At 41.7% G+C, this 288,358-nt stretch overlaps 2 protein-coding genes across 15 annotated transcripts; one reads left to right on the top strand and one right to left on the bottom strand.

The window, feature by feature from the left end:
- Nucleotides 1–5,932: 5,932 nt before the first annotated feature.
- On the top strand, nucleotides 5,933–97,544 carry Musk (muscle associated receptor tyrosine kinase). 7 transcript variants are annotated; one of them, XM_052716965.1, is made up of 18 exons: nucleotides 5,933–6,011; nucleotides 13,397–13,523; nucleotides 17,474–17,625; nucleotides 20,892–21,019; nucleotides 22,951–23,092; nucleotides 46,226–46,255; nucleotides 47,924–47,932; nucleotides 52,632–52,759; nucleotides 61,883–62,042; nucleotides 72,072–72,103; nucleotides 72,564–72,575; nucleotides 76,367–76,641; nucleotides 78,014–78,189; nucleotides 78,854–78,877; nucleotides 89,457–89,655; nucleotides 90,287–90,478; nucleotides 91,900–92,048; nucleotides 96,514–97,544. In XM_052716965.1, exons 1-18 carry the CDS (start codon nucleotides 5,933–5,935, stop codon nucleotides 97,194–97,196), a joined length of 2,697 nt encoding a protein of 898 aa, XP_052572925.1. In that variant the 3' UTR covers nucleotides 97,197–97,544. The 7 variants fall into 7 exon arrangements, with proteins under 7 accessions (XP_052572925.1, XP_052572926.1, XP_052572928.1 ...); XM_052716966.1 differs by lacking the exons at nucleotides 72,072–72,103; nucleotides 72,564–72,575 and adding an exon at nucleotides 70,258–70,264 and having other exon boundaries at nucleotides 76,378–76,641; XM_052716968.1 differs by lacking the exons at nucleotides 46,226–46,255; nucleotides 72,072–72,103; nucleotides 72,564–72,575 and adding an exon at nucleotides 70,258–70,264 and having other exon boundaries at nucleotides 76,378–76,641.
- Nucleotides 97,545–159,775: 62,231 nt separating this feature from the next.
- Lpar1 (lysophosphatidic acid receptor 1) lies at nucleotides 159,776–285,756 on the bottom strand. 8 transcript variants are annotated; one of them, XM_052717133.1, is made up of 5 exons: nucleotides 284,323–284,498; nucleotides 281,915–282,002; nucleotides 233,929–234,087; nucleotides 213,976–214,723; nucleotides 159,776–162,338 (listed from the first exon to the last, which is right to left on the bottom strand). In XM_052717133.1, the coding sequence occupies exons 3-5, from the start codon at nucleotides 233,971–233,973 to the stop codon at nucleotides 162,037–162,039; spliced, it is 1,095 nt and encodes a 364-aa protein (XP_052573093.1). In that variant the 5' UTR covers nucleotides 233,974–234,087; nucleotides 281,915–282,002; nucleotides 284,323–284,498; the 3' UTR covers nucleotides 159,776–162,036. The 8 variants fall into 8 exon arrangements, with proteins under 8 accessions (XP_052573093.1, XP_052573094.1, XP_052573095.1 ...); XM_052717134.1 differs by lacking the exon at nucleotides 281,915–282,002 and adding an exon at nucleotides 272,086–272,140; XM_052717135.1 differs by lacking the exon at nucleotides 281,915–282,002 and adding an exon at nucleotides 257,658–257,836.
- Between the last annotated feature and the right edge of the window lie 2,602 nt (nucleotides 285,757–288,358).

The following is a 288,358-nucleotide window of genomic DNA, read 5'->3' as shown; positions in this document are numbered from 1 at the left end:
AAAAAAAAAAAAAAAAAAAAAAAAAAAAAAAAAAAAAACACCCAGTATAATATGAAATGTATCTGCACAGACTATTTTGAACCAGGAAGAAGTTCTGGATTCAGGAATGTGACCCATGGTTCTCAGAGAATATTGTGCAAACAACCTTTCTAACACAATGGTTCTGAAGATGAAGAGGAAAGGGCTGGTGTCACAGGAGCAGTGTGGTCAGTCTCTGGGAGCAAGTCCTGAGGCTAGTGACTGAACAGTTAAAAATGTGACAGTGGCCAGGCGGTGGTGGCGCACGCCTTTAATCCCAGCACTCGGGAGGCAGAGGCAGGCGGATCTCTGTGAGTTCGAGGCCAGCCTGGGCTACAACGCGAGATCCAGGAAAGGTGCAAAGCTACACAGAGAAACCCTGTCTCGAAAAACCAAAAAAAAAAAAAAAAAATGTGACAGTGACAACCAATGAGAATTTGAGCCCATCCGCCTCTCCTACTTCCTATGTCATCCGTATAACAAGGGAGGCTAAAGCTTCCTAAGGAGTCCTACTGGAGGAACCAACTGCCACTTGCCTTCCGGAGCTGTCCATTCTTCAGCCATAGGCCCTTGCTCTGTGACCCAAGAAATTGACTTCCATGAACCCTGCCATTGGGTTTTCTTGGCCTCTGGTTTCCCACTGGGTTTAGACAATGGAAAGAAATTTCTAGAAATCAGAGCCATCCTTAGAACTGCATCTCTCAACCAAAGGTCATACCTCTCCTTGGGAAACTGTGTGCAGGTTGTGTAGCATGAATCTTAGAGGGTCTTATTAATAAAAACAAACCTGAGGCCAGTTATTGGGGTGAACGCTAGATGATCAGAGAAGCAGAACAAGCCACAGCCACCTCACCTCGCCACTTCCTCAGCTGATCCTGTTCCCTCAAACTGGAAGCTTCTGAGTCCTCATCCAGAATGGATCTCAGCTGAACTGCTGCTCCAAACCTTGAAAGCTTAACCAGCTAAAAAGCTTCTAGTTTCTGGTCTTCTCCCTTATATACATTTTTGCTATCTGCCATCACTTCTTGGGATTAAAGGCATGAGTCACCATGCCTGGCTGTTTCCAATGTGGCCTTGAACTCACAGAGATCTAGAGGGATTTCTGTCTCTGGAATGCTAGGATTAAAGGCGTGAGTGCCACTATTTTCTAGCCTCTGTACCTAGTGGCTATTCTGTTCTCTGACCCCAGATAAATTTATTAGGGTGCACGATATTTTGGGGAACACAATACCACCACAAGGTTGTGCTGTTTTTTTCTAGAGTTGGTTAATAGCAACTATTAGTGGCTTCCTGGTTCTCCACAAGGTTTTTGTACCTTCTTTATAATTTGTACTTCTGTGTATAGCCCTGTGTTCTACTTGAGTGGGCCATTTCTTTCCTTCCAGAACCCTCTATCAGTTACTTTTTTGTTGCTGTGATGAAATGCCATGACCAAAAGCACCTTATAGAAGAAAAGGGGTCATTTTGGCTTATGAATCAGAAGGAGAAACTCTATAATGGTAGGGAAGGCTTGGTGGCAGGCAGGAATGGCCGCAGGGGCAGAAAGCTGGCTGGCCACATTACCACTCAAACACCGGAAGCAGAGGGGTGGGGGAGAGTAGAGAGGAGGTGAAGAGAGAGAAGGAGGGAAAAGGAGAGAGAATGGGAGGGAGGGAAAGTGAGAAGGAAAGAGAGGGAGAAAGGGAGAGAGTGAGAGGAAGAGGAAGAGAGGGAGAAAAGGAGAAGGAGAGAACACAGGAAGTGGGGTGAGATCATCAATACTCAAAGCTGGCCCCCAGAGATGTACTTCCTCCTGCAAAGCTCCACTTATTGAAGGTTCCATCACCTCCCCAAGTAGTTCTACTGCCTCTCACAACTGGAGAGCAAGTGTTCAAATACATAGGTCTATAGGAGGCATTTCTCAGTCAAAACACAACAGATCCTGATAGCTACTTATGTATATAGGGTATAAATAAATCCATTTCAGTGGCTGCTTTTCCTCTTGGAAATTCTGGCTGACACAGTTAAATATTCTATGTTTTCCTTTAATTTGGAAAGCTGACATTCATCTTGGATTATTGTTAGCCAAACCTGCCTTCTTTTTCTCTCCCCATTTGTCCAAATCCATTCTACACACACTGCTACAACCTCATGGTCTCTCATGAATGCCAATGGCTTCAGAGCTGGTCTCTACTCTGAGAAACGAGTTTACCTCCATTTAAATACAATATCCCCAGTCCATGGGCTCCATTCCCCAGGGTAACACCGAAACCACTAACTTCACCCATGTCTCAGGGCCATGCCCTTTGCTGTCCTTGACCCCACTCTCCAGTGTCTTACTGCGTCCCAGTGATCTTAAGATGAGGACAAGTATTGGTCACTGTCCGTTTTCTGCCTGTGTCGTCGTCACCTGCTAATTGACTGTCCTAAATCCATTGCTGTGCTTCCTAGCATCTATCACTTTCCATTCTCTTTTCCAGAACGCTGCTTCCTTGGACTAATGTATCGCCAACGAGTACCTTTTCCTCCCTCAATTCCCCAAATAAACCTACCCAACCATTCAACGTGTGTCATTTAGGAAGATGACAAGCACTGGTGAAAAAACAAATGTATCATGCCAGAATAAATGAGTATCAGTCTAAATTTAAAGCCAACGACCTCAGCTGTGTGCTCCGCTAATCTGTGAGGCAAAAGCTTTAAACCCTCTCATACTGTGCGTTCTAATTTATAGAGGCGGCAGCAGCAGCTACCTGATGGGGACTCCTCAAACTCCTCACTCCCTTACCTATGTATTTTCCTATTCATCCCTTCCTCAGCACTTTTAAGACTATTTATTTATTTTGCACGTATGCATGCATGCCTGGGTGTGTGTATGTATGCCATGTATTTGCATCTTTGGATTCCCTAGAACTTGAGTTATGTGCAGTTGTGAGTTGCCTGATGTGAGTGCTGGGAACTGAACCGAGGTCCTCTGCAAAACTGCTCAGCCATCTCTCTAGCCTGCTTCTTTGGCAACTTTTGTGACAAGGTGTTGTGTTCAAAGGCCCAGCTCCTCCTGCCTTCTCTGAGGCATGGTACATCCTATCTTCTCTCTCCTGTGCCTTTGACTTCTTCATATTTACAGGATTCTGCATAATATATTCCTACAACAAATGTTTGAAAATTTATGTTTTCAACCAGCTTCTTTCCTCCAGCGCTGCCAACAGCCTCCACCCCTTCATACTCTCCTGGAGGTGCTTAGATTCATGCACTAGGTCATTTTCAATCCTCTCCCTCCTCTACTTATTTGTTCAGTTTACAATATGTTTCATGTATGTGTATGGGGAACAGTTTAACTTATGGACACATTGCAGAATGTGTCCAATCAAGCTAATCAACACATGTAACACTACACCAACACCCCAGTTTTGAGGCACCGGGCACATTAAAGATATATTGGCAATTTCAAAACCATGTACTACATTAAGCATGGTTACCACACAGAGTAATAGATCACAAAAACTCACCCTTCTAGACCGACAGAAAATGTGTACCTTTTTCAAAATCACCGTCTCCTCTCTCCCCATCTCTCCTCTTGTCTCTGATAAACCTTCTATTCTCTGTTTCTACAAGATTGACTTTTTATATTCCATATATACAGGAGGACACACGGTATTTATCTGTTTGTGCCAGGCTTATGTCCCTTATCCTCGTTTACCCATATTGTGACTGGCAGAAATTTCCTTCTTTCAAACCTGTGTAGCATTACCTGATGTGTATGTACAACATTTTCTTTCTCCATTCACACACTGATGGACACTTATCCTCAGGTCTGCTGGGAATGTCTTTTGTATGCTGTGAATGTGTTGCTCTGATTGATTGATAAATAAAATGCTGATTGGCCAATAGCCGGGCAGGAAGTATAGTATAGGTGGGATAAGGACAGAGGAGAATTCTGGGAAGTGGAAGGCTGAGTCAGGAGATGCCAGCCACCGCTGCCATGAGAAGTAATATATAAAGATACCAGTAAGCCACAAGCCATGTGGCAAGGTATAGAGTTATAGAAATGGGTTAATTTAAGATATAAGAACTAGATAGCAAGAAGCCTGCCACGGCCATACAGTTTATAAGTAATATAAGTCTCTATGTGTTTACTTGGGTCTGAGTGGCTGCAGGAGCCAGGTGGACACAGGAAAACTCCAGCTACACAGGTCACTTATTATTTTGACTATTGTGAATAATACTATAATGGACGTAGGCAAATATCTCTTGGACATGACAATTATTTCATTTTCTTTGGTTATATCTGAGAAGGCAGGTTGCTTGATCATATGCTAATTCTACTTTCAGGTTGTCAGGTAATTCCCATTGTATTTCCCAGTATGGCTCTGGTTTCTATTCCTACCAACAAGGTGTAAGGGTTCTTCGTTCTCCATATCCTTGCCAACACTCATTATAAGTATTAGCTATCATTTGGGATGGGAACAGAGTAGACGGGGCAAGTGTGAGGTTAATTTTTCACTGTGTGTCTGCCTATATCATTTAGTATGTTTTTCTTCACATAGGATGTGTATAAACCACATTTTAGATTGTTTTACAAAGTAGGAATCAGAGAATTGGAGCTTTGTCCTCGTTACCATGGTTTTGCAGGTGTGATAGTTCATTTTCTTTGTCATCTGGACCTGACTTGTAGTCACCTAGGAGATACACCTCTGGGTGTGTCTGCAAAGGTGTGTCCAGAAAGGGTAAGCAAGGAGAAAGAGCCACCCTGAACATGGGTGATATCATTCCATGGGCTGTGGCCCTGGACTACATTCAGAGGGAGAAAGAAGGAAGCAAGTTGAAAGGCAACCTGAGAATGGATGCCATGTGACCAGGTGCCTCAAGCTTGGGTGGGGTGGATTAGAATTCATCATCCTGCAGAAAAGGGGGAAGCCCAAAGAAGCCTTTTCTCCCTCGGGTTTCTGTTGTTATCGTCAGCTATTTGGTCATGACAAAGAGGAAAGTCACGAACACAGCCTGATTTCATGAAGTGTGTACCTCAGGACCATCTTAAGATTATGTCTTACCGGAAGAACATCTAGCCTTCGTACTTTTGGGGTAGGTAGTAGGCGTTCTTTCACGCAGTCTCCCACAGGTTTCAGAAGATGTCTGCCTTCTAGTCAGTTAAGGCTGCTTGGGAACAGGGCAATATCAGCAGGTCTTCAAATAGGATACAGAATAATAGGAAGCATGGATCATAAAAGATGAGAGTACAGAGACAATCAGAAGCTAACAAGTCCTTCTTCTTCGTCACAGCAAGAAGACTTGCAGGCATTTTGATGTGACAAGAAATCACTGCAGGCTTGGGGCAGGAGGGGCTATCTCATGATAAGATATCCAAGGGAGAAGGTACAAGGCTCTAAGGACTGTAAGAAGCAGGTTAGGGCCCCATCCTACTCCTACAAGGGACAAGAGGGGAAGAATTCAAGGAGTGGGGAGCAGGTGAAACCTGGAGCAGCTGGGCTGGGTTGGCTGTGGGCTGTGGGTCGGGCGAGAGATGGAGAGGAGTCAAAATTAGTTTGATCCGGATTCCTCATTTGAGTGCAGGAGAGGTGGTGGACCAAAATCACATTAGGAACACTATAGCTCAGGGAAAACTGTAGTGGCCACCAATGGCATCTGGTATTGTCCTTCTGCCACTGTCTTAAAAGGGATTCTGAAGGGATTTTCTTTCCCTTGTTCCTCCAGCCCTCCACTTGCGTTACCAGCCTAAGTGGATACTCCCCAGCTGGCCACGTCCATCATCACAGTCAGGTCTGAGGATTCCTGATTATACTCGGGGCCTGTGGCGCTGCAGACACAGACAGTCGTTAGCGGACAACCCTATTGTAACAATCCATGCTTGACAATGTAAACCCCGGTGAATTTTCCTCAATTGTCCAGAAGCAACCTTCGCTCTGAGCCTGGATTAACCATGAGAGAGCTCGTCAACATTCCACTGTTACAGATTCTCACCCTGGTTGCCTTCAGCAGGACTGAGAAACTTCCAAAAGGTTGGTCTGCACTATCTTGCCTTAAAATGCGTGTGAGCTTCCTGGTGGCTGATCATACAATGATGTGTTTGGGTGAGGCAGGGGCGGAATGTATGGAGGAAGAGACGCGTTCTCCGATGGTGGTTGTCTTCTAAGCTCTGCGATTAAAAACAACATGATGCGTGCGGAGTCCTCCCGTTTAGGGAGATGTTGCCAGGTAGACTGTGAGTTATGGAGGTCTGTTCTGTTTCTGTGTGTGTCAAATGTTGGGGTGGTCTACATGGGTGATAGAAACCATTTCATGCTGGTTTGCCAAGAGTATAATCCAGCCCACTTCCAGATATCCAGAGTGTTTTGCTCCGAAGTAAAAACCATTTTTATTTTCAAGTTTAGCTTTTTACCAAACTCTTAATGAACATTTTAGTAGCTAGAAATCAGACCTAGAGAAATATGCACAGAAGGTCCCTGTAGAATAATAGCCTGGAGACATCTCCGTAATTTTGTTACGGGCGTTGTGATTTGGGTTTGAGGAGAGATTGCACTGGTTTTTTTTTTTTTTTTCAGTGCTTTGGAATGTACCGGAAATAACACCACCTAAGGGGGAAAGCAACTTAAGAAAGTGACAAACACCTGTCACAGCAGCAAGAACATCCACAGTGCTATGGTTTCTGGCCAGAGTATTATGACAGTTAGAATCAGGAAGAGTGGAAAATACGTGATTCGCAAAGCTGCTGGGTCTTCACTGAAATCTTTTCAAAGCAAGACACGAAGAGGCAGACTGAATGTTATTAATAGTGTTGTTAAGTGAGGAGGGCTGGGTTTTAGTCAGATGAATTATTTCCCGTTTCAACAGAGGTGCCAAAGCACTGAGGAAGTTTACCTTGAAGAATCAGTGAAGGTGGTGTTTGTGGGTGCATGGGAAACACAGCTTTAGGTTTGTAGTTCCTACAGTTTGGGAGGCAAAAGGTCAAGGATCCCATGTAAGTAACGACAGTGTTCTTTCCAAACAATCTGATTGCATGAATTTATTTTTTTATTTATTTACTTCTTGCTTCTCTTTTTCCGTTTTACTCAGACGAAGTGATTGGTATCTTCTAATGTACTAAATCATTTACATCACAATGCTACTTTAAGGTACCTTTAGATAAAAAAAGAATCCAGACCTTTAAAAATAGCTAATAATAGCCAGAATGACTTACCATTGGCTTCGGGTCATTCTAATACTTCCTGATCAGACCACGGATGTCCGGAAGAGCAACACCTGGCTGTTTGGACCTATGGCTCCTAATAGGTCTTATTCATTTTAATCTGTACCAAACAGTTACCTACAAGCGAGGCGGATGCAGTTAAACCCCAGCTTGTGAAGAGGGCAGCTGTTTTGAAGTTCTGAATCAAACCTGGTTGCACAAAAAAATAACAACAAACCCTCACCAAACACCTCTCTATTTGTATGCTAACTTAGAATCTGGAGAGAATTGACCTCTTTGTAGTCCCTAGCCGTCCTAAGCCTTTACTCAAATGCATATTATCATCTCTGTTTTGTTAACTTCAGAATCATGGCACAGGGTAGCAATACCAAGTATCCCAGCTTTTAAAGAAAACCACCAGGATATCCATCCAATTTGGCTTTTTTACAATGTGTTTGCTGCAAATTTTAAAGTTAAAACAATAATTTTCTTAGCCTACTCTGTTTATTGTAAAAATTGAAATTAATATTGGTTTCACTCACGTTGGCCTTGTCCCCAAACACCACTTCTAGGTGATTAGACATCTGTTCAATGTACAAGATGATTTCTGAAAGCAAATAACATCAGGAAACATGAAATCATTAAGATTTTAATGTTGTAATATGTGGCGTATTTTGTTAGAAAAGAGCCATTTGAATGTATTGTTCTCTTAATTATCAGTGAAGATGATGAAGATGTCCTGGCTGAACTTGCTCACGGCGGTTCTCAGTAGCTGGTAGAGGATAGGAGGGCAGTCTGTTAGAGGGTGTACTTGTTTAGACTGAAATCAAGGGACCTGCACAGTGATGTATCACTTTGTACAGTCCTGTTCGGTAGAGAGGGTGGGTTCCGAACAGATGTACTTAAAACAGGCCTGTTGAAGGTTAGGGAGAATATCCAGAGGAATCGTGTCTCCCTCCATACACTGTTTTTGTCATAAGATTATCCGGCTTTGTAGATTAATGGGTTATTATTTTAGCTTTCAATTATTTGAAATGCCTAGCATTCTGACACCAAAAGAACATCTTTGTCTTTCTAGATCACTTCAACTAGTGAGATTTTTTTTTAACGAGTTTAATTTCCTCACCTCAAGCAGGAGCTTTTAGAAATCATCATGTGTGAAAGCAGCCAACGTTTTGTTGAATTTCCTCAGCCATAAGTTTTAAGAGCACTTGCTGATTTATCAGGGTATATTAAGCATATGGTGGGGCGTAAAAAATTCCATAGGAGCAGAAGATTCACGTTAGCAGAATTGGAGTTATTTAATATGCACAAGGATTTCCTCACAAAATCCCGCCTTCAAAATGACCCATTTACTACCAAACCTATGGTGTTTAATGTCTAATTTCTCTTTAGATAAAGTGAAGAAGCCCTGTCTTTTAAATCACATGTATGCAGGGATAGGATTCACAGATTCCACTTATGACTCAGTCAGAGCTGACACAGCTGTTGTGAACGCCATCCAGGACAGCAAGTCCTGGGTGAGTGTTTCATACTGACACTCATTGTATGTGTAGGAAAAACAGCTGCTTTATGTCATTGCTCGTACGGTGGGGAAGGAAAGAGTGGGAATTTCATAATGTCTCTGAAGGTGAAGTAGGACTCGAGGCCACTGAGGAGGAACGAAGGGGACATCCTCGGACTGGTTCATTCAGGAAGACAACAGAAGTACACAGGCCCAGCAGAGCATCAAGGAAGGGCTGCAGATAGCAGTTTAAGAGTGATTCCAACCTGGGAAATGTTTCCCTGTGTCCAGCAAGCGCCACATGAACACAGGAGTAGTGGGGACAGGTGTTCAGATGAATTCAGGATCAGTGTTTTTCAGGGGCCATGAAGCTGAAGAGCTTGAGGGTACAGAATCTGGGGTTATGTGAAAAATACCAGATGCTGGAGGTCAGACAACCAAGAACGGGAAGCAGGTATTACGATTAATTTCCCCCTTCTGGTCCCCAACATCTTTAAGGAAAGCATGTAGTCTCTGCCTCAGTTTCCTTGTGGATGAAACAATGCCATTATCCACTGTCACACTAAGGCTTCCCCATGGTTGCTGTGAGGGTAATAGGTAGCATACTTTACTTGGGTCCTTACAGGGTGGTGGCTTAACCCAAAGGAACACCTCCGAGGGATGCAAACTGTGCCATTCTCGAAGGCTACACAGAACTCCCGTGAAAGTCCATCCTGATGGAATAATCGAGAAGGCATTCAGTTTTGAGGAATTAACGACCCAGCTTTGAAAATGGCTGCGTGTCATTCTAGGTTAATTGTACAAGTTACAAAGACATCGTAACAAAAATTCTCATGTCACTGCAATTAAATGAGCCAGCTATTAGGACACGTCAGATAACAATCAATACCTATTATTCTCTCTGGGGGATCTGAAAAATTTCCAATACCAAAGTGTTTGCTTAGACTGAAAAAATAAAGAAACAATGTTATATTGATAATAATTAGAAAAAACATGAATTTTTTAAGGTGTCAGCACCAAGTTTTTTCTTTTCTTTTCCTTCTTTCTTTTGTTTTGTTTTGTTTGTTTGTTTTCTAGTCAGGGTTTCTCTGTGTAGCCCTGGCTGTACAGGAACTCACTTTGTAGACCAGACTGGTTCAGAGATCTGCCTGTCTCCTGGGTGCTGGGATTAAAGGTCTGACCTCGCAGCTACCAATTTTCTTAAAAAGAAAAAAAAATGCACCTGACCTCTTTGCATTTGGGCATGTTCATTAGTCATGGTTCAGCCAGAAGTCGGTGTGTCAGCACCATGTTCTAAGCCCACAAAAGACAAAGGAAGGTAGGGTAGTATCATGACCTCCTCATCAACAGCTAGAATTCAAGTTAAGTTTTCTGTGGATCCTGAAAGGGTTGCATTCATCCTCATGTGTTTGTTGTTCGTGTGGTTCTTGGATCAGGAGAAAAGACAGAGGTCTGGTTTACACAGGCTCTGGCTGGGATGAAAGCTGGGTGAGGGGGAGAGCAAACAGGAAGAGACCTGCTGAGCCGATCACACCCTTCAGTACAGCTACATGGTGGTGTCAGCGAACACTTCAAAGGGAATTCAAGGGGAATTTGGATAGCTTTGGAAGATGGGCAAAATGGATCTGGAAAACTTAGGTTCTGCTCCTAGAAATTAATACTGATTTAAACCTCCCATTTTCTGTGCATAACCATGACTATAACACACATCTGCTCTGGAGTTCAGAGATAAGTTCTCTCTCTCTCTCTCTCTCTCTCTCTCTCTCTCTCTCTCTCTCTCTCTCTCTCTCTCGTGTGTGTGTGTGTGTGTGTGTGTGTGTGTGTGTGTATGTGTGTGTGTGTGTGTGCATGCATACACACACATTTTTATGTGTAAGTGCAGATATGTGCAAACTGAGGCATGTATGTGGAGATCTCTTGTTTGCCACTCTGTAAGGCAGGTTAGCTGGCCGGCCAGCTTCCAGGGATTCCAGTCTCCCTCTCCCACCCTCCCATAAGAGCTCTGGGATTACAGACACGCCTGTTCCAATCTCAGCTGCATGTTTACTCTGGGAATCTGAACTCGGGTCCTCATGGTTCCACATCAAGGACTTGCCCCACAGAGTCTTCTCTCCAGCTCAGACACGGGGCCTTTAAGCCACCCTTAACCCTGAAATTCATCTCTACTACTTCCTACTTTGGGGATGGTTACAAAAAATGATTTAACTATCCTTAGTCCTTGTCTAGTTTACAAATGCTTAATTGTACTTAACTCTTATTTATTTTTTTATAAATAAGATAATAAAGATGACGTATGAGATAGAGCACATAGAAGGTTCTTGAACAATTTTAGGTATTGATATTACTGAAACCAGAGTCAGACCAAGACTGTCACATCACTGAATGTGGGAAGATGTTAACACGATACTGCTCTAAGTGACACCTCGTGTGTTTCTCTGTGTCTAAGATTTTCAAGATTTTGCTGATTGTATCTTGGTTCTTCTATCTTAACTGTTCTCAGCAGAGTGGGTATCACCACCACCTCCACATTTCTGCATCTGTGCACAGTGAGAAAAACTGATGGATCAAGTTTATTTTTAAAATAAAAAATGACACATGGTCGTTAAGATTTATTTTGAAATGACAAAGTAGACAAACAAAACAGAAAAGGCTACTTCTGCTTCCAAGACTGTTGACACGCCATGTTTTTTTTTTTTCTGTTTTGCTCCTCTGCCTGACATGTTTACCTTTCACGAAAGCCTGAGCATTTTTTATTATTGCTACCCTTCAAAGCACTATTTTGCAATGATCTCATCCTGTCTTGTTTATCAGACAGTGTTCTGAAATATATTTAAGGTCCAATTTTCTGGGAAAAAAAACAATTCTACTGATTTGTCCTGCTTCTTCAGTAAAAAGATTCTAAACCACATCCAATTTCAGACAACCAACAAATCCTGGAGACAGTCAAGAATCAGCATGCACAGTATCGTTGTAGGCCATTTTCTCCATCAAAGTAACCCCAGAGCGTGGAGATACTGTAGTTCAAAAGCAACTGATGGATGTGTATGGAGGGGGTGTCCAGGTGTCTTTCTCGGCTGCTCTTCACCTTAGTTTTGAGACATGTTAAATCTTCAGCTCACTAATTCAGCTGGACTGGCTGGCCAGTAAGCCTCCTGTCTCTGCCTCTCTAAGGCTGGGATTACAGACATGTGCACCTGTACCCAGCTGTTTCACATAGATCCTAGGGGACTAAACTCAAGCCATCTCTGCAGCTTAGACATAATAGATTTTTAAGCATTATTTGTATTAAGCATTAATATAACTTAACTATAAATATATGCACTTTAGTTTATCAATAATAGCTATTTAACAGTTACTAGCAAAATTCCTGGAAAAAATAAAAAAGAGCAATTCATTCTTGCCCGTGCAAACTAGCTCCAGCAGACCATAGCAAGAAGACAAAACCACCTGCTCCCTTAGCTCACTTTACTCCATTAGTGCAGCTGAGGGGAATTCATCTGTTTCATGGCCCGAGTCATCTAACATACCTTTCTATGTGTGTGATCGCTCATTTGTGATAGATTCTAGGATATCAATAATGACTCAGCTTTTTTTGTGGGGCTGGAGAGATGGCTCAGCAGTTAAAGAGCACTGCTGTTCTTCCAGAGGACCTGGGTTCCATCTCCAAGACCCACATTAGGAGGCTCCCAACCACCTGTAATCCAGCTACATAGGATATGACCCCTTCCTTCCCACCCATTCCTAGACAATAATTAATGCATTTTTTTGCTCTGTAGGCTTGTGAATTGCACATGCTTTATGAATAGTATCTTATAACATGATCTTCTGTGATTATTTTCATATGCTTTGTTTTTTGTTTCCATGTTTCCTCTGTGTCATAGAATATAACACTTCTCTTATTTTTATTGCCAAATAATATCTCATTGTGTGTGTGTGTGTGTGTGTGTGTGTGTGTGTGTGTGTGTGTGTGTGTGTGTATATATATATGTTAATTTTGTTTAGCCATCTGATGGTGGGCACTTAGGTTCCTCCCATCTTTGAGATATTATGAGTAGTAATGCTATGAAAAGAGATGTGAAAATATTTGAGTATCTAAGTCTTCACTTCCATTTCTCTTGAATATGTACCTGGAAGTGGAATTGTTGATCATAATTCTCTTGATTTCTTTCTGTGGAACCTCCATACTCTTTTCCTCAATGACCACCATTTTAATTCCTACCCACAGTGCACATGGTTCTAATCTATCATCATCCTCACCAATGTTTGTTATTTTTCTTTATCTTTATAGCCACCGCAGCGAGTATAACTTTAATTTACATTTTCATTTCGTTTAAAAATTCACTTGTGTTTTTTTGTGTAGCTTGGAGCACATTTTCACATCTGAACACACACACACACACACACACACACACACACACACACACACACACACACAAATATATATGTGTGTGGAGGTCAGAGGCTGATGTGAGATATCCCCCTTAGTTGCTCTCCATTATATTTACTGACAACAGAGTCTCTTGCTGACTCAGCTAGTCTAACCAGGTAGGAATCTCCTGTCTCCTCCAGAACACTGACTTGACAGACAGGTCATCCCATGCCTAGTGGACTTTTGAACAGTAATATTCATTCGGGTATGTCATAGCTTCTGGCTGCTAAAGGATGAGTAATAAATGACGTTCTGGAAAGTTCTCCCTTGTTTCTGCTCTGTTTAGCTCCCGTCATCACCACACCTCTTGAAACTGTAGATGCCTTGGTGGAAGAAGTAGCAACTTTCATGTGTGCCGTGGAATCCTACCCTCAGCCCGAGATTTCTTGGACCAGAAATAAAATCCTTATTAAGTAAGTACTCTGCCTCATCTTGTGAAGGATGCCTGCTCTGCTTTGGAGTTTCCCACCCACAGAAATACACCCATACTGTTGGTGGCACTAAAGGTCACCTTCTAGAATATGTACAGTGAAAATATATTCATTTTATAATCGGGAGATCTGAAGTTCAGGGCAGATCACTGATTTATCCGACATGGGGAATGTCAGATGAGAATCCTGAAGCTTCCCAGGAAGCACCATGGTATTCCAAGTCTGCGGGGCATGTGTCCCAGAACACAGAGGAGCTGAGGGGGCCGCTCTGTATCCCCAAACTATGAAATCTATTGTCTGAGAATCTGACTTATGTGTTTTTTTCTTTCAAAATGAGACAGATTCTCAGACGGATAAAAGTCTCATTTGGCAGATAAAGGGTCTGCTTTTCTCTCTCATCACAATAGCTAGCTCACCAAAAATACTCTAAAAAAAATCTAAAACAAAGTGGGCGCTTTAGTAGGCAGTGTCGCAGCTGAATGCTCTCAGTCCGCAGGAGCTACTGTGGTAGAACTGTTAAGATTGGTGGTTTACAAACAACAGAAAATTATTTTTCACAGCCTTGGGGCCCGAGGAGTTCCAAGTTCAAGGAGCCAGCAGATTCAGGGTATGGTCAGCGGATGAAGGCTTACTCTTCTGTTCACAGATGGCCACTTTTACCACTGTCTCTTCATATGAGGGAAAGACATGAAAGCTCTCTTGGTTCTCTTCTATAGAGATGCTAGTCCCACTCACAAGAGTTCCAGTCACATGAAACATAAACACCTTCCAAAGGCCACATCTCAAATACCACCACATCTGACACTAGGCTTCAACACATGAATTCTGGAGGAAATGCTCATTTATCCATCCACAGTGAGTCCTTAAACGGTTGTCCATAAGCGGGGATCTACGAACTCGATGGGGAGAAAGGACACGCATATTCTCATTGTCTCTGACTGAAATGTTGTGTTTCCTTCTGTTTCACACACTCTGAAGTGCTGTGAGGCATCACTGGGTGCTACAGCCTTCATGACCTCTGCCAGGCAAGCTCTCTCAGAAGCTCCAGGACAGGACAGCTCACAAACAATTCAAACACCGGAAAACAGCCTTCACATCATTTGCAATTTGGCGAGATTGAGATTTCCAACTCTTGAAGCCTAAATTTCTACTTTTACTTGGCAGTATTTTTTTTTCTTCTCTTTATGAACAGCCTTTGGAAGACTTATTTAGTTTTATTTTACTTGTATGAGTATTTTGTCTGAATGTATGTATGTACATTTCGTACGTGCCAGTGCCCAGAAGAGGGTGTTGAGTTCCCTAGAATTGGAGTTACAGAGGGTTGTGGATTCTGGGAACCAAACCCAAACCCAGGTCGTCTGTAAGAGCCAGGGCTCTTAACTGCTAACCAACTCTTCAGACCCAGCAGTACTTCTCTTAAATTTTACTACAAACTTCCAAAGACCACCAGGTTGTAGCTTTAACATTGTGTCTAGAAATTTCCCTGGCTAAATGTGAGTCCATTATCCATAAGATCTGAATTAGAAATAAGTGTGAGGCATCATTTGGCTGAACTCTCTGCCTCTTCATTGAGGTTGCCTTTTCTTCTTTTTTTGGGGGGGTGGGGTGGGGTCAGGTAACATCCCCTGTTCTGTCTCAGCCTCCACAAATAGAGGTCTTACCATTCCGATTTTTATCAATAGTCCCTTCAAGTCAACTGTCAGCTAGTGATAATTTAGGCTTTCTCTAAGATGATTTAGCATTTCCCTACTATGTCTCTTAGACTCCAGTAGCTATCATTAACATACATGTTTCAGCTGACAGTCTTCTCTTATCATGCTGCTCAAAACTCTGCCAGTTCAGCCCCAACTGCCCAATTGCAAAGCCACACCTCCGTTTTCCGGTATTGTCCCAGCAGCGCCATGATTCCAGGTACCAACACTTATGTTTATTTTCTACTGTGACTGTCACGAGTGGTTACAAATGTAGCGACTTCAAACAACATACCCGTATTGGTTTACAGTTCCAGAGTGTGAGGCAATCTCCCTGAGCTAAAGTCAAAGCTTCAGTTCTTCCCGGATGCTCCATGACACAATCCTGTCTCACTTTTAAGAGTCCAGAGGCCACCTGTGTCCTCTGCTCCCTTCCTCTGTTAGTAAAACTAGCAGTCACACCACTGATTTCTCATGTCACACACGCCTCTGGCTCTCCTGTCTCTCTTGTCCATCTTAAAAGGATCTTTTTTGTTACTGCACTTGACCCACACGGATAATCTAGAATGTTCCATTTTAAGATTTTTTAATATGCCCAAATACCTCTTGCGATGTATCACAGACTCTGACAATGAAGACATGGATGGGTCTTTGGAGACAGTCATTCAGTGAACTGTATACATTTGATATTGAGAGTCCCTACTATGAAACAAACAAACAAAAAATCCAACAACAAAAGCCACTTGGATTTAGGTGGATGATCCCCTCCAACTATTTTCTGTTGCCTGAGTCCCTTCTCACTGGACAATTGTGTGTAATTAAATAGACTATGTATGCACCTACACATAAGCACACACAATATGTTTTTATATAGCTTGGAGCTCTTCTATTTCCTTATGCATCTCAAGGCAGAGGCAGAGAAGTGCCTGTTCATTGTTAGACATCTGAAAGTTATCTGTTTATAAAAAGGGGAAGTACTAAGGTTTTGGAGAGGAAGCGGGGAGAGATAAAAAATAATAAGGGTAATCAAAGTTTACTATATACATGTGTAGAAATGTCATAATGTAACCTTTTTTTGTATGATTAACGTTTGTTTAAGCACAAAAAAATGACTACAACTCACAAACACGAAGGTAATCGGTATGGTTCTGTTTAAGGTATTTATTCAGTCATTAATGGCTTCAACAAAAGGAAAGTCAGATTCTGTTAAATTTTATTCAATCATGAGCTCATTGCTCATCTTCAATTTATTAAAACATGCTACAACATTCATGATTATTGTATTGCATTAGAATAAAAAGGGATAGATAGGGAGATGGCTCAGCGGTTAAGAGCACTGGCTGCTCTTCCAGAAGACCCAGGTTTGATTCCCAGCACCCATATGCATTTCCTCACAACTGTCTGTAATCTAGTCCCATGGGATCTGACACCCTCTTCTGACCTCCATAGGCACTAGGCGTGCATGTAGTACACAGAAATAATGCAGGCAAAACACTCATATACATGAAATATAACATATAATAAAAGTAAAAATTATAAAAAGAAAGAAAAGTAGTTATTAAATGAATAAATGGATATTCAATTAATTGCTATTGATGTCTATAAATATTTAGTTCTTTCTGTTCATTGCAATTACATGCATGCTCCCTTTCCAGTTTTTCCCTTGTGGGAAAAGACTCATGCATCTTAGGATGGGAGGACCTGAATTCAAGCCCCAGAATATACACACTCAAAAGGAAAGTTCAATGTGGTAGTGGGTGCTTGTAATCCCACCTCCGGGGTGGGGCAGAGACGGGCTGATCCTTGGGACTCTCTGGTCAGATAACCTTGCATACTTTGTAAGCTCAGAACAGCACGTAAGCACACGCAAGCACACGCAAGCACACACAAGCACATGCAAGCACACGCAAGCACACATAAGCACACGCTTTCCTGTGTAAATGTTATACTTGTTCTTAGCAACAACCACCACCTCACAGAATTGTTTTGTACAACTTAGTAGTGCTTTGATTATGGAGCCCAGAAAGATCAGATCATAAAGTAGCTTTATTTTACTCTACTAAGCAAGATTATACAGTTCTGCAAAACACACATTTCCTCTAACCCTTTTTCCACTTCCTCCCTGACTGGTCATCCATTTGATCCATTAGTCAAAGACAGTGTGTGTGTGTGTGTGTGTGTGTGTGTGTATAAAAATCACAGATGGTACACTGATCCTCCACTATGCTCTGTGACCTGCAGGCTGTTTGACACCCGCTATAGCATCCGGGAGAACGGTCAGCTCCTCACCATCCTGAGTGTGGAAGACAGTGATGATGGTATCTATTGCTGCATAGCCAACAATGGAGTGGGAGGAGCCGTGGAGAGTTGTGGAGCTCTACAAGTGAAGATGAGTGAGTAGGAAAGAGCATCATCTATAACCTTAAAGCTGTCTCCACACAACTTGTATCAGTCATTAAACAGAGCATGCTGTATACCTGAAGTTCAGCAGTGACACAGCGCTCAAGTTCAAGGCCAACCCTCATTCCTGCCCCAGCCACCACCTTCGGGCAATCCTTTCGCTCACTCTCCTCTCCCACTTTATTTTCGACCTTCACGCAGCTCTTGATTATATTTGGAAACTTCCTTCTGAAATCATTATGCATTTTTTTTAAAAATTCATTTTTAAAACACTTATTTATTTATGTGCATATGTGTGCTGTGTGTGTTCAGCTATCCACAGAGACCAAAAGAGAGTGTCAGATCCCTCAGAGCTGGAGTTACAGGTGGTTGTGCGCCACCCGATGTGGGTGCTGGGAACCCAACACTGGTCCTCTGGAAAGTGCTCTGAAGTGCCGCACCACCTGTCCAGCTCTTACTGTGATTTAAAGAGCATAGTCCCATTACAGCCAACACCCTTTTTAAATCTCTCAGCCTTTTGTAGGTGTTTTTGCTTCTTCACTTACTTATTTTCTTCTGAGTGACTTCCTACTTAAATGGAGGATGTTCCAGTTTCCCTACCTCGTTACGCAGGTTTAGCTGTAATTGGGAGCAAATCTCCCATTCCTTGTTGCTGGTTTTAAGCCGTTATTCTCATCCTCCTGGGCAAGCACTTTTCCCTCATGAAGTCTTATGAGGTTCTGATCATTCTCTCCTCTAATTCCATCAAGCACTCACTCCTAGACACTCCGTACTCATCAGACGCCCCGATTCTCTCCTCCCTGTTAAATTAATTAAAAATTAATTTGTCTCTAATGGTTCTTTTCATAGTAAACTCAATTTCTTGGATGACACAATGTTCCCATGTTTCTCTAAGGGAAGTGCCAATGAATTTTTTAAGAAGACATTTTCTTACTTTATTTTTGCTTCATCCGAGATAAATTGTGATCTCCTCTCGGTCCATTTCTTCTTTGTTTTTCCCTCAAATGTGTTTTAGTCTTGCACTACTTAAGTGTAAGTTGAATAGAGTCTCAGATCACTTCAGGTAGAAGCTGGTGGGGCAGTGTCATCATGGGGAGGACATGTTTCATGCTCACCATGAGGAAGTAGGTGGCATGTGTCCACAGAAGGCTGTATGATGTGTGCCTCAACAAAGGAATCAAGGAAAGAGGCCAGCGCTGCCTCAATGACTGAGCAATGAAGGCTGAGTTCTGAAGATGAACGTCCTTTTGGGGGGACTGGAGCCCATTTCAGTAGTTCACTCTATTACTTTTCTTTGAATGTTGTTGTTCTCCCTCAAACACATTTTTTTAGCTTGGTTCTACACCAAATCCTCCCATCTCTCTCTTCCTTTCCAGCCCCCATCCTCACCTTAGGAAGGTTTACCTGTTTGTGTGGCTATTCATTAGTGTGGCCATTCCAATTGTCAAGTTTTGGAAGATTCCTAACCTCCACAATGATTCCAGTCACGCCCTTACCCTAGGACATCACTCTTGAAACCTCCTCAGGTTCAGTCTCGGGCTCAGGCTGGCACAGCAGGGGACCACCAGTACTTTGCTTCAATAAGCAAAGTGTGATGCAATGTCACGATCCCTTGACAGGAGCCTCCATACCTCCATGTGACTACTCTGACCAACTCCAGGTTACTTTTCAGTCAATTTCCCAAAGATGCTCCTTACCTTCCACCTTACAGGCGACTGAGACAGCTGTTTCTTTAGAAGCCAGGAGTTAATTCCTCAATACAGCAGATAGTTCCTTAAATCTCCCACATAAAACATTATCTGTGACTCAGGTTCACTGTGGGGGATCTTATTCATGGAAGCCAATGAAAGGAATATTGGAATCTTCTCTTTTGTAGTAATAAGAATGTCAACTCTTAAGCCAGGGTTTTGCCGATGGGTGTATAACAATACAACCCACAGTTGAGATGTCCAGCAAATACCTAAAATTGAAGTGTTCCCTACCATTAAGTATAAAATATTATTATAAATTCTAGAATACAGCCAAATGGCCAAGATTCACATTTTCCTATATAGTATTTTAAGCCTGTCTTGTACTTTTGCTACAATGTAGAACCATATTAACTGTAAGAGGAAATAAATGCCTTGATTAAAAACCAACAGGCATTTAATCTTTGTATATATGACTGACAATGGACACAAAAGGCTCCACAGCCCTCCCATATACTCACATGTGAGGAAAAAGAGAAGTCTTTATCCCTTGCTTATCTCTATCAAGGTGGCCTAATGCTCGCGCAAACACACACACACACACACACACACACACACACACACACACACACACACACACACACCCTTCAGAAATCTGTTCCACAAAGGCACCTCTCTGTTCTGTATCTACAGTATGAGATCACTAGGGACACGAGGCAGCTTAATTACTTTATGAGTGCTCTGAGGCATTTGAACCTCTCAGTTCTACATGTTAGATTTAATAACTTCTTTTCAAAACTTCCTAGTGGAGAATAAAAATGAACCAATATCACCTGTTTCTTCAGACACATTGGCCTGAGTGCTGGCAGAAGGGTAAACTTCTCTTTGTAGAATTTTGATTCTCCAAACTGTGTCAGAAGCTTTTTCTAGCTACTAACATGCTTTCTAGAGAAAGCATCACATTTAGTAGTCAAAGTAAAGTGAGAACTAGACCTGGAAACAGACGCAGTCTCAGCACTTGGGAGCAGAGGCAGGAGGATGCCCTCAAATTTGAGGCCAGTCTCTTCAATACAGTGAGTTCAGGGTCATCCGAGCTATGTACCGAGACCTTCACTCAGAAAAGAAGTCAACGAAAAGATGGAAACTAAAGAGCAAGAAGGCCATAATTCAAAATGATATGATTAACTTAGGGTAATTTTCAAGTGTTTCACATCTATGGTATAAAGTATACAATGTTGAATTATTATGGAAACAGTTAGTGCTGATTGACTTTTTATTATGTGTCATTTAAAATAAGGAATACTAAGAAATTTCAGATATCAAGTACGCTTTATAAATATGAGTTTTGCAAAAGAAAATAGAGATTTTAACAAAATGGATCTAGCCATCCTTTAAGACGGATTTCCATTTGGTACCTCCTAATGAACCATGTTAGCCTTTGGCAAACTTCCTAATTCAAGATCCCAAAGATGATTCTTGGAATGAATAATAAGAATTAATTAGAAAGCTAGAACCCCTATTTCAATATAGATGCATTATCTTTTTATGTTCGACTTTCATTTTCCCCACAGAACCTAAAATAACTCGCCCTCCCATTAATGTAAAAATAATAGAGGGACTGAAAGCAGTTCTACCATGCACAACAATGGGCAACCCCAAGCCATCCGTCTCCTGGATCAAGGGGGACAGTGCTCTCAGGGTAAGTGATTAGTGTATTAAAATCTGTGTATAAGACAGCCTTTTTAAAGATAAATGTTTTACTTTTATTCCTGTGTGTGTGTGTGTGTGTGTGTGTGTGCATAAATGGATATGAGTACCCATGGAGGCCAGGAGAGAGTATCAGATCCTTTGGAACTAGAATTGAAGACAGTGTGAGCCACCCAATGTGGGTGCTGGGAACTCAATTCCAGTCCTCTGCAAGAACACCATGCACTCTTAATGGCTGAGCTCTCCTTCCAACCAGTATAAGTCATATTTTAAATATCTCTAAACATCTACTTGCATGCTAACAAACTTCTAGTATATGTTTTTCTCCATACGCATTAGCCAAACTTAAATTATTCGATTACTAATTATGCACCCTCGCTCTAGGGCATTCCAGTAGGAACTGTCTTGCAGACAGAAGAGATAGAAATCAGCAGCATTGGAGATAAAATGGGGCTGAGCCCAAGCAAAGCAAGGCTCGTTTTTCTTGCTCAGCTGAACAACTTATTACTATTATTTTTTAACATTGAATGCTTGAGACTTTAGGGATACCAAAGCTGAACCAACACCCAAGTTTTAGAACTGGCAGTTTCTGGGAGGAGAGAGATGAGGATTGGAAGGAAGAAAATGAGAAAACAAAGGTGAGAAATTAGAGCAAGGAGACTGGGAATGATAAGCAGAGGCAAACACATCTCAGCAATGAGGAGAAGTTAAATGAAAGCTATGTCATTTAGGCTGGAGAGATTGTTTCACGGGTCAGAGTGCTTGCTGTACATGAGTACCTGAGCTCATCTGCATCCACATAAGTGTGTACCTGTAAGCCCAGTGCTTGGAAGGAGGAGACAGGCAGATGGTGGGGCTTGCTGTCCGTCAGTCTAGCTCCAAACTCAGTTACGATCTTGGCTCAAAGGAATGAAGCAGAGAGCAATAGATCAGGACATCTGAAATCCACCTCTGGCCACATACATGCATATAGATGCACACATCTGCACAGGCATGTAGATATACCACATTCACACACACACACACACACACACACACACACACACACACACACACACACACACAAGATGTACTATTTATTGGCTTAGCTTGTAACACTTCTGTGTATTGTCTCCATGCTTACTAATAAATTATTATTCTGCATCATGATCATCTCCATGGCTTTGTCTCACCTGAAAATGAGATTACAGACTCTGTTCCCATCTTACCAGGCCGTGCACACTCCACGGGAAATATACATAGTTGTCAGCATATATCAAATAACTGAAACAAACTATAAATCTGATGAGCTTTGCCAACTCTAATGACAATATTTACACGCCATGGCTTTCCTTTTGTTATAAGTCTGGATGCATTTTCTACAATAAAAAGCAATATGACTGACTCTGTCCACCTTACTCAAGTTGCAGTGAATTCAAAAAGAGAAGATAAATCTCACATCTGAATTCCAAGGAGTAATTTTAAAATCCTCAAAGGATATGCATTCTCCTAAGGCTACCCTAAGGGTGTATGGTAAAGCGTGGTAACTGAAAGCAATGTTTTAAATTTTTGTCGTGCTTCGTGTTTTATTCTGGGGGTGAAATTATGGCTGTGTGTATACTAAGCACATTTTCCACCACTGAGCTACACCTCCAGTCCCAAAGCACAATGCTTTCAATCAAACAGACATAAACATGACTTTTGGAAGTCATGATTAGTGCTGTGTTTTAATGAGTTGAGGGGGGTAAAGGATAGATGCAGTCTCATGAGATCACTGAGATGGTGAATTGACATGATCTTGCATGGTCTCAGTAGTCTATGTTAACATGCATGGGTAGGATAGAGGCTGATATTTTGGGTATTAAGGACAGTGATAAATCAATGGAATAAGGCAAGTGTGTCTTTGACTGAGGCTGTTTTCAAACATGTCCCTGTCTTTGGCAGGAAAATTCCCGCATTGCAGTTCTGGAATCGGGGAGTTTAAGGATCCATAATGTGCAAAAGGAAGATGCAGGACAGTACCGATGTGTGGCAAAGAACAGCCTGGGCACAGCTTATTCCAAACTGGTGAAGTTGGAAGTTGAGGGTAAGAGGCAGCGTGCGTCCATCACCATCTGCTGGGAAGGCTGTGCTCTGGACTGAGAAAGATGTGACGTAGGAAGCTGTGGTTCATCAGCTCTGAGGGCAAGACTATGACAACAAAGAAGTCAGAAGACATATCCCTAGCATAAAAGATCAGGTTCTATCTATTACCCCAGATGCTGATAAGTTTGACCATTGCAGTAAACAAAATTCATGATAATGATAAAACAACATGGCACCATTTTAGTGTGACTTTTTGGCTTGGACAATTCCCTTATTTATAAATTTGGAGACAGTAATTTTATCTTTTAATACATTTGGATTGATTTCTAAACAATAGAAAAATGGAAAAATCTTTTTCAAATTAGGGCTTCACAAAAGATGAGAAAAATAAGATAATGAATCAAATATATAAAACATGGTCTTAATTCTGTGAACCATGTAGCAATTAATGCTTTCAACATAGTAATTGTTTGTAAAGTGTTTTTTTTATTAGTTAATTCAATAAATGGGTGGGAAAGATCCTTACTGAGAAACCAGAATCCAAACAAATTTTAGTGTTCTATTCCCTATTCATCTGGTTCTTTACCTAAAATTTTATCACATTTGGTTTAAAAATAGGAACTAGGATCCATATAGGAGGGGGGGTGGGGAGGAATGGGGAGGAGTAGAGGGAAGAAAAACTGTAATCAGGGTGTATTTTGTGAGGAAGCAAACCTATTATCCACAAATGGGGGCGGGGGCGGGGGGCGGAGGACGGGGACTGCCAGCAGACCTGTACTGTGTGAGCTCCTCAGGTGTGAAATCCTTTCTAACTTTTTCTGTTCTGAGCCATGGATTCAAGAGCTCTAACTTTTTTCTCCTCTGTAAAATCAAGTTTAAGGAATTAATAAGCTATTGATTATACCAGCAGTCTGGCCTTGAATGTACTTCACAGACAATGGCTACAGATTTTTCTGCCTTTATTTTTCTTTTCTGACTGATGAAATGTTGGATTAGATATACAAGCAGAAACAGTGATTAAATCAAGAAAGATTTTGATGGATCCCAGATTTTTGAGCCACCCCATTCTGCTTTGGCTAAAATCTATCCTTTGCTGCAATTTCTCTTCTGACTGAGACTTTTATTGAAGTTATTTTTATTTCCTGAGTAGCCCCATGTCCTTTCTCTCACAGTTTCAATTACCTCCTTTTCCATATCTCTCTCTAGTAGGGGCAACATTTTTATGGAGTCATTACACCAACTGCTCATAAAATTTCCATTAGGAAATGGCAAATAATACATATAATGTATAATATATCTTAGATAAGAACACATAATATAGATATATATCTTGACATAGTTCTCAATATTGTCGGTATAACTTAATACCTTCTAAGCTATCAATTTTATGTAAGGATTAGAACGCAATTGACATTTTTTCCAGTGAAATCTAAATAAACATACAACTGCATTCAGAAACCTACCTCAGATACCCTGAATTCCTGCCTAGGTCCAGGATTGCTTTGAATGCTCCATAGAATGGTGTAGAATGAATGTTGTCCATTCACATAAAATTCTACAAAAAGCATCCCTTATCAATCTATCAAATTCAAGCTTCCTGTCTTCCCAGCTATTAAAACAACTTGTTGCAAATTGACTTAGAGAAATTTATCACCAATACTAATTCGCTGGAGCCCATTTACACAGTCCGCTCTTTCCCTGCCACTTAATTTTGAAACAATAAGATGGGACACCACGTCCGTCTTCCTAACACCGAAATGATCACGCTTGTTGCTTTGACATATGCTGGAGGTTTTTTAAACCTTCATTATGGCTGAGAGCACGTGCTAACATTTGAAACTTCTCTAACAGTTGGTAAAACAATCATTTCAGCTCCTATGTCTATTCGACTTCCTCTACTTCTGATCAAAATGCTCCCAAAGTGTGGTATACTAGTACATCATAAGCATAGCATAAATGATATCTGTCATAATTTTTATTGCCATTAAGACATAAAAAGACCCCAGCAAATCTGTTTTGGCTCAGGAAGTTCCTAAAAGTTGAAGTTGATTTCCTTGTTCACAAAGAGCTGGGCATATGCACAAGTTACAGTTCAGACAGAACCTATTCAAGGAAGAGTTGGTTCAACCTACAACTCAAAATGCATGGAAAAGTGATAGCAAGATAGTTGGGAGATGCCTCAAAATGCCTGCAAATGCTTGCTGGTCCTGAAGAGGTGAGGGCCGAAGGTAAGACTGGGTCATGTTCAGTTGGAACTGATAAATGTATGTATCTATCCACTTAGTAGCTTCATGTTAGTTATGATCTTGCTCTTTTGAAGCAGAACTCCACTCTGCTGTTTGAGGCTGTTTTATGCTAGCTACAGATGGGCATACCACTAGTAACCTCTAGCCAAAAAAAAAAAATACACCAGGCATGTCAACACACTGTGTACAGTGCACTAAGCACATCTTAGCTGTCATAACAAATTATGAAAGAAATACCCTGTCACATGGGATGTACAACTCTTTTTAAATTACCATCTTCAGGCTTCCAGGTCTCTAAAGTGACAGACAATAGAGGTAGACAAATAACTACCTCTATTAGGTACTTTAATGTTGCTATGACAAAACACCATGACCAAAGCAACTCATAAAAGAAAGCATTTAATTTGGCTTACAGTTTCCGAGAGTTGGAGTCCACAATGATGAAGCAAAGGCATGGTAGTAGGAACAGCTGAGAGCTCACATCTTGATTCACAAGCAGAAGGCAGAGAAGGCACACTGGGATTGAAATCTCAAAACCTAACCCTCAGTAACATGCCTTCTCCAACAAGGCCATACCTCTGAATCCTTCCCAAACAGTTCTGTCCACTGGGAACCATATATTGAAACATATGAGCCTATGGGGGTCATTCTCACCCAAACCACCATATTACCCTTCTGTCTTATGTCAAAAGATACCACCTGTGACATGCAGAATTCCCAATGAAACTCAAGCTGGTCCAGTGAGTATGCCTTTCAGAAGGGATGGGATGCCTAGAATGTTAAAATGTCCTGTTGATCTAAATGCTTTACATTGAGGACCTCGTATACTTGTCACTCAGAGTACTTGTCAAAATAGGAAGGTCCTATGCTGTGCCATTTTAGGAAATCAAGGAACAATGAAGGTTAAGGCAAGACGGTTCTCCAAGATATTGTCTAGAGCAGCATCAGGACGGAATCGAGAGAAGAAGAATCCAGAATCCTGTAAATGCAGAGAGAAAAAGAGGAGCAGGGAACAAGTTTTTCAATGAGCTTGGCACAAAGAGGCAAAGAGTCAGACTAGGGAGTGGCTAGAAAGACGGAGCATGTTAAAATATCCTAAGAAGGGAAATTTGACCATACAGAGGAGGGGGACACGGTCCAAGGAGCGTGGTACTTTGGCACACACAGGGGTTACATCCAGGGTTCAGGTGGAACTACAAACTTTATATGACCACATGTCCTGTTTTCCCAGGACAGTTCTGCTTCACACCTGTTGTCCTGGAATAATTATTAATAGAATCCAGCTTTTGCTTTCTGAAGTGACTAGGCTTCCGTGATACATTATACAGCTGCTCTCCTTAGGGGCAAGAAAACTTTCTTCCTTGGAGTAAGAAGGGAAATGGAGACATTTTCCAATACGAGTCAGTTTATAAATCAGGCATTTTGGGTTTCAGAAGGCTGTTCTCATGGTCTCTGCTCCCTTTAGGGAGTAGATGGTAGGTTATCCTCTGGAAGGAGGGCATGGGGTGGGGGCAGGGGCAAGGAGAGTGGAAAGATTTTAAAATAGCTATGGGATGGGAAGGATGACTCAGAAGGAAACATGGGATTGTGGAACAACTTTAAGGTTTTAGCAGAGGACAGGCTCATGGATATGGAAGGAGGGGCCTCCTCCGCATGACTGAAGCATGGCCGAATCACGCTCCTCCCAGCGGCACCAATTTTGATCTGCTCTACAGATACATGTTGAGAAAAAGTGTGTTTACATTATGTTTAAAGGCAAGGCCTGAGTATTGGAATCTTGGCAGAAAGGAGAATAGGGCAAGAAAATACCCCCCCAAGAGAGTGAAGTTCTGAATCCAGAATCTTTATTCATGAAATTCATGTAGCTTAACATCCAAACACTGAATCCAGGTGGGTTGAGGCCTGGGCTTAAATCTTATAGCTCTAGCAGTAGGACAGATACGATGACGGGAAAGCCTTCCTGCTACAACGGTTCAGAAATTCAGAATTTTAGTGACACAGTTCACGGTGATAAATTGTCAATATTTGGACACCAGAGATCATTAGAAATTGAGCAACTTTGTTAGTAAGCTCCTAAGCAGGTTCCCCATTGCTCTGCGGCAGTGGGTGAGTTGCCCATCTCCGTCTCCCAGTCTTAAGATCCAGAGAGATGAGAAGACAAGGTTTTGGACCCCATAAGAGGTAGAAACAAACACTGAGACCCTTACTTAGGGCTGAGAAGATTAGTGATGGCAAGAGGAGCCAGGACAATTCATGGGTGTGCACAGACAGACACACACACACACAAACACACACACACACACACGTGCATTTGTATGTCTTTTTCTGAATTTTAATTATGAGAGAGTAAAAGAAAGTCTTCTTAGAAACAAATATTAAACACTCAGAACACAGAGGTATGATATTAAATCAATACAACAATGCAGTCTGGGGATCCTTGGAGCGAGAAATGAACATAAAGAGTAAGTTGTAAGTGGAAAGTTTAACAAGAAAAATGTTGAAAGTGGAAGTGCCTTCATCAGGGGACACAATAGTTTGATGGGTGAAAACACAGTAAGGATGAGCTTGCAGCATGAATTGTAGCTGTGTGGGAAGGGACTCAAGCAAGTGTGAGTCAGCACAATGAAAAGGAATGCAGTCAGCAGAATTACAGAGTATTGAACATAAATAAATATGCTCAAAGCAGTTAAAGACACAAAAGGAGGAATAGTAAAAGAAATGTATGTTTCCAGATTAAAATTCCAACCCGGAGGAGAGGGGCTTCTGAAGTCTCATCCCCACAGAGTAGCTATTGGCAGTCACAGTCCATGGCGTTGGGGAGGGAGGGACACTTTTCTTTTGGGGAGTGGTCATGCCTCAGTGGATGACCTCACACGCATTCGAATAAGGGCATCGTTGATTGGACCCATTGTGAGATGAGAAAATAAATTAAGAAGAAGAGGATGTGAAGTGAGGAGTGGGGATGGACATGAGCAAGTTGTATTGTATGCATGAGGGAAATTTTCAAAGAATAAATTAAACAGTAGTTTAGAAAGATGAAAAGCAATTTTGAGCTGGGCAGTGGTGGCACACCCAGCACTCATGGAGGCAGAGGCAGGTGAATCTCTGAGTTCAAGGCCAACCTGGTCTACTGAGTGAGTTCCAGGACAGTCAGGGCTACACAGAGAAACCCTGTCTTGAAAAACAACAACAGGAAGAAAGAAAGAAAGAAAGAAAGAAAGAAAGAAAGAAAGAAAGAAAGAAAGAAAGAAAGGAAGAAAGAAAGAAAGAAAGAAAGAAAGAGAAAGAAAGAAAAAGAAAGAAAGAAAAAGAAAGAAAGAAAGAAAGGAAGGAAGAAAAGGAGAAGAAAAAAGAAAAGAAAAAGAAAACAGAAAGGCAATTTTGAGAAACTACTTTTAATAATGAAAAATATAATGGATGAAATTGAAATCTGATGGAAGAGTAATGATAGAGACAAAGAGATCATTAACTCATTTAAGAAACCACTTTAGAATTTAGATACCAGTGCAACTAGATTTAAAAAGATGGAAAAGATGAAGTGAGTTTAGAAATAATGAAAAATATGATAGCATAAAATTTAAAAAAAAACCAAAAAACAGTCCTCAAGAACATGATTGAGAATGTACCAGATGTAATGAAAGACTTAAACCCTCAAGTAAGCCATGAACATCAAGTCCTGATCAGTCAACAGAGTCAGCTTTATCCAGATGTATCATAATAAAACAACTAGATGTTATTGAAATGTTGAAGAAAAAAACAATTGCATGCAAAGAATAACACACTGAGCAATCACTTTCAAATTAGCTGATAATTTAGGATAGTTTAGTGGTGGTCTTTTAGGAAAAAATATCAACCTTTAAGATTTACACAGATTTGTCATAATAATTTAAATTCTGACCTGTCTAAATAAAAATTTATATAAGTAGCCGGGCAGTGGTGGCGCACACCTTTAATCCCAGCACTCTGGAGACAGAGCCAGGTGGATCTCTGTGAGTTCAAGGCCAGCCTGGTCTACAGAGAGATCCAGGACAGGCACCAAAACTACACAGAGAAACCCTGTCTCAAAAAACCACACACATGAAAATTATATAAGTATATTTGAGATTAGTTGCTACAAAGTTACATATAATAGCAAAAACTAAAAAGAATTATAATGTATATCAATAAAAAAGGAGACTATGATGAAATTCTATCCAGCCATTAAAAAAGAATGAAATAGATTTTTATGTCTAAGAATATTCATCACACATATTCTGAGTCTCATTTTCCCCATCTTTAAAATACAAACAAAACCACCATCTATATCTTAAGTTGCCATGAGCATTGGTTAATACAGGCACATAATGAACAATACATAATTTTTTTAGGCTATGTTTTTTTCTTCTTTAATAAGTCCTTGCACTGGGATTACCACATACTTGAAAAATACCAATTAATTACCTATGTAACTGTTCATAAGTTAAAAAAAAAACAAGTTAAACACCATTGCATGTTATAAGATATGCTAGAGTAAATGTATATCAGAGCTAGTAGCCTACATCTTCCTGTATAGAATTATGTGAGCAGCTACTTGGATTACAGAATTCAAATAGCCCTATGCTTTTTGAACCTTTGTAAAGAGACTTTTATAGTTAGAAACAGTTAATACACATGTTTATGCTTTGAAAAAGTATACCTTCCAAATATTGCACTGCTCTGATAAGATATTGTGAGCCTTTCCATTCATCAGTGTGATGTGTTGTTTTTGCAGACTTGTTGTTCCATGCTGTTCTGGAACAAATTCAAGGATGGGAAAAGTTTAGTCAAAAGCCATCGATCTAGCCTAGAGGTTGACTAGCACTCGCTTTCAGTTGAAGAATATTGGGGTGAGGACCTGGGTGAGCAGAATACAAAGCATGCCCTTCCCTCAGGGAATGAAATCAATCCAAGAAGCCATCTGCCTGACATTTACAGAGGAAGTAGACACAACTTTCTAGATAGAGTAGGTGAAGGGGTCATAGAACAGGTACATGCCTAGATTCTCTGTGCACCTGGCTCCTTTTTGTACTGACAAGCAGAAACCTGAAATTTTTGTTCAGATTCTCTAGCAGTTTGGAGGCTTGAGCACGAACACTGAGTTTGGGCTCTGATCTTCATGAGTGCTTTCCAGCTTCATTGGCTACTGACTTACAGCAAAGAGGAAAATATAAAACAAATCTAAGTTCCCGTAGAAAAGGGCAGCACTCTTCGAGGTGAGACCTGAGGAGGTACACTGGTTAGACCTTGTTGGGGAGTTTCTGCTGTTTCCCGAATTCCATAGTCATCTGGACTGCAGAAAAGGGCTGTTAGTCTCATGACTGTGCCCATCCTCCTATGGAAGATTGACTTTGTCTCTGGGACCTCGGGAACAATGAATTTAGGATAAGTTTTATGGCAGGATACAACCAGGAAAATCTATTTGATCTCTTACATAAACCCCAAAATGCTCATTTTTAGTATTTGGCCATATATCTTGGTCACATTGTAGAATCATCAGTTTCTTACAATCAGGGATGGCTATCTTTATCCCTTTATTGTGCACGTCAATGCTTATTGGAATTGATCTTACAGAGGCTAAAGGAAGCTGTACTTAGACTGTGGTTTTCTGCCTTTAGCTATGGTCATTCCTTAACTATCTCCAAATATGAGAATTAATATCCAGCTATCAGAAATAAGCTAAGCATACTAGCTTATAAAGCTGCCTTCTATTAGACTAGAAATTATCTTCTCCTTGCCATCACTTATCTTAACCAAGTCCCATAGAAGCAAGAATGCCATTTTCCCCAGTGGAATGATGCCATACAAAGTTTTGCTCCTCAAAGAATTGTTACCCTTTGTTATTTTTGTTAGGTTGAAATCAGAGACAGTGACTTTCCAGTACTGTAGAGTAGGAATATTTTTCTCAAGGGCAAATCCTGCCTACCTAATAGGCTCTACATTTTACTTAGATATGGTTCACATCCAAAGAGTGAGTCAAGGTGTTTTCTTGTGTATCTGAATGTTTCCCCCTGAGCACCTCTAAAGCCAGGGGCAGATACTCGGTGGCCCAGGGAGATGACACTGGAAAGTGCTGATGTGAATGGGAAGGCTGGCTTTCAAAGTCAGATGGTCACTGGGAACAACTCTGCAGGGAAAGATTGAATTTCGTCTCCCATTCTCCCTTTAAACAGATTCATCTTCTTATTTTATGAGTATGTATATGTGGTGCCTGAGTATATGTGTGTACATCACATGCTTGCAGGTAACAACAGAGTTGAGAAGAGGGTGTCAGATCCCCCAGAGCTGGAGTTACAATCAATTGAGAGCTACCTGTCCTGGGTGCTGGGAACTGAACCCTGATCCTCTGCAAGAGCAGCAAGTGCTCTTCACCTGTAAGCCATCTCTCCAGCCCCTTTGCTCCTATTTTTAACCAGTGGCATGAACCTCTTTAAAATATATTTAATAAATAGTAATTAATTTATCTGGCACTGAATATAGATCTTACTGCATCATGTAGATATCATATCCACATGAGTCCTGTTAGATGAAGAAAAATGAAATGAATGGAGAGTTCTCAAGACCCAAATTAAAACAGATTGATGTTGGAATGTGCCAAGATCCCCGGTGACGGCATTATCTTTTACGAGTTGGCTTGCTTCTGGCATTTTAAGCTATGGAGAAATAAAGGTTGGACAGAAAGGAAGCTGGAGCTGCCTGAGACCTCCTGGAGCTTTCACTGTGTGATGTGGCTTGATCTCTATACAAAAGGGGCCCATGAGAGCCAGAGGGGGCTGGAAGCGGACAAGAGCGTGCACAGAGTCCTTCGATGTAGAGGGCTGCTATATGCTTCTCTAACATTTAGCTTCTTCTCTTTCCACGAGGCTTTGAAAAGCACATCTTATCTCCACATGAACAGGAATGTTGGCAGCAGGGAGGGAAAGCAAGCAGTGTGGAAATTTTAAGTGGCTCCGGGACATGAGTCTCTGTTCCTAGTCTGGGCATCCGAGGGCTATCAACAGTTTTCCTGCAGTCTGGAAGCTTTACTTGCATACCCATGCAGCTGGCCAAGTCTATTTAGAAACTTGTCTCCTCGAGATTTTTTTTTTAAACAACCAAGTAGATCCTCTTTAACTAAATAAACAATGATGTCTCTCTGTCTGCCTGTCTGTCTACCTATATGTCCATCTATCCACCCACCTATCCACCTATCTATCTATCTATCTATCTATCTATCTATCTATCTATCTATCTACCTATCTACAACTTATCCACCCACCTATCTATCCATCTATCCACCCACCTACCACCTACCTACCTATCTTTCTATCTACCTACCTATCTACCTATCTTCCACCCACTCATCCATCCATCCATCCAACTATCATCTATCTATGTCATTGATCTACTTAGCTACAAGCCCACCAATCTCTTGATCATCTATCATATTCCTGAAGTTTATATTAATAAACATACATATAATAGATAGCAGGGTTTTCACAATCTTAGACTTCTGCCTGCCTCCTCTGTTGGAGATCAGATTTTCCTGTTGCATTTACAAGAGTGGAAGCAATTGTGTAATGTTTATACCACATTTGACTTGCTTTTTCCTTTGTTTATGCTACAGCTCTTAATATGACAAATGCCACAGAGAGAGGTATTTAACCCCATGTGTGCTGTGTCTCAGTGATTGCAGTTTGAATGGATGTGCTGTGGTCCTGTTCTCGGCATCAGGTCTACTTGTTGGATGCCACTAACAGGTTTGCTTTGCTGTCATGAGTAGATCCTGCATTTAGAATCAAACAAAAGAAAAAGGACTAAGCCTCTGATAGCCCTAGCGGGGATCTTTGGCAAAACTAAATCTGCATGATTTGATGGGTGCATGCTCCAAGAAGAGTCTGACCTGCCGATTTGGATATTCTGTGTGGTTTCCTAGAGTTCTGTAAGACCTTAGGGGAAGAATGTGACAATGGTCCTGTCTTTGCAGACTTGTCACTAAAGACTCCGAGGAATAGAAGGTACATTAGTAATTATCGTACTGAATAAATAACCATGTAAGTCAGAGGGATATGGAGGTCTTTTTAATCTACTCCAAAGAAAATAGGCTTGAAAACAAGTAAATGGTTTGTTCAATGTTTATTTATTTGTTAATTATTTGAAATGAGAAGTAAATTTGAACAGAAATTGATGGTCTCTAGTTGGAGGAAGTTTTGATTTTCACTTTCTGTGTATTAAAACGACTGGTCTCATTTTAATACACAGAAATACACATATACAGAATAGGAAACTTTAATAAAATAATATACCCAACAAACATAACCGATCAATGTTCCAGGTGCTAAGTGATAGATAAAAGTTACTCGGTTGTTTGGGGGGCTTAAATTCAAACTGAAAATTCATGTATTTGGATGCAAAGAGACCATGAAAAGCTTTTTAAATTCTATGATGAGCAGGAGTTCAAGTAATTTTACCTTTAGTTATTTTCCTCAGATATCAAATGTATAGTTTTGAGATTTGAATTAGTATATCTGCCTCCATGAATGAGAGTCTATGTAATGTATGATTCTTGGAGGGAACATACTGTTCTGGCTAACAGCATATGCTCCAGATTGTCATGGAAACTGGATGGGCTCCAGAGCCTAGGATAAATTTCCTGAGTTCAAAACTTAGGTCCTCCACTTGCCACTTAAGTAGGGTTAATTAAATATTTTTTGCAATCCCAAACAATGATGTTAACATTCATGAAGATGGTAACAGTCCTTTATTTCATGTATCAACTTCATCTTTGAGGCAGAAACAATGCAATTCACCAATGGCAAAACAGAAATTTTTATTTAAAACAGAGATCATTTTTATTAAGTTTGAGACTATCAGAATTGTAATCATTACTTTACATCTGGAATGGGGGGGCATAAGAAATAAGTTAATTTGCAGATAATGAAATTTGACACCAAGGTTAGCAATAGAACGTGGTGGTCCTGGTTTCCTAGACCATCTTCCAACATCCATTTGTGACTCCTTCTTGTACACAGAAGTAGCATGGATCAGGCCTCTGGAGGGGTTGCATACTAATTGGCTGGACCTGGGTGTTAATCCTGGTTCTGCTTACTAGTTACAAAAGTTTGAATAACTTATTTGACCTTTGAAAGTCTATTTCTTCATGTGTAAAAAAAGAGAGGGAGGGACGGAGATACTGAGAACAGAGTTCTCCAGATGAGCAGAGCAGTGTCCACGGCAGCTTCTCATAAATACTAGCTGTGCTCAGAATTCTCATCTGCTAGAAGCATTGTTATAAAGCTCGATGACTTCTATCCAGAGCAAGCTTCTGGCTAGGTTTCTCATATTTCATAAACAGAATGTCAACATTCCCGACTGCTCATCTGGGTTCCAAAGAACATAAATCCACCTTCAATCAGCATTGCCTTGCACCTGCATGCCTGCTGCTTGTTAGAGATTATAGCTTTGCTTTGGCCCCACTGTGATGAGTGGTGTTGGAAAGCTTATGGAAGGAGGTGTATGAAAGAGGAACGTGTTTTTAGTAGCACACCGGAAAGAAGCTATGTGGGGACAACTTCTCTAGAAAAAGAAAAAAATATATAACACGAATACAAGAACAACTTGTGTTTCCCAAGCTTGCATCACTTTTCACTCTTTATAAAAACAGATATTTGCCCCCAAAGTCTTGTCAGGAATATTGGTTTTTCTATCACAGTGTTCCCAAGTAAATCTCAAGTAAAAACTGATTTAAAACCTTAGCAACTGAAGAAAATGGACAAAATAGCATGTCTAAGCTCCGTCCAGTAATGTCTCATATGCCTCATTATCTTGCACTGTTTCCAGCACCCCCACACCCTGTTCTGGGATGTATCTCAGAATAGGGTTTGCAACCTAGTTGTGTCTAGTAAACTGAATGGATCAGAAATACTTTTTTTTAATTTCATGGATGAATTGTACCCATCTCATTGTCTGTATGGAAGAGTTAGCTGTAAAGAGGATTCAGTGTCTGAAAGTACTCATTGCTGCTCTTGGAGAGTACTGGAGTCTGGTTCCAGCACCCACATGAGGTGGCTAATAACCACCTATAACTCCAGCTCCAGGAAAGCCAGCACACCTCTTCTGGCTTGCTTGGCCGTCTGAAGATGATTCATGAGCTACATTTTAAGAAACAGTGACTTGAGGATGTCTACTTAGAATGTCACTAATCCTTATGCATCTTAAAAGTCTAAACAGATAGCTTACCCACAAGTAATAAGACATAAATGTCATAATTTAAAATTATTATAGTTTAGTGCTTACTATGTTTAATGTAATAAGATAGCTTAGAAAGGTATGAAAAAATTAAGATGTCTATCAGTCAACTTTCTGTTACTGTGACAAAATGCCCAAGACAACCAACTTAAAAGGAGGAAAGGCTTGTTTTGACTAGCCATTCTGAAGATTTTTGTCAATGGCCACTTAGCCTTGTGGTGGCCTTGAGTCTAGGGCAGCACAATACATCATGTAGGGAGTGTGTAAGAAAGGAGACTTGTGTTCACTTAAGAGTGGCCTGGAAGCAAAGACTGGGTTCCATGTCTTCTTCAAGGGTGGTTCCAGTGACCTAAATTCTTCCCAACCAGTTCTACCTCCTAAAAGTTTCACCACTTCCTAATAGAGAACCTTATAGCACATAGGCCATTGGGAGATATTCAAGGTCCAACCTATAACAAATGGATTCATGTCTTGAATATTTCCAAAAGGAGTGAAAAGTCATGGGAACTTCAGAGCTTCAGAAAGGTGGGACCCAACAGAGCTTTGATGATGAAGAGCCATCTGTTGTGTGGCTCACACCTCAGTGAGAGAGGAAAAGAAGATGAACAGTGGTAGGGAATGTAGATCTATCATGCACACAGAGAGCCTGACCCTGACCCATACTCAGAGAGTAGTAAGAAGGGAGAGTTTGGGGGTAGCATCTATTAGTGGTACCACAAGGGCCACTAAGGCCTGTGACTTGAATCAGGCTCTCACTGAGGTTCTTTTTGATTCCATTACGTATCGAATGTATTTTTTAAATGATGGTGTGAGTGTGGGAATCTACAGTTTGGAGGCAGATGGCCCTATTAGACACTCAGAATCCCACCAAGAAAGTCACAGATATTACCAGCCCAAGCCATTTAGTAAACCAGAATACTGTGGTGCTATTTCAGACTAAGGTGGTTAAGGCTGGTAGGCTCCTATCTATTTTTCTAGCTAAAAGTTCTAGCTGAAAAATAAAAGAAAATAATTGATTTTCTGAGCTTCAATCAAGAAGAAAATTTGATAGATGACCTTAATTTTTATTTATACCTGCCATGGCTATATAAGATTAGGAGAAGTTAGGTGGATGACATGTGGAACTTTCTACATTTGCAAAGCTTTTGGGAGTGGAAAATTATTTCAGCTACAGAAGTTTTAGAAGGGTAGCCTTCGGAGGATTTCTCCTCCTGTGATTAACTAGTTCAGCATCTCTTCTCACCAAAGCTGAAGGTGGTTTTTCTTTGAAAAAGTACTTTGGAACTGAAGCCCAAGTCTTTATTAGCCGATGGCTAAAGTGAGGTATTTTCAGGACCAACTTAATAAAAGGAAAATTCCTTTTTATCATTGTACTACCTACAGATAAACCTAAGCATCCAACAAGTGAGTTCACTAGGCTCTGCTCTGATCAACTTGGTAAATATTTCTTTCTCATGCTTGTTAGTCACCAATCCTATTTATGAGCTAGAAAAATGCTGTGATCCTAAAGGCCACGGACTTGTCTTTGATGCCAGCAGAGTCTTGGTCTTATGAGGTGGTAGCTCTTCCGTTGAGGACTCAGTGCAGAGTCATGGTGAGGATGGGCTTTTCGGTCCACTTCCTCCAGGGATGGAGACACAGTGGCGACTGCCTCATGCCTGCTCTGCCCTGCTTCAAAAGAGACAGAGAGTAATACCGGGATCCTCTTTCTTTGCTTCCAAGGGTCAAAAAGAGAATCCAATCTTTTTTTTTAAAGAAGTTTATTATTATTTCCAGATTTTCTTTTAATAATTGAAAAACAAAAGTTCAATCTGTTGAGAAACAGAGTGCTGTGGAACCACAGCACAACTCCTCTTCAACCCTCTTTTGTTCAGTTAATGAAAAATAAATAAATGAAAACCATTAAAATGACCCCTTTGGGCTGTTGATAGCATTTGTCTACTAAGAGGCATCTCCTATTCAATGATTCTTAGAAAACACAATTCTAGAAGAGATTAAAATAAACTACAGAGATTCACATCCATGGTTTAGTATCAGTATCTAGAGGATGAATATGTCTTTCCACAGAGTAGTTCATCTCTTAGATAGTTTAGTTTAGGAATGAAGTTGAGAACATGCTTTTAGAAGCTACAAAAAAAAAAAGTCACACATAACATGATCAATATCCAAAAAGCAGGGAGCTAAGGCAGGCCAACATTAAACATAAAATAAAACCTCCTGTGAAGTATGCTGAAGGGACAGAACAGCCTTCATGTGTCAGAAGGGTATCCTAGAAAGAGATAGATAGATAGATAGATAGATAGATAGATAAATAGTCAGATAGATGATAGTAGACAGATAAACAGATAGATGATAGACTATTGATAGATGATAGATAGAAAGAAAGAAAGAAAGAAAGAAAGAAAGAAAGAAAGAAAGAAAGAAAGAAAAAGATAGGTAGATAGATGAATAGATAGATAGAAATCTCACTTCAAATTTTGCCTCTGGTGCTTTGTAGCTGTAACCTCAATCAATGGTTTATAATTATTATTATTATTGACTGGTTCATAAAATCCTGCCTTTTTAATTTTAAAAATTTAATATTTTATTAATAATTTATTATTAAATTAATAATTTATTCTTTTACAAATTTGTTGTGTTATAATATACTTTGGTTACCTCAGTCCAGTACTCTCTCATCCCCTCTCACCTCCACACAGCCCCCCTTCCTCCCATTAAGTTCCTATCTATAGCTTGTATCTTTGAAAATATTTTTGGAAAATTTATACATATGCTCAATGTTTCTTGATTATATGCATACCCCATTCCCTCCTTCAAGCTTCCCCCACTTGCCCCCAAGTATCTCCCATCTTTTCATGGTTTTTCAATCTCCACAATTCTTAGTTGGGAGTCAATCACTCCGTTTTTTTCTTCTGGATGAAAAAAACTGAAATTTGCAGAAGTCGAGCAAGAACCAGATTAAAAAAACCCAGCAAACCGTAAAATTCAAATTAAAATTTTCAGATCCAACATTGGGGTGGTTCCAGGGTATCATATATAAACACCAGGAGATTATTTTAGTCATGAGTACGATTTCCCAGTTTCTGAGATTGTCCTTAGCAAAATCCCCGGAATTAGGTAAAGCTGTGGTACCAGAGTCAGAATTCTCTGAGGCACTAACTGCAAGGAAAGCTACAAACATCTAAAGGAACAGTACAGAACAGACAGACGATCTTCAGAAGAGAGGATCTTTTTAAAAGGCAAATAAAATTCCAGTGTTTTATATGGGTAGGATAATTTTTATTTCTCCTTGACAAACACTTTAGGAATTTTCTTTAATCTTCGTCTTTAATACAATGACCACGTGAAGTCTCTGTGTAACAGAATGGTCAGGAGCTCTGTTTGGAAGGTGCATGTAGAAACCAGGGGAACTTGACTTATAGTCTGCTATTTTGAGAAGCTGCTTTGTAGCATTCATAATTGTTCTATTTTAGTTTTATGGTCCATAAATTTGTACCGTGGCACAAAAGTAAACTGCACTTGGACCAGAGTAGAAGACACAGTTTTCTTTTTCTCCTTCATTTACATGTTTAAAAAATTGTGACTTTCCCATTTAAAGGTTGGCCTTGTCATCTAAAATAGGTCCCTTAGCCTCACATTGAATGATCAACTCTCAACATGCTCCTGTTAACAGCTTCATTTGATAATGACCTCTCTTAAATTTACCAGTTTGCATTTTACATGTTTTGAAATTATTTTATTGAATGCATGTACATTATTGTTCTAAATCCCCTTTATAAGTTGTGGTTTTAACCTTTGGGCAATGTTGCTCTTTTTCTCTCTGATTTTTTAATCATAAATTCTGTTCTATTGGATATTAATTTTGTTGATACATTTTCACTTGAGGTTTTCTCATTGCTTTGTCATCTTTGATTGCTTCATTCCTAACCTTGTTATGATGTAAGCAGAAGACAGCTTGATTTGTAAAAATAATCCAGTCCAAGAGAATTGGTTGGTTTTAGTAGATAAGTTTAGTCATCTATACTTTATTTGAAAACTTATTTCTAATATTTGTTAGAGTTAAGTAATTAACCAATTAATTAATTTACAGGGCCTTTCTAGATAGCGCAGGCTAGCCTTGAACTTGCAATCCTTTTGCCTCAGCCTCAGGATTCTACTTATCTTTACCATGTGTTGATTTTGCTGTTTCTTTTATCTGCTTCCTTTTTATCCTAACCCTTCTCCCTGCTGAATGTATTGTCCCCTCTTTTTTCCCTTCCACACAGCTTGCTGATTCTGACATTAGAGTCACCCTTTCTGCTTTGATGGTGACTTTAACATTTTTTAACACAGAGATGGTGCTTTTGTTCTAACAGTTCAACGTCACAAGATACCACAGTTAATATTCCTGCTAAGACGAGACACCAGGTTCTATACCACTATTTCTTTCTCATGTTTCTTTTCTCTTTATATGTTCAATTTCTCATTTCTTAAATACAGTCTTCATTCGTTCCTTCCGTGGTAATCTATGGGTACTAGACTCTGTCTTCTTTTATTTCAGATTTTTAAAATGTATTTTATGTATATAGGTGTTTGGTCTGCATGTCTGTCTGTGTACCACATGCTTGCCTGGTACCTGAGGAGGCTAGAGAGGGCATCAGATCCCCTGGAAATGGAGTTACTGTTGTGAGCTTTCATGTGGGTGCTGGGAGTTGAACCCCTGTCCTCGCAAGGGTGGCTAGCACTCTTAACCTCTGAGCCATTTCTCCCTGTCTTCTTTTACATGGAATCGTTCTTGGTTTAGCCTCATGCTTTACATGAGCTTTGAAATACCAATTGGCAGATGTTTTCTCTCAGTGTTACCCCATGACTTCTCATAATAAATGATGGAAAATTCTTGGTCATTCTTGTTCTGTTGTTGGTAAGCCAGCTCCGGTTTCTGGTAGCGTTGGCATTTTTCTTTTGATCTTTGATAATCAATGCTTTTATCCTAGCTTGTCACAGGGCCTGTGCCAGTTATCTATTAATGTGTAATAATTCACCTGAAAACTCGATGGCTAGCCAGGCAGTGGTGGCGTACGCCTTTAATCCCAGCACTGGGGAGGCAGAGTCAGGCAGATCTCTGTGAGTTCAAGGCCAGCCTGGTCTACAGAGCAAGATCCAGGACAGGCACCAAAACTACACAGAGAAACTCGGTCTCAAAAAACCAAAAAGAAAAAACTCAATGACTAAAGACAACAGACAACATCGTTGCCATGTGTCAGGAATCATGGAGTGATTTTGCTGGGATACTCTGGGTCATATTTACAGTTCAAATGTTGACTACTTCACTGCTTTGAAAGCTTGATAAGTTGGAGGAGCCAGGTCCAACTTGGCATGCCCACAGGTTAGTTCTAGTTGATTCTGGCTGGTGACAATCCTCAGTTCCTTCTCTTGTGGGTCCATGTACAGGGCAGCTTGAGTGTCCTTACAACAAGTTACAGCTTTACTTAGTGTTTTCCTGAGATCCACTGGAGAACAGGATGGATTTTCTTTCTCTTTTTAGCAGTCCAGACTCAGAAGCCATGAAGTCACTTCTGCCACCTTCTATGTGTTAGAAATGAGTCATTAAATTCAGCGTGCTCTTGAAGGAGAGAAACCAGGCAGCTTTCTTTTCCTTAGGGAGGATACAGTTCAAAACACAAATGTCAGCTTATTTTTATTAATCTTCCTACACGCTCATTTCCTAAGTGACTAATGATTCTACTTCTGGTCGGAATGACGAAGACGTTTTCAAGTATTTTAGTAAAGAAAGAGCTCTGAGACCGAGGCAAAACCATTTGACTCCACCATACAGCTTGTGTTGCCTGTAGTGCTGCTCTAAAGGCCTCACAAGTGATGATGACTTTCTGATTTCAACGGCCACAACTTTAGTATTTCTAGCCATACAGATGCTTAGTGCTTCTAGAGATCCAGATGTTGCTATAAGTTGAGACAGTTACAACCTCATCTCTTCACTCATTGCCTCTCTGCCCTTCCCCCCTTCTAAGTCTTTCACGCTCTTGTGATGTCAGGAGAGCCTCGAATCTCTTCCACCATCTTCCCAGGTCTTCCATGGTTTCCCCTCCCTCTCCATACGCACTGAGGGCTTCACGATTTCTTAAGTGTCAACTTCTTTCTCAGTGATTCTTCAATCGGCTTGTCCAAGTCCAAATTTATTATATGTGTCATAGGTACATGAATTTTAGATGTTCTATTTTTCTTTTGAAAACTTTTATTCTGTTTTGATTTGTAGCATTTGTATTGCTTTCTTCAGTATTATGAATTTGTGCTTGAACCTGGCCTTTCCTCTCATCACTGCCCATTGTTTTTAATGCTATGGCTTATTCGTTGAGGTTTGTGTAGATGTAACAGTCTTATTAAATAAGAAACACAGAGCCAAATGCAAAAAGCCCAAGAGGTCAGAGCAGTAGCTGAGAGCTGATACTAAAAACCCTTTCTTACCCTTCACTGCTGCTGCTGTCCTTTCCCTCAGAAAGAGGCCTACTTCCTGTGTATCTGTCTTTTTATTGACTTTCTGTTCTGCCTTCTCATTGGTTGTAAACCCAACCACATGACCTCCTTGACACTGCCTGTCTATACAGACCTCCAGGTCTTCTATGGTTGGTATTGAGATTAAAGGTGTGTGTCTCCATGCTGGCTGTATCCTTGAACACACAGAGATCTGCCTGTCATGTGATCTGGATTAAAGGTGTGTGCCACCACTGCCCAGCTTCTGCTATGGCTTGCTATTAGCTCTGACCCCCCAGGCAACTTTATTTATTAACATACAAATAAAATCACATTTCAGTACAAAAAAATATCACCATAGGTTTGTACTATCTTTTCATAGTGCTTTATTTTCTTCCAGAGTCATTTATTGCCTAATTACTACTTGCATTGGATTTCTTAGAATTTTTATTCCCAATGTCCCATGAAATTATGGATCATCACTCCTAATTAGTCTTCCTTTAAGATTTTTTTTTCCAATAATTTTGAAGGTTGCCCTCAGAAAGTTTCCCAGTTACTTCTTCCTAATAAAGATGTTATGAGTAGAATTTAGGGCCCCAGTCTGTAATGTTCTGGAGTCCAACCCAGAAGTCCCATAGGCACCCGAATTCTACAATACTGTGGGTGTTCCCCCTTCCTTTCAAAAGGAGGGACATCTCATCCTTGCCTTTGTTTTCAAGCAATGAACTACTCATTCCCAACCTCAGGTGGACACTACTTACTATCTATCTATCTATCTATCTATCTATCTATCTATCTATCTTCTCCTTCAAGGGCTCTCTGCCTTCTTTTCATACATTTTTTTTGTGTGTGCGTGATAATTTCTTCCCAGAAATATGAGGTCTCAGTGCCATCCAACCAGGAAGAGAGAATGTGTGTGTTCAGCTCTCTGAGACCTCAACTTTACTGGTCAAATTTCTGTTATCTTCCTAGCTCCTCTCCCTCTTGTGGCCAGAAGACTTCAGGCTATCCGTCCACTTCAGTCTGCTTTCTTCTGGTTCTTCATTCTCTCCACAGGGTCCACATGGCCTTGTGTGATTTTACCATTCGTCTTTTCTCAGGGGATCTTTACTTTTCTTCTTCCTGCATAACGTTTGATAACCTTTCCAATTTTCTCCTCATTCCATGAAGTGATGAATAATCTTACAAATGCACATGCATAGATGAATTTGGGGAGATAGACCTTAGTAAGAAAAAGAATGAAATTGAGTGGAGGATATTTGCAGTCTTCAGTGGCATCGATTGACTGACCATATCCTACAACTACAAATGAAAGCATGCAGATTTATATCCACAGACATAAAGTGTGTAGAATGCTTCTTTTCCTTAGAGTTACTAGACTCATCATGTATATTAGTGAATTCCGAGTAACTAAAGATAAGAAGAACTAAAGAAGTTCAAAAAAATTAACAATCAGTTTGAGGAGTTGTGGCTATTACATCTGGAAACATGAAAAAATTCACTGGAAATTTTTTCAATTCTTGCCCAGTAGGTAGAAGTGGGAAATGGGTCTTATGGGTAGTGATTGTAAGGAGACTGATTTAGAGTATATTTCTCTCCTCTTTTTTTAAAAGAGTTGGTCAAAATAGGTTGCTGAAATGATCTTGAGTTCTCTACGAATGAACATACTGAAGAAAATAGTCGACTGATACTGAACTTAGTTGCTGAAGTAAAGTGAAAAGACCATGTCAGTCAAGGCAGGCGCTGGTTGTCCATCCTAACTGCCCTCCTGAACTAGTCTAAGGAAGCAGAAGGCAAGTCATCCCTTAAACAAATGATGAAAAGTTTTAAAAAAAAGGTAGTATTTTATTTATTTTAAACAGTTCTGAACTTCAAGGAAGAAAAAATAACAACAGAAGTTTGTTGTTTCCCTGGTTCTAACATTATGCCTTCCCCAGAAGATTAAAAATCTATTCGGAAGATAAAACAGAGCATAACATGTAAAGCACTTAGATGAGAATTTAACAGCTAAATCAGAATGAAGACCATGAGGTGGGATTTTCAAAATTGGCAGAAAACAAGTTCAGAAGTCACAAAGAAACACTACAGACATCTGGGTCATATAGAGAAATTAGGACTGCAATTTGGTCTTGTAGTGGCCACTAAGCTGACTCACAGAGTGCATACAAGCTTCAATAGGTTCCCATAGATTAGCCTTCCATAATCATCTCTGAGATAACCTCAGTTATGTATGCATGTATTTATATGTGTGTGTGTTAATGCCAAAGCATGTAAGCCATTTGTGGAGATTTGCATCTATGCATAGAAAGGAGTTTTCATAGTGGACATATGAAAGCAAAACTCCCAGGCTAACCCCTTAAGCTTGCTCTTTGGAAAACAGCAAGTCTCAGACAGTTACATCTCTTCAGCTGGTTTTGTTTAGCCGCAGTGTGTGTCTGGCAGGGGCATCCTTTCACAATTCGTCAGTCATAATGTGGCCCAAAGATGAACCTCTGTTTATCTCTTCTGGTAATGTCTGTGATTTACTCAGAGATTCTTCCTAGGTGTGGTGGGACATACCTAACGTGCTAGCATTCAGGATGGGAAGGCGGGGGTTCAGGAACAGCCTAGGATACACAGTGAGACTTTGTCTCAAAACAAAACAAACAATAAAAATGCAACAAAAACAAAACAGAGACTCTACAGTTTCCAAGTGTCCAGTACAGAAGAAACAAACGCTTCTTCTGTGCTTTACCTAGCACTATTAGGAATGCCGTAAAACCCCAATTCTCCATCTAGATTCAAGGTTCATGCTTTAATGTAATTAACATCAATTTATATATTGTAAGTAGCCTCTAGTCTGGATTCTTAAGGCAAGAAAATAAAACTAAATGCCACTGACTTCCTTGGTGAAGGCAGGAGAGTTCAGACAGAGTCAAATCTAATAGGAGATTTTACACACATTTCACTTTAAGGGGACTGGGTATGTAGTATGAAATGGAGATGCTTCTATGACACCAAGTTAAAGCAGAGGATGCCATGTCTGAACCTGAATACAGATGTTGCATTCCTGGTTCTGTCCTGGCAGTAAATCTCTGAGTCTTTTTGTCTTTTTTTTATATGTAAAATAGGCCCAGGCCCATCAATAATGTTCAGTCATAAGTTTGCTTGCAAAAATAAAAAATAGAGGTGAGAGCTCAGTGAATGGTGTATGACATGTATGGAAATATCCACCATCTGTGAAGAACCATGCTAGGCTATTCCTGTCAGAAACAGTGGTTCCCAACAGCATCACTATTTTTCCGTATACACACGTATTACAACTGGCTTTTCTTTAGTTAATTCTTAAAAAGATCTAAATAGATTTGAACAAATGAGCCTTTGGGAAGGGAAATTAGGGTTCTGTGTGGGTGTTTGCATGTGTTTTGGTCATAGTAAACATTTTAGAACAACTAATTTATTTTCTATTTACCCTTGGCTAGAGTTTCTAAACGTACACAAATTCTCAATTATTTCTAACCAATTCAGAGTTTGGGGTTTTTTTTTCTTCTTTTTTCTTATTCTTCTTCTTCTCCTTTTTAAAAATTTTATCCCAGAGCAATCTTGGCTAATCTGTTCCCAGAATGCTTTGTTCTTCTCTATTCTCTGAGCTGCCTCTGGGGGTTAAATGAGAGCTGCAGATCTTTGTTGGTGGTAGGCTTTGGTTCTACAGAAACCCCCTAATCCCCTGTTTACCACAACACGAGTCTATTGCCATAGAAATGATAGCTGAGATCCCACAGTCCACACCACTGACTTCACAGCAGGGCCTGGTAAGACGAGAAGCCAAGCTAGCAGAGGAACAGAATTCACTAGAATAGTAGGGACTCTGTTGACTTGAAAGAAAGGAGGAATTGTCCTTGTCCACATTAAAACAAAAATGCATGAGTGAGCTACGTCTTCGGGTATGCTGTAGTTTATTTTCTGTTTAATACTGCCTGACTACAAGTAGTAATTTGGAATCGTATGCCATGGGATAAGTTTGCTTGCAAAAAAAGGTCAGCACTTTCCCTTCATGGCATTTGTTTCTTATTGAAATAAGAAACAAATTGATTCTAATGAGTCGTGCACAGTTGACGTCTAAGATCTCCTTTCTCACGATGCATTGTTTTGTTTGTGTTGTTCTCTGTGTGTCCGTTTTGTCCCGGTCCTATTAACAGAAGACAGTGAACCTGAGCAGGACACTAAAGGTATTTCCCCCCTTATTTCTGCCTTGTCGCCTCTTTTTACATGCACAGTGTATTTCAGTTGCTTATTTTCCTGACCTAAAGTGCTATTATTTTGTCAAGAATTGACAACTGTCCTGTGGGAAGAAGAAGCCGTAGCCTTAAATAGTATACCCGAGGAAGGGCTGCTTCCCTATAGACTGGGGTTATGAACCAGTCACATCGCTTAGGAGAACATGACTCCAGAGAAGTATTGGAATCATGCAGTCCAAATTCTAAAATCGCAACATGAAATAAAATGAAAAGAATGGGCAAGAGAATGAACCCACACAGGTCAGAGCAGAAGTTTATTTGGGGGTGGGAGGTAGATGTGTTAAAATTTTGGAGAACTGTTAAAACCGACATAGGTGTTTGGTTACCAACCTTTCAATTCGATGAGGAGTTTAATGCATTCTCTAAGTCAATAAAAATAAAGTGGTTTTATTTTCATTGACATGGAAATGTACAGTTCATGAACTATATTCAGGAAGAAAAAGCAGCTGGAAATGAAATTTGTCTGGGAAACTGCTTGTATACAACAAGTCTCCCATCATGAGAAGTGCCTGTCTCCCAGTGAGGCTAGGCTTGGCGCTCTTCTCACCCAAACTCTGATCATCTCAGCATACAAACCACATGTCCTCAGGTCACACAGTTTGGTTCTGGGGATTTATCTTAGGCTGTTCTTGTTTAAAACAACGTCTCCTCATTTTACAGACACAAATATAATCGATTAAGTACCCTTTGCCTCAAATGCTTGGCATCAGAAGTGTTTCAGGTTTCAGAGTTTTTCAGACTCTGGACTGTTTGCTCAGACTTGAGCAGCTGGGCATTCTAAATCTGAAGATCTGAATTCGATCTAGCATGCTTCAAAATGGAAACTTGTTGAGAGTCGTTGGCACTCCAAAAGTTTTCGATTTTAAAATTTCAGATGAGGGACATTGTATTAGCTATTCATCTCACTGCCATGACAAGATAACTGACCGAAGCAGCCTTAAGTAGGAGAGGGTTCACTTGCCTAGAGATCCAGGGGATGCAAATCATCTCCGCAGGGAAGACATCAGGGCTGCTGTACTCCATCTGTAGCTGCAAAGGTGTGAGATGAGAGCCCCTCACTTCATGGTGGATCAGGAAGCAGAGAGCTTGAACGAGCACCACAAAATGCAGCCAGTCTTCAAGATCTGCCCCCAGTGACCTAGTTCTGTTAGCTAACCTGCATGTCCTTAAGAGTCCAGACCCTGGGCCCGAGAGATGGCTCAGTGGTTAAGAGCATGCTTGCTTTTACAGAGGACCCAACTTTCATTCGTATTGGGAGGTTCATGACTGCCTCTAGCTCCAGCACCAGGGGCTCTGACATCCTTTTCTGGACTCCTCAGGCACCTGCACTCATAGGAGCACATCCTATACACATACCCACACATGTACACATAACTAAAATAACAAAATACATCTTCAAAAGAAGAAGAATCCCAAAGCTCCCATAGCAGTATTAGCAGTTGCAGACAAAGGGTTCGATCATGTGAACACATGGAGGACATTTAGATTTCAACCATAAGAGGTGTTTAATCCGTATTTGAAATGTTTTCCTTTTTCTAGAAACTAGGTTGTTTACAACACACATCAAGTAAAAGCATCCCCCCTGGTACTCTGGGTCAGTTTTCAGTCGTCTCCCTCTTCCCTTTACTCCTGCTAGCCACGGGTTGTTTGAAATCTTAAAGCAAAACAAAACAAACAAACAAACAAACAAAAAGCATCTTCAAGGGAGGGTAGGAAATAATACAGAAGGGAAAGAGTAAGAGAAAATAAAATTCATGAGATCTCACAATATCCTTTGAAAGAACCCTCAGAAATAAAAACAGCCCAAACTTGAGAAATCCTCTTGAACTGCCCTCTACCCAAGAAGGGGGTTACACTCTAACCGCTAGAGCATCTGTTATTCCTGGACTTGGTCTAGGTCCCCTGTTCCCTGAGTTTTCCATGGCTTTACATGAACAATTTCAGACCGTACGATGACCTTATCTCCGGAATACATACCACCCTTTAAAAGGACAACCATAGGGCTGACTATGGATCTGAAGGTAGTTTGAAAAACGGAGGTGGCAGGTGCTCAGGGTGAGGCCAGAAGGACTATAGCTGTGTTTGTTATAAACAACGTGGAAATTGCTGGCCCCTTCAGCACAGTTTTGATGTCCGGTTTCCAACCTTCAGATAGGTCTGCAAATTTGCCCAAGAGATATAAAGCCCAAAGCATGTGACTAGTTCCCTAAGAGAAAACCAGGGGTTAAATATTGCCTATGCCTGTTTTTCATGGAGCTGGTGAATAATAACATACTTGCCCACAGGGACGTGAATAAGAAAGAGAGAATAGTGAGTTGGATGGTGATAAATAAGATTATCAGTAGCAAACGGAATGGTATAATGTCAGAATACTTACAAAGTTTCCCCAAAATTATTAAATAATTTCAAACTTCTGTTCAGCAGTTTATTTGTTTATATAACAAAACATATTTTCTGACATAAAAAAAACTACAAAATGAAGACATTTGACATGCATTTTATTGGCTAAGAAACAGACCACATTGTGCTTTGTACTGATGACCTAGAACGCATTTCAGCTTGTGGCTACCCACTAAGGCGATGGGATTTGCTATCGAACTATATCCAAGTTCATTATCGCAGGGGATGAAGTTAGTCTGACTTTTATTGTTGATTGCAGCTGCTAGGATTGTTGTCAATGGCTGTTAAGTGGTTGGAATTTCTCTCAGCCCATCTTCACCTTTCACATTTAGAACTGGAAAAAAATGGGTAAAAACATGGGAGCTTCACTGCTGATAAAGCTGAATTCAAAAACAAAGCTCTCTGGTCCAACTAACAAGGAGACTCACCTAACTTCTGGTTTTCATTCTTACCTTCCCAACCTTTCACATCTCACTTCTTAATGTTTGGGTAGAGAAGTCCTGATCTGGTAAGCTTTCAACCGCATAGCAAGCTCTTCTTTCCTTCGTTTAGGTACGGTACCCAAGAGAATGGTGGTCCAGCCGGGCTGAGATGCACATATTATAGAGAACTTCATTTGCCTGGTCTCACCAGAAAAGTCACTCACTCATTCACCTGCTCATTCACTCACTCATCTACTCACTCACTCATTTAATAAATATTAATTGATTGCGTACCCTGTCCCAGGGCACATCTGGAGATGGACAGAGACCAACATGTACATGAGTCAGCCTGCAGTAATGAACAAAACAGAGCCAGACATTGCTATGTTTCCATCTCACGGAGAGGGGCAATCAAAATACAAATAAAGGGACCCACAGGTGTCAGTGGTGCTAAGTATATGATGAAACATAAACAGAGTGAGGGGGCATGAAGGACAGTATGATAGCAGGACATCTCAGTGCAAACCAAAAGACATGAGAACGGCATTTAGAAGCTCCTTTGGGAGTAGAGGGAAAGGGAAGGGAAGAATTGAAGCTGTCTGTCAATACTGCAAAGGGAGAGAACCCAGGAGTGTGGGATGGACCCGCTTCACTGTAACCACCGGTCACTTTCTTCTCTCAGCACACTGCACTGAACGATGAAGCCCACTTTGGAGAAAGAAAATAACTTTATTAGCAGTTTTACATTCATGGAGCTACTACCTATGTGGCCAACAGTACCCATGACATGTACCCAAATGGAGCCATAGGAAGTTGGGGATGAGGCAGTATAGGGAATCAATTAAATTCAAAATCATGATGAACTGTCAAGAGTGGCTGGTCTAGTCACTCTCTCACTTTATGCCTAGCTGTGTTGTGCAATGTGGATCATCAAGGGTTTTGCAATGAGCCTAAATGACAATCCACATTATGCATTAGCAGCCAAAGAAAAAGAAAAGCTGTGAATCAGAACACAAATACACCCACCCTGGTTACTAAATTTCCAAGAAGAATTCCAAGTTCCCCAATTAAAAACATTTGCTTCTATAAATCAAAACAGTAGAAAGAATCTGGATTCCCTATTTCTCCATTTTTTTTTATTGTCCTAATCTCCATCCAAAAGGCCCTCATTTCAAATCCAAGGGCACGGTCAAGTCATTAGAGCACTTTTCTAGTATGAATTAGACCAAAATGATCCAACTCCAGGTCTCAAGCATCTCACTGTTTTCAGTGCTCAGAGGCCGTGGGCACCATGTGGTACTGATTACAGTGACTCAACTCAAAAACTGCAGTGCCAATCCCTGCATGCACTGTCCCAGCCACATGTGACAAACAGGATCAGATGTGTGGCCTGGCCTAGGTCTCAATTACTATCACCAGAGAACAAGAAGAGTATGTAGATGCCCCCTGCTAGGATGCCTCTCAGCCTAGAGCTGGCCATCAAAAGCACACGGCCTGTGAAGTAGGATTAAGTTCGGCAAACAAGAATCCAAAAAGAGCACTTGGGTGATATTGTCCTTAAACCTCCCTCAGCCTGTAACACATCACTTTCCTCCTGCTACTTATTGATCGAGGCAACTAAATAATCTACCATTTTAAATTTTCTGCATTTTGGATTTGACAGACATGAACTCCAGGGCATTGTTTACTCTGATTTTTGTTGTATATTTAATTAGACTCCAGGACTTTCTAAAGCCAGGATATTGTTGTTTTTGTTATTATTATTATTTTTAGACATCATCTCATGTGGTCCAGGATGGCCTCAAACTCCCCTGTAGCTGAGGATGACTTTGGACTCCAAATCCTCCTGCCTCCACCTCCCCACTGCCGGGATTACAGACATGTGCTATTACAGCATCTGGTTTTTATGGTGCTGAGGACTGAACCCAGGGCTTTGTATAGCCTAGGCAATCACTCTACCAATTGAACTACATCTCTAGCCCTCAATTTTGGTTTTAAGAGGCAGGTTCAACTGCATGCTAAACATTCAACACATTTTTTGAAACTTTTTTTTCTGAACCACTGTTGTTTTTGAAGATGACACTTTCCCATTCTCCTCCTGGCTTTTGCGTACAACATTTACATATTTAAAATAGGCCATCAGAGATTTTGCAATCAGCCCAAATGATGTTATAAATAATGCATGTCTTAGAGTCTTCAATATCAAAAGATAGGAAGCCAAGCTACTTCAATTTTGCACTGAAGACCCAGTTGTCAAGAAATATCACATTTTTATACCTTTGAATTATGTAACCTTATAAAGAGTGTATCGAAAGTCAGAAATACTCCTGCCGAGCTCTAGCCTTGCTATGATTGTTCTGTGTGTTTCCTGCCGTGTCCACGCAAACTCCATGGATTTTGGTGAACTAGAAGAATGAAGTTTCAAAGTGCTGTGCTAACTGGGGTTTAGAATCCCTGTCATGCTCTGGGCTCATGCCCTAGAAAACAGCAGAAGAGAGCATAAAATATGTTGACAATATAATAGGAAAACAAAAAGATTTCATAATAGTTTAAAAGAACATTGGATTTGACATCAGAAGACCTGAGACCAAGCTTATTACCATTCCTGTTCTTACTGAGGAAATAAATAAAATTAATGGGGATTCGGTTTATAAAGAAGAGCAGAAATCTCGTCAATCTTGTAAACTGTGCTCTTGAGTTCATTCTGAGTTTCCACCTCTTTCTTTAATTCAAGATAAAACAGCTAAATCTGAAGAACTGATTTTTTTTTTAAATCGGCAAAGATTGTAACCTTAAGGAATGCAAATGGCTAATTCTCCTCCTCACATTTATCTAAAATATCCCTTTTTTTTTTCTCCAGTATATCATCCAACTCTCTGAAATGTGTGATATATTTGGGTTTATTCTCCCTACTATGCTATGATAGAGTTGAGGGTAAAAAACATTAATCATTTCTTATAATCCACTAAAATCGTGTCCTGTGTTCATTTTCATTCCTGAATGCCCTCTGGGCACTTAATCCAGTAGTGAACAAAACAGGCTAAGACAATCTAATGTGGGAACTGAGGAATAGATAAGTAGGAACTGACTAAAGGAAATATCAGATAACAGTGAGTGTGTAAAGATCATACAATAGAATGACAAAGATGTGTTGGATGACTACGGTCTAAGAAAATGTCCTTTAAAATGAGACCCGAGTTATACATATAAGGAACCCGTCACATGAAGACATGAGCGTGAATGTTCTAAGCTGAGAAATAACAAATACAAACTTCTATGTTGTAAATAAGCTCAGTGTGGCCTGGGGTGGTGAGAAAAGCAAGATCATAGACCAAAGAGCCTGGAGGCCAAGCCCAGCAAGACTGAAGGGTTGATCACACTCAGGGGCATACCATGTGACTACAGTTTTGAAAGTCCTATCTTGCTTAGCCATTTCATAAGGAAAAATCTCTCATGCTCTTTGTCTTTCTAACAGTTTTTGCAAGAAATCCTGCGTGCTCCTGAGTCCCACAATGTCACCTTTGGTTCCTTTGTAACCCTACGCTGCACAGCAATAGGCATCCCTGTCCCCACCATCAGCTGGATTGAAAACGGAAATGCTGGTGAGTGCCTTGTGCTTGGGATTATTTGGGGAAGACCCACTGGTGATGAATTTCCAGACATAGCATGTACCTGTAGTGTGTGGTGATTTCAATGAGAACAGCTCCCATAGCCTCACATGGTTGACTACTTGATCCCTACTTGGAGGAACTGTTTGAGAAGAATTAGGAGGTATGGCTTTTTGAGAAAGTGTGTCACTGGGGGCAGGCTTTGGGGTTTCAAAAGGCTATTCCCTCTGTCACTCTCTCTCTCTCTCTCTGCTTCCAACTTGTGAATCAAGATGTAAGTTCAGCTATTCCTATCCATGCTTTTGCTCCACCATCATGGACTCTACCTCTCTGAAACTATAAGCCCCAAGTTAAATGTTATCTTTCATAAACTGCCTTTGTCATAGCATTTTTTATCACAGCAATAGAAAAGTAACTATAGCCGGGGCGGTGGTGGCGCACGCCTTTAATCCCAGCACTCGGGAGGCAGAGCCAGGCGGATCTCTGTGAGTTCGAGGCCAGCCTGGGCTACCAAGTGAGTCCCAGGAAAGGCGCAAAGCTACACAGAGAAACCCCTGTCTCGAAAAACCAAAAAAAAAAAAAAAAAAAAAGAAAAGTAACTATGACATAATGTTATTTCTATCTATGTCTATATACTTGTACCAGTATTTGAAGCTATTTTCTGTTCCAGAAACCACTGGTGTTAAACCCTGGGAGTTTGTGTTTTTCCCTGTATCGTGCAAAAAGCAGAATACTTCCTTTGTTTTTTTTTTTTTTTTTTTTTTGCATAAAAGAGAAATGCTTACAAGTCCTTCCCACAACTGAAATAATTTTCATAAAATGTACCAGGAAAAGACCAGTTTCACTGGTGGAGATTACTTTAATGGAAAGTAATCCAGAATTATAACCCATCTATACCAGTTCAATATATTTTTCTGCATTTTTTTTTTTTTTTTTTTTTGGTTTTTCGAGACAGGGTTTCTCTGTGTAGCTTTGCGCCTTTCCTGGAACTCACTTGGTAGTCCAGGCTGGCCTTGAACTCACAGAGATCCGCCTGCCTCTGCCTCCCGCGGAGGTGCTGGGATTAAAGGCGTGTGCCACCACCGCCCGGCGTTTTTCTGCATTTTTAATAGTTATAATAATAGCTAATGTGATTACATGATTAATTGAGCCAGGCCCTCTTCTAAGCACTTTATGTACACGAATTTACTCATTCATTTTACAAACCCATGTTGAGCATCTGAATATCAAGTACTAGTCTAGGCCCCGTGGAAACAGCAGCAAGCAAAATGGGAGACCTTCCCTGATGTCAAAGAGCTTCCATTCTGGTGAGAAAGGACAGAGAATAAAATCAGAGAAAGAATGTATACTGTGTGTGGACTTTGTCAACTATGACAAAAAGTAATAAACATAAAGCCGGGAATGAGACACAAAGTCGGTCCTTAGAAGAAAGATTCCAGTTTGAATAGAGTGGTTGAGTTTAACGGAGACAAAGACAACTGGGCAGAGGTCTGGGTATGATGACAGGGGAGGCTATGTGGATTCATGCTGGAACATTACTAGATGAAGTCTCTAAGATGAGGGTGTAGACATGGGTCTGTTGGAGGAGCATCAAGGAGGTTAGTGTGAGTACAGATGAGTGAATGTATAGATAAGGTGTGCAGTGGCCACCATGAGTCAGAAAGGCCCACAGAGGTCCCTGAAGCAACTTCCGCTTCCCTTTGTCTGACATGAGACTCAGTTGCAAGGCTGCTTCTATTGTCTATTGACCCGTGGGTTTGCTTCATTGTGCCTGGCTCTCTTGTGTGTCCAGTTATCTTTGAGCAACCACTATTCACTGTATTAGAAAGAAGATGTCGAATTTGAGGGCTGGAGGGTGGTACTTTCCTCTGGAAATAATTCTTGCTCCATTCTGTCAGGATCTAAGGACTACCTCTAATCTTGGACCACTTTAATTTTGAAGCTCCTTGGATACACTCAGTGATTATTGCATGGATGTAATACTTCACATGGACTATTTCACTTACAGCTCACACTAACATGATCCTGATAACTAGCACTTTGAAACATTTTCTTTGTTGTATCTAATTATTGTCTATATTTTATGATTGTTACATTTTAATTTCTCTTCTCACTCCTTAAAGACAACCAAAAGAAAATTTGTACTTTCTGAAGTTGGGAAGTGTCTCAGGGGAAGTATAATACTCTAAATTTTTTACCTGTTAAACTTTTTTCTAGAATTTAAATTTCTTTTGAGTATAAAGGTTCATATATAATACCTAGTTTATGGTATCTAGAAAGGGAAATTAATCAGGACTATTATTGTCATATATTTTAAACATTGCCTGTTGTCTATTTGTGTTTGGTGTAAATATACTTCTTGTTTTATCTTAGTTTGCTTTCTGTTGCTGTGATAAAAATGCTGTGACCAATAGCAACTTGAGAAAGAAAGGTTTTATTTAAGCTGACAGCTTGTAGTCCATCATGACAGGAAGGCAGGAACTCAAGCAGAAGTCATGAAGGAAATGCTGCTTACTTGCTTACTCTCCATGGCTTGCTCAGTCTGTTTTCTTATACACCCCTGGACTACCTGCCTAGGGATGGTAACACCCACAGTAGGCTGGTCCCTTCCATATCAACTATTAATCAAGAAAATGTCCCCACAGACTTGCCTGTAGGCCAATATGATAAAGGCAACTCTTCAGTTGAGGTTCACTCCTCCCAGATGCTTATGTCAATTTGACAAAACAAAAGACAAACCTAAGTAGCACAGTTTTGAGATTGTGATTATGAGGTAAAGAAACATATTTTAATTGCTTTGGTGTAGATGCAATTGAAGTCAATATAATTCCTCTTCATCAATTGTATCAATTACTAGAGAGCATAGCATTTCCATAGTGATGGTACCCTTTTGTGGGTACCATCCCTTCACTCCCTACAGCACCACTTTTTTGTTTCACTGTGCTGTTTCATCCTGCTCTATTTTCTGTTCTGGATTATTGTATCTATTTTCTAAACTGGGAGCAGCCTGTTCTTTCAGTGAGCTATCAAGATCATGTTCCAAGGTCAATGTTAAGCCAGCCTTATGGAATTGCCTGGCAAAAGCTTGCGTATTTTTCTTTGGTACAGGGCCTGAAGGGAAGAGGGTACAATGCAAATCTCTAAAACTGAAACACTTACCCTGCTTACCCTTTAAAGATAGCTTCTCTCTCCTCTACATTCTTTCTACTCAGACTCCCAGTCAACAGATTCCTCTCTGTGATGGATAATAGTCGGAGTCAACTCGACTAGATTTAGCATCCCTCAGGAGAGTAAAGAAACATCAGAATATTAGGATAACTAATGTTGAATAACTAAGGATGTTACGCAAAAGTGCTCATGTGACGCACGATGGCTAGTCACGTTAACCTCCCAACATGGTAATAAGCCTATAACTACAGAAGATGAGACTGTTCCCCATCTCCCATGCAAACTAAAACACTGGACAGCCCAGAGACACAAGAGTAGAAGAAAGTCAAGCAGTGTTCCTCAACTTGATGAAGATACATCTTCTTTCTTCCCATGGAAATGTTATTTTTTCATGGAAACTTGTTAGTCAGATAAACCTTGGGCATGACAGATTTGTTTATTTTCTTTTACTATATTGAATATAGTAATTTGATGGGGATAAAGAATAGTTTACTATTTTAAAAAATGATTGCTTTTTTCTTTTATTTTTTTTGAGATGGGCTTTCCTCTGTGTAGCCCTGGCTGTCCTGGAATTCACTATGTAGACCAGGCTGGCCTAGAGCTCACTGAGATCTGCCTGCTTTTGCTGCCCAAGTGCTAGGGTTAATGGCATGTGCCACCATGCCTGGGAGCTTACTGTTTTAAAAAAGAAAGTCTTTGTATGTTCTAGAACCATATTTATTGAAAGTTATTCTAATAAGAACTGTTATATAAACATTTAACTAAAAAATTAGATAAACTATCTTTCTTGCTTTGTCCAGTACACATGATTCCTAAAAATTTATAAAAGTTGACATAGTTTTGTTAAAAGAATTTTGTAAAAAAAAAGATAGAACATCTATTTTGAAGATTGTGTTTTTAAATATTCTTATAGATAACCATATTTCACCCAGATTTTTAAAGGCACATGATTTCGGTTTCGAGTATGTGAACTTTGGAGTGTTCAGGTGAAGTTATGATATTACCCAACTATCTATGGCTATAGGTAGATTATCTCAAGATGGCATTGTTAATGGATTAATGATGCATACAAATGCTGTACAGATATTCATTATCTCAGGTGTTATTATATGATAGAACTTCCTCTTTTAACTGCCTCTTTTAAAAGTGTTTCTCTTAAAAATGTTTATTTTAGTTTTCATTCCATGTACATGTATGTGTGTGTGCTGCTTGTGGGTTTGTGTATGTGTGAGTGCAGGTGCCCATGGAGTTCAGAAAAGAGCATCAGATTCTCTGGAGCTGGAGTTACAGGCAACTGTATACTGCCTATTGTGCTGTGGGTGCTGAGATCCAAACTTGGGTCTTCTGCAAGAACACTCCATGCTTCAATCACTGAGTCATCTCTGCAGTTCCCAAATATTTCTCTATTATATTTTTCTGTTATATGTTTAAGGTATAAAGAATGATATTTTTATGCAATATGCTTGATGAAATAATTGCCACAGTCAAGCAAATGAACAGATCCATCTACCTCCTTACAAAAGTCACCACTATCAGAAAGACAGAATGTTCTAGCCAGAGAAGAGAATTCACTCTGGCTTCTTTAGTTAAGTGAATCTGAGTGACTTGGCAAAAACATCCTCACTATAAATTCCAGATATAATCACCTGAGTTAAGTCCAGCCAGCCCCTGCTTAACGTGGGGATAATGGTTCTAGGCCCTCCATGGATAGCAAAAACCTTGGGTGCTCAAGTCCCTTATGTCCGACGGTGTACTATTTGTGCATATTCTTCCCTATACTTTAAATCGTCTCTTGGTACAAATGCTATGGAAATAACTATTACACAATTTTATTTAGGGAATAATGACAGGTTTAAAAAAATCTCATACATGTTCAATATAAACATACTTTTGAAATATTTTCAATACAAAGTTAGTCAGATCCATACAGGCTACAGATAAACTTGCAAGGCCACTGTACCAGTAGTCTTTGAGCATACCTTGGTAAAAGGTCATGACAATAATCTGAACTCATCCCTTTGATCTTTTAAAAACCCAGCAAGGGGGCAAAATGATCCAAATAGAGGGCAGAGGGTTGCTTTTATTTTTAGATCATCAAAAATACTAAACTGTTAGTCGGGGTGAGCGATGAAGAAAGAAAAACAGACTCAAACTATGACTAACAAGGCCTGCTGTGCGTGAGTCACTGAGGGAGTCAAGTGAGGCCTCTGGACACAGGAGGAAAAGCGCTTAGAAGCCACATCATCCTTGAGCTTTGGATGGTCTGCTCTCTCCACTGAACTATTTCAGCACTTGGAGGGAGCCCTCTGGAGAGGTCAGGCAGCTTGAAGAGCTCTTCTGCTTTCTGGGAGGCATGTTTTCACTGACCTCGTGACCTTGGGGAAGTGTTGAGGAATGACGTGCTTAGGTGTGAACAGGAAACACGTTGGCAGCCTAGGCAGCATTGGGGGCTGTTCGGTTCTCAGATGCTGCGTTGCCCTGCACAGCTTTTCTTCTCGAAGGAGGGAACCAGCTTGGCAAAGAAGGAAAGCAGCAGTTCCCCCTGCTTCACTTCTATAAACTGGAAAGGGATGATCCTCGTAAACAAGACAGAAAATGCAAAACACACCAAGCTCGCCAACTGACCGTAGAAGTTCAGACTTCAGCCTGTCTCGCATTGCTGTTTTGAAGTAAAATCAGGGAGAGTTTGTGTTTAAAGATATCCAGCTGCTTAGACCTAACACAGAAACTTATATCTACAAGATGTTGGTCTTCTGAGAAATATGATAACAAAGAATTCAGCAGAAATTCCTGAATGCATACTTCATGTGTGTGGAGAGGGGCAGGGAAGAGAGGCTCAGAGTGTCAATTGTCTAGGCTTCTCCAGTTCTGGAATTACAAGCACACATCAGCTCTTTGGGGTTTTTTAGTTGTTTTGTTTTGTTTTGTTTTTGTTGTTGTTGTTGTTGTTGTTGTTGTTGGTTGGTGGTGGTGGTGGTGGTGGTGGTGGTGTGTGTGTGTGTGTGTGTGTGTGTGTGTGAATTCTGGAGATCAAACTCAGGTTCTTATGCTACTAAGCCAAGCTCTTTGCTGGTTGAGCTCTTATGCTAGTATGGATGCATACCTCTTAAAGATATTTCTCTCTGCTTCTTCAATTTCTCTTAGAGACCAGGCTACTTACATGAGGTAATACCATAATGTTTGATCTGACCTGGAAAGTTTTCCCAGTGATTGAGACTAGTAATGAGGGTAGAGGATGGCAAGACAGAGGAGATACTTAGACAACATTTCATTACCTAATTGCTATGGACAATGTCCAGTGCTGGAGACAGTTAGCCATCAGGTAGTTAAGAAGAACACTCGTCATAGACTGAAGAAGAGTGTAGCTGAAAAACACATGGTGTGAGGACAGTTTGGATCCCCAGAACCCACATAAAAGTTGGAAGTGAAAGCTTGCATCCGTAATCCCAGAGCCACTACAGGGAGGTGGGAGGCAGAGATGGACAGTCTCCAAAGCTGCTGTATACAGTAGGCATGAGACACTGTTTCAAACAATGTAGAAAGCAAGGCTAGACATCCAAAGTTGTTCTCTGACCTCCACACATGCACTGTGGCACCCCATGTACACCCTTGCCCATGTACACATACACACATCACAGAGAGAGAGAGAGAGAGAGAGAGAGAGAGAGAGAGAGAGAGAGAGAGGAGGTGGGGAGAGAAGAAGAAGAAGAAGAAGAAGAAGAAGAAGAAGAAGAAGAAGAAGAAGAAGAAGAGAGAGGAGGAGGAGGAGGAGGAGGAGGAGGAGGAGGAGGAGGAGGAGGAGGAGGAGGGAGGAGGAGGGGGGGGGGGGGAGGGGGAGGGGGAGGGGGAGAGGGAAGGGGAGGTGGAGGAGGAAGAGAAGGAGATTTAAAAAGTAAAGAAAGCTGATCACATCTTAGACCTTCCCCGTGGGCCCGCCCCCCCCCCACCAGTCTGAGAGAGCCAGCATGTGAAATAGTAAGAGAACTCTTTTCAAATTTTCCATTCTTCATCATATTCACACTGAGGAACTTATTCCATGGAAGCCAAGCTCATGTCACCCTAGGCCCAACATCTAGTCCTCCAAAATAACATTGACTAATTCTTTAATTTTCCTCAATCATTTGAATTTCCTTCAAGCTGGTATTGTTTTCCCCTCACCTAAATAGTAGTGATGAATGAATAATTTATTGAAAATGTGTCACAGTGCTTAAGAAAACAGAAGAAAGTATTGCCATTTCAAAATAAGCCATGGTCTTTACAGTGGCATTTGTTGGTTGATTTGTTAAGGTTGTAGAGTTGGCTTTCTGTTGCTGTGACAAATGCCCAAGAAACACAACATAGCAAGGAAGACGGACTCATCTTGGCTCATGGTTTCAGAGGTCTGAGGTTATAGTCCTCTGGCCTCCTCTCTTGGATGTGATTCAACATATGGATGTCTGACTGTCAGAGTGTGTGGACGAGGCTGCTCTCCTCAGCTGTGAAGTAGAGAGGAAAGAGGGGGCAGGGGTCCAACATCCCCTTCAAGGCCACATGCTTGATGATGCAGCTTCTTCTAGGTTCTACCTCCTAACGCTCCTGTAGCTCCCTAACCTTACCAAGACTTCCAACTAGCCCTTTCATGCATGAGGCTTTGAAAACATTCAAGATTCAAGCTATTGTGCTTGCTTGATGACGACTCATCTGCTTTCTCTTCAAGGACTAGAGAACATAATGTTTACAAACCATGGGCTTTGGTGTCAGACCAACAAGGGTACAGTTCTAACTCTCAGCTGAATAGAACACGTGGACAGTCTTGGGTCAGTGGAATGACAGTTTAGTAGGTAAAGGTGCCTGCCAGTTCAGTCCTTGAGTTCAATGACCTGAGTTCAATCCTTGAGAGCAACACCATGGAAAGAGAGAGCCAACTCACCCTCTTACCCATGCCATGACATGAGTGTGCCCACATACTTACACAAAAATAAATAAATGAAATATAATTAAAAATTAAAAAAGAAAATGTAGGCAATCTTAACTCTATAGTTGGAATGATGACTAGTGAATAAGCATTTGTATAATTAATCTTGTCAATTACATGCTAATATATTGATAATCTGGCTCTTTAAGGACATTTGACTTCTGGTTTAAGGGTCCAGCATAGTTTGTATGAGTGTCTTGGACCCACAAACAACTTTTCTTACTACACATCTATCAATATGATGTCCATTTATAGAGAAGTGATCTAATATTATGAAGTCTAAACCTCTTAATCTTGTCCGCTCCTATCTGCAGAACAGGATAAATTCTGGAGCACCTACAAAGAGTATCATTGGAGCTTGGATTAGTTATCTGTCACTATCTCACAAACCAGCTCAAAGCTGAGTGAATTAAAACAATAACTGTTAGTGGTCATAATCTGTGGAGTTAACTGAATGGTTTCGCTGATTTGAGCCAGGACTGACAAACACTGGGCTAGTCTACTCTTATGACTGGCAGCTGGGGTGGGTCCTGGTTAGTCCAGAATAGCTTTCCTCATATGTTTGGTGGTTTGGGGCTTTTACTGGGAAAAAGATGGACCATGTTTCTTTCTTCCTCCAGTGTCCTAAGGTTTCTATTGCTGTGAAGAGACACCATGACTACAGCAACTCTTATAAAGGAAAATATTTAATTGGGGCTGGCTTACAGTTCAGAGGTTCAGTCCATTATCATCATGGTAGGGAGCACGGAGGAGTGCATGCAGACATGGTGCTGGAGAAGGAGCCAAGAGTTCTACATCTTGATTGGCAGGCAGCAGGAAGTGGAAGAGACACTGGGCTTGTCTTGAGTATCTGAAGCCTCAAAAAGTCTAGGGACAGGGAACTTGTGTCTATGTTTGCTAATGCCTGTTGATCATAACTGAAATGCTTTATCCTTCCAGACTACCAATGTGGTGTATGAGGAAAGGGTAATCTAGTTTTACCTTTTATTTCTCTCATACCCATCAGGTTTCCTCAGGGTCCATTCAAGAGAGTGTGAAAGACCGGGTGATTGACTCAAGACTCCAGCTCTTTATCACCAAGCCGGGACTCTACACGTGCATCGCCACCAATAAACATGGGGAGAAATTCAGTACGGCCAAGGCTGCAGCCACTGTCAGCATAGTAGGTAGGTGCTGCTTGTTTGCACTGCTCCAGGAAAGGGCCAGCTGGCACTCCACAACATCTGGACTAGAGATAGCCTCTTTTACTACCCCAGTCCCTTTGAGGCTAATTCCTTGTTCATTTTGACACTCTTGAGTGATGGAGACATAGATTGTAACTTTGTTGTATCAAAAATTAAATCTCAACATTCTCGTTCAAATGAGGGATATCAATTTATAGGACCTTATTTTTTCTCTCTTTCTTTCCTTTTTTTCTATTTTCCTTCCCTCTGCCCATCTCCTCCCTGTCCCTATCCACAAGTCCTCCCTCCCTCCCTCTGCTTCTGTCTCCCTCCTTTCCTCTGCCCCATCCCTCCCTTGCCCCCCTTCTCCCTTCTGAGTTCCTTCCTTCCTTTCCTCCCTTCTTCCTTTTCACACCTCCTCCCCCACCCTCATCTGGATTAAGCAAACTTCCCAAGGCTCTCAGAAAGGAGAGAGATATTTAACATGGCTGAACCAATTTCCACATGGCTGTGTGTGTGTGTGTGTATGTGTGTGTGTGTGTGTGTGTGTATGTGTGTGTGTGTGTGTGTGTGTGTTTCCACTTCCTGTGTTTATCTATGTGACAGCAGGGCTTGCAGGTATGTTCATGGGAAACAGCTGACACATGGGTTTCTAGGCTATCTACATTGTGTTATGAAGGGTTATTTTTAAAAGTTAAATATCCAAAAGGCTTCTAGGCACATTTGTGGAATTCCTAGAGGTGGAAATAATCCTTGTATCAGGAAATGCCAGGCGTGTTAGACCCATAGCAGTCCTACTGTTCAAGGACCAGTCGAGAGGTGGTTGGCCTGACTTGTGAGGCCGGCACTGGAGGACTCAGGACCAGCTCCTGGAGCCTGCTGTTTCTTATTACAGAGTATTCCTTTGATCTTCCCTGATGGAGAACTTCCCAATAGTGCCTACGATTTTTTAATCTAAAATGAGTAGAGGCCAAAGAGTGTAAGTAGAAGTAGACAAAGCCGGACCTTGGGGACATGTCCACAAAAGCAAGAAATAGACTGCCCCTACCATCTCCTTAGAGGATCTGTCTGTCTACAGGTCTTTGGTCACTGCATCAGTTCAAGGATACCATTTTATCCAGGCAATGACAAGATGCCAAAAAGCGAATTCAATTCAATATGCTAAAGAGAATAATAAAATGATTACCACTTACACTGCACTCTGCTGTTTATAACGGGCTTTATATGCATTGATTAAATATGATGGTTGTGGCCCATTCTGTGGAGCATAATAGAAACAAAAACTGATTAACAATGGATCTTGCTTTCCAAGGACCAGCATCGAGAAGGGAAGCTTGTCAGCCATGGGTATGCTGGCAAAGACTCTGTTCTGTCCCACAAATACTGACTGCACAACAGGAAAGCAAGAGAGCTCAAAAGGAGAGAGACCATTTGGATGGACATGGCTATGAGATGGAGAGGTTGAAGTGTGTTCAGAAGGCAACTAGTCATTGTGCTGGAGACCAGGAGGAGGTAGAAAGTAGCAAGACAGATTTGAAATGTTAAGTGCAGCCAGCTTATGAAGAGCCTGCATTGGGTTAATTCATTCCTCCATAAATGGGAAGTCATTTCTTCATTGTAGAGGAGGAAGCGAATGCTATGGCCAGGTACACCCTTCAGCAAATCAGCACGTAGGAAGTGACATGAGGCTGGCGAGCATGCCCAGCCGGAGACTCCTCTGTGAGCCTAGAATACAGTAGCAATGATAGGCACTGAGAAAAGAGGAGGGACTATCAGACTAAAATTGAGACTTGCAAGTGCTCGAATGTGCCACTGAAGTGGGAGGATTAGTTAATAAATGCTTGGGATTCCAGTATGTCACGTGGGAAGGAAGAGCACGTTTACACAGGGGTATTGCAGGCGTATAAGCTGACAGGATTCAGTTCAGCTTGTTCTTCCACTAGACAGAGATAAACACTAGTGTTGCCAGTCTTCAGAGAGTCTCATTTACACAAGATCTTGGTTTTGCAGTGATAATTCCTTGCTAGAGTTTCCTCTTCTTCCATCTCTCCCCTAGATGGCAAAGAAGAAAGGGATTCACACTTCAGGGGTGTCTTCCAATATCTTGGATCTAGACAAGTCCAAAGCTGGAGAACTTGTGATTTCCTCTCTTAGCTGCGTTAGAACCCAAACAACTTCCCTGGAATGACTTGCTGCCTTTGGGAACCTTCTAGAGAGTCCTAGCTCTTGGCAGCACAGCCATGTCCATCATCAAATCCCCATACAGACTCTGCTCTGTAGCATTAACAGTGAGGACACCTTGTGTATCTTCACTGAGACCTGAAGGCAGGCTTGATGACTCTACTCAGCTGCCTGTGTCCTCCATGGGCCTGAAACCACCTCTGCATCTCTTGCAAGGTGTGTAAAATCAAAGCGCAATTTAGACTTCTTCACTCAATCTGTTGCCCATGCACCCATGTCATGCTGTTCCGATGACAGGAGTGCTGTCACCCCATGGCAGGACTTTAGAATTTCAAATGCAAAGTTGAAAAAACCCTCTCTGTCTGTCTGTCTGTCTGTCTGTCTTTCTCTCTCAGCTTTTTTTCTTAATGACTATTTGGTATATAGAGATTAGGGTCCACCATCTACAAAAATGTATATTCAAATTCTTCACCTCTTTACCTTCCTCTTGTCCTCAGCAGACCAGCTGGGAGGACCTCCCCAACCCCAGTGTGGTAATCTTTAATCTATAGCCTCTTCATCATAGACACCAAGATGATTATAGAGACAGCACTATGAGGGACAAGGAAAGAACCTAGAAAAACAGTTATTGCTACCCCACCAAAAAAGCACATTCATCCCATGGCATGATCTTGCAGAAACTATGAAGGCTACTGAGCACAACTGGCACATGTATTACAGAGTAGAAGCATCTCTCTGTCCCTGTCCTAACCAGCAAGAACCAGATCCAATTCCACTAACAATGGAATGTACCAACAGAGAGATGCATAATCCTAACATGTAGTGATATCTTCTTTCAAAAAAGTAAACAATTATGATTATTTGTGTAGGGGTGGGGTGTGTGGGTGTGCACATGCCGTGGTATATGTAGAGGTCACAGGACAACTCTGTGGATCCAGTTCTATATTTCCATCTTCATGTGCATTCTGGAGCTGGAACTCAGATTGTCAGTGCAGCAAGCACTTTTACCCACTGAACCAACCACCTTGCCCTCTGAGTGGAATCTTCTTGTGGTACAGAACTCTGTAAGTTATGAGATAGTCAACAGAGAAGGCAATGTCCAGGGGTAAGGGATAGGGATAACCAGCAAGGAAAGACCAGAGAAAACCACAGCGGGACAGGGATGGGAGTGATGCCTAGCTTGGCAGGCAGCAGCAGAGAAGGGTTTTCAAACTGCTGTAGCAGCAGAGCTGAATGCAGATGACTGATGAACATCAGTCACCTCAGTAGGACCAATCAATGGCCAGCAAGACTGGTACCAGGGATGATGTCACTAGTCCACGGGTCTGACAATAAGGTTGTATGGAAGTCACTTTAGAGTTGGGAAGAACGGGTCCCTAGGAGTGAGACTTGAAACTATCCCGGAAAGTGTGCTCTGTAAGAGCTGGAAAAGGACCATCAAGGTGGAGCACACAGCAGCAGGAAGGGCTTCGTTTACAACCCCGTTAAGTCAAGCCCTTCCTGACTCCACACCTTCCTCTGAACTTCATGAGAAATGTCTGAATCTGTCTCTCTTCATGGCCATAATGTTGCCCAATGTTGGGGTTCAAGCAAAGAAATGTGAGTATAGAGAAAAAACAGAAAAGAAAAAAGAAAAAGACTTAGAAGGACTACAGTGGCCATGGCCAAAGAGAGCCATGCCCATCTGTTGGGGAAATCACTACATATCCTGTGCTGTCACCTGCCCTTGTTCCCAGCTCCTCATCTGCCCTCTGGTAGGTGTTACTGATTCTCTGACCTTCTCCCACTCTCCCTCAGGCAGTCCTAATGAGTATCCATAGTGTGGTTGACTAAGACCTCTCATTTACAGGGCTATATGGCATTTTCTCCTTAACTCTTCTTAACGGCTGGATGCCTCACAAAGACCTTTCTGGAATCCCAAAGAAACTACCTTCTAACTCTAGAGTTCTGCTTTGCTCAGTATTCCAGGGAGGGGAGGTCACTGTGATGAAAAAGAGATCTTTAGCACAACATTAATTCAGGGGATGGAGAGTGGATGTATTTCTAGCCAGGATGTCCATACTCTCCTCAGATGTCCAGGAGCTGAATGACACCTGCTCTCCAGATGGTCCTGACTCTGATGGCCTCTGGTGGCACTGCTAGAAGTGGGGCTTCAGTCAGACAGAGTGTCTCCTCTTGCTCTCCTGTCAGTGCCCCTCACCTCTGCTCCTGCCGCCTTCTATTTCAGCCTTGCCTTCCCCCATGCCCTGCATCGGTTCCCTGTCACAACTGTTGTTGCGCTTGGAAGCCTTGTCTCTGTTATTTACTCAGCAGCAGGAAAACGGGATGTGGAAAGACTGGTAACCCATTGTGTTTAGGGTTTTATCTCATGATATTTCTAGGGTTTGAAGGACAATGAAAAGAAAGATCAGCCTTCGCTTTCCGAGCAACCATCCATGTGTTGCCTAGACCCTCACCCGTTGTCTGAGAAATATGTTTATTTCTGGGACATTTAGGCCTGATAGTAGTCATTAAAAGGAGCCATAAAAGTTCCTGAGCCTCTCCCCATGAGCCAGGAAACTTAGCTCCCCTTCATCACAACCCCCAAAGGCTCAAGTTATGATTTAAACTCACAGGATGGCATGTATTTAGCAAGATGTCTTCTCTTTGTCACTAGAACCCTTGGCCCTGGGGTAGAGAACAAGACAGCCATGATCCTTGGAATGAGCACGGTCTTGATCAGCCAGAGACGATCAGAATAATCACAGAGATACACACAGCTGCATTTCCCATTTTCAGTGGCATTAGTAAGTCCTTGTTCTAGCTTCATTTCTGGTCATGTGACAAATAGCCTGGCCAAAACAATTTAGGAGAGAAAAGGAAGTTGTTCCCTCTGTTACTGAGGGAAGTCAAGGCAGGAGCTTGCAGACAGGCCTGCTTGTCTCTGCACTGGCTCTGACCAGGAACTTACTTCTCAGCCAGGAAGGACAGTAGGAACCATGAAGGATAATGCTTGCTAGCTGGGTCTCCAGCCAGCTTATACTCAATTGGCTTTCTTATACAGCCCAGAAACATCTGCCTAGGGATGGTCTGTCCACAGTGGGCTGGTCCCTCCTATAAATTATCAAGATAATCTCCCACTGACCAATCTGCTCTAGGCAATTCCACTATTAGAGATCTCTTCTCAGATGACTCTAGGCCTGTCAAGTTGGCAGTTAGACCTAACCAGGACCGTCTTTTATATCAGTGAGTTCCAGGGCTCTGAGTCGCTTATTTAGTCTCAGAACACTGGGATGAACCTGTGGTTACTTCTTCCTCCTTCTACCATTCCATGCTTCATACAAAACAAGTAGAGAGTATCTTTCTCTACAAAGTGCTCTGGCATTTCACTGTAACGTTATCTGGTTTTTAGAGTGACGGAAAGTGCTTTGTGTTTGCCCTTATCAAACAGGGAAAGAATAAATGAGCACCAGCCCGTAGCCACACTCAACTGTTAGCAGATGTTCTGCGGTGCACAACCAGGAAGCTTTCTGGCATTACAAATGATGTGTGTTTCAGAAGAGGACCATTATTTTACTGATTTTTCCAGATAATTTAAAAAATACTGCAACTATGTTGGAAATTTCAGAAATTGAAAAAACATCTAGTTTGGGAAATAGAATAATTTATTATAAAGTACAAGTTTCATGGACTCCATCGCTGGTTCCTTAATCATCCAGATCAGGAAAAAAAAAGAGAGGAGAGTGAGAGAGGAGGGAGGAGAAAGAGGAAGGAGAAGAGGAGAGGAAAGAAGAGGGGGGTGTGGAGAGGCACTTCTGTACCTTTGCTACAGAAACACAGAGGCACTCAGTGAGTGAGGGCACCCCCAATTTTCTTAGGGTCACCCTTGAATTGTCGTCGCTTCTCTGTGCACACTTGTCCTCGACCCGGAAGTGTATCTCAGCGGCTTCTCCTCTCAGGTGCTGTGCCTGGGTCCTCTTTGGCATTTGCTCATGCTGATAAGGACCCCATAGTAATTTAGAGTGGGGGCATCATTACACACGTGACCTCAGATTCCTCATGGGTCAGTGTCTACCTGCTCAGCTGCTCATAGAATCTGCCTCTGTTCTTCCTCCTCACAGAAATTCCCGGTTGCCCCCTTCCACATGCTTCTGCCTGAATAGTGAAGAATTGTCAAGAGAGCCTTTGGGAGTTTTCATTCATTAAGGAGTCCCTGCTTGCTTCTCTACAGTTCAGAAAAATCTAAATCCTAATTCTTAAGTCAAAGTTTGTGGAAAGGATTAGCAACCCCCACCTCTCTCTTTATTACTTTTTCCGTGTTCCATGTATTTTTTCCTACATGTGTGTAGGTGAACGTGTGTGGATGCACAAATGGTGACTTGAAGTTGATAATAGGAACTAATCTCATCACACCTCCTCTGTACACACTGGAGCAGGGTCTCAAACCCCTAGTGCACTAATTTAGCTAGTCTTGCTAGCCAGCTTGCTTTGGGGATCCCCTGCCTCTGCCTTCTGAGGCTGGGGTTACAGGCAGCCACCATACCCTCTGGGCATTTATGTCGATGTCTAGGGCTCCAAACCTCCTCCACTCTCGTTTGGCAAGTGTTTTAACTGCTGAGCCATCTCCTCATCACCAGCAACATCTCTTAAATAAAAATGAGAATCCATCAGCCTAACCTGCCTAACTCAGCAAAAGACCTAGTAGATTTTATTTTTCAGAATGGAAATGAAGTCTGAGGTATTTCTGAAATGACTGACCAGTGCCTCCCCTGGTGGAATGGATCTCACAGACTTTACATGGCTCTTGACACTTCTCTTATGGTCTCTCGGGAGCCTGCCAGTTCCCGTTACTGGATGTAGTTGGGGATGTGTCCTAAAGGGATACAACTCTCTTTAGCACTAGAAGGATGCGGGCTTCTGTCTCTCAGATTGGCAATTCATTAGGAAGAGACAGGAGTTTGGAGGTCTTTGTTGGCTAGCATCATGATCTGTATTAAAAGTGTGTGTGTGTGTGTGTGTGTGTGTGTGTGTGTGTGTGTGTGTGTGTGTGTGTGTGTTTATTGTGAATCTCAGAACAAGCTTGAATGGCTCATAGGTTCAAGAGGAAACAGCGAGATGACAAAGTCTCAAGACGACATGTGCAACCAGTGTATTGAAATCTAGACTTGACATGCACTTGGTCCCCAGTGACCAAAGAAATGACGCTTTCTAAAATCTTCTTTTCCTTTGGGGAACCAAATCCATTCCAAGCTTTTAGGCAGATTCTACAACTCTTAGGTGATGTTTAAGAATGAACTACAGCAATCTACTCTAGTTTGAACTCCAGTCTTATCATCCACTTTGACATTCCTCTGCTTCGTTCCACCCACTGATAAGCAACCATTCTTTCAGGACCTTGGGGGAACAGATGAAATGTGGCCTGCTGCTGTTGTACAACTAGTTCCCCTTCTTCCTCTGTTCTAGCTCCCTTAAGTCAAAAGAGAAGAGGACTTCTAGAGGGAAGAGCAAATGGCTTTCCTGAATAGACACTCAGTCCTCTGTGCTGCCGCTGCAGCTTCTCTGACTAATAATAATACAGCTAGTGATTAGAAACCACATCCCAGTGCCAGTAACACCTATTAATATCTGCCATCTGTCTGTTCATATCTATCTATCGTCTATTATTTATCTATCATCTATCTAATCTACTATCATCTATCTATCTATCTACCATCTATTTATCTAATCTACTATCTATCATCTCTTCTATTTTCCTATCTGCCTGTCTATCTTATTTATTAAATTAATTGCAAGATTTCATGAAATGGGTATTTTCTTTCATGTGTGACTGGTGGTGCCCATGGCAACCAACATCTGAAAAGATTACAACTCTGGGGAACAGCACTGCCTTAGTCTCCCCCAATTCCACCTGTAGTCTCCCGCCTCCCAGTAGAAGCAGGGAACTCAGAACCTTTGGTTTTAGTGGTTAAACTGTCAGATGAGTGTGTGCTAACTTTCCTCTGTTCTTTTTCTTTGTCTGTGGTTTCCTATGGGCACACACTTCCTTTCCTGTTACCAGAGTGGAGGTAAGAATCCATTATTATTCCACTGTTTCATGTCACTTGGGGTTTTTATGCGATGCACCAATGATTTTTCTACTGAGCACTATAAACTTTTTGAACATTTTTAATGTCAAAAGTCATTTACTATTTTATAAGATGATGAAAAAATAGAGATAAAGGTAACTAATGTCAAATGAATATTTACTGTGTGTCAGATGCTCTACACAAGTTATTTACATCCTCAAGATATCCCTGTCACATAGGGACCATGATTGTCTCCATTTTCAGAAAAGAAACCAAGAAACTCTTTGCACTGGAAACCCACTCAGGTAGAAATGATGCAAGTTTGAAATGCAACTCAAGACCCACTCCAAAACTCTCCTTCTTGTCTTTTTCCAAAAGATTAAAAAATATCAACTTATAAAAGTTTTTATCTATACTGTTTTATATTAAATTGACTTTCATAAAAACTCTATGTGGTAACCTGGCATAGAAGTTCATGCCTCTAATCCCAGAACCCCAAAGGCTGAGTCAGGAGGACCAGAAGTTTAAGACCAGACTGGGCTGCATAGTGTGTTTGAGGACAGCCTGGGCTACATAATGAATATGAGGTCAAACTGTACTACATGACACTTTGTCTCAAGACAAGCAAATGAAAGAAAAAAAATACTAATCAAACAATTCGCCAGATATGGTGTTGTCTACTTGTCAGACATAGAACACAAAACCAGAAGGATCAGAGTTCAAAACCAGCTTTGGCTTAATGAAACCCTGTCTTGGAAAACCAAAAAAAAAAAAAACAAGTGATTAAACAAACCTCAAAAGCTTTAAAAATTCTATGGTATAGCATAAGTACAAATAATTAATCCATAATATCAATAATGGCCATTACAGTTAGTGTTATGATACCTGTTCTCATTTTAACATTACAGGGATTTTAGGGAGAGGTATTATTATTATTCATACTTTCCACACAAGGTACCAGATGCAGCAAAGGTTGTTAGACACAGGTCACAAAGTGATAGGCCTCCATCAACATTTGGACAGACTCCAGAACTCAGACTCACAATCACTGCACAGCAGTGTCTTACCAAGGGGACTAGAAACTGAGAATATAAAATCTAGACACTGATTTGAATTCCATGGAGTAAAATAACTCGATGCACAATAACATGTGGTTCCTTCTAAATCTCATCTCTGATAGACAGCTGTACCGTTCTGCTGTGAGGCGACTTATTAGTTCTTAAGTGGTTCTCACAGTTCGTAGAGGCAATAGACTGACCTCTCTCAGCAGTGAAGAACTCAGTAGTAAAGCCCAGTGTCTACTTAAGGGCCATATGATGTGAGCACAGTATGAGTTGAAACACAAGCCATTTGACAATAAGACACACACGCCACCTTTTGTTCCCATGCCTGTTAACATGATAAATAAATGCTAATAATAACTGTTCTTCATGCCTTTGTTACAACCAAGTACTCTATTCCTGGAAATACATTAGAAATAGAGACACAAAACCAATTTTACTGTTCCATGCCCCTGGAGGATTTATATTTTCCTGCACATAAATATTAATTGTAAGATAGCATTAATACTGAAATAATAAATTCCAAGGGCTTCAAGAGTAGACATAGATCATCTTCATGCAAGTGAATTCAAATAAAGAAGTTTAAGCATGCTAGTAGATAAATAAATGCTAATCAAAGAATAACTTCTAACTGGATGTGGTAACAACACAGGTCATCCCAAGCCTCAGAAGGTTGAGACAGAAGGGTGTGAAGTTTTGAGGCTGGCTAGGCAACAAAGTGAGACCACATCTCAAAAAATAAAAAGAACCACCCCATCCACTTTTCTCTTGTGATAATGTAAACACTCTCAAACTCTGATGATAGTGAGAAAAATCACTGGTTTTATAATTTTCAACTTAGAAATTTTTATTAGTCTTAAAATGGTTGTATCTATAGACAAAAACATCCACTTTTAGAAATCTATTCTAATGAAATAATAAGATTTATGAACACTAGTCACAAGAGCTGACACTCATGGATATAAGATATAAACATTATATGTATCTACTAATAAAGGAAATTGATTAGAAGCTCTGTTTTTTTTTTCTTAAGGCACAGGCAAAGGTTTATAATATGCTTGAGGCAAAAATGCGGGATGCAAAAATATATTTACAGTTCAATTCTGATATTTCTGTATATGAAGAATATAACCTATTATACACAAATATATGATATATAAAATACCCGTCTAAAGGACTGGTATTATTCATTTTTAGTTTATAAATATATCTATATTTGTTTTTATTTGTTCTTTGAGAATTTCATGTGGTATATTTTTTTTTTATCACATTCTCTCCCTGTTTCCCAGCTCCTCTTAGCTCCTCCCCGACCTCCTTACCCACCCAACCTCATCATGTTCTTTCTCTCTCTCCGCTTCTGGGAGAGACAAAATCAATTTTCTCCATTTCTTTGGTTTTTAATAAAAAGCGTTTCTTCTGTATACTCTGGTGCATTTTGTATAGAAAACAGCTCTTAGCTTTTGCTCACAGGAAGCACGAGAGGTCATGTCCTCCTCACTGAGAACATTGTGCTTGGCAGTTCAGCAAAGTGACATTTGATCGGTATGCTGCAGCGGAGGTTGGCTAACATTTTCTGTAAAGGGTCAGATATTAATATGTTCGCCCAGGGAGCCACACAGACATCGCTAAGGCTGCTGGGCCTGTCGGTTTAGCACCAAACAGCCATGGGAAGTGTATCAACAAGGACAGTGGCTTCTTTTCAAATAAAACTTCATTTGTGGACAACACTTGACACGCATGTCATTTTCATGCGTCTAAATATTCTTCTTTCAAGTTTTTACAACCCCTTAAAATGTAGGTATCATTCTTAGCTCTCAGGGGAAAATAAAAAGTCTGTAAAACAAAAGTATAAACTTTAAAATATGAACAATATGAATGCAGCCATATATAGGAACAGGTTAAAGAGACTTTTCGTAGGACGCGTTGACTAGTGTTAATAACAACGTAGCATTCTTTAAAAAAAAATTCACTGAGTAGATTTTAAGTGTTCTTACCATAAATCGTAATACGTATCTGAGATAATACATGTTTATTAATTTAACTTAGCCATTCCATGGTACATGCAAATTTCAAAGTATCATGTCGTGCACACTATATAAATTTCTGTCAGTTAAGTGTTAGTTAAAAAGAAAATTTTGCTTAAACAAAAGACTGAAAAATGTCATTCATCTGCTACTTTATCATTCATCATGCCCCTCATGGTACACATATGTGAACATTTAAATTGGTTTTAAGTACATCTAATTATGAGTAGCTATAGTTGACCACATTCCAAGGTTGTAAAATATTATCAATTTTTGAATCTGGGTATTTCTTTAAGAATTGAATCTGACAGGTCTGGAGGTGTATTTGCTGGTCTCTGCCTTAGCAAATGAATCATGTACAGACAACAGGCAGCTGCTTTGAAGACGAAATGGTTCAGAACCTCGGCCGTCACCTTTGTAGGGGAAATGCGACAGTCGCTATGTAAGGGAAGATCCAAGGAGAGGGACAGCTATCAGGTGTACCTCCACTCCAGGAGGGCCATCATAAACCAAACAGGACATAGCTGGGCCTCTGTATACGCCTTTGGACAAAGTTCAAAGGGAAGAGATGGTGCCTCCTTTATAGAAACGGGAAGGTAGTATTTCAAAATGTGATTCAGACATGCTTTAGTGGAGAGAAAAGGGAGGAAGAATCGCATGAATATTCCATTCGACTTCAGGGCCGTCCTTCATAAGAGAAGGTGAAGGAGAGGTCTGGGACCAAATACCCATTCTTGTCACTACAGAAGATGCATGACCAGGTTTGGATGGTCGGGAGGTAAAAGAAGAATGGGTGCCATATGCAACATTAACTTGTAAGTTTAAGAGATTGTCTTTTATTTTGTTTTTATTTTATTTTTATTTATTTATCTATCTATCTATCTATCTATTTATTATTTATTTATTTATTTGGTTTTTTTCGAAACAGGGTTTCTCTGTGTAGCTTTGGTGCCTGTCCTGGATCTCTACCGGAACAGTCCAGAATAATCAGCATTCTGTATTCTGTAAAGGGAGCTCTGTGACCTCTGCCCCACTGTTCAAAAGAGCAGCAGAACCAGCTGCCCATAAGACTTCCCCGTCAGTGCAGAAACTGTGCTAGAGACACAGCTTCAGACAGGCAGTGCGAAAGTCCACAGAAAACACGGGGGGCGGGCTTTCTATTCACCTCAACTCCCAGTTTTTGCTAGGGGCACCATTCAGCATTTTTATTATTATTACTTAATGATAGATTTAGAAAATCTCTGAACTAAATAATTCACTTTGCATCCATTTCTGAGATCTAAAATCTGATAGCTGTGTAAAATTTGAGTTTTATAAATATCTTCCAAAAAAAGGGAAAAAAATTAAAATGCCAAAACTGTAACTGGGCAGTTCATAGGTAGGTAGATAGAGGAGTCATCTCTCTCTCTCTCTCTCTCTCTCTCTCTCTCTCTCTCTCTCTCTCTCTCTCTCTCTCTGTCTGTCTCTCTCTCCCTCTCTCTCTCTTTCTCTCTCTCTATGTATATGTATATATGTACATTAATAATGTATATATATATATACATAATGACTACTACTTTGCTTAGGCTGTAGATCTAATCAAAGCATATGTGTGCTATCTAAAGCTTTTACTCAAAACCTGTTCAACTCCCCTCTTTTGCTCTTTTATTCTTCGATGACTAATTCCTTAATTCTGAGATCATGTTTATTGGTTTTCTTTTTCTTTTCCAAAAAGATGTATTGTCTGTGCAGTCAAAGGAAAATCACCAATGTATGTTATATTTCAGTGTTCATAGAAAAACAAAATTTTGCTTCATTCAGTAGTTAACACTCAACCTTAGAACCTGGAAAAGTCATCCTGAGGTCAGAGACATTGTGAGAATTATTCATCTTTTACAGGGTTCAGGGTTTTGGTTTTTCTCCTCTTATTTACTCTCATTTTACCAAGATGTAACAATATGAGACCCATGGCAAACCAGGATGAGCTACTTCTGCTCATTAGTTATTAGTCTGTTCTTTTTGAGCTACAACAACCACGACTCTATTTTTTTGCTTTGTGCCACCACAGACTGCATTCACTAAGTGGGTTATTTTCTTATTCAAGGGTTTTTATTTTAAATATCTCCCATGAATTAAATGGTACATGAATGATTTTGCTGGCTAATTAGTAAATGACCAATCCAAACTGAAACTATCCTGTGAAACATGATTTTATTTGGATTCATTGTATCTTGTCTAATGGGTTTGTTTCAAAGACCTGACAGTGTTGATTTATAGAGTATCAATTTTTCAAGTTCCAATAGTGTTCCCTAACCATTTAAAAGTTCACAAATTTCAGTGTGTTGAATTTTCTTACTCGAAATCTTTTATTCAATGGTAATGAAAAGCTAAGTCTTAATAGTAAATATCTAAAATTAATAGTATACATTTAAATGAGAAATATGATTGAAGTTTTCCATCCTGTTAGCGATTGAGATCTTACGGAAACCACAAGAATATGGAAGACCATGATGGTGCCTACACATGATAAATATTCAATAATTGTCAGTCTATGAGTTATTATTGTCCCAGTAAACAAGTGACATAGCCAAGATGGGAATGTACTAACCATTTCGGGTACTTAGCTACGGTAACATACAGATTGTTCTTAAAGCCGCCGACTTTTCCCATGGGAACAATTGATATGTTCTCACATCTGTTAGCCATCACAATTAATGTCTTTCTTGGATTATATCAGTTTATGTGCAAGAAGTGTGTGAGCTGACGGTAGTGAGAACAATTATTCTGTGTACAACATAAACAAACAAACAAACAAAATGCCCAAATTCATTCAGCTCATGATCATTTCCAAAGCTTTCCACAGCCTGAGGTATCTAGAAATGACACTGTTGCTGCTGGAAACGGGGAGAATATTCAGATGCAATGTTTCAACACGTTTGCCAGGACAGTTTCTCCCTATTTCCGTGATGCCGATGTGAGGGGTGGTGGAGGCAGAAAGGATGCCAAGAAATTGCCTATGACTGGTTATGCGGTTCATCACTTCTTTCAGTAAATCCCAGAGAGACAGCAAAGGCTACTGCGCCCAGTACAGAGGAGAGGTGTGTGATACAGTTCTGGCCAAAGATGCGCTTGTCTTTTTCAACACCTCCTACTCGGACCCTGAGGAGGCCCAAGAGCTGCTGATCCACACTGCGTGGAGTGAACTGAAGGCTGTGAGCCCACTCTGCCGGCCAGCTGCCGAGGCTCTGCTGTGCCAGCACCTCTTCCAGGAGTGCGGCCCTGGAGCAGTACCTACTCCCATGCCCGTTTGCAGGTAAAACTTCGAGAATGAGGAAGAAATTCCATTCTTTGTCTGTATGCCAACAGTTTGCAAAAGAAGACACTGTTATATACAGGATGCCTAGCAAAATTTGCCATTCATCCAAAAGAAGTAATTAAAAGGACGAAATTTCTCCCATTTAAACCATTGATGGCAACCTATGATACAAGCACTCTGAACTTACAGACTATATTAGAGTCTGGCTCAGTCAAAAGGTGTCTTGCACACCACAAAAAAAAGCCCTGTGATAAATGTGTGCATATGCACACACACGAACAAAATTCCCTCCTTGATAGGGACATAGGATACCTGTTATACTCTGCGTGTGTATGTGTGTGTGTATGTGTGTGCGCGCGCACGTGTGCGCATTCATGTGCATGCTACATAAGCTTGGGCTGCACCCAAGCCCTTACGTCTTTTAACTATTTTCCCTCTTAAATTACTTTCTCCTCTTATTATCAACCCTAACAATCTTAATTTGGAATTACTCAGGTTTGTCTTGATGCAATTTGTCCTTGTAAGCCTAAACAAAAATGAACTTCCAAACTCCAATTAGTCCAGCCAGCCTTTCTTCAGCTCAACAACCTGTCCAAACTTAACCGTGTCCCACTGGGTCATTCCTCTGGCGTCTCAGGTGGAAGTGGAAGCGGGGATGCCCTACAGGGCAGAACTCTGCTTCTCAGGGAAGGGCTGCCAAGGAACCCAGAGTGCTCCTGTAAATGGTTGCTGGAGCTGCTGCTGGATTCCAGCGAACAGAGCAAGCAGAAGTTCAGAGTGTGGCCTTTCCCAAGCCCTGCCCGAGGCCTGAGGTGATGGCCCGTGCCCCTTAGTTTGTATGTCCTTTAAATGACCGACCTTGCTTCTGTATCTTTGTTTTTAATTTTTAAAGGTTTACTGATTTTATTTTATGTGTAGGAATGTTTTCCTGCACACATGTGTGTTCACCATGCCTATTGGCTCCCCTGAAACTACAGTTACAGATGACTGAGCCAGCATACGGCTGCTGGGAACTGAACCCGGGTCTTCTGCAATGGCACCAAGTGCTCTTAACCTCTGAGCTAACTCTCCAGCCTCTGCACCTTTATTTTTAATATGAACGTCAAGAGACGATATATCAGGGACTCTCATCTAATTCATTCCAAATTTTTAAAAAAACTAAAAAAGATAGTATTACCTCTCACAGTACAGTATACCATATACTATCATGTCTTGTATTATTTACATCAAAAAGAGTCATTTCAAAAATACTTTCATGAGCAATGACACTACGGTGTGATGATGCTTCAAGAATACAAAATTTAAGTCTCACTGCAAATTTGTCCTTAGTTATGATTCATCAAGTCTTGCTCACCTTTCAACATTTCAGAGAGTACTGCTTGGCAGTAAAGGAGCTTTTCTGTGCAAAAGAATGGCTGGCAATGGAAGGAAAGACCCACCGAGGACTCTACAGCTCAGGGATGCACCTCCTCCCGGTGCCAGACTGCAGCAAGCTTCCCAGCATGCACCGAGACCCCATGGCCTGCACAAGACTGCCATATTTAGGTAACAAAGAATTCCCTCCGGACTTTGGAAGTTAAGGAAAATTTATTGTTTTGAGTAAAGTAAGGTGTGTACTTAAAGCTCCTAACATTTTTAGGCTTTCTAGGCCGTTCTAATGTTTTTCGCTTTGCCGTCTCCACACGCCTAATAGCAGAATCCTAATGTTGCCCTGATTATAGAGGTTAGCATAAAGATGCATTTCATTTGTTTTCAAATAAATCAAAGGGCACTGTTAACTGCTGCTTGGATCTTGCTTTATTTCATAGGGGATTCTATGAGTGTAACATTTTCTGGAATGTATGGGAAAATGGCTAAGAAACATCTCATAGTTTGTCAGCAGAATGGCATAAACGAATAAATAATCCTCTTTCTTAGCCAGCGATGCACATTTTTTTAAGCATGCAGAAAATAAGCCACATGTTTGAAAACGCTGACCTCACAAAACAAAACCCCGAGCCACTGCATGGTGCTTTGTGAATTTCTTTTGTAAGGACGATGTTCCCCTAACAGCTAGTTTAATTTCAAAGATGCACTCTTCACATTCGAATGCTTTTCTGTCACTCATTTAAACGCTGGCAGGGAAAGTCGCATTTGTTAGCGGTAGCTCAAGGGTCTAGGAGATAACTTAACACTTACTTAAAATCAATTTTTATCCTTTCCCCCTCAGATTATAAAAAAGAAAACATAACAAGTAAGTAATTCCGTTTGTGCCTCTGCAATCTTCTGTGTCTGTAAGTGGATTCGTGCATGTATATTTACATTACACTTCCCCGTATCCAGAACAGAATGTACTGAGCAGCATCAGCACCCACGCACAGTGGCGGGGCTCATCCCCTCCCTCAGCTTATAGCCGAGGAGAATGTGACACTCAGTGAATGGAACAAATACTATCTCCTTCCTCAAGATGTTGGCCTGTTTTATGCGTCACATGTTTGCAAAATCAGCCAAGTTTAAACGAAGACTTTTAATTCTGCAGTAACAATTTTGTGTTATGTAATTAGTTTTGGATGGAAACAAATACTATTTTTTTTCTCTATTGAGCTGTTATTTCTCTATTGTGATCTTCATTTGTAATGAGTCTTTCTTTTATTGAGAATAGATGTGCTGGTTTTTTTTCTTAATCTTCTTTTAGTCCTTAAATTTTTATACACAAATTCTATATTGATTATAGAACCTCTTGTTATTTGGACCAAGGGGAAAAAATGAAAAGGAAATAAATCATCTATAATCCTACTTCTCAGAATATTTTATTTTAATTCTAAAATTAATTATTCTACTAGTAACAAAGAAAAAATTCTTAGTATGTCATTGGAATCTCATTTTCCTGTTGTGTTTATTTATTAGTAATTCTTTGAGACTTTTCTACAACATATTCTGATCATGTTCACCCCTCTACTCAACTCTTACCAGATCCACCTCCCTTCCCTACCCACCCAACTTTGTGTCCTTTAAAAATCAAATCTTCAAGACCAATTTGTGCCATTGTTTTTTCTGAAGAATTAGAAAAGTTCTATCCTTCTGAAAAGGCGCTCAAATATAGTGGGGACCAAATCCATGACCAACTCAATGCCAGACAAGCATTCTACATCTGAGCTGCAGCATCCTAACTACTGGATTTTTTTTTTTAAGACATGGTCTCTTTAAGTAGATCAGGCTGGCCTCAAGCTTTCTGGCTTTGATTCTTCTGGAATTGCAGAGGTTGGCTCAGAGTGACTCTTCATCCATTCTACACATTGAGATCAACTGGAAAACTTTAGAAAGTGTAGCTGCCTGGGTTCCCCCACGTATACATTCTGGCGTATTTGGTGTGGAGTGCAGTCTAGGATTTGAAATTCCTCTTAAAAATTTTTTTAACTTGACACATAAAATTGGACATATTTGGAGAGGATTGTGTGACGGTTTCATTTCCTGCCTTACGTTCAAATCCAGATAAGCCTGTCTCCTCATCTACCTATTTATCATTTCTTTGAGGTAAAAAAACCTCAAGATCCTTTCTCTTAACTTCTCTGTAATATAGAATACTGTCCTCTGACTGTGGACGAGAGCAAGGATTGGTTTTCATTTGGTTGGTTGGTTTTTACTGCTGCCATTGCTTTAGGAGAGCCCCTTTTCAGTACAGTGCTTGCAATGTCAAGTGAAATCATTTTAAGAGGGTCATCAGGAGGGCCAGCAAGACAGCTCAGAGGGTAAAGGCACTTGCTGCCAATCCTGACGGTCAATCCCGGTACCCACACGAAGGAGAAAGAAACTGCTACAAGTTGAGATACTGAGCAGCACAAACTAGCTACAGATACTAATTTCCTTGTCTTTAGAAAACAATTTTGTGAGATCTTGGATACACTGGAGAAAGTTAGCTCCAACTCTTGTAAAAAGATCATTTTCTCTGCACATAAGCAGCGTATGCCTGTGCTCTCTGAGTTAAAAGCAGGGAATCTTCTCTGCTGTCTTATGGAGGGTTAATTCTAGCAAGGAAAGTGTCCTGATTACACACACCAACTTGTGTTCTATGGAAATGTATTAAGCCCTCAAATGTTCCTCATTTTATGATTTCTTTGTTAAAAAGATCTTATTACATTTATTTACTTTGTGTGTGTGTGTGTGTGTGTGTGTGTGTGTGTGTGTGTGTGTGTGTGCGCATGCGCGCGGCATGCGCGCAGAGAGGACAATTTGTGAGAGTCAGTTTCTAACACTGGGTCCTGGGAATCAAGCTCAGTTCATCAGTCTCAGTGGTAAATGCCTTTACACACTGAGCCGTCTTGCTGGCCCTGCTTTATGGTTTCTTAGTAAATTCCAAATATCATTACTAGTTCACTTTGAGGGGCAACTGAAATTTTTCTAAAAACCCTTCTTTGTATTTGCATTGTTTTTTACTTGCTCAAACATGGGAACTAGAATTTCAGCAGTTTCTGGTGAAATTTTTTTTATTCATTTTATTTATTTTAGTATCATCTTTTGTTGAAGTGAAGTATCTCCTTGAACATGCCATGACTTTGCCATATTTACATTATTGTGTGCTAAGCATAGTGTTTGTCCCTTCTGTGGAATTTCACTTCCAGGCACACTCAGCAGTGAGCCTGCCTTCTGTTTCAAACTTCTGGAGAAAAGAAATGCATTCTGGCTTACTCTGGTAATGGAGAGCTACATCTCTTCCATCCTCTTGTCCCTCCAACTTCTCTCTCATCATCTATGCATCTGAAGAGTGAATGACTGTGCACTCCAATCCTGCTAAACTGATTAGTGTGGTGGTACACAGTCTCTTGTAAGTTCCCCAACAGCCCTATGAAAGTAGGTGCCATGAACACACTCCATTCTCCATACTAGTCAATGTGAGAAACAGGTCAACTGACTTGCACCACCCCCCACTGCCACCCTCCCGACCTATGTAGTGTAGTGTGGGGTTAAACCAGTATTCAAGCTCCATCCTGACCTATGTAGTGTAGTGTGCGGTTAAACCAGTACTCAAACTCCAATCTGTCTGACTCTGGCTTCATCATCAGAGTCTAATTTTTAAATTGTTACAGCTGATGGTTCTCTATTACCTTCTTTTTCAATTTCCAAGACCTCACATGAAAAGTTTGCCTGGTTGTTCTAAAGGAGACATTGACGACTTTTCATGTTCCGTTAAGAGTAACTGTTCTTGAGAAACTCCTCCCACTAACCAAAATATTCCTAATTCTAAATCATCCAGACAACTTGACAATCCTCTTATCAGCAGTTAGATAAATGTATTCTTTGCTTCTAAAATTCACTTTCCATAACAGTCAGCTACTATTTTGGCCACCAACAAAGTGAGAGAGAGAGAGAGAGAGAGAGAGAGAGGAGGGAGAGTTATGTAATGTACTAATATTTTAATCATTTAATCATTGAAATGCTGATTGGGCCTATCTTGTGAGGGATGAGAAAGCTAGAAATTCACAGAAACTGAATTGGAAGTGATTTTAACAGTTCTTTCACACAAATTCTCCCACAGAGGGAGAATGCCTTCGGCATTGTCTCTGCAGACATTCCCTTTCCTGACTCTAATTCACTCCATTAATTGGGAGAACATTTTGGCCACATTGAACTAAACTTGGTCCCCTGTAGCTTCTAATTGCTGGTGTTTTTTCCATCCCTCTGGCTCACCCTCTGTAGCACAGACTTTGAAAATACTTGGAGACACATGCCCTATTTCCCTGTAGCTTCTTCCTCTTCCCATTAAATATGCCTAGTTTCCAACTTCTCCTTTTGTGAGCTGAGTTCCAAAGTCCTCACCTTCATGTCTGCCCTACGCTGGCAGTGAGAGATGGAGGAACGTGCAGAACTGAATGCAGTAGACAGAACACGATCCGATGAGATTTAGAATGTGGCGATTTCCTGTGATTAGGTTTGTTCTTTCATTTGTGTTGAGTAAACCCATGCTAATGGCCTAGCCATCTCTCTCTTGGGCTTGCGGGGAGGTGGCTCAAACGCAGTGTGCTTATTGTGCAAGCACGATGATGTAAGTTCAGTGCCTGGCACCCATGTCAAAGAGAACCGGGATGGCATACCCTTGTAGTGCCAGAGCTGGAGAGGCGGAGGCAGGACAGACCCTAGGACTCAATTTTACTGACTTTTGGCTAGTTATGTCTCCACTGTTGCTAGAGTTTTCCTGCCTGGCCCACAGTCAGGACAAATCTCTCTCACCCGCCAGTCCCAAGCCGCTCAAACCCGATCAAGTAAACAGAGACATTTATATTGGTTTTAAACTGTATGGCCGTGGCAGGCTTCTTGTTAATTGTTCTTACAGCTTAAATTAATCCATTTCTATTAATCTATACCTTGCCACGTGGCTTGTGGCTTACCGGTACTTTACATCTTCCTTTTCCTGATGGCGGCTGGCAGTGTCTCCCTTTTTCAGCTTCCTGTTCTCTCTCTAGTCTCCTCTCTGTTAGTCCCGCCTATACTTCCTGCCTGGCCACTGCCAATCAGTGATTTATTCATTGACCAATCAGCAACACATTTGACATACAGACCATCCCACAGCACTTCCCGTTTTCTTTTCTTAAAAAGGAAGGTTTTAACCTTTACATATCTCCAAAGTCAGCTTGGTATATTTGGGAATTTGGGCGTAGCTTCTCTTACTACTTTTTGTTGGAGGGGGGCGCTGTATCTTTTGGGGAAACAAAGAAAATTTTAGGATCATGGAGTAGTCCGTGAGGCTGTATCATCTGAGCCAGTTGTCTTGAAACGGTTTTGGATGTTGGATCATCTGGGCCATGGTGTCATCGGAGACCTTTTAGGGGGTCTTGGCTGGTCAAACCTGATGTATCTTACTCTGGAACAAATCCATAGCCTCTTGCTTTTTGTGGAAACAAAAGAGACTCTTTTTCAAAGCAACATATCCTTACATCTAAATTTTGAAGTCAAAGTATCTTTAAAATATACGTACTGGTTTAACTCAGCTTCCTTTACAATCAAACATCTTTCTGTAGTTAAGAATCCCAAAGACAACACAATCTAGACTCTCTGTGTAATAGTCATCTCTATGTGGCTTATTTTTATATTAATTTTATTGTCTCTTTAAAGACTTTATTTTTTAAAACCATGTATTTGTTTTTATATTGTATATATCATCTTTTTTTGTCTCTTTCAAGCCTACGTATATTTTATACATATTTTAAACTATTACATCTGAATCTGTTTTATTGTGAATCTATTGCTTTAAGCTGCAGCAGCTGTGGCTGCTGGCTCCGCCCATCGCAGCTTCCCAACATGGCTACGTTTACCGCCAGCTCTGGGAGCCATCGTGGGTCTATGCTTTTATCCAAGCAGCATGTAGCCCAGAAACCTCTTTTTTTTTTTTTTTTGTTTTGTACTAACAAAGACTAAATCCATTAAGCAGCTTAATGTGTCACTTGTAGAGGCCTCATTCCTGCCATATCGCAGGTCGAGCGCACACGTTAGGAACCCGCCAGTAGCTCAAACCGGCAGCGGCCGCTCATTTGAGAGAAACAATTAGGAACTGTTTTTAGCTCCGTTTTAGAATCTTTTTTCTCAGGTTTTAGGTGGAAACTCTTGCCCCACGTTGGGCGCCATTTGTAGCTGGAGTTTTTTTGCCTGGCCCATAGTCAGGACAAATCTCTCTCACCCGCCAGTCCCAAGCCGTTTAAACCCGATTAAATAAACACAGAGACTTATATTGGTTTTAAATTGTATGGCCGTGGCAGGCTTTTTGTTAACTGTTCTTACAGCTTAAATTAATCCATTTTTATTAATCTATACCTTGTCATGTGGCTTGTGGCTTATTGGTACTTTACATCTTTCTTTTCCTGATGGCGGCTGGCAGTGTCTCCCTTTTTCAGCTTCCTGTTCTCTCTCTAGTCTCCTCTCTGTTAGTCCCGCCTATACTTCCTGCCTGGCCACTGCCAATCAGTGATTTATTCATTGACCAATCAGCAACACATTTGACATACAGACCATCCCACAGCACTCCACTTTTCTATGAAAGCCAGATCCTAGCTTTTCCTTCACATTCCTCCTTCTGCCCGCCACGGAACCGTTAGACTCTCTAGTGAGACCTCAGAATGCTTTTCTCTTGTTCTTTGCTTCCCTGGCATCAGGTGTTTCCTTGCAGAACGACTCTCTTGAGTCTTATTTAGAGAACTAGACAAAGTTCCCAGGCACGGCATCATTATCTATCTAGGTTAAAAACTATGTATTTTTTATTATTAGTCTTTATTCTTACCTTGAAGTCTCTTTCAGATTCAGTTGGTCTTTAGTGTGATGTTCTATATACTTCCTCAAAGGAGGTCTTGAGAGTGAATTCTTAAGGTGGTGAAAATCACCAATAGTCTTCTTTTACCACAATAACTGAGATGAAATAGCATGATAGGAAGATACTGAATGACATCACATTTCTCTAACCAGCCTGTAGATGAAATTGCATATTTTCTAGCTTCTAGCTTGGAAAGCACATGGTTTAATGTGCCTGGTTATTTTTCTTGTAATTTTTTTTTCCTGTCTGGGAAGAGGCTTTTAGATTTTCCTCTTTATTGGTGGTGTGTGTAGTAGAAATCCTGCCCAATGGTGTGCATCAGACATCTCTTTCTGGCTCCTTACTTAGGAGGTCCTGTTAGGAGCTTGAGATCAGCCCTGGTGGGGATGATGTCATAGAAGTCAGGGGTGCGGCTGAGACATCTTTCTGATGTACAGAGCTGACCAATTGCTGCACGTTTAAAGCCCTCCTGTGGCTTTTCTCCACTTGCTGCAGGGCAAAGGCCAAATAACTTCCCTTGGCACGCGAGACCTTCTTATGATCTCTGCACTAACTGTAGAAGTTCCCATCTGCAACAGCGAAACTGTCAGGTGCACTTGGGGAGAAGTACAACAGCTTGGCTCTGATCCGGCACATGTATTTCTTCTTTGTCAAACCTTGTTTCCTCCCCTCACTCCACTCAGCTCTCAGCAGGCCCCCCTGAGCAGGAGTATTGGTTTGGGCCTGTCAGGATGCAATAACAAAGCACACTAGAGGGAGCAGCTTGTAAGCCACAGAAGTCTGTTGTTCGGAGTTCTGGAAGTTGGCTGGCCAGGACTAAGGCACAGGTGTATTTGGTGTTACAGGAGGATCATACACATGGCTGCCGCAGACACAGCTTCAGACATCACTATCTTCTCACCGTAACTCCACAAGGCAGATGGGAAGGGCTCTCAGACCCCTCTTATAAAGGCCGAAGTCACATCTGGCTTTTCAAGAGGCAAATGCTCAGACTAGAGTAGCTTTCTACTGGTGTTGCCTCTTCATTATTTATATCTAATTTAACTTTACATTAGAAGACCCACCGAGACCTGAACTGGTACTGCCCCTAATTGTTCACAAGTACTTCTTACTGTTCCCACAACATCCTCTTGCATTTTGTTGCTAATAATCTTAGCAATTGGTTTGTGCCTCCTTGGCAAGTAAGGCTACAACACTCCTGTTTCCTAAGAATCATTAATAGTAATCAATGTATGGATGAGTGAATACTTGGTGATCATAGGGAAAGGATAAAGATACAAAGTTTGTTAAGGAAAAATTAAGCATAGAAAGGAAATATAATAGAAGTCTGATTGGGTCATTTGGTCACAGACAAGTGATTGACACAGCTCTGGAGAAAACCAGAGCAACTTGTTCTTCCAAGCAACAATCAAAGAATCATAATAGAACTATCCAGAAAGGAAGAAATGTTTAAAACCATACAGAAGTACTACTAGTCAAACTATGTAAATTCTTGCATTTAAAAAGTAAATCTTATAGAATGATCATGGATTTAAAAAAACACACACCATTAAAATCAGAGTGGATGGTGTATGTGTGTGTGTGTGTATGTGTGTGTGTGTGTGTGTGTGTGTACGCGTGCGCGCGCACACATGTGTTTGTGGGTAGATGCCCCTGTGTGCACATATGTGGAGACTAGACATTGGTTTCTTCATCACTATCCACCTTATTTTTTAAGGCAAAGACTCTCACTGAACCAGGTGCTCACTCATTGGCTAGATGGGCCCGTCAGTGAGCTCTGGGACGGAGCTGTCTGTGCCCCGCCCCCCCAGCACTGGGGTTACAAGTGCATGCCACCACAATTTCACTTGAGTTCTGGAGATCCAAACTCCCCTCCTCATTCTTGTGTAGCAAAGGCTTTATCCACTGAACTGATTTTCTGATATTTTTTGAGAAAATAATTACCCATATATTTCCTGATTATGTCATATCAACTTTACAAATTACATCATATTATCTTACATATTATATATAATATGAACAGCTCTGTAAAATCCACGCATAAATAGACATTAATCTGTATCTTTTAGTAATGATTCCTTACTATATTTAGGATGAGGAGTTTAGCTGACTCTTTTAAGGCTTCCTTTGGATTGAAAAAGCTAGGGGTGACTATGGACCAGTGTTAGAACTGGGAAATCTAAGCCCACTGCTGCTGTGCTTGATAAGGCACACTATCCAATCCCATGCAGTTACTGCTGTATTGAATGTTTTCCCATCCCATATGCCTTCCTGGGTCTCAGCAGTGACCAAGCTTGACCTCTACAATCCAAAACCACTTGCTTAGTCACCGGTAGGCAGGAGTCTTCACTATGCCCACTCCTAGACTAGAACTCATACATAAACACCCCTTATAACTTACACTTTCACAAATGCTATGTTTCAAATGGCCTCTTGTATTAAAGGTTTTCTTTTGTTCAGCTAGCAGTAGTGAGCTGTCCCCACTTCAAACTAAGAAGGCAGACACAGACACTTCTTATAACCATCACTTGAAAAACGCCCTTTTCCAGTTGTTGTTGGCTCCTGTTGAAATATAGTTTTCTTTTGTGTTTTTGACATTTTTATATTAATATCTTCCTGCTTGTGAAACCTGTATTCTCTTACTGTATTGGGATTAGTCAGTAATTGCTCACTTAGGCACTTCTAAATCTGTCAGATCATTGGCGTGGCTTTCTCTTTCATGCTGACGTTTCTGGGTTGCATCCTAGCTTCCGTAATGGGTTCAAAGTGTGTTCTCTAGATGGGACATATTGTGATAACTCGAATTTTACCTCTTCCAAGTCTCAAAGAGTATGTTTGACATTACACAATGTTTTTTTTTAAGGTAATTTCTTGGTTACTTATGGTTCTACTCCTGTATATTTTTTATTCATATTTGGTAACTACTGTATTCCTATAATTTTCTCTAAGATTTTGAAATGTGATTGCATAATCATGTACTATTTTGTTTTTATTGATCTTTGAGTCTGTCGAGATAACCCTTCTTAATTGCTACATCTGTGGCTTTCTTGTCTTTTTCCAATTAAAATTCCACTCGTCAAACCATGTTCTAAATATTTAAAACACTGGGAACTTTACTCATCTCTGTCGTTGTGGTATGTGTAGTCTCACTGAGTGGCTTCTGCTTGCATATGGGTATCGCTGTGTCCCATTTCCCTTTGTTCTCAAGAATTACTGTTGCTCCTCTAAAGTCTCACATTCCATTCACTCTCTTCCTCGTGTGTAACAGGAGAAGATAAAACCATGAGTTTATCAATGAATACAACTTTAGCCAAATTTCATACATGCCATTAAGACTTTAATTTTCTGACCTATAACTATGGCTACGTCTAACTTTTAAACCCAAAAAGTTACAGTTACAGATCTTTCTTTTTCTTAGTAGTCCTGCTGGATTTTATGTAATCTCTCACTGTATACATTTTGGGTGAGAGAACAGAGCTCTATAATTTATGCTTTTGAAATTTATTGAGGTTTGTCTTTGTGGCCTAACATCAGCCACGTCTGTTAGTCTTTCCCAGATATTTGTTTGTTTGTTTGATTTTTTTTTTAAGGATGTATTTATTTATTATGTATACAGTGTTCTGTCTGCATGTATGCCTGCCAGGAGAGGGCACCAGATCTCATTATGGATAGTTGGGAGCCACCATGTGGTTGCTGGGAATTGAACTCAGGACCTCTGCAAGAGCAGCCAGTGCTCTTAACCTCTGAGCCATCTCTCCAGCCCATTCCCCAGATATTTGAAGAATCAATCTTCTCTTTTTAGGCTACAAAGTTGATTCTTAGCTGTCAAGAGTGTTTTGGGTTATGTATAAAATATTCTGTTTCCACTTTTTTTGTTTCTGTTTTTGTCTTTACTCACTGTACGAAGAAGGTTTCAAGGTATTCATAATAAGGTTGTTTAATTATGTCCACCGTGGACTTGCAAGCTGCACGCAGAGCAACACAGGTGTAGCATCTGCTAGTTTCCAGCACAAATGCAGATTTGACTTTTTTTTTAATTCCATTGTCTTTTTTATGTGGGAGTTTGATGAGAGTTCAAGTTTTAGATGAATTGACTTCTGCTCCTTATGTTCCAGTGGTTTCATTTTACATCTTTTTCCATTACTTTTTATTATTTGTAAATCCACTACACACACACACACACAAAACACAAAGACACAAGCTCAGCTCAGATGTTCTCACCTTCGGTCTCATTATGTGAAGATATTTTTAGTGCATAATTTAGTGCATATTTTGAGTGCTGTCAATCACAAATAGGACATAAGGAACCTAAGCCTGGGATTTGTATTTCTTTCAGAAAAGCATATTTCTCCACTGAGTGTCCTCTTCCTTGCAAATGAACGTTATTGGATTCTTAATACTGGATTTTATAGACAGATAACCAAGGAGATCCTGATACACCATCATATTCTTAATGCTGTGGTAGTAAGTGCGTCAGCTCAAACATTGTTTCTTAAAGTTTCCAAAATAAGCAAAACAAACGATTGTTCCCTTGCAGCATTCCCACCAATAACGTCCTCCAAGCCAAGTGTGGACATTCCAAACCTGCCTTCCTCCACCTCGTCCTTCGCCGTCTCTCCTGCATACTCCATGACGGTCATCATCTCCATCATGTCCAGCTTTGCCCTGTTTGCTCTTCTTACCATCGCGACTCTTTACTGCTGCCGAAGAAGGAAAGAGTGGAAAAAGAAGAAAAGGTCAGATTCGGGTTGAAGCCCATCACGTGAAGTCATGCCGTGTAACCCACACACTCAATTCTGGAATTGGGGGTTAGAAGAGCAGTGTCTGTCACACCACCCTTGCCTTACTAACATCCATGCCTTGGCTTTAAAATTAGACAGCCCTGGCCGGGCGGTGGTGACGCACGCCTTTAATCCCAGCACTCGGGAGGCAGAGGCAGGCGGATCTCTGTGAGTTCGAGGCCAGCCTGGGCTACCAAGTGAGTCCCAGGAAAGGCGCAAAGCTACACAGAGAAACCCTGTCTCGAAAAACAAAAAACAAAAAAAACAAAACAAAAAAAAAAAAAAATTAGACAGCCCTACCTTGAGCTTTAAAAAGCTCCCGTGTACCAAAGTCAGTTTTTACCACAGGAAGAACTTAATCTTTCGGGTGGAAATGGCTGCTCCTGTATCCTGCCTTCTCCCACCTCTGCTGCTGATATGGATGGTGACAAAAGGTGCCTCTTGACTGGAGACCAAGCCACATACTTGGTTGTTCTCGGGCCTAAGAGTCCTCAGCTAACTCAGTATTACATACTCTATGTATTTCTAACTGTCTTGAAGGATCTAGGTCAAAGGCCATTGCTGATCTCGCCTCTCGCACCTGCAGAGAGTCAGCAGCGGTGACCCTCACCACACTGCCTTCCGAGCTCCTACTGGACAGACTCCATCCCAACCCCATGTACCAGAGGATGCCGCTCCTCCTGAATCCCAAGTTGCTCAGCCTGGAGTATCCCAGGAATAACATTGAGTATGTCAGAGACATCGGAGAGGGAGCGTTTGGAAGGGTCTTTCAAGCAAGGTAAAATTAACCATGAGGGGAAGGGAGGAATCTCTGTTGAAAAATTACAGGATCATTAGACTGATCTACTCTATCTAAAGTCGTTATCAAGTTATTTAATTCTTTATATCATTTGTTTGTATTGAATGCTATTTTTGAAGATTTTTAAATTTTTTAATTTACATGGGTTGGTGTTTTGCCTGCATGTATGTATGTGCACCATGTGGCCACAGTGCCCTCAGAGACCAAAGGAGGACATTGGATCCCCTGGAACTGGAGTTACAGATGGGTGTGAGCCCCTGTGTGGCTCCTCAAAGCAGTCAGTGTTCTGAGCCATCTCTCTACCCCCACATGCTTTATTATAAATCTTACTGTCCCTCCCATTCTTTACTAGGAAATAATATACCTAGAAAGAATGTAGTTTGCTGCATTTCAATTTGTAATTTATAGGAAATTTAATATATATATATTATATTTATATAAATTTAAAATCAATAAGCAGTTTACAAGAAGTTTCTAGTAATTCAACCATATTTCCTTTCTAGAAAATTATTTTCTATACATTTTAGCCATAATTTCTTACATTGCTTTGGTAATAATCCCTATTTACTTCCTTTTCTTCTTTCTGTTGTCATTCTCTGCTTCATTTAAAGTTCCCTTTGAATTAGTGTTTAAGAACTCAGAATATGACTTCTGTAGACATTAAATAGACATTCAGGGAGTAACAAAACAGAAAAGGAAAATGTAAATATTCAAAAATCAGTGAGTTCAGGAAAGGAGTATATATTACAGTCAATCATAGCTCATTTCTTGACTTGGTGTAAAATGGAATAAAATACCCACTCTGTGTGGATGCAGCTCCAGAGATACATAGCTGGGCAATAGGATGTGGAATTGGATTTAGTTAGTCTTCAGTCTTGTCCTTAAGCAGGCATAGACCTGCTTCCATTTAAAGTAGCTTTGATATTGAGGTTTCATTTAAAGTGAAAAGTCTTACAAACTTACTGTGAGATTGGCAAGAAGCAACTTTAGGCTGTATGGGGAACGTAAAAACAGTCAGCCGTGACTCCACCCTCAAGGAATTTAGATTCAGGCTGATCAGTAGGGGATCACAAAGGACATGTTAAGTCTTTCTCTTTCTCTCTCTCTTTCTCTGTGTGTGTGTGTGTGTGTGTGTGTGTGTGTGTCCCCTCTAGTTGTTAAATAATACATTTAACATGTATGTTCAATGTTATATATTAACATAATTTATTTAAATAACCTATGTTGAAAATAACTAGTGAATTTCCTAAGTGGCGTAACGAAGTTTAAGCCTGACTTATTTTCATCTTCCTTCGGTTTGTGGCTCCGGAAAAGGCTGCAGAAGCATGGTGGGGGGCTCTATAAATGTGAGTAAATATAATCATGGGGATAAACATCCCCGCCTTGGGTTTATCTCTCAGGGCTCCTGGCTTACTGCCTTATGAACCTTTCACTATGGTGGCCGTGAAGATGCTTAAGGAGGAGGCCTCGGCGGACATGCAAGCTGACTTTCAGAGGGAGGCAGCCCTCATGGCAGAGTTTGACAACCCCAACATCGTGAAGCTCTTAGGTATGAAAATATGACCGAAGGAAGACTGTTCCTCGGCAAGGAGGCTTTCTGAGCTTTCCCTCTTTGGTATTTCCCTTATTTAGTCTGCTGTCTTTCTTGCCGATCAGTGGGACATGTCTCTCTCCTCCTTCCCTAGTTCAGCCTCTTCCCCTCCTTCCTCACACTCCTTCTACCCCAGCTCTCAGGGCGCTGTGCCTCACAGATACCCTTTAACCCCATCACTTCCGACTGTCTCATCCCTGCTGCCTCTTCTCTGGTTAGAAAGTTTTCAAGTGTCTCCACATAGAATAAATTCCCTTGACACTAATTCACCATCACAGAATTTATTAAGGCCTAAAAGTATGTATAGCTCATTTGCCCATTTTATTTTTTCCCTAAACTAGAGCATCATGATTTAAATCACATTTTGTTCATTGTTGTGTCCCCATTTCATCACAGATTCATAAATTTAACAAGTATTCATGGAATAGTTCATATAGTTACTTAGAAATAAATAAACCTTTAACAATATCTGGCCTTGTGCAGCTTACATTCTTTTTGAGAGACAGCAGAAGTAAACATGGGTAAATGTGGCTTATATGCTTCTGATTTGTTTTAAAACTCCAAGTAAAGGGAGACTTTTTGGAACATGAGCTACTATCTTTGAAGACTTCAGTGTGCAGGTGACATTTGTGTACAGACTTGGCCGAGGTAAGAGAATGGCAGTGTGGATAGATTGGAGAATGAGCCGCTCCTGCACAGGCCCCATGGCAAGCTTGGCTAGTGCTTAAAGAACACCAGACAGGGCTGGGAAGAGGGTGGGCTGTACATAGTGTCCACTGCACCAACATGAGGGCCTGCGTTTGGACCCCCTTCACCCGCAGAAAGGCTGGGTATGGTGACACATGCCTGTGAATCCCAACACTGAGAAAGTAAAGAGAAGAGGACCCCTAGGACTTGAAGGCAGCCCACCTAGTGGGATTGGCAAGTGTAGTGATATATTGTATACCCTAATAAACTTGCCTGGGGATCAGAGGACAGAGCCAGCCACTAGATTAGACATAGAGGCCAGACAGTGGTGGCACACACCCTTAATCCTACCACTCGGGGAAACAGAGAGCCATCTGGACCTCTGTGAGTTCAAGGCCACACTGGAAACAGAGCCAGGCAGTGGTGGCACACACCTTTAATCCCAGTACTGGGAAGCACACATGCCTTTAATTCCAGAAAGTGACATGGCTGTGCAGGGAAAGGTATATAAGGTGTGAGGAAGCAGAAACTAAGGCAGTTCAACTGAGACCCTTTCAGATGAGGACTCAGAGACTTGCAGTCTGAGGAAACAGGATTGGCTGAGGAGTTGGCGAGGTGAGGTTGGTTGTGGCTTGTTCTGTTTCTCTGATCTTTAAGCTTTCACCCCAATATCTGGCTCTGGTTTTTTTATATTAAAAGACCACCTAAAATTCAAACAACAGGCGAGCTCCAGGATCAGTGAGAGACTCTGTCTCAGGAAAAAATAAGGTCGGGAGCCATTAAGGAAGACACTTGACATTGGTTATGCCATACACATCCATGTGCACACATCCTACACACATGTACCCTTACACACAAACATAAACATGTGTATATATACACACACACAGAATAGAGAATAAAAAGGTGATGGGGAGGGTTTGAGGGAGTTATGTAAGACTAGATCCCATAGTAAATGCAGTGGGGTGGTTGGAAGATACTGCAAGACCTTCACACAAAGAACCAAAGAATACTGAGACTGGGAGAAATAGTCTTCCTCAGAGAAGAGCTCACCAACTCTTATCTAATACCAGATGTTCAGCCCTGACAATATACATACAAGTAACATTATACAGACTGACCAGGTTGTATTTAGGAATATGTATGTGATATATATATATATATATATATATATATATATATATATATATATACACACACACACACACACACACACACACACACTCATATGCATGTAATAACAATTAATGAAAAGAGGCCATAAATTTGAAAGTAAGGAGAGGGAAATGATGTAATTACAGTATAATCTCAAAAATTAAAGAAAAAACCACTGACTTTTACTGTAACTAAAATGGAAGTCAAATGGAAAGTCTGAGCGGAAAAGTGCCAAGCCATGGTATGACGTGATTCACATTTTCCCCCAGAAGGCCTCTGTCTGGTTTGTTGAGCGGAGTTGCAGGGAAGGCAGTGAAAACATGGAGACAGTGAATGGGTTCTTTCAGTATGCAGAAAAGGAAGATGTGGCATAGGTCAGGGAGACGTGGTGGGGTAATGAGAAGGTGTAGTCGGAGGGTTTCTCTGGTCCCACAGTCCCATGGCCCACTTATAAAATAATCACTCAGAAGCTTATATTAATTATAACTACTCTGCCATTAGCTCAGACTTATTACTGATTAGCTCTTACACTTAAATTAACCCATAATTCTTATCTATGTTTAGCCATGTGACTTGGTTCCTTTTCTCAGTTCTGCCTTGTCATCTTGCTTCCTCTGTGTCTGGCTGGCGTCTCCTGACTCAGCTTGCCTCTTCCAAGAATTCTCCTTGTCTGCTTATCCCACCTATACTTCCTGCCTGGCTACTGGCCAATCAGTGTTTTGTTTATCAACCAATCAGAGCAACACATATTTATAACATACAGAACGACATTCCACAACAAGAAGGGATGGGGGTCTGTGTGCAGTTCAAAGGCAGAACCAAATAATTCCTAGATAGAGCAAATGTGAACTGTGCAACAAGGAAGGGAGCCGAGGAGAAGGCCACACACTTTGTTTAGGTTTTGATGAATTCTGGAGTGAGGACAGCAATGGGACATTCAAGTGCGGTGAGCTCGAACCATGCGGAAGAGCTGAGAATACACGTGGAAAGCCAGATCCCTCCTACTGCAGTGGTCTAAACTTCCTGCTCAACACCCATCAGGCTCAGAAAACATAGCAATAGAGCTAAAGTGAGGTACTCAGAGGAGAAAGATGGCATTTTCGCTTTTTAAATTTTGTATAACTTGAAAGCCTTTGACAATAATCGACAATGAGAACCAAACTGAGACACTTTTTTGTTGTTGCAAACTAATTTGAACTGTTCCTTAAAGTCTGACTATATTCATATATGTGTCTGCAATTTTACAGCATTCTCTGTTCCTGGGGTTGATTCTGACTCAAGCCAGGTACAACGCACTGACGCGTGGTTACTGGGAAGTGTGTTTTTTCATCACCAATAAGAGTTTCTTTCAAATTACCCAACAAGAACTAAGATTCATACTGCCTATAATAATTGGAGGTAGAAGAAGAATCAAGATTTCAAAGTCACAGTTGGCTCAAAGTGGATCTGAGGACAGCCATGAGACAATGTAACACACACACACACACACACACACACACACACACACACACACACACATTTTTTTCTTGAGAGGCATATGTTATCTTGAGCTTCCTAATGTAAGAATTCTTTCAAAACCAATTTAACTAGCATAACCACAGTAAAGCCGCCTGATGATACACGTAAATGATTGTTGACAAAGACCCAAAGAAGATCGTGTAAGAGGGACAGTGAAATGTGACCAACATGCGATTTCCTCTTTAATGTATACACTGTCAGCTAAAATCCTTTGAATTACAAAAATAACTAGAAAAGGCCCTAGTCCTTATTTCTCTTCTTTCTCTCAAACTCAAACTTCTACTCTTTCTCTGAAAAACATAACAAATCGGACAATCTGTTTTTGTTGTGATGTGAAATTATGCCCATCAGATTTAATGGTACAAGCTCATACATTTATTTCTCATGTATAGTAAGATGTCAAGGGTTTTCAAATGTCTTCCTGGCACTGTGTGTAAAACTCTGTGTGTATGAACATTGCTTTCTTTATAGAATGCACATCAAATGATAAAAATCTCAAACTCTTTTACTACAGCCACCTAAGGAGTTCCTCCTAGAATTTGGGATTATTTTTACTGTTCTTCCTAAATGTGGTAGATATTTCTTGTTCTCATTCTTCAGAGAACTAAACAGAATGATTACATCACACATTCCCAGCAAACACTCATTCCTGAATCCATTTACCGTATGTTACCTTGCACTGCTCCCCAGATACCTGGTCAGTCTGAGGGATTTAAAGAAACATGACATAGTCTCTCCATTCCAAGAGATGAAATGTTTGGGAAACATCTTTAAAACAATGAATGTGTATGAAGTAAAGTGGTAGGTACTATGTGGAAAGATAACGGAGGGAAAAATTTAAGAATCAAGGGGTCGGGAATTGAGACACCCTAGAAAGAGAAGAAATACATCAAAATTTACCAGGTAACAGGAGATGTTTAAGAAAAGAAGTGGGGGGTCACAGGATGACTCTTGCTGTCCTTAAAAAGTGGGACCCCATCTTTTCTGGTCTGGTCTTTTGATTTTGGAGTGCTCTTTCCTTGTGGAAAGACTCAGCCTAACAAAGATATTATTTTGATTGCAGGCGTATGTGCGGTAGGAAAGCCTATGTGTCTGCTCTTTGAGTACATGGCCTATGGTGACCTCAATGAGTTCCTCCGAAGCATGTCCCCTCACACCATGTGCAGCCTCAGCCACAGTGACCTGTCCACGAAGGCTCGGATGTCCAGCCCCGGTCCTCCACCCCTGTCCTGTGCGGAACAGCTCTGCATTGCCAGGCAAGTGGCAGCCGGCATGGCCTACCTGTCCGAGCGCAAGTTTGTCCACCGGGACTTAGCCACTAGGAACTGCCTGGTGGGGGAGAACATGGTGGTGAAAATTGCAGACTTTGGCCTCTCCAGGAACATCTACTCCGCAGATTACTACAAAGCTAATGAAAACGATGCCATCCCTATCCGTTGGATGCCACCCGAGTCCATCTTCTACAACCGCTACACCACGGAGTCGGACGTGTGGGCCTATGGTGTGGTCCTCTGGGAGATCTTCTCCTATGGCCTGCAGCCCTACTATGGCATGGCCCATGAAGAGGTCATTTACTATGTGAGAGATGGCAACATCCTCTCCTGCCCTGAGAACTGCCCCTTGGAACTGTACAACCTCATGCGCCTGTGTTGGAGCAAGCTGCCGTCGGACAGACCCAGCTTCTGCAGTATCCACCGGATCCTGCAGCGCATGTGCGAGAGAGCAGAGGGAACGGTGGGGGTCTAGAGCTGACTGTGCTCAAACAACACCCAGTAGGCTCTTTTCAGACTGTGAGCTGAAGGATTTCAGACTGTGAGCTGGAGGAATCCTACGGCAGAGGTCGGACAGGACCGGATAGGAAAGAGTTTAATGTAGACATCACGAACCAGTTTGCCACAAGAAACAGATCGTGAAAAACCCGCAGGGTAGAAGAGTCTCGTTGAAATAGGAAATTGGAGACACAAGCTAGGAAAAGTAAGAAGATTGCAGGTCGCTCTTCTCTCTTGCAGGGCAGGTCCTAATACATACTGTATAATGAGATTACCTCTGGTTCCGTTGCTCCATCACCCCTCAGAGTGAGACTGCTGTGCTCGGTCGGTTGAAGGTTGAATCCAAAGCCGGATGTGCAGCTTCGTTTTTATGCTTTTTTTTATTTATTTTTTTTTTTAGCTTCGTTTTTGATGGAAGACAACCTGTCCATTGAAAAAGCAGCGTGTCTCTGTGTACATGTAGGTAAGGACAGAAATCTAAAGACAAGAACCATTCTTTCCTCACTCAAGACACACGATAGGTCCTTTCTGTGGCTTACTTCTTTCTTGCCTTGAGGGTGCAGTCACGTATTTGCGTTCTAGAGTTGCGCATCTATTTTACTGATGGGTGGACAACCCGCAAGCTCTTTGCTGGCCGCACTTCCCGGCGCCTTTTCTGTCTGATCTCCACCAGAAGCCCTTCCTTGGTGTTCACTCATCACAGAGGTGATTCGCCTCATTCCTCTGGTTTTCTAGAAAAAAAATTCATAACTTACCAGTCTATCCTTTTTTGAGAACTATATTGGCACACTTTCCTTAAAATAACATAGATAACGTTTTTCATCTCTGTCAAGTATGATCCCCTTCTTTTCTATGTGCTCTTGAATTTGCCATACAGTAATTATGTTGCCACCAGCCACTAAATATTGTAAAGCATGAGGCATAATATCAGATACCGCGAGATGCTTTGTGGTTCCAAGCTATTTCACAGGCACTGTTTTTTGTGCATTCTGATGTATTATCTTTTAGAAGGCGTTTTGATTGATTGGTCCTATGATTAGCAGAGCTTTGCTTCATAACTTCTGCACAGTGGATCAAGCCATTTTGTTACTTACTATGATTTTTTTTTTTTTAACTTCCTGGACTCGGGTCCTCCAGTGCCTAAGGTCTCTCAGTAGAAACTTACACACATACATAAGGACATGTGGAGGTGATTTGTCATCTGTGTGTGGTTTCAAAGCCTACACAACATGCCTTGCTATTGTTTTCCTAAGTGTTTTCAATGACTAGAAAGAAAGCCTATTTTAGTATTATCAATTTAAACCAATCTAAACATCCAATAGGATGGCATGTTTGTCTCAGCATGAGTTTTAATTGCACTTTTGAGTTAAAACCACTAAGTTATTTCACTGGTAGCTGGTTAGAATGTGGTGTTGTGTAGGAACAGGGGTCCAGTACAGCAATAAAAAAAGGGAGACATGCTACCAGCTGCAGGATGATATCAGCAAGTCTATGTAAGTGTCCAGGCACCAAACACAGCAAAAGTACCAGGTCATTTTGCACATGGTGCCAAAACATGTTCTCTGGAATTAGGATAGAGCAGAAAAAGAAAATTTTCCATCACTTCATAGTTTACTATGAATCTATTACATGTCATTATTATTCTAAAAACTAATGTAATTTTTGAGTATTATCAATTTTATGGGTATCTCATAATTTAATCAATCTTAGATTTTTGCACATGTAACATTCTCCTAATTTTCATCATCACAAACAGTATTCTGATCACCTCCATTTTTACACATCGCTAAATATCTCTTTATGGAAAACACATGGCATGCACTGTACTATAACTTTTGCTATGGGGCCTGAAGAGATGGCTCAGCAGTTAAGAGTGCATACTGCTCTTGCAAGGACTGGAGTTCAGTTCTCAGCACCCACCTTGCAACCACCTGTAATTCCAGGTCCCAGGGGTTCCGATGCCTCTGGCCTCTGAGGGCACCTGAACTCACGTGCACATACGTACACACAGATACCCACAAAACACATAATAAAAATAAAACTTTTATTGTGCATTGTTATGGTCTCTAGAAATGTTATCATAGCTGCATTGTACAAGATAACTCATAACACTAAGCACTTGCTATGATAGAAAATGAATACTCTTTTATCAATTTTGTGGGGGGGGTACGTGAGCATGTACACACGTGTGGGGGAAGCACAATGTCATGGTGCACATGGAGAAATCAGAGGACATCCTCTAGTACTGGTTGTCTTCTACCTTGTTTGAGATAAGTTCTCTTGCTGTTTGCCACTGGCCTGAGAGCTCCCAGGGATTCTCCTGTCTCCACCTCCATCTTGCTGTAGAGGCTTAGAGGTTACAGCAGAGGCTCCTGCATATGGATTGATGTGGGTTCTGGGGACCTGAACTCCGGTCCATCCTTGTGTGGCAAGGAGTTTACCCAATTGATGCTCTCTTTTTTAAATAAAAAAGAGAATGACATTTGAATGTTAAACTCTGGGGAAATTGAGCTGGTCACAGCAGCACAGCATCAATCCTAGCACTTGGGAGCCTGAGTCATAAAGGTCACAAATTCCAGGCCAGCTTTGACTACACAGTAGCAAAACTCAGTCTCAAAAAGCAAAAGTAAGAGTTGAAATTTTCTTTTTTCTAATTACCTGCAGTCTAATTTTCTATTGTGTCCATTTTAGAATTGATATGTAAGGTTTATTTTATAAAAAGCATATTATGCTTCTGTTATACTTTATATGAAGAGAAAATCGAAGTATATTTTCCCTTAAAGTAAATGTTCCTTTCTTCCTACCTTAAAGTAAATGTTTTTTTCTTCCTTGTAAAAGTGTTCATTTCTTATGAAAAGGAGAAAATGATAAGCAACATACATTAATAATATATACTTTACAATAATAATAAACAATTGTAATAATGAAGAAACAACAACTGTTGCTTATTAATTTTAATATCACAAGAATATTCTTTCACCATTTATCAATAAGTAGGTAGGGAGGTAGATGGCAGATAGAAGATAGATAGATAAATAAGTGATAGATAGATAGGTAGGTATGTAGGTAGATAGATAGATAGATAGATAGATAGATAGGAGATAATTTAAAGTAAAACAGACAGACTGATTCTGCTATACAGATAAGGCTCTGTTCTTATCATCTAATATATTCTAACATATTCTGTATCAAAAAGTATTCATGTACAGCATCACTTGTAATGATTGCACATATGAATTTATTATAGTTTTTATAATGTAGTAGTTCATTGCTGGAATTAGGCTTATATCTATTTTTCATAATAAAATATAATCTTTCATAATCTTTGTTGCTGATATTATGAACATTTTTCGTAAGTAATTTCTTTAGATACCACTCTTAGAAGTGGAATTTATAGATTAAAGGGCACTTGTACTTTTAGTGATTTTGAACATATTGACAATTACATTTCTTTATTAATCTGTCAATGCATATATCTTTCAGAAAAATGACAGAGAGCATTTCTACATTTCTTTCAGCCTCACCAATTCTAAGTACATTATCACTGTGATCATGGTCAATATAGTAACTTAGAATGTTTCATTTTGCAGCTTTCACTTACAGTTACTTAAATACTGATTATTTTAAATATTTCTCAATGTTTTGAGGACAGTTGACTTAGGATTTGTGTGATGCTAATATTTTCTGTTGAGTGCACCTCTTTCTCATTGCTTCATAAAAGCATTTTATACATTAAAGCATTAAATTTTGTCATACACATTTGAACCACTGCTATCACATTGAAATATATACAGTAGATTTTCTTGTGTCTTTGTTATAAGTTTTTATTCATTGAAAAATGATGCTGAATTTCAACATATTCGAATGACTATTTTCTCTAGTTGATATGTTAATAATGTACAATCATGTAAAATTACTTCCTAATATTGAAACAACCTTGTATTCTGAGAATAAACTCTTTTCAGATGTCAATCTTATATTTAACTTCTGATCTATTAAGATTTTGCACCAACATTTCTAAGTTGAAGATTCATCATTTTCCTCCCTGTTACAGTTTTATCTGCAGAGTGATAGTTTCATAAACTTAAGAGATTTTTTTTCTGTATGATATTGGCTAATACTATGGTTTGGCTATGGTTTGGATGTATCCCAGGATGACATTGTTGAGAAGTACCGGAGCTGTTATAAGCCCGGAGGCAGGGTGGTCTGGTCCCATGTGACTAAGGCAATGCAGGCATCACCCTCAGAGGAGATTAGTGCTGGTGTCTTAGAGTGACATGGTCCTCATTAGAGTGGGTTGTTATAAAGTGGGGTGGGGTCACTTCTTCTGCATGTGCCCTCCTGTGTGTTCCAGCTTCCTCTGTATTTCCTGGACATGTTGTAATCGTCAGCAACCCAGCACCCTCCAGCCACCAGAATTGTAAGCCAAATAAAAGATTCAGCCTCAGGCACTTGGTTATAGCAAAAGGAAATAGAGTAACATATAAGTGCAAAAGGCCCTCAGACCTTACTAGGCCCCTAGACCTTACTTAGCACAACTGATACCATCCATGATGGAAGTAGCATTCAGGCTGTATAACTCAGCACAAAGACAGCACCACCTGCCCAAACTAAAACAAAGACCCGATCCATCAAAGTGCATAGTTCTGGGAAAGTTTCTAAACATAATAAACTTCCTTTTTAGCTTCTGGCTAACTGTTCTTATTAACTGAAGTATGTCAACCTAGAATTATTATTATTATTATTATTATTATTATTATTATTATTATTAGGTTAAAAGCTCGCCCTGAGAAAAGCTCAGGGTTACACTAGGATCCTGAATACCCAGTGTGGTTACTGGCTTCTAAAAATTTTCTATTGTTTTAAACCCATGTCTTAGTAGTATTCTCTGGTGGATATCCCACAACAATAAGTATATTTTAAACTATTCGTTTACAGAGGTAACAAATCTAAGGGAAAACAACAACCACCACCACAACAAAAACCCCTCTCTTCAATGGGGACAGATGAAGAAAACCCAAATCCCTTCTTGCTCTTTACCTCTAGTCCAAGCTGCTATACTGAAAACTTTCCTCTTGTTAGTGTTAGCTTTTGTGGTGCTGGGCACTGCAATTCTAACAAACATGCTCATTTATCTCTTCTAAATTGATCAATTTAAGAAGGTATACAGTATTTCCTTATGATGGCTATTCATGTGGAATTAACTAAAATCCCCAAATGAGGCACACCTTTGAAGGATTTTTGCTAATTTGAAGAAGGAAAATCCACTTCTAATCTGGATCTTTGAGGTGTGAAGACAGAACTTTAATCCATATCTTTTGAGTTGGAAAGACCAGCCTCTAAACTGGGCCACATCTTATGCTGGAAGTCTCTATAAGGGCATGAAAGGAAGAAGTTTTTGTTCTTTGCCTGCCTGTTCTCATCTTGGTAGCAAGTCCATTTCTTCTATAGCATTAGAGCTGACTTCTTCAGGATTTGGGTATATACTGAAGACCAACTGAGACATCCAGCCTTGTAGACTGAACAACTACTGGTTTATTGGACCTTTCATTCATAAGCAGTCATTGTTGGATTAGCTGGCCCACAGCCTGTAAATCACTCCCATAAATCCCCTTTATATATATGAATATATATATATATATATATATATATATATATATATATATATATATATATATTTCATAAGTTTTGTTACCCTAGAGAACCCTGACTAATACACCATTTATTAAAAACAGGCAGTTTAGAGAACTTTTACTCAAGTCTCTCCTCATCCTGAGACATGATAGCTAGTTTCTTAGTCATGTTCATTGTAACTTTCACAAATATAAAGGAAGGTTACCCACTGTTTCCCAATTAAATACAATAAAATTAGAGTTTCACATTTTTCTCCATCACTTCCCCCTCTGCAGGCAACATCGGTCTTTGTTTTTATATGCTGTCAGGATCTGTATCATTTGCATTTTGTTATTTAGCTCATTTAGATGTGAGTACTTTGATTATAGATTGTTCATAAACATGATAAAAATGAAAACTAGCTAATCATAATTATGTGATCATGTAAATATTTATGCATCAGCAAACATACAATGGTGCTTCATCATTTTAGGTTGAAAATTCATTTTAATTCTTGTTGTTGTCTATGGATAAAGTAGCACTTAGAACATCATAGAATCATCAGATTCTCTTCTCTTCCTCACTTCAGTTTTCTCTCCCTTTCTTCAGCCTTCTTTCTTTCTTGCTTTTGTTTTTCACAAACATCTAGTGATTTTTTTTAAAATTTACTATCTATAATTACATAAATACTGGTATAAAAGATGCAGCCCACCATCTTGGTAAAGAAAGCTCTGTGGGGCAGTTGAAACAGCTCAGGGATTACCTCTTCACATTTCTTTAGGACTTTTTCTTCTTCCTCTTGGCAGCTTAATGTTGACACATCTGTTAGCCCATGCCTCAGGCAACATCTCTCTTTAATCTATACCTCATCTGACGCTGAACTTCAATAATCCAAACATCTCTCCCAGGTCAGTGCTTATTTCTCTGTCTATGTGGATAAGGACCTCAGATCTCCTCCTCAAGGCTTCGCTCTTCTCTTTCTGCTCATTCGACCTGAGAGTCAAGATGCAGCTCGTTTCTCAGCTTGGTAGCGCCTTTCACGCTAGGTGGGAGCCCGAGGGACTGTCTAATGAGGACACATCACAGTCTTCTGGCACTACTGAGGTTTGTGCTTGTTCTCAAAAAGCAAGACCATGTCTGTTTTAACCGTTCCCAGTGTCTTCATGTGTTCCCATTGCAGATGGCAGAACCTCCCCAGCTACCTACAGTCTGTCTCTGGGCGTTGTTCCATGAGAATTGAAGAAAAAAGAACTTGACAATGTGGTCACTGTACCATTTTAAGCTGAGTCTTCCATACACCAGGAAAGATGATGTTGGCTTCACAGCTGGAGTATTTCAGACTGCTTGCTTTTTGACTTGCTTCATATACACAGTCACCAGAATATGGGTACTTATAAAGTTTCACTTTGACCTAGATCACCATACAAACCATGTACTACTCATATGGCTTCTGTTACTGAGTCATTTCACATTGGGACAGCCAAAATCTATGTTGATACGGAAAAAATTTACAGGTGTGAGAGTCTGATTAAAAAAAAAAAAAGACCAAAATTCCCCAGCTGGAACATTTATAAAAGCACTCTGAAGCTCATGGAACATCCTGGAAGAGGGCCTGGGAAGAATGTAAGAGCCAGAGGAAGGAGAGGAGAGTTGTGGAACACTCTCTTCCAGGCATGATCCAGCCATTGTACTCTGGATCTCTTAGCAACTGTTACAAGTGGTACAGCTTGGAAGGGAAATGTATCCTGACTGTAGGGAGCCAGGCTATACCTATAGCTGTGTTCTGGTGGGGGATGGTTTTTCCACAGGAATGTAGTAATTCTGCTCCTCTCTGAGAGAGCCCTTTACAGTTCAGCTCTGCTCCACTCTGCTAAGAGAGTTTCCTAGAAGAGATTTCCACTGCGTCTCTGCAAGTTGTTACCTCTCTGCTTCACTCTGCTAAGGGAGAAACCTCTGCAGACATGTAGCAGCTTGCTCCTGCTCTGACGAAATTGTTATTTCTCTGCTATGTTCCAGTAAGGGAGTTTCCCAGCAAAGATGTCTGTTGCTTCTCTGCTCCACTTCACTCCATCAAAAGAAGGTCTTCACCCAAAACATTCAAAAGATTTATTGGAAGGGAGAAATCCAGGAGAGTGCCTCCCTCTGCCTCTGTCAGGGTGGAAAAAAGGCAGCTCTCAACTAAACAGGCACCCGACTTATATAGGGCTTCTTAGGGGTGGAGTTTTTCCAGAGTGAAGATTTTCAGGGTGGGAATTGGTCAGATTTCAATCCCTGAGCTTTGATAAGCTCAGAGATTGACTGCATTTCATGCTCAGGGATTGGTTGGTTTTCCAGCTCAGGGATTGGCTGTTTTTTTGTGCTGAGTTAGTCAGGGACAGAGTGTGTTTCTTTCACTGGCTCTGGTTTCAGGACCAAAGTGTGTTTCTTTGGCTCTGGTTTCAGGGTCACAGTATGTTTCTTTGGCTCTGGTTTCAGGGTCACAGTATGTTTCTTTGGCTCTGGTTTCAAGATCACAGTGTGTTTCCTTGGCTCTGGTTTCAGGGTCACAGTGTGTTTCCTTGGCTCTGGTTTCAGGATCACAGTGTGTTTCCTTGGCTCTGGTTTCAGGGTCACAGTGCGTTTCCTTGGCTCTGGTTTCAGGGTCACAGTGTGTTTCCTTGGCTCTGGTTTCAGGATCAGAGTGTGTTTCTTTGGCTCTGGTTTCGGGGTCACAGTGTGTTTCCTTGGCTCTGGTTTCAGGATCAGAGTGTGTTTCTTTGGCTCTGGTTTCAGGGTCACAGTGTGTTTCCTTGGCTCTGGTTTCAGGGTCAGAGTGTATTTCCTTGGCTCTGGTTTCAGGATCACAGTGTGTTTCTTTGGCTCTGGTTTCAGGGTCAGAGTGTGTTTCCTTGGCTCTGGTTTCAGGGTCACAATGTGTTTCCTTGACTGTTTCCATAGGCCCTTTTACCCTATAGCTGTCATTCTTTGCATAACACCTGCCCAGAGTTTGGACCAATCTACAGCCCATCATGGATGGAAGAAGAGATCATGAGTCTCTGCCCATCTCTGAGGACCTACAGGCAGATAACAGTTGCTGGTAGAAAGACATTTTTCTTGGTGATGTGCTACTGGTGAGTTGTCCATACTCTTACAGATAACCTCTTATAAATAACCAGGCTTCTTCAAGGAACTACAATGAAATTCATTGATGTACACACACACACACACACACACACACACACACACACACACACACACACACATACACACATGCATACACACATACACATACAAAACACAGGAAAGCAGAATGGGGATCAGTAAGATGAAGGGTATCATGGGAAATGAGAAGGGACAAGAAAGGGTATATGGGAATCAACATGATCAAACTTTATGAGAAGACTAGTGTCCATTATACCACTGTTAAAATAAAAAGATGTATGTGTGTCCAGATGTTCTCCTGGCCTTCTAAAGAAAGATGTATCATATAAAAGATTATGCCATCTGAATATGATGCACAATAAAGGAATTGTCCAATCACTTCTAAACCTTTGCATGCTTTCCTTATTGGGTCCCTCTTAATTAAAAAACATCTTTAAACAAAGGTAGTTTTTCTATCAATGGCATCAGCACATCTGTCATTAGCAACTGCTCATTGTTACCCTTCTTCAAAGCACAGCCTCCTGGGAAGTGCACACTCCATTTAGAATTTTGCTCCTGAAAAGAGGAACCCATCTTTAGTATCTAAAGTTAAGTTAGACAGATGTCACTCACAGAAAATGCCATGCTTTGATATCCACTGTCACTTTCTGGGTGTTCTCGTTAGTCTTTAGAGCAGTGACTAAAATGAGAAATGTTGTCATGATGCTGCTTCCTGTGTTTTTGTGTTTTGCGATGTTGGCAATATGGCAGTTATCACAAAGCTCTTTCTTACCTCACCTGATGCCTTATCCACGTACGTTGAAGTTAACACTACTTTTCCTATAGTTGTTTGTTTGTTTGTTTGTTGTAATGATTGGAATGGATTGTGTTGAAGAATCTTAGGAAAACAGGTTGAGTGCCTTGTGCTTGTTTTGTCTTCGCTGGCTACACTCACCTGCCTCAGAGACTACCTTCTCAGAGGACTCCAGCTCCTTCTGTCTGTCCAGGTGGCTCTGTTAAGTTGCTTTGGAAGAGGAACTACCTTGACTACAGTCCATTCCCTGGAACTGTTCTCAGAAGCGGCAGTCAGTGAAGAATGAAGGAACTAGAGATGAGAGATGTATTGTGTTCCCCAAAATATCGTGTACCCTAATAAACGTATCTGGGGTCAGAGAACAGAAAAGCCACTAGATACTTAGGATAGGCAGTGGTAGCACATGCCTTTAATCCTAGCATTCCAGAGGCAGAAATCCATCTGTTCAAGGATACAGCCAAGCATGGTGACTCACACCTTTAATCCCAGAAAGTGAGCCTTTAATCCCAGGGAGTGATGGTAGAAAACAGAAAGGTATATAAGGCGTAAGGACCAGAAACTAGAAGCATTTGGCTGGTTAAGCTTTTGGCTGGTTAAGCATTCAGGCTTTTGAGCAGCACAGGTCAGCTGAGAGTCATTCGGATATGAGGACACAGAGACTTCCAGTCTGAGGAAACAAGATCAGCTGAGAAGTTGGCCAGGTGAAGTTAGCTGTGGCTTGTTCTGTCTCTCTGATCTTCCAGTGTTCACCCCAATAATTGGCCCCCGGGTTTGATTTTATTTAATAAGACGGTTACATCCACAGAGAGAGACTTGCCTGGCAGTGATGCCCAGAGAGGGGAAAACCAACAAGTCCTGTTTTCAACAGAAAGGCTAACACCAGGAAATGAATATATACATTTGTAAACAATCAACCTCTAACAGGCAAGAGAAAACAGCTTCTTCTTGGTTTCAAGAGCTGATAGACACCATATACAACCACAGGGTCAGCCTTGTAGAACAATGTGAAAAGATTTGAATTGTATATGCTTAATATAATTTTGGAAAAAGGAGACATTTTTTTACAGAAGTCTGGGGAAATTTGGAGAAAAGTTGACATCTCTTATTAAAAACCTCATCTTATCACAGCAAATATAAATTTATCTGGCACTTGAAAAAAACTAATATTTTGAGCACAACTGAAAAGATGACTCTAGAACAGTGATTCTCAGCCTGAGTTGTGACCCTTTTTGGGGGTCAAATGACCCCTTTACAAGGGTTTCATATCAGATAAGCTTTGTATCAGATATTTGCATTATGATTCATAACAATAACAAAATTACAGTTATGAAGTAGTATTGAAGATAGTTTCACGGCTGGGGGTCAGCACAACAACTTTATTGAAGGGTCGCGGCGTCAGGAAGGTTGAGAGCCACCGCTCCAGAGTAACGCAGCTCTGAAGGGACCACTGCTAGTATGATGTGAGTCTTTCACATTTAGAGTCTGTAGTTTTGAAACCTGCCCTTGGGTCTCTTTTTCCAAGATGGTCTTGACTATATACTAACCAGAGTTTTCTACTAACCATAAACTTAGAATATGAAAACTGGTAACCATTTACAACATGATTTTAGTGACTTTGAAATAAATCCCTCTATTAACATAGCATGTTTGATCAAAACTGACAGTAGACCGTGATGAGATAAATATCAGGACTCAGGAGCTGATTCAAATCCCAATTGATGCAATCTCTCTCTGTTTTACTTTTCATTATTGATAAAGATTCACAAGGTATTCTAAGTTAATTGTTTCTTGAGTCAAAAGTGCATAGGAAAGTAGCCGAAACAGTCAAAACCACGGCAATTTTGTTAATATGAATTTGTCTACTTTCTTCTATTGCAAAGTAAGCTTCAATAAAATGTACTATAGTTCCATTATTATCCTGCCCTCTTCTTATTCCTTGAGTACTTTAAAGTGAGGGGAACAATTAATCAGATTCAAGACACATGAGTAGAAATCCTAACACACACGGCAGAATCTTACAGAAATCTCTAGAAAATCTTACAACAGTTTTCAAAACCACCATTGACCTGTACCACTTCTTATACTCCGGCTAACTTAGAATATCATCAGATTTAATTTACAGTCAGTTTGATACTTGAGAAATCATGTCTTTCTGGCATTCATTTCAGGGATTTGGAATAATGTTTTGTTTTGTTTTGTTAAAAACTTTTCAAAATCGTTTAGGGGTTTGACTTTGTATGAAGTATCAATTTGCATTTTTCTTCTGACTGTTCATCATCTCTAGCCTCATTTTTTTTTAAATTCCAGAACAATGTACATTCTAGCTCTGTTCTTTGCAGCCGTCGGTCATTATTTTTCTTCTCAGTGCTTTAATCTCATGTTATTTTTTCTGAGATAAGGCTAATTTCCTGATCTAATATTTCATCTCTTTCCCATCCCCTATCTACTTTTTGCGGTTTCTACTGCAACATCCTGATTTTTATTTATTTTAGTGGGTCATGTATTCACTGGGTCAACATTCGAGTATTACACAAATCCTCTCAACAGACTTCTCCCAGGAAGATGAAGTAGACGTGTTTCCCCCTTCCTGCCACTAAATACAACAAAACCCCTGGATGTTACAGACAAGAAGCCACAAAAAGGTGTCGAAGGGGCGGAGAATGAAGCTTTCACCAAGGGGGTGCGGGAGATGAACCCATGGACAACATGCTGGTGGGCTCTCTAGGTTTCCTTTGTGCCATAAGTAACACAGACTTGAACTTAGAGAAATTGGAAACAATGAAAGGCCAACGGGCAAGTACCAAAAAAAGCCTGAAGAAAGCCCGCTATTTTTAGCAGAACTGTGGAAAGGGCAAGCTAGCAGGATAGAAAACTTTCGGACAAAAATGGCTCTTCTCAAGACAAACACACCACAGGAAAAGGTCTTCCCTCCACCCACGCCCGGAAGCCCAACTGGGAAGCCCACACATCTCCCTCACCAGGATGTAATGAGGGGCTCAGACGCTCCACAGGGCAGGAGGTTGGTCTTCAGAGGCACCGACTTCCCTGCCTCACGCCAGGGCTAGAAATGTGTGGAGAAGAAATAATTTAGGCAACAGTATTATAATCAGAGAAGGCTAAAGGAACTACAAAATGTCATTTCTACACACACACACACACACACACACACACACACACACACACACACACGAACACACGCACACAAGCACACATGCATGCACGTCACCATTAACAAAGCAATTCATAGAGACAAACCTATATGCACTACCTATAAATCAAAACAGAATTCTAAACGGGGTTCAGGTAACCCACAGGGAGTCAGAAAAAAGGAGAAAACGAGGATAAACAGTAACCAACAAACACAGGGGCAGGTTTTGAGTCCCGACCCAGCAATACTTACATTAAATACAGTTATTCAGAATTTCACGTGCTTGAAAGGGTGTCCATTCATGATAGGGAGAGAGCCCTGTACCTGCTTCAGCAGCTGGGGTCTCATTGACTGATCATCTGAATACATTTCTGTGAGATGGGAAAGGGATGGACTCCTGCTAACAAGCAGCAGAGAACCAAAACAAACAAACAAACAAAGAAGTGGAGAGCACTCTGTTGGGCCCTATCTCTCAGAGGCTAGAGACTGCTTCTGCATATCTAATAGGCAGGGTGCTGTTTCACTGGCAGGAAGGACTGCCGGTGTTACAGAGGGTGAGTGTTCTGTTGTTGGTGTCTGGGACGTGGAAGTGTGTGTCTTAACTGCCATTTACCAGAACCAACCTTTGCTTCATTTCTTCTTTCCTTGAAACCACACAGTAACTTTTGTTGCTTTATGTTTTGAGATAGGATGTCACTCTGTGACCCAGGATGGCCTAGGGTTTGTGTACAGACGAGGCTGTCCTAGAACTTGCAATGCCTCTCCTGTCTCCTCTCCCAAGTGCTGGGGTTATAGGTATGCACCAACAGCCTTGGTTAGCCATTAGCTCTCTCTTTTTCCTGTTCCTTCTTCCTCTCTCTCTCTTCTCCTCTCATGTGTTTGTGAGAGTACATGTTCATCTGCGTGCATGTGTAGGCCAGAGGTTGGCATAGGACATCTCCCTCAATCATTCTCTTCCTTATTTTTGAGATAGCATCTCTCATTGAACCTGGAGCTCACTGACTAAGGTAGTCTGACTGGCCAGCCGACTCCGGGAATCCTCCTGCCTTCACATACCATAGGCATGCACTTTAATGGCTATCTTTTTTACCTGGGTTCTATGGATCCAGATTCTGGTTCTTCTGCTTATGGAGCAAGTACTTTTCCACCTAAACCGTCACCTGCAGCCCTCATCTGTTAACTTTGATTCATCCTTTGGGCCAGTAGCACTGATGAGTTACTAAGTGCTAGAAACTGTCATGGATCCTGGGAAAGCTTTAGTGCAATGATAGATACATAAGTTGGTAGTGTTTCAAGGCCAAAGGGGAAAAAATACATATCCAGAAATATCAAGAACCATTACAAACAGTACTTTAAAAGCAAACACATCATACAAGCTAGTGCACATTTCTGTCTGCTTACATAAATTTATCGATCACACTACTGCAGCACACCATGGGCTGTCAATATTCCACCTACTCCTAGAGATGATCTGACATCGGAATCCCATCCTTAGAGGATGCTTTCCAGGACCGCTCTGGGGGCACTGTAGACACCAAAGCCAAGTTGATTCACACTTCCTGTGAAAGTAATGGAGGCTGTGCTGTGGGGATGTTCATGAGAGGGAGAAAGAAGCCTGAATGGAGTAAAAAGAAGCTAAGCAGGACAGGCTGTCAGCTGTCCCTTCCAGGAGATCTAGAGTGTGAGTTGCATCCTGGAGAATAACCTTCTCCAGACGATGGAGACTGAACAGTTACAATTCTGTTCAGGCCTTGGGGGAGCCACCCTAGGTGGTTTGGGAGAGACTGTGGAGGAAGCTCATGTATCAGGCACCACATAAGGCTGCTCCTACTACTCCAGAGCAGTTTGCTTGACTGGGGTGTTGCTGTGAAGTGTTAGTAGTAAAACCTGAAGTAGCTGAAGATGGGCTTCTAGGCCTGGGAAGACTGGAGTGGCACTCCCCTCTTCAGCCCTGACATTCTGAGTTAAAGGAATCCACAGAATTCTGCCATGTCGTTATTTTTCGTCTGCTCTCCAGACAGCTCTCTCTTACGTGTCCAAATCCAGATTCACCTATTATCCTGCTGAAAGATCCTCAGATCTTCTGACATCTTCACGACACCCTCGCCTAGTTTCCACTGCTGAGACAAGTTCTCTCTTAGCAGGTGTCTTGATATATGCCCTTGGAATTTGGAACAGGTGTACGCAGGCTGAAATCACCATCTTGGATTCAAAATCTTGAGTTTCTTGACTTCCAAACTTTTGATTCATCAAGATTTCCTTCTGTCTGTCTTATTTTGATAGGCAAAGCCATTTTATTAAAGAATAGTGACACAGTGGCCAGGTGTGGTGACACATGCCTATACTTGTAACATTTGAGTGGCTGTGGCAAGAGTAATATGAGTTTGAGGCCAGCCTGGAGAAGGAGGGGGTAGGGATTGTACATTGAAGACCCCCCTTAACATGACACATATGCAAGAGTAATAAAGTTAAGTCTTTTGGGGTGCTTCAGGACCCAACCTTCCTTTCTTATTAAAGAAGCAACTGAACATCAAAAGAAATGTGTTTGGGTGGGAAATGTCCCCCAGAGGCTCATGTGTTTGAACACTTGGTCCCAGCTGGTGGCGTTGCTTAGAAGTGAAGCTCTGGCTCTCCAGGAAGCAGCTAGGAAAGGCTTGAGATTTTATGACCTGGCCCTATTCGCCATCTGTCTCTGCTTTCTGACTACTGACCCAATGGGATTAGGCAGCACAGGCTCCGGCCATGTCTTCCCCACCAGGATGGATTTTATCTACTTCAAGTGTAAACCAAGATAAACCCTTGGTCCCTTAAGTTGCCTCTCGTCGGATATTTGTTCACAGTCACTAATCAGGAAGAAGCATAATTTGTAAGTTTTGGCTACAAAATGAATGAGAAAGAAATTTCCCATTGTACCTTTCTTCCTACACAACAGTAACACTACACAGTTAACCCCCTAAGTCATCACTACGAGAAGGCTGCTGCAGGGCATGAGTGGTAGGATGTGTGTATGTCTCCTTGGAGTTCTGAAAGTGTTACAGATGCTCAGAGCAGATGAAGAAAGAAAATGGAGGAGGAGGAGGAAGAGGACAAGGGGGTGATGATTCCAACGATCTATCCCCTCCCATATTTACATAATCTAGGCCAGCCCTAAGTTCTCTCGATTGCGCAGTCTGGGTTCTCAGAATTTCAGAAGAAACTGATGTTTTTCACCAACTCTGATGGAGAACATTCCTGGAGGGTTATGTCTCTGTGTGCTGGAAATGACAAAGGGGAAGTATCCCAGCTACGGTTTGGTGAACCATAATTCTTTCTGATGACAAGCACAGAACATGTTCACTCACACTTGGAAAAGTTCTCCAAGCAGATCTGACAATACTTCACAAAGACCACAAAAGGAATTGTTCAGCGAAGAAAATGCCAAGCTTGGCACTAAAAATGCAATCTAGCAACTGCTGCCAGTGAGTCTCACTTGGTATAAAGAATCCACAGCAGCGACCAGCACCAAGTTCAGGACCTGAACAAGAGGGGCCCTAACATGGGCCCTTGGATAAAGCAAACTTTACCAGGTTCTTCTCTGGCCTGGATTGTCCTCAGGAAGTGAGAGACCCAAGGGGACAAGCAGACAGGCCTTTCCAGAGCCTGTCTCTTTCCTTATGAACCACATCACAGTTATCAAGAATCCCAGAATCTCAGCTCCAGAAAATGCCTTTCTTGCAGCTTTGGGTACCCTGGAGTAGACTATGCCCTGGTGTACATGCGTAGACCAGGGCTTGGCTAAAAGGCAACTGTAATGAAAAGAAGATTAAACATCTGTGTCCTTCATGTGCTGGGCAGACCTAAGGATGGAAAAGGAATGAGAAGGGTCCGAGTCCCACAGCTCAGCTCTTCCACATCGTATTCCAGCAAAGCACACTAAAGATTGCAGATGTCACTCCTTGCTATGACTGAAGAGCTGACGAGAAGCGACTCAGGCGAAGAAAGATTTATCTTAAGCAAGAATTTCCCAGGGGTAGCAGACCTGGGGGCTGGTGGGTGAGGCTCCGCCTGTGGTAACAGGAGCTGGCAGTATAGCTTGTTACAGTTCTGTAGATCAGGAAGCGAAGAGGGGACAGTAAGCAAATCCAGCCTCAAGGCCTGTCCCTAGCAACCCAGCCTCCAGCTCATCTCACCTACTAAACTTTCCACGGTCTTCCAAACCAGCTCTACCAGCTGGGGACCAAGTGTTGAGGCGTATGAGCCTGGAGGGAACGTTTTATATCAGGTTCTCTCGTATGCACACATGTATGCTCTCTCACTCTCGTGTGTGTGTGTGTGTGTGTGTGTGTGTGTGTGTGTGTGTGTGTATTCAATTTTACCTTAACCTTATAGGATATATACTCCCAGGGAGTTAGGTAACCTACAGCAGGTCATACAGTAAACAGTGGGTCCATGATGTTCCCATGCAATAAGGTTTCAAAGCCCACACCATTTTACCATCCCAATATGAATCTGGAATGCACCGGAATCTTCTGTGGAATCAGTATTTTAAGAATCAATATTTGATTGAAGAAAAATAAGCTTACTTAATTATAACAGGAGAATGGGCGAGGTGCTAAGTGAACAGTTTGCTTGCTGTAAGAACATGCAGGGAAGGAAAGTCAACAATAAGTCATGGGGTTGGGGAGGGCTTTGTGAGGTGAATGAGGCTTCATTTAAATCTTAAAGGATAGATCCTAAATAGGCCAGTGAGAGAAGAAGGGACATCTACCCCAGCTTCCCACAGCAGAATAGACAAAGCCAGAATAAGGCAGGCCCTTCCTGGTGAGCATCTCTCCGCAGACACAGGGAAGACGCAAAGCTGAAGGGCCTGTTATGTCTCTAAGCATGTGGAGTTTACACTAAAAAAACCTCCCCTGAAAATGTATCTGAAGGTAAAGAAGGACCTATACCAGTCCTCTGCAGGGTTAGATATTTTTGAATATGCCAAGACAGGCTTGTAGGAATGCATAATCTTACTTTATGAGCAAGAAAACTGGCTATAAAAGTGAAAGGATCAGTAGTTGGCAAATCGATGATCTCTTGACTCAAAGCAGAAATGCATTTCTGTTCTTGGTCATTTTCAGGCCTTTAGGGAAAGACTCCAAGAGCTTATGCAGGACACAGTGTTTAGGGAGGATGGCCTAGGATTTGACTTACACTGGCCACCACTGGCATACCCATTACTCCAATCCATGGAATCACTTAAATTTGAGAGCACAGCCCCTTTCCTGTGACACACATGAGTTTTTAAATAATTATAAACCTAGTCTAGGAACTCGGGTATCTAAAGCCTGTCTCTTTAAGTGCTTTGAGCACCCAGCATCCCAGGGAGTCTTTCCATTTTAATAGGCTATCCAGAGAGTAAATGCCTCTTACCACTCAACCCCAAAGATCTCTGTTCTCTTGTCACCCAGGAGAATCTTCTTCAATTTCCAATGCTTTATCAATACACATCTCCACAGGAGGTACTGGCCTTACCCTCCCCTCTGCTCTGAGTGTTCAATATAATCTCTCCAACTGGTTTTCTAGATATTTCCAATTGGATCAATGAATCCATCCTCTGTCCTTCAGAATGGGATCTAGACAAGTGGCAAAAGGATCTTGTGACCTTGCAACAGCAGGGAAATGTCATCTGGGCATCCACAATGATGTGCAATGCCACTGGATCCCAAAGCTTTTCTGTATATGTCCTGGGTTGTGACCACTGAGGCAGAACTGCTCACATCATAGTTTATTCAGCTTTAGACCACAACATTTCTACATCTGTTGTAATAAGATAGCTCAATTGAAATGAAGTAGCTTAGCTGGAGATAACCCAAATGTTGAGAAACACTTAGGACATTAGAGCAGCCACTATAGGATTTCACTTGTAATGTGAGTGTGAACATCTAATGGATTTAACTCAGGCTTTTTACTTTTAAAAGGAACTGGTTAATCAAAGTCAAGACATTCCAAAATAATGCCAATTTTTTTTAAGTTCTAGGAGTTACATGCCTTTCATAATTCAAAGATCAAATGAAATCCCAGCCAATAAGTTTTCCATTACCCTGAATGGGCTGAGAACCTCAACAATGATACTATGTGCAGGGTCTAGAATTGCTTTTCAAAGCCCCAAGCCAGGACAAAGGGAGAAGCCTCCCACCAAGCCTTGAAGACAAAGGGATAAAACAGTCATTCAACTGCCCTAAATCTTAAGCTCAGAGATGCTAAAGAAGAGCTTTGGGCTCTAGGCCTTGGACAATTGGTGGCTGTGGACCAGCAGTACTGGGTGGGCATTTGCCTGAAATAGTTGTGAGGTCTTTAAGGCTGGATCATCCCTTTGAGAACAGTTTATCTCCAGGACATTTCTTCTCTGAGAACAGGTGGGCAGGGAAGTGTGAGAACAGGGGGCTACTGTCTGGAGATGATTTACGTTGAGAACTTCCCTTTATATCTAAATATGTCTTTCCCAAAGTGATTGTAGAAGTGCTTAGAGGGCTAGAACAAGCTTAAAGGCAAGACTATCCATTTAATGTTGTCTGTCGATGCTGTGAGTAATTTGCTTCTAGACTTGGTAACACCGACAGCTGCCCCTAATGGATTTGATGGGTGTGCACCTTTTGAAGGGAGACATTTTAAACTGACGCTCTTTTTTGGTTGTTGTCATTATGCTACAAAGGAAAAAGTGAATAAGAGGTCATAAGTGTAGTGGGATTGACAATATTAAATATAAATGAAGTTACTTTTATTCCTGAACAGGAGGATTTCATGTTTGGTAGTTTTCTTTGCTGATGCTGTGGGGGCGGGGGTGGTAGTGGTGGGGTTCCTGTCTAAGTTTTAAATCACTTCCAGTTCAAGACAGAAGAGGAAAAAATGTATGTGTTTATCTCCTCATGAGAGCTTCAGTTGGCCATTGATTCAGAAATGGCAAGTGGGATGGGCCCACTGGTAGATAAAGTGATCACAAATAAACGTGGGAAGGAGGTAATGTAAGTGGGAACTGTCCTTCCTGGCGGAACCTTGGTTGGGTTCTGCCCAGAAAGTAGCAGATGGCCAGTGGAAGGCAAAGGTGAACCAGGGATCTCCTGCACCGACGACTTCCTCTAGCCATTCTCTCCGTTCCCTGGGCCTGACCTGATCACTGGCTCTAACCACAAATCAGATGTATCGTCTATTGTCTGAAATACCACATGATTTATCTGGACTGCTCAGAATTGCGCTAGTGCATCCTGGTACCTGCAGGTGAAACAATCATCATTTTGGTATTTGTCTATATAGTCATTGCTTCTACCATCTAAATTAGCCACTGCCAAGGAAGTCAAGGCTGCCGTCATTAGCAAACCTATTCAAGTGAGGCCCGTTGGAGGAAAGAACTCACAGCAACACTTGATATTGGCCAGCCCAGACCTTCACAAATGGAAGAGACCTCAAAACAGAAGACATCTGAAATAAGCCACAGCACCAAGAGAGGGCCCAAATGAACAGACAACAGCAGCAGCAGTAAGAAGGCACCCGAGGGAAAAGCACTTTCTGCAGATGTGAGGTCTACAAGGCTCTAACCCTTATTCTCAGAGAAGCTTGAGAAGATGTTAGGCTGTTGTATCCAAAGCCAAGAATGGCCTCCTGTAGAAAAGGAAGGAAAATGAGCCTTAAATCACTTTTATTATTTTAGTAGAAAGCAAAAATAAAAATCAGTTCAAGTATATGGTTGGTTGACTGTGCTGATGATATCATTCCTCCATCTCTCACTTCCTCCAGGTGAGGCACCTCTTTTCTCTGCCCCAGGTCTGTCCACATGATTTGTTTTAGTCAATCATGGCAGAACCTGGGAAGGTGTGCTCCTTCTTCTTTACTCTGGTAGTCACCATAGAGATCTCCTGAGTCAGGCTTCTAGACAGGGATGTAGAGAGCCAGGGGCAGCCTGATGATTCGTGGATACAGTATCAGACCTAAGGAACAATAGATTATTATTCAAGTCTCTGGGAAATGTTCTTTTTTGGGGGACATGTCCTATTACAATGGCCTTATTACCATTATACTACCACATAACACCTCTCTCTTATCTATCTATCTATCTATCTATCTATCTATCTATCTATCTATCTATCTACCTACCTACCTACCTACCTACATTATCTTATATAGTGACAAGGTCTTTCTATAGTTGGAAGTTTCCCTATGTCCCACCCAGCCCTCGGTCGGGACAAATCTCTCTCACCCAAAGTACTGAAGCTGCTTATAAAATAATCACTCAGAAGCTCATATTAATTGTAATTGCTTGGCCATTAGCTCAGGCTTATTACTGAATTATTTAACCCATAATTCTTATTTATGTTTAGCCATGTGACTTGGTACCTTTTCTCAGTTCTGCCTTGTCATCTTGCTCCTTCTGTGTCTGGCTGGTGACTTCCCTGTCTCAGCCTTCCTGTTCCTAGAGTTCTCCTCATCTGCTTGCCCTGACTTTACTTCCTGCCTGGCTACTAGCCAATCAGCGTTTTATTAAACCAGTGTACAAAAGCATTATCCCACAGCAGTCTTGCTATATAGTTCACCTTAAAATGGTGATCCACCTGCCTCAGCTTCCTGAACAGTAGTGTCATGGGAATGTTCCATCATGCCTAACTCATAGCAACCCATGACTAAAGAAAATCATCTTGTTTATATTTGTCCACAAACACCGTTAGTTCTCTCTACTAGAAGGAAATGGACCTTGACTGTTTTATTAATGAATGTGCTTCTGGCATCTGCAACAATGCCTTTTATTATGCAGTATTTGCTGAATAAATAAATTTAAAAAGAGTGGATTCTTTGGTTTGGGAAAGATTGGTAGTATGATTGATGACCAAAATATGTGCTAAATAGTTAACAATGATGAAATATCAGTAAACTCTGAAAAATGTTTAAGATGTCCCACCCACATCCTGCACTATCAGCTGTTCATCCGTCATTCAACCATTTATTTAAAAATAAACTAGCCTACCCGACTCATTGCTATGAACATTGCTTTCCTCTTTAATAAGTGGTAAAATTAGATGTATACCAAAGAATTGCTTTAAAGTAAATGTATCAGGAAATCTTTGATGTACGTACCTATTTCATATACCAACACGCCCAAGTTGCATAAAATTCTTCTGGCTGGGGTGGCAAGATGGCTCAGAGAGTAAAGGTGCTGGCCACCGAGCCTTGTGACCCGGAACAGACAAGACAGAAAGAGACAACTCCTGAAGGTTGTCATCTTACTTCTACATGTGTGCCATGGTACACACACACACACACACACACACACACACACACACACACACACACACGTTAAAGAGTAATCACATGGTGAAAAGTAAAGGAAGCCTGCTCTATAACACCCTTCAGTGCTCCTAGTTGCAATTTTTGGATCTCAGGGCGTTCTCAAGGCTATGTCATAAGAGGACTGATCAGCTTGAGTATCAGGCTCTCAGACATCATTCTTTGCCTTACGGGGCTGAAGTCAACTAAGGAAAGGCGTGAGATCACTTCTATGGCTCCAAAACAGAGGCTATCCAAGCTCCACACTGCTCCCACCCACATTTCTCTGAAGTCAGCGAGGTACCACTTCTGCTTGGCAGCAGAGAAGCCGCCTCTCTGATTTCCCAATGGCCCCCTTCTTTGCCAAGATAATCTTTCCCAGACAGGGATATTCAGGAGGAATAGAAATCTCCAGAAATGGGGAGGTGTGGGGTGGGGGGGATTCACATAGAAAAGGACCTGGCAGCACTCAGTTGGATGATTCAACGTTTGGCTAGAGACCAGCAGCTGAAAAGCACATGAGAGGAGCAGCAGCTTGCGAGTTGAGTAGTTGCCCACAACAGAACAAAAGTGGACACTTTCAGGCTTTGGGGGGAGAATGCCCCTTGAAAGAATAAAGCAATTAATTTTCCACGCAAGTATCTGTTAACCACAATCAGCAAGTTCTCTGTCCAAAGTTACCAGGGCTACAAAACTTCCCTCACTTGGTGAAAAGATGGGGAGACTACTGGTCAGAGCTCAGTTTTGAAAGGGGAGGGTGGTTTGTGCCTGTAAAGGCTGTTTAAGTGAAAAAGCTCTACTAACTGTTAACAGTCTCCAGAAAACTTCAGGATGAATGAGAAATCTCTCCCCCCCCCCCCCCCGCTGTGTGTGTGTGTGTGTGTGTGTGTGTGTGTAGTGTGGAGGGGTACATATGAATGTGTATATGTGCAGGTGGAGCCTAGACACAGACTCGGGTGTTGTTCTCCAGACTCCACCCATCTTTTCTTCTTGAAATCTCACACTGGCCTGAAATCTCTAGTCCTAAGCTGGTTGGCTAGCAAGCTTCAGGGATCCACTTGTCTTTGCCTGCCAAGTACTAGGATTAAAAAATGTTTAAACACACCCAACTTTTTAAACACAGGTTCTGAGTATTGAACCCGTGTCTTTATATTTGTAAGGCAAGCACCTAGCTGACTAAGCCATCTCCCAAACCTGGAGATACTTTCTGAATGACACCAGACTACTACCTTCAGTGACTTCAGGCATGCTGACAAGTGGGTGGTCATCACTGTATTATCTTTAAACAGGAATTGACCACTGGGTACGGGCAGCAGATCTTTCAGGAAACATCCACCTCACCAAATACCCCTTTCCCTGCCTGAAGCCCAAGAAGTTTCTAAACTCTCTTCTAGCACACCTCCCCACATACTCCCTCCCCTAACCATTAAAATGCCATCACAGACCAAAAAACAGCCTTTCTACATTTCATAGAGAGCAAAAAAAAACTCCCCGTAAAGCCAGGAAAATGGAATGATGTGATGCTACCATAAGGTGAAAACAAATATATCTTGATTCAACCTGACCTCTTCCAAACTGGTGCAGAGTTAACCAATGGCCTCATAATAACAACAGACAATGAACAATAGAGCTGTGTAGTGGATGTGCATAGACAGGGTGGGAGGTGCCCAGGATGACTAAGCTTATTAAATGTAAGTACTATGCTTCATTCCATAGTTTGGGTTGACTCACTGCTTTATAAACCCTCAAGCTGAGTCACTGTAGTTGGAAGCCAAGAGAGCTGAAGTGGGAGCACCAGCTAGACTACATCTTCACAGTCCTGACCAAGGACCACACCCCCAAATTTGAATGAACAAGCCCTCCTCCTCTTCCAAGCAGATGCCATACCAAAAACCAGTTTGCACTTTCCACTGTCACACCTACCCTAAATACAGAGGGAGTCCATAAACTATGCTGAGAACTGATTCATATTATAAAAAACAACTTGGAAAAGCCTTCCTATCGAAGCAGTTTCAGACACCTCATTTTGTGATAAAAATGTGGCCCATTTGCAAAGAAGAAACAAAGCACCAAAGACGATCAGATAGCTGGAAGAAGAACAAGAAGAGGGGGAGACAGACAGACAGACTGTAAATGCTGAGTGAAAACTGAGGACACGCCAAAGCAAAAACTCTGGAGTACAGAACAGCACACAGCCATCGAAAGTGTCTGCACAAAAGGGTCCATGAGAAACTCAGGAGGACAAAGCAATAGAATTTGGGAGAAAAAAAATGCTACATACTGGAAGCCACACATCATTCTACCTTAAAGAACCAAGTTCGCCGGGCAGTGGTGGCACACGCCTTTAATCCCAGCACTCAGGAGGCAGAGGCACGCAGATCTCTATGAGTTCGAGGCCTGGTCTAGAGAGTGAGTTCCAGGAAAGGCGCAAAAGCTACACAAAGAAACCCTGTCTCGAAAAACCAAAAAAAAAAAAAAAAAAAAAAAAAAAAAAAGAAGAAGAAGAAGAACCAAGCTCCACAGCAACAGAAAACAAGAACCGTAGGCAAAGTACAGATAAAAGAAAGTAGAACAGATACACAGAGGAGACAAGAACTCAAGAACTGGGCTTTTCACGCCTTTTACCCTGTTCTGACACCCTTTAAGGCCCAGCAGATACGCTGCCCTCAGGCTGCCTCAAGTATCTCCCTTACCATCATAGTAAAAATCTCAACCAGTTTTCCTCATGTTGCTTCCTGTTACTTACACCACAAAACGTGTATTAGCATATCATACATATGCATACTATATAGATGCTGAAGCATGTTGCCAACTTATTCTTCAGAAGGAGCATAGCTTCATTTAGCCAAAATTAGAGACTTTTTTCTCTACTCAGAATATCGACTCTAGATATTTCCATTCCTTTGAATCATTACGAATTCTCAGGTATGTCCCAGTGGCTGGTAGTACTGAAATGTAACATTCATACACTATGGGTTCACACACACACACACACACACACACACACACACACACACACACACACACCAAACAAACAACAGAAGGAATAAATACTAGGAAGAGATTTTGATACAGAGAACAGAGGCTCCTATTGATAAATTTTGTTCACTTCCATTGGGGAAATGATGAGATCATTTGTAACTAAACATGGAATAAAAGATCACAGCAAGCCATTGAAGCTTTGAAGGAATGAACAGAGGATGGGTGGGTGGGTGTTGTGTCTCAGTCAAAGAGGAACAGAACATGGTGGACACACCTGGGTTTCCTTGAGACTGCTAGGTATATAAGGATTTCCTCTTCTTAAGATCCTGCTAATGAACACTGTTGATGCATCAGAAGGATGCCTGGTCAACTGTACTAGAGTAATTATCGCTTCACTCAATGAGATGGGTGTAACTACAATGGAGGAAGTGCTCATTTAAAATGTTTAATTATTAATGTTTATTTTATGTGTATAGTGTTTCCCTGAATGTATGTCTAGGTACCACATGAGTACCTGGTACCCTAGGAGGCCAGAAGAGGGCATCAGACCCCCTGGAACTAGATGTACAGATGGTTGTGAGCCACCATGTGAGTGCAGAGAATCAAATATAAATCCTCTGGAAAAGCATCCAGTGCTCTTAACCACTGAACCCCAGAAGTGATCAGTTTATAGATAAAACTTACCCCTTTGATAGCCCAGGAGAACCTAAAAGTATAGCTCTTGAAAGCATTGTGATGTTTTACAAATAAACATGATAAGTCCTCAATGACACTCATTGAAAGGTATCACTTGAAAAGTGTAAGTCTCAGAAATAGCTTGCAAATCCTGTGTAAAGTATGTATAAAGTGCAACAAGAACAAAACCATGAATCATAACTATGGAACGTTTGCTTAAATGAAGAGGTATGTTTGGAGATGAGCCAATACACATGTTATTTACTGAATTCAATTTAAACCCAACCAAGACATGTTTAGAATATTATAGCAAAGTGCTCATCTCATAGAAAAGCCCATTGGTTCTAGGAAAATGTTGGATGAATTAATTGGGAAGAGGCATTTACCCAAACACATATTAAAAATTATCATAGCAGTGGTGGCACATGCCTTTAATCCCAGCACTCGGGAGGCAGAGCCAGGCGGATCTCCGTGAGTTTGAGGCCAGCCTGGTCTACAGAGCGAGATCCAGGTCAGGCACTAAAACTACACAGAAAAACCCTGTCTCGAAAAAACAACAACAACAAAATTACCATAAAAGTACAGTAGTTAAAAATGGCGTGGATTACATGGGGATAGAAGGGGATGATGGTGTTAGGAAAGAGAGTTCTGGGTTGGTGGTGGATGCAAGAGGAGACAGGAGGTGAATATGAGCAAAATATAGTGTGCATATGTGAGGAATTGTCAAAGGATGAATAAGAAGCAACCTCAAAAGTAAAATAATGTTGTGTTGGAAATAGAACAAATAAGAAGAAATCAGTTTAACAATTTCAAATACATAAGAATTTGACATGTGATTAAAAAGTCACATTTGAAATCAGCAATTAGGTGATAGATCAGCTGGTGAATTGTATTTTGGAAAATTAAAGTTAGAACCATTGTGTATCTGTCACATTCAGTTACAGAAGTTCAGTGTCTTCACTAGCAAGTTTAAGCAGAAAGGAATTTGTTGGATAGGACTAAGTGGTTACAGAACCATGAAGAGGGCGTGGGAGCAGGACGAGGAAGGACAGCAGTGTCACCAGGTATGACACCCAAAGCCATGGGGCAAGTCTAGGTGAACAGGCTTGATGTCGTACTGGTAAGCTGCTGGTAAGCTGCTCCTCCTATGCTTCCTGCATGAGAGCTCAGGACCTTTGCTAGTTTCTGCCGCAGTAGATGGACACCTTTCACTTTCTGTGTCTGCCTTGCAGGCCAAGTCTCACAAAGTCTCAATCAACAAAACCCAAAATAAATACATACAATAAATATGTATTTATTATACGTATGTGTGGAATCTGTAGGCTCTAACTTTCCAGTCTGGAGAGAGAGAGAGAGAGAGAGAGAGAGAGAGAGAGAGAGAGAGAGAGAGAGAGAGAGAGAGAGCCATTAGAAGAAGAGGGAGAATAACCCTCCAACAATTCACACATGAAAAACCTAATGGGGGCAGGGCGGTGGTGGCGCACACCTTTAATCCCAGCACTCGGGAGGCAGAGGCAGGCGGATCTCTGTGAGTTCAAGGCCAGCCTGGTCTCCAAAGCAAGTTCCAGGGAAGGCGCAAAGCTACACAGAGAAACCCTGTTTCGAAAAACCAAAAAGAAAAAAGAAAAAGAAAAAGAAAAACCTAATGGGAGACAGAGAGAGAGAGATGGCTCAGTGGGTAGAGGTACCTGTCTCCAAGCCTCATGATGACCTGATGACCTGAGTTTACTTCTAGAACCAACATGGTGGAAGGAGAGAACCAGACATGGTTCTCAGAAGCAGCCTGGACCTGGATGGCACCCATGGCCCCAGGGTGGCATCACCCTCCCTGCAGGGTGTCCCTTAGTCCCCAACACTGCCCCAGGTGGGGGCCCACATCCTGGGCATCCACATGAACCCCGATGGTGACAAGTGCCATGGACATCAACAAAGACCCTGGTCATGGAGTTGTCCATGCTAAGGCTTCTGCTGAGGACCATGCCTGGGTCCATGGCCCTATAGCAGCCAAGGTTTGTGTTGGTGTCTGTGGCTCCTGGTGCCGTCAAGGGCCACACTGATGCTGGGATCTGAACCATAGTGGTGTTCAAGGATCATGTTGCCTCGGGGGGCCATGATGATCTGGATGCCATGTGCTGCCACCTGGGTCCATGGTGACATCCAGGTCCGGGCTGCTGATGAGGAACATGACTGGGTCCATAGTACTACCACAGCCAGGGTCTGTGTAGATGTCCACGGCCCATGATGACATCAAAGGCTACACAGATGCCCGGGGTCTAGACCACAACCTGTAACCATGTTGGTGCCTAAGGGCTGTGCCGCCATCAGGGCCATGCCAGTCTGGGTGGGCTGTGCTGCCATCAGGGCCAAGCCAGTATGGGTGGGCTGTGTTGCCATACAGGGCCATGGTGTCATCCAGGCCCAGGCTGCTGTCTAGGGCCATGTCTGGGTCCATGGCCCAGCAACAGCCAGGGTCCTGGTTGATGTCTGGGGTTTCTATTACCACGGAGGGCTGTGTGGATGCTGAGGGTCTGTACAGCCACCTGAGACCATATTAGTGTTCAAGGGCCTTGTTATTGCCAGGGTCATACTGATCTGGGTGGCCTGTCCTGTCACTGGAGCCATGGTGACATCTGGCCAGAGCTGCTGCTGAGGGCCAAGTTTGGATCTGTGTTCCTGCTGCAGCTGGGGTCTATGATGAAGTCCATGGCCAGTATTGCCAACAGAGGAGTCATAGAAACCATGTATGTTGAAATCTGATGGCCATGCTGAGCTTGCCCTGCTCCTCACTGTCCCTGGGATGGCTGGCCCTGCCCCTCACCCCTATGGTGATATTTTATTTGAACTGAAATGTGATTTTATTTGTATGTTAATAAATAAAGTTGCCTGGGGGTCAGAGCTAATAGCAAGCCATAGCAGAGCTGGGCGTTCGTGGCACACGCCTTTAATCCCAGAACTTGGTAGGCAGAGCTAGGTAGATCTCTGTGTGGTCAAGGATACAGCCAGCATTGGAGACACATGCCTTTAATTTCAATACCAACCATAGAAGATCTGGAGGGTTGTATAAACAGGCAGTCACAAGGCGGTCATGTGGTTGGGTTTATAACCAATGAGAAGGCAAAACAGAAAGTCTATATAAAGACAAACACTCAGGAAGTAGGTCTCTCTTGGCTGAAGAGGCTAGCTGCCGCAAACTGGTAAGGCTCTTAGCTCTGATCTCTTGGCTTTTTTCTTTGCATTGGTTCTGTGTTTCTTATTTAATAAGACAGTTGGTTACATCTACACACCCCTCATGGGAGAGCTGGCCCCCTGCACTTGGGAGGGACGACCCCATCCGTTATCATGGGCATGGGAGAGGTGGCCCTAATGGCATGGGCCTAGGAGAGCTGGCTCTGCCCCTTGCCAGAGGGGACAGTCCCAGTGGCCTGGACCAACCAGCTCAGCTACCACCCAGACCCACATCTTTGGGCCTTGGATTGGCCTGCCCTAACATCTACCCATCTATGACCTGCTGGAGTATGCTCCTGTGGAATGATAACTGAAGGATCTCCATGACTCAGGGCAACAGCAGGATATCCGAGAGGAGTTTCAGTGAGGGTCCAGTGAGGATGGTGTGCCAGAGGCCTTGAACCAGACCAATGACTCATTGCAATGGCCATTTTGCAGGTGGGGCTGATTGGACAAAAGGGTATACTATGTGACACACAAAAGCACCCAATGTCATTAGGATGAATGAAGAGATATTAGAAAGATGGAGGAGTGAGGTGTTGGAGGAATGAGGTGGGTTCTTTGTTTTTTTTTTAATTGATTTGGGGGAGTTCTTTGGGAGGTTATGCTGCAGGGGCAAGGGAAGGATATGGAGGGACTGGAAGGTGAGCAGTATTGGGGTGCATAATGTGAAATTCCCAAAGAATCAATAAAGAATTATTATATAAATATATATAAAAGATATGTCCATCAAAATTTAAGTACCTTATCTGATATCACAGCTAATTTATGTGACCCTTAAAGAATTTGTCACAGCAATAAATAGCATTATAGAAACTAATATATTATATTAAATGTTGTTATAGAAACTAATATTTGCCAATGTACCATTGGTGGCCACATACAATTCCATCATTTGTTTGAATCAGTACAATTGAATGGCTCTTCGTATATTTTCACAGAGTGGAACATTAGGAATCCAAATAAAGAAACCCATTCCCCTCAGCCATCCTCTGCCTCTCATTACTCTAGGCACCCTACTAATATTTCCTTTGTGTGATCTGTCCTCTTGCAGTGGCCTTTCATCATAGGAGATAATATCCCCATTATACAGATGAGGTATAGAGAGGATGAGAAATTTGCCAATGTTTAAACAGACAGAAAGCAGTGAACTGGAAGTTGGACACAAACAGCCTGTTGTCAGAACACATTCTCTGAACTGCTCTGCCACATCACCGCCATGTTAGATCACAGAAATGAAGACTCACAAACACCTACAGATTGTCCCAGGGATGTAAAGATGGTTCAACTTGAAAAAAAATTATATAGTTATTTATTCTATAAATAATTATAGATTTTAAAATCATAGTTCCAGAGGCATTGGCTAGCACTCAGTATCTGTTTCTAAGAGAAAAAAAAAAAAAACATTGAAAAAAAATCCTATTAGTAAATAAGAATAAAAATATTCACTTCTGGTCGCAATAATACTTAATTGGGACACAAGAAAGAGGCAAAAGTAGTTAAGAATGATCCAAATCTGTCCTCTTTATCTTAAGTTTGAATTTAGATCAATGTATCAAGTTAGTAAAAAATGAGGTTGTTATTAAAATGAAAATTCAAAATAATTATTTCTATGTAGTAAGTTGTATGAACAGAAAAGTCAGCTATTAATCATTTTTGATAGTTCAAAAGATCAATAATCCAAGAAATTAAACTTAAAAAAAATAAGAAGATGGGGTTGGAGAGATGGGTCAGCAAATAACAGCTCTGGCTGCTCTTCTAGAGGTCCTGTGTTCGAATCTCAGCGCTCACATGGAACAACTGTGCAACTCCAGTTCCGAGGAATCCCATGCCCTTTTCTGGCCTCCAAAAGCACTGCATGTACAAGATGTACAGACATACACATAGACAAAACAGTCAAACACATAAAATTAAAATTCAAAAAATTTTAGAACAAGAAGATAAATATGTGTGGAGGCAGACGTGGCAATGTGGAGGCAGGAGGTCTCGGGTTAGAGCACAAATCTATCTCTCAAGCTGAATGGTCCCCATAATCTTGAAATCAGTAAGTCTTGTTTCATCTCCCAAGAATGCATACCAGTTAAAATTCTTTACATTCTTTTCCCTTGCCTATTATGCCTGGAAAAATACTTGAAACCACAATGCAGGATGGAGGAATTATTTTTGTGCGTCAATATGCCAGCATTTTCGCTGGAAGGAAGGGGAGATGGTTTTCATAGATCCTCAAGTTATGGTGATTTGACATTTTTACTTACAGGATTTATCGCTAATGAAGAAAAGGGGAAATCTTTTGCAAAAGAACAGTTGCAAAACTAAGCCAATTTTATGGATTCCTCTCTTCCTTGACCTACTAGTTAAAACTTCCTGTTTTGTGAAGTAAACAGAAGAGACCCCAGAGTGCTTTGAAGTCTGTGGCTTGAGAAAATGACAGAGTACAGAGTATCCCTGTCATAGAACGTCTTACAGGACACTAAGTCACTAGGGTCCTGTTCTGAAGGGAATCTTAAGCTTTGCACAGTCAGCAGCTCAAATGCCTCTCTCTTCAACTAGGGTTTATCAGTATCCCAAGAACCTGGACCTAACATACTTACTGATCATTGATGAATCATCTACTTTCGTGTCTTTACTAGCCTCCCTCACACAGAGGCTTTCATGGCTAAGATGTTACCATGTTGATCTTTAGAACTAGACAAGCTTTTGGGGTGTTCCATGTAAAAAATGGACTGAGAGTCAGAAACATTGGTCTTGGCCTCAAATTAACCCACATGGATATCAGTGTGTGATCTCGGCCGAGCCACTTACCCATCAACCTCTACAGTCAGCCTCATCAATGTTCCTAATCACCTGCTGGCTTTCAAGTCCCATGGCCTTTTCTATTACAGGCTTATTGACTACTCACTGCACTTTCTCTCCTTAGCCTTCATGATGTACCATTGACCACCTGTCAGCAGCTTATTATCACAGGTTCATGCATCTACATAATGTATTCTGATCATATACAACCTATTACCTCTCCCTGTTCCCCACCCCACCCCACCCCGCTGAACTCTTTCCCTAAAGTCCCCTCCTATTTTCATTGGTTTATGTTTCTCAAGTCATCTGATCTTATATTCACTAGTCCACCTATAACATTTAGTATCTGCATCGAGAACTCAGTTATTTAGATTTAAAATCACTTTCCCTGCACAGCCTCACCCAAGGTGACACACCCAAGTCCCAGGCATTCATCCTCAGACAGACTCAGACTACAGACTTCATATTTCCACCCAGCGAAAGTCTAGAAATGTAACCTCAACAGGCCCCAGGCTCAATGCCTGCCATGATTCCTCACACTTCCCAGACCAGGCAATCATACTAATGTTTTGGGTGAAGCTGATATTACTAGTTTATGATTGATGGTTTAAGTAGTAATCACCAAATCCTTCTTCTCTTGCCCCCACCCCCACCCTCTGAACTGACCCTTTTGACCCACTAATGTCTCTTATACGCTCCTCCCACAGAGGCCTTTTGTCAAAGAGTCTGGGGGTCTCACCTGGCTCCCTGTGTTTGTAAGGCTGTTTAAGCTCTTCTGTTTGTGCATGAGACCCTTTATGATCTGGCCTCATCCTGTCTCTACACTCTCATCTCCAGCTTCTTCCCACATCTCTGGCTCTCTGGTTATGTCTTTTATTTTCCCCAAATACAACATGTTGACCCATGTATCTTTCCTTCCTGGTATAGCTCCTTCTGATGGAATGCCATTCTAAACCCCAATATAGTTTTTGGGTTGTTCGTTTGTTTTCGGATCCTGCTAGGATCAAGTTCACTGGTTCTTATTGTAAGTTACCCCTATCCCAAGTGTGATAGATGGCATTAGTGACCACAACAATTCTGTAGTTACATTTTTTAAATGTATTTTTAATTATGTATATTTTTGTGGGGATGGGGTATAGGTGCAGGTGAATGCAAATGCCAGAAGATCTTGCACTTTGGCAGAGGCCAGAAGAGGTTGTCAGATCACCTGCAGCCAGAGTTACAGGTGGTTGTGAGATGACCAACACGGATATTGGGAGCCAAACTCAGACCCTCTGCATGAGCAGTATTTGCTCTTAACTAATGAGCCATATTTTCAGCCCTTGCATTTATATTTTTTGCTGCGGCCTCACCATAATCAAAGTATACTTCCTTATATCTTCACTTTGCAGTTGGCTAATTCCTTGCTTCATAAAAGCTCAGAAATAGAGATGATAATATACCACTTCTAAGCCCCTTTAAACAAACTGCTAGCATCTCTACGAAAAGAATGGGTCTGAGTTTATCCCAGAAAAAGAAAGAGATTACCTGGACCAGAGCTTCTCCAACGAGATGACGTAACTGAGTATAGCTTCAATCAGTTGACCTTCTGATGTGAATGCTCACTTATTATATGAAACTGAGATGGATGGTTATTCAGTTTACTGCAGCAATAGCTTAGCTGGTCTCTTAGTTAGGTTACTATTGCTGTGATGAAACACTGTGACCAAAAACAACTTAGGGAGGAAAGCATTTATTTGGCTTACTATCCTGAATCGCAGTCCATTGAGGGAAGTCAAAACAAAAACTCAAACCCAGTGGAAATCCAGAGGCAGAGCTGATGCAGAGGCCATGAAAGGGGGCTGCTTACTGGTTTGCTCCTCATGGTTTGCTCAGCCTGCTTTCTTACAGAACCCAGGACCACCAGCTCAGGTATATCCCCACCCACTAGGCTGGCTCTCCCTCATCAATCACTAATTAAGAAAATACCTCCCAGGCTTGCCTACTGCTTGGACTTAGGGAGGGATTTTCTCAGTTGAGATTCTCTTCTCTGAGATGACTTTAGCTTGTGTCAAGTTGACACAGAACTAGCCAAGATGGCTGTGTATCAGGTGTGGTCTATCCCTCGTTCCCCCACAGTGCTCTTGCGTTCTTCCACTCCACTTCTCTCCAAGACGATTCAGAAGGTGGTGCCTGCACCTTAATCTGCAGCCATTCCTATCCAGCATATCTCCACCTCCCAGCCGTGAACTGAATTCTGCATGCTAAGATTGCTCTTTGAAGGGAAAATCTGAGGCTGGAGATAGGGCTCGAGGGAGAGAGCATTTGCCGCACAGGTGTTAGCAGCTGAGTTCCGATCCTCAGTGCCCACGTGTAAATCCGGTGCTGCGGCTGCTGGAGACAAGAGAGACCCCCAGGGCTTGCTGCCTACCAGGTAAGTTCCGAGTTCAATGAGAGACTCTGTTTCAAGGCAAGACACTCAATGTCCTCTCTGGTCATAAGGCACACAGCTGTGTATACACCATAGACAGAGACAGAGACAGAGAGATAGACAGAGAGACAGACACATACAGAAAGAGAGATAGATAAAGACGTAGATAGAGAGATACAAAGAGACAGAGAGACAGACACAGACAAACACAGAGAATGACAGAGAGACAGAGACAGAGACAGAATTACCCTGCCTGACATATAACATTTCCCTCAGATAAGTGGGACCTTCAGACCTTTGCATTAAGAAGTAAATTCTCTAACCCAAACAGTATGTTCTCGAGTATGACATCTACACATCTTTTATTTACAGATATGAAAATCATGGGAAAAAACACCTGATTGTCTAACTAACCTTATTCTTGGTCAGTCACAGAGATTAATGCTTTTGGATCAGGAATACCTTGAAAACGCTTTGCAAGTAAAACCCCACTAACTTCTTAACACTTTTGTTCAAGTGTCTCTTCGCCACAAGCAAAGATTTGAGAATTAGTCTATTAAAGGTTCAGTTTTCCAGAAAATTATGTCTTATAGAAGTGATTGTAGGTCAGGACTTTGTTAGTAAGAGAGGAAATCCGAAAGACATGGTCTTGGGAAGATGCCAAAGTCAAAAGACTAGTTCCCATTCCACACTCACTGCCAAACCCAGAGGAACAGGCTGTGGAGAAGCCTGGTGTGAGTCCAGAGAAAGGTGATTTGGGTAGCCAGTTCTCATGCCCATGAAAAGATTTGCTGTAGCTGTTTAGAGTCATCCAACCTTGAATGTGGTAAGGGTCAGTCATACTGGCAAGGTTTGGACAACCTCTGTCATAAAACTTTTCACATTGTCATGGGGGAATTTTTTATTTAATTCTTTTGTGTTTTATAGACAAGTGGCAAGCTTTGTGTTGCCATGGGGACACTAAGAGTGATGACTATGGTCATGATAAAGCTTATCCTGTCATAGTCTATGAAAACTCCAAAGGAAAAGCATTTATACATTGTTATCATATATTTATATAATATACTTGCCCAAAGTGATTGTTATGGAAGTGGAATTGATTTTCTAAAATTTTTCTACTTTTCATATCCTGCCCAGTGTCATGATGGGACTGAGTAGGGACAAGAGACCCACACACAGGCCCACCCTAGGCTTTGAGGAGGAAACACAGGCCCTATTACAGTGGACGAATGTAAGGTGTGTTATGGGAGAGAGAATGGTTCATTTCCTGAGGACAGAGCCATATCTGAAATGCTGAAAGTGGTGAGGAGTGGGCTGAGGTGGGTGGTTTGACTGCCACACAAGGCCATGGTGATGTCTGGGCCTGAGCTGCTGCCTGGCCAATGTCTAGGTTCATGATCCCGATGTAGCCACAGTCCATGTTGATGTCCAAGGCTCCTGATACCACTAAAGGCAGAGAGGATAAGGCTGTACAGCGTTCCCCCCCTACACACACACACACACACACACACACACACACACACACTGGCTGCAACACGGGGGAGAACTGGTCCTGCCCCTCACTGGCTGAAGCACTCAGGAGAGAGGGTCCTACAACTCATCGGGACAGCACCACAGAGCTGACTCTGTTCTCGGGGCCATGTGCAAGCTGGCCCTGAAGGTGTGAAAATGAGAGAGCAGGTCCTGCCCCTCTCATCTTCCATGTGGTGGCATGGGTCAGGGAAAGATGCCCTCCTCCCTTCACCCCTCACCTCCACTAGTAGGTGGGATATCTGACGCAACCCTTCACCAGCTGCAGCACTTGGGAGAAGAGGTCCTGCTCCTTGCCTGGGCAGCACAATAGAGCCAACTTCGTTGGCAGAGGTGTGGGTGAGCCAGCCCCAAAGCTGTGAGTGTGGGAGAGTTGTCCTCACTACTCGTCTGTCATGTGGCAGTATGAGATGGGAGAGCTGCTCCCCTTACCCCTTGCCCCTTACCAGCTGCAGCACTCAGGAAAGCTGGCCCTGCTCCGAGCCTGGGCAGCACAGTAGAGCTGACCCTGGTGGCAGATGCAGGTAAACTGGCCCTGAGGGTGTGAGAGTGGGATAACTGCCATGTGGTGGTGAGGACGAGGGAAAATGGACCCTGCACCTCGCCTGGGCAGCACAGCAGAGCTGACCCTATTGACCTTATTGATGGGGATGCAGGTGAACCACCCAGAGAACTTGAGCTTAGGAGATCTGGCCCCGTCCCTCATCTGCCATATGGTGGTGAGGGCAGAGGAGAGATACCCTCAACCATCACTGCCTGTATCAGGTGGGAGAGCTGGCCCTGATGGCTGACCAACCCTGCAACTACCCAGGCCCAGAACCAGGGTTATGAATTGGCTCACCCCAACATCTACCCCATCTGTGATCTTCTGGAGCATGTGAAGGGACTGATCCTGCCGACCCAAAGCTGCAGGATCTCCATAACACAGGGCAACAACAGGTTATCCAAAAAGGGTTCCAGTGAGGGTCCAGCATGGGCAGTGTAGCAGAAACCATAGGCCTTAAACTAGACCAATGACTCTGCAGTGAACACTTGTACATAAAGATATATGGACAAAAGGGTTTACTGCGTGACTCACTGTGTCACACTACAGCTTCCATGAGGAGATTTTCCTTTTTTTTTCTCTTAAATTTTATTTTTTTATCTGAGTGGGGGAGGTCACAAGAGCAGAGGGCAAATATGAAGGGATGGAAAATGAATAGGATCCAGATGCGTGATGTGAAAGACACAAAGAATAAATAAAAGAAAGTTTTAAAAAATTTTAAATATACTTACATCATTCCCCCCTTTCTCTTTCCTCTCTCCAACCCTTTCCATATGCCTCTAACTCCATCTCAAATTCACGCCTCTTTTTCTTTGTTATTGTTTCATATATATGTGTGTGTGTGTATATATATATATATATGTGTGTGTGTGTGTGTGTGTGTATACACATATACATATATATTCATAAATACATAAATATAACTCACTGAGTCCATTTAGTATTGTTTGTCTTATATATGATTTCAGGACTGACTACTTGGTTAACCAATTACTTTTCTATTTTTAACTTATTTCACATAAAATCACAACTTTACTATGAAAATACAATACATAGTCTTGTACAAAACAATATCCTCACATAAAAACAGGAAATTAATAAAGAATGTTTTCTCCGAGAGCACTGAACCCAAATGAAACAGTAGAGAAAAACCTACCAACCAAACAAACAGAAACCTTACTGGACATTTCCAGTGGAGAGTAACTACCCCTTCCAGGCACTTGTGGCCTCCTTTCCGCACTAGGTTGGAGATGAATGAATCTATCCCTCTCTGGCTCCAGATCTCTAAACTCCATGGAGACTAGTGTCCTTCTGATGCAGGTCCATTTAACACTGCTGTTTCCTGCAGCCATGTACCAGAAATGTGTTTCTCACCTCTTTCCTCAGTTAAACAAGAGGCTGTATATCATACACAATCTTTTGCTGAAGAACTTGAACTAGTCCATCAGCAACTGTACCTTATTTTAAGTTTGTTTTTATTATTATTACTTTTTCATCTCTGTGCATGTGTGAGTCTTCATGAGTATATACGCATAATGTGTGTACAGGAGCCCACACAGGCTCTCCAGGGCCCCTGGACCTGGGGTTACAGGTAGATGCAAGCCACTATGTGGAAGTGGGAAACCAAACACTGGTCCTCAGCAACAACAGCAGCAAATAGCACCTGGTTCAAAGTCCGTGTCTCCTTCCTTATGACTGACTTTATATGGATCTCTGCCTCCTAGTCTCCCAAAGCAAATTAGAAATATATTCTCTTGGGAGAGGTGCAATGTTAAATGATTTATATAGATTAATAAGGACTTTTGCTACATTTCCCTTCTCCTCTAGCCAAAATTAAACTCCACCACACAACAACAACAACAACAACAACAACAACACACACACACACACACACACACACACACACACACACACACACACACACACACACAAACTCTTAGATATATGGGAGCCCAGAAAGTCATTTACAGTCTTGTTTCCTGATGTCTTCTATATGGGCTATTTGTCACTGCCTTTGTGACTCTGCCTCCAGGTAACTTCATAGTGGAGAACCACAGTCCCTCCTTCCTAAACTTGAGGCTGAGGCATGGCCAAATTCTCGGGAAGGAATGTAATATTTAACAGGCTGTCGCTTCAGGAGGTCTCAGATTTGGAGCCCTGAAGCTGTGCTCCTAAGAGTCCTCCTGATTGCAAACTACCACTAGATGTCTCTCTTCCCCTCAGCCTTAACCAAGAGTGAGCCTCTGTCCCTCACCCCCAACCCCCACCCAGGCTCTGCCACCAGCAGGGCAGGTGAACACCTGGGTGGGCAGAGCCTCCCTTGGGCTATAAGCCCTTTGACTCTTAGCTAGCACATGGCAGCCTTGGAGAAGTCCACCAGCATCTTGCTGGCTTCTGAAGCATAAACATTTTCCTCTGCATTCTACCCCATCATTAAGTTCGTCATTTCATCAGGGCAGTAAATCTTGCAACCAGAAATCTTTGCGTGTGGACTTTTTTCCTCCTTAACTCTCTTTTTCTTCCTCCATGGACTTAAAGGGTCTCCAGAGACAAGCAAATCATGAACATAAGTCTTTGAACCTTCAATTTTTACTCTTGGAGCATGGCCTCTATAACATAAACAGAAGCCAGATCAATATTATAACTGAGTGTAGACTAACCTGAGACCAGTCACTTCCCATGTAGGTAGAAGGCACAGAAAAGTCAGCCATGAGTATGTCCATGGTAAGTTCCACTGAGAGTCCCATCAGATCTCCTCATAAAATACCAGCGGTTCTCTATCTATGACCTTGACTTTCCTTATCCATTTCTGTGGTGCATGCTAACCTCACTGCTACATTTCTGTGAGGCTATGAATGGTTATACCAAAAACCTTTGGTAGTGATTGACCAGCACCAGTATTTCCAAAGTCTGATGAAATGGATGAGTATCAGGGGTTGGGAAGGTGGGTACAACTAACTCTTCTGGACAAAGGCAGGCTGAAACCTTCAACTAGCCAAGGCAGGACAAAACTCAACTCACATTGGCTGAAGAAAAACCTTTCACAGATGAAATTTTGTGGCCAAAATTTTGTGTCCTCCAATATTCCAAGAATGTAAAACTATCATAATTACCAAATTTTAAAAATAATGAAAACAGTAATGATAGAAGAGAGAGTTCCAAAAACCCTAAAGGGAAACACTCAGAAAGCCACATATAAAAATGCACCCCTGGTTCCCTAAAACATCTCTGAGCACGATTTTCACTGTCTCTTCCAAATTCAACAGAACTTGGAAATTGAGGGAGAAGACATTGTATCTCTTGGGTTTGGGAGAGATCAAAGGGGCTCATTTGTCAGAAGCTGAAAAAGAAAGCAAAGCAAAGATACAAAGGTTATGTGGGAGTAGCCTACCCATGAAGAGTTGGACTGAGAACTTCACCATGGGCTAAAAGAGGCCTGCAGACCTCCCAGAACTCCAGTGATGGTTGGCTTGACTCATCCTACATGGCTGAAATGGGGCACGGCACTTTGGAGAAATGGAATATGTACTTTCACTGTAATTTAAGAAATGATAGTAGAAAATTTGTTTGAGCTCACAGAGGTTTACATCAAAAGGACTCACTGAGTCTTCAGCAGAAATTGTTCAAAGAAAATGAGTTATAATAATTTCAAATTTTAAAGTGATTTAGCTTAAAAGTTATTCCTTTTGTTATTTTATTTATTTATTTATTTATTCATTTATTCATTTATTCATTTATTCATTCATTCATTTATTTATTTATTTATTTATTTATTTATTTATTTATTTATTTATTTATTTATTTATTTATTTATTTATTTATTTATTTATTTATTTATTTATTTATTGAGACAGGGTTTTTCTGTGTACCCCTGACTGTCCTAAAACTTGCTCTGTAGCCCAGGCTGGCCTCGAACTCATAGAGATCTGCCTGCCTCTGCCTCTTGAGTGCTGGGATTAAAGGCATGCACCACTGCCACCCAGCTAAATGATATTTTTAAATATAGTGTCTTCATTACTGTTCTACTGCTGTGATGAAACACCATGTGTAGTAGTTCGAATGTGTTGGCCCCCATAAGCTCATAGGGAGTGTCACCATTAGGAAATGTGACTTTGTTGGAGTAGATGTGACCTTGCTGGAAGAAGTGTATCACTGTGGAGGTGGACTTTGAGGTTTCTTTTGCTTAAGCTTTGCTCAGTGTCACAGTTGATTTCTTGTTGCCTGCAAAATACAGAACTCTCAGCTACTTCTCCAAGCACAGTGTGTGCCTGCACACCACCATACTCCCCACCGTGATGATAGTGGACTAAACCTCTGAAACTGTAAGTTAAATGCTTTCCATTGTAAGAGTTGTCATGGTCGTGGTGTCTCTTCATAGCAATAAAACCCTAACTATAGACACCATGATCACGGCAACTTTTAAAAGAAAGCATTTAACTGGGGGCTTGCCTACAGTCTCAGAGGGTTAGTGCATGACCACTGTGGCACAGAGGTGGGAGGCAGGCAGGCAGGCACGGCACTGGAGCAGTAGCTGAGAGCAGTAGCTGATCTGTAAGTTGTAGGGAGAAAGAGTGAGATTGGGCCTTTTGTGGGCTTTTGACACCTCAAAGCTCACCCTCAGTGACACACTTACTCCAACAAGCCCACACCTCCTAATTCTCCCCAAGAGTTTCACTAGCTGGGGACCAAGCATTCAAACATAGGAGCCTATTGGGGGCCAGTCTCATTCAATCCACCACAGATAGCCACAAATTCTCTGCCCCTTGGCCATTTGTGCCCCAGACAAAATCTCATCCAGGAATGGGGAGGTAGGCATGAAATCCCGCTCCTAGCTGAGGAGTTATTGGCAATTACTAGATGCTGTGAGAGGGAGAGTCAAAGGAAGAGAAGATGAGATTTGAGATTTTTAAATAAACAAACAGACAAACACAAACCATTCCTACATCACTGACCAGCAGTGAAGTTATCTTAGGGCTCACTGGCAGACGTTAGCAAAAGCCCTTCAAAGCAAAATTAAACTATGGAAAATAAGGACTGGGGAATAAATTGGCAAATCATTTTAATGAATGAAGAATGCTGGAGAAAGGGGTGGGAAGGAAGTAAATTGGTGAATCAGTAGCAAATTACAGAATTTGAAAAGGGGAAACACATGGATTTGCACTAACAGACGTTAAAATGTCTCTGAAAGCCATCTTTTAAATGCACAAAAATCAAAGTAATGGAACAAATAGTTTCAAGATGGCAAATTAGAATGAAGAAAGGGAGGCACACATGCATAATAAGGAAAAAGAGAGACAATTAAATAATCTTAATATGCAAAGGCTTATGGAATGAAGGGCAAAAGAAAACAAAAAAGTCTACTGCTTATAAGATACATTCCCCATGTAACAAGAATTTAAAAATGGGCTAATGAGTGAGCAGAAGTCTTAGAAATGCTGATGTTTAAAGAAATGTGAATTCAAACAAATAAGCAAAAAATTTGGTTGAATAAGGACACGTTCACTCATTCACAATATCTAAGAAAGATTAATAAATTGATAAGTAAATTGCTTCAGATTAAGAAAACACAACCAACTTATAAAAATAGACAAAGGCTGTATAAAGGAAAAAGTAATTTCTGAAAAACTGTCAGTGTTGTCAATGAGAAAAGAAATTAAAATTAAAAGTGAGAAATAAGCCAGGCGGTGGTGGCGCACGCCTTTAATCCCAGCACTTGGGAGGCAGAAGCAGGCGGATCTCTGTGAGTTCGAGGCCAGCCTGGTCTACAAAGCGAGTTCCAGGAAAGGCACAAAGCTACACAGAGAAACCCTGTCTCAAAAAAAAAAAAAAAAAACAAAAAAACAAAAAAAAAAGTGAGAAATAAGTATATGCCAATTTGGCAAAAATCAAAGAGTTGCTTCCTAACTAGTACTGATGAAGAGAATGGGCTTTTGCAGAACTGGAAATCCTGACGGACAGCCAAAAGTAGGAAGAACTGAACACATGTACTGACAGTTTGCTTCCTGAATCTTACCTGAGGGAAGCTAATGTGAAGATCTGAGATTCTGAAGAGAGTGGAGAGCTGGCTCAGTGCTTAAGAGCACAGACTACTCTTCCAGAGGATCAAAGTTCTCTTCCCAGCACCCACAAGGGGCAGCTCCCAACACTTCCAACACCAACTCCAGGGGGACCCCATGCCCTCTTCTGACCTCATAAAGGTGACGTGCAAACTGTTTCACAACTTAGTCTATTGAACACTATCATGGCACTCCTGCTCAATTAACTCCGTAAGCCAGTGTGTACTCCAGAGTGACCATTATTTCCCCCAGACTGGTATCTGCTCACTTACATTTCCCACATGCTTCTGCGTGGATGAAGAAACCTGAGAATGTCTGACATGTGCACAGAAGAATTACCGTCATTGCAGACCTTGTGATTCTCAGTATGAAAATCTTGAGTAGCAGACATTTGATGTTATTATGGACCAGTGTTTTCTTTCTTTTTTGAATTATTCCTTGATTATTACTTACATAATTACCATTTCTTCTGGAAACAGACTCCTATCCATGTTGTGCCCTGCTCTGATTCCCTGCAGTCCGGGCATTGTGATGTGATCTAAAACATGTCTTAATGGAAGCTAAATCTTGACCAAAACTCATGAGAATTCACTCATTTCAGCTGAGTCCAGATTGTTCCTGTGAGAGGAGAGTTCCTGCAAATCCTCCTTCCTAGGCCTGGGCCCGTTGATTCTCAAACCTGATTTCTTAATAGTCTAATTTTATAAAACTTTAAATTTCCTTTCAACTAATTTCTCTTTTAACTTTGCCAAGGTAAGATTTTTACAACAACAAAAAACCCTAACTGATGTTCTAAGATGACAAATTACAAGGTTTGTTTAAAGACTTTTATTTTTTTTAAAAAAATGCTTATGTGTGTGTGGGGTGCACATAAGTGCAGTGCCAAAAGAGGCCAAAAGAAGGTATCAGATCCCCTGGAGTTTCGGTATTGTGAGCTGCCCAATGTGGGTGCTGGGAACTGAACTCTGGTCTTTTGTGCACGTTTAACCACTGAGTCAGCTCTCCAGCTTTCTTCTTTCTTTCTCTTTCTTTCTTTTCTCCTTTCTTTTTCCTTCTTTCTTTCTTTCTCTCTTTCTTTTTGTTTTAGAATGTTTAGGATGGTTATTAATTATAAATGAACATACAGAAATTAGTGTTTTTTTCTAATAGTAGTAACCAGCTAAGATATAAAGAAAGAAACATTCCATTCATGTTTTTCTTTACAAATTTAATACATTTTAATTAAAATATAATTATATTACTTCCCCATTTTCCTTTCCTCCCTCCAGTCCCTTCCATGTCTCTTCCTCCAACTTTTTCCATGTCACCCCCAATTTCAAATTGAACCTTCTTTTTCTTTTAATATTATTTTTACATGTGCACAAATATATAGACACACTCTTCTGACCTTGCTGTGGATATGTTCTGTATGCTGTGAATGTGTTGCTCTGATTTGTTGATAAATAAAATGCTGGTTGGCCAGTAGCCAGTCAGGAAGTATAGATAGGACAAGCAGAGAAGAGAATTCTGGGAGGTGGAAGGCTGAGTGAGGAGTCGCTGCCAGCCGCCGCCACCATAAGTAGCAAGATGTAAAAATACTGGTAAGCCACAAGCCACATGGCAACTTATAGATTAATAGAAATGGGTTAATTTAAGATACAAGAACTAGATAGCAAGAAGTCTGCCACAGCTATACAGTTTATAAGTAATATAAGTCTCCGTGTGTTTACTTGGATCTGAATGACTATGGGCCCGACCAGGACTGGAGAAAACTCCAGCTACAGAGTCTGTTTTTGTTTTTTGTGTGAATATGGTTTCAGGGCTGACCACTCTGCCTTGGACAGCCAAATGGAGGCTCATCCCTGGGAGAAACTAATTCAACTTCTTCTAAGCAGTCCTTAGTTGTCTGGTGTTCTTTCTCTAGGGGTGGAACCCCCATGAGATTTCCCTCTGTCAACATTAGCACATCTATTGCTATTGCCGTCATTCTGGTCTGGTTTATGCTGCCCTTTCTAAGAGAGGCAACCACACCACAGACTTCCTGGGATTCTGGCTCTTACAGTCTTTCTACCCACTCTTCTGTGATGTTCTCAGAGCTGTATGTTCAGGAGCTATGCTGCAGAAATATCCATTTGGGCTGGGCTCCCCATGATCCACTGATCCCTGCTTTGTGTCCAGTTGTGCTTTTCTGTAATGGTCTCCATTTGTTCTAAAGAGAAGCTCCTTTGATGAGGAGTGGTAGCTACACCCCTCATCTGTGTTATAAGAATAACATTTAGAATGTGGTTAGGAATTATGCTGGTCTATCGAGGTGGCAGCAGTAGATCGAAGTAGATTCTAAGATCCATGGAATCGTTATCCCTGGGTAGTTCACTGGGTTTCTAGCACCCGGCGAGAATTTCTTCCTGTTGAGTAGATCTTAAGTCCAATTAGACAGATGTTTGTTGCCTCCTCTATATTCCTCTTTTAACCCTTTTATTCCCATAAATGTTAGCATTTCTCCAGGATGTTAGCATCCTCTACAGATGTGTCCCTATCCTGACAAATATGCGTGCTTCCTTGAGCAATTAGAAACACTCCCGTTTCCTAGAGCCATCTGTTTGCCAGCGAATTGCTGGTCATCTCTGATGTTGCTCTTCTAAGCAAGAGCAGTGTCCTATTCTAAGATGCTCTAGCTGAACATCTCAGAGGCAAATACTGTCTAAGTCTACATGTGAAGTTCTTCCCCTACTCTTAGCCTAAATCTGTTTTTGACCCCAGTATTCAAGCAGGTGGTTAAACCAGAGGGAAACGTGCTTTCCTCACCGTCTCACTTGCCTGTGGCACCACAGTCCACTCACCACTCTCCTTGGCTTTGTCTCACCTCTTGTTAAAATATGACCATTATCTGGAGGCAGATGCAGAGATCCACGGCCAGGCACCAGGCTGAGCTCCGGGAATCCAACTGATGAGAGAGAGAGGAGAGATACTGCAGGCGGGAGATGTCGAGATCATGATGGGAGGATGTGCAGAGATGACTGGCCACACTAGTGGAAGCCCATGACCTGTGGACTGGTGGCTGTGGAGCCCCCATGAGACTGGACTAGGCCCTCTGGATACGGAAGACAGTTGTTTGACTTGAACTGTTTGGAGGGCACACAGGCAGGGGGATGGGAATCTGTCCCTGGTCTATGGGCAGGCTTCTGGAACCCGGTGCCTGTGGTGTGACACCTTGCACAGATTTGGTGCAGTGGGAAGGGGCTTGGACCTGCCTAGGCTCAGTGTGCTGGGCTCTGCTGACTCCCCTTGGGAGACCTCGATTTGGGGGATGTGGGGATGCAGGGTGGCTTGGGAGAGAGGGCTGGGGAGTGGGAGGAGGGAGGAGGGGGGATCTGTGGATAGTATGTGGAGTAGAAAATTTCTTAATAAAGAAAAATGAAAGAACAAAAACATGACCATCATCTAAGCTGCTTCATTCCCCCCGCTCAGACACATCGGTGGCATTGGGTTGCTCTCCCTTCTCCATTCATATCCCCATTCACACGATGACACCGTCGGCAATCTTAGAAACTGCGTATGTCATTGTTCCCTCCCCGGGCTTGAAACCTTCAGCAGCTTCTTCCTTAGAATAAAGAAAAGCGTCTTTAGCATAAATTACAGGGTTTGTCTTAATGCAGTTCCTGACAATGATCCCAGTGCTTTTCCTGCTCCATGTATATAATCTTGCAGGTCTTTAAGTATAGGCTTTTAAATCTTACACGGCATTCCCTCAGCTTTCCTGCACTCCCAAGTTCACCTAGATCATTTCTAAATAGTCTTCAGCTACAAAATTTAAAGGTGCTTTCTCACAACACAGACTTTATTCACAACACAGACTCATCCTTGGAAAAATGCCTCACACAACAGTTCCTCTTCTGGTGGCTGTCTTCCATAGCTCTGTAAAGGTGTTGAAATGTATTTACTTTCTTTCTCAATTATTCCAAGTGCTTCTAGCCCCAAAAATTGAAAAGAAGTTTTTTTTTTTTTTAAAAAGATGAAAATGTATTTCTAAAATAAGAGTAAAGACAGATAGGATCTACAAACATATAAATAGAAAGGTATTCGGCTGTGATTAATAGAAACACATATACATTCTTAACTGAAGAATTGTAGGGGAGGTGCCAGTCATTGAGGTCCAGATAAACTCATTTTTGCAGTTTTTACAAATTATTTATTTATTACCTTCATTTTTTTATTTTTATGTTTTTTGAGTATTTTCCCTGCATGCAAGTGTGTATACCATATTTGTGCAGTGCCCACAGAGACCAGAAGAGGATGATGGATCTCCTGGAACTGGAGTTAAAGATGGTTGTGAGCTACCATATGGGTGCTGGGAACTAAACCTGGGTCCTCCGCAGAGTAACAAGTTCTTTTAACTACTTGGCCATCTTTCCAGCCCCCAAGAGAGACTTTTTGAATCACACAGTAGTTTTTCCTCTACCCTATCCACTGCTGAGAGCTAGACCACGACCTACGACCCGTCTATATTGTGCAGTGATTAAGAATCAAGAAGAGATCAGCAGAGAATCTTTCCATAAGGAAAGGGAAAAAAAAAACAACAACAGATAAATGCAAGGCAGATGAAGAATCACCAGAATAGAACTGCTAGGAAGCTGTGAATGGTGTCCCTAGCCTGATGACAGAGACAGGGCCTCAAAGAAGACATCAGACAACAAAGGTGAGGAAACATGAACCATCAGTGCTCAGGAGAAGTGCAGAGTTAACACATCACAGATGAAGGTCCTGCTGATGACAGAGTAAAGGTCCATGTGAAAGGTAAGCAGCGTCAGGGGAGACAATACATGCATGATGCATCCCTTCTTCAGGAGCAGTTTTAGCATCACAGCAAAACTGATAAGAGAGTGCAGATTTCTCAGATCTCAGAACCTCTCCACATGCAGGAACTCCCACACTGCTGACATCCTGCACTTACTATAATCAGTGAACTAGCGTTGGTGCGTCCTTACAGCTCACTTCTGGGGGTTACACCTGCTGTGGGTTTGGAGACGTGCATTCAATATGTTCACATCATCATATAGAATAGCTTCCTTGAGTCACTGTAGGTGAGACATACTGGAAGCTGATCGTCCCTACAGCAGGCCTGCCTGCTCTCCTCACTAACTTCCCTATTCCATCAAGGCACCCTTCCTTCCTCTCTAAGCCTTGGTGAGCACTGATCTTTTTACTGCCTCCACAGTTTTGCATTTCCAGAATGTCTTGTGGTTGGAATTCTGCAGTATGCAGCCTTTTTGGTCCAGCCTCTTACTTAGGAACATGCTGCTGAGGTTTCTCAATGTGTCTTCTCGGATTAGTTGCTCACATCTTCTGAATGCTAAATAGCATTCCTAGGTCAAGCTGTGCCATGACTTATTTATACATTCACCTGCTGAAGATCATGTTAGCTGTTTCCAAGTTTGGGCAGCTATAAATAAAACCGCTATAAGAATTCATGTGCAGGCCTTTATGTGGAAAGAACATTTTAAATCATTTGGGTAAATACCAAAGGTCATGACATCTGGATCACATTTAGAATATGTTTACTTTTATGAGGGATTGTCGAACTGTCTTCCAAAGTTACTACACCACTGTGTGTCTCTATCAGCAATGAATGAGAGTTTCCATTGTTCCACATCCTCACCAGCATTTGGTGTTATCAGTATTTTGGGGTTTTGCTGCTTTCTATTACTTCTTTCTGTGATAGTCTTAATTGTCAACTTGACATAATTTAGAATCACCTGGAAAGAGTTTGTCACTGAAGGATTGTCTAGATCAGGTTGGCCTGTGGGGGATTGTCTCCATATAATGTTAATTGATGTGGGACAACAGCCCAGTATGGGTGGTACCATTCCCCAGGCTTTAGTCCTGGATTATATAAAAGTGATAACATGAGTTGGGCATTGGTACACATGCACTCACTTCTCTCTACTCTCAACTGTGGGTGTGATGTGACCAGCTTTTTAAGTTCCTGCTACCTTGACCTCCTTACTATGATGGAGATAACCTAGGAGTGTGAGCTAAAACAAACCCTTTCTCTTTCAAGTTGCTTTGTGTCAGGGTATTTTAATCACTGCAATAGAAAAGAAACCAAGATAATGAGAGTCAATAACTACCTATAGGAGGGGTTTTCTTTATCAGTTCCTTTAGATTTCCTATATGAACTACTCTACCATATACAGACAAGTCTTGATTTTAATTTTATGCTCTTTATAACCTTTTCTTCTCATATTGTATTAGCTAAGACTTCCATGATCATGTTGATAAGGAGTGATGAGGGGAAATAGTTTTGTCTTCTTCCAGATCATAAAGAAAAAGCTTCTAGCTCCTAGCTTCTCAACAGTGAGTGCTTTGTGGGGAGGAAGAGCAGGATAGCTGGCTCTGTGTTACTTTTTGCTAAATGGAATGTAGGTCTTGTCTCACCTAGAATGACACAATTTTAGGAAGCAACAATTTTGATCTGAGTTAACCTATTTTGAGTATAAGCATTGAGGAAAAAATGACTTTCATCTGTTTACCCAAGTAAATAACCTTATCTGCACACCAAAAGAGACTAACTGATTTATCTGTGCCAACAAACAGCACCTGGTAAGTATATAAGAAACAGCAGATCTCTGAGTACTGCTGTGGAACAATCATTATACATAGTAAATAGGTATTGCTCTTGTTAATAAAAAGCCAATAGCAAGGCAGGATTTTCAGGGCAAAGAGATTCTAGGGAGGAGGATGGAGTCAGAGGAGATGCAGAGGCAGCAAGACATGCTCGAGGGCAGGTAAAGCCATGAGCTGTGTGGCAATACATAGATTAATAGAAATGGGTTGATTTAAGTTGTAAGAGCTAGTTAGTAATAAGCCTGAGCTATTAGCCAAGCATTTATAATTAATATTAAATCTCTGAATGGTTATTTGGGAGCAGCTGCCAGGACAGAAAAACTCCACCTACATATGGCATTCCAATCTGACACACCTACATCTACATAAGACCTGAGCAAGCTTTAAAAAAGTTCTAAATACACAAAAATAGAACCAAACATGGTTTCCTAGGCTCATGTCTCTCATGCCAGCTCCAGTACAGAGAGGAGTGTGTACAGAGAGGTGTCTCCCAGCTGCTACCTGTGGGCTTGAGCCACCAATGCAAATCCTGACAGCATGATGCATAGTGGGTTTGAGGTTTTGCTCATGTAGACAGAAAAGGTTACAGATGCTCAGTAAAGACAAATCCAGACAGGGAAAACATCTTACAATGTGTTTAAAAATATACATAGGCTTGGGAGAGAAAAGATAAAAGAAAAAATATATACAGTTATAGATTTAAAAAAGTTTAAAATAATAAAATAAAGTCCTTAAAAAGGAAGTAAAGTAGTATTTTAAAAAGCCACATAAAGATGGAAAATACACAGAGACTCTGGATCCTGTATGTTATTGTGTTGTCTTTAAATTTTTTAGCTGCTAAGAGACACTGGATTATGAGAGCTGCTAGACTAAATCAATTTATATATTTTAAAAATATCTTGACTTCAAAATGAAAGTCAAAAAGTTTGTTGCTTTGGGGGAGAGGTTATACTTTTATTCCACATGAAATGAGAGGCTATGGATACATTCCAGATGGATATGGATCAGGTTTGATCAGGGAAAACTCCCTGAAAATCCTGACTACAAACATAAAGAAATAAACCTAGAAAAACTACACAACATGTAATATATTTTACCTGCTTAAATATAAAATAAAAAATCATGTTTAACTGACTTGTGCACACCACATATCAAATACTTGTAATGTATATTATTCTTAAATGTTTATGTATTTTCAGAACAAGGAGACCAGACACCAATAAAAATGAATGGCCCAGGTGATCCAGCATCTCAAAATGCTTCTGTTACAGTCTCCTTAGAATTCTGCATCCAAAACAGCCTCAAGACTGCTGGCTGAGATGGTCTAGCCTCACCAACTATTCCAGCCAAGACCTAACAGTTATCCTGATTTTCTGAAGGTTCCTCCAAAGATAACAGCACCCAGAGACAACAGGAAGTAGTCAAGAGAATGATGCCCCCATTCCCAAAAGATGGGTTATGGATGTTTGTTATCATTTAAGGGGGTTGGTTACAAGTTGGTTTTGGTAATAGTCATGAAAAAAGCTGAACAAAGGAGATTAGATTCAGGGATCTAAGTCTGAAAAGAAAAAGGGGGGATATAGAAATGATAGAAAAATATATAATATAAAAGGGTAGATTATTGAATCTAATTTTAAAGCAAAAAAGCAACTATTAGTCTTAAATGTTTTACATTGGTATGGATTTTTTGTATATTGATACAAATTTAAGGTTATTTTTATTATACTGTATGTATGTTTTTACTCTTTTTTTTCCCAAAGCTGAGGACCGAACCCAGGGTCTTGCACTTGCTAGGCAAGTACTCTACCACTGAGCTAAATCCCCAACCCCTGTTTTTACTCTTTTTTTTTTTGAATATTCTTTTTTTTTTTTGGTTTTTCGAGACAGGGTTTCTCTGTGTAGCTTTGCGCCTTTCCTGGAACTCACTTGGTAGCCCAGGCTGGTCTCGAACTCACAGAGATCCGCCGGCCTCTGCCTCCCGAGTGCTGGGATTAAAGGCGTGCACCACCACCGCTCGGCCCTGTTTTTACTCTTATTTAAGGTATTTCTGTATATTGATACAAATTTAAGGTTATTTTTGTTAGAATATACAGCACATACATTTCTACTTGTTTAAGGTATTGTACCTATGAAGCTCATTTAACAATGTAATGCAAATTTCTAGTCCTTGAAAGTTATTATTACAAACTATTTAGGATAATAAAGAAATGTAGGTTGGTAGTTAGTCACCTATTACATTCAAATTTGTAGTCACATTAGGTATGTTTTCAAGATCAAACAGATAAATTTTAGATAGGCAGGTGGTCTTCAAACACTTCAGAGATCTACAGAATATGACATTTAAAATGTTTTAACAATATAAGACTTTTTATGACAGTGAGATATGTCTGCTCCTGACAGCACCAATTTACTTCAAAGAAGATGACAGGTATCGAAGAAGCTCCATAAGGAGTTTACTTTCTTTATGGCAAAAGCTGGTCATTTGGGCAAAGAAACTGCCTTTGTATTCATTGCTGACAGTATACTTTCCAAACTGGACCAGCAAGATGCAAAAGAAAGCAACTACCAAACTTTGCCAAAACAAGGTAGGACACTCCTTCAAAATTCTCTGCTTCTCAAAAAAGTCTGTCAGATATTCTAGGCCTGTAGGCCAAAGATGGATGCCCCAACATTACAGAAGAACTTTGGGTGGCTGTCCAGGAAGCTGTCCCTGTTTTTAGGTAACATTTCACCCTTCTGGGGTCTTTGATGGAATCTTTGAAGACTAGATAATATAGTTAAAGTTTTCCTTAGTTATGATAAAAGGTAAATTAGGTATAAAACTTTAAACTCACAAAGATAAAATAAATAATAAAGTATTTTCTCCAATTTTGATAAATACAAATGGACTGTATAACTGTAATTCTTACTTGATAACTGTTTTGTTATATATAATTTTACTATGTTAAGGTTAAAACCTTCCTTTTTAATGAGTCAAAAAGGGAGAAATGCTGTGGAACAATCTTTGTGCACTTTAAAAATGTATTGCTCTTATTATTAATAAAAAAATAGCAGATTGGCTGATGGCTAGGCAGGATTTGGGGGGCAGAGAGAATGCTGGGAAGAAGATGGGCAAAGTCAGAGGAGTTGCAAGGAGACACAGAGGCAGCAAGACATGCTAGAGGACAGGTAAAGCCATGAGCCATGTGGCAATACATATATTAATAGAAATGGGTTAATTTAAGTTGTAAGAGCTAGTTAATAATAAGCCTGAGCTATCAGCCAAGCATTTACAATCAATATTAAGTCTCTAAATGGTTATTTGAGAGTGTCGTGTTGGGACAGGAAAACTCCACCTACCGAGTACTATCACATCAGTCAGAATCCCTCACTAGGACTATAATATAAGGGATACTGCAAGACCAAAAATATTATAGGCTCTCTGACTAGCTATCCAATCACTCATCACAAACCCCATCCAGGAAAATTGGCACAATAAATGGGGTACTGTTTCTATCCCCAGGTGCCAGTGCAAATACAACTGTCTTCTGCCTGTGACAATCAGCTCTCTTCACCTGACTCCCAGATGGCCTGCCACCGGTACCTGGATCTGACAGCTCTGTGCCTGCACAGCTAGCTCAGACCTGTGGTTCTTAGGGTTTCTCATCTGGTCCACTACAGACTCTCCCTCTGAACCTATATCCATTCTCTGCCTGAACTTCAGGATGGCCTCTGTGAACTGCAACCTTTTTAATAATTTCATAGCTATTCTATAATCTGCATGTTTGTGCATTATGGTGTGATCTGTAAGAAATAAAATTTAGAAGAAAACAACCTCTGATTACCACTGGCCAGTTCTCAAGGAAAATCATAAACACTTGGAAAATTGCAGTCAAAGAAACCAGTGTGGTCTGCGAACTTACTGGGTATTTGAATTATAGATTCTGACACTCTGGAAAGATACAAATGTGTCCATCTGTTTCAGACACAACAAGCTCATGATGATTACCTGTAATTTTTCTTTATTTTTTATTTTTATTTATTTATTTATTTTGGTTTTTCAAGACAGGGTTTCTCTGTGTAGCTTTGCGCCTTTCCTGGAACTCACTCTGTAGCCCAGGCTGGCCTTGAACTCACAGAGATCTGCCTACCTCTGCCTCTCGAGTGCTGGGATTAAAGGCATGCACAACTACTGCCTGGCTACCTGTAAGTTTTCTTATAGCTGTTTTTTTTTATCATGCTGAGAAAACTCTTCCTCCCCAGTTTGTTGAGAGATGGCATGAGTGAGTGCCAGATCTGCATTCCTGGATTGCAGCTATTTGGTCATTCTGTGTTATATATATATACTTTGAACAAATTTGTTAATATTTTGTTGATTTTTGCATCAAAATATACAGTAGTTTTCTTTTTGTATAAGATAGTCTGATTCTGGAATAGAGTAATATTGGCCTCTTAGGATGGATTAGAAAGTATTCTCTCTCCTAATTTTAAAAAGGAGATCATAGAGAATTGGTACAGTTTTCTGTTTCTGGAAACAGTGGGGGCATGATGTCTTCTGTTTTGGAAGATTATTGATTATGTGTTCAGTGTTTTTAACAGAAAAAAGCATACCAAGATTGTCTATTTCTTCTTATCTCTGTTTTGCAGAGTGTCTTTTGAGAAAATTAGACCACTGAAACTCAGTTCTCAAATTTGTGGGCAAAGTTGTTAATTATATTGTTATTACTCTTTTAGTGTCCATGTGATCTGTAGTGATGCCTCATTTTCCTTTTCTGATGCAGTGTTCATTCATTTTATTGATTTTTTTTCCCCAAAGAACCAATTTTCAGTTTAATTAATTTTCCCCCAATGGTATCCTATATCAATTTTATTGATTTCTACTTGCTTTGGATTTAATTTGTTTTTAATTTTTCTAGTTTCTTAAGATGGAGACTTAAAATGTTGATTCATGAAAATTCAATATGTTAAACTGAATTTTCCCTCATAGCCCTGCACTCCTTGTCACACACACGTTTTGGTAAGTTGTGTTTTCATTTCATAAAATTCAGGTAAGATTTCTTCTCTGATTTGTGTCATTTGAAAATGTGGCTGCTTGTTAGGTAACATGCAGCAGATTGTGGTCTGGCTTCCATCCTGTGAGGGAGACTTCTTTTTACGTTATTTATCTCTGTGTCTCTATGTGTATAAACACACATATATCTGATTGCATGTTTATGTAGCCTCCCTCTGGGCTATGTGTAATCTGTTGTAGAGTCTATTTTTTTATTTCTATATATTTATGAAGGGTCTTAAATAACCTAACCTTAGGAAATTATCAGTTCATCATCCTGAAATTATTGTTACTCAGAAGTACTATGAGCTTCTACATGAAAACATTGTTGAAATGTAAATGAGGAACCTTGGGTGTTAGGTGTCAGAATGATAAGGTAGAAGGGTGTGGCTGTGACCTGTATCAAGAGAGATTTTGTGCTGGTGTGGTTTTTCTATCTCTGGATTGTATCTCTGTCCTCATTCTGATTGTAATGTTATATCATGACTTTGAAAGCCAGCATCATTCAGAGGAACTAGGTAGAGGGTGCAGAGAACTTTTCGTATTCGTTTTCTCTTTTCTCTCTTTCTATTGTTTTTGAGGAGGAGAGTTAAAACAGTATCCCACATAGCCCAGGTTGGAACTGGATTCCTGATAGACCTGCCTCTGCCTTCTTGAGTATTGGGATTACAGGTGTGTGTCCCAAGCCTGGCCACATGTTATCTTTAAACTTCATGTGACTTTATAAACATTTTAAAAGAGAAGTATCAAATGAGAAATTATAGTAACATTGTCAGCTACTGTATAATAGGAAGCCATGAATCTATAGTAATATAAATAAACGAATATCTGGGAAAAGAAAGAACTTTTATTCCCTCACAGCGACTACTAAGAAATAAAGAGAATTAAAACTTCATTGTTATTTAGTTTGAAGATTTCCAAGCCCACTAATCATTAGAAAAACCCAGCAATTTATGGAATTTGTAGCCATGAAATTCTCAGAGCTCAGCAGTACTAGGCCATTGGTAATGGCTTCATCCATGAAATCAGAAATTAAAATTCAATGAAAAGGGAGCTGGGGAAGTGACTCAATGGGCCAGCATGAAAACCTGAGTTTGGATCCCCAGCATCCACATACAAGCTGGGCATGTGTCTGTAATGTTAGTGTTGTGTGGGTAGGAGGGTGGCGATAGATGGACCCCAGAGCTTAGTGGCCAACTAGCCTGGCCAATCAGTGCATTCTGAGCTCAGTGAGAGACCCTGTCTCAAAATCTAAGGTAAATAAAGACACCCAACACCAACTACTGGCTTCCACATACATGTGCACGCATACAAGGCAGGAACTCACTATACTACATACAATGGATACACAATTTTTTTTTATGAAAGATGAAGTGTTTACATAGTCTTGACATACCTCTCTATATAATGCTAGTTATAAAGAGGAGAAGAGAATTTTCTTCCCAGCAGAGAAGTCTGACAAACACCACTCCAATCATATTGTCATGGCTGACATCACCACCGACCACTCAAGGATCACCTGAGAGTTTGCTGCTTCGTGGTGTGCAACAAGGACCACAGCACTACCACAGTACCTCTGATGCTATCATATCTAATAATGTGACTCGAACTCAGCTTGGGAGAGTTTTAAAAAATGACCTATGATCTTAGGAGCCAGATCATGGAGGTCAAGAAAAGATGAAGTGGCTCAAGATGGAAGAAGACTCAGGACAGTTGACAACTGACTATAACCTGGGGCCCTGGAATTGATTCTTTTGCTTTGATGGACATCACTAGACTGCTGGCGAAGCTCAGATTTGGCCTGTGGATTAAATGGCAGGTTCTGTGTTCACATCAGTTTCCTGGTGGTGATGGTTGTATTGGAATTAGAAGGTATATGTCCTGACTTAGAAATCATAGAGATTTAGGGATGTCTGGATATTATGTTGATAACTTACCAATAGCTCAGAAACTTTGAACTTTTTAGAATTTTATTGTTACAAGTTCTATATATTTGACAAGCTTTTCTAATAACTAGTAAGTATCAGATTTCAAAATAAAAATTACCTTTAATGCAAAGTTTCAACTGAAGATTGTCTATGTGGACTGGAGACATAGTGTGTGAAACTGGTCCATCATTCTTTCAACGTTTTTCATAGTCCAATTAGGATAAGATGACTAAAAATGGAATCTTCTAAAATTAAGTGGTTTTTGTTGTTTTGGTTTTTTTTTCATTTTCTGGTTTTCTTTTCCCTTTTAATTTTTTTAACAGGTCTGTGGTGGTTCTTGTCAACTCAATGAGGTCTAAAAGCACCTGAGATATGGGCCTTTGGTCATGCCTGTGCAGAACTATCTTGATTAGGTTAACAGAACTGGAAAGACTTACTCCCTGTGGGGCGGGCACCATTCGCTGGACTGGAATCTTGTACTACACAAAAGGAGAAAGTGAGCTGAGCTCAGGTTTTCATTGCTGTGCTTCTGGACACCCACCCAACAAAGCCAAGGTCAGACACCAGCACCTAAAATGACAGTCTTCCCAAACCCAGATTCCTAGGTGCCAGTGTTAAAACACAATCAATAACAGCCGGGACAATATGTCTCCACTAGAGCCCAGCAACCCTGCCACAGCAGGCCCTGAGCCTTGCAACACAGCTGAAACACAGACCTTAAAATAGCCTGTGTGAATGTGGTAGCGGTCTCTAAAAAGGAAATGAATACATCTCTTAAATCTATGAAAACACAAACAAACAGTGGAAGGGGGTGAATAAGACAGTTCAAGGGCTGAAAGTGGAACTAGAATTAATAAATCCCAAACTGAGGGAAATCGGAAATGAAAAATGAAGGAACTTGAACAGGAACCGTAGAGGCAAGCTTCACCAACAGAATACAAGAGATGGGAGAGAGAATCTCAGACACTGAACACGTGGTAGAAGAAACAGATACTTCAGTGAAAAAAAAAAGTTAAATCTAAGAAACTCCTGACACAAAACATCCAGGAAATCTGAGACACTATGAAAAGACTAAATCTAAGAATAATGGGAATAGAGGAAAGAGAAAAAACCCAGGTCAAAGGCATTTTCAACAAAATCATAGAAGAAAATCTCCCTAACCTAAAGAAGGAGACACCTATCAAGGTGCAAGATGCTTCAGAACATCAAATAGATTAAACTAGGAAAGAAAGTCTACTCAGGACATAATAATCAAAACACTAAATGTACAGAAGAAATAAAGAATATTAAAAGCTTCAAGGGAAAAAGACCAAGTAACATATAAAGGGAGACCTATTAGAATAGCACCTGACTTCTCAATGGACACTAAAAGTCAGAAGGGCCTGGACAGATGTTCTATAGACTCTAAAAAAACCATATATGCCAGCCCAGACTAATATACCCAGCAAAACTTTCATTCACAATCGGGGAAGAAAATAAGACATTCCATGATAAAAATCAAATTTAAGCAGTAACTACAAATTCAGCCCTGCAGAAGTCTCTAGAAGGAGGACTCCAACCTAACGATGTTAACTATACCCAAGAAAACGTAAGTAATAGATAATCCCAGACTAGAAAATGAAAAGAAGGGAAATACACACACACCACCAGCACCAGCACCAGCACCAGCACCACCACCACCACCACCTCAATATCAATGGTCTCAATTTCCCCAATAAAAAGACTCAAACTAACAGAATGGATTTGAAAACAGAATACATCCTTCTGATATGTCAAGGATCCAAGGATTCATATCTTCAAATTAAGGATGAATATCCCCCCAGAGTAAAAGGATGGAAAAGAATATTCCAAACAAACAGACCTATGAAGCAAGCTGGTGTAGCCATTTTAATATCTGAGAAAATAGGCTTCAAGCCAAAGCTAATCAGAAGAGATAGGGAAGGACACTACATATTCATCAAAGGAGAAGTCCACTGAGAGGGCACTGCAGTTCTTAACATCTATGCACCAAACACATGGCACCCAAGCTCATAAAAAAAAACAAAAACTACTACAGTTTAAATCACATACTGACCCTCACACTCTGATAGTGGGACGCTTCAGTACCCCACTCTTACCAAAAGACTGGTCATCCAGACAAAAGCTAACAGAGAAATGCTGGAGCTAACTGATGTTAAAAAAACAAATGGAGCAAACATATTTACAGACTATTTCACCCAAACACAAAACAATATACCTTGTTCCCTGTACCTCATGGAACTTTCTCCAAAACTGAACATATACTCAGACACAAAGCAACTCTAAAAGATACAAGGAAGTTGAAATAACACCCTACATCTTATCTGACCACCACAGATTAAAGCTGTATACCAATATCAGAAAGTTTACAAACTCATGGAAACTGAACCACTCACTACTAAATGAAAAATAGATCAAGAAAGAAGTGAAAGACTTTCTAGAATTGAATGAAAATGAATACACACCATACCCAAACATATGGGACACAAAGAAGGAGGTTCTAAGAGGCAGGTTCATAGCACTAAGCGCCTACATAAAAAAGCTGGACACATCTCATACCAGTAATTTAATTGCACACATGAAAACTCTAGAACAAAAAGAAGAAATCACACCCAGAAAGAGTAGATGGCAAGAAATAATCAAACTTGGGGCTGAAATTAATAAAATAGAAACAAGCAAACAACAGCACAACAATACAAAGAATCAACAAAACAAGCTGGTTCTTTAAGAAAAAGCAATAAGATTGGCAAACACTTATCCAAATTAACTAATAGGCAGAGAGAGAATATCCAAATTAGCAAAATTAGAAATGAAGGGGGGACACCAAAGAAATTAAGAAAATCCTAAGGATAGACTTTAAAAACCTACATTCCATCAAATTAGAAGATCTAAAAGAAATGGATAATTTTCTTGATATACACCACTTAACAAAGTTAAATCAAAATCAGATAAGCAGTTTAAACTAGCCTATAACCCCTAATGAAATAGAAGCAATAATTAAAAGTCTCTCAACTATCAAAAGCCCAGGGCCAGATGGTTTTAGCATAGAACTATACAGGACTTTTAAAGAGGAGTTGATGCCAGTACTCTTCAAATCATTCCACAAAATGAAAACAGAAGGAACATTGTCCAATTCATTTTATGAGGCCACAGTTACCCTGACACCCAAACCACCTAAAGACCCAACAAAGAGAGAGAATTACAGACCAATTTCCCTTGTGAACATAAATGCGAAAATTCTCAATAAAGTACTTGCAAACAGAACCCAAGAACACATAAGGAAAAGATCATCTGCCATGATCAAGCAGGATACATCCCAGAGATGTATGGGTGGTTGAACATACCCATCAATAAATGTAATCCACCATATAAAAAAACCTGAAAGACAAAAACCACATGATCATTTTATTAGATGCCTAAAAGGCCTTTGACAAAATCCAACACCCCTTCATGATAAAAGAAGAGATTAGGGATACAAGGAACATACCTCAACATAATAAAGGTAGTTTACTGAAAGCCCATAAGCAACATCAACTTAAATGGAGAGAAACTCAAAGCAATTCCACTAAAATCAGGAACAAGACAAGGTTGTCCACTCTTTTCATATCTATTCAATATTGTCCTTGATATCTTAGCTAGATCAAGAAGACAACTAAAGGAGATCAAGGGATACAAACTGGAAAGGAAGAAGTCAAAGTATCTTTATTTGTAGATGATATGATAATATGCATAAGGGACCCTAAGCGTTCCCCCAGGAAACTCCTACAGCCAATAAATAATTTTAGCAAAGTAGCTGAATACAAAATTAACTCATACAAATCAGTAGCCCTCCTATAGACAAATGACAAATGGACTGAGAAAGAAATCTTGGAAATAAAATCTTTCACAATAGCCTCAAATAATATCAAATATCTTGGGGTACTTCTATCAAGCAAGTAAAGAGCTCTATGATTAAAAACTTTAAGACATCAGCCGGGCGGTGGTGGCGCACGCCTTTAATCCCAGCACTCGGGAGGCAGAGCCAGGCGGATCTCTGTGAGTTCGAGGCCAGCCTGGACTACCAAGTGAGTTCCAGGAAAGGCGCAAAGCTACACAGAGAAACCCTGTCTCGAAAAAACCAAAAAAAAAAACAAAAAAAAACAAAACACTTTAAGACATCAAAAGAAAGGCAAGAAAGAAGGAAGGAAGGAAGGAAGGAAGGAAGGAAGGAAGGAAGGAAGGAATTGAAGAAGATTTCAGAAGATGGAGAGATCTCCCATGCTCATGGATCAGTAAGATTAATAAAGTAAAAATGGTCACCCCACCAAAAGCAATCTACAGATTCAGTGCAATCTCTTTCAACAATCAAACATAATTCTTCACAGATTTTGAAAGGACAGTTTTCAGCTTCATATGGAAACATAACAAACCCAGTATCACCAAAACAGTCTTGAATAATAAAAGAACTGCTGGAGGTATCACCATCCCTGTTTTCAAGTTGTACATAAGAGCTATAGTAATAAAAACAGCATAGTATGGGAACAGAAACAGAGATGTTGATCAATGAAATAAAATTGAAGACCCAGACATAAATCCACACACCTATGTACACCTGAGCTTTGATTGAAAGAAAAAAGCCAGAAATACACACTGGAAAAAAAGGCCCTTCAACAAATAGTGCTGGTCAAACTGGATGCCTGCATGTAGAAGAATCCAAATAGATCCATACTTATCACACTGCACAAAATTCAATTCCAACTGGATCAAAGACCCCAACATAAAACTAGAAACACTGAGCCTGACAGAAGAGACAGTATGGGCATAGCCTTGAATTCATTGGCACAGAAGACTTTCTGAACAGAACACCATTAGCACAGGAACTATGATCAATAATTAATAAATGGAACCTCATGAAACTGAGAAGCTTCTGCACAGCAAGCAACACTGCCATTCAGACAAAGTGGCAGCCTACAGAGTGGGGAAAGATTTTTACAAACTACACATCTGATACAGGGCTAATATCCAAAATATATAAAGAACTCAAATAATTAGATATCAAGAAAACAAATAACCCAATTGAAAAATGGGGTATATATCTAAACAGAATTCTCAAAGGAGGAAACTCAAATGACTGTGGAACACTCAAAGAAATGTTCAACATCATCCTTAGTTGTCAGAGAAATACAAATCAAAACTACTTTGAGATTTCATCTTACACCCATCAGAATGGCTAAGATCAATAAAACAAGTGATGGCTCGTGGATGTGTATGTAGTAAGGGGAACACTCATCCATTGATGGCAGGAGTGCAAACTTGTACAGCCACTGCAGTATAGAAACCAGTGTGGCAGTGCTTTAGGAAGATGGGAATCCATCTACCTCAAGATCCAGCTCTACCACTCTTGGGCAGATACCCAAAGGTCACTTCATTCTACCACAGAGACACTTGCTCAACCATGTTCATTGCTGCTCTATTCATACTAGCTAAAAATTGGAAAGAACTTAGATGTCCCTCCATAGAAGAATAGATAAAGAAAATATGGTACATTTACACAGTGGTACATTTATTCAGCCATTAAAAAAATAAAATCCAAAGGTAAATGGAAGGGACTAGAAAAAAAAAAAACATCCTAAGTGACATATCACAAACCCAGTGGATTAGCTCTTAAGTCAATAATAACCAAGCTATAATCCATAGAACCACAGAGGTTTGGTATAGAGTTAGTAATGGGCGGGGGGCGGGCACAGATAGATGTCATTAGGAAAGGGAAATAGAGTACAGTTATGGATGGATGGGGGATGGAATGGGAAGATCAAATGGTGAGGGGAGATGGGGAAAATGAGGGAGGGAATATGGGGAAAGACAGCTAAAATTAAGGGCCATTTGAGGGGTGGTATGGAAACCTAATATGGTAGAAGCTTACTAAAATATATACATAGATGAAGGCAACCTAAATGAAATCACCAAACAATGGCTATCTCTTGTCACTGATGAAGCTATCAATTTTGGAATTAAGTTACATCTAGTTGAGTTGTTGGACAAAGGGGTCCCATAGCAATTCCCAAACGACCCAGGATATTGCCAAGTCTATAGGTTGCTCTCCACAAACTGACACCAAGGCCCCATTGCTAAAGCCAATACCTACCCAACTCACTGAACATGGAGAAGTTGAGAGTGAGAGACCGTGGAGCACTCAGCCCTAAACAGGAGGTCTCCATCAAATCCCTCACCTCAGGGGTCAGGGAACCCTGCAGAAGAGGAGGCAGAAAGAGTGTAAGAGCCAGAAGTAATGGAGAAGACAAGGCCCTCTAAATCAACATGATCAAAGCTCATATGAACTCACAGAGGCTGGAGCAGCCTGCACAGGACCTGCAAGGGTCTGCACCAGGACCTTTACACATCCGTTACGGTGGTTCCCAGTTTAGTATTTGTATGGGATTCCTGAGTGTGCGAACAAGTGGGTCTCTGTTTCTCATGCCTTCTCTTGGGATCTTTTTCTTGTGTTTATTTGTTTTGTCCAATTCTGATACATTAGTTTTTGTTTTATCCTACTATATTGTGTTTATTTTATTTAAAATAAATAAATAATAATAATAATAAAAATCTCTTGGAAACACCTCGCTCTAGCAGCCACTCTGTTGAGGTTGTAGGTCCTTCATGGATCTCATGGGACGGGAACCCATCTCTCGGCTGGACGAACAGTTGATGCTTCACCTCAGACTATTAAGTTAAAGAAGGTTGGAGAAGGAAGACATCACAGGACAAGCCAGAAGTTTTCTGAACAACAGAAACAGCACTGACGAGAACCACACATTGCCAAACACTGATTGAGAATGATTTATTAAGGTCCAATTAGTATGCATTTCAATTCAAATAGTCCTTATCACCCCCATAAAAATGGCATTAATAAACGTCCAAATTCATTTCACTCATTTCCAGAATAAAACTTCTGCATTTTGTGTAAACTCTGAGCAAAATCTTTCTCCTGCTAACTGGCTCTCCACCTACTTTTTTTTGTTCACCAGACACATTTCATGGGCCTTCCCTCTGTGCGGATAAGGGCCACACTTCACCTTCCCCCTCCCTAGAATGCCACTCTCTTCAGGACTTCTTTCTCTCAGACATCCTCCTGACCTTCCCACACCTGCTTCAGGGCTGTGTTTCTTCCTCGTTGCTCCTTTTAGCACACCAATAGGGCCACCAGCCACCCGGACAATGTACCAGGCATCTCTGAACATGAGCATCTATTGGGCAATTGCTGGAGACACACACACACAGCAGCCAGTTGCTAACAGACCCCACCCAGGCTACTTAGTACAGCAATGCTGGACTCACTTCTGTGATTTCATTGTGTTTTCTTCAATTCGACGTGACAGCCGTGGCTGCCAAGAATGGGATCACCATTCCCTCAAAACACAAAAGGGAAATCGCTAGCTACATTAGGTCATCTTGGTTATTGGGAAGCATCTTGTTAAGAAGTCATTCTCAACTAGAGTAACCACTGTGTTTCTTCTGTAAAAAGGTAACTTTGGGGACATTTACACTGCCACCCCTGCAGTTTGAAAGTAGAATGTCCCTTTTTATAAAGTGAAAACACATGAGGACATTTCACATTTTAAAAAGTAGGTCCTTCATGGGAATAGGTCCTAAGTAAATAATCAACGATACTGGCAAAGTTTTATGTACACAAGATTCTTCCAATATTATAATAATGAAAATTTAAAAAAAATCTAGTCAACAATACAGGAATGGTTAAATAAACTGAGCTGTATCCATTAAATGGAATATTATATAGCTGCTAACACTGTTTTTGTAAAAAAAAAACATAATAATAATAATAATGCCATAGGAAAACCTAGCAATTCTGAAAGAAAAAGTTACAAAAAAATTTACAATATCATTCCAATTATGTAAAAAAGTATATAATATATGTCTGTAAGCACACATGCATGAGCTGGTAAAGATGGTTACCTCTGGGTTGTTATATCAGTAATCTTTCTTTTCTTATTCTTTCTTACACAGTTCTGCAATTTTCAAGTTTTCTATATTAAGTATGTATAATTTTATAACTTGGAAAACCACAGGCTTTTAAAAAAATCCGCTAATGTCCTGGCAATAAGAATGCACTTGGGTGTCTTAACTATGTGGGGACAGTACTACCACGCTTCATCTTCTCTCAGGTGATAAGCTCACACTCCCCGCCTTTCATGCCTGTTCCAATACCTTAAAAGGTAAAGTGGTGAGGATATTGTTTCTTCCATAGCCCAAATGAATACTGATTTTTACTAGATTCTTCTATCCCCTAGAAGAGTTAAAATATTATCCTTTCATCTTTAAAGAAAAACATACTGTATACACACACCACATGCTTGCTTTCTAAACAAACACACACACACAAAAAAAAGAACATTCTAATTTACAGTTTTCCTCCATAGTGGAAAAAAATTCTCCTATGTCAATTTAACAGTCTTTTCAACCAGAAACATGCTGACAGGAATAAACATACTTATTAAGTGAAATGTATCCTCCAGAGCATTTTGTTTTGTATTTTAAAGGGGAAGCCTGTATGAAGTCGTGCGCTCAATTTGGCAGATTTCTCTTCTGGCTTAGGCCAAACCACACAAAACCTTTTAAGTCTAGTTAGTGACAGCTACACGGTCACCCCAGAGTCTGTTTCTGAATTCCACTGCCAGATATACACTTTCTATTTTCCAAAGAAGAAGAAGAAGAAGAAGAAGAAGAAGAAGAAGAAGGAGAAGGAGAAGGAGAAGGAGAAGGAGAAGGAGAAGGAGAAGGAGAAGGAGAAGGAGAAAGAAGAAGAAGAAGAAGAAGAAGAAGAAGAAGAAGAAGAAGAAGAAGAAGAAGAAGAAGAAGAAGAAGAAGAAGAAGAAGAAGAAGGGGGCTGCCACATAGGTTCATCCCCAGGCTATGTCAAGTCTCTTGGGTCTAGGGACAAATACTGCCATTGGTTAGTGTTTAAGTACAGGAGTAGCTTCCTCTCCTCTGGCTCCCCACCTTGCCCTGGCAACAGGGGGTGGGGGTTCACAGCTTCACAGAGGCTGGCTGGCTTCCTTCTAAACCACAGAGTGGTCATTGCTGTGAGCTCCAGCCAGAATGGTGTGGTTGAGGGAGGAGGCTGAGCGGTCAGAGCCTTCTGTGGGGCCATTGGCATTCTCGCTGCGCTGGCAGCACAGGATCTGCCTGAAGGTGGCGCTCATCTCTTTGTCACGGTAGGAGTAGATGATGGGGTTCATGGCGGAGTTGAACTCAGCGAGGAGGAGGAAGAACTTCTCATAGGCCAGGACGTTGCACTGTGGGCAACAGACATCCAGCAGTAACAAGACCAGTCCCGGGGTCCAGCAGACAATAAAGGCACCTACGGCGACAGGGAGGGATCAAGGATTAGAAGGAGAATAATGAATATCATTAGGAAATGTGTAACCAAAAAGTGACACGATCTCAGGTCTGTGTGCAAATCCTGAGACCAGAGCCACCAATCATGGAGACAAATGAAATGTTTGCTTCAGAAATAGAAGAAATAGTCACCTTAATAATATGCGGTTGATTCAAGTCCTAGCTAAACCTGAGGATGTATGACATATGAATACTTTTGAACAGACCACAGAGTTTGATGAATAGCTGTTCCATGAGAAAATGCATTAGGAATATACACTACTACATAAGTTCTTAAAAACTAAAATCTCATACAGGCATGGTTGCGGGGGGCGGGGGGGGGGGGGGAGCGCAGGCAAAAGACAGACATTAATGACCCAAGCCTCCAGGTTTATGGAAGATGCAGTTTCTATTTTCTGTTCACCAGCGCACAAACCATTGCTGTGCCTTTTAGGGAACTAGGTGTTTAAGCAAATTGAATTTTTGTCTCATTTTTCTCATCTGAAAAACATACGTGGTCTATTTACCTCTTGGGGTTGGCTATAAATTGTAAAGGAATGCTAAGAAAATAATCACCCAGTGTACATTAACAACCCCAACAACAACAATGTTGTTATTCCAAGATCTGTGGCATGTAAACAGCAGCTTCCAGTGATGAATGTTTTCATTTTCAACCCAGCAATCAAAGTTCTGGCATACACTTTACAAATGATAACTCACCTAAGCTGCACATATAGCACGCAAACTAAAACCCCACTGTACAAACAGAGAAACTGAGACCCAGAAGGTTTAAGTACCTCACTTAAAAGATCACTGCACTGGAAAGGGGTAAACGAGAGGCAAACCCCAGATTTTCTACTCTTGCCACCTGGCTCTGGCATCTACATTCCTGAAAGTACTACATTATCCTTCCACTTTTTGCAACTTATAAAGTTAAATATTTGTGACCGAATTTTATGTCTCAGCTGTTTTCTAACTTAGATCAACTCTCTGCTTTCTCCCCCGCAACTACTCTGCATTATTAAGATTTTTCTAGAATCACAAGTGGTTTGGAAATTCAGATGGTAAAAGATATCCCATCTTACTTAGTTTCTGAGATCACTTTCCGTTTGGAGCTAAGGGAACGCGTAAGTCATGAGATGATTAATTAGCCTTGATGACTATATTATCTTAGCATGTGCTGGAGGGTCTTCTACTGAAGGAATGGTAGCCGGGGGGCAGTGTGTGCCATTACACGTCAGCTAAGAGGCTCCATGCTGGATAAACAGCTATCTAGTGGACAGAGGGTGAGTCGGGAGAAGCCTCACACGCATTTGGATCTTTATATCCACACAGATACACAGGGTGGTGCTGGCCTCAGCGGCTGTAAACTTAGACTATAGTACTCAGCTTGGATCAGTCTCAAGGACTGGTTTTCATAAAAAGTAAACAAATGCAACTTAGTCTCCAAACAGGCAGCTTTGAATAGGAGCTTTCCTTCCTTTCCTTTCCTTCCTTCCTTTCCTTTCCTTTCTTCCTTCCTTCCTTCTTCCCTTCCTCCCTCCCTCCTCTCCCTCTCTCTCTCTCTCTCTCTCTCTCTCTCTCTCTCTCAACCTATTCAGCAGGGAAATACAAATAAAGCAAGAAGAAAAGTCCTCCATAAAGCTCTTTGTTCTGTAACACTACTGTGTATTGGTTTGAAACTGCTGTTCACTTTGAAGACCATCCAAGGTGCTTCATTTTTCTTATAAATTCAATACTCTCGACTCTCCTCAGAGAGTGAAAACAATATTCCAAATATCAGCAGATAATAGCCAGACCACTATCTGAACCTTAATAAAAGTGTTAACAGAGCCTTCATTCCAAGCCCTTGAATTTCCTTTATTGAAAATCACTCAGAAAGCTAAACATGAAGGGAAATCAAAGGAATGCCTCTTGGGTTTCAGAAATAATGCCTTATTCATTGAGAAGCCAGGAAAGAAATTATTCTCAGGGTGGAAAATGCTTGGATGGAAAATCCACGGTCCCTTTATTCATCTACTTGGAACACACACACACACACACACACACACACACACACACACACACACACACACACACACACACATACACACACACTCGTGAATGGGAAAACAATCCTAAAAGTTCCTTTTCCCTTTTCCTTTATCAAAGCTCTAATTGAGCTTACCTGGCTCCAAGCACAGGCAGATACATTTTAAATAAAACAACCTCTTTTCCCTGTTGGCAACACAAGGGGAAAGCCCTTATTCTCCCACAGTCGCTCAGTCTGCTTGACTTTGACCAGAAGAGGCTTCGAACACAGTCACAGGTTGCTTATGATTCCTCCCAATGCTCAAATGCAAGAAGAGCAGTCTGTTTAGGAAGGGGATGGCTCTAGAAATGAGACTTTGGACTTAACTTTTAGACAAAAAAAAAAGGGGCCAGGCAGTGATGGCACACGCCTTTAATCCCAGCACTTGGCAGGCAGAGGCAGGCAAATCTCTGTGAGTTGGAGGCCAGCCTGGTCTCCTGGACAGCCAAGGCTGCACAGAGAGAGACCCTGTCTTGAAAACAATCCAAAAACAAAACAAAACAAAAAAAAAGCACCCTGTTAGATTTGGCCACAGGAAGTGGGAAATGCCACAGCCTGCCAGCTATGTGAAGACTTCGTGAGGAAACTCCGAGTCCTCTTCACTCTTCACAGGAAGGAACTGGTTTTAGAACTGTGATTAGGCCTGACCACACTGTCTCAGAGTCTTCAAGACTCAATCAAGTGTCTTCATGATACACAGTCGACAGCCTCAGAAATCCACACTGAAAACCTCTCCCATCCTCCCTCCCTTCTCTTTCTCAGGGTGTCTTGAATCAAACTGACCCAAAGACAACAGTGGATTATAGGAGGGGAACAGGGGGCCTGGAAAAGTCCAAGGTGATTGAGCTCCTAAGTCATAGTGAATGGTACTTTGAAATCAAATTTGCTCAAGTGACAGATCTCCCTCTGCGCTTCTAAGAACGAAAGCCTCATCCATTTTTACTTTCTTTTTTTAAAATAAGAAGACAAGTCTAACTGAATTGGGTCATCCAGCTCCATATGTGCACGATGGACCACATCCAGTCTGCAGAGAGCTGGATATGCACACACATGCACATGTGCAGAGACATGTGGATGAGTTGAACAGAACCGCCATGTCGTTATCTGTAAAGCAAAGAAGCAGCAGCTCTCTTCCTACCCCACAGGGCACGAGGAGCAATGGGCAAATGTTCCTTCCACTGTCCGCCTCCCAGTGTTTGAGTGTCGCAGATGAGGAACCTTGTGCATACAGCTCAGGGGTAGATCCTTGGCATAGAAGAACACGAAAGCATGATTTGAGCCATGAAGAGCTGGAGTTTACAGAGTTACACACATGGCCAGACAGTCCCAGGACTCACAGTTAGGCATGGAAGGAAACCGAGAAGGAAGAGAGAGAGGGAGCAGAAGGGACCTACTCAGCCTCAGGTGGCTCTGCAGCTTCTCAGCTCCACACTTCACCAGATGGGAAATAAAAATAATATAGAATTCCCGTGGCAAGGCTGCTTTTGGTGTTCTCTTTATTTGGCATATTTCTGATGGCAGATTCTCTACAGACCAAGGCACACAACCAAAGAATGGTATTCAACAGTATGAAAGAGAGGAAGTAAAATAGTTTGTGGTTACATATTGTAAAGCCAGAAGTGGCAGAAGATAAGGTGTCCAAGGCCAGGAAAACCGTGTGTATCTGGCTAAGACATTCATTTTCCAGCTTAGCACTGGTTCTCAGCCTGAGAGGCATATAATAATAATGCAGATAAGGACCTGTAAGGAATAATGACCTTCATTTTAATCTCACTGGCCTCAACTGTCAGATTTTCATTTCAAATACAGATTAGTGACATTGGAAGAAGAACATGACCAAGATAAGTAGAATGTGTGTGCACACACACGCACATGTGCATATATATGTATGTATATACTTCGTTATTTCTAGTTTCTAAAATAGGAGTAAGTAGAGCCCAAATCAGGGCAGCAACACCGGGAAAGCAGTGTAGACTAGGAAAGCATTTGTGAGGCTGTCCTCCACTTGATGGTGAGGAAGATGGGGAGTCTGGGATGCCTTCTGGGTTTTCAACTTGAATGAGGCATGAATAGTACCTTTTGTGGAGAGAGGAAACGAGAGAAAGTACTAGGTCCGCGTTCTGTTGGTGGAAGTGGGGAGCAACAGTTGACAGTCTCAGTAGTCTTGTGTGGTGTGTTTTGTCTGAGGCGCCTGAAGGATATCAGATGGGGATGCCTTCAAGTCACCCTGCTAAGCTCCTGGAAGACTGAGTCTGGGGAGCCTTGACTCAGTGTGCAGAAAGATCCCCCTGACTTGTCTGGGTCACAAGGAAGATGGGGGTGGGAGGCTATTCAAAAAAAAATGTCTGAGGATTGCCTTTCCCTGGACAAGCTGCAATTCTTACACATCTGTCAAAGCAATCTTGAAGGGCCCGGTGCCCATATAAATGGAAAGAGAGGTGCTGGAATGTTGGTACAAGAGGCAGGGAGGGAGGGGCAGCTTTGGAACAACAGGTCACAGCTGCAGACCACAGTCCTATAACCACACCATCCCTCCGACTGCACAACCCACCAGACCCACCCGAGGCACGATGCTCACCACCTGCTCTCCCAATCAGCTGCTTCTCTGCAATTCCTCTTTCCTAACCAGTTGATTTTTGATTCTTTGCTTTCACATGGAACACAAAAACCAAAGCTAAAGAAAAATCAGGCAGCAGGGGCCAGAGAAGACCCCTAGAAAAAGAGCCCAAGATTTTGGATGAGCAAAGCAGAAAGCATTTTCAGTCTGGGCTGGCAAAATTGTGTTTTCATAAAAAACTCAGAAATTCCACAGATCTGGACGAGTCAAGGTAAATCAATTCTACAGCAGCCCCGCACCCAAGTTAACCTCTCCATGGCTTTATTCTTTTCATTTCTCTAACGGGGACTTCAAACACTATTTTTTTCTTTCTCCTGGTGCCATTGAATTTGCATATTCCCTCGGGGAAGTCCAGTTAGATCCCAGAATCCATTCCAATTTCAGTTCATCTCTGAAGGTCCATTGTGATTCTGCTGTAACAGTTCTTATCTAACGTGTCTTAAAAGAATCTCAGGTAGTTCTGGGATGTTTTGATCACACTATGATACTCTCAAGGCTGCCAGTAAAGTTTACTTTGAATCAGAGGGCGGAGCTAGCCACTAGCTGACTAAAATTAGCCATAGAGGTTTTGGAGGACCCAGGACATGTATAGCAACTCAGGAAGTAATGGGGAGGGGCTAAGAAAGATTCTCAGCCTTTTAGATGGAGAACTGAGAGAGAGGAGGTCTCTGGTCACTTCTCCATGGCTTCTTTGATCATTCAAGTTCTTACCCTGATTCCCGAGTTTTTATTGATAAAGAATAATTCGATTAATTAGATAAACGCTTCAGGTAGTGAACCTTAGATATAATAAAGCTTATTCCTCTGTCCAGTAGCTAAGGGGTCATTATGATGTAACTATATGGGGTATGTTTAGGCAGTAATGGGGACTGAACCCAGAGCCTCATGCATTCTAAGCAAATGCTTTACACTGAGATAGACCCCAACACCTTTCAACATTATTTTGAGAGAGACTCTTACCAGTGCCCAGGAGGACCCTGAGCTAGAATAATCTAGCCCAGGTGGGCCTTGAACTTGCAGTCTTCCTACCTCAGCCTCCCGGGTTGTTGGGATTCCAGGTTTGTGCCGCCAGTCCCAGCTTGTGATGGCCTTTTGAGATGAAAGCTTTTTCTAGAAGACTAACCTAGACTGTCATATATTGTTTTTCCTGTCCACTGAAAAGAATTAATTCGTATGTTTTATGTCTGTCCTTTAAAAAAAGATTTTGTTTTTAATCATATGTATGCTGGTCTGTGTGAATGGATGCCATGTTTGTGGGTACCTATGGAAGCCAGAGGTGCTGAATCCCTGGGAGCTTGAGTACAGGCCATTGTAAGCTGCCTGACATGGTTGCTGGGAATCAAAACCAGCTCCTTTGTGAGAATCATATATGTTCTTACCCAATGAGCCAGCTCTCCAGCCCTGTGTGGGAATGTCTATCTTAATACAAATTTCACTCCAGCTAGTCAGTGTCAAACATTTCCACTTCTGTTTTGTAACCGTTGTGGATGGATGTGTGTGTGTGTGTGTGTGTGTGTGTGTGTGTGTATGTGTGTGTGTCCATGTGTGTGTTCTTATGTGTGAATGTGGTTGCAGTCATGCCATAATGCATGTGTGGAAGTCAGAGGAGTGTGTGTGTGTGTGTGTGTGTATCTGTGTCTCTGTGTGTGTTCTTATGTGTGAATGTGGTTGCAGCTGTGCATGTGTGGAAGTCAGAGGACCATCTCAGGTGTTGGGGCTCACCTCCTACCTTGTTTGAGGCAGGGCCTCTCTTGTTCACTGCTGCATGTACCCAGCTAGCTGGCAGTGGGAGTTACTAGATGTATTGCTGTTACTGGATGTCTAGATATGGAATGCTATAGTCTAGATCTGGGCTGCCTCCCAAAGGCCCATGTGGTAAATAAAGGCTTAGTTACCACGGCATTATGAAATTTTTGTCTTTTCCCTCCCCCATTTGCAAGAGTCTATGTAATCACTTTCTTCCTAGAAAGTGTGCATAAGCTGGAAGGTGTTTTCTCTCAGAGCACTGTGCTCAAGAATGGAGCACTGCAGATATGAGACCTGATGGCACTTCCTCTCTGTTTGCTGCTACATGGCCTTCTTTACTTCTCAACTGTCACGTGGCACTGACTTCCTGCTTCCTAGATACAACACCTTCTCAGTGGCCATTAGTGCGCCACTGCCCGTCCCACTCCCAGTTACCCACTCCTACGTCAGTCTAACTCCCACTCAGTCTTCAGCTGTCATTGCTTCCAGGGTGCCTCCCACAATGAAGTCAAAACCCCTTTCCTAAGTTCTCAGCACTCTGTGACCTTCAATGGTAAAGCATCACACTTGCCATTCAGTGTTACAGAATTGTTATTAGTTACAATGTCCCCCTGCCATCAGGCTATCTCTGCTCACCACTGGACAGTATCCTGTAAAGATTTATTGAATGAATTTTCTTTCTAAAATAAGTAAATAAAGAACATGCATCATCCCACAAGAAAGTCTGTTTATCAAACTCTTTTCTTACACATGCCGATGTGAAATGTCAATTTATTTACTTTCACTCAGGAAATCACTAATGTTACCAGGGTTCATCAATTCAGATATATTGTCTTTGTTCACAGTTGTTGTGGGCAGTTTTATTAAGAAGTATTCCATTTTTATTCTGAGTGACTTTCTAGCTATTCTTTCTGCTCCTTGGGAACGACTTTTATAATAGGTATTGGGTATTTTCAGAATCTACATTCAAGTATGACTGATTCCTTACTTTTCTTTTGTATTTTCAGCATCTTGCTTTTTACTTGGCAACTAGGAAGGCATGCTGGACTTCCTTTCCAGGATCAATATGGGGTCTTTAGCTGTTGTCTGTTTTGTTGCTGGGTAATTCAGGATTTTTGTCAGTGATGGGGAAAGGAAAACTGGAAAACTAATTTACTTTTCATTTTAAGGGATGATTTCTTTTTTCAGTGAGCAGTATTTTTACATAGTAAAGCATCCTAACTTAGTCAATAAAATACTGTCCTCCATCTTTTATAGATGCCAACCCATTTTGTTACTTATACTAACATGGCTTCCATGTAAGCTGTCATTTTATCTTCAGCTACACTGGAGGGCACCATGCTTCGGGGAGTGACTTCCCATTGGAAAAAAAGTCTACATAGAGGACTTCTTCTTTGGGGGAGGAGGGGGAGGATAGCATAATGAACTGCCACCAAAGCTGGTGTTTTGCCTATACCTACATATCCAGTGATGGCAATCTGGTGTGTAGGCAAATGCAGTTAGATAACCACCTGAAGAGAGGAGAACAGGAAACACACATACACAATAATTAAGTCAGAGAGAAGCAGCATGGCCATCTGGTCAGCTCCAGGACACACAGGGCCATGCATCCTTTCAAGCACACACACACTACTTCCACCAGCAGCTAAGACACTCAGGAATAGAACATGACATTTGAGGTCTCTGCGAGCACACAAAACAGGAAATTATTGAATTTACCTTCAACAGAATAAACTGTACAGTAGTCTAAACCATGTTAAGAGGGGTCACCACCTGTCCCCTCCTCCCTGTATATGCTTTCTCAAGTATATCCACCTCCGTCTCAAAGTAAAGATGTAGTAGGAGTTGAGGCAGACTTACCAGAGTGTAATTGCCCACCAATAACCAAACATTAATGCCACCCTACAGCCTTACAAAAGATTTTCCTAAAAACCCTTAGATCTCCCAGGAAAACTATTGTTGTCAATTCTAGACGGACATCAGCTAACTTCAAAAGTAACACTAAAGTTACAGCACGACTATAGCCCAGCTGTTACCAAGGTGATTTGAATAATATTTATCCCATTCAAGGGATAAATGAACTCCCCTAAATCTTTCCCTTGCAAAAGTTCAACACGAACAGGAAGTTTATAATTGGTTTTGCAACATATTTAATTTTTAGCTATAAATTAAGATTCTTCCAAATGATGCGCATCTAAACAAGTACTGAAATCTGGCTGCAAATGCTCATAGATTATAGCGAGGGACAGAATCCAGTGGATTTTAATCTTTGTACTTCATGAACTTCTTGCGTGGACCAACACGACATGTACTACTTAGAGGGAAATTTCAAAGGCACAGAAACGTAATGGAAATTTCACTTGTCTTTTTACTGCCAAAGGGGGGGAAAAATCAGAATTTGGTTCAAAAGCAAATATTTTGTGTGTTCTTTGCAACCTAAAAATGTTTATTACTTGTATTCTTTTCCTAGTGTCCAAAAGACATGAAAAGAAGAATGGCTGAAATTGTCAATGTGATTGTTTTTTTGGAGATCTGTTGAGTCTCCTCTGGCTGCCAGATGTCCTGGGTTGACCTTTCCAAAGCACAGATTCCTGGCAGAGTGGGAGGGAGGTACTGTCTGTTCTGCTACAATATGATAGCTGTGTGCTGAAGATATCTCCTGTTATCAAAAATGTTTGAACCTTTTTAAAGGACAGGTTTAAAAAAATGTAAAAAGAAAGACTTATGAAAAGCAATTATTCAATTGAGAAATGGGTGTTAGGTGTGTTCATGATCAAGATTTTCATATCTATGATTGTAAGTAATTTTGTTGGCATGAACACCAGTTATTTTAATTACAGGTATTAAATGAAACCCAGAGGATCAGCCCTGACAAAAGCAACTTTCAATGTAATCCAGTAAATTCTCATAGCACAGAAAACCTAAGCAACATCAATCTTTTCTAAATGCTTTAAAGATAAACTGTTGGACTGGAGAGGTAGCTTGGGGGTTAAGAGAACTACTAACCGCTCTTCTTCCAGAGGACCAGGGTTCAATTTCCGGCACCCACATGGTGTCTCACAACTGTCTGTAACTCCAGTTTCAGGGCATCCGATAGCCTCTTCTGGCCTCCTCTAGGACCAGGCATGGATGTGGAACACATACATGCAGGCAGGACATTCATACGGATAAAATAAATACAGTTTAAGACATAGATTGCAGCAATCGCATTTCTGAGAATTTATCCTACAAATGTATCCACCCACTGTACAAGTCATGTATAATTCAGGAATTATTTGAAATACTGTTTATTCAAAAAAATTAAGAATAACACACTGCCATAGAAAATAAAACAAGTCACATTGTAGATAAAAAGTGGGCTCATATTCAATTTCTAAGAGCAGGATACTCTGTCTTTATTGCTACCAAATGAGCTCAAAAAATTGCATTAGTGAAAAGGAACACAATGTAAAATATGTGTAATTTGCCACCAACTCTGCCTTGACAGGAGCATCAACCAAGAACTGTACAACATGGGCCTCAACTTAGACTAAGTGTCAATTCATTTTATAAGTGTTCAGAACGTCATAAAGACGATACATTAGACGTGCTACTCAACTCGAAAAGCAACACTTGTGCACATGTGCCAATCCTTTGAAACACAGCCCAGGCTTTCTGTCTGAGCTTGGGTCTTTCGACTGAAGCCCCATGTCCTTCTTCCAAGAAAAAGCCATCACAAGCCACTGCCAACTTGGTTCCTCCAATATGGAGTCAGCACTTAAGACTTTCTCTTTTCTTCTTCATTTTTTGTTTTAGAATGTTGTTGTTGTTGTTGTTTTAATCACATTTACACTTTTATTGTGTGTGTGTTTATGTCTGTGACCACACACGTGCAACATCCTGCTCCTCTTCTTCCACTATGTGGGAGTCGGGGATTGAACTCAGGTCATCAGGCTTGGTGGCAGGAGCCTTTGCCCGCTAATTTATCCCACCCTTGTATTTTTGTTTTAGAGATATGGTTTTACTCCCTAACTCTAGCTGTGAACTTGTGATCCAGTCTGCCTCCCAAAGGTTAGGATTTGTGGGTGAGCACCTCCATGCTCGGCTTACAAGTCTTCCAAAGCAACCTGACTGCAAAACCCTGCGAATAGTTCACGGTTCCTCCAGGTTTTCCAAATGTTTTTCCTTTTCAATTTGCTTTCACCTAATATTAGGAAAATATTCACCTCATTTACACATATATGTTTTCTTTGCATTTATGATTTATCAGATAGTATAAATTATGTAATTATGATAGTTTGGTATAAAGTTTTAGGAACAAAAACAATGTGGTTATGAGTAGCTGTCAGGAGTTAAATTACTAGCCTTACAGTGATATTGTACAAATTTTTCTATTTTTTTAACTCATGCAAACATGAATATTCGTTATATATCAAGTGTTTTTCGAGTTGGTAGAGATGTATCAGTGAATCAAAGAGAAAAACAAAATTCTCTGCCCTCACTGATCCTAGGTTCTAAAATGGATAAGAAAAGCAACTAAAAAAGTAAGCACAGTGCCTTTTAAAAGGAGATGGTACCCGGAGACTGAGCAATAGAAACCCGAGGAGCCCCCTGCAGTAGTGATCCCAGGGGCTACTGGGTATGATTACAAGGGATGCTACTGCCTTTGAACACAGGAAGGTGACATTTTGATGGTCCCGGTGACATGATTTGCTGATTGGATTTGAGAGGGAAAGAGGAGTCAAGTGGATTTACTGACAGGAAGGCCACTGATGGCGGTTAAGTGGTGTTCTGAGAACAGAAGCCTCGTCGGGACAGGTTCAAGAGAGGAAAGAAAATGGGCATCGCAAGTAAAGACAAATTGGGTGCAATTTTACTGTAGCAGAAAGAAAAGTGGTTGAGGCATGAATTGTTACATTTTACAAAGTTATGGTTTATATCAAGTTGGTGGAGAGGCGATTAAGAACAAATGTGTGGGCTGGGAATGGAGAATGCTTGCTTAGTATGAACAAATCCATAGGTTTAATCCCCAGTACTGCATGAATCAGACATGATGGACACATGTGTTTGGCAGGATCATCAATTCAAGGTCATCTGTGGCTACATCATGGGTTTGAGGCTAGCCTGGGCTACATGAGACCTTGTCTTCTCCTCTTCCCCTTAAAGAAGGAATAATAGTGTGAATGCAAAGGCATGCATACCTGTGTACCTATATATCCTCATACACGTAGAGTCTATTTTTAGAAAACTATGTCAAAGATGGGTTCCTGCCATGGCTAAGGGTTGCCATGAGAACAACGCTTCCCTGTCTATTTCTCTTTACTGGTGTTTTTACCATAATCGCTATTTTAAAATTAAGTCTAAAATCATATAGAGCTCACCATTGCCACTACTAACACACTTGGTGGTGAATTTAACTGCCAGAAGCCCACTGCACCTCAGCTAGTTTGCACTAAAATAGGTATTTCGATAACGCATTCTTCATATAACCCAAGCAAGTGACTGTATTACATCCAAGGCAAATTTTTAAAAACTCAATAGGCCTGCCTGATACCACTCAGCTCAGGCAGGTGGACGCCACCCACAGGCCAGCCTGGATCCTCAAGGCCTGGGCTGACTGAAGACATTCATGGGCCTACCTGGCACCACAAGGCACTGGGCAGGAGGGTGCCATTATGATGAGAAAAGGGAGAGAAAGAGAGGCAAAATGGCTCATGTGCTGTGGGATGTTCTGTATGGCAAATGTGTTGCTGATTGGTCAATAAATAAAACACTGATTGGCCAGTGGCCAGGCAGGAAGTATAGGCGGGACAAGGAGGAGAATAAAACTGGGAAGTGGAAGGCTGAGTCAGAGAGTCACTGCCAGCCACCACGATGAGAAACAGCATGTGAAGATGCCGGTAAGCCACGAGCCACGTGGCAAGGTATAGATTAATGGAAATAGATTAATTTAAGCTGTAAGAACAGTTAGCAAGAAGCCTGCCACGGCCATACAGTTTGTAACCAATATAAGTCTCTGTGTTTACTTGGTCGGGTCTGAGTGGCTGTGGGACTGACTGGCAGGTGAGAGAGATTTGCCCTGACTGTGGGCCAGGCAGGAAAACTCAAGCTACAGTAGAACGGATGAAGTAAAGGCAGTGAGGAGCAGGATGACATGGGTAGCCTGCCTGCCGCCTGGTGCCATGGTGACCCTGGACCCTGGGCTGCTGCTGAAGGCCATGTCTGGGTCCACGGTCCTATTGCAGCCGGGGTCTGTGTTGACATCTGTGGCCCATGTTGCCACCAAAGGCCACAAGGATGCCCAGTGTCTGGGCTGCTACCTGTGGCTATCTATGCAGGTGTCAGAAGTCAGTGTGCTGCCAGGGGCCTTACCAATCTGGGTGGCCTGCACTGCAACTCTGTGTCATGGTGACGTCTGGGACCAAGTTGCAGCTGAGAACCATGTCTGGATCCGTGGCCCTACTGCAGCCAGGGTCTGAGTTGATGTCCTTGGTTCCTATTACCACCAAAAGCCACGGGAATGCCCAGGGTCTGGCCCGCCTCCTGAGGCCATGTTGGTGTCCAAGAGCCATGCTGCAGCTGTGCCATGCTGATCTGGGTGGCCTACACTGCCACCCAGGGCCATGGTGACCTCCAGGCCCAGGCTGCTGCCAATGACCGTATCTGGGTCTGTGATCCTACAGCAGCCAGGGTCTGGGTTGAAGTCTGTGGCCTGTGTTGTCACCAAAGGCCACACAGATGCCCAGTCTCTTGGCCACAACCTGTGACCTTACTGGTGTCCAAGGGCCATGCTGCTGCTGGTGGTGCCATACTGATCTGAGTGGCCTAAGCTGCCACCTGGGGCCATGGTGTCATCTAGGCCCACACTGCTGCCTAGGGCCATGTTTGGGCCTATGGCCCTACAGCAACTGGGGTCTGTGTTGAAGTCTGTGGCCCCTGTTACCACTAAAGACCTTGTAGATGCCTAGGGTCTAGTCAGCTACCTGAGACCATGATGGTATCCAAGAGCCATGCTGTTACCAGAGCCATGTTGATCTGGGTAACCTGAGCTGCCACAGGGGCATGGTGATGTCCAGGCCTGAGCTGCTGCCAAGGGCCATGTCTGGGTTCATGGTCCTGCTGTAACTGGGGTCTGTGTTGGTATCTGTAGTCCATGGTACCACGGGGGACTATGAGAACCATGCATGATGAAATCCGAGGGCCAGGCTGAGCCCCTTGCTGGACACTGCAAGATCTAGCCCCAATCCTCATGAAAGAGCTGAATTCGGGAGAGGCCCCAGCCTTCACCATGGGTGTGGGACAGCTGGCCTTGACGGTGTGGGTTTAGGAGAGTTGGCTACACCCTGCACCCAACAGGGGCAGCCACAACAGCCTGGTCTGACCAGTTCAACTACCACCCAGGCCCACATCCAGAGCCTTGGGTTGGCCCACCCTAACATCCACCCCATCTATGACCTACTGGAGCATATGACGGGACTGATCCTGTGGAATGATACCCACAGGATCTCCATGACTCAGGGTGGCCACGGGATATCCGAGAGGAGTTTCAGTGAGGGTCTAGTGATGATGATACCAGAAACCAGAGGCCTTGAACCAGTCCAATGACTCATTGAAATGAACATTTGCTAGTAGAGCCGTTTGGGCAAAGGGGTATACGGCGTGACACACCACAGCTTCCAAGACCACTACGATGAAAGAATATGTGATGGAGAGGCTGGAAAGATGAAGGAGCAAAATGGGTGTTGTTGTTGTTGTTGTTGTATTGTGTTGTGTTTGGGGTGGGGAAGGCCACAAGGGTGGAGGGACTGGGAAATGAGTGGAACTATGGTGCATGATAGGAAATTCCCAAAGAATCAATTAAAAAACTGTGTTAAGAAAACCTCAATCAATAGGATAAAGACTGTCTAGGACAGTTCAGAAAGCCCTAAATTAGCTTCCATGATAATGTCAGTCTCGCATTCAGAGGCTGCCATACTTTCATAAATGAGTAAAGATAAATGAAAGGACTCGTGCATGTCCACCATGAATTTATGAGTGGACTTCCTCCAAAAGAAAGAAAGTGATTAAAATGCAAATGTTGCTCAAATAGGAAATTTTAAGAAACTTATTAAAAATCAATAAAACAAATTTCTTTTTAAAAATTTTAAGATTTATTTTTATTTTCATTTATGTGTATGTGCCCATGAGAGCATGCCATGTGTACACAGTGCTCACAGAATCCAGAATCGAGCTTTAGGTCCCCTGGAGTGGTCCCAAAGCCTTCCTCTTAGCAACCTGTCTCTAACTTTTCTGTTTTGTTCATGCATATTCAAGGTGAGGCATCTCCAGTTGCAGAATGCTTAGTGACAGCATTAACTAAACCCAGCATTGGTCCCAACAGTTTAAAACAGTTCTTTAATCTCTTCCCAGAAGCTGCTCTTGAGAGTCAAAGCTCGTGGGTTCTAAAATAGTTGAAGGGAGGATTGTCTAGCACGCATTCAGTTCCCAGAACCAAAAAGAAAAATCACAAGTCTCCTAGAAGATGTAGAGTCCAGGGAACTTTTGAGTTTGATGTGTTCAAGATTCTACTAACTGTCCTTAAAAAGCCAGTTTCTCAGCCTGGCAGTGGTGGTGCACACCTTTAATCCCAGCACTCAGGAGGCAGAGCCAGGTGGATCTCTATGAGTTTGAGGCTAGCCTGGTCTACAGAGCAAGATCCAGGACAGGCACCAAAACTACACAGAGAAACTTGTCTCGAAGGAAAAAAAAAAAAAGCCAGTTTCTCCAGGTTTGAGAAGTTGGGCTTGGTGGGCAGGGAAAGGAGAAGTGATGGTCTGAGGATGGGAAGACTTGCTGACTCACTTGGCCGCAGCAAGAGTGGCAAGCTAAAACTGGGTCTTTCATCAGCTTTCCTTCTTCACTCCTAAAGACACAGGACCTCCACCCACTGAAGCCCACAGGCCCCAAGGAATCACAGAGCAGGAGGAAGGCGAAGAGAAGGGACAGCCACGGCTTTGTCAGTTTGTTTTACAGAGAACTAGGAGGGGTAGAAACTAAAAGGCTTCTGTGGGCACGTCAACCTTTGACATGGATGAAAGATGGCATCATGAATAAAGGGCATGCATAAGGACCATGCAACCCAGTCACCAGAAAAGTTCCATAATATTGTAAATGTCACAAGTTTGTGTTGGATGGTGTTCATAGCTATCCTTGGCCATGTATGATAGGAAGCAGCCCATGGGCCACATGTTGGGCACCCCTGGTAAAAGACTTTTTGGGAAAAAAAAAAGCCACTAACCAAACACATGTTTTTTTCTATTATGAGTAGTCTTAAGACTTCCCAACCCCTAAAGACCTAGTCCCTGGGTCTAGTTTAGCAAGACAGTATAGGCTTTCTCCCTGGCCCTCCCAGATACATGCAAACCCTGGGAAGAAACACAAAGGGAACTCTAGGGAACAAGGATGAAGATGAACTGGGATGTCTGGGATGTGATCCCAGAACTAGAGGAATACACAAACTCTGGATGCCCAACAGAGCAACAGCAGGCAGCCCAGGCAGGCTCACTCCTTTCCTCCTCTCACTCCACATCATACAGGAATTCTCCAAACAATACCAGGAAGCCAGAGCATTAGCAAAGGGAAGGGTCATAATCCCCCTTCAGTAAGAAGACTGTGACCAGGGAAAGCATGGGCCCTACTCAATAGGTCTAAAACTCTCCTGTCTCAGTGTGAAAGCAGGTGAGGGGCCTTCCCAGCAAAGGGCTCCATTGAGGGGTTGCACTTGGTTGGGAAAGGGCATCAGAAGTGTTGGGCAGTAGGAAATCTATTTGTCTTTTCCCTCTTACATAAGCGGCATCAGAAAGCCCTGCCTAGAGCCCTTCTCCCATCAGCTAACACCTAGCAGGGATTGGTAGAACCCAACTAGGTTCAAATATACCAACCAGACCAAAAGAGCCGCACAGAGTCCCAGAAAATTATGTCATCAACGGAAGCACATCCGATAGGCTAGGACTTGTATGCTGAAACTAATGGAGATAAAAGTCTGCTGACAGGAAATATTAAATGAGACTGTGAGTCTCCTAACACGGCAGCCAAGTGTCCAGGATACAGTGAAAATCCACCGATCGTATGAAACCTGGGAATATCACAACATGGTGGGGAAATGACAAAGAACCAGCACTAATACAGAGGTACACTAGGTGGTGGAGTGATTAGCGATATTTTAAAGCGGTCGCTATACAAACGTTTTCAAGAGTAATTTCACATTCTTTAGAAACAATTGAAAGAACTAAAAACCATTTTATTTTTTAAAAAGTGGAAATTACAAAACCAGTAATGAAAATTAGTTTAATGGGTCCAATAGCAAAGTGCCAATGACAGACACACAGTGTTGTAGAATTCACTTAGTCTGAACAATAGAGGAGAAAAGATTAAAATCAGGTGCAAAGCAGAGCCTCAGGACTTGGGATAGAGTAACAAAATAGATAACAGTTACAGCATTGGAGTCCCAGAAGACAACAAGAAGAATAGGTGTGGAAAATTACTAGAAGTGATTACTTAGAAATTTCTAAATTTGAGTATGTATGTTTTATATGTGTGTATGAGTGTATACAAACACATATAGGATTAAGAAGCTATATGAATGCTAAATAGGACAACTCCTCCCAAATTAATTTCATAATTAATGTTTTGAAAATCAGTATGGGAACACACATCTTAAAAGCTCCAGAAAGAACTGATGCATTATCCTTCGGAGTGTTAGCAAAACAAAAATTGAATTTGTCATCTGAAACCATGGGCACCAAAGGAAACGGGCCACTTTCCAAAAGATAAAAACAAGAACCATGGTCTTTAGATTCTATATTCAGAAAAACTAACTCCTGAAGATGTAGGGGAAATAAAGACATTATCCGATGCGGGGAGACGGCTTGCTGGTAGACCCATCCTCATGGAACAGCTTTAAAAAGTAACCTTTTTTCAAACAGAAAGAACTCGTACAAGAAGGAATCTTGAGAGAAAGCATCCAGTTAAAGGAAAGAGAAGAAAGGGAGCAGAAACTGGGTCACCTCTGTAGACGGCCCCTCACGAGTGAGCGCTGCAGAGCGGATGACTAGAACACTCTTCAAACACCACCAGATGCACCAGACAAAATATTTAAACACTGGGAAGGTAAAGAGACGATGCGTCTACACTTCAAAATGATAAAATCACCAGCATTGCCTTGCTGTGATAAACCCCATCTGTTTGTCCGTTTATCTGTAGTAATAAGAGAGCAACCTGGAGCTATAAACCAAGACTGCAGGGGTGGGGGTGGGGATCCTGGGCCTCAGTGGTTTAACCATGCTGCTCCCAATCAAGCTAATAAGCCCCGCCCATGCTCATGCAGATGACTGCAATTAGATGCAGTCAGTCACAAAAAAAATATTTTTGAAGGCTTGAAAGCAGGCTGGGACCTGGGAAGAAGGGATTTTGTTGGAGGTGAATAAGAGGGTATAATGGTGTGTCAAACTGATCAAAGGACACTGTGTCTGTACGAAATTGTGGAAAAATAAATAAAAATTTAAAAGAGAGCAACCAATAAGAAAACTATGCAAGAAGACATACTAAAAATAAATGAAGGTGCAATTCTAAAAGCCCCAGTGTTTACTTAGGATTCTGTCCATTTGGTGATTCAATGTAAATAAAAGCATACAGCTGTCCAGGAAAGTGTGGAGCTGGTCCTGGGGAGACGGCCCAGTCAGTAAAGTGCTCGCTGTGCACAAAGACCTGAGTTTCATCCCTAAAACATAGATTTCCAAACAAAACAAGTATGGCAGCACAAACTTGTAATCGCGGCACTCGGAAGGAAGTCTAGTCTACTGGGCAAGCTCTAGGCCAGTGAGAGACCTTGTCTCAAAAAATAAATAAATTAATTAATTAATTAAAAAACTTAAAAAAAAATCAAGACGGACAGTGCCTGACAGATAACACCCAAGATTATTTTCTGGTCTCTTCATGCATGTACATACACATGTATACATATCTGCACACACATGAACATTCACACAAAAAGAAGAGTCTAAAACTCGGTGCTACGTCACTCTGGGACAAATCCAATTCTAACCAGGAATGTAGGCTACTAGAACTTTCTGGGCCTCAGCATACTACCTTCCAAGGAGGAGTGATTCTGAAGGCAGATCGGTAAGACATCTTCCAGAACCAATCCTGTCAGTTCCTCCAAACATCTCTTCTACATCCATCCTACATTGTTACATGTGATGCTCATTCTTCTGAAAATGGGCTGAAAACCACAGAACCCATCCAGTTCCCAATGCAAAGACAACACACTCGGTGCTTTCAGGGGTCCCCAAGAATTAAGGAGAGACTTGGAGGACTATGTAACAGACGCACTGAGGCATGGACCATTTTCATACAGAGGGATGCTCCTTTCTTACTGGCAGGGGAAAGCCAACAAGACAGAGTTAACTACCTCCTGCTGGTCACTTAGCCCTGCCTTTAGATCCGCCCTGAAATCCACAAAGAAAGGAACTGAAAGCTATACTGACTGTGGCCCACTACTCAACACACCTTCAGCTTTTCTTCAGCTCATGCTTCTACCCTACGTGTCTGCAGAGGTCAATCAGAGATCATTTACCTTTAGGAAGGAAGTCACAGGTCATCATGGAGAGCTTCTTCACACATTAGACAAAGAAAGGCATTTGAAACAAAAACAGGTCACCACTGTGTTTTGTAAATAAGTACTGACTGCTTGGTTTTACTATGACAGTTATTGAGGTCTTTCTTTTCTTATTCACAGTATGTAAGATTCAAAAGACTTCGTTTTTCCCTCAATCTCTATTTTCTGTTGCGAAATGAAATTCTATTTCCTGGATAGAAACAGATGGAGTGTCTCAAGAATGCACCAAGCTTAATGGTTAAGGATCAGGCTTTGGTGTCAGATGCGCCTGGGCTAGAAGGCTCCTGTTTGTGTATGGGTTGGCAGGGTCCCGGCTGACCACCCTGGGCCTCAGTTTCTTCATTTATAAAAGGCTCAAGACAATCCCCACTTTAAAGGATTGCTAGCAGAACCAAATCGACTTATACATTTAAAGTACTTGGCGTGAAAGAGACATTCCACAGTAGCTGCTATAATCCAGAACATGCCTTCTGCAAGAAACTTTGTTATCAAAGGCAGCAATAGCTTTAGATAAAATTTCAGGAAGTCGGCTCAGTGAGGATCAGGGAACAACAACAAAAGGACATCAAGTTCTATGTTTGGGACGTGGAGAGGGGGGACTCTCAGATCAAACACACTGCCACATTCCATGATGGGAGAGTGTCAACCCTTCCCACCCATGCTATAATGTGTTCCATTAAACAGGGGAAGCTCCACTTGTGTGTGTGTTTGTGTGAGTATTTGTTTGAGTGAGTGTGCTGTAAGTGAGACACAGTCGCTTTCTTTAAAAGCCTATTTCAAGCCATGTAGTCTTTTCCCAAGCAGCAAACTTCTAGGTAAAGTCATGAAATTACTAAGAACACCATCACCACCACATTCTAGCCTGTGTTGGAGACCAAGTTTCTTTATTCTTTGTAAATATCAACCCAACATTTGCCAACATGACTGCCTCAAAAAATTAAAAGTGCACATTCCTATCATTCTGTGGTGAGGTTTTTTTCATGTTTAGCTCTTTACCTTGGGTTGACTCTCACAAGGAGGAGGATGAAGTGCTTGACAGCAGCACAGCTATTAGAGGAGATAGCCCACGGTCAAAGCCCTTTGTAAATGGTCCTTCCTCCATGTCCCTTCAGGAAAAACTCTGAATGAAAATGCTTTCCTGTATAAAACGTACAAATATGCTCAGCAAAAGAACAAAACCAAAACAAAAAACAAAAACATAGCCTACATAACAAATATAGTCTGTGAAATTTGTGAATTATGTATCTTATCAAACCCCAAAGTTTTAAGAGTGATCTTAGATATATTTTTAAGAGTCAACTAAAAGGATAAAGGAAATTTCTAAGAATTATGATATAAAGAAAGCTTTCATGGATGAACAATAATTTTCAAAAAAAATCTAGACGTAACAATAAAACCCTATCTATGAATGCCTATGCATTTTCCCGTCTTGTTGTGTATCTACCTTATCACAAAAGTTAATACAAATCTAGAAATGTTAAAAGTTGCACTAACCATGCTGTTTTAACAAGGAGGAGGAAGAGATAATAACTGATCTGAATAAAGCACTAAATTGTAAAGAGTTTGATAGCTGATTCCACATTTTAGTTATTATGACGTATGTTGCCGTAAACGCTGGACACGCACATACAAACGCAAAAAGGAACACTATCCAGCCACACAAAGCAGGAAATGCTAACAGTTACAACAACATGGATGGACGTGGAAGTTGCGTTGACTGAAATGAGACATGAACAGTGAGTCTCACACTTGATCTTACGTTTGGAAAGGAAAAAGTTGATCCTATGAAATAATGGCAGAGTCATTGAGGACTGGGAGGAGCAGGTACCAGAAACAAAGATTGAAAATAAGTTAAACACACTCACTGAACACAGAGGAAGGGTTGGTTCTGGTTTTCCATAGCACAGCAGGGAAATGCTAGTCTATTGACAATAATCTGGCATATTTCATATAAGTAGGATATGAACAGAAACAAATGAACTTTTGAAGATGGATTTGATTGTTATATATTATGTGTGTACTAAATCATGCAAATTACACTTTACATGTATATACAGGATGCCTTGATTCTAAGTCAGGAATTCACATTACTGAAGACAAAACTAACCCAAACCCAACCCAATAGCTGAGTTTCTCATCTCTTGTTCTTGGGACTGAGAAGTATATTTTTTTATCTAAGCACATTCTTGGAACTTTTTTCCATTTAAACTAAGAATTAAATCACTATTAACTTAAATTACTTATTTAAATATTTAGAGTTAAAATATTTTAACTTTTATAATTTTTAAAACATTGATTTAGATAAATCTGTAGTAAATTATTAATCCTTAATGGAATTTTAATAAGCTACTTTTAATATGGCTATTTTACTGAGACAGTATAAAATAAACTGAATTATAATGGTTTTGACTTTAATTGTAAATGTTCTAAATCAGAAAATTCTGAGTTAAATTAATGACATCATATCTTTGAAAGAAAGCTAAACGAATTATAAAGTAGAATGATAGCTTGAAAGAATAAATGGATTTTAGTAAATACACTGAATAGAACACTGTATCTCTCGAAAAAGATCCACTAGGCAGTGCAATTAACTAGACATTACAGAGAAATGCCTTTTTCTCTGTAGACAAAAAAACAAACAAAACAAAACAAAACAAAGAGCCTGATATGAATAAAGCTTCCCAGAAACTTCCTTTGCAAACTCTAAGGGACAGCTTCTAGGGGTGTTGGCAAAACCATGCACCAGAAAGAACCACGCTGAAGGAAAAGGGCAAGCATGCCTAGCACCGCTTGGACATGAGTGTTCCCACAGAAAGCACATGTGTTGAAGATTTGTTCTCCAGTTGCTGGATCCAGGTGACTGGATCAAGAGGACTCTGACCTAACTGACAGATTAACTCACTGCCTAGTTTATCAGATTGTGGCATTGTTGAGAACAGCATGAAGTAGGAGGTGGTGTCTGCTCAGAGAGGCAAGTCAGCAGGGTGCGGCGACTTTGAAAGCTAGATCCTGTCATCACCTGACCCAAGAAGTTTCCTGTTTCTCTCTGCTTCCTGGATGGCATGAAGTGAGCAGCTTGTAACACACCCTCCCATCATAATTTACTTCCTCATCCCTGGCTCAGACACACAGAGCCAAACCTTGATGTGCTAATTACCTCTGAAATCATTAGCTAAATTAATTTTTTTCCCTTAAGTTTTTGCCTCAGCTATCTTGTTACAGTGACAAACAGCTATTTAACACATATAGCATCCTTTGAGAAGAGTCTGTATCCTCACACATAACAAGGAGACTTTTGAGTTTCCATTTCAGAAAGGACAAGAGAATTACCAATCAGAGAGTGTAAACGTTTGATGCTCCCACAACTTCCTACATCTTTCCCATGTCTTCACTACTTTCTGTTTCTCAGTTGAGATCTGAATGAATACTTACAATCCACAGAAAGGCTAGGGGTGTGCCTTAGGAGAGTCATGAAGAAGAAAGGCAACAGAACACTGAAAACCTAATTTGGCAGAAAACCTCTAGTGATGGAGGAAGCTGAGAAAAAAGACTGTAGAAAGGAGGAAGGATGCACAAGAGCAACGGGAAACAAAGGCATAAATCATAGCTCCTAAATACATAATAATAGAAACTGGAAAGAAAAATACAGCTTCTTCCCACACACACCCAACATCTGACCACCCAGAAGGCCAAGTCACTTCACTATGACCCTTTTCACCATAAAAGTGACCAGAACTGCCCACCACAGAGCCATGCTGAACCTGGAAGCTCAAGTATTACTAGAACTTTCCATCCCAAAAGGCTCTCACTCTTCACAAGCACAGACATCTCATTTCTGATTCAGAGAGAGAACATCAAACTGTGAAAAAAGAAACTCTTGCCTTTTAATCACACACACAAACACACACACACACAATACATAAAGAGACTTATTATGGGGGAAAGACCTTTTGCCAACTACTGAGTTCTCATTTAATTATTTTTTTTTCTCTTTTTAGAAACAGAAGAGGAAACATAAAGGAGAATTTCCTTCCACCATAAAACCCATCCTTAGACATTGGCTATTCAAAGAGCATTGGAATTTCATAACAGAGTCAGTGTTCGGCTATTCAACTGTGCATTAGACTAGAGAAGACGGCATAATCTAAATTGGAACCAACTATTAAAACCCAGTCCCATGTTTCTTAAAGAAGACAGTATCTCAACAACGGGTTTCTTCATGGCTCTACTGTGTGCAGGCAGAAGGGCTCGAAGTTCCATTTCAAATGTCACCAGGACACTCTGTCCTTCCTTATTCACAACCCCCACCCCCACCCCCGCCCACACACACCCAATGAAAAAGTTCACTCTCAGTTCACATGATGCTAAATCGTGCCTCTCTTGGGACAGCCAGGGTGAGTGAAAGACCTCAGAAAAAAAGCAAGTGGGAAATCAGGGAAGGTCTTCTGGTCAGCCTCAGGAGTTCAGCACAGGAAGGAGGTACGGAGGCTGGTGACACTGACTGAGGAGTCCATTGTCATTTACTCTTCCACAAAGCACCTGAAGATGAATGTCTATGCTATTTCCAAGGTGAAGAATCTAAAACTAAAATGCTAAAATAAAATCACTCATCTCACTACCATGCAAGCAGAAGTCTGTTTAAATCTAGTTCTTCTGTTACATTTTCTGACCTAGAATTCATCTGATATATACTAAGTTCCTTCTCTCTATATATTTATCTATCTATATTTTCTGTCTACCTAGCATATATCTATCTGCATATGTATCTATAGCTATATAATGGAAATATTGAACTGCACTGCACTCTATTTATCTATCATCTACCCATCTACCTACCTATCTATCTATCTATCTATCTATCTATCTATCTATCTATCAATCATCTATCTATTTTCTACCGGCATATGTATCTATAGCTCTATAATGAAAGTGTTGAATTGTGTTGGAACAAAGGAAATTTAGCATTAGATCACACTACATGAAAAATATTTACTTTTACTGATAGACTGAGAATGAAGGGAGCCATGTCCTCCTCTGTGTACCCACTGATGAACCCACCAGGCTCCAGTGGATAATTTCAATTCTATGGTCACACAGACAGCCTGGTCAAACCAAGAGGGACAAAGACAAAAAGATGTGACTGTGGAAAAGAGATTAGTAGGGAGGAGGTGGACAGAGGAAGTCGAGAGATGAGAGGTATGGATGACAGCAGTCAGGATGCATGATATACAAAATTGTCGAAAGAATGAACTTAATTAGTAAAAAAAAAAAATAATAAGGAACGTATAGGCTTTTAGAGCAACTGACAGAGTCAAAATAGATTTCTGAAGGAGCTAGTTACCACTTCAGTATCAACCCTTCAATAAAGTCAGAAAGGTCCATTCTCTTACCAAATGAAAATCAGCACCCTCTACCATGGTGAAATTTGATTGATTCTACGAGTCTCCCAGTCAAAAGTCTACAAACACATTAACAGATGGTGTTAAATGTGTGTGCGCATATATATTCATTTGTATATTTTATTTATGGAATTATAATTACATCATTTCCTCGCCTTCCCTTTCCTCTCTCCAAAACCTCCCATATACCCCTCCTTGCTCTCTTTCAAATTCATGGCCTCTTTCTTCATTAATTGTTGTTACATACATATATGTATCTGTATATGCCTATATATTCTTAAATACATAAATACAGCCTGCTCAGTCTGTATAATGTTACTCATATATATGTTTTCAGGAATGACCATTTGGTATTGCATAACCAATTGGTGTGTTCTTCTTTGGAGAATATCATCTTAATAAATGTGTCCATTATTGGCTTTAGATATATACACCTCTGTGTTACAGTGCAAAACAGAGACAAGAATATGATATGCTTAAGGAATAATAAACCCATTTTAGATGGAGCAGAATAAGTGAGTCTGACTTAAAGTCTGACGGACAGACTACAATATGGTTTTAGAAGGGTGACAATGTTAGATTTCAGCTTTCTTAGACAGTGAGGATCCATCTAAAAGACTGATTAGGAGACTCAAAGTGACTGCTCTGTAGGAGGAAGAACAGGATGTTGAAAGAGGAGAGAATGGTTAAGCAGTTTAATTGGGTACCTATTGCATTCCTCCACAGAAAGGACGGCTCATTGTTGTTGTTATATTTACTAACATCCTATGTCCAGGCTTGAGAAGTGCCACTTCCCTTTACCTTCAGCAAGAGACATGACTTCTTTCCCCATGATTATTTCTCCAAAAGGTTGTCAGTCTCCCTGAGGTTTATCAGTCCCCTGGAACACAAGCTCCACACACCTAGGGATGGGGGTCCACACACCCAGGGATGGGGCTTCACACACCCAGGGCTGGGGTTCTAACTGCAATCCCCAGTGCTTTCTTTCCATCTATGTGATGTCTTTAGCATCGTGTGCCATAAGCTTCTCACCCCATCCTGAGTTCCTTCTTCCCCAGATGGATAGTCTTATGAAGCGTGACAGACACTGATACCTACATGGAAAGTAATTAAGAAAGTATGTAAGACAGGACCCCTCACCTCCTTCCACTTCCTATCTCCCTTAAGACCCAGAAGCAGGGAATGGAGAGTAGGGGGAAGGATGGGGGTGGGAAGGATGGGGGGGTGGGGTGTCTTGTTTTATTTTGCTCCCTGAGATGGTACTTCTTGGCTTCACTTCTCCCTACAAAGAAATGTTTTGGTTCCCAGGCTAATCCCATCCTTAACAATGAGAACAGAGCTTAGCCACCTGGCTTGCCCAGGAAGTTGAGGGACACACAGATCTCACAAACTGAAAAAGACAACAAAACCAAAACAGGACAAAAGCCAATGTTTGGGGATGACAAGCATTCCTTTGTTCAAGCTTGCATTGAGTTGTAATATAAAAGTCTTTAACTGAACAGGTTGACTTTGTTCAAGCTTGCATTGAGTTGTAATATAAAAGTCTTTAACTGAACAGGTTGACTTTGGACTCAAGGAGTTTTTAAATTCACTGTACAATTACACTTTTGAACTGTGGTTATGATTTGATGCTTTTTCTTTATCTTTTTAAAAAATAGCATAAAAATGAAATACACAAAATATTTATCTATAATACAACTTCTGGAATCTGACCTGTGGACATTTTATATGAAATGTACACACAATATGAACATACGCACATGAACACGCACATATGCACACACACATACAATCACACATATCTTTAAACATATTTTTCCTAAGTTTTAAAGGTACAAGGGAGTAAAAGGATGGGAACAGGTTAAACTCTTTAGATGTGTCTTTTCATTCTTATTATCAGTAAAGAAATGGCAACTGACTTCATAAGGAAGAGAAACTGGGGCTTGATGAGGCTAGATGGCTTGGTGGGGAAGAACGCGTGCTTTTCAGCCTGACGATGGCCTGAGTTCAGTCTCAGAGACCGGCTCCTGCAAGTTGTCCTGTTACCTCCGTACACACTGGGACACATGCAGGAACTAAAGGTAATGAAGTCTTTAAGGCAAAAAAGAAGCGGAGTAAGCTCATCTTCTTTTACTTTTTCCTACTTATTTTTGAGCATCTGACCCCGTAAGCAAACCACTCTGTCTAGAGAGATAGGACTTTCTGATCGAAAGTCAGACTTCAGATTTAAAATAAAGTCAATGGCACTGGAGGTGACATCAAAACTCTCTCTCTCTCTCTCTCTCTCTCTCTCTCTCTCTCTCTCTCTCACACACACACACACACACACACACACACACACACACACACATCCACCAAGGCCTATAGAAAACCATAGGAAACAGGATTCTCTCTACTTTATAAATGAGGAAATCTATATTCTTATTTTTGCATTTCTGCATTTTTTTTTAAAGAAATGGCATTGGATATGATTTACTTCATAACCAGGACTAAGTGAGAGAATAATAAGTCAGTACGGCACACAGACTTTGTGACTCAGCCATGAGGCCCAGAGCCAGAGGACACCCATTATTATGATTGGGTGACCTTTGGCCTGCCCTAGAGTCTCCTTTCCTCTCCTTGTAGTGAGGTACAAAAGTCCTCTAATGAGGCAGATGTGTCTTAAGCTCCTCAAGGATTAGGGGATGCTAATTACCCACCCTCTGATTGCAGCGACTTCAAACATTTTACACATAGTGAGATATACATTTTGTTAAGTCCACCCAGGTTTCAAGAAAGACATTTGGAAAATATAACTTGGAGAAAAAATTACAACACACACAGCAAACTCAAGATTCTATTCTTTCAAATTAGGTAAAATAAAGATGTGGCTTTCTTCCTCTTTGAAAGCTGTTGTCAGGGGTGTTACTAAAATAGCTGAGGAGACACACGGAAGTAACCTTCACAGAGCCATTCCTTCTCACAGACATACTAGATAACAAACAGCCTCAAGAATGTGGGTACCAGAAAAACCAGTCACGCTTAGATTGTCTTAACTGCAGGGAAAGATATGTCCATCTGACCCCATTACTGTATTATATTTATTTTCCCTTTTCTTCCTTTTTCTTGGTAAATAACTATGTGTGCATATGCGCGTGCGCACATGCATTTACTTGTGCAGATGCAGAGAGGCCAGCAGATGGTGTGGCTACCCTCCTCTATGAGTCTGTAGCCCTTTCTTGGAGGTGGAGTCTCTCTCTGAACTGGAAGTCCACTTTTCCTTGGCTGGGCTGGAAGTCAGCAGGCCCCAGTGATTCCCTTGCCTCTGCCTGAGTCAGAGCTGGACTTATAGGCATGGGCCAGATGCCTGACTTGATCCATGGGTGCTGGGATCTAAGTGCCTGTTCTCATGATAACAAAGCAAGTGCTCTTAACTGCTGAGCCATATGCAGCTCCCTTTGTCCTCATATATATGTGTGTGTGTGTGTGTGTGTGTGTGTGTGTGTGTGTGTGTGTGTGTGTGTGTGTGTGGGTAAGCTGTCCTGAACTCTTTTGTTACAAGAGTTTAGGTATAAACACAGGCCAACCTATACTCTGCAAAGAACTCTAAGAATGTTTATATAACAGTGCTATTTGGACATTAAAATTACCTACATAAATGACACCAGAGTATCTCTGATAGACTCTGAAGAATCGGCTCTGTTTTAATAGGGAGTCTAAGATCTGTCACCCACAGCCATGCTGCAGACATGCAGATTACTCCATGACCTCAGCATTGAACTGCTCAGGCTTACCTGCAGGGTCACAGTTACATCATGTTATGTGTTCCCATGCCACTGTTCTCAGGAAGTGAGTAGCAGGTTTAGGACTTTGCACTACCCTTGTAGTGAGTGAACCAAGGTCAGAGAGGTGGCATTTCAAAAGCCAACAAGAGGAGAGTGAGAAGGAAGTACCAGACAAGGCATGAGGCAGATAGGAGCTCAGAGAGAAGCAACGCCAAAGGAAGGGAAAATACGCTCGGAGGTGCGTTCTTTCAGGGAAGACACATATTCTTGGTGCAAACAAAACAACAACAACAAAAACTCGGCATGGATTTAAATAGGTTACATCCCATGCTTTCAATGTAAGACAACAATCCTTTCTGAAATAACACGGTTGAAGAGCTGCTTTTTCTTCTGCAGTACTCAGACACCCTGAACATAATAATAGAAACATCTAAGGTGACCTCCCACCTTGCCTAACTCCCTCGTCCCACAGATGTGAGTCGATCTGTAACATGATGATGATGATGATGATGATGATGATGATGATGAGCTTGGTTTAGTTTGGTTTTTCTGTGGTTTTGGAGCCTGGACCTACAATCTCACACATGCTTACAATTTGCTTCCCACACATAGAATATGGCACTGTCCACAGGCTGTCACTCCCTTGATTAGGCTCTGTTAAATGGCAAAGATGAAGAGGTTTTGCATGGTGGCATTAAATTCTCTTTAAGATGATCAGTGGGGAGATTAATCCTGGGTCAACTGGACCTAATTAGTGAGTATACAGACAGACAGGTAAAGGTCAGACACTGGAAGCATCCAAGAAGGACCCTGTTGCTGACCTTTAAAAAGAAAGCTACCATGACTGTACAGATACAAGGAAATCGATTCTGCTAGCAAGCTAAGCAAACTGGAAACAGGGGCTCCCTGTCAGGGCTCCATAAGAGAAGGTAGCTCAGTCATTGTGTGGACTTCACCTACCAGACCTTGAGCACTTAACCAGCTAAGACAAATCTTAGCTTCTAACCTACAGAAGGCAGACAACACTAGATAGCTATTTGAAAACCTACAGATTTGGAGCAATTTGCTATACAGCATAGAAAATCAATGCAACATCTAAAAAGAATGAGGGTCAAATTGCATAAGAACTGCCCTCTATTAACTAAGAAAGAAGAAAATACCTGGAACCTAAGATTCCCACATTCCACTTGGCCAAGCTCTCCCACAAGAGAGTTCCTGGTATTTCATTGATATGGCTGCCTCCATTTTTGAGGTTCTGCACTGAAGAACCAAGGCCGTTCCGAAAATATCAGTGCTTACTCATTCAAGAACACCTGCCTCAATAAGCCAGACAATGTTGAACCTGGCCATTCTGTGGCCTCCACAGTTTTTCACTCAGTCACACTCTTAGCTTGTGAGTGACTCAGCATCGTCACGATCTAAAGTCACCATTCCAGTAACTCAAGTCAAGGCCTCCAACAGCAATTGATCAAAAGATTGGCTCTCCCTCCGCCTGCTACTCGGTTATGAAAATCGCCAATAGGCACACGACCAGGACCAGAAACTTCCTAACAGACCTGAGTGGAAGAGACAATGTTCCATTCCCATTTTTAACACAGAGTCCAAAACACAGTCTACAGCCAAGCTATTCAGCTGAGTCCCTGCTCCATAATAGCATGTTCTCTGTGCTCTGCACAAAATTACACCCTGATGATGTCTTTCCATGTGGCTGTGCCCAGAAAGTGGTCAGGAGGCAGCAGCACTCGCGTGGGTGACAGATGAGGCATGTGACCATTTAAAGGAAAGGAGAAATGGGGAATGATTATCTGTTTTTTCAGAATCATTCATTTGTCCACCTATTGGAAACCAAGCTTAGATATTCTTCTTTTATATTTTCCTGAACTATGAATACAATGCTTTTGATATACAGTCTAATTAAGATCTGCAAAAAAATTGTTAGTTTCTAATAGAAAACACTGGCATTTTCTTCCAATTGCCTTAATTCTTAAGCATCAATTAAAATCAGAGTAACACTTGAAGGTACCAGACAAAACCGAATAGCAAATCTTTATAGCTTAGAAAAATTAAAGAATAAACATCTTCTTTTGCTTTTTTGTTTCTTCCTTTCTTCAGCCCCTCCTCTTATATTTTTAACTCCTGAAATAATGAAGCCAGAAACACAGCAAGTAAGAAGCAATCCACACAAGCCGACAAAGTCTGAGTTAGGGTTTGTGGTCCAGTAAGTGTTAAATTATCTTTAGCAATCCACGTGGTCTCTTGGAGCCTTGGGGGTTTTCATTTGTTAGCTTGTTTTGTTTTTTATTTTTTGTTGTTGTTTAATGTGTATGAATGTTTTGCCTACAACTATGCATGCCACCATATATGTACATTGTCCATGGAGGCCAGAAGAGGGCATCAGGTTCCCTGGAACAGGAGTTACAAATGGTTTGAGCCACCATGTGAGTGCTGGGAACTGAATCAGGGTCTTCTGCAAGAGCAGCAAGTGCTCTTAACCACTGAGCCATCTCTCCAGGGGGCCTCAGTCTTATCATCTCCAAAACCACAATGTCTCAAGAATTATAAGAAATGGTGACATTTGACATCCACCCTCAGAGCTGCTAGCCCGAGGTGGTTCCAGTTTCAGCATTAGATAGCCACATCGACAGCATCATGCCTTTGCCAAGAGGAGGCCAGCTGAAAATGCACAAGGGAATCTGAATGAGATGGAAATGGAAACTCAGTGTGGAACAAGAAAGGAAGATGGCAGTGTCCCGCCTGAGTCCGGGTTTTAAGAGAGTGTGCATTTCCCAACAGGAAAGCTCAGAGCACAGCAAAGAGATTTAAAATAACATTCTCTTAAGTTATGCACTTACATTTCATTTTATAAAATAGCTACTACTTGATTAGGACCTATATGCTTACTAAACTGATTTAATCCTTTAAATGAAACTGGGGAGGATTGCAAAAGGGCACTGAAAAATTGTTGAGCATTAAGAACATTGAACTGACAAGGGACGGGAGCATCATCCAGGGATTAAATATGCCTGGGAAGACAGTTCAGCAAAGGCTCTTCCAAGTGAGCTGCGCATCTGCTCCCCGAGTCTTAGGAACCTCTGACAGTGCCATGGTCCAGCCCAGGGAGACACAGCTCAAGGAGCTGCAGAAACAAACCTGGTCCCTCCTCCAGGTTGAGCTTTCTCACAGTGTGATGGCCATCTACCACAGCAAGGGAAAGGATGGGACTTTCAGGTTTCAGGCGAGAAATGCAGTCCTTGGATGAAAGCATGGAGTTACATGATTTGTACTGACATCCTCGGCATCTCACCCAGTGATCTAACCTCTTGAGGATCTGCCCTCCTGCTCACTTTACAGAAAGAAACTGAATACTACGGCCAAGTTGACTCCCTTGGTATGAGGATCAGGATCCAGGTAGTAACAGTTAACTACCATGCTAGACTGCACTCAGCTCTTAGGTTCCAGGATTTGGAAGAAGTAAATTTAGACTTTATATGGCATGAAGTATTTCCAAGTGATACATATATTTAAAACATGACCAGATGTATTCCTGTTTCTATTTATTCACAGTTTCTAAATCATGACTGTGTCCACCCTTTTTTCAGGAGGGTGTTTGCTAATGTTTATTCTCATGAACAATAGTAGTTACAAAGTAAGAACGTTAAGAAAAATCAGCCATTTGATTTGGACATATAGGCGGCAAGCAGGGAATTGACACGAGCTTCCACACAGTCCTTTAAGAGTAGGTAGAAGAAGTCATAATCTCACAGTAAACGAGTACTTACATTCCATATTCATCTCAATTCTATTTATACCAGCAAAGGAAAAAGAGGGAAAATTTAAACACCCAATAAGTGTACAATATTCTGTGATATTTATGCATGAAAATGTTGAGAAAGAAATATGCTTTCACAGTTTCCTTAATGACATGAAATATTCCTTACTTTAAAAAAGCATTCAGTAAACCACATACAGTACATGACTTCGCTTGTACTGATTTGCATGAAGAAATCTAAACAGTATATATGTTTTAATGCTTAGATTTTTCCATAAGAAATAAAATTCTAGATTATTTAAATGATTTCATTGGTTTTCTTTTATTTCCAAATCAGAATGCACTGTAATTTTAAAAATAACTGTTATTGAAACAGGATTCAGTACTTAAAGGGGTAAAAGTGATCCACAGATTACCTGAGTCCCCAAACTTTGCCTGCGCTGTCAAGGCCAAGTTAACAGGTCATTTGCATACAGTGAGCCCACCACTAACAGAGTCTTTGTCCTGGATCCCCTTCCAGCTTCCTCTGAGGCTCTTCTGTGGTAATTTCCTCACCTCTTGCCTTCCATGCTAACACCTGTTCATACACAGCACACTCCGCACTTTTCTGCAGGCTTTCGAATGGCAGGGCTCCCTTCACCTCATACATGCATCTGCAGCAGACTTTCTACCACTCCCTCTCATTGTTTATTCAGATTTTTAGAGAGGCGAGAGACACTTCAACATCTACCTTCCCCACAGAAAGAAGTCATGTCGCTTTAACTGAACGGTGTGTACATGGTTGCAGTGTTCTTGACAGCAGAGAGGAAACAGAAGCAGATCCAGCAGATGGCATTCCCAAACATATTAGTCATTCTTTCCTAGATTTGGGATTTTGGTGTTTTGAATGAGAAGGCCCCCCACAGGCTCAGGTATTGGAACGCTTGGTCCCCAGTTGGTGGCCCTGTTTGGGGAGGTGCTGCAGTCTGCCGGAGGAAGTATAATATCATTGGGGGTGGGTTTGAAGTGTTCACAGTCTTGGACCAGTTCCCATTCACTGTGCTTTGTGCTGAGGTGAGGATGTGCTCTATCAGTTCCTGTTCCTCCTCACACCTGCCACTTGCTGCCATGCCTCCCTGCTGTGATGGACGCTTACCCCTCTCTCCCAATAAATCAAAGTAAACTCTTTCTTATATAAGCTATCTTGGTTATGGTATTTTATCACAGCAACAGAAAAATAACTAATACACATATGCATATGTGTATACACACATGTATGTATATCTCCACCTATCAGAAGCCTGACCCCTTTATATATATATGCATGCATATTATAATACACACATGCATATGGATCACCCACACTTATTCCAGGAAGACAGACAGACAGACAGACAGACACACACACACACACACACACACACACACACACACACACACCTCTATATATAATTGCTACTATACAGACAAATCAAGCCTGGCTTTCAAAAAGCATACAAATACCATAATCCTTGCAGTTCCATCCCAACACCAAACTATGAAGATTCTACACTAGTTGGTAATGAATGGTGAAAGATAACACTGTAATGGATAAACAAAAAACTAAAATGAAACTAATAGGTTGGATCCATATACAAAGCCCCTGGTTCCCAGAGAGTGGAAAGGTGCCGTTCATCATCACAGAAGCCTGGAAAAGAGGCTAGATTGCTCCAAAGAAGAACATTCTGGGAAAACAGTTCCAACCAACTGCAGCAGGACAAAGATGGTACCTTCATATCTGTGAGTCAGAGGGAAGGCAGGAGAAAGTCGTGTTCAATGTGTGCCAGGCACTGTGAGAAGCATTTGAACATATCTTGTTGCATTTTCCCATTGGCTGGAAAGTGCTATGGTGGATTGAATGAGAAATGTTCCCATAGGTTCATGTATTTGAACACTTAGTCCCAACCAAGCTCATGGCGCTGTTTGGGAAGGTTATAGAACTGTTAGGAGGTAGAGCCTTCCCAGGGAAGTATGTCCCTGGGGACGGACTTTGAGGACTTACAGCCTGTCCCTACTTTCTGTCCCTGAATGCAATGGGGTCCTCCAGCTTCCTGTTACCCACCCTCCCATGCCCTCTCCGCTGCGATGGACTTCACCCTCTGTAACTATGAGCCACAACAAACCCTTCCCTTTCTAAGCTGCTTTTTGTCACGGTAACAGAAAAAAGTAACCAATCCAGTGTTCTCTGTACTAGACGGCAACAGAAACTCCAGGAAGAGCAGATCCATTACCCGTCGCAGGGTTAATGTGTCAGTATAACTGGGACTTTAAACCCAAGTCCATGTGGGTCCAAATTTCAAACTCTACACCATATTGACCCAAGAAAAGGAAAAGGGATGGTCCACTCCTGGGAAAGAGTAAAGTCAGTGTTCCCTCCTCAACAAAAGTCCTCACACAGACACATGCAACTGTTACTGGACTGATAAAACACCAGGCATTGTGTTCCATCTCTTCTCTTGAGGGGAAGAAAGCGCCCTAGAACAGCATCAGACCTCATGCTTTTATGAACTATGCTTACAGATTGTGACTTCTGAAGGTACCGCTGTAACCATGTGCACTCTTCAGTCATGAAGCTGCATGTGACGCATTCTCCTAGGGTGTTGTAACTGGAGTCGTCATTTCAAAGACTTTTGAGAACAAGCAATCTGTATAAAAATATCCATTTTCATTGATAGGAAGTTCTCCAGGACTCAAGAATTTTATCTTTGCAGTTTCAAGCTTTGTCTAGAAACTCTTTACCCCTTTCCAGTTCTCTCTCCTCATCCTCTCTCACATAATACAGGCATGCAAATGGATTGGCTGGGGACTGTCCCGAGTACTCAATATTTAAAGGGAACCAAAAAAAAATTTTTTTTTGCCAAGTTTGGTGGAAAAGGTGAAAGGTAGAATTTAAAACTGAACAAAAACAAGTTGACCACCAGGTCATTTAAACCAAAGCTAGAGACTGGTGGCACTGTCAGGCCTGTGTGACTGACGTATTCGTGTCTGGATGCCAACACAAAGATTCCACTACAGTAGGTCTGGGCAGAGACCCAATACGATTTAACGAGCATCCCAGGTGACTCACACGCAGGTGGTCCTTGGACCACACTTGACAAAACATTGACATGGAATAGATAGGAAGTTATCACAAGGGTTAAGTGGATGACCCAACATCACCCCAGCTGGCAAGCAGCTAACCTGGAGCTAGACTAGTTAGCGCCTTTCACACTACGGCATGTCCTCATGTGACGTGCCTAACATTTTTAAAAGTTGGGGTCACTGCCCTATAAATTGTAAGCTATATATATATATAAGCAGCTGTAAAAGCCTCCAAGCTTGACACATGGATGGTGCTTCCTATAAAAAGCTCTTTCTTGACCATCACATAGGATCATTAAAAAAGTATTTCCTGTGTTCGGCTGATAAACGGACAGAATTTCAAAGAGATTAATATTCTTGCTCAAAACTGGACTCGATAATTTTGGGCTTTTTTTTTTTTTTTAAATGATGACACAGAGTTGGGTGGGTAAGTGAGGGGGTGGACCTGGGAAGAATGGGGAGTGGAGAGTGAATGTAATAAAAATACATTGCAGGAAACTCTCAAAGAACTAGAATATAAAGGAAAGAATTCTTGGTGAAAACCTTACCCATGTATGGCAAAGTAGGGCTCAATGTGTTCTGATCATTAGTGAGCACCTAATGAGAGCCATCACCATCAACCTATGTTTAGAGAAACTCTCTTAAGACTAAAAAGACTGACCCAGCAAAAGTTAAAATTGGGCGGGGGGTGGGGGAGTAAAAAATAAAACTGAAATCAACCAAGTACTATATAATTCAATATGATATATATTGAAAAATTAAGTAAAAATAAAAATTCATAGTGGAAAATGATTTAGTCGTCAAAACTTATATTAAAAAGAATAACATTTTAAAAATTAAGTCTTTGTGTAACTTATTTGAAAAGATTTAATACTGCAAATTTTTCAGTTAAATCAAAAAGAGAAGCAAACTGAAGATGTTCTAAGTGTTTATGTGTTAAACTACTGAAAAGACGGAAGTCAACTAACAATACACAATTCAGAAAATGACCTCAACAAAATCCAACCCCACGTGGATTAGCATTCAAATATCCACAGTTATGAAGATAGGGAAAAAGAACTGTAATCAGAATCTAATCAAAACAATGGGTCAAATTATTGCAGGACACAATTAGCCACATAGAAAGAGAACTACATGCTTGACCATAATAATAGTTATGAGTCAGTGACTGCCAAGTGACAGCATAGTTACTCTATGACAGCACCAAGCAGTTACGTCATGTGCTGCAGACAGAGCAAAGCACACACTTGGAAATGTATTTTCTGCCCCCATTTCCAACTTCAGTATGTATTGTTTCATGCATTAGTGACAGATTCCTTGCTTCAGAGGTGGAAAATCTAGGTTAAACTAAATAAAACACTAGAAAATTCTAGTACAGAACTTCATTGGTCTTACTGCTGTACCACATTGGCACGGTAATCTATAGCACAGCGGCATTACTGTCACATTGTCTCTACTGCATCTGATCCCATTTTAAGTAACCATTCTCAGTTATTAGAGGTTTCAAACACTGTGGGGTATATGCATGGAGACTTAGAAAGGGTTTGCCATGAAAACATCTCCCCTTTTACTAAATCAGATAAAGACGGGGCTTCATCTCCACATTTGTTTATTTAATCACTACAACACACACACACACACACACACACACACACACACACACACACACACACACCACAAACACATGCACCACACACACGTGCACCAAGTGTGGGCCACAGCATAGCCTTTCCTTCGGAACCAGGCCAGCATATGAAAGGGCCATGCTGCACACCACAGGATCAGCAAGGTCAGCTGGGCAAATCACTTCACAACTGAACAGTGACTCATCAGCTATAAGCATGACATTTTGTTCCCAGGCCTCTGTTGTGGGTCCTTTAAGGTTAGGCTCCTTTACACCTAATTGCACTTTTCTAAGGAGAAAAAAAAATAGCGCCAGTAAATGAACCCACACTTGCCACATGGAGAAGCTTTCTGGGGTACAGACGTGCCCATTTAGAATGAACTCATGGAAAGGCTACTTAACATGCAGCACTCTCTGTGTCAACAAAGGTCTACTTAGGCAGGGTAAATAGGTGAAGCCATGAATTTCCAGCTTCCTGATGCCAAATTAAATCCCACTTCTTCAAAAGACCCTGTTATTGCTGTGTCACCCTGTGAGAACTCCGTGTTTGCTTTGGACCATTACGATATGTCCTCTATTGATGAAGGAGACCTGCCAGGGTTTAAGTAAAGCTGTGACCACATTCAGTCTAGACTCTATCATCTTCGAGCAAATACATGAATAAAAAGCGTCTCAGAGGCTGAGGCTGTAGCCTAGACCACAAAGAAAAAATACCCAAGTTATAATAAACACAAGAAAACAAATCTTTTACTAGCCTGGCATGGCAGATCACATGTATGATCCCAACCTAAGAAAAGCTGAAGCAGGGCTGTCATGAGTTCAAGGCCAACCTAGACTACATGGTGAATTCCAAGCCTTTGAATAGTATAAGACCCTATCTCAAAAAATGTAAAAAATTAGTTTTTGCTTATGTGACAAGCAAATGCAATTAAAATGCTTCTTTTCAAATAGTAGGACAAAGAATGAATAAAAGAAGAAAATAATTCCATTTTGACCTAGAGGTGTGCAAAACCATTTGTTCACAAAAAGGTGCATGTGTAATTTCTGATAAGCAACCATACAGTTCTTTCATTAGAAAGGATCCTTTATTTATTTCCAGACAACTCTAAATAAAAATTAGAAATAGTAAATAAGTATATTAGTTACCTTCTGTGGCTGTGATAAGCCACCATGACAAAAAAGGAACTTATGAAGAAAGAGTTTATTTTGGCTTATGGTTCCATGGGGAGAGTCCAGGAAGACAGTTGGAACAAGAAGCTGAGCACTCATGTCCTCAACACAGACTCAGAGTTCAGACATGCTATAGAGTGAGGCTATGAAATCTGAAAGCTTGCACCACCCCCCACCGCCCCGTAACTATTTTCTCCAGCAAGAATGTGCCATTTCACCAAACAGCACACCAACTAGGGGCCAAGTGTTCAACACCTAAGCCTATAGGGCATATTTCTCACTGAAACCACTATAATAAGTTAAGCCCTGGAAACACAAAGAAAAAAAATGTACTCAACAGAATAGGTTCCCATCTAAAATGTGTTATTTCCTGTGCACATCAAGATTGCTTTATAAAATACCCAATGAAATTCCATTAAATTTGATGTCCAATTGAATTTGAAAAGATGGATAACAAATGTCACCTTTTACAACAACCATGTGCTAACAGCAGACTTCTCAGAACATATCCCCATCATTAAACCACATGCTTGTACAAGTACCTCATATGCAATAATTGTATTTACTAAATTAGACAATCCAGGTTTATGAGCATGTGTGCATGCATGTGTGTATGTACCCCAGGTACATACATACTGAGTCTATCTGTATCAGAAAATCAGACATTGTGATTAGTGTTCCAAAGATCTGAAATAAACCTCTAAGAATAGGACTGTGCATCTCTAGATATAACAGCTGTCCTAAAATTCTCTTGCTGTAATAATGATAAGGAAAATCAATTACTGACATTCTGAAACCCGCAGTCCCACACAGCCACAACAGCCTGTAAGGTACCACAGTAAACTATGTTCCTATCATGCTTCAGATGTAGGTGTCAAGTTTTCACAGTAATGATCTTCCTGGTCATAAAACACATACAGGTCACTATAGATCCATTCCTATTCTCCATAGGACATTAACTTGCTCATGTAGAAAGTCATCCCAGGGGCTGGAGAGACGGCTCGGTAGTTAGGAGCACTTGCTGCTCTTGCAGAGAACCCAGATTCAGCTGCTAGAACTCAGATGGCAGCTCAAAACCACCCTAACTTCAGTTCCAATGAATCCAGTGCCCTCTTCTGGCTTCCATGAGCATGAGGCTTGAGCATGGTACACACACATACATGCAGGCAAATGCTCATACACATAACATTCAAATTTTAAAACCTTGAAAAAAGAAAGCTATTTCATTTCTTCTAGACTAGTACTCATTCAAAATCCACCTACTTCATAACTATTTGATACTAATCTACTTAGAGTCTAATATATATTACATTGAGAGAATAGGTTATAGTAGTGCAAAATATGATGATTTCAAGATACTAAGTATCCATGATAGACAGATGATAAATAGATGATAGATAGATAGATAGATAGATAGATAGATAGATAGATAGATGGATAATAAATAGACGATAGGTAGATAGATAGGCAGATGACAGATAGATAAATAGATAGATAGATAGATAGATAGATAGATAGATAGATAGATAGATAGATAGATAGATAGATAGATAATAGATGGATAGATAGATATAGAGAGATAGACAGATGATAGATAAATAGATGATAGGTAGATAGGTAGATAGACAGGTAGATAGACAGACAGACAGATAGATAGATAGATAGATAGATAGATAGATAGATAGATAGATAGAGATAGATACAGGGAGAGAATACTTTACACCAGTGTAACATATAGGTAACATAAGAATAAAAAATATTGTTTGACCATTATGGAAGATTCAAATTACATCTTCAAGAATTTATATGGAGTTTATGGAGTCATAACCCTAATAAAGATTATTGTCATATGCAAATGAAAAAATAATTACATTCCTAGGGAAATGACTGCATTTGTTTTTTTATTAAACTCAATATGCAAAGAATATCTAACAGAAATAATTCCTTCCCCTACATAAGCTTGGTAAGCCTGGAAGCTTCATATAAGATGTAATTCCAACTCTATTTATACTTTTCCAGACATCGCCCAGGTGCAATGTGACATTCCTACAGTCCTTGTACATGTTACCACATTATACTGTTTTATTTGCTATATTATTATCGAAATTACTGAAATGGGAGTCTGTGAGAACAGGTCCTATTTTCACTGGCCTCTTTCTTAACAGAGGGCTTAGAAGACCTTCAGTTCATGTGTAAAAATAAAATATTATAAACAATTTTGAACTGGGTCTTGGCCTAACAAATATCCTCGGCAGTCAGGATATGGAACTCCTTTGTGAGAACCACCTTCTGACAAATGTCCCTTGAGTAGTCAATGAAACCACACTGAGTCTCAGGCTACACGGATACATTTCTATTGTAATGAACCAATCTACGCATGTCCCCTGAGACAGGGTTTATTCTATCGTCCAACAGTTCTGTAGGGTTTCACGGTATGAGACCTCATCTACACGATACCATCATGAAGTGTCCAAAGTGAGTCTCAAAGGAGAGTGTGAGGTACTGGAAAGCAGACAGGCTTAATCCTTTTCTTCCTAGAACAGTGACAGAAACCACATTAAAGGTCCCATAGGTGGTCACACTGTGAAGTTGGGAGCAGCTGAGGACGGCACAAGGTCTCCTGATCCTATCTGTAGTGCTTCGGACGAGAAACATCCCCCAGTGTCTTGGGCATTTGAACTCTTGATCCGCAGGTGGAGGAACTGTTTGGGAGAGGTTTAGGGGGGTTAGGAGGTTTAGGTTTAGCCTTCTGGAAGAAGTACCTCACCAAGGGTGGACTTTGATTTAAAAAAAAAAAAAAAAGCCCTGCCTTCTTCCAGGTATTTCCTCTCTCTCTGTTTTGTGCTTGGGGTTGAGATGTGAGCTCTCAGCTTCCTGCTCCTGCTCTACCATGACCTCCACTCTGCCACCACCTGAGAACTCTTATCCCTCTGTCACAATAGCCAAAAGAAACTCTTTCTTCTTCACGTTGTCTTCAGCCACAGTGCTTTATCCAGCCCCAGAAAAGTAAGTGATACACGGTAAGTCACATATCTGACAGTTTGTCCATGTACTCCAGACTTTCATCACTTTTACCACTCATCAAAGGAAAGAGAAAGGAGTTAGTTCTGCATGGCTTCTGGGCTGCTGGCTGCACCTTAAATGTTGCAGATCCACCTACAGAAGACAATGGCATTCAAATAGATACTGGCTAAGTGGAATCTTTCTCTCCCAAACATTTCTTAATCCCATTTAAATTTACCTATGGGGAGTGAAGCAGATCAAAACTGTCATTTCCTTTGTGTGGGAAAGGCAAAGATATTCACAATGAGATGTACAACCTACTCCAGAGCCAGCTGCTGAATAAAACACAATGGTCTTTTATACTGTGTCAGAGAAATGAAACACCGCCATTGTGTGCAATCGTGGGTTTGGTGCGTGGGTAGTTGTGGACATGAGCGTGTCTGAAAAAGATGGAGGGACAGTTGCTTGTGTGGCTAAGACTCACTAGCCTGGGACACCTTCTTTCCTATAGTAAGTGTTCTCTGGGACAGGCTGAACAATGTGCTTCACATAAAGAAATCAGTTCCTATAACCCTAATTCAAAACAGAGGTTAAGGGAAGTTAAAGTCATTTTTTCCTTAGGTCCTGGGAGCTTGTGGTGAGAAGCCAAGGTTCAAACTGTCCCATCTCACTCCAAATCAAGTTCCTAACCCCTGGAAACAGTGATTCCCACCTTTGTCAAAATCACCAAAGTAAAGGAATATGCGCATCTTTTATTCCATTTAAGGATGGGAAGGAATGACCTTAGTTAGCATTCAGTGTCTCAGCTTAAGAGGCCTGAGTCACTCCTACAGACCTAAAGTAAGAAAGAGCTCCATGAAGGATGGTCTGTCCACACCTCAAAAGGAACTCTGTTGGGTCCATGTGGTCTGGGGGTTTTGTTTCTGTTTGAATGTTTCTCTGGAATAAAAATATTTGAATGGAGATGGGCAACAAAGAATACACAGAGCTGCCGTCGCAAAGGTGTTTTCTCTGGGGCTTGGGGCTTGGGGCTGGGGCAGCGTTACGTTTGCAGAGTGTCTCTCCTGGCCTCCACTCATAGGGCCAAGCCAACCCAGGGACTGGCCAAACAATCAAGACTCTCATGAATGATCCCTCAGATTCTCCTTCAAAGAGGCCTTCACAGGAATGCCACTGGAACCCAAGGACACTTGAGGTAGCTTTAATTCCCTGCCACAGTGCAGGATGTGCATGTAGCTCAGTCACCTGTGGCCAGGAAAGAAGAGACTCTGTGTCTATTCCCTTCTCTGAGCAGCAGGACCAACTGGGAAGTCCTCCTTCACTGCCACCCAGGTCTCCATAAGAAAATAAAATGTCAAAACTGACTTCTCAGAGACGATGGTCAATAAAGGTGCCACAGCGTTTAATGCTCAACAGAGCATCATAATGTGAATCACTGAGAAGGAGGCACTTTGTACAGAGAACAAACAGTCTCTGCTTTTGTTTTGATGCCCTTTCTAAGTTTTCCACTAGAAAGATCTACAGGTTGGTCATCCTATTCTCAACACTCTTATTCATAAAATTAACAGAACCTTAAGGAATCTTGAAAATCAAACTGGCCAACTTATCTTATGAGCAAAGGTAGAAAGACATGAATGAACACAGAGAGGATGTAATGTGCGCATCATCACCCAGATAATCAATGCCAGCATGAGGAGCTGAGGCAACCAAGCTAGTGAATAAAAGTGAGAACACACACACCTGAATAAAACCATTAATGCTACATTGTTACTAAGAAAGTCAACACAATTGTTAACTTATGTCAGAGCTACAAAATAAGCAAGCAATTCAGTTCTGAATGTCATGTGTCAAAGCCTCAGGTCAGAGAATGCCAGCTAGTTACAATAAGGCCAAATTCAAAGAAGCCCTTCCCGTGGGAGCTTGCTACCTTCACAGCCACAATGATTAGAGCCAGTTCCAGCTAGCCACACAAATACATGCTGGTGTTCAGAAAGAAGGAAAGGACAGAAAATGTGGGTGAAACTGGGGTGCAGAAAACAACACACCTATCAGTACAATGGACCTTGGTTTGGGTTATGTGCCAACTCAGAAGGAAATTATTCAATGTGAGAGCTTCATGCTCTTCATTTGAAAGATGAAGGAGGTAAATGGAATGGTTTTTTAAAGACTCTCTAAACTCTGAAATTCCGAATAAGGACAGACATTTGTCTTAAAAAAAAATAATAATTCTTCCTATTATTTTATGTAGTGGAACAAAACTGGTGTGGACCTTCACACTTGAAAAGCAAAGGACAGGAAGCCAGGAAAGTATGCACATGAAAAAAAAAAAAAAAAAAAAAACCACCGTATGTGCCTAGTCTCCTAAAGATGTGTGGGGTCGTACCTGTGGTACCAACCAGCCACTGTCTGCTTTTGCTACTCTAAGTATCTTTGTTTGGATCACAGTTTGTGTACTGCCCTGCCTATAAGATCTGATGCTCATTTTAACCTTCACTTTAGCATTTCTTCTCACTCACCTTTAGCCCAAACTCCATAGTATGTTTTGAAGGTTTCCCTCATCTGGCCAATACTCTATCCAGCATATCCACGGCATGCAAATCATACCTGACTGCTTTTAGTTTCCCAAGGGTGATAACCATTGCACACACTATCCCCTGCCCCCCACCAGCCCCCCACCCCAGGCCTTCACACTACAGTATGACAAACTCCTCTTCTACACCTGTCAAGAACCCACTCAAGGTAAAGTGCATGACACACAAGCATGAGGATATGTGCTTGGATCCCTGGCACCCATGAAAGGGCCCAGTGTGGTGTCACACCCCTATGATCTCAATGTTGAAGAGGCTGAAGAGGCAGAACTCAGGGGAACCTTGGGCTTGCTGGCCACCAAGTCTAGCTAGTCATAAAGCTCTGGGCTCAGTGAGAAATCCTGTCTCAAAACATGAGGCGAGGAAGCAATTGAGGGAGACACACACTGTCAAACTGTGGCCTCTGTATATACACACATTTATACACATACAGAGACAGACAGACAGACAGACAGAGACAGAGAGACAGAGACACAGAGACAGACGGAGACAGAGACTATGAATCTACTCAATATTGTCTCTTCTGGGAGTCCTGCCCTCCCTTCACTCAGGGGCCCCCTATCCCTACCAAAACAAGGAGCCAGCTGCTTTTCAGCACTTTCTTAGCTTCTCCAACATAAGCACTACAAAGGATTGTCCTCATTGGTCTGCTTACCACTTAGCGTATTATTAGCACTCATCAGATTCACTGAATTAAACTGAAAGAACCCAAGGTCAGCACCCTGTGGTGGAAGTGCAGGGAATCCATCCCTACAGCTGAATTCCGTTTTGCCACTTACAAAGAGAAAGACCTTCCACAAATTACTCACCATACACTAACCAGGCACTTCAAGGTAAAATGGGGTGAAAACGAAACTTTCTCTAATAGTTAGTCCAAACAACACTTAAAAGTGGTGGTAAGTGTTGACTCTGGCACAAAGTACCTATATAATAATGGGTAATTTATCCTTACTGGTGACCACTGGCTATTGAAATGGACCAAACTAGAAAAAAAAGTATTCGTTTTGCCAAGAGAGATGACCCCGACGCCCTACATTTATTCTACTTTATATGCCTCTCCGGGATCAGATGTCAAAGCCTCCACACCATCCCCAGGATTTTCCTCCCTGAATTCTGGTTCTCCTCTTGGCTGATTGTCCTCAGTAGAAGTGTCACCACAAATAACAGAGTAAGAAAGGAAAGGACTCACATCCTAAGACAGCCTGTGGTCAAATAAGGAAGAACGCCTCCTCTGCCTGAGTCACTGGGGGAGCCGACTCAAGGAATTCTTGGTAAAATGTCAAGCAGATGGAAGCCTGACCTGGCGGGTAGGGGGAGAGGCGCTCCCTAGCTTCACACTGAGACAGGGAACGGGGAGTCAACTACCCCTTGAACAACACATTCCCTCAGTGAGAAGCAGCTGGTTTATGGATGCTGCAATACCAAACTACAGGAAACAGTGAACAACACGTGACTCCCGAGGGTCATTAGAAGAAAGAGAAAGGAAAAGAATGCAACTTCAAGTGTTTGTCCCTGGACACAAGGCAAAGGCGGGGTTCAGCAGTATCAAGGGACAGTATTAGGATCAACACCAAAAGCCCATTGGCCCGCAAACTCTCCTAGAAGACACGGGATAGTTTTACTCTTGAAAGGCAGCATGATATGGAAGTAAAACACACACAGATCACAGATCCCAAGTCATGAGTCATATGGAATTCTAGCTCCTATGGTTGCTTCATGTGTGGCTTCAGGCGAGCTATGTAGAGTCCCTAGACTTCCGTTTTCACCACCAGGGAAAAGATAGCAAATTGATCATGGTACCCATGTTCTTCTATAGGGTTGTTATTTCCAAATCCAAACCTCCAAGGTAGTCTGAGTGCTAGATGAGCAAGTAATGCTGCACACATTTGAAATAAAATTCTTACTAAGACCTAGTACTCACTCAAAAGCAGCTATCTACATGCTCATGCTTCCCAATCGATGCTGCCATTGTAAAACTCCAAGATGTATCTTCTCTAGGCACTCAGTTGTTGACCAACCCATGCTTGTTTGAACATGAACACTGAACAGGTCTAAATGCCATAGACCATTCTCATACAGCAAAACCAAAGGCTTTTCCACACAAGTGATAAGTCAAAGCCAGCCCAGAATAAATCAAAATAAAATTGACTTGTTTTTAACTGAACACCCAAGTAGCTAATCATTTTCTAGGTTGTTCATATTCTAATTAGAAGTCATGGACTATTAGCCAGTTGTGGTGGGGCAGGTCTTTTAACTGAAGCACTCAGGAGGATGAGGCAGAAGAATCATGAATTCAAGGCTATCCTGGACTACATGGTGAGACCTTGTTTCAATAAAAAGCTGGCTTTACTTTAAACTTATGGAACATAATAGAAATATAGGCAGGTGTGTCTCCCATTATAGTTGACTAAAGTGATATGATAGTGAATTCACTAAGGTTCTCTCTGCTCTTCCATCTTGAAAGTTCAGGAAGTTGCTTTTCCTACCATATCCATCCATTCATTCATTCATTTAACAATTATTTGTTCAGTACCTATGTTGACCCAGACAGCTATAAAAGACTACATAGAGCATTCGATAGAACAAAGCCTTCGATCCCGCTGGCCTTCCCCAGGCTGAAAATCTTCATAGATCATAGTTTTCAGATATTAAAAAACATTTGTGCAAAAACCAAAGTCAAAAATCCAGATTATCAGTCAATTAATTTATATAATGAGATGAACATCAGGCCAATGGCAATGCTCATTTCCACAAGATGAACCCAAGTTTTCCAAATAACCAGATCCACCCCTTCCAGCAGGAGAGTGAATGGGACAAGAGACATTGGGCATCACTGTGACAAAATCCTGACTGTTCTGGGTTGTGAATTTCCTATTCTGAGCTTTCTACCATTCCCCCATGCATATCCCATACACCCTCTCACTCTCTCTACTTTTCTCAAAAAAGGTTGTTATTCATTTACTGAACTCTATTCCCTAAATTATAATCATATTCCCATCTTGCCTCAAGTTATTTTCATGCATCATTCCAACTGGAGTTTTCCATGTTCTAAAACATCTTCCATTCCCTGGTCACAGAATGATTATTATTTATTCCAGAGAAAGGTAACTGTTACACACACATTGGAAATTTGTGTGATGGGTGGTGGTGGTGTTGCTTATGGTGGAGGAAAAACAACCCAATGAGGCACAAATGTTAATTTTACGTGAGTCATTAAGTGCAGTACGTGATGTGGATATGCTGGATCTTATGCAAAGGTCAAGATTAAACCAAGAACTTGGTGGGTTCATAGTTCAAATATCACAGTCATTTAGTGCACTGTGAACTGAGCAGTGACATTATAATAGAAGAGACACACACCCATGTCACAGTGACCATCAACATTTAGATGGCCAGCAAACAAATGTCTGAGTCACGACAGAAGCAAAATGTCGAAGGTTATACATTGCATCTCACACACAGACCGTATCCATGGTAAACTGGAATTTGTTTTCTTCAGAACAGCTGAAGCTGTCTGGTGGTACAGAGATGCTCAAAGACTTTGCTGGAATTAAACAAGGAAGAATCTGTTCTTGTGCTCACTGGACTTGGGAAGGAATCGTACACCTCATGTCTGAGGTGATGGTGTCCCCAGTGAGGATGCTTCTTGAATGTTCAGTTAGTTAGACAGGGGTTCAGGTGGGCTGTTGAGTCTATGGCCTAAATCTCATTCTCACAGGTCTACAGCTCACACTCAATACAGCCATAGAGGATCATCATGACACGTTTGCCTTGACCCAAAAGAACAGGGTGAAGGCTCTTTCAGGGACACTAACTTACTTAAGGGTAATCTGTGCTCCATCTCCTTCCACGGACTAAAATGAGGGAGAACCACGGTTTCAGAGATGCCATGTAATCCCAGGTTATTTACCTCACTGTGCTTTCCAGAGAGCAGAGGATTACAGCATCTTTCCACTCAACTTCTGTAGCAAAGATGAAATCAAGTTTGTTTGTCTGTGTGTTTCATTGTTAGGGATCTAATCTGGGGTCTTAAACCTGCGAGAAAAACAATCTACCTCTAGACGCCAAATGAAACCCTCAGTACCAGGAATGGGTTATCTCTAATTGGGTTGTTAGCCAAGGGGGCCCCATGGAAATTCCCAAACAACCCAGGATATTGCCAAGACTATTGGTTGATCTTCACAAACTGATAGTAAGTCCCTATTGCTGAAGACAACATCTACACAGCTCACTTAATAGGGGGAAGTTGAGCTGGTGCCTACCTGTGGTGACATTTTATCTGTGCACCCCAGTAAAGCTTATCCTTGGATCAGAGGGAAAAGCCAGCCACTATATTAAACATAGAGGTCAGGCAGTGGTAGCACACACCTTTAATCCTAGTATTCAGAAGGCAGAGATCCACCCAGATCTCTGTGAGTTCAAGGCCACACTGGGAACAGAGCCAGGAGTGGCACATACCTTTAATCCCAGTACTAGTTAACCATAGAGGTCTGGAGGTCTGTACAGACAGACAGGAGGTGATAAAGCTGGGCAGAAAGAGGAAGTGATGTAGCTGAGTGGAGAGGGGAAGTAAGATGGCAGAGCACAGAAAGGTATATAGGCATGAGTAGATACCTATATATCTATATACAGGAAGTAGCTCTCTCTGGAGGCTAAGGAGTTGATAGGGTGAGGTTGGCTGTGGCTTGTTCTATTTGTCTGATCTCTCAGTTTTCACCCCAATATCTGGCTCTGGGTATTTTATTTATAAGACCGTTTAGCAATTCATCTTACACCTACCCAGAGCTTTCATCCCTACTGACTAGTGTTCATGGTACTGGAAGGTACTCGGCACTCTAGTAGAGAAGAAAGGTAACCACCTCCCAGCTACAAGCCCTTCAGTCTACAATGATCATCTGCCTACAAGACATGCTGATGCAATAGTGGCACAAAAGTTGTGGGAGTAACCAACCACTATCTGCTTGGCGTTAAGACCCACTCCATGAGATGAACCCATGCCCAACAATACTCAGGTGGCCAAGAGCCCTAGACTAGATAGGCCACGGACCTAGGGGAAAACCATGTACTCCTGTTCTGCTAAGGAAGTGCAGCAACAAAATGAGTCCTAATGACATTCTGATACACTCATAGATCAATGATCATGAGAGAAGCTTCCTCCTGCAGTAGATGGGAACAAATAAAGAGGCCCACAACTGAATAATGTGCTGAGAATGAGAGACCTTCGAACACTCCATCTTAAATGGGAGGTCTCCATTAAATCCCTCCCCTCAGCGCTCAGGGAACTTTGTAGAAAAGACGGTGGAAAAGTTGAAAAAGCCAGTGGGGATGGAGAACACCAAGAAAACAAGGCCTTCTAGACACAACATGCACGTATGACCTCGTGGAGACTGAGGCAGCATGCACAGTGCTGAGAGGGGAAGTGGACACAAGCCCCATCCCTTACCCAGAAACTATCTCCAGTTGACAACTGCTCACAAAGGAAAAGTTGAGTTTTCTCCAGCAAAGTCTCACTGGGGGTACAAACCACACTTAAGGGCAGGCCCCGTGCTCAGAAGCAGATGGCCAACACAAAATTAACTCAATAGTATTTTTGGAGTGTTGTCTCATAATTCTGCATCTGTTTTTGTTTGTTTGTTTGTTTGTTTTTAACCTTACAGGTCTTTTGCTTACGTTCTATGGTTTCCCAGTTGTGTTTTTATGAGATTTCTGTGTGTGCAAGTGTGTGTGTGCATCTGCATCTCTACATGCTTCATGTGCTGTCACGTGGGCTCTATTCTTTTCTGTTTCTTTTCTCCTATTCTTTTTTGTTTTTTAGTTGCCTGTTTATTTTCTGATGACAGAATGAAAGGCTGTGGGTTTGGGTGCGGGGAGAGGTGGGAAGGGTCTGGGAAGACCTAGAGGAGGGGAAATGACCAGAATATACTATATGAAAAAATATATTTTCAATAAAAAAAGTAAAGGAAAAAAGAAGAGAAAAGTTAGTCTACCACACAACTATATGCCCAGCCACTAAAGAAGCTATGGTTTGTTTTTCTTACAAGGATTTTGTTGGTGGCATGTTTTGTTTATATGGGTGTGCTTTAAGATTAATAAATGTGATCAAACATTAACCTCAGTACAGTCTATGAATAAGATGTGATTCAATTAGGTAATTATTTAAACAAATTATCACCAAGTGAACTTTTTAGTTTCTCTGTACTCCAAAAGATGTGTTCTCCAAATGTCTTTTAGGTGGGTATATCTCCAGGTGCCATCCCAGTGCCTAGAACTTATTAGGTTTCTATAATTACTTTCTGAGTATGTAAATGTATACATATATTCATACTGATCACTACTGTGAGTTTTCTTTAGTATAGGAAAACTTAAACTTTAAACTTAAAGGTGAAAGTTATTTCAGTTTAAAACTGGGTATGGTAATTCATGCCTATAAGGCTGGAGTCTACAAGATAAGGTCAGTGTGGGCTGGCTGTACATAGTGAGTTCAAGGTTAGCCTGTCTCAAAAACTGCTGAGAATGAGAGAAATAATTTTCTTCAAGGATGAACTCCCTAATGGGTTATACAGTACAAAGTGGTCATAAAATGATATACATACAAGAAACATTAAAGGGACTGAACAGGTTATATTAATATATTTAGGCATAGAAAGATAAATAGATAGATAGATAGATAGATAGATAGATAGATAGATAGATAGATAGATAGATAGAGATAAAGAGATAGATCGAGATAGAGAGATAGAAAGGTGGGTAGATAGATATGGATTAAAATATAGATTTTAATTTTTAAAATCAACAACAAAAAATTATTTGAGTTTATAGAAAGAACAACATTATAGCCTTTATCTTGAATTGTGAGTTAATGTCTATTAATATGAAGAGAAAAGTAATTTTCCAAAACTAATTTTCATAAATATTAGATTTCCATAAAACTTTGATCTATTTGCCTACAATTTGATAAGAGTTATAGAGAGTCTTCCCAGCTTCTGCTACAGACCCGGGCTGCTCTCTACCATGGTCAGAGAAGCTTCTTTCCACAGTGGACAGCAGTCAATGGAGAGATGCAGAGCTGGTCCCAGTGCTGAGAATAAGATCCTGAGTGCTCAGCCCTAAACAGAACATCTACCTTCACCACCAAGGCTGAGGGAATGTCACAGAAGAAGAGGCAGACAGAAAGTAAGAGCCAGAGAATAGAGATGACTGCTGAGGGATGCTGCCTCAGCACATGACAGGGCTGTCTAGAGCATGACCTCACAGCAGCAGTGGTTACCTGCACAAGACCTTCACAAGGTCAAGACAGCCAAAAGACTCACAAGATCATCCTGGCACAGATGGGTAGATGATCTTCAGGAGCCACTCCATACTGAGGAGCTATTGTTCATGGATAGTTGCCAGGGGACGAAGAATCACTGTCTATGGAGGAACTGAATATTGGTAGTTTCCCATGCCTCACATCCATGCACACTGGACTTAGTGGGTTGTCATAAAATTAAAATAAACAAACAACAACAAAATCAAAGACATGAAGTTAGGAGGGGCATGTTGGGGAGATATAGGGAGAACTGGAGGGAGAGGTATGTATGATTGATTATATTTCATTGTATACATGAATCAAATCTCAAAAATAAAATAAACATAATTACAGCATATAAACATGGACTAATAAATAACTATGTAAGAAAGCATAAAGGATGTTCATATCAGATAAAGTACCATCTATTTGAATATCTGTAAAACAAAGACCTCAGGGCAAGAGTCTTACAATGTGGACTCTAATAAAATCTTTTTAAAGCTCAAAGAAACCAGTCATTCTGAGGCTTATGTTTGCTTTGATCTTGGTGGTTTGGGGCTTTGAATGTTATGGAATTCTCAATTCTAGGAAAAAATCTTCTATGGTATCTTTCATTTCATCATTTACAGAACAGCACTGAGACCAGTATTTAGCTGGTTCAATAACTGTAGAAAGGATGGCAAGCTGGCATTGCCATAGACATTCAAAATAAAATTTCCCTGTTCTTTCATAATGCTGCATATATACCTGGTAAATATTCACACTCTGGTTTACCACTATCATAAATTAGTGTGGCTACATGACAACTGGGAATCTATAAAGAAGACAACAGTCAAGACAGAACTCACCAAGCACAATGACCACAGTCTTCAGAAGGCTCATCATGGTGTCCCGGTTCCTCCTGGGTCCAGAACTATGCCGGGACATTCTCATAGTCCTCTGGCGAACATAGCCAAAGATGTGAGCATAGAGAACCACCATGACCACAAAGGTCACCAGGTTAAAAATGGCCCAGAAGACTAAGTAGGAGTCACTATAGAGGGGTGCCATGTTGGAACAATGATCAATATCACAGATACAGTTCCAGCCCACACTGGGTATGGCACCCATCACAATGGCCATGGTCCAGATGACCACGATCACCACCACCACACGCCTGTTGCTCATTCGTGTATGGAGCTGCATGCGGAAAACTGTGATGTGCCTCTCAATGGCAATAGCCAGCAGGTTGGCCACAGAGGCCGTCAGGCTGGTGTCAATGAGGCCCTGCCGGAGGAGCCATGTGCTAACAGTCAGTCTCCGAGTGTTGGGTCCTGTGTTGAACATCAGGTAGAAGTAGGCCAATCCAGCAAAGAAGTCTGCAGCAGCCAGGTTGGCCATCAAGTAATAAATAGGGAAATGGAAGCGGCGGTTGACGTAGATTGCCACCATGACCAGTAGGTTGGCCAGCATGATGAACACACAGACTGTGATCCCCAGTCCCATCACCAGCTTGCTCACCGTGTTCCATTCTGTGGCAAGATATTTCCCACTCCGGTTATAAAAGAAGGCAATAGACTCGTTGTAGAAGCACTGTGGTTCGTTCATGGCTGTGAACTGAAAAAGAAGATGAATGAATGAGTAAAAGAAACCCCGGATCCAAATTTAAAGATGGACAGACAACACAAGACTCTGATAACATTTGCAAATGAAGAACTAAAATAAAAGCAAAGAATCTGAAAATCTGACGCAGAATAATATCAACAGCTATACTGGTCACTTAGTACTCAAGATTAAAGATGGTGAGACAAATAAATGACAAGGTCTCTGCTTGGTGGTTGTGTGTCATTGCAGTTTACAAGAAAAACCACATGGCACACATACAAAAAAAAATCTTCCTTAAAAAGCCCAATACAGCCAAAAATCTTACAGAACTTTGCAATTGAAGTATTTATCCTATAGAAGTCTACTCTGCCCTGTTATTTAGTAAGCAGAGGTAATTTCTGGATATGGTATCATTGGCCAATTAGTCTGCATTTCTCGCCTCACACAGTGTTTTTGACCTGTGACAGATATTATGTAATACAAGCTCCCAGAAGGACCACCAGGCCCAACATTTCAAAGGTCATACTATGCATCAAAGACTCTTTAGTCAAAGCCAGCATGTACTGTTCAACATTCCTGTGGTTAGCACAACCCACCCCCAGGACTCTTCATCCCCAGAATAGCATCCATCTACCAATCTGTGACTCTTGAGAACTTTCTTCCCCCTTGGAAGGCTTAATGTAAGCAATTGATACCTGACACTGCTCCACAAGAAATAAAATATAATTAGTTCAGAGGACATTATATGCCTTCCAGTGTAGAATGATGCTGCTTTATAATGTGTTTACTTAATCTTTTTTTCTTTTAATCAAAGACAGTTGGAATATACTTGCATACTATTTATACTCACACTCTAGTCCAGAAAGGTTTGAGGTGGTCTAAATAGAATACAGGTAATCAATAAATAGTAGAGAAAAGTTAGAAAATAAAAGATAATGAAGACTTCAATGGGGGGATACATATCAAGTAGAAAAAGGGGGAAAAAAATCTCTTCCTGAGACCTTCAGTTCATTGGAAAGTTCTATAATTAGAAACTATTCCCTGAAGACATTTCATATTCTTCTTCCTCTTCTCGTGATGTGATTCTTAAATCACTAAGAAAATATGACAGTTTGTGTGTGAGTGTGTGTGAATGTGTGTGTGTGTGTGTGTGTGTGTGTGTGTGTGTGTGTGTGTGTATTAGGAATTAGACCTAGGACTTTTAACTGCAATTGCAGGCCTGCACATCCAGGCCCACCTTAATCAATATTTTTGATTAATTGGTCTACTAAATACCCATAGGTTGTACATGAATGTTTACAAAACACTAAATAATTTTTAAACAACAGTATGAAATGCCTGAGTAATTAGTTTTTTGACTTATGACAACAACATCCACAGTGTTTTCCCATCCCAACATTTCAAGTCACATTGCTGTCGGTGCATGTACTGTATGATTAACTCTTGGTCCCTCTCTTCATCAAAGAGATCACACTCCATGACCTTGTCTTACATCTCTTGGCATCTTCTATACAGTCCACAGTGTCTCCCTCACTCCAAATCAGAGAAATTGGCCTCTGGTGTTCCATTCCACCCCAAATCTTGCCCTTATTCTAGGTAATTCATTGACTTTTCCTGCCTGTCATTTCCTGTGGAATGACACATCCCTAACAGGCTTGAGGGCCAGCTGACCCAAAGCAGTAAAAAAGATACTTTCTGAGAGCCAACCTGGGTCTGCTTAAGGGTCTTAGCAACAGCAGCTGAGACATGATTTGGAGATGACCTGGATCAATGAGAGGCAGCCACATCACACCAGCAGATGCATATTCATCAGACTTCCCCCCCCCAGGGTGAGGTGGAGGGTATATAAGGCTTGCCTCTTCCTGAATAAACTAAGCTTGTTGTGTCTACATTCTCCCAGAGTCTGTGTTGTTGACTCTGCGCCTACTTGGCCCCCTCCCCCAAAGGGAACAACAGCACAGGACCCTGTCACAATTTCCTTGACTTCATCTCCAGTGACCTATTCCATTACAGCCCAGTTGCCCACACCCATGATCACACATACAAGACTTTTTCAACCAGCCAGAACTGCCTGCTTTTGGAAATACTTAAGACATTCTAATTACTCATCATAATTTCTCATTTTTCAATTTTTCTCATGTGATGCCTAGTACCTCTGTCTTTTGAAGGCATCCATTTTCTTGATCCTTCTATTTTTTTTTCTAATGGATTACCCTCCCTATTTTCCAGTTTCTCTTTCATCCAGCTCAGGCTCCATAGTAATTCATTTACTTCCTTTTTTGTGAACACAGGAACACAGTCTCTTCTCGAAGACCTCAAGGTGACCTAAATTCAGAACTTTCTGATTATATGAGCAACAGCTACCATGTTAATTATTTCTCTTACTGCTGTAACAAAATATCTGGCCAAAGTCAGTTAAGGATGGGAGGGTTTCTTTTTGGCTCATGATGTGAAAGTATGGTCCAGTCTATCAGGGAAATCCTGCCAGCAGAGTGTGGAGCAGCGACTGAAACACACTCAGGATGCAGAGAGTGAGGCATGCTCTACTCAGCTGGCTTTTTCCTTCATAGTTGCTCCAGGGCTCCAATCTACAGAATGTCCCAACACACACACACAGTTAGGGTAGGTCTTCTCACCTTAATTAACTCAATCTAGAAACTCCCTCACAGACTTGGCCAGACACTTGTAAACATTTCTCAAGTATACAAAGGGGTTTGTGAGCAGAGCACTTTTAAAAAGCCTGAATCTATAATTATCTCTTCATTTCAAATCTCTTAACAAAATCATTTCTAAAAAATCCCCTCTGACCACTAAGGTCACTCATTCAGAGGTCCTGTGGTTTGAGTAGTGGTTGTCTTTGGAAGCCATGATTGTACCTATCAAACAGAACACAATGAAAAATAATTTCTAAATACAAAAAACGAAGTAGAGAGAGCAGTGATGGTATATGACTTTAATCCCAGCGGGGGGGGGGGGGGGGGGGGGGGGGACAGGCAGATCTCTATGAGTTCCAGGCCAACCAGGGCTTCACAGAAAAACCCTGTCTCAAAAAAAAAAAAAATCAAAAACAAAAAACAAAGCAATAGAGAATAGAGAATTCCTAGAGAATTCCTATTCCTAGAGAATAGAAATGCCAAATAAAATAAAAGATGTAAGCTAGCCACTCAGCACGAGAGGGTCAGCAACAACAAGAAGGAAATGGAGGATTAAAACAAATACCTAGTCATTCCAAAGATTCGAGGACTGGAGTGCAGCTGGAGAGGCAGAGCCCCAAACCAGGAAAAGCCACTGAATGCAAAGACACAGTCAGTACTGATTTATGTTTACATAAATTACAAAGCAATGTTAAAAGAGGTTCAATTTTCGTATAGCTTAATGACATTTGGGAATCTCAAGGGTAAAGAAAGGTTCTAGAAACATAAAGGAAAACTAAGGAAAAAGCAAGCTCACCAAATGTCTAAGGTAGAAAGAACAGAATAACCCCAGTGTTTCTAATGTGAGAACCTTTAGAGAGATGTTCTCAACCTGTGGGTCATGACCCCTTTGGGGGGTCAAATAACCCTTTCATGGGAGGTTGTATATCAGATATCCTGCATATCAGATTTTTATATTACAATTTCCTGCCTAACAGATGTTTACATTACAATTCATAACAGTAGCAAAATTACAACATATAAAGCAACAACAAAAATAATTGTATGGTTGGGGGGTCGCTACAACATGAGGAACTGTATTAAAGGGTCACAACATTAGGAAGGTTGAGAATCACTGCTTTTGGACAAAACCCAAGGCATGAAAAACGTTGCTGTATAAGAGAAAACCTTTAGGATACTTGAACTCCACAGCGCAGATGACCTCACAGGAAACCTCCCCACAGGCTCAGGGGTTTGGACACTTGGTCTTCAGCAGGTGATGCTCTTTTGAAAGGTCATGGACTCTTTTGGATATGAGGCCTAGCTGGCTCACACAGGGCCGTAGGAGTGGAGCCAGGGAGTTGAAGGCCTGGTCAGCTTGGAGTCAGAGCTCTTTGCTTCTCTCTGACTGGCCTACTTCATGACCCTGCCAACGTGCCTTTCAGTCACGATGAACTGTGACCTCTGAACTGTGAACCAGCCCTCCCTTCCGTTGTTTCTGTCAGGAACTCTACCACAATGACAAGAAAATAACTAATAACACAAACGCCTGTGCACACGCACGCACGCACAAACACATACACAGTCAAAAACACTGGTGCCTAAAACTCCTAAGACATACGACTGTTTTCAAGTGGTCAAAAACCTAAACTTAAAAATAACTCTTGAAACCAATTACACGAGATATAATTTAATAATATCGACATAAATCTATCATTGCACCAAAAAGTACTTGCGTTGGGGGAGTGGAATGTAAATGTCTGCTTGTGGTCTCTTTTTATTGTCCAGGTACGAATCATATAAGGGAGAGGAGGAGGAGGAGGAGGAGGAGCAAGAAATCAAAATGCAGTAAACATACTATTTGAACTGTGACAGTCTGCAAAAATTACCCGAATGTGCGGAGGCAAACAGTAATTTGGGTGATTACTGAAGTAAGGTCACTTTCCACACCGAAGAAAACATGTGAGCGTTTGGTCTCCAGCTGGCTGTACTGAAGGAAATGGCAAAAGGCAAAGACTGAGATTCCCCAGTGTATCTGCAGAAGACCATAAGCAGTTTCCTTTTTACTTTGAGAAAAGAAACCAATACTTACTATTAGAATCATAGGGGCAATACGAATATGTACTCAGACAAAATTCAGTAAATACTTTTAAATGAAAGCTATCACTCTACAGTCTAAATCTTTACAACTAGAAATCCTTGTGGAGTAAGAAGCTGCCAAATGTTGCCCTGGAGAGGGAATAAATATGCAGATCAGATAAAATTATCTTTAAATGAAATGTCCCTCCACGGCAGAAAGTCTGCATTCACGCCCATCCCATCCTTCTGGGATGCACTGCTCACTGCATCCCAGAAGCCAAGCGTGGGGTGGCGGTGGGACCTCAGTGACTACTCTGCGAAGCAGATGCCCATCTTAATTTCCTCACCCTATCTGTGATCTTCAAAGTCACAAGAACATGCCAAGGCTGAACTCTAGGGGTGTCGTTATGGAGCTGTCTGGGGTCTCTCTGTCCTTCACTCACTCATCTCCCACTTCCCAGGCATTTATGGAATGTTAGCCATGGATGCAGCTCAACACTAGGCCTTCAAAGAGAACCAAAATGATACACGTGAGTGCCTGCTGAAGCCACTTCCTGTCCATCTGACATGCCTTTTAATCTCCCACAAGGCAATTACGCACTCATTAGCCAAGAGGAAAAACAAACACCTGGCATAAAGCTCTCAAAACACTAATTAGACCTGTGTGCTTTAGCAGGGAATCCGATAAGAATGTAAATACGTACTCCACTGGCATGTTTTAAGGGTATCTGAATCTACGCTGGGTAAAGAGCCAGCAATATGATATGAACAAAGTCAACTTGCTTTCCACTTCTGTGTATGCATTTTATGTGCAAATAGATCTGTGTGTGTTGGTGCACATGCACAGTGTGTATGCACACATAGAAGCCAGAGATCAACCTTGGTTATTGTTTTTCAGCCACCTTGGCTATTGAGACAGGATCTCTCATTGGCCTGGATTTGGCTGAATAGACTAGGCTGGCTAGCCCATGAGCTCCAAGGAGTCACCTGTCTCCATCTCCTCGGGATCATGTGGTCCCATTTCTATTAACGCGGTGGAATGTGTGACGATATGTGCTTCTGGGAGCAGGTCTCTTCCTGATTCTAATGTCCACCAGTTAATGTGTTCAATATGGTAGGTGATGGCTCCGAGTCCCAGTTCTCTCATTTTGAAATGGAAGCATAAAAGATATCTATGACCTTTTTATTTCTAGTTATTAAATCTAAAATAAGTGAATTGCCTACACTTGTCTCTCAATAAGAGTAGAAAAAGAGGCAGCATGGAATTTACTCAAATGTGATTAAGTTTACTACCAGGAAAATAATCCCCATCCTTCTTTGAGCCTCAAATTAAAAAGAAGAAAAATGGCATGGTTTCCCATTAGAATTCCAGATCACAAAACAATACTGACACGAACTACAGGATGGCTTAACTCTAGTTCCCTAGGATGCTGAAGAATGTGCAATAATGAAATGCTTTAGAAATTCACCTAAAACAGTACATCAAGTGATGTTTATATGTGTGTAAAGAACCCGTGGACAGCAGCAAACTGTGAGTCAGTGAGAATACATCATGAGAGGCTCTTCTCTACCAGGCTGAAGAAAGAGGAACATCATCACATTGGTAGATTTCCAGAAAAGTCTGAGTTGTCCCTAAGAGGAGGAATGATAAAAGCCACTAAAAATACAGAAGACATGCAGGCTTAAATATTGCAAGTCTTTTAGATGTTTCTCTGAGCGAGCCAATTAAGAACTGCACACCAAGATGAATGGGCTACACCCACAGCAGATTATCATGGCCAGTGAGGACAAGGTTTTAAATGGAACCAAAAGGAAAAAATGGCTTTGTGTGAGGCAGTGAGTTTGAACTAAAGGCCACTAATAGTGCTAGAAGTCTTAACAATCTCCATATTAGTAAAATAATGGATCAGAAGAAACTATCAATTCACACACAGTGCAGGTAACAAGAAGGGTGGCTTCACACTGGGAAAAACAATTAGAGGAATAAGACTTGCCCAACCAGGAATGGTGGCATGGACCAGTAATCCCAGTACCCAGGAGCCCAAGGCAGAAAATGCAAGTTCAAGGTTAGCACAGACATGCATGAAAAACCACTGTAACTGGCCAGAGAGACCGAAACACACATATGGCAGCTTGATAGGGTGACAAGGCTTTACCCATCTGTTGTGGAATATTATTTTAAGATGTGTTACATTTGTTTATGCTGTGGAACATTTTTTTTCATGATGCAAAGATGTATTGCATTCTTTTACATTGCATTTGTTTAACTCTGTAAAGTAGTGTTACTTTGCCTGTCTAAAACACCTGATTGGTCTAATAAAGAGCTGAAAAGCCAATAGCAAGGCAGGGGAAAGGATAGGCAGGGCTAGCAGGTAGAGAGAATAAATAGAAGAAGAAATCTTGGAGGGGAGAAAGATCAAGGAATGAGAAAAGGAGTACTCTAGGGCACAGCTACCCAACTACACAGTAAGCCACAGAGTAAGAAGTAAAGAAAGGTATTCAGAAATAGAGAAAGATAAAAGCCCAGAGGCAAAAGATAGACAGGCTAATTAAAGCTATGAAAAGTTGACAAGAAACAAGCCAAGCTAAGGCCAAGCATTGACAAGTAATAATAAGACTCTACATGTATTGATTTGGGAGCTGTGTGGTGGGTCCCACAAAAGAGTCAAAGAGTAAAAACAACCAACTACACCCATCAACTCTTCATTCATTTAAAAATATTAACCTATGTCATGCACAGAAACTCACTTCAGGCTGTATAAACCACTATCATACACAAAACCAATATGATGATGTGATATGTGTGTGTGTGTGTGTGTGTATATACTACATATATATTATGTAATACATATTTTTACTATATTATATATTATTGTGTTGTATTTATTATAAATTATATTTTATAAGTTATTATACATAGTAATCTCTGAAAAATTTGGAAGAAAATAAAAAATGTATTTATAACCTATAAATAGTGGGAAGATTTTTCCAAATGAAACCAAAACATTGACCAAATTTAGTTAATCAAAAAATTTAAGAATTCAGTACTATAAAAAACCATAATGAATGGGAGGGGACACTTGTATGAAATTTGGCCATTTACGTGTATAAGATTCTCTTTACAGTGAGGAGTAAAGATTGCTTACCGAGAAAAACAAAATGATTCAACAGAAAAAACATGGGCAAAGACATGGACAGACAGTTCCCAGGAGAAGACCGTAACAGCCAATAGCCACATGAAAATTCTCCTCACAAGGAGCCAGATAAGGCTGAGCAGCATCTGCAGAAAGGTCCAGGTTTTTCCATCACAGCAAAATTAACTTGTCTGAAAATGTCACAGCCAGTGAGGACAGTCATACTATGCTAGAGAATGGAAACTCAGTACAACAGCTTTGAAAAATGGTTTCGAGAAAATGACTCAAATTCACATAATCAGACACTGGACTCTAGGGAGGGAAAATCACAAATGTGCCTAAGAAGATTCAATATATATAATTTTAAATAAAGAAGCAGCAGAAATACTGAACCACCAGAGAAGGAATAAATTACAGTATAGCCAAGAGGATACACTAAAAAGAAATTAAATAAAGCCAGTTCACAGACACTAACCATGAAAGCAAACTGCACAGGTAAACATGTGGAACATCATCCTTACATTTAGAAATTATAGAAATTGATTATAATTATTCATATTTCTCTCACAGAAACGTATGCCCTCAGATACATACAGAGAGAATAAGAATCATCAATTCTGATCTGGATGATTAACAGCATTGGGAAAGGAGTACAAAGGACTTCAATAACCTTCCTGGTAAATATTCATTTCCTTTATTTATTAAAACACAAAAGATTGAGAAATTGCATCAAAATGTTAACATTTTATGAAGCAAAGTAATAGATACATTCCTGTACATTTCACCACTGTACTTAGATGAACATAGTTCATCTAAAAAAATAATTCAATCTAAGCCATTAAAAGAAAGAGGTGGGGATGGGGCATCATGGCTAAGGCTGTAAAGTGATCGCCATAGACGCATGAGGACCTCAGTTGAGACCCTAAGCAACCATGCAAAAACACCATGCGGGGTGCCCCTGTAACTCCAGTGCTGGGGAGGCAGACAGGAAGACCCCTGGGGCCTGCTAATCAGCTACACTAGCTGAATCGGGGGCCTCCAAATTCAGTAAGAGACCCTGTCTCAAAAGATAATGTGGATGCAATTGAAGACAACTAGGACCAACCTCTGGCCTTCACCAGCACATGCACTCATGAGGAGAAGAGAGTATAATTTCTTCATCTGAAAACTGGAGAGGAAAACATCACCTTTTTGTCGGGGGTATGGGGACTCACTATGCAATTCTGGCTAGCCTACAGCTCCTTATGCAGACCAGGCTGTCCCCGCCCCACTCTCACAGAGACATTCACCTGCCTCTGCCTCCTGAGTCCTGGGATTAAAGGCATGCACCACCAGGCTCAACCTAAACCCACCTTCCTTTAAGACTGAGTATCAGTAATTCATTCCTATGACATCTGTTCTGCTGACATGTAAATCAAAACCCACAGGGAATGAGCCTCCATGGGCCACAAGCAATGTCTGAAATGCAGTTGCAACTGAATGGATCGGCCCAAACTACATATTCAGTGTGCATTGAGTTTTCTGCAGCATATTCTACTTACAGCCTGTTCTGTTTCCGTTTTCAAACAGAAGTCGCAAACACTTGTTCCTTCTAGTTTTTACCATCATCTACTACTTTCTTTTGCTGTTCCTTAGAGTAAATAAAACTGCTCTGTGAAACTGCTTTTGCTATGAGTGGGCCAAGAATTATAATAAAACATCCAATAAAAAGCAGCTTCTCCTCTTTTACATATCAAGAGAAAATGTAAATAATTTTAAGAGGAAACTTGAACAAAAAGTACTGATAAGAATCCTGGGGCTGGTGAGACGGCTCAGCGGACAGTGGTATCTGCAGCCAAGCCTCACTACATGAGTTCAATCCCTAGGACCACCTAGTAGATGGAGATGACAGACTCTATCAAGTTGTCCTCTGACTTCCACGTATGTGCCATGGCATGTGCACACACACACACACACACACACACACACACACACACACACACACACGGGGAACATGAAATGAATAAAGTGACATAAGTTTTAGTTGTTTTTGAGACAAGGTCTTATTGTGTGGCCCTGCCTGGCCTAAAACTCCATAATGTAGACATGCTGAGCTGGCCTTGAACTCACAGAGATCTGCCTGCCTCTGCCTCCGGAGTGCTAAGATTAAAGGTGTATGTCACCACTGAGGCCAAAATGTAGTTTAAAAAAAAAATCCGATTAAGCCAGGTATTGTGGCTTATATCTGTTATCCCAGCACACAAGAGGTTGGGGTAAAGCTAGGAGGTGATAGCTCATGCCTTTAATCCCAGCACTTGGGAGGCAGTAGCAGGTGGATCTCTATGAGTTCGGGGCCAGCCTGGTCTACAAAGTGAGTTCCAGAATAGCCAGAGCTGTTACATAAAGAAACCCTGTCTCAAAAGGAAAAAAAAAAAAAAGCGGGGAAGGGGATAGGTAAATTACCACAAGTTCAAGGCTATGTTGGACTGTGGTGTGAAATTCTGTCTTACAAAATAATTGTTTTCAATTCTTATGAAACGCACACTGTCCGATGTGTCTGCTGACTGTAATCCTCACATCAGCAGCACACCCTCTCATTATCTGCTTACTTTCTTCTCCACTGCCAGGGAGGTGAACTCCCACATGCAGCCTCAGTGGCACCTTAGGGCTCCAAGCTACTCATGACAGTGTGATATAGCAGGTGAGTCCCTCCATATGGACATGTCTCACCGAGGTGAGATCTCCTGACCACGTCATCTCTACACAACCCAGCTTATCCCTCCAATTTAGCCCTGAACTATGACCTGTGCCACTAAGCTACGGAGCTGCAATTCTCCTGGGTCCACTCCTCTATTATTTTTCCAGGTGACTTTATTGCCTTACCAACCACAGTTAAGGTACTGCTAAGCAAAGTTCTGGAGCAATGTGCTCAGAGTTGGGGCTCATGCATGAATCCAGTGAACAATCTCCAATATGGGCCTGAACTTAGACTCCAAAGCCTCCCTTTGCTGGCTGATGCAGACTCTTCTAACGTTAGTGTGGGGAGGTTACCCTCTGGACATTGTGACCGTGGAGTCACGCAGCTCTTGTTCATCCACAACTATGCACCCTGTCCTTGTAGCTGCCAGACTTCATAGCTCTGCGACAGGCTGAATGCATCTTTGAAAGTTGCCCTATGGCAGCTTCAGAGACGAATCTGCACCACAGCCCCAGCTCATGCTAAGGAGCACGTAGAAGAAACACACCTTTCCCTTCTCCGATAGCCTGACTACAACTGTGATTCACCTCAGGGCAGTGTTGAAGTGACACTCTGCACCTATAGTGTGGCAGGGTCATCGCCCAACAAATTCAGGCTGATTTCTTTAACGACAGTCTCATTACAGCAAGGTTCAGAGCTCAAAAGACGATAACCCCTGGACCCTATGGTTATGGTAAACACAGGACACCATGACACTTTGACATATATGCTGACTCTGTAACAAAAGTCTGAGTATCAGGAGACCCTAGAAGTATAAAACTGACACACGCCAGAGTGGGTGCAAAAGAGAAAGCCACAGGCCCTTTAAGGACAAAGAAGCGGCTTCACGAACCATTCCAGACCGAACCAATTAAAAGGACATATTAGAAAGATAAATAAACAAACTCCATAGGTATCTTTTGTGGTTTACCCTAGGCTCCCCACCACCACCCATGTGATTTTATCTTAGGAAAGAAAAATTGAAAACGAACTCTCAGATTCCAAAATAAGATACCCTCCCAAACTTGCTGAGTTTATAAACACAGAAGGGGCATAAATGAATTTAAATAGCAATATAAGAAGAAATGTAACTTCTAATCGAAACACAGATCAAGATGGAATAAGTCAGAAATCTCCATGTTTATCTCCCCATGCATTTATTCCTGGCAATGCATGGGACTTTTCCATAGAGTGTTTATCTAACTTGCTTTCCTCTGATGGGTCTTCTGGCATAAGACAAATGCACATCACATACACAAACCATTGCGCAGTAACCACTTTCTCCTGTAAAGGACTCTCCCAACCACCATGGGGAACATGGTGAGAGCTAACATCTGCCTGGTATCTATTAAAGACGCCACAAGGCACTCAGCAGACGCCTTCCCATTTAGACTCTCAAGAATGGTGCACGTTGTTTTAATTCTACAAAAATGAAAAATAAAGCTGCAAGAAAAACCTGGACTGAAAGGTCACTTAGCCGTGGTACACAATAGCTCAGACTTGCAAGCTCTGTATGGATCTAAGCCTATGAACGCTCTCTCTCAGGCCCATGTGTGTAAGGCCAGATCACACTCTGCCTTCATTGTGTGGCACAGGGAACATCACATTGCAATTAATGGTTCATACTAAAATAGTATTTCACACAACTGTTAATTATTTATGATTTAGGGTAATAAAAATCATGCATGACTCCTTGGCAAATTTTACGTGCAACTATTGCCTTGACTTCCTTACATGGGACACTCCAGTGTGCATCCCATTTTTGTAGTCTTTGTTGGTGAAGCAATCTGGTTATCATTTCCATGTTCTTCAGCGAGTGAAGAGGAAAATGAAACTGTCTTTTTAAACGATGTGAGTTTGTGGGATGGATTAATAACCGAAGAGTGAGTGGATCAGTCCGCTGGCTTCCAAGACGACATGACTGAGTACAATGCGATGTCAGCAGTTGCTTTCAGTCCCTAAGTGTGATAATGGAATTGTGGTTCTATAAACAAATGATACCCGGCAGATGAATAGTGAGATGTGTGGACTGATAAGAGATGGAGCAAAGCTGGTGGCTTAAAGTGGTTCATCTTCCGGCAAATGAAGCGAGTGGGCCAAATGTTGGTAACTGGTGCCTCTAGGTTGTTGTGGAAGGAGCTTATGTTCATTCTTGAGAATGTCTGAAAACCTCCTGAACCACGGGATTCTACAACACCACACACACACACACACACACACACACACACACACACACACACACACACAGGAGGGAGAGAGCGAGGGAGGGAGAAGTGGGGAGACGGAGATTTTCTGAACTCAGAGTAACATATCCAGTGTTGCAATGAAACTTAATGACTTTCACTGAACTCAAAGTAAAAGCTTCTAAGAGGTAGAATTTGAAAACACAAAGGCTTTTAAACAGTTCCAGACCTCAGATGAGAAATGGGGGGACAATCTGCTCCAACACTGAAAATCAACACAATCATACACCTTTAAGGAAAACAAACAAAATCACTTAACGGGATCAAAATCTCTCCGGCTACTAGTGTAAACACAAATGCCATCTCACACTTGACACGCAGAAGGGAACAGAGTCCACAACACCGAAGGCAAAGGTCCCTTCCTTATTGGAACCCCAGGGATGGCAGCCAAGCACCTTGTAGGGACTCAGACACCCATCTGGGGACACCAGGGCGTATCACCGAATGACATACTCTGGTATTGAACTACTGACCTTTCCATGAACATCAAAAATAAAACTTAAATCCAAGTTTTACCATTCGACTCCCTGGAACCTCATCAACCACAATGAAATAAATGTTTAGCTGAGTTCTAGAAACAGAAAACAGCAACTACCCCACATCCTCAACATCCACGGGATAGGAACACATTACCAAACCCTGTGGTTCCTGTCTACAAACACATCTCCTCAGGGTCCCTTGGATATGGATGCTTTTTATCAACTCCAGACTAGGGTAGCTATAAATCAGTTGAGGCAACTCCCTCTGTCTGTCAGTCCAACCATCCTGGGACTCACCTTAGTGAGGTCAGGACTGGGGGCGGGCCCAGCACAAGAAAACAAGCCTGCATCTTGGAGACCAGGCAGGAGCAAAGCAGAGAACACAAACTTATCTCACAAGGCCGATGCCTGGCTGAGTAGATGCCTGGCTGAGTAAACCGAGAGCCCGGGGCTGAGTGACAATGAGCGCTTTCTTCCCTATTGTTGTTTGAAACAATTGCAGGCTATTTGTTCCTATTAATTAGTTTATGTCTGGCGTTGGGCAGCCTTCCCTGGAAAAACGTTCTTTGTTACCAGATGAATAGAAAAACAAACAAAAAACCACAGCCATTTCTTTTTCTTCCAATTGTTGCCTTTGCCTAGGAACGGTATTTTCAGGCCTTTCCCACTTGAATGTGAGTTTATCTTCAGACCGGACAGTCAGTTCACTTTTCAGAAGAACGTAAGTTCTCTGGCCGGATAATGTCAGAGTAAGGGGATTGCACTGTGGGAGCTGCTCATTATGTGCTACCTAAAGCGATGCTGCCTTCGCATAATTCCAGCCTTCGCTGCACCAGGAGATGATAGGATAGAAGACATCAGCGCAGGCTGAGACCCACAGCCAAGCCTGCCTTGGAGGAAATCTTGACCGTACAAAGCCCAGCGGAAGAGTTGGCCTATAGTCAGGAGGCTGGCTCATCATGACCTAGAGCCAGAATCCTAGAGCCGGGAGACCCGAAGGTCTACATCTCTCCTGAAAAACAAACCGACTTGCTCTGTGGTCTAGTTATCCCAGCTTGCTGCGGACTCTTCCCAAATGGCTCAATTCCCAAATAACAAAGACTATTACCATGGCCAGCGTGCGGTGAGAATGGGACTTGCTTACTCTGATTGGCATTGCTATAGAATTTGCCCCAGAACATTGTCAAGTCAGGGTTCAAATATAGGTCTAAGACTCCAAGGCCAGCGTAACAATCAAACTACACAGGCTGTCTGTGTGTGTGTGTGTGTGTGTGTGTGTGTGTGTGTGTGTGTGTGTGACTATAGATGAACCCAGGGCCTTCCATATTGCTAGGTAAGCAGTCTATACCAACACAGGCTTCATTAAGATATTGTTCAATTCCTTAATATGGCTTTCAAAGCCCTACAAAATCTCAAACTTTATAACCCACCCATTCTAATACTAAAGGGTTGCCAATTTCTGCAGTGTAAATACTACACCATGACTGATTTCAACCAGCTCACCAAATGCTGGGTTTGGTTTGATTTGGTTTTTAAAGAGGTTTATTTTATATTTGTGTGTGTGTGTGTGTGTGTGTGTGTGTGTGTGTGTGTGTGTGTGTGTTTATGCACACACATGAGTACGGGTGCCCTCAGAGGCCAAAAGAGAGCATTGCTCCTCTGAAGCTGGAGTCACAGACCTGTAAGCCTCCTAGTGTGGATGCTGGGAATCAAACACAGGTCCTCTGCCAGAACAATTCACACTCTGAACCACTGTGCCCCTCACAGAATTCTTCCAAGTCCAACCATCAGACCTTGTAGTATGGTAGAGGAGCTTCTGGGGACAGCCCCATGTCCCACGCCACAGTGCTCACTGAACTAACCCCATGCTGTGCACTTCTCACCAAGGCCCATCAGGCATTTGCACGTGCTCTTCTCCCCTGTCAAAAGAGCTCCTATCCATGCACGGGCTCCTTGTCTGGTGGTCTTCCTTCGACAAGCCCGAGTGCTGGTTTCCAGAACAGCCATACTTCCTGTGTCACAGTAATGGTGACACAGCATTTGAACTTGTCATTTCCTTATCTGTATATCTTCCACCATGTTTCAAACTCTATCAAGGCAACATCCTTACTCATCTTATTTATTCTTGCATGTAGAGGCCTGTCCTATTGCTGAGCAGTAACAACAATACATGCCAACATGCATGAACAATAGGCACCAGCCGTTTTTCTGAGCTGAATGCACATGACGTTTTTCAAACAATGCAGAAGGCTGGCTTCTTTACTGTTCTGTTCATTTTGCAAGCGGGACATGGAGGCAATGAGAGGGTGAACACATTCCCTCAGGCTCAGCACTGAGTGTCAGAGCCAGGATCAACTCAAGCAGTGTGACTACAGGGCCCGTGTGCATGCTTCCGAAAAGCAGGGTTTCATGCCATTTTTATTTATTTTTCAATAATGATCCTCAAGGAGAAAATTTTAATTAAATTTAAATTCTCCCTAATGAAAGAAGTCAAGCACTACAAAATGCAGTTCGTTAGGGTAGGGTTGAGCTTTGGAGGGATTTATCATCTCCCCAGATCCAATTTGGGCCCTCTGGGGGGCAATAGAATTCTATTGAAAATGTATGTGCTGGCTTTTTCCCTCTGCAGTTCTGATTATGAGCCATATGTTTGTCCTTAAAAAACACATGGTCTTGTTTTATAGTTTTAATGATCTCTTCCTGTGAGGATTACTCTATGCCTTGCTTTCTTTTCCCTTTATAAGGTGTCTTATGACAACATAGCCATGTTGAAATGCTCATGTTTTAACTGCTATACGCCATTTAAATCATATCCATATACCTGACTTTATTAATAACCACGATTGAGTATCAGAAACTTTGAACTTTTTGGTGTGACTATCTTTTTACACTCTTCCTTGGTCTCATGTGTTTAGACACCAGTATGAGTGCAAAGGTACCCAACTTTAATAAATACTGCCTCATCAGTATTTATTAATACTGATTAATACCCACCCCCCTTAAGTCACTGTACCAATTTAACCTGACAGAAAGTTTTCAAGAGTATCCACTTCCCTAGGTGTTTATATTAAATAGGATCCATTTCTACTTTAGATAGTGATGAACATTTTGATGAGTCAGTTCAAAGCATTTATATTACTCACTGACCCATAGTAGTTTACATAACAGGGAAGATGGTGTGTAAATCAACGCTAGTGGGAATGCTGACAGATGACAGTGATAGATGCTGAAATGCCTGAACTAGGGCCTAATTCACTTCACCAAAAAAGGCCAAGAATAGACACTCTCAGGAACAGCTGCCTTGAGCTTTGAAATGGTAACACACAGTCACACAAACTAAATCTCTTGATCCATACTCTAAGTCCCTATAGTACCAAAACTCTACAGGGGTTCAAAGAAGCAAGACACCCAAGTAATCAAGTGTGGAAACCCTGATGGCCCAGCTAACAAAACAGAAATGACATGATGGAAATGAAACTAAGCTTCAAACATCCCCAAAATCCCCTGAAAGATTTAAAGAACAGCAAGGACTTTATTCATAGTGAAAAACGCCCAAGTTAACCTATAGCAGTGGTTCCCAACCTTCCTGATGCAGAACAGTTGTTTATATTATGAAGAGTGTCTTTGCCAAGGAGCCTTCTGATTGGTTTAATAAAGAGCTGAATGGCCAATAACTAGGCAGGAAGAGGTTAGGCGGAACTTCCAGGTACCAGAGGACTCTGGGAAGAAGAAAGGTGTTGACACCAAGAAGACACAGAGGGAGTTGGACATACAAAATGAAAGAAAGGTAAAAAGTCACATGGCAAAAGGCAGATTAATAGAAGCAGGTTAATTTAAGGTATAAGAGCTAGTGAGACAAGTCTAAGCTAAAGCCGAGCTTTTATAATTAAAAGTAAGTCTCTGTATCATTATTTGGGGGTTGGCAATCCAAAGACAGTCCCACAAGAAAGACTCAGACACGTTACACCTTCCTAACGCTGCGACCCTTTAATACAGTTCCTCATGTTGTGACCCCAACCATAAAATTTTCATTGCTACTTGATAACTGTAATTTTGCTACTGTTATGAATCATAATGTAAGTATCTGTGTTTTCCGATGGTCTGAGGTGACCCCTGTGAAAAGGTCCTTCAACTCCCCCCAAGGGGTCACAACCCACAGGTTGAGAACTGCTGATCTACAGGAAATGAAGAATGACCCTTCTTCTCCCTCCCTCTTTATTGACTCTTTCTAAAAAAAAAAAAAAAAAAAAAAAAAAAAAAAAAAAAAAAAAAAAAAAAAAAAAAAAAAAAAGATATCCTTATTTTAAATATGCACAAAATATAATAGCCTTCTAAATGAGACAGGAAAAAAAAGATAAAACAACATCTTGTGTCATCAAGATTTAAATTTCAATCAATGTGGCTGGTCCTCAGGGAACCCTTATATTATACACTGTGTGTGTGTGTGTGTGTGTGTGTGTGTGAGAGAGAGAGAGAGAGAGAGAGAGAGAGAGAGAGAGAGAGAGAGAGAGAGAGAGAGAGAGAGAGAGAGAGACATGGAAGTAAAAGCAGGACTGTGAGGGAGGGGAGAGGAGCCTACAGAGAGGGGGAGGGGCAGCGGGACTGTATGACAAGGGAAGAAAGACTCAGGTTCCCTCATATACAGAAGCTAGATTTAAAAGCTATGCCCCTGTGGTGGTTTGAGTAAGAATGTCTCCCATAGGCTCGTGTTTAGAAGAGGCCACGCATGCTGCTTTTCCATGACATTGATGGACTCTTAGACATTTGAACCAGAAGCCCAAATAAACACTCCGTTCTCGAAGTTGCCTTGTTCATACTGTTTTAAACAGCAACAAAAAGTAACAAATCAGTCCGTATATGTGACATGGAAACAGAACAGGGCATCTGGATGGGGTGGGAGGAGACCAGTAACAGGGACAGAGGCAGAAGAAGAGACATCAGAGAAAATGAGCAAAGTACAATGATACATATTGTAAAAATGTCATAATGAAACCCTGTATTTTGTGCACTAACTATAAGCATTTAAAATGCCTCTTACTCAAAGGTACCTATTTTTTCTTAAACCTTTGCCTAAAATCGACTCATAAATGAGAAGCCACAGTGGACACAGACGAGTCACGACAAATGGAGAACAAATGGGAAACCATACTGCTCTTGAGTGCTTTACACACGAGCTACTGTTTTATCCACTGAAATGCTGGTGAAGGATAATAACGTTTGGAGTTTGAAGCTGGGGCAGGCAGGGAAGCACCGGTCCAAGGCACAGGGAGATGAACCAAGGCCTAGTGAGTCCACATCTGTTTCCCTTCCATTGAATCACACTGCCTGCAGAGACTAAAGCGCAGTGTATACTCAAAGCAGCAGGTTACACCAAAATCTAAACAAAGAAGACGCCCTTGTACAATTTCTGCTCCCCATGTACAGCCAAAGCACTTCACAGGACTACTGCTCAGAAGTTTCTAGAACTCCATTTTGTTTTCAAATTTCCCAGAATGGGCCAAGGCAAAATAATAATTACAGGAAAAGAACAATGAAGCAGCCTTGGAGGGCTTACTATAAGATTAGATCAAACTGAGAAATATTTCTACCACCACCCTCCCCACAAAAGAAAGCAGAAATAAGAGAAGCATAATTTACTTCTGACTTTATCTAGATTTGGAGTTTAATGACAATATCAACAGTTGGGCATCCTCATCCTGAGTGTGGTAAACCTGTCCCCGCCCCTCCCCATGGACAGAGGCCAGTTCATTCTTCCAGCTGCTTCCTCAACCACACAGCATCTCTCCAAAGCACCCCATCTAAGTACCCACCAAGTGACAATGAGAGGTGGGTTTGACCCAGAGTAAGGCATACTTCCTTAAAACTCAGTTTAACTATTGCACAAAGCTATGATTAACAACAACAACAAAAATCTACCCAGTCACATCACTTACCTGGAGCTGTGAAATTACAGGGCTGGAAGTAGAGGCAGCCGCCATGACAGCGCTGTAGTCTGGAGTAATGAAATGGCCCCAGCACTGTAATGCCAGGTACAAGAGACAATGCTTGGGTTGGCCGATCAGATCTCGGTCATGCTAGGAGGAACTGTAAGCCTGCAAAAAACATAAGGAAGCCCAGAATGAGTAGGAGGGGACTTACATGGGCCAGGGAAGAGTCACCGGCTAGATCTAGAGGCAAAAATCCCTCCCGAGAACCATTAGCTGAATGAACACAGGGGCCTGCTGAGGTAGACCTACCATCAAAAGCCATGACTCCCTTGCCACCTGCTCACACTAGATGCTCTGGGGAGACAGCAACAAGTTGGGGACACAGGAAGATTGCACCAAGAGGAGAAGCCACCTTGTCATTAAATAATGCTTTCTTAAACCCTACATTTGAGATCTGACCATCTATATACAAAGGGTGAAGAGAAGCTCCACCACCAGGCAGCTAGAAGAGAACTACAGTTGAGCCTTAGCCCTCCCTACCCTTTTGTGGAAACAAAACCAAAAGCAACCCTGAGGCTTGGAGAAGGGAGTCTAGAGAATTGTACGTTTTTGTTAAGACTTAAGAGAGGGATGAGATTCCATATTTACATTTCTTCAAAGAACATGGTGAACATTTTAAAGATTTAAGGCCAAGTACCCCAGCATCACGTGAGTAAGTGACAAAAGGGATCAGGAACTCAGGGAGGTGGGGTGCTCCATAAATCAGACTGCCTGCCTCCAGGTAAGGGAAAGGGGATCCCTAAAATCCTTTGACATTCTCAAGGAGAGGGTGCTAAACAACCATAAAGTAAAACGCATGCTTTTTCTCATGTATATGTTCACTAAGAAAACTGGAAAAATGCTTAAGTCCCAGCAGTAAGCTAGGACCTTGATCCTGTCCAAAGACTGGCCAGGGGTGGTGTCCCACACCTTTAATCCCAGTACTCAAGAGGCAGAGGCAAGCAGATATTTGTGAGTTCAAGGCCATCCTGGTCTACAAAGTGGGTTCCAGGCCAGCTAGAGTTACACAGTGAGGCCCTGTCTCAAAAATATAGGGGGAGGGGGTTATCAGCCATGATCACATGAGCATTGCAATTTAGTCCATAAAGGGAAAATTTTCACCTGAAGAAGTTACAAACATCCCCTTCTTCTAAGTAAACATTGCATTTCCAGTAGCTTTTATCTCACCTAGCAATCCCTCAAAAGAGATTTATCAAGGAAGGCACTCTCTAATCTCAACACTCAGGAGGCAGAAGCAGGAAGATTCTGTGCTAACCTGGACTATATAGTAAGAACCCAGTGATGAAAAGATAAAGGGAAGAAAAGAAAGAGAGAAGAGAGATGGGGGAGAGGAAGAGAGAGGAGAAGGAGAGGGAATAAGAGAAGGAGAGAAGGGAGCTGGAGAAGGGAAAAGGGGAAACTGACAGAAGGGGAGGGGCGGGAGGGAGAGGAGAGAGGGAAGGGGAGCGGGGAGGACAGATGGATTTACTGAGCACCTACAGGAAACTAGGAACATATAAGACTGAGGCAGCCCCTACTGCAAATATATTTTCTAATTTCACCAGTGTGCAGGAGATGCCTGAATACTGTTCAACTCTTGGAGAATGACAGTTTCCCTAATAATAAAAGTCACAATCCAAGGGTCCAATGATGAGCCTTGCGCAGTAGGAACAGTGAAGCTGGACAGTTAATCCCAGTCCTTTGATCCCACAGTGTGCTGAACTACTAGCTCCAAGCTGCTGAGCCTCTGTAAGAAATGCCCTGGCCACACAGCAGCTCCTATGGCTTGCAAGATTTCATTTTTATTCTTGCACAAGTATCAGGCCTTCACACAGTAGTTTGAATCACATCAGATTTTACTTGTTTTAAACACAGGGTACTCGCTTTACGAACAAACGCACAGCAAGCAAGCTTTGAGAGCTTTCTTGGCCCAACATCAGCATGGGATCCCACAGCTACCCTGAGCCAATGCTGATATCCTCCTCAGCTCTACTTTTAGGAGGAAGAAAGGAACACTGATAATTTAAATGGAATGCCCAGGGGAAAGGGTAATGGCTTTCTTTACAACAACCTCTAGAGAGTGGATTCTACCCTAGGAAAATCATAGAACCCCACAGTGCAGTTTTATACTCACACATGACCCTGTGCTCACCCCTACTTTCACTTCTCTATTTTCCTTATGCATTTATAATTCATATCATCTTTCCGTATTCACAAATGAAGACAAAAAAGAGCATGATAACAACAAAAAGCCAGTAAATGGGAGTCTAAAAGACTCATCCTGCATATTGAGATCCATTTCGTTTTAGCTCTAGATAACTTTCATTGCTACAATACAAAGACTGTCCAGAGGGGAACACAAGCACCTAGCCTGTAACAATAAAAGGATATATCCTCCGAAACCAAGCTGCCATATGTCATATTCCTAACAAGAGAGAAAGGAGAGGGGCCAGGAACTAAGGAAAGCCCTCTGCATGCCAAGCTCAGTAGCAGTCACTCTACAGGGTCTCGGTTGGATGCTGTTAGCTCATGTCACAAGGGAGACTTCTGAGACTTCAAAACGTTACCTGACCCAGCCACAGCCACAAAGCCAGGCAAGCTCTAAGACCTGAACCAGGACCAGCCTGATGCCAGGGCCCAGGTTCTTTCCACAGGCCAACCTTCCAACTGGAAGGGTCCTGGAGGACTGGGCAGATAGCTCATTTAGTAAAGTGGTTACCTCGCAAGTATGAGGACATGAGTTTGAGCCCCAGGACCCACACAAAACTCAAGGTGTGCTAGCACGGGTCTGTAAGCCCAGCACTAGGGAGGTACAGACAGGCGGGTCTCTGGGGTTCACAGACTGTCCAGCCTAATCAGTGACTGCCAGATCAATGAGAGACCCTGTCTCAAATGAGGTACACACCATTCCCAAGGATGATACCCAAGATTATTCTCTGACCCCCACAAGCATAGGCACGTGTACCCATACATATAGACACATAGGAAGAGAGAACTGGGGGAGGAATCCTATGATCCCAGTTCTGGGGAGGAAGAGATGGGAGGATCCCTGGGTTCACTGTTCAAACAATCTAGCTAAATGGTTGAGCTCCTCATCTGAAGAAATGTGGAATATTCCTTTATACTGTGTCAATATATGTTGCTGTGATTGGTTTAATAAAGAAGCTGACTGGCCAATAGCTGAAGAGAATAAAGTTAGGCAAGAGAGCCAAACTGAGAATGCTGGGGGGAAGAAGGGTGGAGTCTAGAGTTGCCAGGAAACACAGAGGGTGCAAGACATGCTGGAGGACATGTAAAGCCATGAGCCATGTGACAATACATAGATTAATAAAAATGGGTTAATTTACATTGTAAGAGCTAGTCAGTAATAAGCCTGAGCTATCCACTGAGCATTTACAATTAATATTAAGTTTCTGAGTGATTATTTAGGAGTAGCCACTGGCACAGGAAAACTCCGCCTACAAAGAAATGAGGTGTTAAGCCACTGAGAAAGATATCTGGTCTCCAGAAGCCAACACAAAGTTAACCCCTGGCTACCACACTCATGCAAATACATGTTGACACACATGAACACATATTCACCTATGCACCACACACACAAAATAAGTTTTTTTAATTTAAAAAAGGATTATGAATATAAACAGTAAGGAATGACATGGAAGCTACTTCTGATATAAGAAAGCAAAATGGAAAACTGTATATAGACTCTCATCCAAAGAATAGAAAAATTATACAAATTGAAATGGAGTCTCAAGGATCATGAGCAGCTAAATATCATTTTAGGGGAAAGCTAAAGTTTTCCAATAAGAAATATACACAGGCTCATTCCTCGTGATAGATTACCAGATTGATTGATGATGGTAGAAAGCCCTAGAAACTGCTTATACCTCCAAAAACATGTGCTGGAGAGAACAGATATGGACGGTCCACAATGATCTAAGACATAACACCCTCTTCATGGGAAACTGCTGGTTCCAAGTGCAGGTACGGAACATAAGCAAATGAGAATCCTGCAGACCTGAGAGTGTGTCCAGCAGTGGGAGGGCACCAGGCCTGGGAGAGCTGGGGTGCATCTGAAACACACTAGCTCTTTCAAGAGAGCCTTTGACTCCGGAGGCCAACAAAGCAAGTCAACTCTGGCCACGCTAACTCCTGATTTACATCAACTATGAAGATTTCACCAGCAAACTGTGAGAAAAGAATACCACTAGCTGGCCGCTGAGGGGGCCAGCCACGCCAAATGACAATGGCAACACGGATTAGTGAATGCCACGCCAAATACCTAAAAGAAAAACTCTAGCTGGAAGCAGACTTCCATCTGACTGCTTGAACTGAAGCTGGCTCCCTCCCCAGGCCTCACAGGGAGATAAACCTCTAATTGGCAAATTAATCTACTACAAGCCTAACCTTTTTCCTTATACTGGATTTCGGTCAAGTAGTGACTCATACAAGTCTCTTGAAAAAACACAGGGTAGATCCCCGGCAAAGAGAGGGGGATGGGGAGAAAAGAAGAACTGTGAGTAGACACCAGCTTCTCTCGCCGAGATTAAGCAACAGGGAAACATTCAAATGCACCAGGCCCATAAGACACGCTGTTAGAGTTTCAAGTAAAGGGGTTCCAGAATTAGAGCCGATACTTACTTAAGCAGCAAGTATACTTCTTAAAGGAGAAACTTCTAGTTCATGTCAGTAAGATTCCTGAGGACACTGTGGTTGCATCTTTGAACACAGAGCATGTCACCATGATAGAAAAACAAGGTCAGAAAAGCATTTATATTAACCAAAGGAACAAAGAAAGGTAAGTCTGGATTGTGAACTTAAACAAAGGCAGTCAAGGAAATAGAAAATAAACAGTGAAGAGAAGACAAACCAGATCTTTAAGATGGGAAAACCTATATTTAAAGGCTCTCACCCCTGCACAGGACAGGCAAACACAAGTCCTAGTAGGAAGAAAGCTGTAAATGATGCCACATGCCCATAATCCCGAGCTCAGGAGGTACAGACAGGAGGATCAAAAGTTCAAGGTCATTCTCAGCTAATGGCAAGTTTGGTGTTAGCCTGGATTACACGAGATTCTGTATAAAAGAAATCTATTTTTACATGAAAGAAAGAAATGATCATCATCATTTCTGAAACCAGGAAGGTATAAAATTATGTCCCAATTTTTAGAAAACTGTTACACAGATACACACTTGAGATGAAATAGGGAAAAAAAAATTCAGACTTTATATCTGTGTATTGTTCTGTAACAAGCTTGACAGTCTGGCAGAAACTCAGTAGAAAATTTCTGGACTCAAGACCTAGAGCATCAAGGAGATGAGGCACAGGCCAGCCAGCTTGTCTTAGTGTCTGTCCCCATCTGTTCCTGACCAGAACAAGACAGCATCTGCCACCAGACTTACCTCCCCCAAGCCTGAGACAGAAAGGCTTGTCCTCCAGAATCTCTGATCAGAAGGAAAAGACCTAACAACAGTAAGTCTCAGAAGGAGATACTGCGCTCGCCAGAACAAAAACAGGATGCTTTAAAAGCAATAATTCCAAGTTTAAAAGGATTAGAATGTGAACGGAAGAAAGCTGGACAGAATTTTTGAATAAAATGGGAGAAGAGAGCAAAGGAATAGAGAATGAGAGTAGAAACCCTAAGAGATAAATAGAAGAATAAAGGAGTAAATGAATGCAAACCAGGGCAGGAGGGCTGCAAGACAAAGGGCAGCCTGGGCAACTTAAGGAGACCCTGTCTCAAGACAAGATAAAAAGTGGAAAATGGAGGATCTATAATTCCTGGGATGTAGATCAGTGTCAGAGTACTTGATTAGCATACACATGGCCCTGGGTTCAAGAAAGAAAGAGAAGGGGGGAAAGACCTCAAAACAGTCCCTAAAACGGAACGTCATTTTTGTAGAGTGAAAAGGCCCACAAGAACCTGCCCACCTCAGTGGACTTGGATAGGATCGCATTAATCAGAGGTTTAAGAGATCCGGGAAGGGCTACAAAGGCTGCAGCTTAGTGGTAGAGTGCACGTTGAGCATGCATGCCACAGTGGGACTGGAGCCCAGAACTGCAGAAACTAACACTGCAAAGGCTGCAATAGCAACATGCAATTGAATTAAAAATCCTGAAAGACCTCAGAAAGGGGCAGGGGAACTCATAAACCAATAGGTGGGAATCCAAGCGCCTTTGGACGATTAAATAAGATCCCTAGATGCAATAAGACAGCGGAACAATGAATGATGAGGGAAGTAATTAACAGACGGATCCTTCCGGAGGATGTGGTTCTAGAGACAGAAAGGAAAGGGAGGAAATGGGAGGTGACAGCAAGGACAGTAAGTGCCAACACAGAGATACCCAAAGGACATTAACTGTGAAGAGCAATCCCTGGGTGATGCACACAGGGGTTGAGAAGGTATCCTTGGTAGACCAGCTGTCCATCTGGACACACTGAGAGCAGGTTTCTAACACTAAGAGAGCCTGGTATTACATGAAGAGTTCATATGTAGAAAACTAACTCGGCATTAAAAAGATGACGAACTTAAAACAGACCCAAAACTTTTTTTCCAGAAAAGGATCCACACATTTTCACAATTTCACATTTCCAGTCCATCACCAAGGACTGGAGATACACCTAAGCCATAGAGCACTTGCCTATCATGTGCCAGTCCACAGGTTCAAAGCCTCAAATTCAACCCCCAGTGTGACAATAGATGGGTATGAATACTGACCCAAATGAAAAAAAAGACTAACACACACTGGAACAACAGGGAAAAGGGAGAAAAAAGGCTCAGTTTCCTTAGCAAGCTTCATGGGGCTAACACTTTACTGATCCAATTTTTCAAAAATGAAATGCAAAGAACATGACCCAAAGTCCAAAACTTTAGAACCATCCATAAAAGGTAAGTGTCAATGCAGAAATACAAGGTGATACCATGGAAGGCCATTTCAGGAGGAAAAGCACAAGTGTTTATGGTAATAGAATGTCATATTGGTTAGAAATTGTGGCTCAGAGGATAGAAGATATTCAAATAGGGATAACCAGCACACTTGAGGAAAACAAATGGAACAGCGACGATTTATCAAGGAAAGTCATTTTCTGAGTTCAAGAACAAGCAATGTGATAAGGATGGGCGGAGGGGCAGAGTAACTACTTCCTTAAAGGACCTGTGTAGGTGGACAGAAAACAGCCAAAGTGAAACTCCACAGCACTGACTACTAGGAAGACTCAAAGCAAAACTACAGTGCAGGGTCACGTTGGGGATGTAAAAGATTGGAACCCTTGTATGAAGTTGGCAGGAATGTAAAATGCTGCAGTCAACACAGAAGCAGTATGGAGGAGTCTCAGAAAACTCAAAATATGAGCCAGCAATCCCACTTTGAACACATTTCTGAAATAATTAAGATGGGATCTTTAGGAGCTAATCACATACTTGTGTTCATACAGCATAGATAGAGTGGCTTAGAGAGAGAAGAAACTCAAGTGTCCAGTAATGGATACACACACATAAATAAACTGGTTGGTACGTACAATGAGATATTATTATGGATTAAAAAGGAAACAAGCCCTGACATAGGCACCAATGAAGGTGTACCTCAGTGACATTTTGCTAAAGTAAATAAGCTGGTCACATACTGTGTTGCCAGATAACCAGAAGAAAGAATGGGCCAAAGGGTAATGTTTAATGAGCATAGAATTACAATTTCATAATATGGAAAGCGTTCTGGAAACTGGCCGTATGCTATGGTTTGATGTGACCTTTTAAAGTTTGTGTGTCGAGGCTGGAGAGGTTACTCAATAGTTAAGAGCATGTATTGCTCTTGCAAAGGTCCCAGGTTTGGTTCCCAGCACTTACACCCACACAGAAGCTCACAACCATCCATAGCTATAGTTCTAGGGGACATAGTACCTCCTTCTAACCTTCTCGGGCACCAGGAACACATGTGGTACACGGACATACATGCAAGTAAAATGCTCACACCAATTAAACAAAATAAAAAAAATCTAAAAAAAAATTGAGTTTATGCATTGGAGATTCAGTCTCCATGTTCACCATTTACATCAATGGTTCTTGGAAGTGGAGCCAGATGATGAGGTCACGAGTGTGGGGCTCCAACGATGGCACTAGAACTTTAAAGAAGAGGAAGAAAAACTCCTGCACTTGGGAGGCTGAAGCAGGAGGATCACAAGTTTGAGGCTAGCTCAAAAGAGAGGGGGGCGGGTGCATAAGCTAGCTTACAAACTGAAGAAACAAGATAAAACTGCATTAATAAACTTATTATCTTGATTTAAAAACTGGATGGACAGGCATAAATTTGCCATTTCAGACACGTTCCCAGTGGGGGGAAAATGCTGTGGAATATAAAACATAATTATGAAGTGGCCCCAAATCTATGGTCACTACAATAGAGAAGGATGCACTGTCCAAATACATAGTCTCAGACTCAAACTAGTGTGTTTTATTATGCTTAGAAAAGTTGGAGAATCTCTACTTGGAAACATTGTCAGGAATGAGCCAGAACTGTGAATTTCTGAGGTAAGGGAAAATGAACTCAAGTAAGTGTCATGACAGAGCTCAAGAAAGGTGGGACCTGTGTCTTGAGGAGGAATGGAAGGAATGAAACCTGAGATGATCTTGAAAAGTAGGTATTGGTGAAATTATTAAGGCTACTCCACATAGTTAAAAGGGAGATTTATTTAATGGCGTAACTTACAAATGAAGGGATAAATAGGTCGCGGGTTCTGGGAAAGACGCAGCACAGTCTGGCGGTGTTCTCTGGAGAACTCTCCTTGGTCTAATTCCTTTTTTGGGCAAGAGGCAGACTTACCACAACACTGTGTCTTCTCATCACCCAAAGGCACAATGTCCAAACCCTTCATCTTAGTGAGTGTCCGTACACGGACCCAGAACAGTACAGGGATGGATGATATTAGGACCTCTGCCTTTAGGGACAGGAGACTGTGGGTGTGTTTCCATTTGTAGGCTGTTAGGAAGGGAGCCACTGAGCTGGGGTGCTTTCAGTTCAAAGCCTGCTGAGAATGACAAACTCCATATGCATATCCCAGACAAGCTCAAATTCCAACAACTGATGGGTGGGTCATGGAAGATGCTTCCACCTAAGAACACACAGGTACTTCTAATATCAGAAGTAGTTCTCACGTGGTCTAAATTAAGGAATATGAGTATATAAACAGATTGGGGGAAGTGGGGGGAAGGGACAAGAGGAAGAAGTCAGGGCAAGTTGGGGCGAGGACCAATAATCATAATATAGAAGTCTGTGGCTGTGTCAGTAAGAGTGATTCAGCCCCACAACAGTTTCTCAGTGGTGGAGGATTCTGTTGACAATGGCATTATCCATCATCTAAGATTCAAAGGAGCTGACATTCAACCATCTTTGGAAGAATACATCAAAATCAATTCTGAGTGTTTAGAACAACAATAACAAAAAATAAAAGTGTTTTAAACAAGTATACCTCAACATAAAAAAGTCATGCTTAAAAGATACTTGTCTGGTAGATTTGTGAACAGCCACTTAAAAATACACCTAGTGTGGATGCAACTAACTGTTAACCCTTCTTCTGGAATCCATTATGGACAGGCATGTGTATACATGGTATATATCAGAATCCTAATACTATTTTGAGTCTGAAGCTATGTGACTCTATAGTATACTGGAATGAATATTACATGCAGATATTTAGCTCTGAGAATGCTTAACACAAAATCATATGACAGAAAAGTTGAAATGATCTGAACATCCAGTAATATAGTATTATCAACTATGTTATTAAAGATATATTTACATTCAAACCAGTTGTACCTAACCAATAAAATTAAGCTGTGTTCAAATATCTTTCTTCTACATAGGGAAACACACAGAGAAATATGTAATACTTAAACAAGTTTTGTTCTCTGAGGTGGTTTGTGTACTTAATTTTTCTGCTAAAAAAGAATGTACTCAAGGGAAATAACATGGACCAGATGAAAAAGCTCACCTAATAATAATAATAATATGAATAATAGGAATAATAGGAATGATGATGATGAATGAGAATATGATGATCGTGAATAAGAAGAAGGTGATGATGATGATTAGACAATACAAAGACTGGACTGTAGCTAGAGTTTTCCTGCCTGGCCCACAGTCAGGACAAATCTCTCTCACCTGCCAGTCCCACAGCCACTCAGACCCGACCAAGTAAACACAGAGACTTATATTGGTACAAACTGTATGGCTGTGGCAGGCTTCTTGCTAACTGTTCTTATAGCTTAAATTAATCCATTTCCATTAATCTATACCTTGCCACATGGCTCGTGGCTTCCCGGCATCTTCACATGCTGTTTGTCATCGTGGTGGCTGGCAGTGTCTCTCTGACTCAGCCTTCCACTTCTCAGCTTTATTCTCCTCCTTGTCCCGCCTATACTTCCTGCCTAGCCACTGGCCAATCAGTGATTTATTTATTGACCAATCAGCAACACATTTGCCATACAGAACATCCCACAGCACTGGACACTAGACACAAAGGACAATGATCCCAGAGAAGTAGAAAGAAGACAGAATGTGCTGTATAATAGCCCCAGCTTCTTCCTGACTCAAGAGTCCAGGCAAGCTGGGAGTGTGGCTCAGGGGTAGCATGCACAAGGCCCTGGATTCAGTCCCTACACCTTTAAAAGAATTTTTAAAGTGCCCTATACACTACTTGGATTTACTATACAAAAAAAATCTAGGTGGAACACAGGGAACTTACTGAGTTAAGAAAATAGATCTGACACTCCAAGAAGCTCAAAACAAAACAAAACAAAAACTCCAGCTCTAAGAACTGACTATGAGAAAAGAGAAAACAAAAAGAAAGCTCAAGAGATTCAAAGTACTTTCCTTCAGGCATCAAAGAAAACTGATCAGAGAATGCATGTGAGAAAAGTGGGAGAAGCAGAGAGACAGCCACCTGAACAGAGAAAATGAAATGGTATACGGTCTTCACTCACTCAGACCTGAGAATCAGTCTCTGTACCACCAGCAAAGCTGGAAAACCATGTAACTCATGAAAGACCATATAAACCACTCGGTATAATACACAGAGCATCAAAACATCCAAAGAAGGAGAATTCAGAGTCTGGTATCCAATCAATATTTATCAGCCATAAAAAAAGAGGCAAGAAAAACGTGACCAAGATGAGGAGAAAAGCTACTGAGCTAAAAGACCCTAACTGACATGCAAATGTTAGACTTGCTGAGCACATTCAAGGTCATTACTGTCGTGTTCTAGATGTCCAAAATGTTAACAAGAGACAGGAAGGATTAAGACTCAAAACAAACTTACTTTTACATACAGGTATAGACACATTATATATGTACATATATGCATATATCATTGGACAGTATTAACAAAAAAACTTGACATGACAGAAAAAAAAACTAGTGACACAGTAGAAAAAATACAATCTAAAATACTGAGGGGAAAATAATTTAGAAATATTACTGAACTGCAAGCCACTTTCAATTGGACACAAAGATTTTATATAGCTGGGTGGTGGTGGCACACGCCTTTAATCCCAGCACTCAGGAGGCAGAGGCAGGCAGATCTCTGTGAGTTCAAGGCCAGCCTGGGCTACAGAGTTCTAGGAAAGGTACAAAGCTACACAGAGAAACCCTGTCTCGAAAAACCAGAAAAAAAAAAAGATTTTATATAAACATACCAGTTTCTTTTGCTAATGACAAAGAAGGATAAAAAATAAAAAAAATAAAAACAAAAAATATACACATATTAATGGACTGATATACAACATATATAAGAAATCTCAAGATTCAGTAAGAAACAAACCTGTTTTTAAGAATCTGAATACTTGACCTAAGATACTATACAGATAAGAGATAAGAAGGTCAGTTGAGACAATTCAATTTAAAACCACAAGGAACTACTACTAAGTATGTACTAAAATGGATACCATTTAAAAGACCACCCATAGTAAGTATTGGCAAGTACATGAAATACTGCAGCCCCTAGTGCTGCAGGAATGTGAGTCTGGAAACAACTGGACCATTTCTGTACAAGTTAAACAAACTCTTACTATCCAACCCAGTCATCTCACTCCTAGTTACCTACCTGAGAGAAAAGAAAGTGTGTCTATGCAAAAGCCCTGGGGACAAATGCAGGTAGTAGCGTTCTCTGTGACACCCAAACCCTACACAATTCAACGACACACTGCTGGTTAGTAAAACCAATGCGCTGCTGATACGCACGCCGCCGCCTCTCATTCTCACAATAATTAAGCCAAGTGAAAGAAGTCACATGAAACCCAGCATTCACTGTATGATTCTATAAAAGTATAGGAAGTGCAAACTAATCTGTAAAGGTCATAAGTGGCTGCCTTAGACTATAAGGCAGGTTAACGTGGGGAAGCATTTCGAGAGGACAGGAGGAAATTCAGTCAGTAATGGATACTGCCCCTCTTGACTGCAGTGTAAAACAAGGCAAATGCCACCCTTTTTTTTGTTTGTTTGTTTGTTTTGTTTTTCGAGACAGCGTTTCTCTGTGTAGCTTTGCGCCTCTCCTGGAACTCGCTTGGTAGCCCAGGCTGGCCTCGAACTCACAGAGATCCGCCTGGCTCTGCCTCCTGAGTGCTGGGATTAAAGGCGTGCGCCACCACCGCCCGGCTGGCAAATGCCACCCTTTATGTCTAGATATATCCTTAACTTCACCAAAGAGAAAGCATTTGTCTCACCATTTTAAAATGATATCTCATGGATTTAAAAAAAATAATGGGGGATGGGTTGTGGGGAAGGCTGGGGGCGGGAGGATGGAGGAGAGGAGGATCTGTCGTTGGTATGTAAAATGAATAGAAAACTTCTTAATAATAAAAAAATTAAAACATTTTACTTAAAGGGGGAAATCCTGCCTTGTGAAATAATATGGCAAGTAATTTAAAATTGTTTAATTGTAAGAAAGCAAGGGAAGCTAAATACAGGGTGGCAGAGACAGGTAAGAAGGACAGCTCCATAAGAAGGCAGCCATGAGCACATTCTGAAGCCTGAAAGGCAAGGGTACAACCAATAGAGAAGAAATGAGAGATGTAGACTCTGGTTTATCAGTATCAGTAGAACCAAGGACGGGTGTATTAGGAGAGACAGAAGTGCTGGGGATAAAACTCAGGTCCTCACACTTACTAAGCAAATGCTCTCCCACTTGAGCTACATCCTCAGCCAAGGATAAGTACAAATGTGTCCGCACAATGAGAATGCTGGGAGACATCCTATGTCAACAACAAGAAGCACACTTGGCATGGGGGATCTTAAATACTATTCTCTACTGAAAGAAGAACTGTCTTGTTCCAGGGAAGTAAGTACATGATGCTCAGGCATCAATCATCAAAGAAGCCATTATCTTTGGTCCACCAAATCTGACCATTGCTCAAGTAGGCAGAAGATTTTGGCATCATCCAGGTGATCCTGGTTTTGCAGTCAAGTAGAATGTAAGAGTTGGGGGTCATGGAGGCTTTCACCAAAATTTCAGAGGAAGGCCTGGGAGGACAGACAATGTGAAATAAGGTTGAAGTTACCATGTGCAGCCCTTGAGTATTCCATAATAAAAGAGACTAAGCAGAGTTGAGGCAGGTATATACAGCACAAGGTTATGAACTGAACTCTTAGCTGCCAAGGATGTAGGTGCGGTGATATGAAAACACATAAATGGGATGTGAAAAATAAGAAAACAGTACAAATTTTGATTGATTTGAATAGGTGTTTTGTGACTATATGGGAGAATTACATTATAAAGTACTTGAAGCTCAGCGTTGAATATTAATATAAGCAATTCACTCTCAACCAACTGCTGAGATAAAGGTTCTTCCTACTCAGTGCTGTAATTGCAACTTTCCTCTAGGCTCGAGAGAGAAATGGAATCAGAAGTGAGGAAAAAAGACCGGGAGAGATGCTTTTATTACAGAAACATCTGTGATAAAAAAATGTTTGTAAATGCAAGTGTTCATATTTTGTTATACCATCCATAAGAATAGACAAGGCCATGAATAAACTTAATTTTGTAATTTTCAAACTGGGAAGAAGTTACTGTTAAAAATTACATTATGCTCCCAGACACACACGTGCCTGCCTGGTCTTAGAGCAGACAAGAAAACACGTCTCAGATGAATCAAAACTTAAGAGCATGTTGCCAGACTCAAATAGGATTCCCAGAAAAGGAGCAGTCTAGACTCAGAGGAAAGGAGAGGCAACCCCAGACCACCACATTTGGCTCTGTTTTCAAAAGCCACAGAAATCTTTAGTGTTAGATGCATTTACGTCCGATACACAACAGAGAGAAGATGATCCAGCAACATGACCCTCAGGACTTCCATTTCAAAGCTCTAGAAGCAATGGGACAAGGTGCTGTGTTCTTTGAAGACAGTAGATGATGAGATTTCTTCTGCCTACCAGGAGAATAATCTCTTCCAGATGTCGGTCAGGCCACAATGTGCTATTCAAAAACATGAAAGTCCTGTTTGTTTTCAAAGTTCTAGAGCCTAGCTTCCCTGAATAGCCTCCCATCAAACTGGAGATAAAAGGTAGCTTTAAAGGAAATTGGTATGCATCTACATCTAACACACACATATGCCAAAAGTTTCATTTAAAAAAAAATGTAGAATACAAACCTAGTATCTACCCCAGCCCTGGAAAAATAACGAGGCACTTAATTTCATTTCCCTTCCTGCTCCCAGGATGCACCACTCCACCTCAGTGAACTCCCTCTACAAGAACAGAGGAGAAACTAATAAAACCGAGCATTGTGCTGAAGGGTAATGAGTCCCAGCTGGGTGTAACACATATGAACATTCCCATTTCCTGAGGATTCACATACATGATATTACCAACTTGAAGGATCAGTGAGGACAGCCTGCCCTGGTCTCATTTTGTATGTGTATATGTGTGAGTGTGTATGTGTGTGTGTGCGCACACATGCTCGAGTATGCACTCACACACACGTGCGTGTGGAAGCTGACAGACAACCTCAGCCATTGTTCCCCAGACACTGTCCACATTTTTTTGTTGAGACAGGTTCTCTCCTTGGCCTGGAATTTACCACTAGAGTAGGCTGGCTGGCCAGCCTCTACCACCACAGAGCTGGGTTATAAAGACTTGCCACACCTGGCTTCTTTATGTGGGTTCTGGGGGTCAAACTCGAGTCCCTCTTCTTGCAAGGCAAGTGCTTTGCAGCTGAGCTATCTCCTTAACTGGCATCATTTCTTCATAGAGCAATCCTATGGACTGCATTTCAGCCACTCTGCTGAAGAAACAAAGGAACAGCTACAAAGAAAATTAAGTGAGTCTTATCTGTTCACAGTGAGTTTAGAAACTACGAGGACAAATGTAAAAAAAGTGGGGCCTAACTCACAGGGATAGCACCCCAGCACCTCCCACCGTCTCTGATCTACAGTCCTATTGTATCTAATGGTGATACCTTTTAAGATAACTGTTAAAGCTCTCCATCAAGAAAGCAGAAAATGCAAAGGAAGAGCCTCCCTTTCTTTATCTAAATAGACTGTGAAGAGAAGAGATTGGTAAAGCCCCTAAGAAATCACCCAGCAAGCCTCCGTCCATCCGCTCACGGCATCATCTGAAGACCAAATGGAGACCTAAAATCTGAAAGGCTTCCAACCATGGCATCATTAGCCAGAAAGATGCCATCCTGCGTGGCCAGAAAGCCTGGGGAGGCTAGCGCAAACACACAGTAAGTGTCACGGGGAACCTTCTAACTGGCATGCTGGCGGCCACTCTGAAGAAGGGCTTCTGCACTGTGACAGCAGGGATGCAGCCTGCTAAGTGGGGGGAAGGTGTTTTTGCTAGCCGGGGTTAGAGCTCAGGGAGGGATAGAGCACTTGCCTAACCCTGCATTGCCCTGGGGTCAAACCCTAGTCTATCTGGGGAGAGGTGTTCCCAACCTGATAAACTATCATCTTGGGAAAGGCCCTTTCTCCCTGACCAACGCTTCCCTGAGGCTGCAGAAGGAAGCCGTGTGTGGCAGGGCCAGGGTGAGTGTGCCTGCTGCTGCTTGAAGCCAAGTGAGGAGAGATTTAAAAAGAGCAGGCACAAAGCTGAAAATGCCTTGTATCCCAGAGTTCCCTGTTTGGTAGATACAGGTGCAGTGTGTTCAGTGTTCTGGGGCTGAGGAAGGGGTGTGTTTTGTTTTGTTTTTTAATTTTTTTTTTTTTTTAAAAAAAAGGCTACCTCTTCAAAACAGCCACTCAGTTTCTTTGGGTTGGTGGCTAGGGAAGCAACCAGCCCAGTGTGACAAGCAAGGACTGTGCTCCTGCTGGGGCCTAATGACTTCGAGATGGAGCCTGCCCTCCAATCCATGATACATGAACTCCTCTCGGCTGGAGTCCGGAGCACCACACTGGTTTCTTTTGGCTCACAGCCTGCACTGCAGCTGGTTGTACTTACTTGAGGTATGGTTTATTTTGAAACAAAATGAACCAGATTTTCCCCACTGCCTATGTGTTTGCTTGGTATTGGAAAGCATTAACCCTTTCAGAGCTAGGCTACCAGTGCTCACAGTGCAGCCAATCAGATGGAAGGAGACAAATGAAAGACACCAGCTGATACAAGCTCACCAAACAGAAAACGCATTTCAAAGTAAAAAGCAGACATTCCACCCATCACTTAATTTTGAGACCCCAGCAATCCCCAGCCAGAATACAGAAATACAGAGATAGATGATAGATAGATAGATAGATAGATAGATAGATAGATAGATAGATAGATAGATAGAGATTCTTTGGAGAGATGGCTCAGCAGTTAAGGGCACTTACTGCTCTTGCCGAGGACCAGAATTTAGTTCCCAGAACCCACATCCGGCAGCTCACAACCATCCCTAACTCCAGTTGTAGGGCATCCAATGGTACTAAGGGCACCTGCATGCATGTGATATACATACACTCACACAGACATACATATATACATAAAAATAAATAAGTATTTTTTTAAAGTAAGATTTTACTCTGTGCCCTCTGGGGGCTAAATCAAAAGAAGAAACTAGTTGTATATTATTGAGAAAGAGGAAAGCTACGGAGAGACCATTTTCTCTTACTAAATCTTAGTGAGAGTCATCCCATGATACAAAATACATAAAGATATTAATATGGAAGTATCTTCTAGCAACCTTCAATAAATGCTAAAGAAAAAAACACATGATTCTCAGATGGTAGACAATCTTAACAAAAGTTAAACACTAACTAGATTTAACCATAATTTAATGAGGGGTTTTAATTTAGTAGACCTAGATATTCTTAGATGCCTATATTTCTGAAATCTCCTTAAGTAGTTCTGAAGTAAACCTTAGATTATTTGTAACCTGAATTCTTTAAAAATACCTAATAGGAACAAGTTGTAATCTACATGGAGAGCTACTGAGTGATAACTAGGATAAAGGGGAAAATGGAGTAAGCTTTTCCACCAAATATAAAACACTAACTCCTGGACCCCACCAAGTCCTCCTGATCTCTCTGTGGGCAGGACAAAGAATCCATGTTTTAACAAGCTCCAATAAGCTTACCCCAAAAGCCAAACGTGCATTCAACCAGTTCTCAAACCACATAGAGTCCTGAGTGTTCCCTGGAAAGCTGTTCAGAAACAGATAACAGGCCTCAAGTCACAGTTTCTGACTCAGTAGGGATGGGCTGGGTCAAGGAACTTGAATTTACCAAGTTCCCAGACATGCTGGTGCTGGGGGTCCTGAGTTCACACAGGGCACCATTCACTCCACTGCCCATTTCATAGAGCGAGGCTTCTACACAGCCTTGCACAGACTTGAAAGTAGATAACTCAAGACTGTACACTAAAAACAATTGTACGTGTTTTTAATACCCAGCCTAAGAGACAAAATGGGCATTTTCTCTTAAAAACTAAAACAACCTAGACTTTAATCCAAACTGAGGGCCATTTCACATGTTCAATAATAAAGACTGGCAGAAAATGTCTTCTGACTCATTCAGTAAAGATGTTAGTTGAAATCGTATGGACCAGGGAGGCATTGTTCTGAGAGTAGGTGTTGCCATTTCTAACTCTTGGACACAAAAACTCTCAGCCAAGAGCCTAACAGTGCATTGCTTTTTAATAGAGCTTAATCAGAAGAGCACGGCCCCACATTGCCATGGGGTTGGCCTATAGGACAAAACCGCTGGCTGATGAGCATCTTCCTGGGAGAGGCAGCTGCCAAAAGCAGCAGCTTTAGTTTAGACAAAGTCAATGGCAAGCTCTCCTCAGCTAAATGAGCTGGCCAAAAGGTCTGAGATCTCCTAAATTCATATCCTGTTCATGAGCCTGCGATCATATCACAGCTCGCCTGGAAAGGCAATTCTAATTTACACAAAGGCCTTTTTTAAAAGTTATTAGATGGTAATATTAAAGGCAGAAGAATGTGGATAGCTTTTTTGTCATTTGCAGATGAAATGTGATCCTTCAAAAGATAGTTCCTATACACTGCATTCTTCCTGGAGCTGCTCCATCAGTCCTTAAGAAACATTAAAATCTAACATCTTTCACACCAACTCAACCCAGAGATAGTACATTAGCAACAACAGCTGTAGTTAATCAATAAGGCCTGCAAATGATCATAAGGTAACTTCTGAGTAAAGATGACATCGTCCCCAATTTGCCATAGGGCACACCCAATTTCCAGTTAAAATACAGATAAACAGAAACAAAAAGACAAAAAACTCCAAACAGCTCAGAAGCCAAGAACAGCGACTGAGAGGATTTCAACATAAGAATCCAAGAGATGGGGGAAGCACAAACATTAGGCCATGGTACCACTCTTCCCCACTTCTCCGACCTCTTTCAGACATTCGTTCATAGATCAGTAAGCAGAAGGAATAATCCACTGGCTGCTTCATAGCCTCCTGAACATGGTGGGCTATGTACAAGAAGAAGTCTCAGTGATGACTTGTAACTCCAGGACAATGGGACCCGTTTTGATTAGAGGCCTTGTTAGGGAAACAGGGTCAGGATTCTCTCCTGGTTTAGTAGTCAGGCTACAGAGCCTGAAAGGGCATCGCCTTTGCCAGTGGTGTGAGCTGTTTACTGTACAAGGCCACCAGCCTAAGTGTGAGAGGCAGGTCTATAACCCCAGAGGTCTGCATCACTCCCACAGGGTAGGGCTCTACTGCCAGCAAGGAAGCATGGCTTTAACTCCAAACTCCACAGCTGCAATGCCCGCTCTGATGCCCACTCACCTGAGAAGCCTGCAGAAACACCGGAAGGTTGCCCACAGAAGCATGTGAGTGGTAGAAAGCTCTGACACTTCTCAGTGTGAAGGTGAACTTAATTCCCCCAAGAAAAGCAGTCTTGAGAGAGCTACCATTTCGGAATCCAAATCAATTCTAGCTCAAATGTATCAAAGGATGATGTAATCATGAAGCGGTTTCTTTCAGCAGATTAACCTTGTTGAGTGTGTTTGCTAATTTTCTACAGTTAAAACCAAACATGTGGCCTCAGACTATTCCAAATAATTCCCATTAAAAATGGATAGATTTGTCAACAGAAGCTGTTTTGTTAATGACAAAAGAATAACAAAACAGGAATCCCATTACTGTACTTACAATTCAACATAGCTCTTGAGAGCATAGTTGATTCATTCAACAAGAACTCAACTGGCTTACCAGGAGTAGAAAAGTCAAACCATCCTTTGCAATCAAAATGATTGTTTATATTCAAAATCTAGGAGAGGCTATTGCAAACCCAATCTGACCTTCCATGGAGAGTCTCAGAACCAAATTATCCATGGAGGCTGATAAGGATTTTCAACATCACAAGATCTAGGATCACCTAGGAGACAAACCTCTCTACATGTCTGAAGGGAGTTTCTAGATTGGATTAAATGGAGGGAGAAGATGCATCCTACATGGAGGTGGTAGCATCCCAGGGGCTGAGGTCCTAGACTGGATAAAAAGGAGAAGATGAGCTGAGGACTCACTCATCTCTTTCTGCTTCCCTACTGTAGCTACAATTCAGCCAGCTTCGTTCAGCACAACAGACAGTGATCTCAAGCTGTGACCCCAAGGAAACCCTTCCTCCCTTATACTGTCGGGTATTCTGACAAAGCAATTAGAAACGTCACTAATTTATTATCTAAGACAAATGAAGAGAGCAGGGAGGCCTGACCTGAGAGTAAACCTCTATACAAAGCTTTGTAATAAAGATACGATACATGCTTAGAACAAGACACACACAAGAACATGGAGTCTACAGATGTTCACACGGGCATAAAGAGACGCGACTAAAATGGTTCTTGGGCAGCAGGGGCTAAAAATGTATCTATCCTAGGATGGCTCATCTCTGTGGTCAACTTGACTGGACTGAGAAATGTCTCGGATTAGTGAAGACCCTGGGTGTGTCCATCGTGTGTTTCCAGAAAGGACTGATATGTAGGACAGTGCCTGAGTGGGGAAGCTCCCCTGAATGCATGCTGCGGCATCCATTAGGATGGGAGGATAGATGAAAGAGAAGGGGGAAAAGAAGGAAGAGGGAACCAGCTCGTGGTGGGAGCCCCCTTCTTGCGGAACAAGTCCCCTGTCACTGGTACCACCAAGCAAGAACGTGAGACAACAGCATCTTCAGCCTTTCCCGTGCAAACGACACCAGGGAGTTTCCAAAGCTTCAGCATCAGACTGGGGACTTCAGCGTTTATAGACATATACATACAGGATTTATATACACATGCATATATGTTCCGTTCCTCTAGAGAATCCTGACTGACGCATAAGCAGACCCCAAAATCACATCACACACAGAACTAACCCCCGGGTGGCTTACAGCCCTTAGTATGACTGACTGGAAAATGCCAAGGCCATGCTTAACAAGCTCACATTTTCCTTTTAGCTCCAACTCCTCTTTGTTCTATTCTCTCTTTGGGATTGAACCCAGGGCCTCGGGCATGTAGGCAAGCACTCTGTTACTGAGCTACCTAGCTCCGTTCCTGAACCCTCGTACTGTCATCTGTGCTAAGACTCAAGGAGGAAAAGCTGACGTTCCAGGAAACAGGACAGAGATGGGAATCTTAAAACACAATTGCACTCGAAGGTCTTTTTGACCCTAAGAACTAACCACCACCTTCCTCGCACACCAAAGAAAGTCATGGTAAGCTCCTGATTCAGGCAACACCTTTGTAAAAGCCCACTTAGAATCCAGTTTTGAAAATAAACTTCATAGCTTCTCAAAGAACGTGTGAATAATTAAAATCCACGGGACAGAAATGCCCACATGAGAATCCCTATGAAGGACACCGTTCGTGGTAGAGTATGATTTAACCTTTAACATATGTTCATCTTGTCTCAAAATTAAATAGCTAACAGGGAAATAACAGTGTGGTTTTTTTCTTCTATCTTAGAACTTCCTTTCTTCTAGGTTAACAGCTGTCTTTACTGTTACTGTTGTTTCAGCTGATTAAAAACAGTAACAAACCACTGTGAGGGTATTCATTTCCAGAGCCAATTTTAGTGAGGTTGCTAATAAAATGACAGCTATTCTAACAAAGCTGTTTACTTTCTTATTTTAAAAGGAACAGGGCTTTAACTTTATACTCATCTCCCTACTTGCAAAACCATCTCACATGAGAAACCAATTTGATACTCACCTTAATCTGTCTGCTAACTGAATCACAGCAACACATCTGTGTATTCTAGCTATCTGGGGGACAAAATAATCATTTTATGTTACCAAACATTACTCATGACATGACAAGTTCATTACACAAACCCACCTGAAATGGGAAAATTATGAAAGAATGTTTCAAAAATGGGGAAACTATCCCACAATGTAACTAGCAGAGGGAGCCGGGGAGTGTGAGCATGCAACAGTATCCACTGCTTTTGAGAGCAGATGGGGGGTATAAATCTTGATTGAAGTTAGGATAACCAGAGACCTAATATCATAAATAGAGATAGGATATTTCCTTCTAAAGCTAATAGAACAAAGCAATGTAATTTGTCTATAAATAAATGCAATTTCCTGAAAGAGGTGTCCACCCAAAGTCTAAAGCACTTAGTGTGACTTCTCTTGAAAATAAGAAATGCTGGCTATGGGAGACCTAATTTGCATACCTAGATGAGTTACTCTGGGAATCACAGCAGATCATAGGATCCCATTTAAAATGGACATCTCTTGTCTAAGAGAGTATATTGGAAAATATTTAAACCACAGAGATTGAGACTTAGGAAAGGAAAGGTTGGTTATGACCGGCCCAATCCCTGGAGCTTAGTAGGCAAACCAGAACATCCCAGTATAAGATCCCAAGCCAGTTCGCTGGTGCACATTCCCATCTCAAGCAAAGGGTGGCACAAGAATAATCGTAGAACCCACCATCTGGGGATACTTTATGTAATTCACCAATAGAAGGACCCACAAACCCAAAGAGAAAGGGCTAATAGATTTACAAACACACAAATGTCTCTGAGGATGCCTTAGGAGTTTTGCTATTGAAAAGAAAAATCTCCTTCCTTTCGGAAGAAAAAGGATGTGGTGGCTCAGATGAGAAATGTCCCTCGTAGTCGCATGTATTTGAACACTTGGTCCCTAGTGGGTGGGACTATTTGGGAAGGTTATGACATCTTCAGTCCTGATGAAGGAAGTATGTCACTGGGAGCAAGCTTTGAGGGTTTATTGCCTCGCCCCTACTTTGTATACTTTGTATATTCTCTCTTTCTCTCTCTCTCTCTCTCTCTCTCTCTCTCTCTCTCTCTCTCTCTCTCTCTCTCTCTCTCTCTCTCTCCCCCCCCCTGCCCCACCCACTTCCTGTGTCTGGACAAAATATGACCTGTCAGTTTCCTGCTCTAGCCACATGGGACCATGCCTTCCCTGCCATTATGGTCTCTCCCTCCAGAACTGGCAGGCAAAGTAAACTCTTTCTTTCTCATTGTTTTGGTCACAGTGTTTATTCCAGCAATAGAAAAGGAACCAGTACAGAGGATAAGTAAGGTGAACAAGTCTTTTAGGATTCAGAGACGGATAATGGTGGTAGCCACAGCATGGGCAGAGTGACCCAAGGTCCAATGCAGTGTGGTAGGGCCAGGAGCATCACTCTCCTAGCTCATACACACAAAACGTGATGGAAACAAGGAACAGGCTTAGAAGTGACCGTGAGGGAACCAGCCCCCACTTTCACCACCAAAGTACTCTTGAGCAGGGAAAAGTGAGGAATATTTAGTTATAAAGAGATACCTAGACAACGAGAGGAAAGACAGAAACACAGGACAGCCTCAGGAGGGCCTGGGTCAAAACTCACCAGCCTAGAACTTTATTCAAAGGGGCTTTTTATAACAATGTCAAGGGGTGAGGCAAGAAGACCTCCCCCTGCTAGATACAACCAAGTGTAGACCCTTCCAAACACCTGGTATCCAGGCCCATGGCCCAATCATCCTCTTATGCAGTGCTGCTGGGTAAAGCCACTAGGAAACCTCGGTGGCACCAATAAGCGACACTATAATAGTAGCACGTCCTTTACATTCATTTCCACCACTGTTTCTAGTGATGTGTAATTGTCGTAGAATGTTAGTACTGGAGCCACATTAACTAACTTAATGTGATCCTAACAGTGAGAGAAAACACCCAACAAACTGCTCCATTAAGATGAACGAAGTCAAGGCTCTAGCGTCCACCAGGCAGACAGCAGCCACAGTTCTCGATGCCATAAACATTCGCTAGATACTGGTCTCACAAACCTTGACCTTCCCATGATCGTCAGAGGCACCAATTTTGGCCAACATCGACTTCACAAGATGTTTCTCCCATTGATCCTAGCTTCCAATTAACAATGTTTGGCTTTTATTTCATTTCATTCGCTTTTGTGACTTCAATCTTATTTTCTCCTCAGCCCCAGAAAACAAACACGCTAAAATTCCTGTTGAAAAACAAGAAAAGAAGAAAAGAAAAAATGCTCTCCTGATGTCAACTTCTTTGTCTTCCCCTTTTAAACCCCTCTCCCCAACCCTCCCTTTCAAAGCCGCTAAAGAAACTGGGTTTATTGCTTATGTGTCCCTGCATATGCACTATGGTATACCCCACCCCAAAAAATCTTTGAGAAAAGACCATTTGCCTTTAAATAAGGACATTTTTCTGTTCTTATCTTACTTGACCCTTCAACTTCACTGTACATTGTTAATTATTCTCCTTTCAAACTTGCCTTACTCGTGACGCCATGTTCCCTTGATCCCTACCCACTCCTCAGATGCCTTCTCAGGCATCTTTGCAAGGACCAGGAAAAGCTGGTCCACCTCTAGTTCTTTACTTACCTTTTCCTCGACTATCTCTATCCACTCTTCCTCTGTCCATCTTAAATACACCAATGAACTCCACATTTAGACAATTTTAGGATAATGATTCTTAAACATGTGTACTTATGCCAGGACATTCCCTACTATTTCAACTGACCTGTCTATCACTTAAGGGCTTCAAATATAAAAAATACTCCAAATAGAAGTTGGTATTTTCTTGTGACAAATACGTCATTAGATCTTGCCATTTCTACTTCTCAATAGGTTTAAATTCATTCTCTCTCCTGGAGCATTTATGTTCACTTAGTTCAAGTCACCACCACCCCCAGACAAGTACAAGGATATTTAATCTTATTTTGCTTCTCTGCCCCTCTTCAATTTAACCTCCCATGATCTAATACAGAACCATGGAAATCCTTTCTATTGTCAAGGATCTGAAGGGAGGAGGCCAACAAGATGCTCCCTGATTTGGACTCTGCCTCAGTCTCGAGCAAGTCTTCCACTGTTGTCCAACAGAACTACTCAGTTTCTAGAAAACACCAGGCTATTTTGTGTCCTTTTGCATCCTGTTTCACTGATTAAAATGGCCCTTTCCATTCCCTATCCACAAAGTCAACTCTTTTATCTTTCAATCTTCCAGTGCGGGTCAAAGTCCCAGAAGTCTCCTCTTTCCTCATTCCCACACACACCCATCACCCTTGGCACGGAGTTGGCTGTACCATCCTGTATGCCAACACCTCTGCACCTTGTACATTACAGCATTAATCACACTGACTTCTATCGTCCGGGCATCAACACTTGAACCTTGAATATCTTAAAGATGGAGAGATCACCATAATTAACCTTTTCAACCAGATGCTCAGGGCTGGCATACTAACAGGGCTCGGGGAAGATTGCTAACTAATAAGAAGAGGGATGAAGACATGTGACCATCAGAAGTAAAAGAATGAACTAAACTGGCTTAACCACAAACCAATATTTAAACGTAACTGTTGCCTGGAATGATGTCACACACCTCTAATCTTAGCACTTAGGAGGCTGAAGCAGGAGGATCATGAGTTTGAGGCCAGCCTGGGACTACACATCTCCAGTTCCAGTTTAGCCTGAGCAACATAGTAAGATTCTGCCTCCAAATTTAAAAATAAACAACATGACCCACTACTATTTCCTGACCAGTGAATTACCCAGCATTCATGCATGCGGAAGTATCACATTACACAAGAAGCAAAGGGTTGGCAATATAAGTCACTGGCAATGCAAGAACCTGCCTGGTCAATCCTAGGCGTTCCATTTCCAATGGTCACCAGGAAGGAAAGGGAAGACACAAATCACTGGGAAGGTGCCTCTAAAAATGGCTCTGCAGTTCAATTCCCAGCACCCATACGGCAGCTCAAAACCGTCTGTAACTCCAGTTCCAGGGATCTGATGCCCTCTTCTGCCCTCCACAGGCACCAGGCACACATGTATACACATGCAAGTAATCCATCATACACATAAAATAGCTTCTTAAATAAATAAATATGGGGAAAGTAGAAGTCAAAAGACCAGAATGGCTGTTTAAAGAAGTTAGCTGAGATGTGTAGAGTCTGAGACTGTGCAAGTGTTTGTTAATCTAGGTGAATGATGTTTTTATAAGTGCTTTCATTAGGTAATTTTTATTTAAAAAATGTTTAGCCGGGCGGCGGTGGTGCACGCCTTTAATCCCAGCACTCGGGAGGCAGAGCCAGGCGGATCTCTGTGAGTTCGAGGCCAGCCTGGTCTCCAAAGCGAGTTCCAGGAAAGGTGCAAAGCTACACAGAGAAACCCTGTCTCGAAAAACCAAAAAAAAAAATGTTTAAAGACTAGGAAAAGGTTTTGGGACCCATACTAAGGCTGTGCAGTAGAAATAAAGAGAAAAACCAGAAAAAAAAAATGGCTCTGCAGTAACCTTCTTCCCTAGCACATCCCCCAAGTCAGCTGTTCTTCTGTGGCAAACCTGCCCTCCTCATCATAAGGTCGTCCTTGCCTGTATCCACATCCACAGTACCCAACCCATGCCAGGGCAGCTCCAAACTCCAAGCTACGTCAACACACACACACACTTCCCCCAAATTATCTGGCTATATATAAATCATACCACCAAACTGGTACCTAGGCAAGCAACTTAAACAAATGTTCCATTCACTAGAACAGGATATGATTTAAAAAAAAAAAAAGTCTTAAGTGATCTAAACAAAAATTAAAGGCTTATAACATCTTAGAATAGGAAGAGTATATTTTATCATAATGCAAAATATTTTTTAAAAAGGTTAATAAAAGAAACCACACAAACAGATAGGGCTACTTTCTATTTAAAGGGAAGGACGGAAGGAAAGGAACACACCATAGGGAACATGCTTTGTATCTTAGATAAACTACTAATACCTTGAAAGTTGTAAAAACAAGAGCTATATTATTAAATATACAAGCTAAACAAAAGCAAGTTGTAAAATGATAATCCTAATTGAAAAATTGATAAGCACAAACAAGAAATATATGTGAAATACAAATGGTCAATAAAACCAGAAAAAAATGTGCTTTTTGATTGATCAACAGAATCTAAATCTAAACTTAAATCTAAAGTGCAATTTCTCCCAATCTATTGATTTTTCTTATCAATTTATCCAATAATGTGAGGAAGGATTCTGTGAGACAGAGTCTTTCATTCCTTCAGGCTAATTCTGGCACTGTCTACTAAGAATCAGCCAGGTACACCATTTGACCTCCCAATTCTGCTTCAAGGTATTTCCTGTGGGAGATAATCAGCCATCTACGCTGGCATATCTAGATAAGGGTATCATTACAAAACTGACCGTCAAACCAAAGGCAACGTGACAGTCTGAAGAACAGGATTATTTAGTAAATAAAAATATATTCCAGGCACTGGAGAGATAATTCAGTGGTTACAAGAACTCACTGCTCCTGTAGAGGACCTAGATCGGTTCCCAGCAACCAAATGGCAATTCAAAACTATAACTCCAGTCCCTCGGGATCTGATGCCGTCTTCTGACCAACATGGGCTCCTGTACACACTTAGTGTGTATAAACTCATGCAGCCGTATACAAACACACATAAAAATAAATCATTTTACCAAATGCATTCAGAGGATGAAATACGTTCTGTTATTTTAAGAAGTGACACTGTAGATGTCTTTCCAGGAATATTAAGGGCCAAATCCTTCCAGCACTAAAGCATCTGAACTTGCTGAGTGCACACGCGCATATGAAAACCCACAAGCAGGTACCTGTGCAGTTTTCAGCCAAGTCGGCAAAAGTATCGAGTCTCCAAGGAAACAAAGTATGTCAACCAATCAGCTGAGGTAAAAGAAGGCTGAATGCGGCCAATGTCAGGATCCCAATCCCAGTAGTTAACTTTTAGTTCTGATGTTTACAGGCAGAAACCAGGACAGTCAGATCAAAGATCCCTGCAACAAGCTGGGTGTCAACAGGTGAAGCAGAGACGTAAACACAGATGTGTGTCACAAGGGATGGGGCACACAAGTGTGACTGCCTCGGGACTCAGATGAAAGTTGCAAAGAATTCCCTGAGAACTTACAGCCAGACATCTGCTATTAATTAATTGGAGACTGGAAATGCATCTTATTCGTCTGGCCCACAAAAAACTCAAAGTGAAAATTGAAACTGTAGCGCCCATGGGTTGAAGCAGAAGCAAAGGCATATTCTTTCCAAACTGATTCACCTTAAGTCCTCTATGCCCAGAGGGGAAAAAAATCGCATAAGCTTATACAGACATGGAACAGGGTCAGAGGCAGGAAGGAGGAAGGCGTTGGGGCTGGAGGGGCACAAAACATTTGGAAACAAGCCAGCACATACTGAAGTCATCAAAGCCAATACATGCAAAGTCTATACACACCGGAGTTGTCAGAAACGGTTTATAAAATGATAACGTAAAAGAAGACAATATTTTAATAATTATTAATAGGATGATAGATTTAAAATTATTCCATTTGAAAACGGCCCATCAAGATGGCTCAACAACATAAAGCTGCTTGCTAAGCTGATGACATGAGTTTGATCACCTGAGCCCACCTGGTGGCAAGAAGCAACTCCTGATTCGGGCAGGTTGTCCCTGACCTCCCAAAGCACGCATGGCCACCCCTTACACACAAATAAATAAATAAATAAATAAATGTTGACAAATCGAGAATGATTCAGAGTTTCCAGAGAAGGAAAGTATCATATTTATTCGGGGAAACTCAACAGAGAATAATACATACAACAGAGAGCAGCTGAAGAGAGAATTAATGGTCTAGAGTTTTACTGAGAAGAAATTATACAAGGCAGTGAACAGTGGCAGAGAAAAAAACCTGAAAGCGAAGTGCAAAGGCAGGAAGTGTTGCAGCCTCAGAAACATCTAAGCAGAGACCCAACCTACAGAAGCAACAAGAGTAAAGAAATATATTTTTTTTTAAATCCCAGAGACCATGCACGGCTCATGCCTGTAATTCCAGCACTAGGGAGACGGAAGCAGAAAGACTTCCATGAGTTTGAGGCCAGTTTGGGATACATAGAGTTCAAAGCTAGCCTGGGATACAGGATGAGATATGTCTTTAAAAATAAATAAATAAATAAATAAGCAAACAAAGTCCCAGAATTAGAAGAAGACATGAGTCCTCAGAATCAGAAAATAGAAACATTAAAGTAATGCAGAAAAAAAAAACACAGAGTTTTCTAGACCACTAGTTAACACAATATGCTCATCTGTGAATGTGAGCATTCTCAAGCCCCAACAACAGGCCTGCAGGCCTCACAAACTGCCTGCTGCTAGTGTTAACAGTGGCTGTCCCCGCTGTCTGAGTGTCCTTCTTACATTGGTATTTGGGGAGCAGGGAGGGGACTGGGAGAACAAGAAAGCCAGTCAGGGGTTCTGGACGTTGACACACATCTGGCATCAATTTTGACTCTTGGGAACCCAAGCAGTGGAAGCACAGGACGGGAAATCAAGGTAAGAGCTGAGACCACCTGTCTTAAAGCACATTCAGATTTACAATCCCTGCCAGTCACAGAGGCAAAGTCAACGGTTACCAATGCCTTTCAAGACAGGCCAGAAGAACTAGAAAAGGGCAGAGCTGAGAACATTTGCCTGCTGGTTCTCTTTTAATGATATCAAAACTGCATCAGATATAAAACAGTTTGGTATGATAGCCTTGAACTTTCTGGAAGCCACAGATCTTAATCACCAATTTAGTCGGGAGTAAAAACACAGACCACAGGCAGCAGGCTTTCATGTGACCTTTGATACATGTTATTATCTAATGATAGAAAACCTCTCTGCCTACTTGAGCTCACACAAAATATCGTGACTTCCCTTCTTCTTCCAGAAGCAGACCTCTGGAGGTTGATCCCCAGCCAAGAACAAGAGCATCAAAACGCAGAAGAAAACTTAAATGTTGCCGGGCGGTGGTGGCGCACGCCTTTAATCCCAGCACTCGGGAGGCAGAGCCAGGTGGATCTCTGTGAGTTCGAGGCCAGCCTGGGCTACCAAGCGAGTCCCAGGAAAGGCGCAAAGCTACACAGAGAAACCCTGTCTCAAAAAACGAAAAAAAAAAAAAAAAAAACTTAAATGTTTTCTATCCAGTATTTGTCTGGCCTTTAAAGGAGTGACTTTGGGGTTCTGTCCAAATTCACAGAGGACACAACAAGAAAAGACCGGGTCATCAAAGACAGTTGGAAAGCACTTCACTCCTAGAAACACCACAGCCTGCAAACAGTAAACTTCAAAGGCAATGCAGAGCTCTCCTGGCATTTGCCATGTGTGCGTAAGTGGGTGAAGGGTGTGTCTATGTTTGCTTTTAATGATCAGTCGACAGACTGCACTTTAACTAGTCTTACTTCAGCTTTAGTTTCTTGGAGAGTGTTCTCAAAGTAGTTTGTGCATGGTGTTTATTAAAAAATGTAATGCAACATCTCTCACAACTGGAAAGAAACTTTTAGCGTTACCTAGCCCCACCTCCTATCCAGTGTTTTCACTGAAGAGAATATCTGTTGCGGAATCTCTGGTCAATCCTTCAGTTACAGAAAGCTCACTACCTTCCAAGGCCAGTGGTGAAGCCCTTGGGCAAGTCACATAGTACAAATTCTCTCTTAAGTATAGTTCAAACCATGGTGCCTAAAAAGCCCATCAAGATGGGGAGGGGATGCAGCTCGGTGATGTGATACTTGCCTATGATGTACAAGGCCCTGGGTTCAATCCCCACTACCACAAAAAATAATAATAATAAATTAAAAGCCCACCAAAGGCAACTAGCTGCTCTCCTGCAACCAAATTGGATCCAGTCCAGGCTTATCAAGAAATGAAGTCAAAGACAATCTCCTTCTCGCCTCTTACTCACAGTCCCTACCTCTGCTTCACAGATGTTTCCAACTGCTTTCCACTGTCACCGTACAATATTATTTCTTCAACAAGTATGTACATCTGTGTACTCAAACACACAGCCTCCTGTAAGTCTACCAAAGCAGACATGAATGACCAGGAGTGCCCTGTGGTTGTGGCTGATTGGATGATTGAGAGCAGAGCAGAGGCCTCGTAAATCTTACTTCCAAACCAAAACTGTCATCTAAAACAGGGCCCTGTTTCCAAGCGTGACCCCGGGTACACAGGTGTATAACGCAGGTATACAAATCAAGTGTTTCATAGATAACAAACCATAAAGAATATACATGTCAATACTGAGAATGCCTTGTTAAACAAATACATAGTACAAAATATAAATGTATATTTCGAGTCATTTCAGAAATTGCAGAAGAATCTGTCTTAATCTCAAGCCAAAATTCAATGGGTCATTTTGGAAGGAATTCAAGTGAGCAATTCAAACAGTAATTTTAAAAAACCCAGCATTCTGAAACAACGGAATCCAAAGACATATTAATTTGACAGTTACAAGCTGAGGACTGACAGATAGGAAATGTTTGCTCTCCATGATTAAGCCACTATGATTCCAGGAGAAAACTTGATATGTACAGAAAAACAAAAAAACAAAAGCCTACTGCCATCCATAACACACCATAGTCTTAAATCTGAGTTGGGGCGTTTGGGGCAGCTTTGGTGGCCCACGCAATGCAAGTTGTGTGTTTTCAAAACTGTGGCTGCAGTGGAGTCCGTGACACAATCAATTATCTGATCCCATGGAGGGCCATGATCCACTGTTGGAAGCTGGGTCAAGAAGACAGTGTCTCCAGGGTGGAAGGGTGGGGGCAGGGTGGCGAATTCGATGGGGCTGAATTGCTGAAAATAAAGCCGCCTAACCTGAGTGTTCTCTCACACTTGATCACTTTACTCTGTGATGAAAAATACAGGTCTGGAAGAATCTTTCAAGAGAGAGAAAGAGAGGAAAAAAGGGAGAGGGAAAGAAGGAAAGAAACTCCAACCACAGAACAAGGAATTCCTCCCACTGCACCAGACAGCCAGGAGATTTGGCCTGCAACCTTTCTGAAGTCTAGAATGTCATCCTTTCAAGTTCAGTTTTCAAATGTTTCTTGTATCAGCCTCGTGTGGTTAACACAGCAACCTCCAAAAATAAGCAAGCTCAAACTCAAAGTAGTTGATGGTTGGAACAACAATAATAATAAATCCTAAAGGGTCATTTTTCTATGTCCCAGGATGAGGACTGGATTCTCTTCTTCACCATCAAGATGGTATTCAAATATCAAATACAAAATGTACTCATAGAATCCTTTCTGTCACTTGGGGTCCTAGTTTTCAAACTTGCACTCCACTTGAGTTCCAAATACAGATATAAACTTCAGAAAAAACATCCAACCACAGAACTCATTCTGAAAATGCTCAGAGCCGTCCACTCCACAAGCAAGAGGTGAAATGCCAAACCTCAAAACAACAAATGTAATAACCATGTGGCAAAAGATGAATCCAATTAATGTTACCTTAAAATAACTTCAGCAACTCTTCGCTTTCCAGTCCTAATTGCCCATCATGGGACTTCAGAAGTCAGCAGTGTGTGGTGGAAGACCAAAAAAAAAAAAAAACAACAACAACACTTTCTGACCATTGCACTCCTTGACCCTGAGTGAACCCAGTGAAACCTGCATTAATGGATCCTAAGGCCTTTACAGAGGCCATAATCTGTCAAACATTTACAATTACAAGGAGCTCAATAAAAATGGGATTGCTAAATAGTTGGGTTTTTTTTCCAGTTTACTCTGGTCTTTTGATTTTAAAAAAAATGTATTCCCCTTGAATTCTCCTTCCCCTTAAAGGGAAGGAAAAGCAGTGGCCCCCCAAATGAAGTTCTGTGGAAAAAAAATTCTAAGACTAGAAGGGACTTTAAGTGTTGTCCTTCTCTTCTCCAGATACATCAGTCACCAGGCATGTCACTGTCAAGGACAATTTCAACCAAACCGACAACTTCTTCTCTATTTCCTTAAGAGACCGACTATTGAGCTTAGTCCCTTTTCACCAGGACTGTCCTGCAACACCTCAAAACCCCCTTTCTAACCGGAACCGAACATCCCACAGCTGCTTGCCCCCAATGCACTGCCTCTGCCCTTCAACATCAAATTACCCAGCTTCCTGGTCCCTCTGTGTTCCTCACCTTTGTCCAGCCTCACATCTCCCAATGTCAGGCCTCAGCGCATGCTCAGTCCTTGAGCTCCCCTCCGCCAGCCTGCTGCCTCCCACAGTCCTCTCTGCCAGTCTGCCCTTTGACACTATCGCCCTGATTAAAATCCACACTGCTGCTCTGTTCTCATTCACAATCACCAGAGACTCCGTGGAGAAAACCAGAGACAAGATAAGGCTGTCGCTATGAATCGATGCATTCTAATCCCAGCTGAGCCCTAAAGCTGTCATTTCTCTCCACTCTCTCCATTCCTCATGTTGCCTCGTCCCTCAAAGAAAGTCCACAGCATGTAGGTCCATCATGGAGAAAACAGAGGCTGTTACTCAAGAAGCTCCATGGCACTCTACTCCACCCCTCTCTCTCCCTGCTACCTCCCACTACATGAACGATCTGGGCTGTTCTTCTAGCTCTCCTCTCTAGTCTGTGTACCACACTCATCTGCTCCACCTCAGACACACAGAATTGCGAGGTGCTGCCTCAGCCTTTAGATTGTCAAGTGGTCTGAAGTGAGGATCTCATACATGTTATTTTGCAAAAGCTTGCCACCACGTGATTTATAAAGTAATCAATAGTTGCTATTACTGGCCAGGATAGCCTTACAAGTCCTATGATGTGATCCTCCTGCCTCTGACTTTTCAGCATATATATCCTACTGTGGTCATAGGCTGACCCTTATTGATGCTTGTCCTCAGTGGAGCCGAGGCTGGAAGCACACAGATCCACACAGAACTTGGCCACAAGGAAAGGGTGCACTGTGGGATTGCTTAAGCTTGAACTTGCTTACATTCAGCAACTATCAAACGTATGATTTTGTGCAAAGTAGTATTTATAGGCAATATCCTGAAAGCTGCCAGCCCATCATTCCGCAAGGAATGTGGAATATGCAGCGTCTCCCTCAGACTAAGGCAGCAGAGCTACTTGTCTGAACTGTCTCCCCTTGGCCCACAGTTGCTTTCCTAAGATAAGCTTTGGCACTCTGCCATAGACCTGGACTAAATGTGGCTCTTTCGAAACTCTACTGTTGGACTCACAGGAAAGACAGTGTTTGGAATCAGGCATTGTGGCTCATGCATGTACTCTCAACCCGTGAGGGACTGAGACAGGAGGATTGCTGTCACTTCAAGGCTTTCTTGGGCTACTGTGTAAGACCTTTTCTCCCATAATAATAATAATAATAATAATAATAATAAATAATTATTATTATATTATTAAAATTGTGTTTAGAGACACTGACCACTATTTTCAGAGTCTACGGTTTGACAAACTACAGAGAATATCTTGTCTCCTCCCCACACTGTGAAGAGTCATGCCTCTTGGTCAGTTTTCATGCACACAGGCTCTCTGGATCACATACTGATTGTTGTCTCTGTGTCAGCTACCTGGAAGGCTAGACCAAACGTATGTTCCTTTTCAAACAGACAGACTCTCAGTGTCCATCCCTGCTTAAATTTACACTTTCACTTCCTCATTCCACCTTTCCTTCCTGTGCTCACTAAAAGTTATCATAGTCAGTCGGAAAATATGTACACAGCTGATTTCAAATATCTCAAGTACTTCACAGTATTTTCACACCGTTCTCCACTCCCGCTGTCTCTGAGTTCATGGAGACAGTCTACCTTATCAACTTTGTCTGTCCAGGGTTTAATAACTGATCATTTATTGGATGTCAAGTTTGTGTTACCTGTGACTACTTCTGACAGTGGATGGAATGGTGAAGTACTTTAGAGAGGCTCATTTGATCTTCCCAAGGTGCACAAGAGGCTGCAGTATGGCTGGCCCCCGCAGGAAAATGAGGCTGAAACACGTAACATGGAGAATACACACCAAACAAGCCCAGGCACAAACGCTTTAGACTCTTCAGTATTTAATTGGGGCGCTTGTTGCATTTTTCAGCAACTAATCCATTACGTCACAGAAACACACTCATGAGGAATATTCCACCATCAGCTGATAAATGAATCCAGCTAGATATCAGACCTGTCGTGGCTGATTAAAATCAGTGAGTTCAAAAGGCACAAGACCAAAAGAAGGCTGAGGACGTTCTCAATTAGGATGCAAATCAGTAGGGTACCACAGCAGAGCATCTACCAGTGAGGTCTAGGCACCTTCCCTCAGTGCCATCCAAAGACACAATACTAATAAAATTTCCTGTTGCTTCAATCATTTTCCAAGTTCTAGGTGCACATTCTGCTCACACCAACTTCCGTTTTTACTCTGGCTGTGCTGTATGAGGTATGAAGTGTGGGCATTGTTTTGGACATGTTTTTATCATCACTATCACCGGTTAGTAAAAAATGTCTTTGTAATTTGAAACAGCAAATTATGTCACCAGGAATGCACTCAAAAGGCAGTCTCTTGAGAGGTTATAAAGATGGCTCTTCAAGAAAGTGTTTCCCTTGCCGGCACAAGGACATGAGTTTGATCCCCAGAGGCCATTTTAAAAGGCCTGTAATCTCAGGGATAGGGAGGCAGAGGCAGGCAGATACTCCGGGCTCACAGTCCAGCCTAAGCTGATTGGTGAGTTCCAGACCAGTGAGAGACCTGGACTCAAAACAAAGGTGTGTGGCACCTGAGAAAAAACACCCAAGGTTCTTGCACTGACATCCACATACTTGTGCTCACACTACACACACACACACACACACACACACACACACACACACACACATACACACTCATGAAGGAAACCACCTGAAAAACAGAAAAAGCTTCCCATATTTAAGTGTTCCCGGCAGCCACTGAGTCGAAGTAAGGTCCCTTCTACTTAAATCACTGTGCTGAGGGGACAGAAGGACACACCTAGAAAAGATTTGAACTAGAGAAACCTTAGAAGAAAACATCCCACGAACTTGACAATGGCTGTCTCTCAATTAGAAGGATTATGGCTTCCTTTTTCTTATTATACTTTTTATTTTCTACGGTGAGTTAAAAAGTTCAAGGATATTTTTGTCTACTTGAAAACTAAGCACTATTGTTCTCAAGTGTAAAGAAATTACACGAAAAGCTGTGGCTGAAACTTTTTTAAGATAATAAAGAAATGGAAAACACAACTCCTTTCCAAAAGTAAGATAATGGCTGTCTTAGTATCGCTGGGGTACAACACCATGGCCATAGCAACTTGGGGAGGAAAGGGTTTATCTGGCTTACGCTTCCATATCACTGTTCATCGTCAAAGGAAGAAGCCTGGACAGGAACTCAAAAAGGGCGGAGCCTGGAGGCAGGAGCTGATGCAGAGGCCACGGAGGGATGATGCCTATTGCCTTGCTCCCCATGGCTTGCTCAGCCTGCTTTCTTATAGAAACCAGGACTTCCATCCCAGGGGTGGCTGGCACCAACGATAAGCTGACCCTCCCCCATCAATCACTAATTAAGAAAATGCCCTACAGCTTGCCTACAGCCTGATCTCATGGAGACATTTTCTCAGTTGAGGCTTCCTCCTCTCTATGACTCTAGCTTGTGTTAAGTTGACTTAAAACTAGACAGCACAGTGGTTAGATGAACTATTGAACAACTTGTTATCAAGCTATTAATATTTGACTCCAAACATGTTACCATGTACAACAGTGACTTAAAAATATGGCCTGTAGAAACAAAACACACATTTACTACCTCTAAAAAGAAGCAGACCATGAAACAGGCCATAATGGCAAAAGGCCATAAAAGAAAAAAAAAAAAAAACAGGATTAAATGATGATAATTCTACTCATTATGGAACTGCAAATATGATTGGGTTTGCTGTTTATATTCTTTGAAGTTTCAAAAATGTTTTAATATTTTGAGCAGTATTTCATGTAAAAACAATTCCAAAGGAGAGGTAACCTGTTTTTACATACTTGACATATGTTTAGTGAAAAATTTTACCCACCGGGTTATTTTGTCATTAAAAGGAGATGAAAAGATGGAAAAGAGTGAGGCAGAGACAGACGCAATGTGCATTATTTGTGTGTGAGAACAAGCTCAAAGCCAGCCACCAGCATCTACCGGGACAATTACTGGCCAGAGTTAATACTTTCCTCCCAGTCAAAATCAATGGAGACTATGTCAGTCGGCTTAGCCAGCTGTTACGGAATATTTGTGTACACTGTGAAGATGTGTCTCTGCCTAAGGCACCTTCTGATTGGTTTAATAAAGAGCTGAATGACAAGCTAGGCAGGAGAGGATAGGTGGAATTTCTGGGGAGAGGAGGAAGAGGAGGAATCTAGGCACATGATTTCGCCAGCAGACTCAGAGCAAGTCAAATGTGCCATACTAAGAAGAAGTGACCAAGCCACATGGCAGAACATAGATTAAAAAAAAATATGGGTTAATTAAGTTATAAGAGCGAGTTGAGAAAAAACTAAACTAACGTCAAGCTTTCATAATTAATAATAAGTCTCCAGGTCATTGTTTGTGGGCTGATAGGCCAAAGATAGTCCATGAAGAAAGCTTGCTATAGCCTGCCATAGCATATTATCATTGATTATAGAGTGAGTGACAGACATGTATTTTTTGCAAAGATCCAGGGCTTGGAAATTGGAGATCAGGGTAGAGCATGGCTGATTGTGCTGTTGGCTTTCATGTGGGCTTGGGTCGCACCTTCATATACATACAGCCTTTCCTCAGTGCACCTCTATGTAGAGAGCTCCCTGTTCTATTGGATTGAAGCCCCACTCATATGACCTCTCTTAACACCAGCCAGCCCCTAAAGGCCTATCCCCACACACAGGTATGTTCGGGGGTCAAGCTCCAATCCTGTTGGTGGGGGAGAAACTCTGTCCATACCAAAGAATGAATACATTTTACTATACATCTCTCTTGTGGTAGTAATGTGTCGAAGCACAAAAGCTCCAATTCCTAGTCCTAGAAAAACATTACTCATTCAGATGAGGATTTGAGATCTGTGGGCCTCTTCTTGGAAACCGCCAAATGCTTAAGTAGCTGGGACTTCCACGAGTATCCACCGCCTAACGCATGCTTCAGTGTTGAGATCATTTGGAACCAAAACATTCACCTGTTGCTTCCCATTCTGAAAATGACTTTTTTCAAGGAAGCTTTAGTCTTTGAGCCACACTGCTTTTCTCCCAGGCCTATACAAAAGGCCCTTCTCAGAATCTCCACAGTACATGGGAGTACACAGTACATAGTTCTGCCTTAAGTCTGAACTAACCACATGACTCTACCCCACACTGGACCAACCTATCTCTGGTATTAGCCTGAAGCAACACCCATGCCAATTACCTGCCTGGACCAACGCCTCCTCTAATCCCAAACATTGTCTGTACCTGTGCTTCAGATTGAGAGACTGGAGACCTGTCTGGTTTCCATGTATCAGTCACCCTAAGGGAAAGAATTCAACAACAAACAGGGATTTAAGCGGATGCATCAAGCCCAAACACACATTAAATCCTCAGTTGCCTGGACTTCCAGGATAAATATTGATTATAAATGAGGAATTAGGTATAGTTTAAAAACAGAGGGCTTATGCCTTGTTTTCCCTTCAGTTTCTAAACAACAAAAGAGAAATATAAGGAAACATTCATATTGAAATATGTGAGTGTGGAAAACGGAATGATTTGAACGACAAAAAATGTTTAGGTATATTTAAATCAGTTGATTTAACACATTGGTAAGAAAAGCTGCCCTGGTGGGGGAAATGGGGAAATGGTGGCCAGGGGCTACCGAGTATTGGTTGTGAGATGGCCAAGTTCTGCTGACCTGATGCACAACGTAGTGACTACAGCTATACCATCTTATAAGTGAGCATGGGAGTACATGCCTGTAATACCAGCACTGTGGAGGTAGAGACCGGAGAATCAGGAGTTCCGTGTCATCCTTACCTAAACAGTGAGTTCAAAACTAGCCTGGGCCATATGAGACCCTGTCTCAAAATAATAATAATAATAATAATAATAATAATAATAATAATAATAATAAAGTCTTATGTATTTCAAATTTGTTCAAAAGTGGGCCATAGGTGCTCTAACCCCTCCCACCAAAAAAAACCCACACAAATAAATGAATAGTTAAATGTTGGATATGTTAACTAGCTTGACAGATTGGAGTGACCATTCCACATCAAGTTATCAAGTATTACTCTTTAAACACAATTATACTTCATTATAATTAGATCAAGTCAAGCCATTTTATGTGATTTAGCCCATTGATAATGACAACTGTAATGGCAGCGAATACACTAACACGGCCAATTCTCTTATATGGCCACTTCTTCATGTCTAACTCATGCCTGAGGCTGATCACCAAGGTCCAACTAACAAAACACCAAGATCCCACAATCAAAATTCACTATTTGGCTACACTGGCTAACATGTCCAGTCAGGACTTTACCAACTCATACCTAAGCAGACTTCCCCCTTTCTCCTTAAAAACCACTCCTGCAGAGACACCTGCTGTTGCCTTTGTCCAATCCAGAGGCAGTACCCCACCCCATTGTCCCCTCGGGGTATTAAATCTCCTTTGTGCTGAGAATTTGGTGTCTGGGTGTGTCCCGTGCCAACCAGAGGCTCCTTCATCCATTATAACAATAAACACAAAAGCAATGTTCCCTTATTCAGAGGTGTCTCAGAACAAAATCCAGTTCAATCCGCTGACAGGCAAATATATGATAAAATAAAACAAAAAGTTTAAAATCAGACCAGGAAATAAAGGCATCTCAGATACAAACAACAGAAAGAACTAGCAACATTAGCTTGAGCAAAAAGAAAGTTCCTAATGCAGAGGGCTGTTTTACACTGTATCTCACATTATGTATTTAACACAGAAATTATCAGAAAGTAGTTGACATTAGAGAGAGAGAGACAGAGATAGACAGAGACAGAGAGAGAGACACCAGCAGAGACAGAGACAGAGAGATAGGGAGCCACTTGTAGAGACACACTAAGGGGGCATTATTGGTCTATAACAGCTCAAGTAGGCTAACAGAATCTAGAATTTATGAATATTATTAGTATCATGGCTGAGCCAATAAGCACATACTGCACTTCCACCCAGGGAAAACCAGGCTCCTCTTAAGGATTCGGGAAACAGAGATTCTCATCTACAAGAAGTACAAACTATAAAATCTATATTCACATTCACTTACAAGAATCAACCAATCTAATCATGGGAAAGTCCATAGGCATAAGCATCTCCAATAAAGCCATCTTCAGGTCCATCCTCCTGAGCCTCCCAAAGCAACCTCTATGAATACAAGTGCCAACAAGGACATTTATCCTCCCAATACTGTTTTAAATTTCACAGGAAACAGCATTAGCATAAAACAAAGAATTTAGGCTTACAGTCCACAGAGCCATCACCTACCTACAGAATTTAAGCTACTTCCATGTGCTGAAATTCCCACTTTCAAATGGAAAATCCCTACTCCCTCAAGAATGAGCAAAATTTAAAATAAAAATACTGCTGATGATTTCCAAAGTATTTAAAATGAAGCTCTGTTCATCAAAAACACTAATAAGTATGACAAATGCCTATCCTTACATAATTTCATCATTTGGAACAAATGACTTCATTTCAACTCAAGAAACAAAAAGCTGACTTCCATTTTCTCTTTCAGGAACCAACTTTTCTTTGTCTTCATCAACCTCCCCTTCCCCTCCCACCCCCACATCTCATTTTCAGTTCATTTAGCTCACCCTTCAGGTCGCAGACACATTTTCCTCCATCTCAGAAACAATGTCAGCCTTGTCTCTTCCACTGGGTTTTGTAAATACCATGAAACCAAGACTATATCCAATTTATTCTAGCACACTCAAAAATACAAATCTTTATTTATTCATGCATCTATCATAATTTAATTCACTCATTCAATTCTTTTATTCAAAAAAGTTTCTGCCGTGTGTAGTGTATTGTACTGAGCACTGGGGAAACATAACGAGAAATTTTTTTAGAAGTATTTTCCTCATCTAAGAAGTCAGAAATAAATGAAGAAGGGACTGTGGGGCAAGCTGGACACACAGGAAAGATCCTTCAGTTTTACAGGCAGGAGCTAGAGAAGGTCTGGCTGAGAAGATGGTGACCTTTGAGTGAAGATGGGTGAGCAAGCATTTAGATACCCGGGGAGAAAAACTTCTAAGCAGAGAAAACAGTCAACCGGGAAGTCCTTGTGTAGGTAAGCTCGGGTGTAGAGCTTGTTAGAGTAGGGATAAAGAAGCCATTAGCATGTAACAATGGGCCAGGCAGCACAGGACCTGGAGAAGAGCAGCAAGCAGAGATAAGAGGTGGTGATTAAATCTGGAGCATGTCACAGGCAGTTATTATCCCTGTCATTAGACATTTCCTACAAAACATTGTAATGGCGTGCATAGACAGTTTAGCTACAAGGCATAATGTTATTAAATATTCAGTAGACCTTACTAGTTGAAGACCTGCAAGGAATTATTCCAAAATGCGATAAGGAAGTTTGGTTTAGGGGTTGGAGGTTTAGCTCAGTGGTAGAGCGCTTGTCTAGCAAGCGCAAGGCCCTGGGTTTGGTCCTCAGCTCTGAAAAAAAAAAAAAAGATAAGAAGTTTTGTTTTGATTTGGGTTTTGAAGACAGTGTCTCATTCAGCCCAGGTTGGGCTCAGATTTGCCATGTAGCTGCAGATGACCTTGAGCCCCTGATCCTCCTGCCTCCACCTCCCAAGGGCCAGGATTATAGGTGTGAGCCACCATGCCCAGCTTCAGGAAGACATTAAAGAGTGCTGACTCCAGATGAGTCTCCTCTCTATCCCAAATATTCCAAGATGTGTGTGCTGTTTTTCACTACCAAGTGTCATAAGCACATGCTTCAAGTATCATAACAGTTTTACAAAGTAAAGAATTCATCTTCTCTGTCAAACAGTGTGGAAGACATGACAATATAATTATCTAAAGTAGAAATAAAAACTTAATCAGAAAAAGGTTATTTTTTTTTTAAATCCAAATAAAAAACAGAGTTGGACTGACTGTTTACCTCAATCAAGTGGTTCGCTAGATTTTTCTAGAACCTCCATGGGAGCCTGCTGGAGTTTCTCTGGGTGTTCTTTAGGCTCTTGGGGTTTGCAAGTTCCTCCGAGGATTCAGTTTGCCCTTTATTCGCCGTGATAACAATGAGTCCCACAGCAAGCTCTCCTGCTAACTAAAACTCTCTTTGTTTCTTCCTTTAGCCCCCAAATCACCACTAATCTCTCAACAATTTTAAGAATATTTTTCAGACAACCATAACTGGAAAGGACCACTGGGGGTGGGATGAGAGTTCTGTTCACCACAGAAGATCATGCCAAAATCCACACCATTTCCTGTTTGGGGTTTGGGTTTGGTTGGTTTGGGGTGGTGCCTAAGACTGACCAGGCAAATGCTCTACCCCTTGATCCTCTGAACTTTTTGTGAGACTCATCTAAGTTGCCTAGGCTAGCTTTGAACTCATTCCATCATTTGAACTGTATCCCATCCTTAGAAATTTAACATGAAATATTTTATTTTCAGGGCCTAGACAGGCCCTGAACTTGTAATCCTCCTGCTTCAGCCTCTTGAGCAGTTGGGATTACAGGCCTAAGACATCAACCGAGAATCATCCCATCAAGAGAAGCCATAATGGATTCTCAAAGAATGCCTGGTGCAGTTCAGTTCTCTGCTAGAGAAAAAACACTTAAAGACCAAAATTATATCTTGTCCTTATTAAACCACTATTGTGGATTTTCTTTTTCCAGACAGAGTCTCATGTAGGCCAGGCTGACCTTGAACTCTCGCCTACATCTACCTTAACATGTACCACCACACTTCAGCTTGTGCAATGGCAGGGATCAAACCCAGAGTTTCGTGTGTCTTAAGCAAGCACTTTACCAACGGAGGTACATTCCAGTTTTGAATATATCCTTCAATTTCGAAAGTTCTCACTAGCTTTCTGCATACATTTCAATAGCGTTTACATACAATGATGTTCTCTGTATTGTGAGGATCCCTAAACACTGCAAGCTCTATCTTCTAAACTAAACTTTGACTCAGATTTCCAGCTACCAGGGGAACACATCTGCCTCTATAGTTTTATACAGGTCTAGAACTAACAAACCTCAGTGCAACCCTCTCCTACCCTGGTGTCTCACCTGGTAATGGCATCATAGCAACCACTGTAGTTTGGTGCCCTCTACAACTTTCAAGATAGGCCCCATGCACACCAGCACGATTTGCCAGAAGTCGTATATCCCAAGCATCTTCCCCAAGTCTGCCACTCACATGCATTCCTTCTGGGCCTTCCTTCTTATTCTTAGGCTTGGAATAAACTTAGCCAGGGGCCTGACACCAGCACCCAGCTGCCATGCCAATCACTCATCTACTCCAAGGCAGGGGAAGCTCTCCCTCCACCCTCAGAAGCGTGCAGAGCATTCTGTTTAAACTTTGGTTTGGAGTATTTATCACTGGCTGCCTGAGCTGAGTCATCTTTGGCTGTGTCTTTCCATGTTTATAAGCTAATTGCTAGCAAGACCCATGCTTTTTTTTGTCTGCCGTTGAATTTTTCTTTCTAAGCGTTCTCAGCCATGCACGAGGATCCAAAATCCTCTAAGATATCAGATGCATGGAAATTAACTGACAGGATCTCAGATAAAAATGACTAGAAAGCAGATGTTGCTGAATCCGGAAAAGTCAGTGGGACTGCCCTGGCCTTTGAACCTTTCTGTCTGTGTCTACTCAGCAAGGAAGGCAAGGAGCTTTCTGTGGAACTGCAAAGAACAGTGGGTCAGAACGAATGATTCATTTTCTTGACATGACAACAATCCTTTTCCCAACAAATCATAGCCAGAAGAGGCAAGTGACCCCTTAACAAAAGGCAATTCTGCTTTAGCTGTGCTGGCTTGCTCCGTTCTGAGACCGCACCACCCTTATAATCCCCTGATTAGACTTCTGAGGAGGTGGGGGAGGAGTCCTCATTTAATGCTCCCACAGTGAAACCTGCCTATAATGAATAACTGCACCTGTCTCCGTTCCACAAGTGGTTCCAGACTTGCCCCTGGTACTCGGTTTTCCACCTAACAAAAGGCTCACACACAGATGCCTAGCACTTGCTCCCAGATGCCCCTCCTCCCCTTGCCTGAGACCCAGGGGCAGCAGAGCCCTTGTGGAAAGAACACACCCTGCAATGGCATTATTCATCTTGAGTGTCACAGGGCTGGAAATGGTTTTGTTTCCCCCTTCAGTCATTCACATCACCGACGAGAACTCTACTGAATGAAGTCAGGCTGCAGTCCAGAAGAGTCCATGCAGGCAGGCTCTTCCGGCTTCTGCTTGTTGCCTTTGATGGCAACCTTGGGTACAGCCTGACTAAGACTAGGGGGAGCAGGGACAAATGGAAATGTGCTGTCATGATGACACTCAAATGTATAAAAATACACACACACACACACACACACACACACACACACACACACGTGCAAACAAGCAAATACAGGGATCGAGGCTTGGGCAACCAAAGGCCAAGAACAGAAGGCTGTAGGGCAAATCGACGACAAAGCAGTGACCTCAGACAGGTGGCTGAAGTGGCAGAGATGACATCTTTTACTCTAGACATATGTGTATGGCTTGGATCACTACAAAACAGTCTACATTTACAAATAAATACAGTGCCTCTCTTCCGGTTGGACCCTTTCTATAATGTTTGTATCCTTAGATGATCTCAGCAAGGCCACCCAAGTTAAACACCAGACTCAGAATCTTCTAGGAAGACGCCATAAACTGGGCATAGAAACTCAAACACAAATTCGGTCAAAAATAGGAACATCCAGAAGGAAAGGGAAGCAAGCCAAGGCTACAGACAAGACACGCTGGGTCTGGCTCCACGTTTTCACAACTCACAGGTAAGTCTCAGTGAACTGTTTTAAGTTTATAAAACGAAGGCCTGGATACCAGGCTCCGACTTCTTCACCCAGGGGAAGCACTGAGAGGGCTTTGAAGAAGCTGCTGAAACAGAAGAATCACTCAAAAGTCATACCTCTGCATTTGAAGGCATTTCAGAAAAGCTTCAGTTGGTCACATGATTCGACAGAAAGAAGGAGGCAGCATGGTGGTGTCTGACTGTGTTCCCAGCACTTAGGAACCAGAGACAGAAAAACTGCCCGTTGAAGGCCAGCCTGAGCTACACAGGTGTGTGTGTGTGTGTGTGTGTGAGAGAGAGAGAGAGAGAGAGAGAGAGAGAGAGAGAGAGAGAGAGAGAGAGAAAGAGAGAGAGAGAGAGAACATGATGGAATGCCATCTCCATGACAGAAGAGACCTTACTTACACGGCTTGTTTCCAACTGTCACCCAAGGGCAGATGGACATTTAACAAACACCCACTGAACATGGAAGGACTGAATGAGTCATATGCGGGATTCCACGAAGAACAGAAACTAGACTTGGAAAACCCATACTACCAGTGCGTGTTCCTAGTTCACAGATGTAGAAAGAACAGCCCTTTGACTTACCAGACACAGCGGAGCTTGCTCTAGAGGCCTTGGGACTCCCTCTAGCTGGATCGCTTTTGTTCCCTCTCGGGCTTGGTTTATCTCCCAGGGTCCTTCCAGATTCTAATCTTCCATGGCTCCTCCCCCAGCTTCAGCATCTCCACTTCCACTGCCTTGACCCTTGACTCAGAAGGTCAGGGGTCCCCTGCCCCTTTGCCTTTGGTGTTCCCAGAGCACCAGGAACCCATGATTGGGAACCCTCACCAGACTCTTGACTGGGGGTGGGGGTCTGCGTTGTTCATTTCTGTCCATCCCGGGTGCTCAGCACAAGGCCTGTTGGCACCAGCAGTCAGTTACACTCCTCTGGGCTCGAGCAGATCTCACCTCCTCTGGCCCACATCTACCTCGCTCCAAAGAGCCAGCCAGGCCTATCCTTTAATGAGGCAGAAATTCAACGAAGAGTTGGGAGAGTCACTGGGACCCAGGGAAAGAAACCTGAGCATAGAGGACTGACAGGAAGACTAATCCAATCCATTGTTTCCAACTTAGATAATGAAAAAAAAAAAAGGAAATTCAGGCGTGGTGGTGGGTCCTCCAAACCCTTGGGGTGTTGTTGAGACAGAAATGGTTGTTGTGAGTCAGAGGCCAGGCTGGGTCTCATAGCTCAGGCTAGTCTGAGTGAGCTACAGTACAAGACCCTGTCACAAAAGCATGGAAAGGGAGGGTGGCCGGAGTAAATGAAAAGGCAGGCGGCAAACTATAAAGAGAATAAATAGTTCCCCATAACCCCAGCCCCCACCCCCGGGGAAACTTGCATCTCTAGAAGCACCAGCCCATAGAATGACCACACCAGACAAAATGCCCTTTAAGTGACAGTTTCAACCTTTGGATTCAGAGATTCAAGCTTTCTTTTTCTCTTCTAGAGGAAGACACTGGCTTTGAAAGCATTTTCTTTTATTTCTAGGCTACCACACGCACACCCCGACCTACCCCACTCAGGCTCGGACATGTTTGCTTTAGCACTGGACTAAAGTGAAGAGTCTGCCCTGTCATTAGATCACTTTTTTAAAACAGTACCACAAAAAGAAAATAAATTATAACCTAAATCCATGGGTGCGTTAAAATAGTTCCCTTTCATTTTCAGAAGGGGAGAAAAAAGCCCTGACTTTTATGTGAACTTCAGGGTTAAAGTCTCCATGGTAGTGGAAGATGGTGGGTGGTGGGTGGTGGGTGGTGGGTGGTGGGTGGTGGGTGGTGGGTGGTGGGTGATGGGTGAGAATGTCCAGGTATTAGCACAATTCCCTTGGCCCTGTGCCAGCAAGCAGGTAGTGTAAGAATAAAGGCTGCAATGAAATCACACGGACTTACTAAAACAAAGAGCCAAGAAATTTCAATACAATCCCCCACTCACTAAAAAAAAGTGACCCTTTGAGAACCCTAAAATAAAATATGTCAGCCTTCGACCTATTAAAATTAACTAGTTGATTTTTTTTAATCATGACAAACCTAAGTCCCCACCCCACGCCTTGCTGAAGATTTAAAAAGATTAGTAAATAAACAAATTAATTAAAAGCTACTGAGAGGACCATGCATTCAAATTGTATCCAGAAGACAACAAAATGCTAACCTAATCTCTTTTAATGATCTGCCTCCTTAGCCGCCTACCATTCTAGACTCAAGGGTAATTCAAAGTCTTCACCCAAATCAGCTTGACATGCAGCTGAAAACTCACCCATTCTCACGAGTAGCACAAAGGCGGAGGGCAGAGAGGGGTCCTGCATTCTCCTAAAGGAATTCCACGAAGAGTCCCCTGAGATATCACTAGCTAACTCCTTCAGAGATGAAAAAACAAAATCCACGCATATTACTCTACAAGACTGAGCAAGGCACTTCTATAGGAGTTTTGGAAATTAAACTCCATGAAGGACTCTTAGGGCTCTATTCCCAGTCCTTTAAAAGAGGCATTAGCCCTGTTTCTGCACTAATGATAATCCCCTCTCATCTGTACTACACATATTCCACACTGTGGTTAAGATACTATGTGTAATACAAACAGATTCAAGAATGCCAGTGTGGAGAAGAGTCGTGTTTAAATTAGCGTTAACCAGCAAGCTATTCCCCAAACAGAAAAAGGAAAGCGTGGATGCTCAGCTTTCTGTCTGCAAAGGGACTTAAGCACACATGCTCAAAAGGCCCCACGGGGCCCTGTGCAACCCAAGAGCCTCATCCATTTGGAACAAATTAAGTTTCCCAAAAGGAAGCTATCATTGGGAGGGGATAAGAGGGAAGAAATGACATGCAGAATGTTCTAGAAGCTTTATATAATAACATTAAATAAACTGGCAGTGGTGCCACACAACTTACTAGCCACAAGCATACAAGGGAACGCATTCAATCATCTCTCAAACACTTCACCTCCACTCTGCCACTAAGCAGTATGACTCGGGGTCTTCATGCATCTTAGGATTAAATAATGCCATGGCACAGCTCCCTAAGGTAACATCCAGGCCACCTTCATCACCAAGGACCCAGACCACACCACCTCTGAGAGGTCTCACTCTCCCCATTGAGCTTTCAAGGCAAGGGCCATTCTTCAAGCTGTTTGTCTCCCTACAACAGTTAGACTTTCAGGTTCTGCTCCCCAGCCCGTCAAGGTGCTTAAGACGTCTCCGTTACCACACAGTGAAGCAATATGGCACACATACCCTCTTCACTATCTCCAGCACAGTTATCTGTATCCACACCTTCTGTACTGCAGCTCTTTCTAGAACTTCCTTTTCATCTTCTTCGTATCTGTTACAACAAGAATCCGATGGTTGCTTGTTTAATTAAATTCGTCTCCTTCTCTCTCAACAGTCTAACACACCCATAACAGATACTTAAATGCTAACATGATCAAGACTTGGAATTATCCTGCCTTGCAAAAGGTAAGAAGCCAGACAGAAGTAAGATGCTGACTTAGTTGGCAGAGCCAGAGCTGGCTTGTGGGTCAGTGTTCAGGACATCACATCCACCTTCAAAGTAAATTGCGTTCCCCACATGTGTAGACATGACGATATCAAGGAAAGGAGAGAGGAAGGGAAGAGGGAAGGAAGGAGGGGAGAGGGTGGGATAGGAGGAGAAAGGAGGAGAGGGAGGGAGGGAAGGAAGGGGAGACGCTGAGGGTAGGTGGCCACACATTAATCACAGACATTAAAAAGTTGACTTTAAACTAAACTCCTAAAGACATTATGAAGTCAGCATGGTGCATTCTGTTCAGAGTACAAATTTTCATACCAAGCATGTGAAATGATCCTTTTTCCTAAAAATCACAAGTTTCAGGCTGTTATTGTACACTCAACGTTGACTCAGCAGCTAGGATTTACTCTTCCCTTGAATATCCCACTAGGTCAAACAGAACAGATTCTGTAAAAACCTGTCATCTATGATACAATCTGAAAAACAAAATCAAATTGCATTCTGGAAAATACTAGCTTTGAATGAAAACAGGAGTTTCTAAAGTGCTGCCACTTAAATTCTCCCTTCTGTGACTTCTTACCCATCACTCACAGGGATTCTGAACTCTGGAGGATGCAAAGATCAAGATGGGCAGGTGATCGCTTAGACCTGATGTCACTTTTAAGCAGACAGGGTTGTAATAATAAGGAGAAAGTGTGGCTGGTTCCCGCGTGGGCGAAGAAAGGAAAAGCCAGAGAAAGCCAGCTAGCTCCCCGCTTAAGTTCCTTACCTCAATCAAGCATTCCCTTCTGATGGGTTTCTTTCTTTATTCGTTTTTCCCCTCGTTTTCTTTCTGTTGTCCTCGCATTTCCCCACTTGACTAAATCTTTCCCATTTCCCTTCCTCAACTCTTCTATCCTGGAGAAGTCACTCACCACCAGCTCCCGGTTATTGGAAAGAGAGAACAGCAAAGATCATCCCACCCATTCATTTTCCTGAGAGGGCACCAAGACCAGGAGCTCAGAACAGGCTCGGGTTGCACCGCTAGGGGACGCTGTGTACAAGGGGGCTTCGATGCCGAGGCCCAGTTCTGCAGCTGCACTTCTTAGCCTTTCTGCCTCAAGAGGCTTCCCTCTCTTCCTGCAATTTTTTCCCCTGAAATTAACACTCAAGACCAAAGGAAGGGGAAATAAAAGTAAAAAAAAAAAAAAATACAGCTTTCATATACTTAGAGCCCTGGTGATTATTATTCATAATATTGCATCTGGAGAACCAAGGGCAGAAACTCGGGGCTATTACAGCTGTGTGTCCATGTAGTTCACTGTGGTGCACATGGCCTTAAGCCTAATTGACTCCTCTTCCTTGGTATTCACTCTGTCTGACAAAAGAATATGTTCTTCCGTTTTCCAAGACTTTGAAACTCAGACCTGTGACTTCACAGCCACGTTAAGTAAGCAAAGGACACTTACACAAAAGGACAAACGCACAGCCCTGCCGGGAAGCCTAGAGGATTCTGCTTTAACACCTCCTTCTAGTTGAGGTCCGCAGTAGGTATCTATGACGATGGGTATAGATAGCTTAAGAGTGAAACTTTCACAAGCCAGCACTCGCTGGAAACCCACATGGAAGAAATCTGTAGGTTTCAACTAAAGAGAAAAAGGAGAAAAAAGTCGAGCGAAAAGGAGAAAGAAAGAAAAAGGGAGGGGAAGACGGGAAGAGAACGGAGAAAAGGCAGTCCAGGGCCCCAGCCTGGAAGCAGCAACAAACCCTGGATGCCTCACATCAAAGGCCAAATGGCAGCAAAGGGGGAAAAAAAAGCCTAAAGTTTAAAGCCATCCACGGTAAACTCTCCCTACCGGAGCCAACACAACGGATCGACCTATTCAGGCAAAGCCAGGTCCCTCCCCTGCCTTGCATTTCCCAGGTACTAGCTAAGCCTCGGGCGGCTTCACGGAAAGTTTAAATTCCTTAGACTCAAGGGACGACAAAGTCACCAGTGAGCAGGGAGCTGAGCGCGGGGCGCTGGGACACCCGGGCCATCTAAGTCCTCGGGGATGCCGCACCGAGGAACTTGGAGCGCCCCACGCCAGCCCTCTCGCGCCCCCAACCCGACCCAGGTAACCAACCGGAGGCCACCGACGACGTGTCCCTCGGACGGACCCTGGGGCGCACTGACCTGGCCAAAGGGCAGGAGGGCCGCCGGACGGCTGCAGCGACTTCCCTCCCGGGCTGGGTTCCACCGGCTGGTGCGGGAGGCCAGGGCAGCCTCGCCTCCTGCAGGCGGCCTCACACACGCGCGCACACCCACCCACTCCGGGCCCGCGGGCGCGCGCACTCCCAGGCGCTCACGCGCACGGCTGCAAAGCCGCGGGTGGTGGGACAGAGCGAGCCGATCGCGCCGATGGGAGGCGGGGCCGTCGCCACCCGCGCCCGGGGATACCCGGCCGCCAGCGCCTTTACCTGCTAGCTCCAGCTCCGCAGTCCCCGCAGCCCCGGGGCCAGCCCAGCCCAAGCCTCACCCGGGCACGGCCGGGAGGTTACGAGGGTAGCGCTGCGCTCGGGAACAAGACTCCTGGGGCGTCACTGCCGCCCAGGCCCGACTTCCCCGGCTCTGCGAGCAAGCGGGCGGCCGGGAAAGAAGCGCGGGTGCCAGCTTTCTTTCCTCTCCCTCCACCTTCTGGCGCTTTTCGCCCCGTCCACGTTGCACAAATCAGCAACTCCCCGCACCCCCCAGGCGCCTTTCCTCAGCAGCTGCCCTTACCTGCGTGGCACCCCCAGCGCCCCTGACTCCTGTGGTTCCCCTCCCCCAGTCATTCACAGAACTTCCCGAGCCGCTGGGGGGGCGTTGGCGGGTGAGGGGAGCCTAAGCCTCCCATTCAGTACCTTCCTGGCGCTCTCCCCCAACCCTCCACATCGGACACACCCACCCGGGTCACCTCTGCCCCCTCCCGCGCTCACCCCAGCGCCTGGCCGCCTGCAGAGCTTTGGTTGACTCCCTGCACAGTGCATTTTTGTCTTGTTGCTTTTCCCTCCTCATCTGAAAAGCCCTGGAAAACATCGCAGAGTCAAAAAAGAAAGAAAAAAGGCAAAAAAAAAAAAAAAAAAAAAAAAAAAAGGACTTCTTGCATGGCCACCTCCTAGTTGACTTTCTAAACTTTTCAGACAGTGCAAAGTTTCAACCAACGTGGCCCTGGACTACATACAGGCCGTAAAGAAAGGGTTGGCTTTGCCGCTTAAAAAGAAAAGAAAAGAAAAAAAAGGTATGTGAGTCTCTCCGCCTTTACAACTGCAAATCAAAGCGACTGTGGCTTCGCGCCCCTGGCTCTGATTATAAATTTCTCTTCCGCTCTCCCAGTGTAACTTTGTAAGGGCAAACTGTGGTTTTCACGGAGTAATTAAGGGCGGGGAAAGCACACCTGTGGGTGTGGGCGGGCGCAGGGCCTAAGAATCATTTTCTGGAGAGTACCAGCCCAGAAGCCTTACCATCACTCAGTAGACACAGCAGCAGAGAGAAGACTTCCCAGCCTTGCCATCACACCCACCTCCAGACCCTCAGGGTTGCCAGAGTCTTCAGAATTCTCTGCTTCTAGCCGTAGCTGAGTCCTCCACGCATCAAAAGTAGACGCCTGGGAGTAAAGGCCTGACCATCTCTAGTCAGAGGGACATCTAGGGTTGTCAGACCACAGTAAAGTGGGACTAGCTGACAGGACTGTAGCTGACAGGGAATGAAAGACGATGAGGAAACGGATCTCCACCCCCTTGCTTTGTAGAAAGAGGTCACTGCCAACAGCGATGGGCAGAGCCGATAAGACACGGGGGGGGGGGGGGGGGGGGGGGGGGGGGGGCCGTGGAAAGTTTTCAAGCCTTCAGCAGGTTGTGACTTGAAGGGACCACGACCATTTCCTGTCTGTGGTTTTTCACAGTGCTCAAGGCTGAACTCTAAAGCTGGTCATTTATTATGCAAAGCTGTTTACTTTTAAAAATTATTGTTCAAGCTGCACAGGCATGGTGCCGCCCACTTGTAATCTCAGCCCAGGAGAGCTTGGAACCGGATGAAGTGTTTCAGGCCAGCCTGTACTACATGGCCAGCCAGGGCTATACAGCAAGACCCCCTCTCTAATAAACCAAAGGAGAAAACTGTTCAAATCTCTTTTTAAAAGACTTTGCTTTCCAAACTCCTTTTCTACCAATCGGAAACTTATTTTATAATTATCTACTTACAATAGAAAAAGTACTCCCAATTACTGCTAATATAGTCATACCCAGCACTAACTCTGTTCTTGACAACAAGCAGAAACGCATCCGGTAGGGTAGCAGGCGGTAGTCGGAGGTACAGTGCTGGCCTAGCAAGTACAAGGCCCTGAGCTTGAGCTCCAGCACCACAAAAATACATAATAAATAAGCCTGCAAATATAAGCCCCTTCCTATCACAAATACCGATGGCTGATCTTAAACTATGAGGGAGTTGGGATGAACACGAAACCATCAAGTCTTATGCATATATATTAAAGAAACTAATACACTGAGAGGGGATTGCCCTTAACTATAGCACTACTAAATTCAGAATAATTCTATGTATTGCTTAATTTCTCTCTCTTCCTACTTCACCTGTTTTGTTTCTTCAACACCAATACTTCTATATTTAATGAAAAGAATATTTTAAAGGGATTATGGTGGTTGGCCATTCCTCACTGGTTAAAGGCACAAGATAAATAGGCCTCTCTGAGCTGACACTCCTGTTGATTAATTTCAGTGTGTTGGTTTCATCTCTTGCCTTCTTGAGGAATGTAGTTGCTGTCCCAACTGTGTATTGACTACTTTTACTACTCTGTGGTCCTTCCCAACCTCAAATGGGGATGTCTGTCCTCATTAAACACATGTATGTTAGGGGTGAAAACATGTACCTCAGGAATAGATTGCTAGCCTAGCATGTGCTGGTTTTGATCTCCACCACCACTACACACACACACACACACACACACACACACACACACACACACACACACACACGCATGCACATATACACATATGCGTTTACACGCATACCTATACACACATATACACATGCACGCACATACACACATAAACACACACACTGAGTTACTTGCTTTATCTCTTCCTTATTCCATCTACCACAGCCAAAAATGAAACAAGCAAGAGGTCTGCCTGGACAGACCTGTCTTGCTGACAAGCAAAGGCCTGTCTGGATGAGACTGCTCTGCAGCCAGCTTTAGGTCAACAGCCAGAAGTAGGTTAGGTGTCCGGCACAAAAGAGAGACAGTGAGATACAACACAACAGTAGTGCCAAACCTAGACCAAATCAGTTCCAAAGAGGGCCAAGTCTGTAACACAGGATGGCAACTGTGCACTGCGTTTCACAGAATTCCACGTTGTCTGGTTTGGGTTTTGCATGTTGTTTAGATGTATGGTCTCACAATGTAGCCCAGGCTGGCCTGGAAAGCACTATTGTAACCAAGGCTGGCTGGTCTCAAACTTTCAGCAATCCTTCAGCCTCCCTCGTGCTGATGTCACAGGCGTAAGCCATGCTCTAAGTTGTCTTTATCCAGGACAACGTATTTGAATGAGTTCCTTATAATCCTAACATCTACGACGTTGTCTGGATGTTGTCTGGATGTGATTAGAAGAGGGTGCCTAGACACATTTTATTTAATGTCTGTCTGGAGTCCTCCTGTCACTCAGACTTAGCCCCCCACTTCCTTTAGGTGGTCACTCTCATGTTCTCCCCTATGCTTTGCCAAGCACCATGTCTCTGAATGTGCTTCTTCAGCTGACTTCAGCAGAGGAAAAAAAAAAAAAAAAAGCCAAGCTGCTCCTGCTGTCAAGCATGAGGCAAAATACCCAAAGCAACACAGGAGGATTGCCGGGACTTGCAGATTCAATGAAAGACCGGATTTGAGGGCAGCGACAGAGCAGGGCACCTGATGTCACGTGGCCTCCACATGTACGGGTGCCTGACAAACCATGCACACACCATGCACAAACACGTACACACAAAACATCTTCAAGTACACAGATTACCTAGTGGTCCAAAACTTGTAAACAGAGGAGCGTTGACTGGGGTTGGAAAAGCCGACTGTCGTTTCTTTGATGCTGTCATTTGTTCAGAAGGGTTTGCTGGCTCTTCTCCCTCCTTCACTCTCCTCGCTGAGTTCCCTTCCCTCTGCAGGAAAAAACAAACAAACAAAAAAAAC

The sequence above is a fragment of the Peromyscus californicus genome, unplaced genomic scaffold (assembly GCF_007827085.1).
Source record: "Peromyscus californicus insignis strain IS unplaced genomic scaffold, ASM782708v3 Scaffold_5__1_contigs__length_169319896, whole genome shotgun sequence".
NCBI classification, from domain to species: Eukaryota; Metazoa; Chordata; class Mammalia; order Rodentia; family Cricetidae; genus Peromyscus; species Peromyscus californicus.
The sequence above is the reverse complement of the archived record's forward strand: the minus strand, read 5'-3'. Positions and strand labels throughout refer to the sequence as shown.

Bases quoted from the DNA above. Each gene is read 5' to 3' on its own strand.
- Lpar1 (XM_052717136.1), bottom strand. From the start codon at position 233,973: ATGGCGGCTGCCTCTACTTCCAGCCCTGTAATTTCACAGCTCCAG. The intron at 214,724-233,928 runs GTAAGTGATGTG...CTTCTTTTTCAG, and splicing joins CTGTAATTTCACAGCTCCAG to TTCACAGCCATGAACGAACC. The intron at 162,339-213,975 runs GTGAGTTCTGTC...CTGTCGCCGTAG, and splicing joins GACTGTGGTCATTGTGCTTG to GTGCCTTTATTGTCTGCTGG.
- Musk (XM_052716965.1), top strand. From the start codon at position 5,933: ATGAGAGAGCTCGTCAACATTCCACTGTTACAGATTCTCACCCTGGTT. The intron at 52,760-61,882 runs GTGCTTGGGATT...CATACCCATCAG, and splicing joins GAAATGCTGGTGAGTGCCTT to GTTTCCTCAGGGTCCATTCA. The intron at 90,479-91,899 runs GTAAAATTAACC...TTTATCTCTCAG, and splicing joins GGAAGGGTCTTTCAAGCAAG to GGCTCCTGGCTTACTGCCTT.